General features: G+C 47.4%; 3 protein-coding genes across 5 annotated transcripts; 1 reads left to right on the top strand and 2 right to left on the bottom strand.

The window, feature by feature from the left end:
• Positions 1-5,410: 5,410 nt before the first annotated feature.
• On the top strand, positions 5,411-14,173 carry TAS1R3 (taste 1 receptor member 3). The gene is made up of 6 exons (XM_077837487.1): positions 5,411-5,589; positions 7,777-8,077; positions 9,379-10,158; positions 11,695-11,898; positions 12,197-12,317; positions 13,263-14,173. The coding sequence occupies exons 1-6, from the start codon at positions 5,411-5,413 to the stop codon at positions 14,171-14,173; spliced, it is 2,496 nt and encodes an 831-aa protein (XP_077693613.1).
• A 13,549-nt stretch (positions 14,174-27,722) lies between these two features.
• Positions 27,723-202,133, bottom strand: DVL1 (dishevelled segment polarity protein 1). Of its 3 annotated transcripts, none has more exons than XM_077837159.1 (15): positions 201,964-202,133; positions 125,294-125,363; positions 98,851-98,972; positions 89,477-89,589; positions 56,017-56,155; positions 46,548-46,641; positions 45,384-45,453; positions 44,371-44,510; positions 43,884-43,960; positions 43,447-43,514; positions 42,828-42,905; positions 35,761-35,892; positions 34,533-34,700; positions 32,777-32,983; positions 27,723-28,137 (listed from the first exon to the last, which is right to left on the bottom strand). In XM_077837159.1, the coding sequence occupies exons 1-15, from the start codon at positions 202,131-202,133 to the stop codon at positions 27,728-27,730; spliced, it is 2,058 nt and encodes a 685-aa protein (XP_077693285.1). In that variant the 3' UTR covers positions 27,723-27,727. The 3 variants fall into 3 exon arrangements, with proteins under 3 accessions (XP_077693285.1, XP_077693284.1, XP_077693286.1); XM_077837158.1 differs by having other exon boundaries at positions 42,756-42,905; XM_077837160.1 differs by lacking the exon at positions 27,723-28,137 and adding an exon at positions 30,843-32,618 and having other exon boundaries at positions 42,756-42,905.
• Positions 202,134-219,120: 16,987 nt separating this feature from the next.
• On the bottom strand, positions 219,121-240,374 carry MXRA8 (matrix remodeling associated 8). Its single transcript, XM_077837590.1, has 10 exons — positions 240,305-240,374; positions 238,776-238,799; positions 237,999-238,307; positions 237,282-237,383; positions 235,535-235,993; positions 225,622-225,780; positions 225,011-225,041; positions 223,057-223,133; positions 221,052-221,129; positions 219,121-219,146 (listed from the first exon to the last, which is right to left on the bottom strand). The coding sequence occupies exons 1-10, from the start codon at positions 240,372-240,374 to the stop codon at positions 219,121-219,123; spliced, it is 1,335 nt and encodes a 444-aa protein (XP_077693716.1).
• Between the last annotated feature and the right edge of the window lie 30,596 nt (positions 240,375-270,970).

Raw genomic sequence — 270,970 nt, forward strand, 5'->3', positions numbered from 1 at the left:
GGATTGGGGCCCAAATTACATTTGGGTTTAGAGAGTCCGTTTTAAGCAGAAAGTGTCGTCTGACATGTAGGCCTACAGCTGCAGGGACTGAAAGTAGGTTTTGAGGAAGGGTCCCCAATGAACTTATCTGTGCACCAGAGGGCGCTCGTTCATTGAGTGACGAACAGGTACAATCTCTTTGCCTCTGTACACATATTAATCTTGCACCATTTGGCTCTAAATTTCCTTTTATCTTAGAATGAATGTGTACTTAGTTTAGTCTTATGAAACTACTGAACATACTTTAAAAATGAATCACTTTCCACTCTGCTCATTAATTGTATTTCCATTGCATATGGGGGCTGGTCATGATTAGGGATTCTATTGTGCTAGACTCTATACAGACAGAACAAAAAGATGGTCCCTGCTCTGAAGAATTTATAATCTAAGTAAGCCAGTAATATTAAAAGGAGAAGAAAATATATTTCTGGAGCAATGAGTTGACTTTGCACTCACATAAGGCTTTCAGATCATTCTCTGCTGGCCTGTTCCATCTGTTCATGTCCTTAGATATATTCCTACACTTACATTCTGACCCTTTACTGAAGATTAGGGAATGATGCATAGAAAGCTTACCAAGAGATCTACAGTCATGTCAGTTAAACAGTAAAACACAGCCCACTGTACTCAGGAAACTCACAGCCGTGTCAACCTTCATAGGGATCATACAGCAAGCTAAACACTAAATTTAAATGCACAAGTATCACTCCTCTAATTGACTTATTGAAAGACATATTCTAACGTCTAGTAGCAGAAAACGGTGCTTTTCTCATTGGTGCTTTGAGACTAGGTGCATGATGGAGTATCAATGCATGCAGAGCCAGTAAGAAGTGCACCAGTGAGCTCAAGTGTTAAAACCAATAGTTCTCCAGTTTAGATCTTCTGTCCTCCTCAGGATAAGCCTCGGTGCCTAAATGACTGTATTCTGGAATAGAGATCCACGAAGAGTTGCACTAAGGATAACAAATAGTAACCCCATATGCAAGAAATCACAATTTTGCCAAATGACTTAAAAATAGCTGCACAACTTACCTGTCCTGGAGTATAGACTAGCTCTCTGCTCCAGACAAGTTCCAGTGAAGATTCTGAAGGAGACTCAAATCTGTGCCATCGGATGACCTAAAATTAAAAAGTTTTAGGATCCCTGCTGTCTGGGCCACTGAGCACATAATTCCACAGCTCATTTAAAAATAAGTTCCACACCATTCTTTCATTGCAGGTCACCTTTACATAGTGAGAGGGTTCCTGTCCCAGTGTGATTTGAAAACCAGCAGGAGATGCAACATGTGGTGCGTTAGCTAGAAAATTAGTCACTGTGCCTGTGGATGAAAAGGCTCAAATAAGAATCAGGAGTTTGGAGAATGAATTTAGTACCGTGGGATGAACTTGAAAGGTTATGGAGGAATAATAGGTCCCAAAGAGAATGAAGAGCTGAGGCAGGGAAAGTGCATCTGTCATGGGCAAGAAGCACACTGTGTCCCCAGAGAACACCGAGTTTAATGGCAGCATTTAATGTTTTACTCCACATTCTAGCAATAACTATTCTATATTTCTCTGCCACTATTTCACCACTCCCACGTCAAAGCCAAGCTGTATTGTCAAGGAGAATGCTAGAGAAGTTATTCAGAATGCCTAATAATGTCTGCCCTTATTTTTGATGTGTTCTCAACATATTGCTTGTTCCTCTTCCTTATAACTAGACGTGATGACAGGGACCCTCAACATTCTTACGGTATCGCACCAGGTCCTGGGATGGAAAAGGGGAAGACCCACTGCTTTAGCAGTTTTCCTGGGACCAACATAATGTAAACTGAAGAGGGTGACTGGGTGTGTTTTTTAATCCAGCCAGTGATTTTCTCTAAAACTGGTTTGAGAGTAAATACCCAGCCAAACCTGTCACCATGCTACAGGCTGTTTGAAAAGAGGAGTGACATTTCAATGGACCCAAGAAGGTGAGCTAAGCCTCTGAACTTTTGCATGTCTGTCTACAATGAACCTTTTGAGGTTTGGCCATCTGTTCTGTTACACTAGAATGGCTTAGGGGTTTGAGCAGGGGATGGGAAGCTAGGACACCTGGGTTTTATTCCTAATTCTGCTGACCTACTGTCTGTCAGACTGACCTACTGTCTGACCTTGGGAAAGTTATTTCACCTGAATCTCTAGAACAGAGCTTTAAATCACAGATTGCAACACCTATGGCAACCTTTTTTATTGCCATCCCTTTTCTCCCCCTTGCCCCAAGGTGCACAAAGAGCTTAGGGTATCCAAAAAGCCCTTTCAGTTATCTAAGGAGCCTGATCCTGCAGCTTGCTCTGGGCCCTTGAACCCCACTGACTTTGCAGGGATACATCCTACACCAAAAATAGGTCTTTCCATTGATTTCAATGTGCTCTGCACCAGACCCTCAGCACTTAGCTATAAACTCCCCTCCAGACTTCACTCTTGCAGGAGTAACATGGGGTCCACCCAGCAACACTCTCACTCGTGTAGGATCAGGTTCTCCACACATCCCTCTTCACCCAGGGCCTATAGGCACGATCGCTGCCCTGCGTCGGAACAAACCCTTGGCAACACTAGTACATCACGCAGCTACTGAAACAGTCAGTCTACGTGGGATCTTCAGATATCACATCATCTCTCTGCTCAAACCATAATGCCAACGTGTTTCCGTACATACACCATCAAATACACCTACGTACCAACTGCTTTTCCTTTCTTTGCAAGCAAAACAGTGGCCCTCGCCTTCTCTGCTTTGAGGCTAAGATCACGCATAATGGCGGCTGATGGGTCCTATCTCGGGAATCTGCCTTGTCCTTGATGATCTAATAGTCCTTGCCAGCTCTAACTGCTCTCATTCCATTGCACCTCCCACAGTGCATGAGCATTTCAGATAGAAACATCAGGTGCTTTGAAACAGACAGTGCCCATACAGCATGAACCCCTCAGGAGTCCCCTGCTCACACCGGAATGGAGCCACGACAGCAAATGAAAAACAAGACATTCTCGCAGCCTGATGGCCAAGATGTTTGAGGGAGCGGAGATAAAAATGCAGCGCAGAAAAATAGCCCAATGTACACACAACCCTCTTCTCCAGAATCAACGTGGAAGTGGGCCCTGAGCTTGCTCCCATCTGCAGGGGATGCTTGTGCAGTTACTCATTCAGAATGGATTTGAACAAGATCCGGCTATTGGAGTGGATGGAACCATATCCTGGGCTTGAAAAATTCACCTTGCGAAAGAGGCCTATAAAAATGATGAAGGGGGGAGAGCCACCAGCAAGTTCAAGTACCCCGCCCCCAGCATCACCTACGCTACACACTCCTTCACCACCACCACTCCCAGCTGCTGGGTGCATAACCAGCATGCAATCCCTGGACACCACTTGAGGGCTCCTCTGGCTGGTTGCAGTCTGATAATTCTGAAGCCTCAACCTCCTCTGGGCTTCTCCAAGGAAAGAGGAACTCTATCCTTCCTTTTCCCCACCCAAGCTTCCGCCCTGTTGTTCCCCCACGCCTCTAAAAGCCTCCCAACTCTTGCATGTTTGGGGTCTCTCCTACCCTCCCTCTTCCCTAGCCTGTTGGCTGCTAGGAAGGTCTTTCCGAAAGATTATGCCCTGCAGAAATTGATGGCTAAGCTCACCCACACACCAGGGAGACAGTTTGTCAATCACCAGAAATTAGCAATGTTGGTTTTTCTATTCCCTGGCTATACCAATTGGATGGGCCTAAACACAGTCCAATCTATCACAGGCAACACAATGTACATTGATAAGGCCTTCCCTGCTCAGCCCTCTTTGGAATTGAAAAGTGCTCTCCTTTGGGTAATCACCAAGCACTGCAAATTGCATGAGAGTGGTTTTGGAAACAGCCTTCTCTGATGGACTAGAATGGTTTTATAAATAGGTAAACTGAAGTACAGAGAAGGAGAAAGTGACTTTTCCCAGAGCATATGTTAAGTCAGTGGCAATGCCACGGACAGGACCCAGAAGTCCTGATTCCTAGTCCCGTCACTAGCTGCAGGCCCCATTCCATCCTCCAATAAATAAAAGCCATTTCCCCACATTTACAGGTATTTGGAAAGTGTCCAGTTCCTGTAATCTCCCCACTCTAGCATTGACAGAATCCAAAGCAACACTGTCTACTGTAAATACACTTGAAGTAGGGAAATCCCACAAATGAGCTGTTCAGAGAACCATGTGTGGCTAATTTTGCTTGCCCGTTAGACACAAAGCAGGTCCATCAGGCACAGTGCAGTGATGAGTACTGTACATTGTGTACCCTGGTGCCATAGGACCACACAGGGGCAAATGCAAAACAAGACTAAAATAGATTATTTGAATCAAGGTTTGCTGCTTGCCGATTTAAATCATGATTAAAATCAGTGATTTAAATCAATCTACCCTGAAAGGAGCCTAATCTCAATGGGTGTGTGCTCAGCACTTTCTGAAATGTAGGGCCCTCTAAGATCTCTCACATAAGAACAGCCATACTGGATCAGACCAAAGGTCCATCTAGCCCAGCATCCTGTCTTGCGACAGTGGCCAATGCCAGGTGCCCCAGAGGGAATGAACAGAACAGGTCATCATCAAGTGATCCAAACCATCAAGTGATCTCTCAAGCTGAGCACTCAGTATCATTTGTCACTTTGAAAAATCTTGGCCTGCTCGTATAAGACCATCACCGTGGTATCTGGCTATGTTACCCAAACAGAAAGTACAGCAGGCACTGTTTGGGGAAAGCAAACATTTACTCTACTAAAAGGCCAGATCCTGAAAAGTGCAGAGCACTCGCAACACCAAGCTTCAATCAGGCCAGTGTATAAAACACTACATCCGCACAGAGGCACTCTGGATAAGATGATCTGCAGTAATCAAGACCTATTGTTGATACAACACACAAATCCAGGTGTCTGGGAAATTTGCAAACAGGAGACAGTTTCTGCAAATTTCACACTGTGAAAGAGGTCATGTAAAGCAACTTTAGTCAAATTGGATCATCTCCATGGCATGGGACGTGATCCTGCACGCCTCCCTCAAACAAATACAGACTCTTCCTACTGAAGTCAATGAGACTCCAGGCCTGAATACATGCCACTCACTGAGTGAAGGGAGCCAGGATCAAGCCCCTGGTTTGCAGAAGAGCCCACGCAGAGGTCATTGCTGGATATTTGACTACCGAGGACCAAACACAGAGTTATTTATTTAATGAATTTTGCAAAACAAATTTGCCTGCGTCATTCTCACCTCTTTTAATTCTATTTGACAAGATTTTTTGGGACCTGCCACCACAAGATTCTCTCTCTCTTTCCTCCCCTGCTCCCTGTAGCCTTTTTAAATTTCCTGAGAAGCATGAGCTCTGAGAAGAGCAAAGCCATGGCTAGAGCCCTGCTGCTGTACCTGAGTTTTGTCAGCTCCGCGGCCCACAGACGCACATGCATGTCGGCTCAGTTTAAAAAGCCGGGTGATTATATCCTGGGAGGCTTATTCCCTTTTGGGATGAATACCATGAACCTGAGCGAGCGACTGGAGCCCAGTGTCATCATGTGTGACAGGTAAGAAGGGGTCTGTCAAGGATATCATCCTAATTGGCATACAGTGACTTTGGTCACCCCCCGGGGGTAGGGGGTGGGAGAGGGAGAGGGGCTTTTATGTAGCAAACAATCTGATGTCTTAGTCACAGAGGACGACATTTGAGGCGAGTTCGGAAGAAAGAGAGCTATGGTACCCGGCGAGGTGGGGCGTGGAGGGCATTGCCACGGCGATGGCAGGTGCTGGAATGGGAAATCTTCGGCACTCTCCCGCTGATGTTATTCACTCCAGCATCAGATGCCACCACTCGCCTCCAAACACACTTTGGTCAGCGATTTTAATGGTGCTGGCCTGTTTGGCTGTTCCCACGGAAAGGATTCTGCTGCATCTGCCATGATGGTTTCAATACGCTGTGGGTTTAGACCGGGCTGTAAGTGTGCATGGGACGCTGACAGAGCATGGTGGCTTCTTATCACATTTGTAACCCGCTGGGAAGCTCACCAGGCCTACTGGGCGCAGATGCTTACAAATCAGGATAAGAAAGATCCTGGCTAGGTGATGAGCACCCTCCACTCTCACCAAATTCAACCAGAGCAGAGGATGCTCAGCACTTTGGATGATTGGGCCCTATGCACTTACACGTTCCCATCCCTGCTCAGCAAAGTATTTAAGCACCTAGACTTTAAGGCCAGAAGGGACCATCGTGATCATTGCGTCTGACCTCTGCACGTTGCAGGTGACGATACCTCACCCGCCCACTGCCGTAATAGACCCCCAACCTCTGGCTGAGTTACCGACGTCCTCAAATCAGGGTTTGAAGACGTCAAGTTACAGAGAATTCACCATTTACACTACTGTAAACCTGCAGGTGGCCTGTGTCCCACGCTGCAGAGGAAGGCGAAAAACCACCAAGGTCTCTGCCAATCTGACCTGGGGAAAAATTCCTTCCTGACCCCAAATATGGCGCTCAGTCAGACCCTGAGCATGTGGGCAGGACCCACCAAGCAGACATTTTAATTCTAAGTGCAGGCATTCAAATCAATGGGAGTTAAGAACGTGCTTATGTGCTTTGCTGAGTTAGAGCCTACATGAAGAAGGGCATCACTGAAAAGTGAGGAAATTCTTCCTCGGCCAGGACCTGCTGTGTTAAAGCCTCAGAACACAGAGGCAATCCAGACTTTTGTGAAACGGGTGAAATTTTAATAAGGGACACTTAAATTTGGAGAAGATTCCACAAGCCCACATGCAGAGATACGAGCTGACTTGGGTGCAGTTCATTGCTTCAGGCTTTGAGGTGAAATCTGGCGTTCTGGATTACTTTTTGCTTTGAGTCAACTCCCAGGAAAAGCCAGCCTCAGAGGAAGCAAGCCTCACACAGATCAAACATGGGGGGAGGGGGGGAGAGGGAGGGGGCGCACCAGGGGGCCCATACACCAACTCCAGAGAGCAATCAGCCCCATCTCCCAGCATACAGTCCTACAATAGTCATTACTCTGTAGCTGAATGCTGTAGGCAGGGCTCAGCTCCAGCTAGGGAATTTATTCATCTTGCACACTAGCTCTTACCTGTGTACTTGCGATTGATATTTCTTTGTCAGATTCCCAAATTAGTCACATTTACAGGGACGATATAGGCTGCCAACAAGCCCAGACCACAATGGCAATATGTATACACACCTCCATTTGCAGGGAGTGGAAAAGAGACCCTTGTGTCCCATCCACTGTAAAGGACAGAACTGAAGTCAACAGCACACTCCACACACAATGGTCTAGTGGTTAACACATAGGGAGTCAAGGGCACTGGGTTCAAATCCCATCTCTGCCACAGACTTCGTGTGTGACACAGGATGAATCACTTCCCTGCTCTGTACTTCAGTTTCCTCACCTGTGAAATACAGAGAATATATTTACCTACCACCCAATGGGGTTTCAAAGCTGAATTCATTAGTGCTTCGAGATCTTCAGGCAGAAGGTACAAAATCTTACAAAGGTCCTGGTTACAGTCAAGCTCTGCTGATAGTTAAGTCATCTCCTGTAGAATCCGGATTTGCTAGAGGCAGGCTCAGCTATACCGGTCTGCACATCTGTGCTAATGCACGGCTGCCGAGAGCTCAAAGAGCATAGAATAAATTCATCCCTAGTGCAATGGCACTGATCAGTCTGGCTTCATGCAGTTCTAGGTCACTGCTTTGCTGTTTCCCCTACCTGCAGGTTATATGCTTCTGGCCTGATCTGGGCTCTAGGGATGAAGTTTGCCATCGATAAAATCAACAACTCCACTTCCCTCCTCCCGGGAATAAAACTGGGCTATGAAATCTACGACACCTGCTTAGAGCCTGTGGTGGTCATACAGCCCAGCTTGTTATTCCTGACCAGGGAGGGCAGCACTGGCATCGGAGTCCTGTGCAGCTACACCGACTACCAGACCCGAGTAACAGCTGTGATTGGGCCTTATGTGTCAGACCTCGCTCTGATCACAGCCAAGCTCTTCGGCTTCTTTCTCATCCCGCAGGTAAGTCTTTGGAGAATCACGGCTTTTGCGTTATAGGGATTTGGCCCGGAGAGGGTGAGAGGCTAGTGGTTAGAGTGCTAGCCTGGGCCTGGGGAGACCTGGTTCAATTCCCTGATCCACCACAGACATGGTGAGTTACTTCGTCTCTCTGTCCCTCAGTCCCCTGTCTGTAAAATGGGGCTACCTCTCAGGGGCGTGTGGATAAATGCACTCATGACTGTGGGGCTCAGACACTGCGCTGATGGAGGGCTATCGAAGTAAGACAGAGGGGTTGTGTGTTTCCTGATCACACGCGAGCTCCCTGGCTGGTGCCAGCAGACCGCTCTGCTGTACAAGTTGCTGCTGTTGATCCAATAGGTCAAAACGCAGCTTCATGGGTACAGTTTGGGCCTCCGTCTGGGAGGTACTGAGCACTCTAGATTCCTATCAGTGGAATCAAGGGGGCTTGGCCCCAGGCCCTCTGCCTACAGAGGGAAGCTCAGTTTCTTGATACCAGATCCCCTTTGAACAGGCGGCAGGGTGAAAATGCAGAGCGAGGAAATGACCAGCAGTGGGCGTTTACATACTGGGGAAAGTCACTGATTTTCATCCTCATGTCTGCAGTCTCCCCAGTCAGTCAGTCAGTCAGTCAATCTACTTCCTTCTTATGCCTTTACCCTGAACCTGTCTTTTAGGCACCCCGCGCTATCAGATGTAATGGGACTGGGTGACAGGCTGGAATCGGTGGTTCTGGCTCCCAGTGGTTCTCTCCAGGACCAGCTTTGGTCTCACAGGATACATCTACGCTGGAGAGGTAATTTCCGGCGTGGGCGGACGTACGCACACTCGCTCTGTACGAGCTAGAGAACCATGAACAGCAGAGCAGTTATGGCTGCGCAGGCAGGAGGATGGTCTGGCCTCCCTCAGCACAATCCCATCCGACATCCTAGGTTATGTATTCAGGGTGGACAGCCCGGCCCGCAACCTGCGCTTCCATGTCCACACTGCTGGTTTTAGCATGGTAGATCAATCAGAGCTAGCGCAGGTATGTCTGCCCAAGATGGAAATTATACCTCCAGTCCAGACAAGATGTTGGAGGGAATATCTTTGACTGGGCCAACTTCTGTTGCTGAGAGTCTCAAGCTGAGCTCGGGGTGGCTTGAAAGCTTCTCTCTCACCAACAGAACCTGGTCCAATCAAAGATATGACCTCCCCCACCTTCTTTCTCTAATATCCTGGGACAGACACGGCTACAACTGTACTGCATACCTCCAGTCCAGTGCAGACGTATCCAGACACACTGGTCTCTCCCCCATTTCCAGGTTAGCTACGGAGCCAGCAGTGAGAAACTCAGCCAAGAGGAGTATTACCCGTCCTTTTTCCGGACTGTTCCCAGTGATAAGAGCCAGTCGAAAGCCCTGGTGCAGCTAATCAACAAGTTTGAATGGAACTGGATTGTGGCCATTGGGAGCGAAAACGAATATGGCCGTGAAGGCCTAGGCACCTTCTCCAACTTGGCCACAGCCCAGGGCATCTGCATAGCCTATGAGGCATTGATTCCTGCTGACCCATCAGCCCCACAAGATCACCAGAAACTGGAGAAAATAATCAAGTACATCAATGAGACCCAGGTGAATGTAATTGTCCTCTTCTCCGTGGACAAGCCAGTGCAGGCCCTGCTGGAACTGTGGATCAGTCATGGCTTCAGCCAGAAGGTGTGGATTGCCACTGAAGCCTGGGTGATGTCTGACATAGTCACCTCCATCCCTAACATCCAGACCATTGGGACAGTCATCGGCTTTACCATCAAGGGAGGCATTGTACCTGGCTTTCAAGACTACGTCACTGACCTCTTCGCATCCGTCCAGCAGGAGAGCTTCTGCCGGGCTTCCTGGGAGTACAGCCGCGACGCCGACTCTGCGGTGCTTGGCCCGCAGTGCAGGCAGTGCGACAACGTCTCCCTGCCCGACATCTCTCACTTGCTGGAGAACCAGCAGACCTACGCGGTGTACGTCGCGGTGTACAGCGTGGCCCACGCGCTGCACCAGGCACTGGGGTGCACGGCGGAAGGGTGCCCCAAAGCGACTGTCAAGTCCTGGCAGGTGAGCGAAGGCCAGAGTCTCAGCAGCAGCTTTTCCACTCCGACCCATCTGTCACGCTGCCGGCTTTCTCCCATCGGTCCTTTTCCAAATGCTAAGATTAATCCCCCTTGCCGTCTCCCGACATGAGCCCGTGACCTGAGCCACACTGACCAACTCCTTTAACTCAGGCATAGGATCTGCCATAATGGCTCATCGTGCCATTGGCCCATCAGGTCCAGTTTCCTGCCTCTGGCAATGGCCAAAATGTGGTCCAGTGGCCTCTGAGTCAGGAGACCTGGATTCTATTCCTGACTGCCACAGACCTTCTGGGTGACTTCCAGGCAAGTTACTTGCCCTTGGTGTGCCCCTGTTTCCGCAGCTGTAAAACCGGGAAAGCGGTACTTTGAGATCTACAAAGGAACAGCGTATTTATTAACATGACCCCACACTGCAGTAAAGGGCCGTTAAACGTGCAGCAGGTCCCCAAGTCAGTTCCACACCAAGGATAATGCTAGATCAATGCTTTATAAAAAGGGGAGATTCCTTCCTGAGCCCAGCAGTTACCAGCTGATGTCCAGAAGCCTGAGAGCTGATGGCTGCTACCTTAGCCTGCCCAGGTGACAATGATTTCAATCAGAAAATGAGACATTCATACCCAGCCCACTGCCACACTCAAAGCAGGTCTGTCTCCCTGCAATGTAAACCCAGGGTTAGTAGAACTTGAGCCAGCAGACCCTGGGTTTGGTAACCTAGGGCTTGAGAGGGCTATCTACCCTCATTTGTAACCCCAGCTAGGAATCACTGTATATGGGCTCCAGCACCAGCACCGTATTATGCAACCCTGGGGCCAACCAACTATACCCTAGATTTCCTAGCGCCCTCCCAAAACGTGGCCCACGCTAGCCCTTTGTTCGTGGAGCAGCGTGGGAAAAGGTCACTGTCCACCAAACTTGACCATCCAGAGAACAAAGAAAGGTCGGCCCATGGGATTGTGGGATACTTTTGGCGGCCTTCCAGGGCATGAGTCAAATGGGTCTGTGTCTACATTGCAAAGCAATAGGGCTTGAACCCTGGGTCCTGGCTCCATCCTCGTGGAGCCCTGGGTCCTTGGATCGGAGTCCTGGGTTAGTGTGATGTGTGTGTAGCGGGAAGGGGGGTTAGCCTTGAGCCTGAGTTTGACACCTGGGCTAATACTGCCATGTAGACACACCCCGTACACTGTAGTCATGGGGTGTGGTTGTAGCTGAAGCCGACATACCCAAGTTAGCTTTAATTGATTTAACTTGGGTCCCACAGCAGCAAGCTTCAGCATGGGTTGTACACAAACCCACCCCAAACCCTGGGCAATTACTTGTGGGGATAGCCTGGGCTGAAGCGCTTGCTGCCACAGCTTTACTGAGCTCGCTAGACGAAAGCTAGCTCTGCTACGTCGGGTTGGGCCGCAATCACACCCAGCGATTGCAATCCAGAGGTACCCAATATCGGCGAGTGCTTAGCAAAATCTCTCAGCCTCCCGCCGCCCACAGCCAATCGTGCCTTCTCCCCTTTTCTCTGCAGCTGCTGGACATCATGAAAACGCTTCGGTTCACCCTTGATAACCAGTCATTCCAGATGAACCAGTTCCATAGCACAAACCAGGGCTACAACGTCATGTTTTGGAGCTGGCAGAAAAACAGCCTCCAGTATATATCCGTCGGAGACTACCAGGGGTCCTTAAGCATCGACACATCCCAGATTCGGTTTCACACCCTGGATAACACGGTAAAGAGTGAGGGCAGAGGTGCTGCTAATCACAACACAGTAACAAAGCTGCACCTACCTACCCACCCAGCTTGCTTGCTGTGGCCACTCAGGACTTTATGGCTACAGCAGTTCTTCCTGCTCCCAAACAGACCCCAGCTGTGTGAGCTAAAGGAGAGTCCTCCTTAGCAGTATAGGGACTCAGACACAGAGCTCTGGTCCTACCCAATACGAGGCATTGGTGCCCATACTCAGCCCGTGTGGTTCAGTATCGTCAAATTGCTGCTGCTGAATGTCTGTGGCTTTGTTCATCTTCCAGAAGCCTGTATCCACGTGTTTTCAGCGGTGTGAACCAGGGCAGATTAAGAGAGTGAAGGGATTCCACCTCTGCTGTTATGACTGTATCGACTGTGAAGAAAACACCTACCAGGGCACCAGAGGTGAGGCTTGGGAAAAGCAACTGTCTGAATAACCCATATCCCAGCTGACTTTAGGTCACACAACTTCCTCTAAGGAAAATTGGTGTCCAATTCTATGCTGTTCCTCTGAGAGGCCTGGTGTACAAGATGCAGACCATGGGGAGGAGCCATCTTTGCCTGGCCTGATCCTGGGCCAGTGCTGCTCCCACCATAAGTTTGGAGCAACCCTGGGGCTGCTCTATTTACAGCCTCCAAAGGGCCGAGTCACAGCTCCACATTTCTGTAGTGGCATGGGCTGCAGACATGTGCTCCTGCCATTGGCCGGCTCCTAGCATACCCCCTACACTTGTGAATAGGCCAGGGTTGGTTATGCCAGCCCCATGGTGGGGGAATTTCCCCCCAGTACCTTGTGACATCTTTGCAGCCCCTGTACGCAGCTCGAGTGGCATGGGGTGGGTGAGCAGCTTTCACTCGCCTCTTGGTCTGCCCCTGCTACTGGCCAGTGCAGGATTGTTCCCTATGATATATTCTCCAGTGCTTTGTCCAGCATCCTTCTGAAGGGCTCAGGTGACAGCCAACGCAGGGCCAAAGCAGCGGGAGCGAACCTATGTGACATGACGGGATTTTATTTTTATAGTTTTGTGAGAAGGTGAAAATGATCATTGTGGCACAACTGACGGGTCTTTTGGAAGCAGGGGCGCCTGCCTGATGGGGGGAGTAGAAGCGGAAAATACCCAGGGCTTGTTTGGAGGCAGACAGGGGAGGAGATTGGCTAGTCACAGGCTCTGGGGACCCTGAAGATGCTTGCATATTTCCGGCGACTGTAGGAACTGCATCGGCTGCTCCGTTCACCCGTGCCGGTGACCAGTCATCACGAGCTGCCTGCAGCAGGGTCATTGCAGCCCAGAGAGATGGCGTGCAAAGCCGTGCCCAGCCTCACGTCCCCTCCTCATTGCTTGTTTTCAGAAGACTTGTTTTGCACTGAGTGCCCAGAGCACCAGTGGTCACCTATTCGAAGCACCAAGTGTTACGACCGCAGCGAGAGGTACCTCTTCTGGGACGAGCCGCTTGTCATCGGCTTGCTGGTCCTCATGCTCTTCGCCACGGTGCTGACCTGCCTGTCAGCAGTGCTCTTCCTTAAGAACCTCAACACGCCCCTGGTGCAGGCGTCCGGGGGCACCAGGAGCATCTTTGCCCTGCTCTGCCTCTTGCTGACGTGCCTCAGCTTCTGCCTGCATATAGGGAAGCCCAGCGTTGTCAGCTGTATGGTCCAGCAGCCCTTCTACGCCCTGGGCCTCAGCGCTTGCTTCTCCACCTTCTTAGTCAAGTCACTGGAGATCGTCTTGCTGACGGAGTTCACAAGCTGTCCCAAAAGCTCCCTGCTCTGGGTGACCCAGAAGAGGACTTGGCTCGTTGTCACCATTGCCTGCCTGGTTGAGAGCATGCTCTGTTTTTGGTACATCTACTCGGTTCCAGCCATCCCGGCGAGCAATTACAAGCTGCTGCACTCCCAGGTTCTGATCGGTTGTAGGGTTCAGTCCTGGTTCGCCTTCATTATGATCCACGGCTACACCGGCGGCCTGGCATTCATCTGTTTCCTCTGCACTTTCATGGTGCAGACCCCTGCCAAGAGGTACAACATGGCCCGGGGGATAACATTTAGCATGCTGTCCTACTTTGTTACTTGGATCGCTTTCGTTGCCACCTATAGCACGGTGCAGCCCACGCAGCAGCCCGCTGCGCAGATCTGCAGCGGGCTGCTGTGTGCGCTGGGGCTCCTGGCCTCCTACTACCTCCCAAAATGTTACATCCTTTTGTTTAAGCCCGAATGGAACACGGTGGCTTATTTCCAGTTACACCAAGGAGGGGCCTCATGAGGACTCCCGCTAACCAGACCTGTTCTAGGCTGCTGTGAAATAGAAGTTGGGAGGACTTTAAATGTTAGCGAGGATGGTTTGGTTTGTAATGACACCATGAGCTGCAGTCGAAAGACACAATTACTGTATAAAAATACACACACAGCCCTACCTGGTAGACTGAAGACTAGAACCTTTCCAGCTAAAAAAAAATATCACAGGGTTCTGATGCTTGAACTAAAGGACTATGCCCCAGGTGACAATAATAGTAGGTCCCATATCCTCTTGGGCCAACAACAAGCACAGCATTGCTCAGTCAGTCACTTTCATAAAGCCAGCAACATTACAGGTTCCATTTAGCAAGCATCCTAAGGTTCGGATGCTTCTCTGCAGCATCTGTTCCTGTCGGATCGGCACATCTGAGCTGGGAACCTCACCAGACCCAGCTCCCTCAAAAGATTTCCGGATTTCCTGGTTCTAGTCAGGGCAGAAATAAAAGTCGGCCTGCTTCTCTCGTGCTATTTCTGTACATCCATTTCCGGTCCTGACCAGAGCATGGAAATGCAGGAGAAGCCACAGAAAGAAGGGATAGCATGGGGTGGGTGAGGAGAGGACTTGCTCTCATGGAAGAAGCAGATGTTCAGAACCTCTTGAGTGTCAACTGGTGAGTTTCCAATTCCAACTCAACAGTAGGGGAAAAAAATAGCTACGGCCCAGGAATTGCCAAGTACATATATACAGATCCTTTATTAATGCTCTCCAAATATGCACCACAGGCAGCATGGATGGAGGAGAGAACCCACTGAAATGCCTCTGCGTTGCTGCTAGGGTGAGAACCACGTAGAATTGTATTCAAGGATCAGGTCCTCCAGTCCCAGCAACTAATTTGAAGGCTGGAGTTTGATTCTGGCTTCCATCCTCCTGGATGCTTCTTAATATATATGTTTGCTCTGTTCCTAGCGCCCAAGCTTGCTTTGCAACACACTGGGTTTGTAACTCCAGGCTAGCGTAACAGGAATGCATGTATTTCTACATGTTTTGTGTTTATTAAAAAATAATAAAAGACATTCTGCAGCCTTGGATTTACTTTGTAGAAGTTACAGTGAATGAAATCATTTCACCATCTAAATCAGCGGCAGGCCAAAGGGGCAACCAAAACCCAAAGAGACTCCCGGATACATCTCAGGCCAATATACCATATTTCATGTTGGGATCTATCATTTCTTTGTGCTGCCCTTTTGCCTTAAAAGATGAGGGTGACTCCCATCTGCTTGAAGTTAGCTGTGACCCTGGGTTCTTGGAAAATAGCCAACGTAGCCTTGGGTTGGGGCAATTTTTGCATGCCCTTGATTTCACTTTGAGGAATACATCGAAGGGGGGCTGGGTACATGGGAGGGGAAGATATGGGAGAAGAGAACAAGAGTAGGTCACACCTGAAATGGGGGGAAAGGAAGGAATTGGAAAAAAGAGTATAATTTTTCTCCTCACAACTGATATAAATTAATGCTGGAATCCCACCTGAGCATTCTGGTGACAAACTTTCCTCTTACCATTTATACCTTCCCCAGGATCCTTCAGTATACAGGTAAGAATGTGCTATTCCTTAGATCTATCTAATCTAGCTACCACTGCATATATTTGTACCAAGGCTTGTAGAAACCACATCTAGATCAAGTATAAGGGGAAAATATCTGGCCTGATACAAGGGACATATTAAGCTGCCTTTGCAAAGAACATGGAAATGAAGTGAAAATAGAAAATGCAAATCTTGCCGTCCCAAGTCGGAGCAAAATGCTCCCACAGCCTCTGCAAACATGCAAAGGATCAACCAAAAGACCCACTCCTCACCCAGTGGGACCGTTTGCATTGGGATAAAATAGCAAAATCCTTGTTGCAAATTATGAACTACATGTAAAAAAAACCCCTCACCTGTTCATAAAACAGGCTCAGGAATTGTTAGATCAAGTCAGAGCAGTGGTTTGTCTAATTTAGCAACCTGCCACCAACAGTGACGAATAGCAGCTGTTTCAGAGGAAGGGGTAGGAAACCCTATAAACCGACAATTATGGAATAACTAGCTCATAGAAGTTCCTTCAGAGCTGGTTAATGCTCTGAAACATGAGGGTTTACATATTCTCCATTTTTAAAAAATCCTATCTAATGTAAATGGATGTTTTCATTGTCCATAGAGTTGTCCAAATCTTTTTGAAACTCTACCAAGCTCTTGGCATATTTCATTGCAATGAGTTCCACAGGCCAATTATTGCATTGTGGTTTGTCAGCTTCGGCTTACTACAAACATCAGCCCAGGCTCCTTCAATTTGGCCTATTTCTTAAGGGCTACATCCAAACCCTAAAGATATGGGTTTTTTGTACAGCTGTGTTAATGGAATTAGATAGGAGTAAACAGAAATAGTAGGAATCTCCACTGCCACTTTCTATCTCCATATAGCAACAAACATTCATACCCTCGAATTGATCTTTCTGCCAACTGCCTTTTCGGTTCATTTCCAATATATGGATTGCTCCAGAAGCATCTGCTGTCTGTGCAAAGCATTCCACTCATCATTTACACTCTGCGTAGAGAGAGACATGCTCTGGGGAAGAGGAGGGGAAGCACAGAGGGAGCGTGCAAACTATTTATTGCAAAAGTTACAAAATTCAAGAGAGGGAAAGGTTTGATCCCATAGGAAACAAATGCATTAAAATCCCTCTCCGAAATTCTAATTGCACCCGAAACAAAGATGGGACATTTATTCTTTGGTTACCTCGCAGCTGCTTCGGATATGTCACTGAATATTTTCTTAACGAGAGGTAGAACTTTATTATAGATGATCCCTCTTTCGGCTACAACAGCCAGAAGGCATTTTGGGCCTGATCCTAAAGCCCACTGGAAAGGACGACTCACGACGGCTTCAGTAGGCTCTGGATTAGGTGAATCAGGGTTTTTAGGACTCCAGGTGGTCAGGATCTCAGGGATACATCTCACCTACCCGACGGAGTTACCTGTAGCCAGCAGCGGGTAACACCGCACTGAGGCATCGATTCAGCATTGTTTCACAGGGAAAAGTGCCTCCTACTGAATGAACATCACTTCCACCTTGGGCTTTCCTTGCTATCCCTACCCCAACCCTGGAGATCACAGCCCGACGTGGCACTGCTGCCCACGGACATGCCAAAGCTTCGTCATCAAAGGCAAGAGGGAGGTGGAAGCTTCCTGCCACCCGGTGGCTACTTCTGTTGGTCTTAGAGGGGGAGCTGCCTTAGGGGCCATTTGCATTCAGGCTACAGTGCTACAAAACCACAGTAATTATGGGCCTCAGCCAAAGCCCACTGCAGTTACGGGAAATCTTTCCATTGCCATTTCTGGGAAATGGCTCTCTTGGTCTCAGTGCAGCATGGAGGCTAGTCACTTTGGGCTAGATTTACAAAGGCCTAAAGATGTGCGTCTAGAGGGATCCACAAATGGCACCTAACCGGATTAGGTGCCTAACTCCCATTGCAAGTCAATGGGCGTTAGAACACTTGCAAATCTCACTAGGCCCCTCCCTGCATCCTGAGATACCTAAATACCTTTGGAAATCTGGCCCTTTGTTGTTAAATCTAAATTAACACGTCACCCTCCCAATTCATTCCCCTCCCCAGAGCAGCATCACCTTGACATGATCGGATGTCACCGCATCCGACTCTGCAGAAGGCTAGCTGCTTTCAGGAGGCAGGGGATGGTAAGCCTATTGGAAGATCCCAGATCTCTCAAATCCCGCTAAGAAGGCAGAGCCACGTTACTGCCTCGGCCCCCGAGGAGCAGCTTCTTTTGTCCCGTTCAGAGCAGGAGGAGAGGAACGAGCGTGAGAGCGACAGGCAGAAGGGAAGAGGCAGAGGAGAGCTAGAATCCCAGGAGTGAAAAGGGGCAGCAGATGTGTGGATATGAAGGGAAGAAGAGGGGTATGTTTGCAGGAAAAGCATCATTATGGTGAGAAGCTGGTGCTGAAATACCATCGTGCCGAGCACCAATACAAGAATGTTTAGACAGATCTTATGAATTTAAAGGGGTTTATAGTATTAGGATGATCTAGAATAAGAGGATCTGTTCCATAGCATGTAGGCAAAATGCACATACGGTTATTCAAAGCCAGGTTTGTGATTTAAGATGATTTTATCTTGTATATCCCTATACCTGCCCCGCCTCAAACAACTCCCCACAGATCAGGCTGTCTAGCTTTGAAATAATATGGCTCCATTATACCCCCCCACACACACACACCAAGGAACACACATGCTATCAAATAATCCAGATTAAATGAGGCACTCTGTGATGAAGGATCTGACTCGTTCATGGTGCTATAAACCCCTACGTACACGGGACCCACAAAGGCAATGGGGAAAAAATGGATGATAGTTTATTTGGATGCGGGAAAACAAAATACTGCTGCAATTTTCGAAGTCCTTTAGGGTATCCGGGCACTCAATTCCCAGTACTTTTAGGCATCACTGAAAGGCTCAGTCCACACACACACACACACACACACGGAACTTCCAGTGATATTGCTGGATTCAGCCACAGCTCGTCTATTCAGCGATCAGTTCATAGACAGCATCAGAACAGACGCTTTGGAATCGTTATGGTCAATGGGGCTTGATCCCAGTTCCCACTGGAGACAAGGGTGAAGCTCCCACTGACAGCAATGGAGCAGGATCAAGCCACTGAATTAGCCTGGAAGGGAAGCAAACCAACCAACCAAATGGAGACTAGCTTTCACTGAGTGGCAATGGAATCAATGAAACCAAGCCAGCGGGCACATTTAAAGCACCGTGCAGGCCACTCCAGAAGCATTCATACGTTTGTTTTTCCTGCCATCCATTGACTGGGGCATTTGTGCTCTGGGCAATGTAATTACTAATTGTTCTTTCAATCAAGTGACACTTTGGTTTTAAACCCACTAGCAAGGTTTAAATTGTCTCTCTATCACCCTGTATGAGAAATAAATGCACCGTTGCGACCATGGAGGTAACATAGCCCAAGCTGCCGAGGACAATGTGTGTCCAAGTTCGTCCCTTGCTTTGGGTCTCTTCTCCCAACAGTGCAGGGAGATCCGTAGCCCTGCTCGCCCTTGGCGACATGTTTGATCGGCACCTTGGATAGGTGCTGTTTATTAGCTGTTGCCTGTGCTGAAAGGTAGGCGCCATCGGGATGCTAAGGTGTGAGAAGGCGCACGTTCTCTCACTGCGAGTGAGATGAGTACATGGGTATTATCACCTCCATTGTACAAAGGGGGAAATGAGGCAGAGAGAGGCCATGGTCACACAACAAGTTGATGGCAGAGCTGGGAACAGACCCTAGGATCTCCCTAGGCAAAAGGCCATGCTCCTTCCCATGAATATATTATTAAGTGTATACTATCTAGTGCAGTGGTTCCCAAACTGGGGTCCCTGGGGGTTCACGAAACGTTACAGGGGGTTCTCGGGAAAAAATTCCCTAATGGCAGACAGAGCTGTCCCTAGGGACCCCAGGCATCACGGGGCCAGCAGCCTGGAGCCCCTGGACTTCCAAGAACTGAGCAGATTAAAGCAGTTATATCTATCACACTGAGGAGATTTAAACTTCAAGACGCCTTATAAGGAATGGAAAGGGAGGTGGATATTTTTTGCTGTTTTTAAAATTAAATAGGCAGCTAGTATTGTTTTTTAAATTATTATGAAGAACAAGTTTCAGCTTTGTTGTAACGTGTGTTGTTTGCCTGGACTGCTCAAGACCTGAATGCTTGTGTAGGAGGAACTCCTTGAGTTGGCTTCTTAAATCCCTTCATGCTGTTTCACATCTGACACTCCTTGATGAAACATAGGAGCCTTGTCTTATAACAGGCTTATTCAAAGTGATACAAGCTACGAAAGTGAGATCTGGGAAGAGTATTGCCGTTTTCATAACATAATAAAAATACTGTAATGATAAATAATTAATAGTGTGTAATAAGCATGTCATAAAAACAAATTTTATATTTCCAAGATCACGGCTTTTATAATTTATACTCAGGGAAAGGAGAAAATCCCTGGAAATATTCATTTTTAGGAGAGGGTTCGTGAGACTTGACATTTTAGTGAAAGGGGTTCACAGGTTGTTAAAGTTTGGGAACCACTGATCTCGTGATAACCAGCAGGCCCTGGGTTTGCAGGCGTTTCAGCGGAAGTTCCGTGTGTGGAGGGCTTGCAGACTGAGGCTGATGATATTTATTGCACTGCAGTAATGTCTATGAGCTCCAGGACCAGGACCTCACCGTGCTAGGCGCTGCAAGGACAAAGACTAGAAAGACAGTCCCTGCCCTCAAAGAGCTTACAGTCTGAAAGCCACAGTTATAACTAGGCTATGATTTCGGCATGGACATTTTTAGTACATTTTACAGCAGAGGTGTGGGGAAAAAAACCCTAAGTCACGTAAAGGCCACCAAATAATGTGTTTTTTGTTACATCAACATTCACAAGAGACTAGTGGGGATGCTGAAAGGTGAGGGCCAGGGAAGGGGCTGGAGAAAGGGCCCACTCCAGATTCACCCCACAGCAGCAGAGGCTGGGCCTGGCTCCCCATTCCAGGTGTTGTGACCTGCTACAAGAGGTTGCAGTGTCACTCTGGTTCGGCCCATGGGCCCCTCCATCTACATGCTCAGTGACTCTCAGGAGAAAGCCCCATCACAGACAAAATACAGACAGTATTTTGCTTGGAACATACACACACAGAGAATAGCAATCAGCCCCCAGAACTCCTCAAGTGCTCACAACCAAAGCATCCCAGGGACTGGTCTACATTGTAAAGTTAGGTAGAGCCAGCTGAGTCACTCAAAGGTGTGAAAAATACACCCCTCCCCCCCAGTGATGTAGTTAAGCCAACCCCTAACACCATTCTTCCATACTTAGCTACCACCTCTCGGGCAGGGGGATTAACGACAGCAAGGGGAGAACCCCTCCCATCACTACGGCGTTTCAATGGCGGAGCTGTAGCATTTTGAGTGTAGACATAGCCTCCCTTGCAAAGCTACCTGTTCTTTTTCCTGTGCTCTGCCTGAATGAAGGCTCAGTTCAATATCAATAAATCCCAGAAATTAAACCCATCGTGTGCATTCCATTTCATTGCCTACTCAAAGTGCGTTGCTTGCTGTGCTGAAAACAAAAGCAGTGCATTATTTCAGGGAGAAATCTCCTGGTTCCTTGTGTCTGAGTTTGTGGGTGGATTTTTTTTTTTTTTCCTAAAGGAACATCAAAGCAGGATCCATCTTTACCAAAATTAGATTCTAGATTATGAACAACAAAGTTTTTATGGGGCCTTTGTGTAGCAAGAACCATCATATTCTTTTTTGGGGGGACAGTAAAAAAGCATCATTTTATCACATTGTAACACACATACATCCTGATTCCACTCTCTTTTATATCAATTTTACACCCATGTAATTCCATTGACTTAAAATGGATTTACTCCTTATTTACACCACTAGATCAACATTTGGCCCTCTGAATCTACATTAAAATGCAACAGCTCAGTCTGAAGGTGCCTTCAGTGAGTTCCCCTCAGAAGTACCCAAGGCAGACCTTTTAGAAAGCAAGAAGCTCTTTTTCTGAGATCTCCCTATTTTATTCCGCCCCCTTCCCCCCCTTCAAAGTTGGCCCAAAGCGTTTGGTCTTTACCTCAATTTTTATCAGGGCGGCTTTATCAGTCAGTCACTGAGCTGCATGAAAATTATCCCATCAATTGAATGCACATGATGACTGGACATAAGCAGACACTAATCTATGGGATAGGCTGAACATTAGAGAAACAGGACTTTTGCAGTGCATCCCGTGCACACCTCTTCCTCTGCATTTCTTTAACTCCCTGCATACTAAAGTTCTTTTGGAGGTAGGAGCCTGTGTACGTGTGCGCATGGAAATTCATGTGAGTGGGATTTCGTGTGGAGTAAGGCGCTACTCAGCGCGAGCCAACGTATCAGAATCTGGCTTTATGCCTGGAAGTCCCCATTGCCGGAGACCGTACTCAAGGATGTGTTGTCACATGTGAGATGACCCAAGTGGTGATTTCATGACCATGCAGCAGTTTATGGCATTTTCAAACCAGGAAAGACACAAAGCCACATTCTTTGATGAGACTCTCTTGAGGTCAGCAGAGATTAAACTGACCCTTTCTTTTTACAGCCAAGTGAAGTCACCTGTTCTGGGACCCCAGCTGGAGTCAATAATCTAACTCCCTCATTAGACTGCTGAGTAAGTGCAGGCTGCACAACCTAGATCTGCAAGGTTTGAGAAATACTGGGCCCAGTTCTCCTCTCACTTACAGTTGAGCAGCTCTGCACTGGCTCTAAATTGTGATTAGCATCCAGCATTTAGCCAACTTCCCCTCAGCTCTCTCCAAGCCGACATGTAGGCTTTGAAAGATAGAAGAGCCGGGGAAGTTCTTCTGCACACAGCCCAGAGAAGAGGTCTCCAGTCCCTATCTGCTACAGGGCAGTACTATCCATGATAGGCCTGAGGGGCGTTCAGGGGTCGCCTAGGGTCCCATGATGACTGAGAGCAAACCCCCTCCCCCCATTCTGCTGGCTCTTGCCAGCCTAGGAGGGGGATTTGGTCTCAATCAAACTCTAGGGAGAATCCCTGTGCCAGGCCCATTCAGTCAATTCAGGCTTTAGAGGGAGGGAGGGCGGATCTCTTTATGCCGTTTATCAAAGGCATTTTGTTGGGGTTTCCTTGTTAGACTCATCTGCAATCTGCGGTCTGGCAGGATCCTGGTTTCCATCTCAGCTAGGGCAGACGTGCAGAGTCCAGAACAAAAGTGAGTCGACCCACAGGACTGTGTTAGTGGGTTCAAGCAGCTCCAGGGGACAGAGGGAGAGATTTCTCACTCCTTGGGTTTGCAACTCAGACAGCTTGTTCCAACCTAGGCCCAGGACTTAACACCTTCGTCCATCTAGTGCAAAATATCACACCATCTACATTATACTTGTGCCCGCACAGGCTCTGTCTACTGCCTTTCCAAAGGCAGGCTCAGGGAGAGGGAGGAGATAGGCTAATTAATCTAGCCTCTCTTTTGAAGAGACAAACATGCTTTCTGCACAAATGCATTGGTGACAAGCTCAGGGCCTGTGCCTTGTCAGTATCTGAGCATCCGGAGAAATGATGATAGGCCATACAACTCTAAATCCCAGTTCCCTGCTCTAATCTCCAGACCCCACATCCTCCTATCAACTGGACAGAATACTTACCTCTCTCAGGGAGGAACTGTCAGACATAATGCATGCCTCGAGATCCCCGGATAGCAAGTGCTACAGAAGTCCAATGATCCTCATCAATAAAGGGAAGACACTGGGTGCAGTTGTCACATAAAATTAAAAGCTTTTTTAGTGTTTAAAATAGCATTTACACGTAAGCAGCTATATATTAACTATACAGACACTTGGGTTTTAATACAATATCTACAAAAAAGAATTCAATTATGCAATAGACATTTAACAGGAACAGTGCAGTCCATGCTAGTAAAAGGTCACTCTCGGAGTAGAACCAATTCTAGAATAGGTGATAGTCTGGGTTTTCATTATTTAAAATCATTTAACGTTTTTCCCCCCTCTACTGTACATAAATTCTTTACATGTATTTCTAATCACTGATTAGAATGATTTTTTTTAAAGTCAATCTTATTACAATCCAGTTAAATGCAAAACAAAAACAATTACATCAACTCATCAGCTGTCAGTCTCAAGATGGGACTGTCAATTTGACAAAAAAACCAACAAAAATATCAAAAAAGTCAGCGCCTGTGCATCGTTTGCCATCCAATATACCTTTGGATAAAGTGTCCAGGGACTATTACCTCTGAAAAGCAAATGTGTTAACAGGAGGTCAAAGACATCAGCAGTGCCTTTAAGACGCTCATAAACCATTCACCAAAATCTTACTCTTTAGACAGTTGGGTTAATACATTAGGTGGGTGCATTACCCTCACATTCCAGTAGGAGGCATCATCCCAAAGCCTTGGCACATAGGTAATCTCTAATCCATAAAACACACCTATTTGTTCTTATTAGTTGCTGTTGACAGGAATGAATAAATAATAGTGCAAGTCCAGCTGCAGAGCACAGGCAGATTGTGTTAACTCCCCCCTTCCCCCCCCAATTCAAATACTATTTAAGGCTCCTGTTATGAGACCAGCTTGTCATTTGAACCCGTTCAGCATCACCCCCTTCATGTGCCTATTAACGGCAAGCCCATCACTTTTCTTTGCAGTGAGAGGAGGACAGGTCAAGATACATTCTAGAGCCAGACCACTGCCGGCTCCCCGACCTTAAAAGGAGCAAACTAACCTGGGCTCTACTAAGAAACGACATGCTCTTTAAGGGCCTGATCCGTCAACTATTCGCCACCTGGCGTAGCACTTACAACTGCCTCGTTGACGTCAAGGGCACGTCTCTCTGGAGGAAGCACTCCACCTGGCAGTATATGCTTGCAAAATTAGGCCCAAACGCCCGCAGGCGGCACAGATAAACTTGGACATATTTAAAGGCATCGGCAGGATTTTGGAGATCTCCCTCCATCCACTCATGAATAAGTGACAAACATTCTGCTCCTGGTTCCCCACTCACTCAGCCTGGCATCTCCCTAGACTTCAGTGGAGTTACTGTACATTCCTCCAGGGGAAGGGAGAGGGGAATCAAGCCCTAAGTATTATACTGCAATCATGATGTATTGCACTGTTCATAGAATGGGCATTTAGATTCTCCTATGGCTCTTCAGGGAATAGAAGATTCGAAATACCGTTCATTGTTTAATAACCTGCCATCGCACACAGAGCAGCACGTGCTTTGCCCTAAGTGGGAGCTTGATTTCAGCTGAAGCCAGTTTGGATAGAACCAAGTTAATTTCTAACTCACAGTCAAAGCCAGACTTGGCAGCCTGCTTCCTTCAGCAGATGAGCACCTTCCCACACCTACAATTGGGACTGTGTCAGCCTGAGTCCAGAGTCACCCATGCACACGGAAATACATAACACAATCATTTCAACACAGCAGCAAAGGGCAACACGACATAGAGCAGTTTTTCTGCCAATAGCACTTACCACAACAACAAAAAGAAAAATACAGCAAGTGTGTAACTGCAACTCTTGAAAAGACATACAAGGAAACAAAACACTTCAGCCTCCTTGGGTGAAAGCCCAGCCTGTAATCACTCCCCCTTCTGTATACCCTAACAGATTAACACTACCATCTTTTCCCCTGATCCCGTAACTTTTGCTTTAAGATAAAGTGAGCCAGAAAAAAAAAAAAAAAAAAGCAGAGAAGTGAAAAACTGGTTTAAAAGCAGAACCACCAGAGATTGTCAGTAAAATCAAAGACTTTTTTTTTTTTTTTTTTTTTTTTTTTTAAAATAGGGCCTCCTTGAGCTACAGCAAAAGTAAGGGACGATTTCTTTGATTGCTTTAAAAAAAAAAATCTCTGAATGTAATTAGTATTTGCATCATGCCTAGGTGAAAAATGAAAAAAACGTTGCAAACAGCTCCAGGTTCTAAAAGGATCGTGCAATTTTATATTGGTTACCGGCAACTCTGATACTTAGCCAGTTTAGGCTGGGATTCCAGCTGAATCAAAGAAACACAGCTTGGCGAGGCTAGCCAATGGGTGGGTTAGGCAAAAGGGATTTAGGGGCTTAAACAGGGAGTTGGTGTGTGGCATGGTGGGGTGTAACATCTACAGTGCTCCAGCACACTAACTGTCCATGTGGATCCTGCCACTGTGCATTAAGAGTACCCTAGTGTGCACTGGTGAAATGAATGGTTGTTTCAAACAGCCGTTATGTCAGTGCATTCTAGGGAACCTTGTGGGTAGAGCAGCAAGCTCCACATGGACCGTTGGTATGTGACGCCCTGGAACGCTGCAACTTTACGCCCCAGCTTTCTGTGCACTAACTCTTCATTTAGACACGCCCTAAGACCCACTGACTTTCAGGTTGCTCTGTGCTTAAGTCGCTTTTGAAAAGGAGCCCTACGATCCTAAGTCATTTTGCTACTTTTGCAAATTTTACCCTTTGTCTTTTTCTAATTCCACTAAGAAAAAGTAAAAGAAAAAGCTGTGGCAGCCACCCCAGGGTGCGTGACATGATAAGCACGCTGCTTGGGAAGTCAGTGCTGCAGTAGGATTATAAGGGAACATGAAATCCCAGCAGTATTCAGCTATACATCTCTTTTGCATGCCTGCTAGGCACTGAAACCAACAACAATGCAAGAAATATAGCCGGAGGGACCGTCATATTGGGGGTAAATCTTTTCTACACAGTGAAGCGTGATTTAAGCACCTATCCTCAAATTCATCAGGAAGAGTGGACTACTAATAAAGGTGGATTTTAACTGAAGGGCCAACAACATAGGACTGAAATCCTTGGAGATGTACGACAGCGGATGCTTAAGAAAAAGCTGCTGGTTGGAAGTGGGACCCTTAACACAGTTTTCACTGTGTGTCAGGTAGAAAGATGAATCGGTTTTAGCATTTCTGAGCTGTCCATAAAAGCATTTCCCTTACCTAGCCCTGTCTGCATTCAGAACATGCCCACTTGGTAACACTGCAGGGCCAACCCCAGGATTCTGATTCACAGCAGAGGTGAAGCTGGGAAGGGTGATGCCAGGAAGATCTTATTCAGCAACCGAGAGGAAAAAGAGCGGCCAGAATTACCAGCAAAGCCACTGATGTGGGCAGGAATAGGATGAGAATCCCCTCTTTAATCAGGGGAAGCTGCATCTATGCCTTGAATAACCAGATAGTGGCAACTGTCCCATTGCTGCAGGAACAACCTTTCCAACAGCAATTAAGTGCACGTTAAGACCAGACAAAAATGGACATGCCTCATCATCAGGGGTGTCACGGTTGTGATAGGATGATGTCAAAATGAAAGACAATTCTACTCCTTACTCAGCAGAGGAAAGAAGGGTTCTACATCGAATCAGATCTTTGCCTCCTGCTGGGAATTTCCCCTCTTACATACTGCCCACAAACTTTCAGGCGTCAGGGCTGCATGTGTTGTATTTTGCTATTTACCAGACGTATGACAAGGAAATCAATCATAGTAGCCAGTGTTTCTGGTAAGACAGAGAAAGAGAGAGAGAGAGAGAGAGATAAAGGTGCTAATAATGCATCACTGGAAACTTAGAAGTCATATGAAATAAAAAAAGCCTTGAATCAGTCAAGACGACACACTAATTGCACTGAAAGTAGGTGCCACAATTACCAAAGCTCGTCAGGCTGTGAATATACACCAGTCAATCACATTAAAAAAAACAACATGAGGAGAAAGGGAAAAAAAAGAGGAGGAAAGAAAAGATGCCATCGATTTGCTGATATTTAAGAATCCCAGGGGATTTTTTTTGTTTTTTGTTTTGCAACACACGACTGAGATTCAGGAAGGTGTTACATGCAATACAGCCAAGCTTTCTTTCTTAAAGTGTTCGGCAAGGACCCCGACCCCCCCCCCCCCGCCCCAAAAAACCCAACCCCAACATCAATGAAAACAAGCCCCTCCCGCCCCTCCCCCCGAAACAGAGTCTGAAGGCACTTCCTCTCACATGATGTCAACAAAGAATTCGCAAGGGTTGCCCATCGCCTTCTGGAAGGACTGCCGGCTCCCCGTCAGCTCTGGAGGAACGGAACTCAGTTCTCTCACGGGCGGTCCCCCGGGGGGTCCACTCGTCCCGTAGACTTTGGAGCCTAGCTTTGGCAGGTTGTAGAGGGGTGGGACCCCCGGAGGCCCGTACGAATGGTGGCTGTGGTGGCTTCTCTCGCTGTGGGTGGCAGAGACGTGGCTGAGCTGGCTGACGGGCCGTTCGCGGCGCACCACGCTGGCTCCGCCCCCGCTGCGGGCGGTGTGGTCGGATTCGCTGCCGCTTCCGGCTGACTTGCGGTCCTTCTCCCTGCCCAGTGCCCTCCGGCTGTTCTCACTGTTGCTCCGGTTAGAGCCGCTGCTCTTGCTTCCTGTGGACAGCGAGCAACAGGAACAGAATGGGAGGGTCAGTCAGTCATGTTTCCTCCCCTCCTCTTTCATCAACACGTCCTGAAATCCCCCCGGCATCAAACCCACAGTGGCAACAATGACCATGACCAACTCCGGCCCACGTCAAGCACAACAGGCTATGGAGGACTCCAGAATTTGGCGACGACACCTGCTAGAACAAAGCTGAGGAGGTTGCGGCATGCAAAGATGCACATCGATCCAATCCACCCTCCGGAGCCAGCATGGGGAAAGCATTAGCTAGCCTAGAACTACAGCCTGAAGCCCCTCTGCTTCCATGCCTTCCCACTGGCCAAGCAAAGAAGAGGGAAAAGACAAAAAGGGGAGAAAAAGGAGGGATGGGGGGGGGGCCACGGGTTCTGTTTTTAAACACAAAATAGGTTTCTTCTAACACTATGATTGACTCAATGTGTGGCTGCCAGGAACCCTGGCACAGGAATGGGTTATTCTACCACGAAACCGCTTCTTCAGAACAAAACTCATCTGCTCTTTCCGGCATCAGCCTTTGGTAAACAAAGCGGATTCAAAGGACGGGCCTGCTCCAAATCCAGTGAAGTCAATGGAAGTCGTTCTGTTGGCTTCCATGGCATTAGGACCTGATCCAAAGGCAGACTCCTACAAAGCCCATCACGGAGGCGCTTTGTGGTTGTAGTGTCCTTCAAAAGCCGGTGTGTAGAGTTGTTGCACGTAGATTGCCATGTATCATGCACATGCTGAGTCTAGAAGATGTTCCCAACAGAGGCTGAAAATGATGCCTTAGAGGTTGTGTGCAAGCAGTGCATGAGAGTGTGAGCTATTGACTTCACTGGGTTTTGGGTCAGGCCCAGCGTGAACAGCTGCAGGAGGTTCTCAGATATCATAAGGATGAGCATGGAAGGATACTTCGGCAGATATTTCCAAGTAAAATCTCTCTCCTAAAAAAAATAAAAATCCTAACTTTCCAAGCCATCATTCGACAAGGAACTAATTGCTCTGCTTAAACCAAAGCCCTTAGAGTTTGAGGCTCCATTCACGAACAAACTCCACCGCCTCGTAACCATGGGCCAGATTCTGAATTTGAACAAGTGCTTGCTACTCCACTCAGTCATCACAGCATTGATGGTTAATGCAACGGAAGAGAGGGAAAGAGAGAATCACAGGTGCTCCTATTGCTAGTCGCGGCTCTCCTTCTGCTGATGAGATTATATTGAGAAAAGGCAAAACAAAAAAGAGATGGAGGAAAGAAAACTAGCCAGGCCTGGTGTGTGCAGTAGAGATCTCAAAGTCTCCTGCAGAACGCAGAGGGCTTGAGGACCAAAGCAGAACGTGGAATACCCAAGACGCAGTGTGGACGAGGGGTTTGAACTCAGGACTAGCAGGCTGCAACTGGTGAGTTCTATTCCTAATTTCCACCAATTCCCCTGTTTGCTTTAGGCAAGACACTTGACTGTTCTGGGCTTCAGTTTCTCCATCTATGAATGGAGGTTATAACATTTACTCCCCTACCTCCCAGGGGTGTTGTAAGGATTGGTTAGCTAAGCCCTTTGAAAACAAAGCGTTACATAAATGCTGAGTTTCATTATCAAACATCTCCTAATGAGCCAATAAACCCCGCCCCCGCCATGTACCAGAACATAATTGGGAATTAATAAGATGACTGTTCCAGCCCACACTCCAGGCAGGATCGACGCCAGAGCGACACAGAATTCTTACAAGGCACTGATTATAATTCATCCTCGAGCGAATGGCGCTGTGCCCATCACCACCCAAACACAAATCTTAAGGCAGGGCTCTTTGGCAACTGCTTTGCAAAATCAAGAAGCACCTTGATAGGAAGAAACTCCAGTGCAGTGGGCCTTTGTTCCCCAGCAGGAAGTCCCCACATTGTGGCAATCTTTGAAGCACTAGAGAAGTCTCCTTTTCCCCTAACGTGTCCCAGGACAATAGCATCAGTTTTCAAGCAGGAATTCCCATGGATGGAGAGATCGGTTTAAAACCTGATGGCACAAAACTGGCCCCTTGACATTCTCCTCCCACGTTCTAGCTCTACGCTGGGCATGCAATGCCGAGTCTGTAGTAACGTTCTGAGATTAAAGCTGGCGTGTATGTCAAAGTAAAGGTCTCTGTGGGAGCTGCTATTCGAGATCGGGCCCCAGAACGGGGGCTCACTTACCCCGTCAGCACAGTCACTTCTGAAGGTAGGAGCGCATTCAGTTTGGTGCAGGTGAAAGGAGCTGAACTGACAGCTTTGGAGAACTAAGCCCTCTATTTACTAAGAGCTGTGTCCTCCCCAGAACAGTAAGATTCGGGCAACAGCAGGGCAAGCTTCCTCTTATTGCCCTTCCAATACACCTCACCACAAATCCAGGAGAGGAGAACAAAATCTAGGATCCTTGGCCGCTCTGACGACTACCAACGAGGTACCAATTGTATGACATGGACACTCACCAGATCTGCACAGACACCCTCGGGCTCCCCGGCCACTGAAATCCTGGGATATCCCCTTTTCTGTCTGGGGGTCACGACCAACCTGCCAGAGCCACTCTCTCATTTTGAATAGCTGAGTTATTGCTACACCCTCAGTGGCTGCTCACTTTACGCTTCCATCAGTCACATCAGCTTTCCGAATGCCCAGTGTGACTAGATCCAGCTGCCTGGTCCAGCACCCCCCAACAACTAAGGTGCATGGCTGGCACCCACAGGCCTTCCACCAGGCGTATAACAGGAGAGAATTGGTGGACACCTCCAGAAGCAGCTTATTGGATTAATAAAAACAGGATGCAGAAGGAAAAAAGTCAAAAGGCTGACCAAAGGCGCTCAGGGGCGGGCACCATTTGGAAGTCTGCACGTTGGCAGGGAGAATTCGGACGTCATTCCCCGGTAGCTGTTGTCCCGCTCTGCGGTCAGATTGCTCACTCCACTAATGCCACAGTATTACAACAAGATGCGCTGGGACAGGTAAAGTGCCTCTGACAATTGAAAATAAAATAAAAGGGGAGGAGGGGAACAGCTAAACATTTGGATCACAAGAGTCTAAATGATCATGCTATGAATTTTGTTGTTATTATGGAGGCGTTTGAAGCTTACCAATCCCCTAGTGTCAGCCATTCCTTTCTGAATCCTTCAGTCTAATGCGTGCTCAGAACAAAACAAGGGAATAACACAGTTACAAAACAAGAAACAACACAGCAGTGTAGTTTCCAAAAGTAGAACAAGGGAGAAAAAAGTGCTGAACCCTTCAAAATGAAACCCTCCCGTTGCCTTTAATGAAACTCTCCTAGCTGGTAACCCAGGATGCATGGATAAAAAGACTGGACCTTTCCTATTCCAGCAGCAAAGAGCTAATGTTCTGTTGCTCACAGGGACTGGTGAACCACATTAGGAAAAATCAGTGTCCCCCCGCCCCAGTGGCGGAACAGACCTGATGTGGATTTTTTTCCTAAAGATCTGAATTTTTTTGGTTCCCCTTCCCCACACATTTGTTTTCAGCTGAGGTGGGAAGGGCAAGCGCTGGTCGTCTCACCAGAGAGTTCTTCTCATGGGATTCCCAGCCTGAGTTTGCAAAACGAAGCAGGTTGGGTTAAGTCTGGAGGCGCTGCGTGCAAATTACTGGATGTTCATCTTGGTAACATAATTCACGCCCAAGCTTGAAGCCTCCTTCTGAGCCTTGCCTTTTGGTTATGGGCAGCGTTTCCAAGAGGGATATTCACACTGGAAGCAGTGAATTTCAGAAATTGCAGGGGACCGCCCACTGGACAGTCCTACCACAGAATCATGTTTTCTTTACTTGGCTCAGAAGAAGGACGTAGCAAGGGCTGGAAGGAGGTGGTACGTTTACGCAACCCATGCAACATGCATCAGAGCAAAAGTAATTGTGGTCCCAGCGGAACAGCGTTTAGGGGTTGCAGTCCCTTTGGCTGGCTGCTCCAGACAGCACTCTTTTTGCTTATTTCACACGAGAGGAAGTGAATGGCCTTCTGCACTCAGGATGGAAGTGGAAGCCAGGAGCACGTAGTTTGGAAGCCCACTTCTGTCCCTGACTCTCAGTTCTGGCACATGGCTTCAAGCAAACCACTAACGGCCTGATTTTCATGGACATTGAGCACTCCACTGAACTCGGCGACTCGCACCTGTGAAAACCAGGCTCTTCACCTCTCAGGGTCTCATTGTTGCCTTTTGATTAGTCGGCAAGCTGCTATCTATGTAGCTCTTTCCCAGGGTGAGGACTGGGTCATTAACGCTGGATTAATTAGGGATTTGTAAGTGCTACGTAGTATGTAATGCTGTGGGGTACCTATGCCACATTGGACATGACAGACAGCCTTGTAACTAGTTCCCCCTTGGTTCTTGCTCTGTGTGCTGAGCTCTAGCGAACTACCCAGATGGAATATCGTGCTGGCTCAATTAAAATGTAACGGGCACTTTCACTCCGGTGCTGAAAGGCCGGCCCTCCTCTCCCTTGAGTCTGCAAAGAGAGATTTGATTCAGCACAGTTGCAGCAAATCCCATGCATGGAGCATACAAACCACGGGGAAGGGGAGCACAGACAGGACTAGGGAAACTCAAGCAAACGGCCAGGGATAACGGGAGCTGGGACACCGTGTGTTCCACTCACAGGCTTACCTTCACTTTGCTGGCTACCCGCGCTGCCACTTCCGTAGCTGAAGCCTGGGTCCTGGTATGCTGGTGGGAAGCATGGAGGGGGGAGTGGGTACTGGTAGGGGTAACCCTGACCCAATGGCCAAGGTGCAGCAGGATGTGGAAGGGGAGCAAGAGTGTCCTGATCAGAGGCTCCGCTAGAACCGTTGTTAAGGTTCAAGGCAGCCATATCTGGAGGGAGAAAGAAAAGGTGAGGACAGTACAATTCCCTAGCACCACCCTATAGAACGACAGCTAATGGGTTTACCTGGGACTTAACCTCAGCTGTTCAATCCAACTATTACCCAGGGTGAAGTGGGCCTGAATATTGAATATGGAGGGACGGGTATTCTCAAGCAGGCGTGTGCAATTGGGAGTGCAAAAAACACATGCACTGATCTGATTCGTTGCCCCAAACCTTTTATCATTTGCCTATCCGCCCGCAAAGACATTCTTTTTACAGGCAGCGTCTCAGTGGGGAGATGGGCCTTGCAGCAGAACCAAAAGGTTAACGAAGCCAGTCTCTGGTGGACTGTGGAAGGATGGTGGCCTTGTGCTTAAGACACTAGACTGGGACTCAGGAGATCAGGGCTCAATGCCTGACTCTGCTTCAGACTCCCCGTGTGACTTTGGGCAAGTCCAGCCAGGGCTGCGATTCCCAGCGTGCGTACTCACACTTGCACTAGTTCACGCTGAGCGAGTGTGCTAAAACGAGTAGTGAAGCTGTGGCAGCATGGACAGCTCAGGCCAGCCGTCCCGACAATAAACCGGCTTAGGCCCTGGGGTGTGGGGGACATGCTCAGGGCAGCTAGCCCGGGCTGCTGCTCCCACTGCTCGAACACTATGGCGGCCACGCTCCTATTATTAGCGCTAGCTTGCCTCAGGCCGCACCCCGAGCTCAGATGTAGCTTCGATCCCCTCTGTGCTTCAGAGCCCTTTCTGTACAAGGGGGATCGGTCCTGACCGCCGAGGGAAGTTGTGAGGGTACAGCCATTGCTGAAATAGAGGTGCTAACGCGCTACCACGATGGGGGCCCCCAAAATGACCTGAAGAATGAATTCCAGAGCAAGAGGGGTCAGCGGAGAATGCCCTGGCAGCCTATTCCCATTTACATGAAAGGAGGGCCAGACGGAATGCCTCTGCTGATCACGCTTGTGTCGGGGCATGAAATCATTATTCAATTTCAGATCATACTTACACAGTCTGCATCGCCATAGCATTTGAGCCCCTCACAGCATCCCCGTAAGGCAGGGTAATCCTAGCCCCATTTTACAGATGAGAAACTGAGGCCCGAGGACAGGCAGGCGTGTGACAGTCAGGATTGGAACCCAGATTTCCTGAGTCCCAGTCCAGTGTCCTATTTCACTAGGCCATCCTTCCAACCCAGATAAGAACATAAGAACGGCCATCCTGGGTCAGACCAAAGGTCCATCTAGCCCGGTATCCTGTCTTCCGACAGTGGCCGATGCCAGGTGCCCCAGAGGGAATGAACAGAACAGGGAATCATCAAGTGATCCATCCCCTGTCGCCCATTCCCAACTTCTGACAAGATAACTCAGTTGCTTCTCCTAGAGGAAAATATTGGCTCACGATCATGTAACTCTGGTGGGGGGCAGGCTCGTGTGTGGAAATCGCCACGCTTGTGAGATCCCACAGGAGGTTGTCCTGCGCTTCCTGCCAGGACAGAGGAGCTGGCATAGAGCACATGCGCAGCTTTGCCCTTCACGGTCGAGGAACTTACTGCTGCAGAGGTCCCCGAAGACATAATAGCACTGCTCTGAGAAGGTGATTTTGTTCACAGTGTGCCTGAGGTAGCCGTGTTTTAACATGCTGCTGGCGTATTTTCTAGCCTCTCGTCTGTCCTTGAAGCCCTCCACGTGCGTGTAAAGCCAGTCGACCACATCTGCCCCTGCAATGGGAGTGGGGAATGGAGAAAGAGAAACATCCCAATGTTACTTTTAGCCGGCAAGACAACGTTCAAACTCCTATCATTATCTATCACAATGCATTTGGGCCTATAGGCCTCAGCCAGCTCAGAGCATCGTTGTGCTAGGCACTATCAAAAAAAGATACAGGTCAGGCCCTGCCCCAGAAAGCTTCAGAATATCATATTTTCACAGCACCTTTCATCAGGCCCGTCACTGAAATGCATTCACCTCTGGGGTGGGATGGAGCACCTGTCTAACAGCGCTAACCACCACCAGCCATCAGTTTAAACCAGGAAGTGAAGAATAATCCTGCATCCAGGTGGAGCACCTATTCATTTAAATGCTAAAAAAAAAACCAAAAAAAAAAAACCATGGATTTTTTTTTTTTACATGGTGCATATGAGAAGGAATTAAGACAACCTGAAATGACACAGTGTTTATACAGACAGTGACAGGTTTTCAACAGATATGGGGGGCCAGGAGGGGTGCAGACTCCAGGCTGTCTAGTGTCCTGTTTAGGTAACAAGTAAAAGTCACGTAGGTTGTTTAGAGCTCAGTACATATTTGCATGCAGCATGAAAACACCATCTGGGTCACTTGGCAGTTTCCGTTCAAGAGGGAAATAGCTGGGGTGGTTCAGGTCGTGACTGAGATGCCTTGGCCGAGCTGTGTGAACGTGCAGGTTTGGAGCAGCAGGGGGCGCTGCTATCCTGGACCGAGATGCCTTGGCCGAGCTGTGTGAACCTGCAGCTTTGGAGCAGCAGGGGGCGCTGCTATCCTGACAGGCACAGGATGGGAGCAGCAGTGGTATTATCCATAAGGGTTCAGGTGCAGTGGGACAATGGGTGGGGGAAGCTTGCACAGTCCTAGCCCACACTAGTTCAAACTCGAGCCATTCATTCTTCCTTTTCACAACTAGATTCTTTCACAGAAACACACAAGAAAAAAAAAAAGTCACCACGGCTCTAAAAGGCAGCTCCCAAAGATGGTTTCTAACAAGCCACTGGGTGATCTGCGCAGCCGTCGGGCGGACCCGCTTACCTATCACTGCATTGGAGATGGTAATTTTTAACCACATTCTGTCCCGGATTTCCAGGCCTGAGTCAGGTAACTGCATAACCTTGACAATAGTAGCCATGTCACTCTTCACAGTCAAGGGAGATTCTTCCAATTCTGAAAGGAAGAGAGGTTACATGCTTCTCGGAGCTCAGCCACCTCCACAGAGAGAGTCACTTCGTTTCAGCTCACCGTTTGGATTGCGCCTTTCAAGACACAGCTTTCCAAAGCAGAGGCAAGACAGAGTCACAGGATTCCCCCATCTTGCCCTCAGCAGTAGCACCAAGGTGCAGTATTCACACCAGTTCTGTAAAGATGCTGCTTGGCATGAACAGTTTAGTCACTGAGCTGCAGGCATCCTGCAGGTGTTGGGTTCTCTAGCCAGCTACAAGTCGCTCCCGGCCCGTTTCCCTAGGGGGAGCTCCTGAGGCTGATCCAATCATCAGCAATTTCCCATGTAATGTGCAGCGCTCCCAGAGGGACTTCAGGCAACACTCCCTCCACATTCAACCCACCATAGGTCACGTGGTGGTCGTACAACAGACAATGTTAGGAACAAGCACGTTTTGCTTCTACCTAGACCTTTGGGTTAGTCACTATGAATGGTGGCACCTGCCAGGGAAAGAAGAGGGTAAGTCTATTCTGCTATCAATGCACCTGCAGCTCATGTCAATGGGCACAGTGCAGGCATCAAAGGGAGGAGTGAAGTGAATCGGGAAACTAGAAGACAGCCTGTATCAGTAACAAGCCCTGGGCTGGTGGACGCCTTGAAAATGACTTTAGTGGTACGCAGCCTTACAAACCAGGGAAAGTAATGAAACCCAATGAGAACACATATACCCCCTCCCCCACGCTCCATGCACCTCTCTTGCAGAGTATTTGGAAAAGCCAATTCTAGATGTGTCAGCACTGATCAGCCGTTGCTGCTTTTCTCATTTGACCACCCCATCTCGTGCACAACTCCCCTGACCTGAGTGTTCAGCTAGAAACAAGAGTGATTTGTTTTGCTGATCCATTTCAATAATAAAACCCAACAGTAAGTGCCTGCCAGATCTTCTGTGCTGGCTGGGCAGGGTTAAGCCTGGCCCCCCTGTCCCTCATATGGGAGGGGTATTCTCCTTGGTTACCTCACCCAGCAACTCCTAGGGCCCTTCCTTCCAATCTCTCTCGTTACTATGATCTGCGAGACAGGTGTGAACCCCAAACGCCATCCAACTCTGGATCCAATTCCCAACTTCACAACTGGTAATGTATTTTTAATGGGCTGCCCACCATACTCATTGTGTTAATCCTGCCTCCCATCCTCCCAGCTCAGGAGAATTCATATCCATCATGTAGCTCAGGCTCATCTCTAACAGAAACATAGCAAGTCATGAGCCCCCTCACTTTTCTAGGAGAGCAACGGAACCAATTTCACTTTGCGTCAGCCACCCTCACATTTTTGGTAAAAGGCACAAGTACGACACAGCGAAAACTCAAACCATTGATCTTGATACATGCACATCTACACACTTGAAATATACCATCACATGCCATATACACACACAAGGCTTCTAAACTCTCATGCCATCGGAGCAACACTAAGATTTGCTTTTGCTTTAAGTTAGTTTGGTTAGTGACAAAAAGCAACTTTTTAAAAAAAGAATATCTAATTTAAATATGCAGGGAGCAATAAACTTGATTTTCATATGGCCTGTCTCCAAATCAGTATTATGCTTTTTGAAGCCACTGGAAGCAGAAGGATGCTGGATCAGTAGGCTGTAGTTTGCAGGTGGCTGTCCAAATCTGAAAACTCTCAGTTACAGCAAAGAAAATGTATCCATCTCAGGACTGGACTTCCTCAAGTAACCCTTGACCCGACAACATGACTGAGTGGGGTTGTGAATACACAAGCATTAGAACAGGCAGAAATGCCGACAATCTTTTGAATCAGATGCATTAACCCAGTGATACTCAGATCCCAGTGGTTCAGGAGCCAAATTAGTGATCAACGTTACCCAAAGGAGCCATAATGTATTGTTTCATGTACTCTCTCTCTCTCTCTAGAGAGAGAGTAAATTAGTCATTTTGCTGCGAGGATTCTATAGAAGTATTCTCACAGCAAAATGACTGACCAAGTGTTCTACACTTGGTGAACAACACAGTAAAAGCATCTGATTGGTTAATAATTAAACCACACCATGTTTTAATATCATGTGCAGCAAAGAGAGACACACTAAAGAGCCACTTGCCGCTTCTGAGCCCTAGTCTGAGTATCACTGCATTAGCCCATTGCTTTAGATTGGTTCTGAGTGGTACCTTTACCTCTCAATTTCACCCCTCCACTCTTAGAGATTACTGATAAGAAGGGTATATATACACACACACACACACCAGGACAATGCAGTTGTACCATACCTCATGCCATCTTTATTTCACACCTTCATTCTAATGCATGTGTGTACAATATTTACTGAAGAGACAGGCCCACGCAGAAGGAATAAGTAGCTTTGGGCAGGATACCCCTTTTCAAAAAGCAAGATGGTATTTCACAGTAATGGTCTGAGGGCTTGATCAAACCCCATTCAAGTCAATGGAAAAAAACTCCCATTGATTTCAATGGGTTTTGGATCAGACTCCGAAACACAACAGCTGCCAAGAAGGACTTTGCAATGCTCAGGGGCTAGTCCTGTAGAAAACTGGAGTAGTTTTACACATAAAGGTCTCTAGGGTGATCTCAGAAGACCCGGAAGGGCCGTAAGCAAGCTCCTCTTCTGAAAATGGAGGGGGGAAAGATGCTCTGCCTTTGATAGATAAACCAGCATTGGCGCTTGTCCTGGCTGAAGGCAGCTGGCCCAACAGAGAAAATCAGAGGCTAATGCAAGAAATTGTTGCCATGGAATGAGCTGAAAATTATTCTAGAACAAGGTACCTTTTTCAATAATAATTAATATGAAAAACTGCATCTATCTGGTGTGAAAAAGTCTGATTTAACAGCAATTGAGTAGTCAGGTCCCTGAGGAGTCCTGTGTTTGAGAGAAAAAGCCTGAAGAAACAAAGAGATAACGAAACCGATCAAAAAAACAAAAAAGAAACCCAAGCCCTGCTGCTTTGTGGGTTTCATCTGAGCTCCCCTCCGCAATCTCAGGTGCTTTAGTCACAAATGTTGATGTAACACTGGCTGCCCCAATACGTCTGATGTTAAGAACAGGCAAGAGAGCAAAAGGGGTGGGCTGCAAGGAAAAAAAAAAGTCTCTCAACCCGTTTACGTTATCCCAGCCCCATTATATAAACAGAGTAAACCAGGAGACATACCACAGTACTCAAAAGAAGGAACCCCGACACAGACTTGCACTCAGCTAATGCTGCTCCATTAACTGGCTGCTTCCACATTTACAGCCAAAACAGTAAAACTGATGTTTATATTTGCTGTGAGTATCAGCAACATAACCCTGAGAGACTCTAGGAGGCTCTTGGACGGGGAAGTGCAAGGCTGGAAAGCCCTGTTTGGATTTAAGCTCTTTGTTTATTCCATTTTGGGTTGAGAGGCGTGCGGTCTCTCCGTTTCTGCCGTGACTGAGAGGTTAATGGGTGAGATCCTCTCTTCCTCCTGACCCAATCCTGAGATCTGGGTGTGCTGCTCCTCCTGTGCATCAGATTGGCTCCAAGTGAAGGAGACAGAAATAAATAAATGGCAGTGCAGTTTGTTACCAACCTCGCTGCTAGTCCTGTTGGCCTTGTTTGAAATAAAACGTTACCCTCCTATCGCACTGCCATCTGAGGATCCCAAAGAGCCAGGGGTGGGTGCTGAGAGTCACTGAACCAAACTGTAAACCCTGCGTGTGATGGAAACCGCTTCAAGCCAGTGAGTGTGGCAGCCCCCAGTTCTAGCACCTACGCAAAGAGCATGGGAAATGTGAATGAACGAAGCCTCCAGACACACCTCTGACGTGTGTCAGGATAACCACTTCACAGATGTGGAAACTGAGCCATTTTGTTCTAATTTCAAGTTTTTTCTCCTGCTCATGTTAGGAAAAGGGAACGCCCCACGCCACAAGAAATGAAAAGCTAACTGCAGAAAACTGGTTTCACTCCCAAGCAACCTTCATTTCAGAAGCATGACAAAGAGGGTGTCCGCATTCCTCATTTCCAAATCGCTGTACTGTGCGGCAAGGCACCCGATACATTAATGTTTCAAGAGGAATGTAAACAGAGTAACAGACTCTCATTGTTTGACAGCAATCAGCAGACATTAGACTCCAGTAATCTTTAGTATTTATAAGACTGAAAAAAATGCATCTCAAGATAAAGCCATGGTGGGGTAAGTGGTTCGCTTGCCTTTGACTGCTGATAATATTTTCCCCTCTTTTGCTGGTGCCGCCTACTGTCTAAGGAGATGCAGAGACAAGACCTACAAAAGAGGTCACTCCCCTTTCAGAGTTTCAAGGTGAGGCTGTAACTCTAGCTGCTGTCTACTTATGAAATCAGAGAGTGAGCGAGTGAGCAGCTACATGGTCTGGCAGGACCTGCTGGCACTTTTAAATATAAAGGCACCACCAATGCACAGACAACTTTAGGAATTTAATACTTCAGCCAAACATTTGTCCAGGAAAGATTCTGTCATTGATCATTAACCCAAAGGTCTTTAAATGATCAATGAAGGTCTACTTTATTAATTATGATGATAATGTTTGTTGTTTTGCCTCTATGGAAAAATCCAGTATAACATATTAGCAATGAAACCAATAGGGTTTCTCTAAGGGGTTACAGAAATTACTTTAAGCAACCTATAGATTTTAGGCCCCAATTCAGCAAAGTACTTAAGTGCTTGCTTAACATTAAGCTTGTGAGTTATGCAAGCTGGCTTCAGTGGTATCCTGCTGATTTGGAGCCTTAACAGAGAATGAGAGTACTTCTGGCACCTTCGAGACTAACAAATTTGTTTGAGCATAAGCTTTTGCACATCTGATGAAGTGAGCTGTAGCTTACAAAAGCTTATGCTCAAATAAATTTGTTAGTCTCTAAGGCGCCACAAGTCCTCCTGTTCTTTTTGCGGATACAGACTAACATGGCTGCTACTCCGAAACTTAACAGAGAAGGAGATCCTCCCTACAGGAATTTTAAGGCAACCTACAGAATCTGTGGGGAATTATATAACCTTGCTACAGATTGGGTTAAAAATTCTACAGAAGGTTATCATTCTGTATTAAGGGTTTTTCCATACAGAATACCTGTAGGAAAGAAAAACACTTTTCAAGGTGTAAAGTTCCTTAGAGCTCCTAATTTAGATTATTTCATTGCAAAACAAGTCTTCAGGTGGAAAGAATGTCTGAACTGTAATTGGCAGTGTCACGGTTAGTTAACAGAGCCAATCTCTTTTTTTTATTACCCTGTGCAGCTGAGAATATTTTCAGTGCAAAACAAAGAGATTAAAGGAGGTGTGTGTAAGCAATACAGCTAGATCCATCAATTCTCACCCCCTCTTTTAACCTACTCAGATAAGCCAGCCCTTTCAGAAGTGACGAGTCATTTGAGGTATTTCAGTTTTTGGATGTTCAAGCTGAGGCACCATAAAGGGCCTGATTTTTAGAAAGGGCGGACCACTCTGAAAACTAGCCATCTTTAAAGTATTGCAAACTGAGACCCCAAAATGGCTTGTCACTTTTGAAAATCTTGGCCCAAATTTTCTAAATAGGGATATGCTATTATGCCACCAAAAGCATCCAGTTTGCATTGCTCCTCCCTATTTCTTCTTCTTTTGAAAAAATATGCCAGCCAACAAAGTACAGTAGCTGTCCTGCCTGCCTCGGAGGAATCAGTGGGGGAAGAAAGGCTTGGGGACACATACTGAGGCTTTACCACTTTATGAGTAAGAACAAGACAAGAATTTGATCCTGATTGAGGCAAAAGTGCTGTTTAATTTTGCTGTTCGCAGGGCAATAGGAAAGTGTGTCCAGTGTGCTTAGTTTAGTTGGTCAATGCATTGATTGCTTTTTGAGCATCAACAGGACCAGCTAGAATCAGCAGCTCAAAGTGGGACGCTAGATGGCAATGTTTTGGAAGAAATCGTGAACCAGTCCTGCAGAATGTGTTTAGTTTCTGGTCTCTTTATTCTTCTTTCAGGAAAACAAACTTAAGCATGGTGCTTAAGTCCATCCCTATTTAGAGCCGCACTTAACAGACTAGCTTAAGTCCCTTCAGCACATGCTTAAGTGCGGTCTCGAATAGGGATGCTTTCCTAAATTGGGGCCTCTGTGGTGAGGACCTGAACAGCCACCTGCTGTATGTATTTGTCTTGCCTTAGTGCCATGTGTTTTTAAATCAGATGCTGCATTGTGCCCTGCACTCACACTAGAGAACAAGGAAAGACTTGTTTCTTCAGTTCTAAAATTTCCAAGATAAGAAACCATAACAACTTTCTCACTAGGTTGATAGGAGAACTTAGGAACTGCCATAACAGACCAGATCAGTGGCAGAGAAAATCTGACCCTTCATTTCCTCTTGCGGGACAAAAGTCACCAGCTTTTGGTTTTGGTTTGTTTTTTTAAATTTAATAAAGTTCCAAAAAAGAAATGGCAACCCAATTAAACCATATTAAAAACACTGTGAAGGCTGTTTTGAAAGCAAATAGAAAGTTTCCAAACATAATGCCCTACTTCTTGATCCGCAAGGTTATCCACCTGGGGGAAACGGCTTCTGGCTCTGCAAGGGACTGATACATTAGGATGGAGCTCTGCCCCTCCATTTTATTGGAAGACGTGGGGAAACTCTTCTAACATACGGTGCAAAATCTAAGTGCAAAACCTTGCTCCTCCTACGCTGTGGCATCCCTGTGTTAACCTTTGGAAAGTTTTATGCTCCCCACACGTTAAAATTAAAAATTAAAATGTTTTCTTGCGGTTGTTGTGTGTGTTTGTGTCTTGCTTTGCTTTTTGTGCAGCTCTACACTGCCGGCCCTGAGCAGAAGACACCTGCCCTGTGCTGGCCGCAGTGCGACTTACTTTCCGAATCGTGAATTGAGCTTGTTAGTGAGGAGCTGGTAGATGTGATGGTGCTCATGGAGGGGCTCATACCGTAACGGGGGTATGCTCCCGTCATGGCTGTGGTATGAGAGATCCATGCTGCAGGGTCAATTGGCCTCACTGGTTCAGCTGGAATAGCAAACAAAACAAAAAGAAACAAACAAATCAGATTTCTGGCAGAATCCACCTCAGCAGGATTCAGTTGAGGGGGTGGGTAGGAGACAATTATTTGGACACTGTCAGTATCTTGGGGTCATTGTTATTCACATGCACAGGGCTAAGATGATCACTAGTGGGGGGGACCAGAAGGAACAGTCAGGGACTTTTGCCTTCATCCAGGACACTAAGCAGGGACGGTTGGGTTCGATTTGGAGGGGTAGATCCAAGATGATCAGTTTCCTGTGATTGTGGCAGGAGTCTTCTCATATTATACTGTGAAACCTGACCCAGAGTCCAGACCCAAAGCTAACTGAATCCAAGAAAGAACGAAGTCCTGTGCCCCCCACCCCCAACTTAGAACTAGATATTCTGATCTGTTTGCAAAGGGTTGTGAAAAAAAAAACTTCCTAAGATAACAGGGTAGCTGGAAATGCCTTGACCCTTGAGGTCTTTGTGCCATGCATTTTGAAAACCTTGCAACTTAGCACTGCTATACTGGCTGCTCACTTACCCCTGGGGATAGTAAAATAACTCCTAGGTGTGGGATCCCAGCATTTGGCCACCGTTAGGCTGATAGGTCTGAAAATAAAGAAAATAAATATGGATGACTCAGTTACCTTTCCCTGTAGAACCGGGAGAACGATATTCTATTGTGGTGAACAGATTTGTTCCTCCCCAAGGATGGCCAGATAGAACAATCACATTTAGAGGAGGTTTTTGCCCTAGGAACCCCATAGGGAATGAATCAGCAAGACAGCTACCAGCCTGTGTTGGTTTTAGCTGGTATACTAGCAGCCAGGGGCTAACCTATTCCAAGTGGTTCAGATAATCAGGATAAGCATCCATACTCTCGGTGCTTATCCAGATTGAAATACTGAACTTCTTGAGTTTTGCCCAGCACTAAATTTCGGGAGACGGGGGAAAACAGGGATCTGGTGACACACTCACCCAGGCTTGGAGACTATTTCCCGTAAAACCCGCACTGCGTCATCATTGCTCATGTTCTCAAAGTTGACCTCGTTCACCTGGAACATGCCACAAAAAGACAATGATGATCAGAGGTTGTCACTAAAGGGAAAAGGCCGTTTTATTAGGCTAGTGTTAGCCTGTCCCATGCCAATGGCAATGAATAGGGCATTGTCAAGCACTATGAGTGAAGCCCATCTTAAATTCGTCTTAACTGTTTTCATTTAGTGGAGAAACTGAAGAGATATTTCATTGCTGTAGAGTTGGTCAGCCAGCCAGCAGGGGGAACTCAAGTTAATGGCAAATATTTGGAGACTTATGTAGTAGGTAGGCCTTGTGCAAGCTAAAACTTCTTTGCACAAGAGTGAATTTCGCTCACGGGTTCTGGAACGAGGAAAGCTGGTGGAAAGGCCAAGCTGAAACCAGTAATATTTCAGCAAGTGGCATAATTTTGGGGGCATGGACCAACCTGTAGAAGCATGTCTCCTGGTTCAATTCGGCCATCTGCTGCCACCGCTCCTCCTTTCATGATAGAGCCAATGTAAATGCCACCATCTCCTCGGTCGTTGCTCTGTCCTACGATGCTGATCCCCAGAAAATTATACTTTTCTAGATAGGCAGAGGGGGGAGAAAAAGCAAGCGAGGTGATTGGAAGGCCACTGAAAGCTGGCCAAGTATTACTCTATGGCCTTAAGAGAGACAGGTGTCTTCCAGATTTCTCACCACCACCACATTATCAACAGAAGCATTGTAGACATTCAGACCAAGAGGCTAAGCTGAGCTGGTTGTATGTACCTGGCATATTCATCCAAGCAGAGAGAGGTTGTTGATCTTGGATTATTTTTTCATACGACTTGTTGAAAATGTGCACATTTTAAAGAAAATAAGCAAGAGGAACTGTACTGAAAAGACCTGTCTGCGCCTAGAAATAAAACACTTAACAGCATCAGGTCCTGTTTGTTTTTCTATACATCACTGGGGCAGCAGGAATTTAGGGCTGGTGAAAGGGATTGGACTGACAGCCCAGAAAGTGTCTATTTATCCAAACAATGGGACAACACGGGTGGCAGCAACATAAGCCTCCATCACCAAGCTACCTTCCTCCTTACCCCACTTCTAGGGGTGAGAGGAGAATTTTATCTCCAATGACCAGTCATGGCCTATCCCGCTGTATCTGCCACGAAGTTTGAAAATCTGAGACAGTTATGATGTTGGTTATGGGATATGGACACACATCCACTCTGAACTGGATTGAGACCCACGTGCTTCATTTGGCAGTCTGGACAGCTGTCAAAATTTATGCCCCTTGAAGTCAACGGGAATCTTTTCATTGACTTCTAAAGAACTTTGGATCAGGCCATAACTGCAGTAGCTCAGCTATTGTATCATGCTAAGTCTTGACTTTAATAGTAATCAATGAACAGCACTCGACAAATAGAATTAAGAATAAAAATCAGCAACGATGCTAAAACGTCATCTTACCCATATTGAGCGTGACAGTGATGATATTCAGGGACATGGTTGAATCTGTGATACTGCTGAATGAGGATGACTGGAAAAATACAACAGAGGCTTCATAAGAATCCCAGCTTTTAAATGGTTCAAAATCTAGCAATGAAAATAACTAACTGGGAGCAACCAACTGATCAGATTTGGACCTTCCTTCTGTATGGAAACCACCTGTAGGAACCCATCATGATTTCTTGAAATTGATTCCTTATTCATGATTCTTCAAACAACCGTATTTCACCCAATGGGTTGTTTAAAAGTGCTCATAGCAATGCTCAATATCAGGGGTTCTCTATTTGAATGGTGCATGCTAAGTCATGTGGTACAGTTTCAGACCAGATGACCTAAAGAAAGTACTCCTGTTGCAAAGACGCCCATTTGCACGGGAGTCCTGGTATTCACGTGAATCAAAGCTCCTTCCCAACCATCCGTGCAAATAAAACATGACCTCACAAAAGTTTGCAGAAAGGCAAACAGAAAACGGGGGACACACAGTTGAATCAAAACACTATCAAGGTTCAGCAAACATGTCTGAGAATAGCTCTTCTGTTAGCCCAGTTCTAGCAAGAAGAGCTTAACATATTCTGTTCCTTTAAAGCCCCAAGGGATATATTTTTTCTGAGAAGCAAAAAAGTGCCTGATGAAATTGTAATACATCATTTGAGTCACTCTGGTGCTGCTGTTGTAGCACTGTCCCAGAATGGAGCAAGAGACAATCCTTGCAAGTTGCTGAGTATTTCCTAAGAGCTGAGCATTCTCTCCTGTTGACCTGAACGGGAGCAGAGGACGGTGCAGGCCAAATACCCAATACTGTAGTAACCTTGCCATTGGCCCTTCCCCTTGCTGAAGACAGTGTCCTGACTGAGGCTGTCTCATGGGAGCACGTGGCAGTGAGAAGATGGGGCAAGAAGCAGGGCCACAGCATCGGAGGCAGAGGGCTGAAGAAAAACAACAAACTGTGATGATACGTCAAGATTCCTAGGTCGAGGACCTGTTCCAAAGCCCATAGGAGTGGACAGGAATCTTTCCACTAACTTCAGTAGGCGGTTGACCAGTCCCATCACCTCTTTCTAGCACACACACTGCACTCATCAGAAACATGACCCACCCCGCCGTATGCTGCAGCACCAACCTTACCCTGTCAATCTGTCGCATCCTTTGTTTTCTCCTCCTGCGTTTATGCTTCCGTATGAGCCGGGACGAAGTACTTTGCTCTGTGGAGCTACTCAGCCTGGGGAGAATTCAAAGCACAATTCAGCTGCATAAAAGTGAGGCCATTTGCAATTCTCGACCCTGCCACAAAGGGCTGATGCCCAAAGATCCAGGAGGGAGCAAGAAATGTAGGCCCCAGCAACTGGCTCATGATGCATGCCCCCACCCCGCCCACCCTTGAACTGCCGCTCACCCCAGTGTTAGATCTTGGTCTCTGCCTAGCAGCATGCACAGGGCAGTAGATTAACTGTGACAAGGAAGTTACAGGTTAAATTACAACATGGATTAATGAGAATAATTTACTATCTTCCTCCTCTCCGGGAGCAAGAGTGAATTCAGTCCCCAGCTCGGCAAACACAAATCCTTCTGATTTAACTACCCAAAAAGGTCACAGATCCCCAGCATTGCCTAGTACTTTGTGGTGGTCCTGACCCCATTATCCAGTGAAGAAAATTGCACACAATAAAGACAGCTGCAGGCCAAGCAATGGATTTTAAATCTCTGCTCTGAAAGGCTCCAGCACAGAGAACCCTGGAGAATCATGTGATGCTACATTTTGAGGGCCCTGGAGAGAGAGAGAGAGAGAGAGAGCGAGAGAGAGAGAAGGAGAAAGAGAGAGAAAGAGAAAGAGAAAGAAAGATCCTTGTCAGCATGCTGCTATTCCCTCCATGCAACTGGAATCCCATGTGCCTAGGAACTTAATGGGGACGTACCATAAGTAAAGAAATAACTCTCTCAAATTGTTATGCTTGTTTCGATGGCTCCTCAGTCCGTGGGATGGAAAGAGTTACATTGCCATGCAGGTATTTATTTATTTTTGTTTCTATGATTTTCAAAGGTACTGTAATAGCTGAGCGTGTCACATCCATGAATGCATTTTTCTTCCGAACCGCTCGATGAGGTAGGGAAGTTGTATCATCCCCATTTTACAGATGAGGAACTGCGAGCCGAAGAAATGAAGCGACTTGTCCAAGGTCGCACAAGCAGTCTGTGGCAGAGCCAAGGACAGAACCCGGATCTCACAAATCCCAGTCTGGTGGGTAACCACAAGAACATCCTTCCTCTCTATTTGTTACTCTAAAAATGGTTAAGATAGACAAAGATGATGCAATATCTTTAACCAGGACAACATAGCAGCTACAAGAGCAAATGGGCAGATGCAAGTCCCTGCTTCACAAATCTGAGCAAGAGGGACCCTGGACCGGTTTTTCCATGTCTACCTGGCTCTGATCTACAAGGTTCTGGCCACGTTCAAAATGCTGGAATACCACAAGAGAGGACAAACCCTGGAAATTTCATGAAGGGGCCTGTTGTCATGAGAATCCCCACATGACAGGAGTATTCAACTCGTGTATACTCTGCATGAGCACGTTGGAGTGAATATTGGGGATGGGAACCTCACGGAGCTGGAGGGTTTGTGAACCTTTCGATTCATCCTCTGAAGTCACAAAACTAACTCAAAGCTTGTCAACATGAAGCACATGCTTCCTCTCAGCCAGCAGGACAGTTCCAGTTGGAAAGGCAACGGCCTACATTTTCAAAAGCAACTAGTGATTGCAAGTGCCTCCATTGCTGGCAAAGCCCACACACCACTAAACTCCTACCAAAGCGCTCCAGGTATTGTACAGTATGGCTTCCAGGGTGCCTAGATCTTGTTGGCTGCTCTGCATAGGGGTCAGTTTCACATAATGTCCATTTTGCCACCAATATTTTTCCCCACTGGATTTTCACTCTTCTCCTCTTTCCTCCCAGAGTCTCTTCTTAGAGCATGAACCTAACTGCATTCAAGACTGAGCTGAATTCTCCAGCCCACAACAATCAGGTGGGCTTAAAGTCCAGCAAAGTGAGTTTGTTTGAGTCCAATGAACCTGCCTGCTACTTGACGAGAGACTCCGGGGAAACTTTCCTGCTTGGACACAAGTCAAACAGCAAGATTCCTGGGAAGGCTGCAGAGTGAGAGGCAAGTGCCTTTCTTAGGCTGATCAGAGTAGGGCTTCAGTAGGCAAACTAACCTTGTGCCGAGATTTCATTCCATGCAGGGAGCCCCGGGGAAGGAGTGAAGTCCAGCATGACTCATGGTGAAGCACGCACTAATCTTTCTATTGACTTTCATGCAGCTGGGTTTGGCCATGAGTGAGAAAGAATAAAAACACATGGCAATTTTTATACAGTCATCTTTTTCTGATTATAACTGTGCTTTAAATAATTCCAGGCAGCTATGCATCACGTAGTTGATTTTCAGCGGCTGTAATGATCTGCTGAAGCGTGCAATATAGTTTAGAAGGTGCTGCTCTAGACCAGTGTTTCTCAACTTAGAAATTTAGAAGTAACGGAGGAGGAAAAGGACCGTGGAGTATTGGTTGATCATAGGATGACTATGAGCCGCCAATGTGACATGGCCATGAAAAAAGCTAATACGATCTTGGGATGCATCAGGAGAGGTATTTCCAGTAGGGATAAGAAGGTTTTAGTACCGTTATACAAGGCACTGGTGAGACCTCACCTGGAATACTGTGTGCAGTTCTGGTCTCCCATGTTTAAGAAGGATGCATTCAAACTGGAACAGGTACAGAGAAGGGCTACTAGGATGATCCGAGGAATGGAAAACTTGTCTTATGAAAGGAGACTCAAGGAGCTTGGCTTGTTTAGCCTAACTAAAAGAAGGTTGAGAGGAGATATGATTGCTCTCTACAAATATATCAGAGGGATAAATACCAGAGAGGAAGAGGAATTATTGAAGTCCAGTACCAATGTGGACACAAGAACAAATGGATATAAACTGGCCAGGAAATTTAGACTAGAAATTAGACGAAGGTTTCTAACCATCAGAGGAGTGAAGTTTTGGAATAGTCTTCCAAGGGAAGCAGTGGAGGCAAAAGATCTATTTGGCTTTAAGATTAAACTCAATAAGTTTATGGAGGAGATGGTATGATGGGATAACATGGTTTTGGTAATTAAATATTGATGGTAAATAGGCCCAATGGCCTGTGATGGGATATTAGATGGGGTGGGATCTGAGTTACCCAGGAAAGAATTTTCTGTAGTATCTGGCTGATGAATCTTGCCCATATGCTCAGGGTTTAGCTGATCACCATATTTGGGGTCAGGAAGGAATTTTCCTCCAGGGCAGATTGGAAGAGGCCCTGGAGGTTTTTCGCCTTCCTCTGTAGCATGGGGCACGGGTCACTTGCTGGAGGATTCTCTGCTCCTTGAAGTCTTTAAACTATGATTTGAAGACTTCAATAGCACAGATATAGGTGTGAGGCTTTTTGCAGGAGTGGGTGGGTGAAATTCTGTGGCCTGCGTTGTGCAGGAGGTCAGACTAGATGATCATAATGGTCCCTTCTGACCTAAACATTTATGAATCTATGAATAAACTTCTTTCATGTCAGGGACTGGCTTGCTGCCTCCCTAGACTGTGTCAGGAAGATCTCAGGGACTGGCGCCGGTCCATGGGCCAGTCGTTGAGAAACGCCGCTCTAGACAACGGGGACATTGCACACTCCCAAGGAGCAGGATTCTGGCTTGCAATGGATAAACAGATCACAGGACACGTGCCATGCAGCTCACCATATTGTTTGTTTGGTTTCACAGTGCCACGCCAATCAAAGGGTTAATGCCACTGGCTGCTATTTCCCATTGTAAACAGCGGGCTCTATGTTAGAGATGTTGGCGAAACGCACATGCCAGGCCGTGCCTGAGATGTCCAATCAGGGAGGGACTTCTCCCGGTAGCAGAGAGTTCTTCCTTCACCTCACAGAAAAAGGATGTTTTGTCTGGACAGGAAATCCCGGGACCAGTAAGCAGAAACTTAAGACACCTTCAAGACCCCCCCTAGCCCAGTTTTGCCTTAAGTAGTCTTGGCAGCGACCTAGTGTTGCCTCCAACATTTCTGACACAGAAGCATCTTCCAGCACACTCTCTCCCTGTCAACATTCTCATTATCACCACACACTTCCAGTCACCAAACCCGCCAAACTGCCCACGCTGACTGGTTGTGCCAGTTCCTCCCCTCCTGCTCTGAGGCACATCAACACGGTGCTGCTTAGAAACACAAAGAGCAATTATACTAGGGGTTCAATCACATTCTCTCTGGCAGGCTGGACTAAAAATATTTGACTGCAGTCAATCTGGCTGGAAAATGCAGCTGCTCTCTGACCTTGTGAGCACTTACAAGTGACATTTTAATCCCCCATCAAGTCAGGGACTCAGTGTTTCAAAGCTAACTTTGATATATACAAGGGTAAAATTAGCTCAGCTCCTAATTGCACTGACACCAATTAAAGATGTCCTGATTGTAACTAGAAGGGATAATACAGTCCATTGCTAAAATACCAGCAAGATGGTTACATCTTGGACAGTGGTCTGATGCAAGGGATGGCCAAGAGAATTTGGCTAAAATATTCTCACCAATCTGTAGTTCGCTTAACTTTTCCTCCTATTTTCTCTGCTGCTCCTGCAATTCTGGGTTCTAACCAGGGCTGGAAGTGTAACGAGTCTTTAGCATGGTTTGCACTTGGGTCTTCCAGCTCAAGCTAGACTTCTACCATTAAAGCTTGGCTGGTGGCCAGTAGTAGGCTGTTATTTTCTAGTGACCCAGCCTCTAGACAGAAGCCACATCAGACATGTTGCTAGTGTTACAAAGAGGTGCAAAAATACCACAAGAAAGTGAACAGAACAGAAGGAAGAAGTAGCAGAAATCTCGAGAGAAAGCCTGTTTCCCACAAGACTTAGAGGTTCTACAGGCTCAAAAAAGGTCCAAGAACTAGCACCCAAACTCTAGGTCATTATTCAACCCAAACTGTCAGATATTCTTGAGGGTTCTTCCACCAAATCACCATCTCATATGTCCTTTATTACGGATTTCTTAAAGAACAATGTACCCTACCCCTTCTGACTTGCTTACCTTTCATAATTAAAATCGAAGGAATTCTGAAGGAGTAGGGTAAATTATACCTTCTGAACAGAGACCGTGTCAGAGCAGAGCATGGTTATTAAAAGCATAACAAACAGATTCTTACAAACTGAAGGGAAAGGGAGACAATCTGCTTAATGATTCAGAAAGATGGTTCTGTAACCCTCAGGAAATTCCAGACATTCACTCAAAGCATCCAATTGGCTCTAAAGTGCTGGGGAGGTAGTGTCTGGTCTGGTCAACACCACCACCCATGTGTTCTACTCTCTGGGCCAGAGTAGCTGGGCACTCGGTTATTATTTATTTATATTATGGTAGTGCCCAGGGCTCCACTGTGCTAGGCACTGTAAAGACAAACAAAGAAGACAGTCCCTGTCCCAGAGAACGTACAGTATATGAGAGCAACTATAGTGATGAGCCTAAATAGAGGGATTAGACAGAAAGAATAGGCAAACTGGGGAAAGATACTTGCGTACGTGTGAGGGTGATGGCAGTCGGAACATTTTATCACCACCTACAGGCTGATTCCACTGTCAACCACACTCTGAGCATCTTCAAAAGGATACACACCTTTACCCTCCCCACGTACCTCCGCAATCCTGGATAAAAAGATACGAGTCTGCATAGGGAGAAGTGAGCCTCATTTGGGAATCTGGGTTTCATTAGGATATGCACCTCTCCAAATGCTGAACACGGTCGATCTGTAAAAATGGAACTGGATATCCCACACAACAGACTTTCTTGAAAGACTTTGGTTTCCAGCTGGTATCAGACTAAGAGGAGTCATCTTCGTTTGGTCTGCGCTATTTCCAGTTCTACTCTGCATCAGAAACCAGGATTTGGGGGGGGCGAGGAAATCAGACCCGCAAAAGATCTCCATTCATATTTGGTTCTAAAATACGGTCCATGATTTGGGGCAGTTTTTATGCAATCCAAATTGGCTCTTTCACTCTTTGTCTTTCAAAATTCAGGACCACAACTTCAGCCTTAAGACACACTTCACTTCTCTTGCTTTCCGGCATCTTTCCATCACAGATGAAGGACTTTAAAATGGTACTTGCAATATGTATGCAAAAGAAATGAAAGAAGAGGAAAGTTATGCTGAAGAATGCTGCAAATGTGTACGCATTTAATTCAATTAATTCTTGATCCCTTCTTGTGGGAAGCTGGGCAAGGTTTTAAGCTATCTTAACAACCTTGGGTGCAAGTACAAGAAAAACAGTTGGTCTTGGCAAGACTCCTAGATGATGTGAAAGCATGTTTGTAAATATCAGGCTTCACAGACTCTGCGATTTCTTTCAGAAAAAATAATTAGGGAAAAATCAAAGGAATCCAACTTATTTCCTCTTGCATGTTGCCATAACATTTTAGCCATCTCTCCTTGCCAACTTTTTCAACCTGTGTCCTCAGCAGAACTGCTGCTTACTCCATGTTTCATCAGTAAGGAAAATATATATTACAATTACATGTCAGTCATACCAATTTTCATTTCTGTAGCACTTTTCACGCCCTGTATTTCAAAAGTGCTTTACGAGAATTAATTACTTAATCTTTACAACATCCCTGGGAGGCGGGTAGGAATGATTATAGCCATTTTACAACTGGACAAAGAGTGACTTGCCCAGGGTCACCAGGTGTCAGCACCATGCCAGGAACAGAACCCAGGAGTCCTGACTCTCAGTCTCCTGCTGCAACCACTGGCCAAAACTCCTTGAGCACTCCTGAAAACCGAAAGGCTACTAAACTCTACACAGAGGTTACAAAATGAGGATAATCAATGCAATCTGGTTTCTCCAAAGAGAAGGAAAGAAGGGGGAAAAGTGGTAACGATAGATGTAGTTGCAAAAAGCGCTTCAGAAAACGTTCTATTTGGTTCTTTTATGCAGTAGACTACAGCACATCTGAAGTCAGTGCAGTTGGAATTCTCGCCACTCACGATTTTGACCACATTAGAGCTAAGAGTTCTTATTAATAATAATTATAGGCTGCTGTCAAAAGCCTAGCTTCCTAACAGCCTTTCATTTTCCAACTATTTATGGTCTTAGGGGAAGGAGGAGACTTTAGAAAAGTACCTTCATATTGAATGGATTACTCCCCAGCAGCTCTGTACTCAATAGATCACCCATTACCTGCAAACACCACTAAGTTTACGCTGTTTAATGACTTGTGTACTATACCCCATTCTATCACATTGCTTTAAAGTCATTTTTTAAAGAGAACAAATGGTTTTTTGTATCTTTTTCCCACCTCCCATATGAAAAGCACAAAAATGAATCAGAAGATCAAAGTCTGAAACTCCCTGAACCATAAGAGAGCAAAATTGCTAGGGTCTGTAGAGAACCTGAGACAGAGATCTGCCAGCACTATTAAAAAAAAAAAAAAAAGAAAGATGGCTCCTACCATATAAGGCACAGATGAGAAATGAATCTTGGAAGAACAGGATTCTGGTTAAGAAAAGAAACCTAGAAGATGGTGTCGAATTGGGGAACTGTACTGCCTTGAAATAGCCACTCACTGAAATAAAGTCACCCTCCCTAAAACACATCCTGGCTTTCCCTGGAATGGAAATTAACCAACTCTGCTGCGCCACTCCAAGTTAAAATCAATCAAATACTCACAGAGAAGTACCACAGAAAGTTCACATCCTCCTCACTGTTACCACCATAAAATCCTTTTCATTTGGATTCTTCTCTCTGCGTTGTCTCCCCCCACCCGCTCATTCCCCACTCTCAACTCGGCCTCCAACACTAGAATTTATCAACGCCATTAAACAAACTTACCCCCTTTAACCCCTTCCCCAGGCCCCCATCCCCAGCAGCTCCAGAGCGTGTTTGGTTTTCTATCGGGCTGTGTTCGCCCGTGAAGAAAATTCTCCCCCCACCAGCGGAATCTCTCATCCGCTTATGAACATCGCCTTTGTTATAGAACAACATACCTTGGAGCATGCCATTACGCTGCTCTTCCTGACGAGCTAGCCTGGCAGCTGCTTTGTATGCCAAGAACTTCTGCCCTTGCCTAGAAAGAAAAGGGCCCTTGGCAGCAGCTTCTAAGAATTTCGCTCTCATCTTGGGTCAGGTGTAGAGAGTTTTCTTTATTAAAATACAGGACAGGATTTAGCTGGGTCTAGCATGCTGTGCTTTAGTAACCACCCTGACTGTGCTAATCCTGCCCCACTGCATATCTTGCTGCCATGGAAATGATTCATTTATTTACAAGAAACAAAATGAGTTGCAAGGCTCTCTTGGAAACCCCCAAAGGTTTTAGGAAAGCTTAGAATGGATGCAGGTTAAAGGCAAAGGGCCGGATTCTGCGAATCATTTAGGCACAGGGAAGGCTGATGGGCTTACTCATCTGTGTAAAATACTTGAGGATTGGTCCCTTCATTTTCACATGTTGGTGATCCATGCCCACAGCTCACGTTTGCACAGGGAATTTCCATTTGCATGTGAAATTATCAGTTTTGGCTGGGCGTTTTTCACCTAGACTGTGTCTGCGAGCAAATATTTTTTTTAAGGTCAAAGCAAAAATCGGCCAAACTGTCAACAGGTGACCTGGTAGACCAAATGAGCATGCATGTGCTTGGACAAATGGGCATTCTGCATACCGCACTACTCAGTGCAGCCTCCTCGCCCTTTACAGGTGTCAAAATGGAGCTCAAATTAAGTGGGATTTTAGCAAATTAAAAATAACTGAGGCCCCAGTTCAGCAAGGCACTTAAGCATCTGACTCACTGCAAGCCTGCAAATAATTCCTCTGAATTTAATGGGCTTTTCATGTGCTTAAAGTGAGGCATGTGCTTAAATACCTTGCTGAGTTGGGCTCCTTTTTTGTTTGCTTTTCACCTTAGAAATGACAGGAATATCAAGTTGTGTCTTTCTTGTTTTTACGAGAGGCCTCCTTGGAGTACCAGAGACCTGGAACGGGCTTTCTCAGCTCAGCATCTCCAAAGGACATCAGTACAGCTCTAGATACAGCATTTATAGCTACTTTCATTGGGAAATCAGCAGGGGGAACAAGAAGCTGGTCTTGCAAAAACAATGGTGAGTTTTATTTTAAATCTTGCAGCAATGGAGTGGCAAAATCAGTCATAGTCTGGCCCCTGGGTCCCTCTCCTTGCTCCTGGCAGGGGATATGATTTGCATCAGTCCTACACCTACTGCAGACCAGGTCTCTCCTCTGTACCTGCTCAGCTGCACTGGCTGGCAGCGTGTGTGGGTAGGTGATGTGGAGCTGCCCGCCCCCCGAATGCTGCCCGCCCCCCACCTTTGCAGAAGCTTCCCCACGGAGGCTGCTTTTCCTCCCCCATGCTCTGTTCCAAGCTGCAAATGGTGATGGGGGTAAGGGATGTGTGTAAGGGATGCCTTACGCGCCCTTATTTCGGTACGTAGCTAGAGTCACAATCTGGCCCTGCACAATTAAGAGCAACACAGTAAATCTACCCTAATTGCGCCGCGTGAATTCCCCACACCGGCTCCCTACCTGCTTGTGTTATCGTCATCATCAGAGTCAATGAAGCTGCTGGACTCCAGCTCGCTGCTCATCATGGTGGAAGAGCTGTCATAGCCGGGCGGGTGCTCACGGTGCCTGTCCAGCTTGGGGTGCCCATTGATCCGAGGGACTGCGGAGAGAACAGCAGGAAATCAGGCCTGAGGTGAAGAGAGGGTGACAAACAACTGCCGTAGCATGAAGGTGTCAGGGAAGGGAGCATGAGACTGACACTAAAAACAACCAATTCTCAACAGCCTTCGAAAAGGGCCCGTCTTGAAAACGGAACCACTTAGTGTTTGGATTTCAGTCAACAGCTGACAAATCCTGCCCTAGCCTTCCCCCATCTACCCCTGCTCTGGCTCATTCGCAGACCAGGTTTAAGGTTCACAGGGAGAGTCGCACAGGGGTTAGGGCAGATGGGCTGCAGGTCAGGACTGAGGTGCACCACAGCAGAGCTCTGTGGGGAGCCCAGCGTTGAAAGAGCAGCAAGTGCTGAAAGTCAGGACTGAGGTTCGTTGGCAGAGCAGCACATAGCACGGGTTGCCACAAACTGGGGGTGAGACTCGTAGAGCAGTGGGGGAAAATGTGCATTGCCCCGGTCTGCACAGTGCTATCAGCTTCTCTCTCAAACACAAATCCGTACGTTCCCCCACACCCCATAACCTGGGCGGTGCAGCTACGTTGCAGCCTCATTGTCCTGGCCTTTCCATATGCATAAAATATCCTGGCACATTTTCTTCTGCGAACACAGCTCTGAGTATGCAATCAGAGGGCAAGGACTTCCCTGTACATCCTCCCTACAAAAGTGTACCCCATTTACCTGAATGCACCAGTGATTCACCTCTGGCTATAGGAACACTCAGGATAGCCCGCTACAAAACAAACTTCCTCGCTCCCTTCTCCCACTCAGTCACCTGTCACTAAAAGATCCTTGACCTAAGAGCGATACAATTTGCCAAGAAAGTTCTTGTCCTAGACGCCGGAAAGGCTGTTTCTGATAAGGAACCCAGTCAAGAAATCAACAAACTGGACTTCAAAGCAGGAATGACTTTTTAAAGCATGCTTTCTAACCCTTGGAATGCCTTTCCAGGTACAAGCAGATTATACAATGGAAAAGCTTCATGCGGAAAGAATGACAGTGCCAGGAATACACAAACCAGAGGGCAATTATTATACCCAGGAAGAAACTTTCACAGCCTAAGACTTTGCATAAGTTCTGAGGTAAGATTACTTGAAAAGTACAAGAAGCAGCATGGACTAGCAGACAGACACAGAACCAGGGGTTGAGAGAGCTGGTTTCTAGTCCCAGATCTGCCACCCTTAACCTTGCTGCCTTGATTTACTCATCTGGGAAATGGGCATCTGACTATTCCCTCCCTCCTTCCCAGGGGGAGTAATTGTAAAGCACTGAGATCTCCAGACAAAAGGTACTCGAGAATTACAAAGCACTATTATTATTCTTTATAATTCAAGCACTCACGGCTATAAAGCTAGATAAAGTACTGTGACAGTAACCGAGCGCGATCCTTCTGTTGCACAATTTCCAAATCCCGTTCTGTCACCGCCTTGGCCCAGTTTACGTGAATTTAGCTGTGGAGAAAGGGGCTACGTTGGCAGTCCCTGAAGATCCACAGAGTCTTTGCATTGCCAGAGTGGGTGCAACCTGAAAATGGCACTGTCAGTTTCCCCTCCTCCTGGTCAATGCGACTCAATCTTGGTTTGCAGAGAACCACGCCTAGCAGCATCCCTCCTAGCTAGCGTATGGTGCACAAGGGGACCGTTCAGATGCCATGGTCCATCCAAGCCCTGACGCTCTGGTAGGATTGTGAACTAGTTCTAATAGGGGGGTTTGAGACTGGAAACTTGTCCTCTTGGAACTATGCTGAGACCACCGAGGATGGTCCTGTGTTTAAAGCCTCAGGTGGGTGATCAGTGTCCAGTTCCAGGTACTGCCTCAGTTTCCCCATGTGACCTCGGGACTGTCGTCATTTAATCTCTCAGTTCTTCAACTCCCCATCTGTAACACTGGGACAATGGTACTTTGTCTCGTCTTTTTAGATTGCAAGTGATTCAGGGCAGGGACTACCTCGTAGTACGTGTTTGTACAGCTCCCAGTACAGCGCGGCCTTGGTCGGGACCTTTAGACACTACTGGAATCTAAAGAAACTTTTCACAAGTTGAACCAATCCGTTATTAGAATGATTCTTGCCATCAATGAAGAGAAGGGGAAATGTTAAAACACTTGAAGTTCAGGCTCAATTTAACAGATACATAGGAAATGACTAAAGGACCAGAGCAGTGGCTCTTAACCTTTCCAGACTACCGTGCTCCTTTCTGGAGTCTGATTGGTCTCCTCACTTAAAAACTACTTGCTTATAAAATCAGACATAAAAATACAAAAAAGTGTCACAGCACACGGTTACTGACAAATTGCTCATTTTTACCATAGAATTATAAAAAAATCAGTTGGAATATAAATATTATACTCACATTTCAGTGTATAGTACATAGAGCAGTCGTATGAAATGTTACTTTGGACTGACTTCGCTCGTGCTTTTTATGTAGCCTGTTGTAAAACTGGGCAAATATCTAGCTGAGTTGATGTACCTCCAGAAGACATCTGTGTAGCCTGAATTGAGAACCACTGGACTAGAAAACATGGCTTATAGCGATAGACTCAAAGATCTCAGTCTATTTAGCTTAACAAAGAAAAGATTAAGGGGTGATTTGATTACAGTCTGTTAGTACCTACATGGGGAACTAATATTTAACCATAGGCTCTTCAATCTCGCAAAGAAAGGTATCACATGACCCAATGGCTGGAAGTTGAAGCTAGTTAAATTCACACCGGGAAAAAAGGTGTAAAATTTTTAATGGTGAGAGTAATTAGCCATTACAATACTTTACCAAGGGTTGCAGTGGATTTCTCATCACTGCAATTTTAAAATCAAGATTGGATGTTTTTCCTCAAAGACCTGCTCTAGGAATTATTTTGGGGAAGTTCTCTGGCCTGTGTTGTACAGGAAGGCAGACTAGATGATCACAATTGGAATCTATGGATCTACGAGGTTCAGTTTGAATAAACATTCAAAATGGACAGCTACTTCTCCAAATTCTACAATCTAAAACAGGCTAGAAACTAATAATTTACGTGTATATTGCACCACAGATGATCAGGTAAAAAATGTGGTGGGAATCTTCCCCAAAATAGCCTTCTAGTTCTGATTTAAAACCAAACTCAGGGACCAGGCAACAAAGCCCATGTATCCCAGACTCAACACAGACAGAAGAGAAAATAAAAGGAAGTCAAATTTTGCCCCACCCAGCCTGGACCACAGGAGTGTTCAGGCAAAAGCTATTCTAATGATCAAGCAGGCGGCCTGGAAACAGACACACATATCTCTTGAATGATTACTGAGGAAGTAAAGACTAAACTGCTATTTCTTCTCATGGGGAATCAGCCAACTTTGACCTTTGTCAGCTAAGGTCAAGCAATCTGTTCTACAAACGCCCTGAATGTTCAAACTCAGCACCTCAGCCAAGCTTTAAGAGCCAATTTTTTCTTTCACTGGTGCGGTCATCCATGACAAAACAGAAGGAAAAGGGAAAAACTTTCCCGGTTCTAAAGCTGAGAAAACCGTGTTCTGTCCATCAAATTGGTAGCTGTGTGAAATTTACTAAACTGCCCGTTAAAACCACAGAGAGTGTCCTTGGCTTGGGTTAATGACAGGCCTCCTTCCTGGGGAAATGAGTGAATAGTTTTAAATCCAGATACAGTGTAGTCTAGTGGCTAGAGCACATGCCTGGAAATCCTAGTGGCCTGGATTCTGTTCCCAGCATCAACTTTGCTTCATCTCTCTGTGCTTCAGTTTCCCCCAATCTGTAAACTGGAGAATGATACATTCACTTAGCTCCTGCTGGGAGGGTTTTGAGGCTTAATTAACATCCATAAAGTCTTGGAGACCTTTAGATGGGAGGGTCTATAGAACTGCGAAGTTAGGTTGTATCGCTGAGGCTGAGTGACGTAAATCATACCAACATCAGCACTCAGGCCCACAGCACTGTGTCAGCAGACCGCTGCTCCCGCCGACACAGCTTCTGTCGTTCGCAAAGGGGGTTTTATTAGGCCAACAGGAGAGCTCTCTCCTGATACAGCTGCACCGCTGCAGCACTTACGTGTATACGTGGCCCAAGAAATACTCAGATCCCATTGACAGTCAGTGCTATTTGCGTGGCTAACTTCCCCTAGGCGCCTCTGAAAAAATCCCATCTTAAATCCCCCAAAACGTGGGCATCTTCCTAACCAGGAACCTTTTGTTTCTTCCCTTGTGCAAGCGCAAAAGGCAGACTCCTGCCCACACCTGTTTGGGTCCAGGGAGGAATGTTTTCATTACTGGTCCGGAGGGCGGGATAAAACAAAACAAAACAGAAAAACACAAAGGCTTTGCTGCTGAAAGAAGCCTATTCTGTTGAGGGAGATTTAAAGTAATTGCCAGGCAATTGGAGTCACCATCAGAGCTCCCCGCTTCTGGTGACTTAGTAAGACAAGAGATGGGAAGTGAACCGGAGAGCTAAAGAACACAGAAGCTCTTTAATCTGTTTACAAGAGAACAAAGCCATGCATGAAGCTTTAACTGCTGGGGCTCTCCTCCCGTTTCCTGACATTCCTCTCCACACCCAGATATTTCTTGCCCCTCAATCAAAGACCCATCCTAGGTGCCCATTCCCTCGCCACATTCTGCAGGTGCTCTTCCCCCAACCTGTCTCACTCTTAGCTAAGCCTTCCAAGTTCTGCTTTGGATAACAATAAGGAGCACTTTTCATCCAAAGGCTCTCACGGCTCTTTACAACAGAGAGCATAAGGAACTTCACTCTGCAAAACCCAATCCAGCAAAGCACTTGAACACATGATTAACTTAACTTTAATCATGTGCTCAGGTCCTAGGGGAGTCAATGGAGCTTAAACTTTAAGCACGTGGGCAAGGTCTGTGCTAAATTGGGGTCCACTTCTTCAAAGGCAGTTGGGCGCCTAACTTCCATTGGATGGGATTTTCAAAGGAGCCAAAGGGAGTTAGGCACATAAACGCCAATGGAATTTTAGGAGACTAAAAACCTCTCAGGATCAGGGCCTAAGTGACCTGGCCAGGGGCAAACAGTGAGTCTTTGTCCCTCTTTGGTGTTGGCTTCGTAGCTGGATTCAATGCGCGTCTGGTTAACAAAAGTGGAGCCTGACACTACCATACAGCTGAGGAGCCGTGCAGATGAATTTATATGGTAAAGGGATTAGCTTTACAGCTTTGCTGTCTCAAGGCAGCATTTCCAATCAGGCAGGTCACAGGCAGCACCTCACTAAGGCAAGGTGTGTCTATTGACAACAAACATTTGTCACAATATGAGAGCTGAAGTTGAGGGGAAGAGGAAAAGGGTTTAGGAAGAGACTGTTGGACCCAATTTTTACTGTGCTGATCACTGTTGGTGTGGAATATCTGTTGGCTTTCCTTTTAATTGGACTGCATTTTTAATTTTGGTAGAGAGGGGGGAAAAAAATCCATGTTTTGGGTTTGTACTTTGGTTATAAGACCACATGAAATAAATACATACCCTGCCAGGTAAGAGGGCAGAAACTGTCCATCAGATTCAGAAATATTTAATAATTTCTTGCACTAATAATAATAATAATTTCTTACACTTCCATCACACCTTCTGTTTGAACACTTTGCTACGCTCAACCAACAATGAGGTTCAAATGTTCAGAACCGCTATGACGATGATTTGCTGTTTGTCTTGCTGCAGTACTGAGAGTTCACAGGATGGCATCAGGGTCCTGATGTGCTGTACAAACACAGAGAAATGGTCCCTGCCTTTGTGCAAGGGATCTCATTAGGGTTGGGAAGGATGGAAAAATTTACCGCAGCCTTGGGTTCAGCAGCCATTACAGTAACCAATACCCCTCTCACCTCCACCCCCATATGCTTGGGGTTAGGCCAGGAATCCACAAAGATCTCCTTGCACTGAACCCTCCAGTCCTTGCTGTTATGCAGAGTCCTGGGGACAAAGTGAAGGAAAAATAATGAAAACGAATAGCAACAGTGATTGCGATAACAGAACCTGAACACATCCAGCAGCTGGCAGGGAAATGCTAGAGGGGAGGTGGTCGCAACACCAGCAGATATTTGCAAATCAGCCTGTAGCTGGGTCTTCAGCAAACACCGCGGATAAACACTAGGATTAAGGAAACCCATCTACCATAATCCATCATTCTGGGTCAGTTGAATCTCCGTGCTGTGTTTCTGTCTGAACTGGCTGCTAAGGATTCTCCTTTCCCATTCAGAGGAGGGCTCCTGGACTTGCCAAATAAACACCAGGCTTCCAGTTTATTTTATCAGCTGTGCAGGATGGGGCACCCTTATTGTGCAAACCAAAATACAGGAACACATGGCAGCATTCGGAGCAAAAGAACAGCATCTCCTCGCACCCCCCGCCAACACGATCCCTGGGAAAGTCAAGTTAACAGGAACTGGCCAGGGGTTGCATGAAAGGCAGAGGGGTGGGTCAGAAAAGGCTTGAGAGGCCCCGTCTTATGGTTAGCCTGACAAGGAATGATAGGAAACAGGTTCTCACATTATTATTGCAGTACCTTCCCAACTAAGATGAGGACCACATTGTGCAAGGTGCTGTACACGTATACACACACACACACACACACACACACACACACACACACTGAGCAACTGTTCTTGATGCACATAGCTTACAGTCTAAACAGACAAGTCAGACGGCAGGTGGAAGAAAGGCAGGATTATTATCCCCACATTACAGATTGGAACTGGGGCACAGAGAAGGACTTGGTCTCACAGGAATGTCTGCAGCAGAGCCAGGCATACAACCCAGATCGCTCAAGTCCCAGTCTGGTGTCTTAAATATGAAACCACCCTTCCTTCCCCCCTTCCCTGTGCATGGGTTAGTGGGAATTGTTGAGTGGGATGGGAAATTCCATAAGGGAAGCAGGCCCAGAAGGAGGTTATTCAAAAACGGGTGAATAGGGGAGGAGAGGGAAGCTCCTAAGGCAGGGAGAGACCCAGACCACAACCCCAGATCCAGCTACATCTGGGATCCAGATCTCAATTGTGTCTTGAGCTTGTTGGTATCCCCAAGGGAGGGAGAAGGAAAAGAAGAGAGCAGGTTGAAGAAAGGAAGAGTAGGTGGGCTGGTCAGTCAGGGGCCGAGGAGACCAGGAGGGCAATGAAAGGATTTCAGGGACAGTCTCCATTTCCTGACCAGCGACAGCAACTCCCACTGCTGACTCTAGGCCCCAGAACTATCCAAAGCCACACACGTTAGCATATGGTGGTAACGCAGCCACTGGAAGTAAAACCCACTCTACTGGCAGCTCTTTGGGACAGGGACCATCTTTTTGTCCTGTACAGCCCAATGGGGCCCTGGTCCATGACTGGAGCTCCTAGGTGCTACAATAGATGAGGAAAATAAAACTGGTCTCCCTGTTATCTTGTCTGTGTAAACCTGGTCTGTCTTCGATCCAGTTCAGGCTTTTTCATGGTACCCGTCACCTCAGACTGTAAGTTCTGTGGTGCAGAGAATGTTCGTTATTCTAGGTTTGCAAATCACTGGGGAAATTTCTGCTAGCCCTACCGCACAGTGTTTTGGCTCACCCCCACCACAGTGCTGTAGCAGTGTTTAACTGAAAACTAGCCCATCAAAAACAAACAAAAAACCACCCTTATGCTGAGCCCTGAAAAATCTCCATCCACTTCAGCAGTGTTTTAAGGGATATAAACCTCTGAAAACTGGGGCTAAACAACAGAATGCTGAAAAATTCAAAAAAGATTCGAGCTTGAGCCATTAGGTGCAAAGACTGTTAGGATGTGTGTGCAGAGCCCCTAGCACAATGGGTCCCTGATCTCCAAGTGGGGCCCTCCTGGCACTACAGGAATAGAAAGAATCCATCATTCAAACGTAGCAATGTGGAGTCAGTACCCCAGACAAGAATAAATAACCTATAGCATAGCCATGGGAACTCCCAAGCCACCTCACCAAATGCAGACCCAACACAGAGCGGAGCTGCTTGTGAGAGCTGACTGCATATCATTTGCGGACAACAAACCGGGAGTGAAGTCTTGCTCCCTCTGAAGTTTTGTTGTTGACTTCAGTGAGAGCTGCAGCTTTCCAGATTCACTAGCTGACTCCTACTTTAAGATGGACAGATTGAATCACTTTGTTATTTCCGAATTTTAAACGTCCATTTTTCATAGAGGAGCTGTGTATAAATTAGAAGCCGCACAGGTCCAAAACACTAACCCCCAGGAGACCCGCTGTACACTTTCCCATTAGACAAAACCCCCTTTGTATTTTTTTCTTGCCCTTCCTGAGTTCCCTCTGCTATTCATCGTTTGCAACTTATAAAACCAATCCCATCAATGGGAGCGGATCATTTCTATTTCATTTGGTGGAGCGGACGTTAAACAGAGCCCTGATCTTAAAAACAAGCCCCCGTTGGGGAAAGCTTTCCCAGCTCCAACTGGCTGGAGCATGAAGATCACACAAAGTTGCAGGGCCAGAATTTCATCTCAGGTACAGGGGTGTGAATGGGAGATGAATCTGGCCAACAGGCTGCATCGAAAGGAGAAAGCTTATTTATATTCAGTTTTGATTATTAAGCATGTAGCTTTCGAAGCCAGTTGCATTTGTCATGTTCCCCCTTCCCCTCCAGTTGCATAACTCTTCTCTATTTTTGCAGCTGAAAGGCTCTGTGAATAAGTCTGCGCTGCCCCCGGCACTCATTACTCCACGTTCACTGTGGAAGCCCCAAATCCCCCCATCCCCGCCCCTAGGCAGTGACTAGACAGCATAGATTCTTTATTCTATTCAGAGTGGGTGGTCTCAGAGCTTTTACCACTGTGGGTCCCCTTTTCCTCTGTATAATTCCATCTTACATTTTCTTCACCGCTGAAAACTCCACATGTCATCAGTTACGGGGGGGGGGGGGGGGGGGGAGGGGTGTTAAAGAGAGATATTTATCGCCTGCAACCTCCAAGTTCTCTCTTAGCCCACATAGCGGGGAAGGTCACTCACTTCCACAACCGGGCCTCCATCACAACACAGCTCCTCATTCATAATGGAGCCTTTAGCCAGTGAATTTTTCTGTTCACAAACTGTCCGTGAGCAGATGGGTACAATATCTCTGAATTTGTCATTCAGAATTCTTTGCCAAATAATGCTGATGGATAATTCTGGGTCAGTAGCTCATTTGGTTTGCAAAGAAGATTCACTGTTCAAAATGCTAGGCTTTTTGATTAAACACAGAGGTCACGTGGCAGGCTTTTGTTCTCTCACTGGATGAGCGTAGATCTTAGAATCAGGTTTCAGGTGAGAATCCTTGCAATTGCAATTTGTTATTTCCTTCCTTTTTACACTCTTGCAACACTTGCTCAGAATTCATTGATCCCACAAACCTCAATGCTAATAAATTCACTCACCAGGACATTCACCAAAAACAAAAACAAGTGCTCATAGCAAATTTGCCCCAAAATTCAAACTAACATTGATAGGATTCTTTTTTGAAGCTGTCACTGTCTCATTGTCTAACACTAGGGTCTGGTGCAGGCTTCTCGGCTATTCCTATAATAGGGTTTTAAGCAGTATTTCTCTACAAGAACACACACTTATTTTCCTGTGCATTGTCTGGCTAAAGATTTATGAAGGATTACAACACAGCATGAGAACATTCCTCACTGCGATTATCTCGCACTCTGAATTAATATTGACAGGAGTGGTTAGCTTTGGCATCTCAGAATATCCCACGATTTACTTGTACCTGCTAGTTTTGGAGGCTATAAACTTGCAGCTGTGACTTGTATTCTAATCAAATGGACTAGGATAGCTAAGCCCACGTGTAATATTTAGACTCTCACAGTTTCCCCATTCGTTTTCAGGTAAATAATTTATCCCAGAAAAACTCCATCCATTCACAGCCACTATGAAGAATTAATGGCCCACATCAATTTGCTATGCTCTTTAGTTCTCAAGGGGGACTTTTCACAAGGAGGAGCATGCTAAAAGCAGGCAGAATTTTAACCAGCTGAGTGCTGCTTCGCATACTTGGGACTAAAACACACCTAACAGGGCTTATCTGCGCACTGGGCAAGTTTCCTTCAAAGCTCTGATCTTCCAATGAAATACCAGTGTTTAAAAACACAGAAGGCAAGTGCCATATGGCTGCTGCACCTGTGGTTAGACATGGGTTAAACATGGATCCATTTGCACTTGTTCTTAACTTTCCTCAGTTTCCTGGTCACTTCGGTTGGTGATCAGAGAGTCTCGCTCTACGCCAGGTTTTCCCTTTCATGACTTAGTCTTGCCATGAAATCACAGGGTTGGAAGGAAGAAAGCAAAGCTCTGGAAAGCTGGTGGGAGCATGGTCTACCAAGGAAGGCAGGGGAGTGGGAATCAGGACTCCTGGGTTCTATTCCTGCCTTGGCCAGTGCCTGGCTGTTTGACCTTAGACAAGTCTCAATCTCTCTGTGCCTCAATTTGTCAGGATGCAAAATGAGGTGAAGCTGCTTCGCAAGCGGTCACGAGAGGTTTATAAAGCCCGTGGAGATCCTAGGAAAAGGCCATGGGAGTGCTAAGGGCTTACAGAATAAAATCTTGCCAATTGACATTGATGATCCACTCCCCTCTCCTCCGTTTGCATGCTGAGAATGGGCCTCTCACCACCGAAAGTTTAATAGCAGGGTGCTGGGGCAAGTGCTTTAATGGGCGCGGAGGCAGGTTTTGTTTGTGCCAAGAGTACATGTGAATTTTTAGTGGATGCAGTGTTTGATAATGTTCCCCTCCCCCCCCCCCGCATGCCCGCCCCCGGCGTTAAACGAGCTCTTTCCATCGGATGGATACAGACGGGCAAGTAAAAATATTAGCACTCACATGGGGCTGTGTATCTCCAAAGGACTTTACAAACATGAAATCATTGAAACCCTCAATACGCTGCAGGAGGCAAATAGATTGCCTCGGTTTCCCTGTCTAAAGGCCACGTGGTTACAAAACGCCCTCGCGGGAGCCTGTAATCCGTTTGACCGCACGGGAGCCTCAGTTAAGATGGCTCTTGATACCTACAGTGATGCACGCGGGGCTGCGCTTCTGGGTAGCATCGGATTGGTTCCAGAGGTCTCGTCAGGGCGGGACACCACGTGTGGTAAGGTCTCCGACTGCGCCTGGGTCGCGGAGGGGACCCTTGCTGCTGCTGTTGCCGCCGTCGCTGCTGCCTCTCCTGCCGTGGCCGGCTTCCCCCGCAACATTCCAGGAAGGTGGACGTGACCATGTCCCTGCCCACCCCAGGGCCCGGGAAGGAATCCACAGCGTGCAACGTGACTGCCACGCCGCACAACTCATGCAACCGAATCCAGAGGCACAGAATTCTCCCGCTCTGTGCGTTAAAAATAACTCTACTTCTGAAAAGAGGGTGTCGTTCAGAGCTCCAGCTGGGGCATTAAGAGAATTCTTTGCCCGAAGACTCAGAGATTATGGGGGGGGGAAATCTGCATGCTCTTCCTCCATGACATAATCCCAAGGATGCTTGTGCCCGAAGGGCAGCCAACCTGGTGAGCACTGTATCTTCAAGGGACTGGGGAAACAGAACACAAATCATTTGCATAGGCTTTTTCACGTGGCTGTTCCTGAACATGCTTTGCACTCTCTCTCTTTCATGAATCATCTCTGAAGAGCCAAATCCTTTTACGGACACATTTTTAATGGGATCCCTAGAATATACGCTATAGTCCTCGCTATCCAAATGAGCCAAGCATAAACACAGCTTTGGAATTTGCATGATTACTTTATACTCAGACTACAGGAGAGGATGATGATTTGGGGATTATTATTTTTAAATTGTCTCGGATTTTTAATGTATTTCAGAAATACAGTTTGGGCCTAACTACACTGGCTGATTATTCTATTTTAATATAGTAGTTTAAATTCTTTATACATTTTGCCTCGAGGACAATGTATTAATAATAAACAATGGTTAAAAATAGTATCCTTATAGTACACATGTGGGGATTCCCTTCTTATAAATTTGTTCAGTTTCATGTACACATTGGTATCTAACAGGAGCATTGGCAGGTTCCTCAGACAAAATTCTGTCAATTATATTGGTGTAAATCTACAGTAACTCCACTGACTTCTACTTGACAAAGGATAAAACACACAGACTGCTGTCAGGGATATTGTCTGCTTATAGTGGTGGAGGCATTTCTTACAATGGATCAAATTCTGGTCTCACTCTCACCACTGTAAATCCAGATTAACCTTCACTGAAGTCAACGGGAGTTTGGAACGTGTAAGGACCGCAAAATATAGCCTGACAGACTTTGAGATCCTACAAGTTATGTTCCTGATTCAAGAAGTGACATAGCATGTGCTTAAATCCATCTCACGCTAAGTGTGTCCTTATACCCCACTGACTTCAACAGGACTTCAACACGTGCTTAAGTTCTTTCCTGAATCAGGACACATGGGAAGATTGCGCTTTCATTACAGGCAAAATATGTATTGACTTCAGCGGGAGCTTTGCTTGAATAAGTTCTACGGGATCAGGTCCTAAAAATCAGTTATTTAATGCCACCTCCTCTGGAGTCAATGTGAAATTAATCATCGAACATTTTCTGTTTGATGCATTTCAAATATTTTTGTACGAGGGCTCACGTTTTGTCTCAAGTGATGCACCCTGGCGTTACTACCAGGTGCTCCAGCCCAGCTGTAAAGAGGCAGTATTTGCTGAGGAACGGTTTCCATTCAGAAAATTAAGGGCCAAATCATCAGATGAACTTCCTCAGCTCCCAGAGATTCCAATTGGAGTTGCAGTGGCTCATCTCCTTTCAAGTTTGGCTCTATGCTTCTACCCCATTTCAGGGAGATTTTCATATTCCATGACTGCCTTCTTCGCTGACTGGGTCATTAGGACACAGTGACAGCTACATCTCTTACCTGGGGATGATAGGACATTTAAAGAGAGCTCTCAGCTTTGTCACAACTCTCTCCAACTCTCTTTTTCTTTGTTTGCTTTTCTTTTTTAAATTATCCATCAGAAGCAAAGCAAAGGAAATTGGGAAGGGGAGTGGAATATGGAGGTGACATTTCAACAGAGAAAAATTATGTATATTCTTGGTATCATAATTATTAATTGTAGTAACTTTTTTTTATGATAGCACCTACAGACTCCGATAGGATACTGTACATGCTATATATTACTGCGTATGCTAGATTTAAACAGCTCCAACACAACTCTAAGAACTTTGATCTTATATCCTCAAACAATGTTTTCCCTCCATTTACAGTAAGTAGTAAGTCACATTGTCTAGGTCTCTTACCACCCAACCCAGGGACTCTTCTAGGACATTCAACTTCTTGATTCCCATTTGTGCAGCTCACTTCTTTTAATAAAATTAAAAGATTTAAGAAAATACCCATCCCGCTCCTCCCCCCACCTCTGCCTTATTTTTCCATTCATATTACAATCATTACATCAAAAGATATATTTCCTAATACCAACATTTAAAAAAATTTACAAAGCTTTTTACCTAAGCGATATATGTGTTGTTGAAAAAATCCCTGCTGTTTTTAACATTATAACATTTTTAGCACCTCATACAGCAAAAGAGCTTTGGAAATATACTTTCACTTTTAACAAAATCATGGCCTTTGATCAGAAACACTATTTAAATAATCTTTCCCATGGGGTTTTACCAGAACAGAGGTCAATAACCCTTAACTAGAGAAACAGACCGTATTGTTCTGCAACAACATCAAAACTGAGCTGTTGGGGTTTTTAACTATAAAGGATTGTTAGGATCCATGTTTCATCAAAGTTTGTACAACACCAACGCAAGAGGGTGGTGAGAGATCTCTCACACACACACAGACCCCTCTCTCTAAAACCCACCTTACATATTCACCCACCTCCTGAATTTGTCCTCCAACAGCATATACCAAAAGCTACTCACTTTAAAGCTTCCTCCAGCAATATGCTCAGTGAGCTGCCGTATATACTTACTTTAAAGCACAACTTCTGCTGACTAGACTGGGCAGAACAAACTTCAGCCTGGCTTTCCTAAGAAACCCTTTTAAAACAAGCGCACACGCAACCAGACCTCAACGTGCCTAAGGACACCTGAGGCAGCGATCAGCCAGACGCTACAGTCAGCCCTCACTCTGGCTTCACTGAGTGCCAAACCAATGAGGGGGGAGCTATGCAAATGCTCCGGTGATGCACTCTCTTCCTAGGGCCTCTGGCACACACGTTGTGGCCCTGATGAATAGTCCTTCAGCGCAGAGTCCCCAAAGGGCAGTGCTGGGAAGACAGACTTCTCTCCGGCAGGCAGCGGACATATGCCGGCCAACGAAGGGGTCTCTAGTGAGAAGGCACATGCTCCTGATCAAAGCAACAGGCCGTGGGCTGCTTTGACAAGAGGAAGGAAACACCGTGTTTCTGCTTTCAATGGCATAAGCTCAGCACAAAGCAGGACAGTCTAACATGCTTGCAAACACAATCCCCCACTACCTCTGTCCCGTCCCCCCCACTGGATCTGAGAAGGAATTGAGAGATCATTCCACCCATTATCCCTCAGGCTTGTTGAGCCAGAATAAAGGCGGAGGCAAATGGAGTCAACTCAAAAAAGAGGCTGCCGGAGTTCATTTTGCGATGTCGTGTGTTAACTCGGCTCAAATCAGACAAATCAGACAGAATTTCTTCGGGGTGCGGCAGGGGAGGGAAGCAGAGGCTCCAACAATTCCTAAAATAACAGACAGGATAAGTGCTACTTATCAGCACTGAGATTCCTCCTAAACATAGAGAAACACCCCCAAGGCCAGGCACATAAGGTCTCTTTTGACTCACACACTTCGTTGTATAGCATGATGTTCCCCATACATAAAGCACACAAGTACCAGTCAGCCTCGGTGGCTTTCGTTGTAGATTAAGGAAAACTGCCAAAACAAGAAAGAATAAAATCTCTCTGCAAGAACTGCCAGAGTGGACCAGATGCTGCAGAGGAAGGTGTAAGAACCCCGCAGTAGCAGATGTGGAATAACCTGCCCCCCACATTAGCCCTTATCCTTCTCTCTAATAGCTAGAGATTGGCTTAAACCCTGAAGCATGAGCTTTATCATCCCTTCCGAAAAGTTTGTGAGCACTGACTATAGCAACACCAGCTATTTCTGTTCTCCATATTCATGTCCCAACATTTTAAAAAATCTTGCTAAGTCCTTGGCTTCAGTGGCTCCCCATAGAAAATTCAGTCCATGTCCATTCGACAATACTTAGTTTTGGGTTATTTCTTGACCTTGGCCGAGTTTGAACTGGAGACCCGGAAGCCAAAGTCCCGCCCCCCTCCCATTATCAGCCTCCGGAGCCCATTCCGTCCCTCCCTCGTCACACTTCAGAGGGCTCTCTCAAGAAGGGCCATGGGCCTGGAACAGAAGAGCTGCCAAGACTCTCCAGTAGGAGGCAGCAGACCCTGAAAACGTTTGGGCTTTGGTTCTGCAGCATCACACCCAGCACTATTTAGCTGCTGCATCTGAAGGTGCTAAAAGTCCGCCTTAAGCATCCCACCCCCAAATGCAAACACAAGTATGGTCTCTCCTACCTCTGGCCTTTCATTCCTAACTAAAAAACACCTCATCTTGGAGAGTGTTTAATGAGTAACTGCAACCGAGTCTTGCGGCCTGCGGACGTTTCGGAGAAAGCAATTGGCAGAAGGGGTGGCTCTGTGGGCAAAAAGCTATGTCTATCATCGGGTTAGTGCAACTTTGCAATTGCCATCTGTTCAAACATTCCTATTGCAAGAAACAAGGAGCCAAGGCATTTAAAAAAATGTCTAAACAGTAATTGGTGTCTGTTTAGGACTGAGCATGGAAGCGGGTCAGAAATGCAGAAGCGATTATCTGAGAAATGCCGCGAGAAAGCAGATTAAAAGTTATTACTCTAACCAATTTCTCACTTGCAGGTGGCCTGCTGTTCATTTCCCCAAAAAGCAGAGGCTCCAACAACTGCTTTAATCAACTGCTGATGAGCTGTGCTGAAAACAAGAGTAGAGCAGACAAGGTGCAAAGGCATGCAGAGGCCACCTTCCCACCGGGCTCCCTCCATGTGAAGAGGCATCAAGAGGAAGGTGGGGCATGAAAGAAATCCTCTTAAGCTGAACTGATCCAGAAAGGCTCTCTTCACCGGCCCCTTTGGCTGATGCATGTGGCTAAGCTACAAGCTAGCAAGGCTGAGCTCTGGAAACCCGAGACCCTGCAATAAAGATACATTAGGGGCCAGATCCTCAGCTCAGCTCCTTGACTTCAGCGGAGCTCTGTCAACTTACAGCACCTGACGATCTGCCCCATGTACATTGAGTCCCTTCTCATTAAATTTCCTCAGTGGAACATGTAGGCTCCCAAATCGACTGCTGGCCTTTTAAAGCTCCATAATCAAAAAATCATGGACCCATTTAAAATGATTCCACAGACTTTGGGGGCCCAATTTTTCCTAGTACAAACCAACATACACCCCTCCCAACCTACAGGTGATCTCACCCACTCACACATTTCACGCACAAGGCAGAGCTGGCAGTCCCAAAATATCATGGCACTGCGCACCCAGCCAGACCTGCGAGTGCCAGTTAGAACTAAATAATTAAATACTTCCTAGCTCTTAAATAGTGATTTTCATGAATAGGTCTCAAGGATATCCAAGTCCAATAGGAAAAGAACTGAGATCCACCAATCACGGATGCGATTTTCAGGAGGTAGACACCCAATTCTAGGTTCCTTTGAAGAGGCCAATCAGAGCCGACATAGGCAAGAGCATAAAGATTCAGTATAATACTTGTTACTGCATTGCCTAAAGAGAAACTATTAAAACATTTAACAAGTTCACTACATAGCAGACACATTTACTAACATCTATGGCGGTGGAACCAACCGGGGCATTCCTCAGCGGGTTATTATGGTTTATTGTCAGTGCAGCTTCTTCCCCGCTTTGCCATCATAAAACTGCAAGTGAAATAAGATGAGGAGTAAAAAATGCTGCTAACCCAGGTAAACGGGATTGAACCATTGGCTTCACTGGGGGTTGGGTGGCTGGGGAGGAGGAGGAAGGAAAGCAGAGCAGTAAGGCAGGCCTGGCTCATTTGGAGGGGCGAGAGGGGAGGTGATCAAGAGGAGTAACTCATCCGCTAGGTTCTATGGGTTTGAAGCCTGTTCCATTTGGGGTTGGGGGATCGAAATGGTTCTGCCAATCTGCTCCGCAGCCCTTCAGAGTCAGAATTCACTTAGTTAAAGAGCAGATTATGTTGTTAATGGGCAGCTGTCTCTCAAACCAATGGCGCCTCTTGATCCAGGAGTGCTGGATAGCCGAGCGGTGTGCTTGTTCCCAGACCAGTGTCTGCTTGAAAAAAAAATAATTATGAAGGGAAACAAGGCCAAGTCCGTCGGCCAGGACTGAAGACGGCCCCCCTGCGTGGCCCCACCCGTAAGTCTCTAGAGAAAGGTTAGGTTAGAGGCATTTTATCAAAGACAAACTCAATGGAAAGTAATTAAACATGAGAGGGGAAACTTGAAAGGCCTGTTCTGTCCTCGGGTTAGCAGAGTGTGCCCAGCTAAATAGCTAAGAGAGGCTACAGGCTTGGATCTTCTAGGCAACTGTCATCAGATTCCCTTTTGAACTTCCACCCTGGAAATGGAAACTTGCAGAAGCCAGATCCTCAGCTGGGACAAAATGCTGCAGCTCCAGTCATGTCAGTGAGCACTATGGGTTTGCACCATCTGAGATGCCAGCCTAGGGTGACCAGATGTCCCGATTTTACAGGGAGAGTCCTGATTTTTGGGTCTTTTTCTTATATAGACTTCTATTACCCCCCAGCATCCACTGTCCCGATTTTTCACACTTGCTGTCTGGTCACCCTACTCCTGCCCCTGGCTTTTGAAGTCCTCAAGCTGGGTCAGCATTGTTAAGTGCCAGGCGTGTTTATGATGCTATGTAGACAAATAATTATCAGGATGAATCTGTCTGAATAAGTTAAGAACCTCTGATTGCCACCCCCTTCCGAAACCTACAGCCAAACCGACGATGGTAAGGAACCCCTTTTCAGCTCTGTAACAGTTCATTACATTTTTTACCCCTTGGGGCTTGTCATTTTTACAGCAGCCAGCGCACAACTGGGCTTTGGCTGGGACTGGAAATGGAACTGTTGAACGGCTGCTCCAGAGAGAGGCTTCCAGCCTGAGTTTGCAGATCAGAGAGGCACTGATCATTCAGGTAAGCAGCCACACTCCGGGTAATTCAGTCGTAACCAAGAATGCCAAGCTTGCAGTAAACCAGTGATGGACAAATTACAGAACATGCTTCCTGCTGCCATTTATCAGTCACCCGCAGCCTCACCTCCCTCCTATTTGAAGCCTGCTAGTTTTGGCAAAACAATAAGACACATTTCATCTTGAGGTTTTTACCCCGGGGGCCTGATTCTCATTTACACCAAGTCCCCTTTGAAGCCGCTCTACGCTATCAAAGCGGTGTAAAGTGGGGGCAGGTATAATATGCTCCCACGCTAAGTCACCGTTACACTGCCAGAGTGGAATAAATGGACCTTAGGTCTTCTCTACAGGGGAGTTTTTTCAGGATCCTCTCAGGTGTGACTGTAAATAGCTATAGTTACACCAGTATCTCATATGCACATGCCCATCCATGGTGCGTTTTTTCTGGTTTCGCTATGGTTCCTGGGAAGGGGTTTAAGTTAAACCAAAAAAAAAACCCCACCACTCTCTTACCAGAATAAAAGTGTCTGCATGAGGCTTATACTGGTATAACGCCGCCTGTACCACTGGGACAGTTTTCCCATGTGGACAAACCCTAAGCGTAAACGAGAATCACACCCCTTTCTCTCAGCCATTCCCAGCCACAAACACATCGTGCCGTTTCTGTCTCCTTTGTACCCAGTATCCATCTGGGAATTCAGTGCCTAACCCACTAATGGCCAGGGACTTTCTACCCTCCTTGACACTGGGCTCCTATTGCTTCACTGGAGGACCCAGAATCCATTGAGACAATCAGACAAGAACCTTTTAATCTGTCACGGCGATTACGAGAAGGCATCGCTCGGGAGGTTAAAGTGTGTTCTCCTTGGCTTTCATCAACACCTGAGAAGGTCTCACCCTGAGGGACAAAACACTTCAAAGTGTGGAATCAAACAAGCCTTTAATGGGGGCAGCAGAGGAGAGGCATCTGCACCAGCAAGTTATAAAGGGTTCTCCATTAGCACCGTGTAGAAGAGCAGGGAGGCTGGGCCTGGCAGAAATCACAAGATGCTGTAGCTCACGAAAGCTCATGCTCAAATAAACTGGTTAGTCTCTAAGGTGCCACAAGTCCTCCTTTTCTTTTTACAACTAAAACTAAACCTCAGATAGGAGATGACACAGCGCCACAGCTCTAGCTATTCAAGGGGTCTTCCATCAATTATAGACAGACACTGAAATCTGTTCCCACTTTACCAACACATACCACCGCCCCTCCAGCAGCTGGGTCCAGGCCTGTGAGCACAGAACACGGTCCTTACTGTGCAGGTAAGGGGAGAAGAGTGAGTATTAGCATCTCATGGCCATGGTGTGCTCCCTGCTCGTCTGTGTGTTGTATGCACCTGCCATCTCTTCTCTTGTGCTTAGATTGGGAGCTCTTCAGGGCTCTGTTTTGCATCTGCACAGCACCTAACACGATGGGGATGCGGCTGCCGCGACACAGACAAATAAAACAAACTCACAACGACGACGACATCATGGGCTCCTTCCTTCCCTCACACATCAAACAGACTCACAGACAAGCATGCAGACCAGCCGCGGGAGTAGCCCATGCAAGACTTTATGCCCCTTTACACAGAAGGCAACTCACGACAGCTGTGAACAGACCCAAGTGGCAGCAAGCTGCCTCCATGTTAAAAACGAAGCAAACCTGAAAACAAACCTACTCAGCAACACTAAGTCCTTGGACATATGTGTGATTGATCCTGGAGCATTACGGCCACCAGTGTCAATTCAGTGAGCGTTTGGTTTGGCAAGGGAACGTAATCACTTACCCCTAATGACTTTTCCTTCAAACAGGAGTAACCAATCCATCTATTTGTCAAAGGAAACATACCGAGAAACACAATCGCTCATGAGCAGTTGCTTCCCAGTGCTGAATTAGTCTTAACTTGCCCTGGAAGATGAGTTGGATGCAGGAAAACGTAACTTCCCTTTTAATAAATATCCCTTCCCAATGTTACAGCACAAGATTAGTTTCCAATCCACTTTCTGTACCTTAATAGATTTGCCTACATGGTTCAGTATTTACATATTTACAGTATTTACACATTTCAGCTGCAAATCATAGAGCACATTGTAAACATCAATTAAATCTCATACAATATCCCAGGTCAAGTGTCATTATCCCCATTTTACAAATGGATAAAGTGAAGCCCAGAGAAATGACGGGACATGCCCAGGGTCACAGAGAAAGTCAGCAGGAGAACTGTTAGAAGCCAGGAATCCCAATACCCAGCCCCCTGCTTTTAGTGCTAGGCAATATTTCTCAGCAGAGGAGCACTACATCCACAAAGATGGTCTCTGGGTCTGATTTTCAGAGATCCTGAGCATCTGTAGCTCCAAGTGAAAACAACACCTGCAGGCTCCCAGCACCTCCGGGGGGGATGGGGGGGGAAATCAGACCACCAAATGCTATTATATGCATCTAAATGTGTAAAACTAGCTGACAGATGGTATTTACAAATGAAGACTTTCCCGGTGCCCCTTCTTCCTAATAGAACTGTTTCAGTACAATCCTTAGTACATCAGAGAGTTTGGGACACTGTTGGTCCTATCAAAGCAAATAGCATTTGAAATAACTACACAAATATTTCCCACATGTACCTATTTGGTCTGGATTCTAATTACCCATGGACCATGCCCGATTCTAATTACCCATGGACCAGGCCCGATTTTTGCATGGCAACGTCTTGAAGAATAATCAAATGAAGCCAGAGATGGTTGGGCGAAGCTCTTCTTAGAAAACTACAGTTGTTTACGTTTCCATTACAACTGGCCTGAACAAAGGGCACTGGGAATACAGATACACAGTTCTCCCCAAGACTTAAGAATAGACATACTGTAGCTGCTACTGGAAATTTGGAACAATCGCTCTTCCCAACCATTCACAGCGCTCTGAGTGTAAATGCCAGGCATCTCCCAAAGCACAGATCATTGACCCAGCATTTTGATCTGTCCATACAACGGTTCATTTCACTGCAGTGCAAACTCGGCATCGAAACAATAGCACCGACACTTGACGTCCGTAGACTTGTCAAAAAATGGCAGCAGCTATAAAACATTCTGAACGCCCATGAAAACTTGTCCCTTAATTACCTCCCTAATTAGACGTTCCATGGTCCCTTTTCTCACTCCTCCTCGGGAAATGGACATGGGACCTTTGTCCTAGTCAGCGAGGGGTCCCAAGAACATGTGCCAAGCAGACCTCCCACGCTTCTAATTAAGAGCCTGGCTCCCCTCATTTAATGGGACTTGGTCAACTTTTTCTAGTATCAAGTACTTTGGTTGCTTTAAAGGGATGGGGGACAGGGAACAAGGGGAGTCAGGGTTCTCCTCTAGTGACAGCTCCAGCCCATTCAGCCTGTGATTTTATTTGCAGCCAAATCCAGAGAGAGATTTGCTACTAATTAGAGTGAAAGGTAATCAAGAGAAAGACATTTCCTAACTCATACAAAGCCTCAGTTTGATACAAAGGGGCTCTTGGTTTTCCCCACACCAATTATTTCTGTTTCTTTAGCACCCCTTTCCCCCCCGACACACTTTTTTGGGGGGAGGGGAGGAAATCACATTCAAAAGGTAACTTTGCCCAGGTCCGCTTTACAAAGCGCATCTTTGTCTGCAAGTTGGCTTTATTGTCTCTCACTTAAGAGACAGACAACATCACATCAGCACAAATGCTCTCTTCTCTTGTGCTTGGTGGGTAACTCTCTGGTTTGGGAGCACAACAATCTAAGAATCGTGCAATCACTCTGAAGAGGCACACTGCTGTTTGCTTCTCCTCTTTGTTTTCCAGCCATTTTATTAGACACATGGCGGATCTGTAGACAAAGATTAGCGTCTGCATCACGTTATTCGACATCGGAGGATGTATGCCGTTCTCTAACGGGGATTATTCTTTTCAAAATTACTTAACTGAGATTGCATGTTGGGAGGAAGACAAATTGGAAGGTTGGAGCCCCCAGAAATTAACGATCTTGTTTCCATGTATCATGCTAGTGTGTGAGTAAGGAAAGGGGGTCAATCCCCTCTACCAGCACCTGAATCCTGACCCAAAGCCCACTAAAGTCAACATAAAGCTTCCCCAATTGACTTCACTGGGCGCCTGAACACACTCCAGGCAGCATCCTGTGCTGGGTGCTCTCCTAGGCCCCGATTCAGCAAAGCACTTAACATGCTTTAGTCCTATTGATGTTATTTGGCTTTAAGTACTTGCTTAATGTTAAGCGTGTGCTTAAGTGCTTTGCTGAATGGGTCAACAAGCACATTCCACAATGTTCCTTGACCCCACAGAGGCCTGGTTGGCCAGACTGGGAGCAGGCTCGGCTGATCAGAGCTGAGCGAAGAATGGATTTTTGAGTTCAGTGGCCAAACGAAAAAAATCTGAAAAATTCAGTTTGGCAACAAACCAGGAGGGGTGGGTTTTTTTTGGTTTTCATGATGAATTAAAGGGAATGAAAAACATTCGGAATGTCGACATTTTCCAAACAACATCTGCTAACCGAAGTGTCAGTTCAAATGGACATTTCATTTCAAAACTTGTCCAAACGGTTCCTTTAGACATTTTGTTTGGAAATGACATTTCCAGGGTTCCCCCCCCCCAGAGGTTTTTTCCCCCAACCAAAACTATTTGCTAAATATGACCCACATTCAGAAAGACATTCAGAGCCCTGAGGAACGCATTTTTCAGTGAAATTTCTAATCCCTGAAAAAACATCTGGCCCACCTCTCTTGCGGACATCCTTTGTTCAAACCAACTACAATGGAAAATCGTCTGACACACCAGTCGGGCCTGGGGGAACAACTAGGAGGCTGCGCCTCCCGAATGTCACACCTCTTTAAATGCACATCACTTTACGCAATCTAAAAATGAACCCATTGGAAATTAAGTGGATTCCCTGGGAGAAATCACTTTCCCCAGCACTGCAATTTCTTTGATAACTGATGAAGGATTTGTTTTTTAATCAGAATAGACACAGGCACAATGACGTCGGAAGCCATGTATTATTTCTAGGCTATTAAATAGCAACAAAATTTATGAGAGGTGGGTGCGGAGCAGGAGGGAGTGAAACATGCTCACATGTATCATTACCAGAGTCGCTCCCTGATTCAGTAAATCACAAACTCCTCTCTGCTACAAACCTCTATGATCTTTGGTAATCTCCTGCACAAGGAATAGATCGTGTGGTAACCAAATTCTCTTCTAATTCTCAATTTATGCAAAGCAAGGCTTAAAATTTTTCTTGAGAACTCTATGCAAGGTCAGTCATGCACTTATGGAGACAATCATTCAGGCAGGGGAGACCCAATTAAGCTTTCCCATTAAAGTATCAGAAACATTTTGCCTGTCTATTCCTGAAGATTTTCATAAGATCACACATGGACACAAGAATTCTGCTCCAAAATGTCCGACGAAAAAGGTGACTTACTTAGCCTTCTGCAAGTAGCAGGAAACAGAAATGAAATTAAATGAAAAACAAACATGAAAATGTTACAGGAATAGCAAACACAACTGGTATTTGAAGCAACTGCAGACAAAAGGGCTGGAGTCTCTGGCCTGCCCCAGCTGCTTTGGGCACTGGGCCAGAGTTAAGGTTATGTGTGAAACCTTAACTTTGATTTTTCCTGACGTTCGAGTATTAAAGCCCTGATCTTACAATGTGCTTTGCAAGGACAGACCCCCTGCAACCACACTGAACTCCAATTACTTCAATGAGGTCCTGCATGGAGCTTATAGTACAGTCATGACCCAACTTTGCAGGCTTAATATTCTCAGTGAAGCTTTCTATATACAATAGATATATTATACCCCAGCAGTTCAACCACAGGCTGTTGGGCTTCACGCAGGAACCATCAAGGTGAAATTTTCTGGCCCGCATTATGCGGGAAGCCAGTTTAGATGATCATAGTGGCCTCCTTCTGGCCTTAATATTTTTTAAACTATCCACACATTAGAAATGAGTGTAAACACAGTACTGTTCTAGTCTATACAGGTTTTTATATCATGCTTATCACTGCAGTATCTGAGCACCTTCCAGTAGTGCATGAAGTAATGTGAGTAGCATCTGTCATGGGTTTGCTCTCTCATCCTTTCACAGTGGGGCGTGGGAAGCTTGTGCAGGAGATAATCTTGTTTTGGTAGCATGTTTTTCACACAGGCACCCGCACACTGCTCTGTATCTATGCTACAGAAGGGTGGTTAAAGAAATGCACCTTGCACTTGAAGCAAATGGTGGGAAAGTGTGTGATGGCCCTTAGTCCATGGGGACGTTCATTCCAGTGTCTCACACCAGCACCAGTGAATACTCTGTCTTGTGCACAGACCTGAGCTATATACTTATCATGGAGAGCTCCCTTGTGCCAGAGAAGCAAGACTGTCAACCAGGGTTTTCATCCTGGCGCTTTAAGTTCTTTTAAATATCTTGGGCCCAGACCATGGAGCACCTTGACGATAAGAACCGAGACCCTGAACTTGAAATTCTGTGGGAATCCAGTGTAGAAAACAGAGGGCAAGTCTGATGTGGTCTCAGTAGCCCATGTTGCTGAGGAGACATGTTCTAGCACTCTGCAGTAGCTGGAGTTTCCTAACGGCTGAAGCTTCATGCCCATATACATTGCAGTAGATGCATATTTAATACGTCCTGCATAAGAAGCTTTTTCTCCACATCACACACCTCCACACACATCTTGTTCACATTCAGATCTGCTAAAAGATCATGATTATTTTATTCATTCAATTTCATGGCTCAGCCAGGCCCATATCCTCACACAGTTTGGAAAATAAGATAGCAGTAAGCTATGGTGGGAAAAGCTACAATTAATGCAGATAAATGTATTATTTAAATTAAGAGAGTGTATGGAAAGTTTGTTCCCCTACCAACTTGAGTTTGGCTCTGTTAAGGAATGCAGAATGTGGCCCTTAGATGGGAGAGGGGGAGTAGGGCCATACACCATGGGGATGTCTGTGGCCAGGCTGCTACCAGCACATACAGGACAGAGTTGGTTAAAATACTGTAAAAAAACAAAACAAAACAAAAAAAAACACATGAATATAGCTATTCAACAAAACAAAAACATTCACAGAAAATTTTCATCATTGCTAGAAACTTCTCCAGTTTTTTTTAACAACAAAAGTTTGGTTTCACTTTCTGAGAAAACAAACACACCAACATTTTTACTTTTCAAAAAGCCGAAACATTTTCACAGGAAATTCTGAAGAATAAAAACGTTTTCAAAAGTTCCCATGAGAAACAACTGATATTTTTCAATCAGCTTGAATGTTGGGTACAGTCAAATTGATTAATCCCCAAATGCTTGGCTTAAGCAGCAAGTCCATGGACAAGAGTGTTTAAATAACACACATACATGTTATAACACCCCAGCTCTGTTAGGGGTTGATCCTGAGGAGAAAGGGTTAAGTGGGTTTGGCTGACTCATTTGAGGTATGGGTCTCCTTATCTCACTTGGATATAAAGCAAAAATTGCTCTCTGGTGAGAGGGGATTTAGGGTGTGGGCTGAGCAGATGTGAGAGAGGAACTGTATAGGCAGCTAAACCTGGGGAAAAAGTTTGACCTGAACTTTGTCATCATATTGCTAATGAAGCCATACCCCATAAGTGGGGTGAGCATTTGACTCTACACAGTACACAGAGCGCGTGTTGAAGCAAGTTGGGAAAGGCAAATTCTCATACAGAGTGGGACAAACTGCAGGTGCTCAGTATAAGTCTATAGTCCTGAATGCTCCCATTCATGTCTATTCTTCTCTAGAAAGTAAAGCAAGAAGCCATAAAAACAGTATCATGTTACCAGGCATGTCCCACGGCCTCAGGTGAGGTTATACCATCCACTTAGATAATGGCCAGTGTGTGTCCACAAATGCATGTGAGCAACTCAACAGCAGCACTTGTATTATTAAGAGTAATCCTGAAAACAATGAACTAGAGCATGCAGCCCAATACGCACGAGCAATCCTACCAGGACAACACACTGTTAATTATCACCACCAAGGGATGTCGTTAATTCACCATCACTTAAGTCTTATTCGAGTTTTCAAATCAGGATTGTCTCTCTCTGTGAGGAACGTGCCCTAATTCAACCATAGGTTGTTGGACTCAAAGGAGGAACTGCTGGACGAAATCCTCGGTCCTGTGTTATGCAGGAGGTTAGGCTAGACGACCGTAAGAGTCTCTGCTGGCCCTAAAATCTATTAAACTAATTTTCCAGAGTAGCTCCACAATAATGAACCAGTTCTTGCAAATGGCAGTGGGGATGAAACTGTGAGAAAAGTGATTTCAGCCTCTGAGGGGTAAAAACAAACAACCTGACCAATAATCAAAGAGGCAGCAGGCCTAGCAGATGAGACATTGGCCTGGGACTCAGGAGACCTTGGTTCTGATCCCTGTTCTGCTTTGTGCTCTTGGGTGAGACCTTTCCCCTCCTTGTCCTCCGTTTCCCACCCACACCCCCTTTGTCTGTCTTGTCTATTTCGAGTATAAGCGCCTCGTCTGTCTCTTACTTCTACATCTCCACCCAGCGCCCAGCACAATGGGGATTGTGGCTGGGGCTCTGTGTGCTACTGGCAAACAAATGGTAAATGCCGACTAGAAAATGTCGTTTCAATTCACACTCTGCATCCTCCGTGCAGAGACTCACACCCACGTTCTACTGAATCTGTCAGCTTCTGATCAGCTCATTCCCCTCCCCCCCCCCAACACCTGACTAATTGGACTGTACAAGACCTTTCTTTATTTGAACATTGCACTGAGCTTCCTATTATCAAAGCCCACGGCTCAGCAAAGACAGAGAAGATTATTCTCTAACAGCTCCATTGCCGTGCGGCATGACAAGGCAGCAGAGATCAGCTCAGGATTCCAACCCTTACGGACGGGAAGAAAAGAAAGGCCACCTGTTATTTACACTGCCTCCCTGGCTGACTTCTGCCATCACTGCTGTAAGCTACTGTGCGAGCAGACATACTCGCTGCACATGCAAAAACACACCGACGCGCACTCCTGCGCCAATCCAAATGGGGCCCTCACAAAGGATTATTTATCTGGCAGTAGGGCCTCAAGGCACCAATTGAGGTCTGGGGCCCCACCGTGCTAGGTGCTGTCTAGACACAGCAAGAGAGTATCCCTGCTCCGAGCAGACAGAGGGTGAGAGGCACAGTCAAGGGAAGTGTTTTGCCTGAGGTCACAGAGCAGGGTGTGGTGGCAGCCCTTGTCTTAAGAGCGCTGATCTCCTGAGTTTTAGGCCAGTGCACTAGGCTGCGTCCCCAACATTTATTTTGGCCACATTTAGGACACTTGAGAACCCTGGACTTCGACAGGGGTTTCTTCATCTTGCTCACTCTCCCGCTTCTGCACACGCATGAACCCGGTGTACATACGCGTAAATACTCCTACTCCAGCCCATCAGCCCCACTAATTTCAATGGCAAGTCAACTTAAAGTGACAGCTGCTGCCTAATGTTTTGCTGGGGTCCCTGAGTTACCGTGCTGCACAGTGGTGCGAGGGGAAATTCTGCTGGCGGAGGATCTGCTTATGTCTATTAATTGAACGCGACATAAAACAATTACTGAAGATCCAACAGCACCTAGCCTTAGGCAAGGTGTGGTCTTTGTATCACGGCCAGATTCCAGCCTGGGTTCTTACCTAGCGGAAATTCCCCTTGCAGGTTCAGCTGCAGGGAAGATTCTTCCCACCTCACTTTGTGCGCTGCTGTTACTGCACAGTAATGCTGCGCGAAGCAGAGGTGGCTGCATTTCAGTGTTGGGGAAGTGAATCGTATTCTTTGAAAATCACTTGGGACTGTTCAGGTTTCATTTCTGGAGAACTGCGGGTTACTGAAAGTGCCTGAGGGGAGTTGCACCTGCCCATTTTGCAGGTGAAAACGAGAGCATATTTACCAGTAACTGCTGCTGTCGTTTATCTTTTTGCATCAATATGGGAACTGACTGAATGTTCACACTGAACAGAACCTCCCAGGGATACAAGGAATGCTCCCTTTCTAGATCCTGTATTACAAACTGAAGGCCAGGTGCATTACAGTCTCTCTGAAGCACTGCTACCTAGAGTATATTTGCTCTTCAGCAGGATTCAACTTTTCACATGAATACCTAAAGTGGGCTGTAGCCCACGAAAGCTTATGCTCTAATAAATTTGTTAGTCTCTAAGGTGCCACACGTACTCCTCTTCTTTTTACTAACAGACACGCGTTCTCCACTGTGGTTGACTAGATCAGGCAGAGGAAGGGGAGAACCTCAATGGGTTTGTGGCATTATGAACTTTGCAAAGAACTTTTGGGGAATTCACAAAGATATAATCTCATCCATGAACCATTTTTTCTTGTCCTTAAAAATTCCAAGAGCTCATCAAATTTAAAATGACAACCAAAGAGGGGTTGCCTAGCTCATGGGTTCTCAATTCAGGGGTTGCAACCTGCCAGAGAGGGCAGCAAACCGGCATCAGGGGTTTTCCCCCACCTTGCCCTTTCCATAATGTGAAATGGGAAGATGTTCCAGCCTGGTCCTGGCTAGATGGCAGGGGAGGGGTGGGAGTGGTCTTGGCAGGGGAAAGGTTGGGAACCAGGGGCTTAGGTAACAGGAGCACTGTGCTATGTGCTAAAGGCAGAAGAAGGCCCTGAATGCCAGGCTGACAAGAGTGGGTGTCCTCTCCATGGAATACAGTTAGAATTTCCCTCTCCCCACTTTTCTCCATTCATCACATTCCCTCTGGGTGTTTTCACCTAACTTCTTACCCTCTGCTCCCGTTTCACCCACTGTTCCCAGTGGATTTTCTATTGCTTGCCTTCTTGCTTTGCAGTCTCTCCAAAGCGGCACAAAAACCTTCCAACACTTGACCTCCCAACCCCACAATGATAAAGCGTTCAGCAAAAGGAGTTTGCCGTCCCAGGTGGACCTTACTCTAATGCGCCCGTGTCTGAGAGACTCCCCTGTGTCTCATTAGCACCTTCTCCTGCTATGCATTGGCTTGAAATAAAATTTAAAAAATAAAATAAAAATGTAACAAGCTGTTCCATTGCTCCCCTTTGTGCAGCACTTGGGGACGCCCCTCTCCCTTTGGCAGGGGGAGGAGATTCAGCGTCTAGTTTAAACAAAAGGAAGGACTCTGGAACATAATGGAGAGTTTTAAGAACAGGTTAGACAGACACCTGTCAGGGATGGTCTGGATAATACTTAGTCCTGCCATGGGTGCAGGGGACCGAACTAGATGACCTCTCGAGGTCCCTTCCAGTCCTATGATTCCATAGCGGGGCATTTTTTCAGTGTAGTTTGGTGAGCCGATGGCACTGTAGGTGCTTAAAAAAGCGTGGCTTTGCACTGCAGTGTAATTAACACCCCCGGAACAAAGCAAAAAGACCCACAGAGCGCTAAAGAGGACACTTCCCCCACCCCCTAGTGAATTACTGGAGCTGTAATTTTGATCTCCTTGTAACAAGTCTCTACATGGCCAGATCAAAGACTTCTTGCATTGCCTTATTCCCATAGCAGCTGAGGAGGGGCTTGGCCATTATTTCGCAGTGATGAGTGACACACACAGTTCCTGTCCTTGAATTTGGCTGTGAACCCCCATCCTGTTGTCTGTTCCACAGCCAAACGCCCCCCATCCTTTCATTCCAGTAGGCAGAGATGGCCAGGAGGCTCATCTGACATATGAGCTGCGTTGTGAAGGAGCTTCAAAATCGATCTCACTAATCGGAGGGGTGTTGGATTCCCCCCCCAACCCGTGAGACAAATCATTGCAAATTACATCTGCCTTTTAATCTTCTTTAAATGCCAGAGAAGAAGCTGTAATGAGCTGACAAGCCCGGATGGTTGCCTTCAATTGGAAATAAGGCACTGTTCTTGTTTGAAGCACACTCCTTCACATCACCAAGTCCTTGCTCATGTACAAACAAGGACCCTTCTTCCCCATGGAGCTTATAAAGTACAAAAAAAAAGGCAGGCACAGGTAAACAGACTCATCAGGGGCGTGTCTCCACTGTATCTGGAAGACAGCCTCCCAGTGACCTTTGAGCCGAATTTGCTTTGAGTTTTGAGAGGGCCTTGTCTAAACCTGAACCTCCAGGCTACAAACCCTATATGGACCAAAGCCCACAAACCAAACAATTTGTCCAGAGCCTCACAAACCTAAGCCACCCGCTTCCTCACAGCTCTTCTCCACTTTCTGACCCAGACATTTAAACAGGCATTGACAAGTCTAGCGAACGTCCCCTCCAGACAGCAGCTGGGAGCCCTGCCAACCTATCTCTGATCACAGAGTTCAGGGGAAGGGGAAACATCCTCTGAGCTGAGCAGAGAAAAAACATACACTTTCCGCGCTCCCTCTCCCACAGCTGAAGCCAGCCTCAGCTGTAATAATACACATCTGCCCATGGGAGCCGAGGCCCAAAACACATGCTCCCCCTACGGTGGGCTAGTGAGTGAGACAGGGGCATGGATAAATGGAAAGGGCAACATACATTGAAAACAGACAGGCATGGGCCCCACAGGGTATTTTTAACTCTTTGGTCAACAGCCCTTAGGGTCTGATCCACCCAGGTGCCAAACAAGCCCTGAAGGTGGCCAGCAGCTTGCAGGATTGAACGTTTCCTAGAAAGGACCTGACCGCATCCAACCCCTCCCACCCTAGCAGGTATCTGTGCTGGAACCAAACAGTTCGAGGGATAGACAGCACCAGGCATTTACATAATATGTGATGAGCAAGGGATGGACAGACAGACAGGGAACTACATTTTGACCTAGCCTACGGAGAAAAGGGCTACAGGGCTTTTCATCCAAATGGTAAGAAATCAGCTGCTCTGGTAGAGAACAAGGTGACACTAAGGGATTTTGGCCAAGTTTCCCTTTGAGATTTTGGATGTGAACCTCAATCTCAAAGCAATACTTGGAAGGCACAATCCACAGGGGCTGAAGCTGGCCAAATCAGGCAGAGGAGCCCCAGGCATAGAGGTTCTGCTGAGTTTCACACAGCTCTGGCTAAAGCACTAGAACTGCACCCTGCATCAGATCAGGGCCAGTGGGACCCAGGTCCAGTCAGACCTCAAATGAGGGGCCCGCCAGGTTAGCAGTAGAGAGCGGGCAGCAAGCAATGAAGAGACATTCCAGCGAGTTGCCAAACTCCACATGCGCCTTCTGTTTCTTTGGAGGAGTGGAGCGTCAAGAAGAGAAGCAGAGCAGGCAAGTGGGGGTAAAGGAAGCCAAGAGGTCTGTCTCTTAATACTTCCTTCTTATCAAGTTCAGACTGGCATATTTAATGCAGTCGTTTGTAAAGAGATTGGGAGTGAGGGAGACAATAAACCAGCTTTAAACACACGTCGCCTTTTAACATTCTTCAAGTAACAACCTTTTGACCCAACATTGTTAGAACGTTCCCCCCTTTCCAGTGGTTTCCCAAAGGAATCTACAGTCAGTACCATGTGAAGATGGCTCTCTGCTCCACCCGCCATTTGAGGGACTTTCATTTATTCTCTGAGCCACTGACAAGTTGGGTGGTTAAATAAACAGAAAGACACCTGCTGCCGACACACTATTTATGCCCTTTTGGTCTTGTGTTTGGAGGCACTTGCAGATACTTTGGTAGATGGAGCTGTGAGTTAAACCTACACAGGCTCAAGAGATGTCAGAACAAAATATTCCAGAAGCAGGACAATTTTACGCTTGATGAGCCAAACACTTAACCCTTCCTTAAGCCTGGATATGCCAAACATTGCTTCTCTGGCAAGGAATTAAAAACTAAGCTTACTTAGTGTGTAGAGTAGAGACCAGGGGATGGAATTCTACAGTTGACACACTTACCTTATATGTGCAAATGTTTCAAAACCATAATCTGTGGGCATGCATGATATGCACGCACACAGCAATGTAAAAACATGGCTTCCTTACTACATATCTAAGGCTTTATTCAAACCCAGCTGAAGACCATGGAAAGATCCCCATTGACTTCAACGGGCTTTGGATCGGACCCTTAGTGGTCAGGTGGGATTTTACAGCTGGCAGTTACGGTGCCCATCACGGCCACACAGAACTTCATGCACTGGGGAGCGACTCCTTCACACAACGGGCAGGGCTGTGCAGATACAGGTTTACAAGTCTTGGGCTGAGTCCAGAAGCAGCATCAGTATCAAGCCTGATGAGATGCGTCAGTTATGCCACTGAGGTGTTGGAGGCAGGTAAGGAGTTCAGGGGAAATCTAAGACAGCACTGAAGGCAGTGTCCCAAGACAAACCAAGAGCTGAGAGTTGCAACAGGCTACCTAAACAGAATATAGTGCATAAACACCCATGGCCCCAGCTACACGCCAGCGACAGACCTGGTGCAGTTAGTGCCAGCAGATTTTTCTGTATATGTATAAAGAAAGTGCTAGAAACACAGGGGGCAAAATAATGAGAAAAGTTAATTTAAAAAAAAAAAAAGGGGGGGGGGGAGACACGTTTTTGTCAAAAACAAATCTGGAAAATTCTGACCAGCTCTAAAATGCCCTTCGTCTCCGCTGCAATGTAAATAATAAGCAGATGCAAAGCTGGGACCCATCTTCTATCAACACTGGAGCCATTTGTGGAAATTCCGCAATAGGATTTCCCCCCACCCCCTTTGCTTCACTGGAGGGTGCTTGGGCTAACAGGAAAGGACAGGAGCTCCGGGCTTGCTAATATGCTTCCCTGTCCTTTACCACAGGGGTTCTCAATCTTTTGCTTTCTGAGCCCTCCTCCCGCCCTCCCCGCCCATTGCTGTAAAAGCCAGGGTCGGTGTTAAGAGGGTAGCAAGCAGGACAATTGCCTGGGGCCCCACGCCCCAGGGGGCCCCACAAAGCTAAATTGCTCAGGCTTCGGCTTCAGCCCCAGGTGGCGGGGCTCAGGGCTTCGACTTTCTGCCCTGGGCCCCAGTGAACCTAATGCCGGCCCTGCTCATTGGACCCTCTGAAACTGGCTCACGGCCCCACAGGGGCCTTGGACCCCTGGTTGAGAATGGCTGCTTTATTGAACGTGCCATCGTTTTTAAAGGCACAGGAACCCATCAGCTCCATCAGGGCCCCAGAAAGAAAAGAATGATGCCGTAGATGGATAAAAGGGCCGTGGGGCTTACCGTCTTCGTGGCCTTCCCTGTTCCTCCGCCGGTGTCTCTCTCGCCTGTGGCTAACAACCGACTCCGTTCCTGTTTCGTTGTCCAGTCCATCTCGACTGCTGGCAGCATTCGGGCTGAGAGAGACAAGAGGGCAGAAGACAGTCAGGGGTCACACACCGCCTCACTAAAAACAAACCTGCCAATGCACTTAGTGTCCAGGAAGGGCGCTGGCTTCACGGCCCCAGAGAATGAACACAGAGGACAGGTACAACACAGAGCAGCAGAGCAAGCTTCCCACAGACTGCTCCGCGAGGGCATCCCCAGTGCTGAGCTAGAGGAGGAGGGGATAGATTGGTCTCCCTGCCTTGGGAATGCCCAGAAAGCATCATCCTCCCATTGAACAAAGGAGTCTCAGACCCTCTAGTTTAGATTGTGGTCCCAACGTCCTAACCACCTTGATGGTGGGACGAGCGAGGGGATTGTTTCCACGTGAATCTTAGCAGATCCGTGGCACGCTTTGGAGAGGCCAGCGGGAAGGCAGCTTTGACTGGTTACACATTCACACAGCAGCTGGAGACTCCAGTCCACATTTGAACAGCACCAGGACCATCAGGGAGGCAGCACAAACGCGCCTCGGGCCTGCCTAACTCAGGTGAGAAAACAGTGCAGGGACTCTTGAAGAAAGGGTCATTCGTTCTCACCTCTGAACACACAACTGCTTTTCTCCCAATGCCCCTCAATATTCTCCGCAGCTCAAGGATCCCAGAGACAGTCACAAGTACGTCTGAGCGACTCCAGTAATGCTGACAATCCAGCGGTGTGTTTCTCTGGAGAAGTGGCTATCAGGAGGTCATTCTGAAAGGAGCGCTAGACACTCGCTGGCCTTCTCAGGTATCCCTAGGATAGCCATGAGTCTCATGAGCCATGTTGCTCACCATCCTGAGGGCTCAGTCACACAGTGCATGGGTCCTCAACCTTTACGGCAACGCCCCGTTTGGAGTTAGCAGCTTGCTGGGAGCCAAGGGCATAAACCATAACTGAGCACAGTCCCCTTTATGGCAGCCCTGCAGCCTAGGAAGACCCCAAATCCCAGAATTCATTGCTGAGATACAAAGGAATGGAGGAAGCAGCCTAGAGCATGCTGGGACTTGCAGTCACTCCGGGCTACACTGCCACATTAGAGAGGAGGCTGATTGCCTGACAACACCGTGTCCTCCTCCAATCCTTACGGTACCTCAGGGACCCCCACTGGAATTCAGTAGTGCAGATTCCCTCCAAAGTACTGGCCCCAGCCACTGCACTGATTCACGTTCTATTCCTCGCAGCCAATTCACCCTAGACCCTCCTCCTTCCATCACCAGTCCATAGCCTGACCTCCCCTACCATGTCCTGCCTTTTCCCCGCTGGATCGGGGCACGAGGGAGAGAGCGGGGGAGTCAGGTTTTGTTGGGTGAACAACATCAAGGGGCAAGAGCGGAAAAGGGGCCAGTTGGGATTTAACCAAGCCAAAGCCCTGCCCTCCCCATATCTCTGGGCGGCTGAAAGCCCTCCGCTTCCCTCTTCTGCAACAGTGCCCCTAGAAGCCACCTGTCCACTCCAGCAATATGCCAGTGCCCAGATTGTCAGTGGAAATGTTGGTATGTAAGTCAGGGAAGAATTCGGCCTCTAAGACTTAAGGCCACATTGTGAATCTATTAAAAACGAGAGCAATACTGGCTCCCTACTCCCAGCCTTCAGGGGGCTGCTCCTCAATACAGCTAAGCAAGGTTGCCCATGACCCCGGTTTAAATAACTGAGCCAAACTGCAGCCTTTGCTAGCCCATCACTGGGGCTGTAATACAGAGCACTGTGCATGTAACCCCGTTTACGAGCAACCGTCTGTTTCAAGACCACTGCTGAGGAAATGCCAAAGTGAAGCTGGCCGGGGCAGAGGGGGATGAGCTCCCCCCGGCCCCCCAACAGCAGTAGCTTGACTGTATACATCTCCCTTCAGGCTCAATGTTTTATGGGGCTCTGTCATTCTTACGTTTCATAAACGGCACTGGAGTACTCATGTGGAAGGCAGTAGGAAAAGCCTCCCAGAGGCCACAGCTCATTGTAATGGACTGATTTGGGGAAATTGACCTGTAGCTCCTGAAAACGCCGACAGAATAGGATCTGACGTAGCAATGTGCCGCTGTGCATCTAGGGGCTGGAATGGCTTCCCTGAGAAAGGGTCACTGCTCGCAGTCACCTCAGGTACCCACCCCACACACAAGCAGCCCCGGCTTGCGGGCACACCATGCAGCGGAGAGTTACATTTCATGTGTGTCTAAGTAGTTGCTTTGATGGCCATCATCACACTAGTATCCCAGCTCCACACAGTCATCAACAGATTTATTCTCGCAACACCCCAGGGAGGTAAGAAAGTGTCGTATTTTCCCCCTCTTATAGATGGGGACGTGAGGCAGAGTCTAAAGGTAGGTCTACACTTTGAACTGGACTGCCATTCCACCGGACTACCATACCACTGTACATTCCAGCCGAGAAGACATACCCGCACTAGCTAAAACTCCAGTTTGGGGAGACAAATTACCTCTAGCTCGAAGTGTAGATGTACCCCCAGAGACTTGCCCAGGTCACAGAGGGTGTCTGTGGCATAGCTGGGAATTGAACCCTTCAGAGTCTTGGCTGAGGGTCCTACTGGTAGGTCTCCCCTTGCTTCCCTCAGATTGCTGCATTAGCATTTTGGGGTGCTTTTCACCAAGGATCTCAAATGGAACATCCTTGCTTCACGAATAGATAAAATAAGGCACAAAGTAATTGCTAATTTTGGGGGTCCAATTTTTGACACCTTACAGTAGGGTTTGAATTCCAGCAGTGCTGAACACTGGCTGCTCCCGTTGGCCTCAATAGGAAATGGGGGAGGGGGGTCATCACAGCTGAAAATTGGGCCCTGCTGCAGTATGTCTAAAGTTGAGCATGCAAGAACGGAGGCCCAAAATCAGAGGCCATATTTTAACACGTGGGCTCAAAAGAGAGCCAGAAATACATCCCAGATCTCTCGAGTACCAGGTCCTTGTCTGAACCACTAGAAAACACCGTTGTTGCCACCAACATGCTGAATGACAGTCCAGAAACATGAAATATTTGTTTTAGGGACACAAAAAAAAAAATCACACTAGTTACATCTCAGCAATACATGCTCCAACACTGACTCACCACTTTGCTCCTATCAGAGACTGAATGGATCTCTCTAGTCTAATAGCAGGTCAAGAGAGGATAAATTGCATACAGAGAATGCAATAAAACGGATACAGTTAATGACATTATGGAAGTGCTGTATTGATTACATGGATTCAAAAGGCAAAACTGTTATACAACTACTGTAGACCATCAAGGGAGTTGAACAGTGTAATAAGTGTATAGAGGACTTAAAAGAGGGTTAAAAGCCAATCATATGGGCACCTATTTAACAATGATTTTCCTTCTTTTCCTGGGGGTTTCTGTTTTATGTTCCATACCATGGTGAGTTGGGGTGAAACCATTAAATGAAACAGGTTAATCTTACTCAGCCACTCCATAGCAGCTTCCGGCTGAGGCGCTCAGACATTTTGCAAACACTAGTTAAGCCCCATAATCTCCACATGGAATAGGCAAGTATTATCCCCATTTTAGAGATGGAGAAACTGAAGCACAGTGAGGTTAAAGGATTTGTCTGTGACAATCAGAAACAGAACCCAGGGGTCAGGAATCCCTGCCTGTGCTCGAATCACAAGACCGTTTCCCACCCAAATCAAGAGGAAAGGAGGACTGAAATCCACCGGTCTGAGCCCAGTGTTCTCTCCCTGGAATCACAAGGAACTGAACATGGAAGATACGCCCATCCAGCAACAGACGGCTCCTGCTCCATGCTCCAAGGAAGAAGCAAAAACTCCTTTTAGCCCCTACCAATATGCCCCATGGGGAAGGGAATTAGGTCCCCAAATGAAATTTGGCCACCAGTTCAACCTTTACATGCACCAAAGAGGCTCAGAGAAGCATCCTAACATTTGGATACTTACAGGAACAGAAAACTTTGCACTGTTTGAGTTTGCTCCTAACTATCATAGTACACAGAGCTTGTGTGGTACAGTAGATAAGGTACCGGATTGGGACTCTGGAGATCTGAGTTCTATCCCAATCCTACCACTACCTCAAGAGAAGAATTTAATCAATCCGTGCCTCTGTTTCTCAGTCTGTGCATGGGAGATAATGTTTACCCAGCTGTGCACAGTGCTTTCAGACCAGGGGATGAAAGATGGTTAATGCTAAATACTAGCAATAATCTACAGAGGTGCCTCTCAGATCTCGGCGGTTACGCCACAGACCGGGACATAACGCTGAGAAAAAGAGACAAAAGCAGTACCAAATCGACCAAAACACCAAGCTTTGTAAAAATAGTGCATAACTTAAAGCTGATCTTTGACTGCCAGAAATCGCTCAAGCAGCATATGCTGTGGAAGGAATCCCCCAGCTTCTCATTAAGGCTGAAGAAACACAGGAGATGCCCCGCCAGTTTCACACGTGTGCAGGTCTCTATTGTGAGAATGAGCCGGACACTTCAAACAGAAAGCGCAGGACAAGGGAATTCAAGAGACTCAAGCACGCTGCTCGGCGCTGATGCTAGTTCTCTTCCGCAGGAGCTGTAAAAATTAAAATTCTTTGAGGGGAAAAGGCTAGTGCCTCAGCGGTTCTCTTTCCATGTTGAGAAACCCAGGACAACAATCAAAGGCTGCATCAAATCCTCCTCACTCAAACCCACATGGGGACAACTGAAAGCGAGCCGGAAACCCACAAGATCTCTATGGACTTTCCTCAGGGTAGAAATTCAGAAGGGACCACGCTAGCAGCTTCCAAACCTGAGTAAGTGGGCCCCCAATGCCACTTTGCCGAGGTGTTTTAGTCCTGACCAACAGTTCCTCCTGCTGTTACGGTCCTGCACCCCACCCCCACCCCCAGCTGTGCCACCATGCCTCAGTCCTGAGCCACAATCCCCCCTGGGATGCTTTTCTCTTTTGGGTCCGGTTATCACGGGGCGGTGGGGAGAGGAGAGAAAAGAAAGATTCCTCATGGAAGATATTCCCTTCCTTTGTCCCTAAACAAAGATGGGCATCAGCAGGTTTTCCAGGCCTTCGTCAGTCAACCTCAGCAGCACCATCTAGTGAGTACAGGCAGTTACCATGCATCACCGGTGACCGGACACTCAAAGGCTGCCCGAGAAATCTCTACCTTGGAAGTGCAACGCTGCAGGTTTCCTCTCTCGCTGCTGGGAGGTCGGGTTTGCTTGCCAACATGAAAGGAGCACACTGTGGATGTGTGAGGGCAGGGATACTGGGGCAGGCCCTCCACCGGGGTAAATCAGCATTGCTCCATTGATGTGACTGGAGCAATGCCAATCTACACCCTCTGAGTAAGCGATCCCAGCTTGTAGTGCCAGGTTCTGGACAAAGCTCCGAGGTGATCATTTTCTAATCAGATTTGTATAGCCTCCTCTCCCACAGTATCCGAGTGCCTCACAATCTTTAGTGTGTTATTCCTCACAACCCACCCTGTGAAGCCGGGCAGGGTTACCTTTGTGCGTTTGGTGAAGACAGGCTATGCCAAAGGGAGAGCGCTCAGCATAATTACTCCACCTCCATGAGAGGCAGAAGAGCGTCTCCCACAGACAGAGCGCTGTCCACACCGCGCTAAGTCGATCTAACTTACGCCACTCAGGGAGGTGGCTTTTTCACACCACTGAGCGACGTAAGTTACGTTGATTTAAGCGGTAGTGTAGACAAGCCCTGAGGCACAGAAAGACTAAGTGACTTACCCAAGTTCACACAGGAAGTCGGTGGCAGAGCAGGCAATTGAACCCAGCTCTCCTGAGTTGTAGATTAGAGTTCTAACCACTGAACTGTCCACCAGGCAGTTGAACTACGACCACACAAAAGCAACGTGTTATTTCTGCCCTCACTGAGCTGCTCATGATGCCAAGCAACTACATTCAAATATGATGAAAAGCATCAGAAAAAATAACCTTTTTGAATCCAGCCAAAAATAAATCCAAAGGTTGGGAACAGGACAAAAAAAACCCCTAAAGCAACGAGGTGGCAGCTGGTGTGTTGTTTATCATTCTGACCAGTATTATCTCATTGTTGTGCTGCCTGCCAACCCGTCTGTCGACTTGAATCCATCTCCTCTCGTCTCATACTTGGATCGTAAGGTCTTTGGGGCACCGACTGTCTTTGTTCTGTGACTGTACAGCACCTCGCACACTGGGGCCCTCATCTACAGTCGGGGCCCCTGGGTGATGCAATTAATAAATACAACCACCACCAGAAAAAGGAGGGAGAAGAGAATCAGTAGACATCGGGCCAGCGGCGGTTATACTAAAATATACTTAAAAGCTACGACTACGAAATAGAAAAAGGAACTGACACAGGTATCGAGGGGAGGGGGAAGCAATTCCTACCCTAAAAAGCCCTCCCCTCACAGAGGCCTGCTGGCCTGGGATGAAAGGGCAATCCCAGGCCAGCAGGCGGAGTACAAGTGCAGAGATCTGTCAATTACAGGCTGCGACTGAACTGAACCGCAAACCTCTCATCAGACTCCAGGGGAAGAACTCGGGCTTTAAAACAACTCGTCTACCAACTTCGAGCCAACCCACCACGTTGTGTCCCAGGACCCTGTCCTCAGCGGCTGGCCAATGTTCCTGCATTCTCCCTGTCTGCCGAGGCCAACCCGCACCAGGGCCAGCACTCCCGGCAGCAGGAGCAGGCGTACACAAACGATGGGCCACACACTTGGCAGTCCCCTCTCCTCACGTATACCCATGGCCGCCCACCCCACCAGACCCTCATTAGCCCACTGGCCCAAAAAAGCCAAGCGCTTGCATTTCTTCTCCAGCCCCGATTTCTCCACGCTGCTGTTTGTTCAGCCAGATGGCTAAACGCCTCCATGTGCGGCGACAGCAAGTGTTGTCTCGTCGTCAGAACACAAGCCTGGGAGCCAGGACCTCCCGGCTTCTCTGCCTGACTCACTGTGTGAGACCTTGGGCAAGCCACGTCACCTCGCCGTGTCTCAGTTTGCCCAGCTGCGAAATGGGGATGCATAGATACTAAGGTCAGAAGGGACCATTATGATCATCTAGTCCGACCTCCTGCACGACGCAGGCCACAGAATCTCACCCACCCACTCCTGCGAAAAACCTCTCACTTATGTCTGAGCTATTGAAGTCCTCAAATCGTGGTTTAAAGACTTCAAGGAGCAGAGAATCCTCCAGCAAGTGACCCGTGCCCCACGCTACAGAGGGGCGCTGGGAAGCATGACGCCCCATTGACAAAGTTCTGGGAGTTCGACAGATGGCAGCAGGCGCAATGGAAGAGCACAGCTGAATAAAACGGCATCTTTAAAACACTGGAGGTAAAAACAGGGAGTGCTGCACACGTGACCCTGTGCCACGAGTTTGAGGGGGTGTTTTTAAAGGCACAGTTAAAGCGTTCTAAAACCAGCACATACTTCTATATATAGGTCAGGAAGAAAAAAACTAGTTATGCTAGCAGGTCATGTGACTGCAATTGTACAGGCTACTCGCCCACCAGGAAAGCGAAGCTTGGCCACAAGAGGGCAGCATAACCTTGGCAAGAAACGCAGGCCAGGCGAGTATTCCCCCGGGATTTCTTCTCCTCCAGAAGGCAGCTTGGTGCTTAGCCCCCGCCCAGATAACGGGCTCATCCAGGCAACAGACATCCCAGAAAGCAGGGGTGGGGGAAGGAGGAGGGAACGTGAGAACAGCAGGAACGGACACTGGGTTTGCCTCTGCATATTGAGCCACTGGCTCACGAGCATTGGGGTTCGGCTCCCCCTCTGCATCCTTACTGGGATCCTGTTAATGTCACCAGTGCGGAGCCAAATACGAAGGGCAGGGTCAGCAGCAGAACAAATGGAACAGCTGTTAACCCCTCTGCGCCAGGGGCTGCCTGCCGTTCGGGCCTGGCAGCACAAAGCCTGTCAAAGAAGCGAAGTGGCAAGATGTCCTGGCATCAGGATCAATGCACCGAGCACAGGGCATCTGGGTTGCCAGGGACAAGGAGAGGCCAGAGGCACTGAGAGCTCACTTGGCTTCCAAGCGAATAAAATGGGCAAACACAAGGGTTTCATGCAGCGGGTGGTTCACTTGATCAGGCCGGATTGGTTAATATAGCAAGAGAAACAGCACTGAATTTTGAGGTAGGTGAACCTGGGACTGACAGCCCTAGAGACTGATGGCTTCTGTTTTTCTGAAGGGAGGCAGAGTGGTCTGGTGGTCAGAGCAAGTGGGGAGAGGGGTCAGAATTCCTGAGTTCTATTCGCACTTCTAGGAGGCAGTGTGGCTCAGTGGTTAGAGCATGGGTCTGGGACTCTGGCACTTTGTTTTCTAGTCCTGATATTGATACTAACTTGACCTTGGGGAAAATGCCACTTAACTTCTCCGTGCATCAGATTTCCCATCGGTTTAACCTGTCGAGCACTTATACGCACATCAGAAGTGAGAATAATTCATGCGGTTGACAAACGGTGAGGGGCCTGAGATCCAAGATTCATATCCAGATTCCAACCACCCCAAAAGGTCTGATGCACAGGGTGGCAGTTTTGAGTCTGGGTTTGGGAGTTGGATTCACTGGGTTACAGGAAAAGGAACCAACAGCGAAATGCAAATCCCAAATTCAGGACTGCACTGATCTGGGATTTCAGTTCAGGCCCCAGCCTAAAACTACAGGGCAGAATCTCAGCTCTCAAACACAGCTAGCCTTTGAGGGAAAATACTTGCTGTTCCCTGGAACAGATCAGAAGGATCACTGGGTACTTATACACTATGGTCTGGATCTTGCTCTCAGTCCCCACTCAAGTCAATGGGAGTCATTCTAGATTTACACTGGGAGGATCTGGCCCTGTACGTAGAGCTGCAGGTAACTAGGCTGCTATTCCACCAATGTACGTTGCATTCCATATAGTCAGGGTGATACCGTGGGGAGCATTATTCCTTAAGCAAATTGCTGCTCTTTATCATAACGTTCTGCTGCCTGTGTATGCTACATAATTATATGGCACACGGTAATAAAAGGTTGTCATCCACATGCCACCCAAAGCATTTACATTCCTCCCCTTCTCCCCCGCAAGGTGGGTTTCGAAAGGACGAGCAATAAGGTAATTTCTCAAATGATCACATTTTTCCCTCCCATCCCCCTTTTTATTCCCCAATGAGCACAACAATATCAAAACAATAAAACAAAACAGGTGGGAAGCACCTGACACAGGGTGCTGAGAGCTGGGGGAGAGCAAGGCAGAGAGGTGGGGGAAGGGCCAGGGAAGTATTTTGCATCCCTTGATTAGAAAGAATAGCTTGGCCTTACTGAAATGAAGGAGGCCGTGAGTCTCCGATGCCACCTGTTCTCTCGATGGGAGGAGGGAGGTCCGTGTGGCTTTCAGCGCACTGGGAACCCGTGTCGGAGTGGGAGCTTTCAGCCAGGACCAGCTGCAATAGAATAAAAGGGAGAATTAGATACACCCGTACAGGTTTCCATGCCCTGATGTAAGGCGCTCAGCTGCCCCCTTGATAGATTAGAGGCAGAGAGAACTGCTTGGCATTGGATTTTGATGGCTCTTTGCCAACCTTTCACAAAAGCCAGATCACTTTGGGTCCGAATGTGAAATTGGAACTTGTAGGGATTTGTGCAAAGCCCTTATGAGACCCACAACCCTGCAGCTGACTCAAAGCAAGACTGACATTGCTGGGCAGGGAGCACGTTTTGAGAGACTTAGGAAATTCAAAGGACATTGCAGAAGGAAACTTGTGACCCTCAGCAGGTCACCAGGACTGAACAAAACCCCTGGAATCCTCCCAGGCCTTCAGGAACCCTTGGGAAACGCATGCACATGAATGCACTGGGGGACTTTGCAGAACGCCCTGCCTTCAGTGACCGCTTTACCCGATGGGTTCAATCAACCCCCCATGCTCACAAGGAAAATCAAAGCCTGCAAAATCACATGGCCCAAATGCAAGGAGTTGTTCCGTCAGTTCCGGCAGGCACTTGGGCAAGAAGTGCTGAAGATTGAGGATTGGATCCCGGCTGTATGCACACAGTCATGGTTTGTTACACAGACACCCCTGAACATGGGGGAATCTGGGTCCAGATCCAATTCCATGGCTAGTCCTTATTTTTTACAAAAATCCCCTGCCTGAACACCTGGAAACTTTAGGAGGTAGACCTGAAATCCCCAGCTGGGTCTGAGTTTTGTGATTTAGGCCCATTTCCATTATAAAACGTCAAGGTCATTCCTCAACAGTGCCATAAAATCCTCAGACAGGCAGAAACAAATGGCAGTCAGTTTAAAAATCCAGAGGACATTTTTATTTTATTTTATTTTGTTTTTTTGCTTCACAGGCTGTGTGCTCTCAATAGTCCATAATGGCCTGAAACCTTCTGTAAAACCATGTTGCTATAAACGACTCTGTTCAAACCCCCTTGAATACCGACATCTGCATTCACGGAAGCTACAGGCTGCTGGCAGGCAGCCAGTCAGGGGAGTGGGGAAGGATGCAAAGGACTCAACGTAGAACGCTCATGTGAAAACGGGTAATTGAAGAAAAGCTACAGCAATCAATCTTCTCACCACAAACAGGCAGCTAGACACAGCCCGGTGTGTCGGAGGCTTATACATTCCATTCTCATTACAAGGGTGTATAAATTCTGCAGATCCCCACCACATGGCCACTTCTTATTTTCAACTTCCTATCAACAGGAGGAAGCCTCGTGTATATGGATAGCAGGGATATTAGGGTTACACAAAAGACACATGGGTCCAGTCCTGTTCCACCAAACTCAGCGGATGAAACTCCCATGCAGAATCAGGCCCTTTGAGAGTAAGCCAATCAGGTTATGGATACACTGGAGCTAAACAAATGGGTTCCCCTCTTTTCCCTCGTTCCTAACTCAAGGTCTTATGTTGAGGGACACTGGAGGATGTTTGAAGTTGGTTGGAGACTTCTACTAACCAAATCTGATTTATCCAGCTGCCTTGTATCTACATTTCCCTATTCTCCAAGGTTTTGGAGGCCAATGTCTTTCAGTCTATTCCCCATCACCACACACACTTTTTTTTTTTTTTTGGGTAGAGCCAGGTGAAGCGAGGGCTACTTCCATCTTTACAGAACCTTGCTAGCGTTGGAGAAAGCCACAGTTAAAGCACACAACTAGGAATCAGATAATCTGGGTTCAATTCCCGGCTCTGCTGGGGATTCTGTGCAGCCGTAAATGAGTCACTTCATTTCTCCGTACCTCAGGTTTTCCCCTCAGGCTGGTGCGAGGTTAAATTAATTCATTAATGTTTGTAAATTAATTTATGGCCCTTGGGTGGAAGGGGCCATAGCTGGATAAAGGACGCTTAGAATCAAACCAGAAGCGGTTTGGACCCAGCTTCCATTTCAAAACGAACTCCTGAAGTTTGGGGATTTCAGATTAAGGGGTCCAGTTTTGCTCCAACTTTATTTCCAACAGAAGGGGCAAAAATAGGAGCAATATTTTTGTTTTAAAATATAGATTAGATATATTGATTATTATTACGATAGGGAAACAGCCCCTCGTCCCACGCTATCCAGGCCGCCACACGTCAGTTGGAGAACACAGGAGGCAAACAGGCTTGAAAACCTGTTCCATTTTTTGTTCACTTGTGCAAACTCCTCCTGTTGCAAGATTTTATTTATAGTGTGGTCGCGCTTCGAGGCCCGAAAGGAGGACATCAGAGTCCTGTTGTGCTCGGCCCTGTATACACACAGCAAGAGATAGCTATTGCCCCAAAAGAGCTTACAGGCCAAACAGACAATACCCAGGGTGGGAGAAAGGCAGTTTGAATGGCATCTTGAACAGATGGGAAACTGAGGCACAGAGCAATGAGGTGACTTGTCTAAGGGTCACCCACGGCGTGCGTGGCAGAAACAGGAATTAATCTGGGATCTTCCAAGTCCCATCCAGTGCCTTGACCGTGAGAGAGCATCCGTCAGCCTCGTTTCATCGGTACCATTTTGTCCAGCGACAGGGAATTCGGATTAACCAGAAATGACACCGAGGACATTTCTTTCACATGGGCTGCTGATCAGACGAGATGCCGACCATTTCTGGCCACGAGCTCCACTTGAACTAGTCACCTAGAGGCGAAGGGGCCCATATCCTATTACCAATCCCCTAAACCATCTAAATCCCCTTGCCCGAGTCCCTCCACACAACACGATTAAGAAATCTTTTAATTAAGTAGATGCACTAATACCAACTAAGATTATCACCTCTCACTGAGAGGCCAAAGGTCTCAGTCTCTCTCCATTTGTAACGGGGCATAAAAGCTAAACACAGCATAAACGAGCTTGACCGTAATTGGTTAATTTATCAAAGGCTAATCCTAATATAATTCTTGGGTAAATACTAGCCACCAGTGCAAGGGGTGCGGGGGAGGAAAACCGGTGATCCTGGCAGGCAGCACGGAGTCCCGAAGGGGAATAGATCATAGAAAAAGGCAGGCAAGAGACAGATGGACATAAAAAGGAGCAGTTTGAATACAAAATGGTTCTTCGAAGCCAGCTATATTACTCATCAGACTCGTTCATCACCCAAAGCTAGAGCGACGGGGGGAAAATATGGAAGCGACACATCGCGTGAGTGATCCAAATAACATGCCGACAGGAATCTGTTTAGCGCCGGGAAGGCGTCTAGAAGGTATGGTGGCATTATGGAGACGGAGGTGACTCTCTGAGCAAGGCCTGTCCCTCAAGGAATCCCTCTGCAGGGGAGAACGTTTGCACGAATCAAACCAAGGAACACAAAAGAAGAAAAGAAATTGGGCGTAGACACGAGACCCGAACACTCCTCACACCTCGTCCCGCTCCCAAATCAGACTGAGCTACCCAGACCAGTCTAGTGCCATTTGCTTTGAAGCAGGAAGATGCAAAAAACTTTCTCCAGGCCTTCCAGAGAGGGGAACGCCTGTCCTAATTACGTGCAGCCACGTAACAAAGAGGCCGAGACGAGCTGACACCAAGACCAATCACTTCCCAAGAAAAACGGAAGCGACACATTTTAGCCGGGACTGTCAGTTACCCAGCAGCCCCGCGCCCTTGGCCTGACGAGCTAATTGTGCTGACGAGGTGGCACAGCACCTGGGGCTCTGGTGCACACACTGAAGGCCGCTGTCAGCTTTGCCTGATGTTAGCCATGGGCTCTATTTTAGGCATAGTGCACCTGGCCTGGCCTGTTCAAAGGGACGAAGGGCCACACACCCATTTCCTATCAGCATTCGATAGGATTGGAGTTCCCAGCTCCCTTAGGCTGCTTTGATTGTCCCAGACCCAGTGGAGGTGCAGAAACAAGGACATACAGTGCTTTTCTTAGCTAACTTAGCCTCTCAGCAGCACCCTTGGGTGGTAGGATAGATATCATTAGCCTCATTTTACAGATGTGGAAACCAAGGCACAGTGCCTCAGAGATTTGCCATAGGTCACAGAGGTATCATAGAATCATAGCGTTGGAAGGGACCTCAGGTGGTCATCTAGTCCAACCCCCTGTTCAAAGCAGGACCAATCCTCAATTTTTGCCCTAGATCCCTAAATGGCCCCCTCAAGGATTGAACTCATGACCCTGGGTTTAGCAGACCAATGCTCAAACCACTGAGCTATCCCTCCCCAGGTAGTCAGTGGCAAGGTGGGATGGAACTCAGGAGATCCTGATTCCTATATGTAGACCATAAGACCACGCCACCACCCACTAGAGACAGAAGAGGGCTAGCCAAGTGGCCTGTTCCATCCTTCCACCAATGCAGTGGCTTGACCCACACCTACCAGAACCTGCCCAATTTGACTGGGAACTCCGCATGGACGAGCTCGCTCTATTGATTTCTGGTACCTCCTGTTGGCCAGCACGCAAAGCCTGAAAGAAAGTCGTGACGATGTCAGTTGTCAACTGAAAGTTAATTCCCACGAGAGGATTTAGAAGGGCCGACAGAGGGCAGCCCCACCATCAGTCAGGAGCCTGGGGTTAAGCCTGGGTCTCTTTGGAAACCAAACAGTTGCTCTCCAGGCAGGGAGACAGGTTATTATTGGAGCTGGTCAAAAATTTTTGTTTAAATTTGAATTTAGTGGGGCAAGAAAATGGAGAATTCTTTCTCCGAGCTAGAGCTAGTATTACCTAATGGAGGGAAACATCACCTAGTGCTTAGAGCACAGACCTGCGAGCCAGAACTCCTGGGTTCTAGCCCAAGTTCTGCTGCGATTTGCTGCGAGACACTCAACAAGTCACCTAATGTGTGTGACGCAGTTTCTCCATCAGTCAAATAAGGATAACACCAAGGACTAGTGAAACCCAAGGAATCAACATTTTAATGCTTTGAAATCCTTGCAGAAGGCCAAATGCAAAAAAGTGTTTGCATCTTTAAAGGGAAGGGCTTAGCCCTGCAAAGCAATGAGGAAAAATCCTGCTGATTATTAGAGTTTGTATGGCCCAGCCTTGGGGAGAAAAGGGGAGGATGTGAAACTCAAACAGCTTTTTTGAAGATATTGGAAGTGTCAGGAAATCCCTCAAGTCTGGCAGCACCTGAAATGAGTTGGGAGGGAGACCGTTTAAAAGGGCTTCAGAAAGTGTTCTTTCTGCTCTGCCAATCTGGGGCCTGGAGGGTCCTGCAGGATGACCTGACTTTAGCAAAAGGCCTTGGAGCGATTTAGTTATTAAAACAAAATCATTTGCTGTCCAGATCCGTGTCGGCTGACAGCTGGTAGGGCATGTTCTGCCGTTCGCCGAATCTTTCATCCTTCACTCCTAGACATCCACAGTTGTGAACATGGGAAATAAAGTGTCATTCAATATTTTGATGGCTGTAAACCAAATTAACAGGAATACGACGAAGGAGCTTCAGGAAAATTACCCGCTGTACTACTGCAGGAAAGGAAACCTGCCCCATGCGACCAAGCTGCAGTTGGATTAAGACAATGGCTCAGGCTAGCTGGCTTTCCACAGTGGTCAAATGGAGTGGAATCAGAAAAGTTACACATAGTACAGCACCTAGCACAATGGTGTCTTGAATCTGGTTGGGGCCTTCCAATGCTACCATAGCACATGCTGTAAGAAAACAGCTTTCCAAATGGAGTGGGACAGCTCTTTGTTGTGACAGCACAAGGAAAAGGAATTTTGGAGCAAAGTGAGGGTGTTACAGTGTTTGCTGCTTCTGCACTCTGGGATCGAACAAAGGGCTCGTGTCATGCACTGGGGTGCAGGGAAATCTGTTCTGTCTTTTGTAAAGCTCATTAAGGATTCATCATTTCTTCCTACAACGAACGATGCCAGGCAGAGATCTAAGTATCTGATGGGCTTTGCTTGAAGATAAATCACATCCCTTTCTCTTAGAGAGCTAGAGTGTATCGCAAAAGGTCATTTTGAAAGAAAAAAAAGAAGAACTTGGTATTCTGTTTGGGCATTATAGGCTTCTCAAAGTGTTTCCAGAAGAGCAGGGTTGTTAACTCCAGCATCCTGGCCAAATGCCAACTCCGATCATTACCTTTTGCCCATCAAGTTCCCCCTGCAGTTTCAACTGGATACAGCATCCTGCTTCATTTCCTGCCTTATACTGCAGCTGTGCTGTGTGTGGTTACACGGCGTTCCTGTGTTGCTGCTGTGTTCCACCCCAGAGAAGGCTGCATTTCAGTGATTGATGAGGCAGACCCTAAACCTCTTTTGCCTATTTCACAGGGGTGAGAATTAATAAATGTGTAACCAATTATAATTGTTGCTTCACGTAATGTTTATTTAACTTAAAGTCTGTTTCACGAATTAACACAGTGAGATCCTCATATTGCTAAGATCTCACCACAGCACCTGCTATTAAATCTTTGTAGAGAGATGAGGAATCATAGAATCATAGAATCATAGAATATCAGGGTTGGAAGGGACCCCTGAAGGTCATCTAGTCCAACCCCCTGCTCGAAGCAGGACCAATTCCCAGTTAAATCATCCCAGCCAGGGCTTTGTCAAGCCTGACCTTAAAAACTTCCAAGGAAGGAGATTCCACCACCTCCCTAGGCAACGCATTCCAATGTTTCACCACCCTCTTAGTGAAAAAGTTTTTCCTAATATCCAATCTAAACCTCCCCCACTGCAACTTGAGGCCATTACTCCTCGTTCTGTCATCTGCTACCATTGAGAACAGTCTAGAGCCATCCTCTTTGGAACCCCCTTTCAGGTAGTTGAAAGCAGCGATCAAATCCCCCCTCATTCTTCTCTTCTGCAGGCTAAACAATCCCAGCTCCCTCAGCCTCTCCTCATAAGTCATGTGTTCTAGACCCCTAATCATTTTTGTTGCCCTTCGCTGGACTCTCTCCAATTTATCCACATCCTTCTTGTAGTGTGGGGCCCAAAACTGGACACAGTACTCCAGATGAGGCCTCACCAATGTCGAATAGAGGGGGACGATCATGTCCCTCGATCTGCTCGCTATGCCCCTACTTATACATCCCAAAATGCCATTGGCCTTCTTGGCAACAAGGGCACACTGCTGACTCATATCCAGCTTCTCGTCCACTGTCACCCCTAGGTCCTTTTCCGCAGAACTGCTGCCTAGCCATTCGGTCCCTAGTCTGTAGCGGTGCATTGGATTCTTCCGTCCTAAGTGCAGGACCCTGCACTTATTCTTATTGAACCTCATCAGATTTCTTTTGGCCCAATCCTACAATTTGTCTAGGTCCTTCTGTATCCTATCCCTCCCCTCCAGCGTATCTACCACTCCTCCCAGTTTAGTATCGTCCGCAAATTTGCTGAGAGTGCAATCCACACCATCCTCCAGATCATTTATGAAGATATTGAACAAAACCGGCCCCAGGACTGACCCTTGGGGCACTCCACTTGACACCGGCTGCCAACTAGACATGGAGCCATTGATCACTACCCGTTGAGCCCGACAATCTAGCCAGCTTTCTACCCACCCTATAGTGCATTCATCCAGCCCATACTTCCTTAACTTGCTGACAAGAACACTGTGGGAGACCGTGTCAAAAGCTTTGCTAAAGTCAAGAAACAATACATCCACTGCTTTCCCTTCATCCACAGAACCAGTAATCTCATCATAAAAGGCGATTAGATTAGTCGGGCATGACCTTCCCTTGGTGAATCCATGCTGGCTGTTCCTGATCACTTTCCTCTCATGCAAGTACTTCAAGATTGATTCTTTGAGGACCTGCTCCATGATTTTTCCAGGGACTGAGGTGAGGCTGACTGGCCTGTAGTTCCCAGGATCCTCCTTCTTCCCTTTTTTAAAGATTGGCACTACATTAGCCTTTTTCCAGTCATCCGGGACTTCCCCGGTTCGCCACGAGTTTTCAAAGATAATGGCCAATGGCTCTGCAATCACAGCCGCCAATTCCTTCAGCACTCTCGGATGCAACTCGTCCGGCCCCATGGACTTGTGCACGTCCAGCTTTTCTAAATAGTCCCTAACCACCTCTATCTCCACAGAGGGCTGGCCATCTCTTCCCCATTTTGTGATGCCCAGCGTAGCAGTCTGGGAGCTGACCTTGTTAGTGAAAACAGAGGCAAAAAAAGCATTGAGTACATTAGCTTTTTCCACATCCTCTGTCACTAGGTTGCCTCCCTCATTCAGTAAGGGGCCCACACTTTCCTTGGCTTTCTTCTTGTTGCCAACATACCTGAAGAAACCCTTCTTGTTACTCTTGACATCTTGTGAGCTACAGAAAGGGCCTGATTCTCCTCTCCCACTGTTAATGCTACAGTATCTCCGCTGACTTTAGAGAGTCACTTCTGATTTACAGCAGCACAAGTGATTCCCAGTGTCAGGCTCAGAGGATACAGGTTAATACTGTGAAGCTTAGCAAGAGTCTACGGTAAGAGTATCACCTGTGATCTTTTAACACTGATGGAAGACTCACCTTTCTTTCTGCATGCTAGGCATGTGTAAATGACCTCCTGAAGGGTGGGCTTGGACCTCGCACAGCTGGTCGATCCTTGGTGTATTTCTAATCAAGTCAATGGAGCTACACCATTACACCAGGGTGAATTTGGCCCATCGTGCAATATTCTGGCCACGACGTCGTCTTTCACTCCTCAGCACTTCTCTACACTAGTGAGGTTAACCAATTAAAATGTCCTTTAACCAATTAAAATGCACTGGGCAACCAGAGGCAAAAGCAATTTAATTGAGTGACTAGGGGGCAGCGATCTAAGTTACCCCATTAATTTACAGGGGACTCAATCCAATCAAATGCCTGAATGGATGCACTCGTCAGCCATCCCACCTGAAAGCTTAGCATAGGCACCAGGAAAAACCTTATGCTGGCTCAGGGTGACTGTAGGTGCACCGAATCAGTGGTGGGTCAGCTAGTGCAAATCTACTGGTACACCATCAACTGATCGCTCAAGTGCACGTAAGTCCAAAGGTCCCATTTGGAGTCAGAGACGTGAATAGCACACTGGCTTGGGAATCAGGACACCTGGGTTCTAGTCCCAGCTAGGCCACTGACCTTCTGTGTGACCTCGGGCAAATCACTTCACCTCCCGTGCCTCAGTTTCCCACCCCACCCCGTGTCATATTATTTAAACTATAAACTTCAGCGCAGGGACTCTCTCTTGCTATGCGTTTGTACTGGGCCTAGCACCACGTTGGCTACTGTAACACACAGAACGCCTGCCTCACCGCAGAACCTCTGAACTAGCCCAGGCCACAAAACGGAGGAAGAGATTTGTTAAGGTGACCCATAGCTGAGGCCACGATGCAGTGAGGGCTGGGTTGGTGGGGGTGTTCGTAGTACAGTTTGCTCTCACGCCGGCTGCACTTTACTCTGCATCAGTAGTTACTGAGCTCGTTGGGCTGAGAACCTAAAACACGCAGCTTCACTAGAAGTCTTATTTAAATCTCTCAGCTCTGCTGGGTGAAATGTTGAAGCTCTTGGCATCTCTGCCCCCTTGAGGACAAGGAGGAAGGGGGAGAATAGCAGATGCATAAATACCTAATTAAGAAGAGCCGTTAGTCAGGATTTCTGCAGACAATGCCGTAACTTCCACCTCTCGTTAGGGGCAGAGACTCATTATTTCATACGAAGGCATAGTTCCATTGGCTGCCGAAGGCAAAGCCCCAGAGACGTGGCCTATTGTCCCAAGGAGCAATGGTTCTCAACCAGGGGAACATGTACCCCTCGGGGTACGCAGAGGTCTTCCAGGGGACACATCAACTCAACTAGATTCTTGCCTAGTTTTACAACAGGCTGCATAAAAAGCATTAGCGAAGTCAGTCCAAACTACAGTTTCACACAGACAGTGTCTTATTTATACTGCTCTGTATCCTATACACTGAAATGTAAGTGCAAGATTTATATTCCAACTGATTTTATAATTGTATGAGAAAACGAGCAATTTTTCAGTACAAGTGTGGCCGTGACACCTTTGTATTTTTATGTCTGAGTTTGTAAGCAAGTAGTTTTTAAGTGAGGTGAAACTTGGGGGTACACCAGACAAATCAGACTCCTGAAAAGGGGTACAGTAGTCTGGAAAGGTTGAGAAATCAATGCCCAGGAGCACTGCCCGTGTGGGCATCGATCCTGCAAAGGGATCCAACCGTCCACCTGGATAGAGTCAACAGGACTCCCCAGAGACATGCGGGTCTGCCCAGGCAGGTGAGGGACACAGGATTTACTTTAGGGCCTGGGACGGGAGACTGCCCCAAGGACAACCCAAGCTACTCGGCAAGTTGTGATGAGGATTCACTAGGCACCATGCCGCCCTCTGACCCTGCAAACACCTATTACTGGGGGTTAGCGCTTACTGTGGTCACCAATCCCTCACTGGGCTCTGGGGCAGGCTCCGGGGAACTAGAGAACAAATGCCAAGCACGGGCTGCTGCGGTCAGAGGAGCTGTGCACCTGGAGGGGTCTTTCAGACGAACTGAAACACAGGTAGGGTGACCAGACAGCAAGGGTGAAAAATCAGAACAGGGGGTGGGGTTTTATGTAGGCACCTACATAAAACAAAGCCCCAAATATTGGGACTGTCCCTATAAAATTGGGACATCTGGTCACCCTAAACACAGGCCTGACCATCTGTGGCTAGTTAAGATCCTGGGTCATTTTCATAATAGGACAATTTACCCAGGTATCCTGACCAAATTACAGTTGGAGCAACAACTTCCTTCCTCTTTGTATTCCCCCTCCAGTTTTGATAGGAGACTATGTATTTCATTTCATCCTCAGGTCTGGTTCTGAATTTTTGCCAGAGGCTTCTATTTTATATACCAGGCAGAAGCAAAATCCCTGCACTTGGGCAGGCTCAAAATCCACAGGGAAATGTTTCAGCGTGGGCCCATCTGTATTCAAGGCAGAGCAAAGGTCTCTCCCACTACGGCACTGAGGGGCAGATGAAAACATGCACGTCCATATGTTCTAATCTAGCTTGATGACCTTCACTGCCACTGTATCCTACCCCCAGTGACTTCAGTGGGGTTTGGGTCAGGCCCCAACTCCACTGCTCGGTCTGTTCAAGAGATCTTTGGTGCAAAGACAATGTCATCCTCACGTTACTTGGTGCCAAGAGCGCCAACAATCATCCCATTTCCTATCAAGCAGTCCTCTTCCCGCCAACTTCAGCTCTTTCTCCAGATTTTTTGCAAAATATCTGGCCTCCCTTCAAACTTTTATTTCAAGAACACACTCTTCTCTCCACCCCCTGGCACAAGTCTGGGAAAGCTCTAAAACGTCCTCAATTGCAAAGCTTGGAGGAGCTCAAGTTCGCATGCCGCTGACTGTGTCTACTAAAACAGAATATCAGCCCATGATTCCTCAGCCCTGCATCTCCTCTGACATATGGCAAAGGGAAACTGACTATAACAAGGGTCTCTAAAGTGACTGGAGACAGCTGGGCTTCAGCGTTCACAGCCTTAGGGGTCTCCTTGCCCCTTGTACGAGGCATGTAAGTGTAGGCAGGACCATCTGCTTTCATTAGTGGGAGAATAGCTCCCCTCCCCTCCCCCTCAGTGTCCGTTTCACTTCTGTGGCCTGATATCTAGGAGAAAATAGTCAAAACTAAGTTTTGATCTTTCCACCTAACCCCCAATCTGTCCCCCCAGTGACTGTACCATTAGCATCAGCCTGAGTGACAGGAAGGCCCAAGGAGCCGCTTTCAGCTCCTCTTCTGTCCTTGATTTTAACATCCCTGCTGGATCCAAGCCCCATCCCTCCTCCCTCCCAATTCTAAATTGGAAGAGAGGAGGGTCCAAGAGCACAGGGGAGAGGACCCCTAGGACAGGATTGTGCGGTTACTTGGAAAAGCACGTGTACAACTGAAATCACTCCCCTGAATTAGGGGTTTCATTTTTGTTATTTCAAATTTCTGTAACTCGCTCCCCCGAGGCAAAACGACGGCCGGGAGATTTTAAAAGGAATTTGAACGGGAGGTGGGGGTTTGGCTAACAGGATCAGAGAGGGCATGCCAAGCTCATGGAGAGGACAAAAGTAGGTACTGGGGCCGGCTGGAGTATGAACAGAAACAAGGCCACAGACATACAAAAGGTTGGGGCCAAGTGATGCAGGATCTTGCAATTGCCACCAAGAAGTGGACTCACACAAGACCCTATTTTCAAGAGCTCCGCACCCACAGCCAGGGACAGTTTTCAAAGTTCTCAGCTCCCACTCGGGCACAAATGGCCGGATTTCCAAGATGTTCCTGTACCCAACGCGCACCCCGTCCGCCGAGCTTTTCGGAAAACACAGGCTGCGCTGGGGAAGGTCAATGCACCGTAGAGCAGAATCACCTCCTCCCGCCCTGGCCTCATGAATCCAGACCCAGAATATTTCTCCCAGCAAAACGGGCACAAGGTTCAGTCCCCACCGCCAAGAGCAGAGGAGCACGTGAGCTTGTATTCTGACAGGAGAAGAGAAGGTCCTGCTGTCATTTCTTTTCACAAATTAGAATCAGCAGGAAGCAGCTTGTTTGGATTATTTAGATTCTGCATCCGCCGCCTCAAGTACGCGCTAAGAGACACTGGCTCTTAGCAACGGATCGCCGAACAGTCCCAGGTCTCCTATGCAACCCTGTACGGCACAAGGCTGCGCGACTCGACCGGACAAATGCAATAGCAACTGCCCTGCAATGCAGCGTCTGGAAGTGCACATACAACAGACAAGCAGTTAGGTCCATTGACAAAGCATTATCTCTCGGCACCGAGATACTACAGCCAGAGAAAGACCTGGGTATGACCCCACTAAGAGCCAATCAGAAATTGGATTCATTGCAAACCAGTCCCTCAGCCAATTGTTCTCAGATGTCGCAAAGCTTTCCGAAAAACCCCGGATAACGGCCAACCCACCGTGTGCACACTGCTGGCCTCCTGGCTGGTTCTGAATCGGCAGCTACCTGCGGGCCAGTTCTTTTCAAATTCCCAACTTCAGTGGCCAGGCTGTGAAAGCACTGCAGGATTGGGTGTGTACGTGTGTGTGTGTACGTGTGTGTGTGTACGTGTGTGTGTGTACGTGTGTACACGCCCTCCCTCCCACAGCCGCCACTGGCTTTTCCACAGCCAAAATCCCCAGCAAGGTCCCAATCCTACAAACCCCGGAGCAAAGGGATAACTTTGCCCATGTAAGCAGTCCCCTTGGCATCAAGGGGAAGGACCCCCGACTCGTGTTGAAGGGTTTGCGGGACCAGGGATCAAGGGAGGCATTTCTTGCAACACAGCAGCTCAGGGGAACGTGGGTTGGTTGGTTTACATTCAGTTAAAACGTAGGCTTTGTCGAGAGGAACGGTCAGTGCCTGGCAACCCGGGATGTAAATTGACAGTGCGCTTGAGCACTAACTAGCTCTCGGGACCCCACTAACACCCATTACAAGTCCCTAGCTCACTTGGAGTCGCTCGGTTTTGACATGGGAATCGGGCAACGCACACCAGGGAACTGCTAATGCAGGGACCATACTGCCAGTTTGTGCGTAACACGCCAGTGCACCGGGGCTTTACACCCCAGCTTGCTGTGCACTCAGACCACATCTACATTTGAGCTGGGCGGTGGGCTTCCCCGTTCACTTACATGGACCCGGGCTAGTGCTGCTTGAGTTAACATGCTAAAAATATGAGCAGAGCCATGCGGCAGCTAGGGTTAGCGACCAGAGCACGTACCAAGGGGTCGGAGTGGGTACACGCAGGTAGCTAGCTCAACCGCTGCCCATGCTGCCCCAGCTATGCTGCCATTTTTAGCACCCTGGCTCGAGTGGAATTAGTACATCTGCACGAGCTGGGAACCACATGTCCCAGCTCAAGGGGGAGGACACAGTCTAACTGTTCATATAGAAGAGTGCTAAAACATATGGATTAAGAATTTCAGAAATGCCTCGTGAATTTGGTGCAGCTTAAAGGGGCTTGATTTTCAGAGGGTGGGTGCTAAAATATTCTGAAAATGGGGATCCCTTTAAAGGGTCAAGTTGGGCACCCAAAAATCACTGGCTACTTTGGAAAAATCTTGGCCAGGCGTCACACAAATCGCTAGTAGAATACTGCAAGATCTGGAGGAATATTGAGGGGTGTGGGGAGTCTAGAAACAGACAGAAGAGTATTTGAATAATTGTACTTCATAGCACATTGGAAGATATATATATATATATAAAAGCATCACATCTTCTAAATGCAACTTCCATGCTTCAAAACATCTTTATAACCTCTTTCAAACGTCTGATCAGATACGCCAACTGAAAAACAAAGTTGTTTGCAAACCATCTGAGGTTAGGAATTGAGGTTTGGGAGTTTGCCTGCATCTATTTTAATTTTCAAAGGGTGTACAATGCATGTTAAACTGATTAAGAAGCTGCCTCACCAAAGCGAGAGCCAGAATGTAATTTAAAGTCATGTTGCAAAACAAAGTTGATTTGTGATTTAGCTCACCAAAGGAGGAGGTCGCACTTTACCCTCAAATACAGCTGACAAGTAGCATCAGGCTCGGATTCAAATGCTAAATGCAAAATACACCGACACACTCATCCCCAGGGGTTCCCACAGATTGCCCGAGAGGACAGGTTCATGTGAGTGGCGTATACATAAGAGGATCCATTTTCTTAGCAGCACAGCTGACAATTCCTTCCTATAAGTCCTGTAGATAAACACACACGCACAAAGGTCCTAGATCAAAGCCCACTGAAGTCAGCCGCAAGACTCCCACTGATTTCAATGGACTTTGGATCAGGCCCCAACCCATCTTTCATCTTCTGTCATTGCCCTATGAGCTGCTAACGTATTCATGACAGATGAACGGCTACACCAGCCCACGCCATCTGCCTCCTGTTTACTCCCTGTGCACGCTGATCCCATAAGACTACGCGCCACAGACGGGATGAGGGAACTTAAAGCTCCAGTTACGAAAGCCTGAAATACCAGTAGCTTGGCCTCCTGGGTTATCGCCAGGACAGAATCACTGCTAGGACAAGAATCCGTTCTCTGGTGCTTGAACTGTTTGGCAGATTGTCCATGAACTTGTGCTGCTATGGATGTAGAAGTCATGTCCCCCCCCCGGAGTCGCTCCCAGTCCTGCAAACAGGCTGCAGTGAAATACATTTTTGCAACAATAAATATACAGGTATTTCACCCAACAGCTCCATATGGCAGGGACTGGCAGAGGGGAACAGTAACTAGACTATACACCCCTGCTCATCAGCCCCAAACCCCCTCCCCCCCCCGCCAATCAACAGCTCAGCTCCTGTCACTGTGGGAGAGGAGGTAGGTCTGTCTGCCCCACTTCCATTCCTAACCTCTGGGGAATGGGAATCTTCTGAGCCCTCCTAAAGGCCCGATTCTCTTCTCACGTCCATGCTCTTCACGCCTCCTGTCCTGCATCAATGCAAAACTGGTGAGAGAGCAGAATCCGGCCTTACGATCTTGCCTACACCCGCACTTTTTCACATGCTGCTCTGCCAATCCAGTTCAGTCCTGATCTGCAGAGAAATCTATTCCCCCACCCACCTGGTACCTTGTGGTTCTGGAGGAGGAGGGGGAAATCTTTCTACTCCGAGTTTGCTGGCTGGCTCTGGGTTGAGGCCAGTAGCAGAACGGTCTCTTGTGATAAAATCCAGCCAGACTCCTGGCCTCTGCTCTTTACCCGTCATTTCGTTCAGTGGCCACACATTTTGTCAGGAAGATGGGCTTACGCTTAAGACACTAGCCTGGGACTCAGGAGATCAGAGTTCGACTCCACCTCTGCCACGGACTGCCTGTGACGCTGGGCAAGTCACTCCACCCCCCTGCCCCCCAATTATAAAATGGAGATAATGGTCCCATCGTCAGCTGTGCTCATTTGAGCTGGAAGCTCTTCAGGGCAGGACCTGCCTCTTACTGTGCAGATGAAAGACGGGCGCGTAATTTAATATTAACAACCTTTATACCGTGCTAGTGTCTAAAGGCCAAGCAGGTTGGGCCCCACTGAGCAGGGGTCTTACAAATCCAGAGTAAGCGACAGGCCCAAATCACTTACAGTCTCAAAACCCCCCGTAAGATGGAACAAGCGGATGAGACAAACAAGCAGGCCAAGGCAGGGATGGAGGAGGTGGGACGACAAACACAACAGGAGGCATGCAATTGTTCGCCAATCAGGAGCGGCGATTGTGACTCGCGGGTACAAATGAGCACCGTTCCAAAGCTAGGGGAAACAAGCAACAGCTGAAGGGCTGCAAAGCCTCTTTTTAAAGATATCGCCTATGGAAACCAGTCCAGCATGTGACGCCAAGATCAAAGCTCCTGCCTATGACAAATATAATGATATAGATGTTATTTAAAAAAAAAAAAAAAAAAGACGAAACTCAGAACTTTCTAAATGTCACTCGTCTTTTAACTTCAAAGAGTCAATAGCGGTTGCACCTGCCTCTGGAGAAAGATAGGAGGGGAATACTAAGCTACTTCACGTATGCCGAATGCTCCAGGTTTTAAACATTCTGCCAGGATGTGGAATGTCCCGTCCCCCCCCCCCCCCCCGCCCACACACACACACACACACACACACACACACAAGAACTACAGTGGAAGAGCCCAGTTATCACAACCGACTCAGTGGGAGAGTCAAGGCGTTTGCTGTAGGTAGGCTTTGCAGAGTACTTTAAAAAAATAATAATACTTTCAGCAGGTAATGTTGATGCTTATTTTTAAGCATTTGTTTTCTATTTTCATTGATTTAAATTTTCACATTTGCACAACATGATGGGCTTCTTTAAGCATTTTTTACTTTTATCCATTTCAATTCTTTGTTGTGAGAAATTGGGTGGTGGAAAAAGAAGACAATTTAATGACAGCAGACACAGATTCAAAAAGGTAAAGCTTTATAACTATTAAAAACAAAAAACTGCCAGCATCATGTCAAAATCTATAAGCTAAATGGCCTTAAATCAAATGCTAACAAGTTTATGAGCAGCATTTTTCTTACTTTGCCTGTCTGTAAATTTCAATCATCAGGGATGGGAATCCATTTTCATCAGTGCATGCCTGCACCGTGAAATTGACGTTCACCGACATTTACCAATAAAAATCTAACCCTTCCAAGCCTAGCTATAGGCAGACACGTGATTTAAACAGCAAAGGAAACAAAGGCAGCTCAAATCCATTGTGTGGGAAGCCAAGTACTGGAGTAGTTCATGCTGAAAAACATCCATATTCCAAAAGAGAAAGCTGTAACGAGGCTAGGTCTGAAATGCATGGATGCAAATTATATATTCAGTTCAAGTGACTGGGATATTAAAAGGTTCTAAACTGTGAACAATTAATTTACAGTAAGATTAACATAAGCCTCCTCCAATAATTAGCGGCAAGGAGAGGCAGATAAGCATTGCAATTTTATGGGTTTAGTGCGAAAAAAGTAATTTGCAATTGGCAATGCAGGTCAGGCACAGATGTTTCAACTGATAGTTCAGCACAGTCAACCGCAGTGCTTGTCAACGTCATCTTCTGCAAAAGGGTGTTGTAAACAATCAGTAAGAGGAGGGCTACAAACAGAATCCTAGCTAGTGGGGTACGCACAGAAACTTAGAGACAAGTTTACGGATGCTGCGTGGTTCTCAGTCTTTTGAGGCAGATATCAGTTTACATTGCCTGCACCAGCCAGTGCCCACTGCCTTCTGTTCAGTTGCTCATACTTACCCCTCCGTGGAAACTGTTTGCTTGACAATGAATTACCACATGCACAGCTGAATGGCAGCTGGACAAGGGGCCAAGAACAGACTCAACACTAATAATGTGGAGAATGGGAGACTAAGGCACTTGTTGCAAGAGGCTTGGCAATACCAATGGTTTGGAATAGCTGACATAGGGCATCCATTTGCTTGTGCTTTTTGATCTTTGCAATACTAATGTGCTCTCTAACCTTACAGATTTGGTTTCTGTGACTCCGCAACCAAACTGACCCTGGACTGGCACTCAGGACAATAAAGACTTCTGCTCCATCACCTGATGAATCTCATTTCATCTAGGGAGGAACAGACAAACAAAGCCGATGTTTTTCCTGGAAAAGCGAAACAAGCGACCAAGAAAGGAGCATTGTCTGGCTTGGAGGAGCTAAGCCATGGACACAAATGTCCTGTTCCCTGATTTCATAACCATTAGCCCAGATCACGGCATTACAAGTATCAGGAACACCAAGAGCGACAGAAAGGTGGTGAATACCTCATCATAGTAACATTTAGCACTTATTAGCCGGTCTTGATAAGGGGCTGACAAACAATGTAACAATAAAACAATTTACAAAGACTAGCCCAAGCTAGCCAACTGCAAGACGCGCAGAAGCAGCATATCTACAGCTCTTCAGTGGGGCTCTACCTTATCAGCACATGGAACGGAAGAACAGTTTGGAACAGTCCGGGCTGGTCTACAGTTAGAAATTGACCAAAACAGCTATTCTGAAGTAGTTATAAATCCCCACGCAGACATTCTTATGCCAGAATCAGAGTGCCTTTTCCCAATGTAATTTAATCCACTGGATTCTGGGATAAATACTCTGGAATCACTATTTTGGAAAATGTTCAAGTATTCACTATCCCTCAGGGATGAGCATCCCCCTAAAAGGTTCAGCGTGTGAGTTCAGAGGAGTCATGCATAGCCCAGATCCGGTAAGGCTGGTTAGTTCCTTACAGGCCCAGACGGAAATAAGGATCTTCCCAGGGAGTTTCAGTCGCTTAGGAAGGTTGAAATCAATGCAGGAAACTCTCTCAGAAAAGATGACACAACATTTCTCTGAGCTGCAAATGCTGCCCTTCACAAGAGGTTCCTTTTCCAAGGAGTTTGATTCTTAAGGGTTGGTTTTGTGACTTCTTCCTTAAAAACCCATCTTTCTACATGACCTTGTAGGAGACCTTTCAGCCATTTACATATTCAAAGAGCTGTATAAACACATGAACTAATTAATACTAATTAATCCCCATGTTGAGAAATACTATGCCATCAAGTAATTAGAAACTTCGTAATTTCATAACATGCTTGCGCAAAGCAGGGGGCAAAGTTAAGGTCACATGTGCAATCTTAAATTCTGCACTTCCTACTGGAATGTGCAGCCTTAAAGCTCCTTTAATGTAATTTTGTTTGGAATACCCCCATGTAGAAGCACAGAACAAAGGGCGATGGCCCTGATCCTGCACTAAGTTCCTTGCATTGCAAGTCTCTCTGCTTGGAGCTCTGCAGGATTGGAACCTTGCTGTAAAAAGCAGGGCTGCTACGTCCGCTCACCACCACCTGGGGATAACACCTCAGCGTCTCCCTTTAAGGAGAAACCACATTCTGCACTGCTCAAAAGGTCCTACTGCGTTTTTGCTCTAGAGCTAAAAACTGCAGCCATTGCAAACTATCTGTGTCAGGAAAGCGAAGACCCCTATAATTCACAGACCCAGAGGCCTGCACTTCTCAGAACGGATGGCTACATGAAATAGTACAACCAGGATAACACTAATATTCCTGACCTTGTCAGTAAAGGGACACCAAGTGCAATTAGGGGGCCACTCCAGACTTCCTCCTGTCAGGTATGATGAAGGGGTTTCCCAGTCCCCACCCAGTCATGACTCATGAATTTTATGAAATGGAGGCCGCCCACCAGGTGTTGATCCCTTTCTTCACCCATCACACACAGTCCCTGCTCCCACAGAAGTCAACAGCCCAGGACAAGGCTCACTGGGCTTATAAGAGGCATTGAGCTGGATTCTGCACCACTTAAATCAATGGGAGTTTTCCAATTGACTTCACTTGGAGTGGAGAACACTCAGCACCTCCCAGGATTGGGCCCTCCGTATTTAACGGCAACCTCTGAATGCCGCCGTTGTAACAAAGTTAATGAACACGCTACCTCTGTCAGCGGAGAAACCGAACACATGGCCGGCGCTGACATTTTTGATGAGCCCAATTAAAACGTAAAGCTTCTGAGGTTTGTTTCTCTCTTTTCAAGTACATCTTGACATCTGAATCATTGGAGACATGGGCTCTGGTAGGTTTTTTTAGTCTCTTTTTAGAGCGTTTCATTTCAATGAGCCACAGCGTTTCTCCTTTACGTTCCCATGCTGCTACTAACCACCCCATTAGAAGGTTAAAAAAAAATCAAACGTTATACACTCAAAAAATTCACTCGTCCTTCAAGCAGTCCTTCTGGTTGCGAGGCTCCCGTTTAAGAAAGGGGAAAGATGACCTTATGATTAGGAACTGGGCTGGGATACAGGAGAGCTAGCTTCAAATCACAGAGGCACCTGGTGTCAAACCAGGCAAGTCCCTTCCCTCCCGTGCCGCAGTTTCCTACCTGTAAAATGGGGACTGGATTCCTTTGTCTTGTACTTATTTAGATTGCAAGCTTTGGGGGCAGAGGAGTCTCTTACTACGTATCCATACAGCACCTCCAGTGGGGTTCTGATCTTGGCCAAGGGCTCTAGGAGCAACCATAAAGTAAGTAGCAGCCGCTTTCCTTTCATGTAGGAACAGATGGGAAAAACTGGAATAAGGGAGAAACCCCTGGATTATCTATTCTTGAAGGTCTGGAAAGTGGCCAGCACCCTCTACTTAAACTAAATCATAATTAATAATAAAACTGAGGCTCTTAAAAAGATGTATTTCAGAGACTTTGGGATTCCACTGGGACTTTAAAAAAAAAGTATGTAAAAATATGTAACATCATTCATCTCTCACTGTTCATGTGTAGATCCCAATGCACTTTGCAAAAGAAACCAAATATCATGATCCCCATTTTACAGATGGGAAACAGAGGCACACAGCAAGTGACCTGCCCATTGTCACAAAGCAGGTCATTGACAGAGCTGGGAACTCAGGTCTCCTGAGTTCAAGACTCATTCCTTTATCCACCGCCTAAACAAATGGGTTTTTGTAACAGTGACAAACAGCAGCAGCGCTAGAAAGGGGTTGGGGGAACAATCCAAGTCCCTTTAATCCTTAGTATGGAGAAATGGATTTTCCAAAGCCCTAAATATAACTACCTTTGCAATAACATCAAGTCTGCACAGGAGGGCTCGCACAGTGCAATCACCCAACTAGCTGACTTAGACTGAATCCAAAATTCGTCCCATTGCCAGAGCAAAACTAGGGATCTCCGACCCGTCATACACTAAATCGCACTCATAACTGCTTCCGAAACAGCAAGTGAATTTAGGTAAGATAAAAATAAACCCCACGGAGATAGCAAATGGGTTGGAAAGGATAAGGGCCCGGCCCAGCGGTGCAGAAGGCTGCTTGAATATCGGCCTGTTTGCATAAATGCTTTTCAGTTCAGCAGTTTAAATTGGGGGAAAATGGTGCCGAGTGGCAGGCATGGCCTTCGGGTCACTCCTCCAGCCTGGCAGTGTCTATTCACACAAAAGAGATCAGGACCCACTCAGAGAGAGAAGAGCACCGCCATCAGGCACTCAGATCCCACAACAATGGATCCAGCCATGGAACAGAGCTCCTATGGTACCTAGATGTCTCCTGTCTGTCTCTAGACTGGTTCTACTGCCCTTGGACTGTCTGACTGGATCATCGGTATTTGTTCAATGTTGGTTTTATTCTCCAGTGCAAAAAAAACATGCTTGAAAATGGGAACAGTTTAGTGTCCAGTTTTTGACTGGAACACTCAGTCGAAAAGGGACCCTGGTGGCTCCAGTCAGCACGGCCGACCGGGCCGTTAAAAGTCCGGGGAGCGGTGCTGTGGAGCTAAGGCAGGCTAGTCCCTACCTGTCCTGGCACTGCGCTGTGCCCCGAAAGCGGCCAGCAGGTCCAGCTCCTAGGCTGGGGAGGGTGGGGGGGGAAACCACGTGGCTCTGCACGCTGCCCCCGCCCCAAGCACTGGCTTCCCACTCTGATTGGCCAGGAACTGCGGCGAGAGCAACCCGCGCAGAGCTGCCTACTGCACCTCTGCCTAGGAGCTGGACCTGCTGGCTGCTTACAGGGTGCAGCACAGAGCCAGGGCAGATAGGAAGCCTGCCTTAGCCCCCGCGCTGCGCCACTGACCGGGAGCCACCGGAGGTAAGCCTGAGCCCCGACCCCCCCAAACCTGGAGCCCTCTCCTGCACCCCAACCCCCCATCCCAGAGCCTGCACCCCCAAATAGAGCCCTCACCCCCTCCCGCACCCCAACCCCCTGCCCAGAGCCCCCTCACACACCCTGACCCCCTCTCTCCCCACCAACCTGCAGCCCACCCCACACCCGGAACTCCTCATCCCCAGCACCACCCCAGAGCCCACACCCTCAGACAGAGCCCTCACCCCCTCCTGCAACCCAACCCCCCAAATCCCTGCCTCAGCCCAGAGCTCCCTCCTGCACCCTGAACCCCTCATTTCTGGCCCCACCCCAGAGCCTGCACCCTCAGTTAGAGCCCTCACCCCCTCCCGCACCCCAACCCCCTGCCCCAGGCCAGTGAAAGTGAGTGAGGGTGGGGGACAGCAGGCCACCAAGGGAGGGGGAATGTAATGAGCAGAGCCTTGGAGAAGGGGTGGGGCTAGGGCGTTCAGTTTTGTGCAATTAGGAAATTGGCAACCCTAGTTACTTGGTCCATGTAGCAAAAACGGAGATTTCTCCCTCGGTTATGAAGGCAGATATTTAAATGGTCCCTTCTTGCTTGATTACTCCCTTGATTCCTTGGTAGCATCAAGGATTTGTATCAGCACACTTCTGGGAATAGTAGTTGAGCTTTTCAAAGCCATCTAAGGGCTTTAGCTACCTAAATCCTTTAGTCGGCTTTGAAAAATCCCAGTGTCTATTAGTCATCTACTGCTGCAGGGCCACAAGGACGGCACACAAAGCAAGCTGCGTAGGACCTATATAAATAGCTTTTTAAATAAAGATTTCTCGGTGACAAAGTGCTGGGTTGGATTTTTCTTTTATATGACTATTTAAAGCCTGGGGAACGTTCCCACTTTGGGCCATAGCCATTTTAACGTTAAAGATCCCGATTCAGCAAAACATTTGAGCATCCGCTTAATGCTAAACACAAGTTTGAGTGCTTTGCTGAACACAGGAGAACTTAACCCTAAGTTTGTGCTTTGCCGAAGTGGGGCTAGAGAATGGTTGTGACTATGCTGTTTAAAATGTGTGTCCCTTTAAAACAGGAGAGAAAGAGAATACTGTAGAGTACAGCTGAGAGAAATCAGTCTGCAGGCCCAATCCTGCTCTCGCTAAAGAGGACGGTAAAACTCATCAGCTGCACACAGAGCAGTCTCAGGCCCAGTATGAACGCATATAGTTGGTTTCTCACAGCCAGACATGACGTTGTGTGTCTGAGACAGCAGATACAGATGTCAAACACCCCCTCCCACACCCCCAAACGGACAGACGTTTAAAAACACATTGCACATTCCTTCTACAGCGTACAGCCCATGTGCATTCTACTGCATGCTAGAACACGTCACCCAGGTTTCCTTTGACTTTGACAGCCAAAACGCGGGTAGTCACGTCTTCCAGCAGACAGGCCCAGCGACTTTCCGAGCAGCCCAGCGAGGTTCGTAGAATGCAGAGACAGGTTTCCTCAGCAGTGTTTCTGTGAGACTATTGAGGTACTGAAATATTTTAGCCCCCCCACCCCACCACCGTGCTCTCTTTGGGGTGGGAGAAGTATATCTATGGGCTGGATCCTCAGTTGGTATAAAAGTCAACATAGCTCAGTTGAAAGCAACGGAACTCAGCTGAGGATCTTGTCCCATACACGAGAGGGTTACAAAGCCAATCCCTACAGAGCTAACCGCACTGAACAGTGCATGGCAGACAGCTGACAATGGCTGGCGCATATGCACCCTTACAGTTATTGCTGGGTCCAGATGAACCTATTTGCTTGGATTTTCCCCACTAAAATAACCCTAGAACAATTTTTTTTTTAAATATTTATTGGCTGCTGGCAATCCTGTAGACACTGGCTACCTACCAGTCCCTTGACTACTAGCCCCACAGACTGTAGTAACAAATTTCACTGAGCTTACTCTCTCAGTGGTGAATGCTATACTTGTTGATTCCTATCGGACATACCTGTCAAAGCCAAGGCCCTAACACAATGTTCATGCCCTGCATTTAGGTGCTCGGAACAGTATGTAGGGGCAATTGGACATCACTCAAGTCCAACTTAAGCCCTGTTTTGGAGACTTGAGTCATGCAGACCTTGTGTTGGCCCTGTGTGCAAGGACAAATGGTATCCCTACTTCCAGATTTCAGTATCCAAGTGCAGGCTTTGGACATCCCAGCAAGGGGTGTACGTTTGAAAACCGTGCTCCTCATTATCCAATCAAGTATTAAAATTGCATGCAGACTCTTACGCAATCATTAGTATTCTCATCTTCTGCTGGGTAGCAATAGGAGGGCATCTGATGTCTCACTCAGACTGAATAATCAGAGAGGATAGTAAACTGACATGAGCTTGCTAGATCCTTTTTGCCATAAAAAAAAAAAGCCCACAAAGCTGAAGGCTCATAAGAGCCCCTCTCCGGCGGCTAACAGCACGTTCCTCTGTGAATCAGCCACCCCTGAGACTTATAAACTTGTAGCCAAGCGCAGCAACATCCTCATAAAATGGCCTAACAAAACACAATGCAGTTCTGGCATCTACACCGCCAAGCTAATCCCCAGCTGGGCAGGAAGGTATCTTGCACGGTAAGCCTCGGGGAAGATTGCTCAAGTCACAGGTTCTGTATCATTGCCAAGCCGACCACAATCTGACTGCAGAGCTGGGTACTGGGCCGAGCAAACCAGCTATGCAATGAGGGTCTTTTTCAGCGCAGCCCTGAGAGCAAGTCACCTGCGTGCAGGATGGAAGGCATCGAGAGGGCCGCACATAGATACAACATGCAGCAGATTGTAATTAAGAACTACAATTAGCCAGCTGCAAAAGGGCCTTTGTAGCACATTGATTAAGAGAAATGCAGAAAAGGAGAAAGAATGTAAGGGGTGTGGACTGAGGGATAGGGACTCAGGAGATCTGGGGTCTATTTCCACCTCTGACACTGATCTGCTCTATATCTCTGGGAAAGCCACTTCACCCTCCGTCTCTTTCCCTTCCTACCGTTTGCCTGTCTCATCTATTAAGACTGTAAGCTATTTCGGGCAGGGACCATCTCTTACTGTGTATGTAGGTGTATGCATTGTGCTTAGTACAATGGGGCCCAAATCTTGTCTGATGCCACCACGCACGACCATAGTACAAATAAATAATACATTTGAAAGAAAAATGATCTTCTAGATCAATGGATATCAAAGCAGGCTTAAAACTGACCCTTCCAAAAATCAGACAGACAGACTTACTCAGCAGAACTCTTGCCTATTGTTAGTAATGTACCATGGACAAAAGGTTGCACTCAATTCTTTTGTTATACCACCACATTTATCCCTCTCCTATGAATTATATGAGATTTCCTCCAGAGCTCTACATGCAAATTCACCCTGATGCTTTCTTTAGAGGGTGGGACAAAGTCTTAAAAAATTCCTTGAACATTTTTGAAGTCCTAGTGCAGTTTAATTTCCTTCCCCCCCCAGACTTGTGGACCTCAAAACATTCAAAAATAAATGGGATGGGGGGGGGTGGAGAGAACGGATCTGCAGATCACAGGGCTTTGAGGCAAAGGTACAATACTGAAATCCTTGCAAATTAGAAAAACACCCCCTAAAATGCAGAAACATCAATCCGCGGCAACTGAAAACATAATCAGTATGCATTTGTGCAGTTTGCAGTCTCAGGCAAAAGAGAGACCCTCATAAATTCCATTAAGTCTTGCCACTGACAACCTGGATGCTTCTGGGAAGAAGAACTATAGGCAAAGCTTAGAGTAGAAGGGTAACATTTTCAATAATGGGTATTTAGATGCATCATAAGCAGCCGGATTTTTACAGTGCAGAACGCTATTGGAGACCCTCGGTGCCCTGAACTTTTGAAAATCAGGCCACGAATCTACATACCCAACTCCAGCCCCTGGTTTTTGAAAATCGTGGCCTAACTAAAGAAACATGCCCACACAATTCTACTTACTTAGTCTGGGCCCAATTCTACAAAGATAATGCACATAGGTAACGATATTCAAGCAAGTAGTCCCACTGGTATCCGTGGGACCACTCATACTAGTAAAGCTAGTCACACGTGAATATGCATGATCGCACCCTTGCAAAGGCATAAATTCTTTAAAGGCAGAGTTTGAGTCAATACCTCAAACTAGAGAGTATTGGGGAGTGGGGGGAAGAGGCAAACTCCTGCACTGTCACATACTCTGATTTTGTTTGTAGGCACGAGGCCAGGACTTTCCAGCTGTACTCACATGCCAGCTAAAGCTAGATCCCAGCCACCGCGCAGCACACGTACACAGACCAACCTACCCAGGACACCACTCTTCCATTGAAGCACGGTAGCTTTGCATTGTCATCCGAGATCTCCTCCTTCACCACCCTGAAAAATAAAACCATCAAGAGCTTGTATCAACATCAGATCCAGGTGGGCAGCGTTTAACAGGTTCTAATCCATGACATCAAGACAGTTCTTTGCTCTGATCATCCCAACGTAGCACAGAGACCATAAACTATAAGTAATGCTCCAATCCTTTAGAGGGCATAATTGTACTCCTTTGCTTTTTGTTCTGTTCATCTCCTAAACTATCTAGTCCTATAGAGGGAATGCTGCTGGTTCGGATGCATTTCCTGTTCTATTACTCTGCTGCATGCCATACATTTCATCCAGAAGAGGGTTATTCATCTTCTGGACAAAAAATGCTGGCCAGGTCAATGAATGGCTCTGGTGGGCAAGCTGTCAACTCCCCTCTGGCTGTGGAATCCAGGATGTTCAGAGGTGAAGTCTCAGTAAAGGTTTATTTCAGCTGGGGACTTTTGATCTTAATGATTGTTGAATCTGGGAGAAAGGCCACCATGAGCATCAAGATGTGACGGCCACTGGCTATAAATGCATCTCAGTAGGTTGCAAAGGGCTAGACACACATTTTAGTTGTAGTTGGGTTTTTGAGAATCAGAAGCACCAAGCAGGATCCAGTAGAAAGAGTGAGATTCAAAGCCTACTGAAGTCTTTTCACTGACTTCAAAGTGCTTTGGATCAAGCTCACAGAGAGAACACCAGACTCATTTCACATAGGCCACCAAGCACATAACAGTGCATCTCCTTCCAGTTACTACTGACACTGAGGGTGACCAGATGTCCCGATTTTATAGGGACAGGCCCGATATTTGGTGCTTTTTTTATTTTTATTTTTTTTAAATATGGGCTCTTATTACCCCCACCCCCCTTCCAATTTTTCACACTTGCTATCTGGTCACCCTACTTACATTATAACCTAGAAGTGAAAGCTACTCCAGTATGCATCTCCATACATTGCCTGTGCTACCCCCTTGCTGCACCCTGAAGCTGTTCCTGCAATAAGATGGCTACTCTGCACACAGCAATTGAAGACAAAGTTACGAACACTGACAATTCGTTTTTTTCACCTTTATTGAACTGCCCAAGTTATATACAAAAAAAGGAATGTGTATGAAAAAAAAGACACAGTAGACAGACAACGGAGAGAGACAGATCCCAGGTCTCCGGAAGGACTTCAGAGGGGAACTCTGTGCAGGCAGAAGCTGCAGAATCAGGCCCAGAGGTGGTGGGATCCTAATGATTTTCACATCAGTAAGTCTCCAGCACCATGCCGGTCAAGCCCCCTTCTAGTGCAGGGGGAAAGAACAGTAAGGAAGCAGGTGGAGGTAGGGCGTGAGGGGTACAGCTGTTACAGCTACCGATAAAGGAAAGCAATGCACCACATGTTGGGTCACATTTCTCTCCTTTTACAACCCAGCCTTCAAATCCTCTGAAAACAGCAGGTGGAGAGTTATCAGCAGTGACTGTCCATCTGCCAGAGAGAACACCAATCACTTTCTCAACTCTGAAGTCTCACTCCTGCCTTGCCACTAGGACTTACAGTCCAGTCCAGCCTCTAGGCGCGAACCCAGGTCAGGCCTCCGTTGCGCTAGGTGCTGCTGGCACAGACAGCGCACACTGAACGCTTCACAATTTGGATGGACAAGCTGGAGGAAGTTCTTAAATCCCAGTCTGTGAAATGGGGATAATAGACTAATCTTAAGGGACTCCTCTGAGGTCACACAGGTAAGTCTGAAGCAGAGCTGGGCTTTGATCTCAGACCTTCTGCAGCACCGCAGTCCAGCCCCTTTACCCCAAGGCCATCCCTTCCCTTTAATTCAAGCACCCTTCACTCCACTCTTGGATCATCATTTTTCTCTCGCTGCTAATAAAGTGCTGGCTTTCCCCCTGCTCCTCCACCCCCCAATTTCGGAAGTGTTCAAAAAGCTGCAGACTGCCCCCAGGGGGATATGGATGAGTGCCAAGGTGCAGCTGTAGCTTGGGAGTTCTTTTCCCTTGCAGAAGTGTAATGCCGAAGCTGTGTGATCTTCGGAAGGAGACAAATGAGGAGTTATTGTTAATCAGCTGGATGGAGCTCCAAAAATGCCAGGGAGCAGAACGGAGCATTGCCCCATCTCTCAGGCTGCTGCCGACAGCAGCCGGAACCACAGAGGCTGTGCAGTGGGAGAGATATTACCCTTCAGCTCCTCATTCCGCTAGCAGCACGGGCTGGCACAAGAACAAAGGCAAGATCCCAGATCTGAAGTGGGTCAAGATTTCATTTATTTTTGGAGGTCCAATTCAAGCATCTCAACTCCCAAAGGAGGAGCGGCACTGCCGTACGCCATGCCAGCTACGCATATGTCTGCTAGCAAGAGATTAAGTGTGTCAATTTCGTTTTCCGTGGGGCAGCCCCTAGTTTGCTTTCTTAAAGACACCCCACCCTCAATTAAAAAACCCACCTCCCCCAAAAGCTTCCTTTTAGAGGAGCAACCCAGTTCGCTTTCACAGAACGTTTATTTCCATGTCGTTTGATTGTTGCTTTATAGCTGTGTAGTAAAACAGCCGCAAACCTTGGACATCTGTTAATCAAAAAGGTGACTTGACTCATCTAGTTGTCTTCCCAGAGCCTCCGACATCCATCCTCCCACCTAGCAAAACAGCTGTTAGGCTCACGCCTGCTTGAATGAACGCCTCTTGTCTGGGGACCAAATGCCTTGACCCTGCAATCTCTCCCTCCCTCTCTCCTTCAGCCTGTCTAAGCTCTGGCTGCCCAGCCCCACTTCCTCTCCTGAATGCAGTCAGGATCTCCCCACTTTCTTGCACCTTTATCCCGGCTTTGTCCTACCTCGGCTGACCCTCATCGCCACTTGCGGCCACCTTTGCTCCGCCCCGGTAATGTTCAGTCTCCCCACCCTCTCTGGCTCGCTCCCCGCTCCATTTCTGCTCCATGGTCGACTACCAAGGAAAGGACTATTGTGTCTGAAGAAAGGATTTGAATGAACAGAAGGAGATGGGACAATATTATACCAGGGCAGAGGATCCCTGGCACCCAAACCCAGGTGGTTTTAATGTACCAGTGGAGAGAGGGGTTGTGCCAGGGTTAAGGGAACTGGAGCAAGGCCCAACGGATCCATTGCTACACAGATTCACCTCATAGAGAGGATGCAGTAGGGCTGCTGTTCCTCCTCCATCCCCCACATGCACCCTTGCAGTACACGACCCAGCTATTTGGACGAGGCTCCTGGTCCCTATTCATCATTGGTTCCCGGCCAATGGGAGCTGCCGGGGCAGTGCTTGGGGCGGGGGCAGTGTGCAGAGCCCCCTAGCTGCCCCTACACATGAGCTGGAGGGGGAACATGCTGCTGCTTCCGGAAGCTGTGCTGAGTGGGGCAAGACCCTGAACCCGCTCCCTGGGTGGAGCGCCGGAGTGAGGCAAGCCCCAGACCCCACTCCCTGGCGGGAGCTCAAGGACCAGATTTAAAAACATCTAGAGAGCCAGATGCAGCCCCCGGGCCACAGTTTGCCCACCCCTGCTCTAACCCCATGCAGGGGTATTGATTCACATGCTGACTCAAGAGAAAAATCACCCACCAGGATCAGCACCATTACTGCTCACTCCTGAATTCTCCTTAGGGGTCTCCCCATTCGAGTACTGACCACACACACAGATCCCCGTAACACAGCCTCCATCCACATATGCAGCTCCCATTGATGCAGCATGAGCAGTGTGCACAGATGGAGGACACTGGACTGCCATCAAACCCATTCACAGTTAAAAGGGCGGCAACCGTTCCAAACAGTGTCACACTGGAAATGAAAATCAACAGCCATGCCAAAAGGCTTCCTGACATCAGAATCCGGATTCTGAACTCTCCTCCCCTGAGGGTAGCAGAGTAAAGGTCACAGTCCTCCCGATTTGCTCCAGCTTCGGAAAGCAGAGTCAGGACCAAAGATTTTTAAACCTGCTCTCAAAACGGTCCTCAATTATTCACTCAACTCTGTGTAATCTCCAGCTGTTACCACTGGAGTGTTTAACTTTTAAGGAGTTTGCTTGTTTGTTCTAGCGTTCCAACGCCCCAGAAGCACAGGGCAGTGGGAGAAGATTGCTCACAATCTTCGGGCAACCCACTGAATTTATTTATAAAGTAGTAAATACAAACCAGACATTCAAGTGACACTACTAGGAAGAAAACAAACATGCACTCCCAAGCTGGGCTCAGTTCCAGGGGTTCCTTTCCAAGGGCTTCGTTCCACATTTTTACCCCTTACATTTTGCATCCGAGGCTTCTCGCCCCTTGAATTCCAAGTTGAAACAAGCCCTCAGATTCAAAGCAAAAAACTCAGCCAGAAATGAGGTTTGGGGTCAAAGTCATGTCAAATCATCACATTCTTCATGCCTTCTGCCCAGAGCCAACAGACTGCCCAGGTTAACTCAGGAAGTATGTGCCCAATCCTCACCGAGGAAGGATGGCCTTGTGGTGAAGGGGACTCAAGAAATCTCTGTTCAATTCCCAACTCTGCCACAGACTGTGAGGCCGCATGCAAGTCATGCTCCCTCGCTCTCAGAGTCTGTAAATGGGTAACAACATTCCCTTTACGTGTTTAAGTCAAGCCCTTTGGGGTAGGCACAGGAATGCCAAAGTGCCCATAATCAATGCACTCTCCCCCTTGGCAGAGAAGAGATTGATCTGGGTTCACAGGCAACGAGGTCTATATCGAGGCTGCTGCACACTGATGGTAGTTCTCCCTAGCTCCCACACTAAATAAAATAGCTTGTACTGCTGAATAGCACTGCACACAGCCTCCCTAAATCCTGGCCTGGATCCACAGTGATGGAAGAGACTGTTGACTACACCGCAGTCAATACCTCTGGAGTCATCCAGATGAATACTGCAGTATCTAAATCAGCTAGTGGTTCCATACTACTGGGAGTAATTAGCAATTGCCTTGAAGCTGTGTGTTCGCAACAAATCCTCAGTGAGCCAGCTTCTAGCTCTACTAAACAGTTACAGATGTCATCTTTCAACAGGGTACATTCAACTAGGTTTTTATGACTGTTGCTTTAGGCTAGAGAGAGTTCTCACTTAAACAAGATTAGATTAAGATTAAGGAAGCGTGAGCTCTGAAATCTCATCACCTTTCCCACCACTCTCCAATCCCAGTCTCAAAAACTGCAATCTATCAGAAACCGCTCTCAACCGTGGAGGCAAAGCAGGCAGGGGTCCCTGAAAAGGCCAGCAGAAGAGAAGTTTTAAAGAAGAATGAATTGTTTGGGGGGGGGGGAAGGGGGGAGTTAAGCAGAGTGGATAAAAATTGATAATTTTTTTTCAGATTTTTATTTTAATTGAATACTTTAAAAAAATAAGCCTGTTTAAAATTATATTTGAAATTATGACAACCTGTATCAAGGCCCAAATTTACTATAACCTATACAAATATTTTAAATTAAAATTTCAAAAGTAACTTCCAAGCAGTACATGTTTGCTGTCAAAGTTTTAAAGAAAATCAGACCACTGCACCAGTGGAAGTCACTGGCTAAGTACCTGGAACTAGAGTTTGTTGAAGTGCTACACCAGCTTTTGGCAACAGTAGCCTCTTCTGCAGATGCAAAGAGAATATTTTCTTTTTGTCAGTTTATTCATCTAGTTCAGTTCAGTGACTATTCAGTCACAGTTCAGAAACTGATTGGGAACTGAAAAAGCAGGAAAGCTTGTTTTCCTCATCCAAGCTACGAATAAAAACTAGGTATGAGGATGAGATCTACTAATTCTAAAACTTGAAAGACATGGTGTCCAGAAACAATTCGTTCAATTCACTAACTACTGATCATACTTCCTTTGTTTAATAAGTTCATTTGAAATACAAAAACCATGTTTTGACAAGCTTACTTTATTCCTTTATTTATCCAGCACAGTCAAGGGAGTTTTATTTAAAAAACATTTTAAAGTTCTGTTCTTGTGCATTGTTAATTGAATTATAATTCCTATCCAAATGCAGCTTGACACTAATCTAGAGAAAAAAAAACAAAATCTAGTAAATAAGAAATGAGTCATTCACGATTTTCTACCATAATAAAAAAAAGTAAATATTAAGAATCTGATAAATGCAAGTTAAACTATATAATTCCTTACATAAACGTGTGGAGATATAATATATCCTCCTAGTTAGGAAAAAGTACCAAATTTAGTGTAGAAGGCTCTATTTAGTTGTAAATCAACTTCTTTTAATAATTACCAACCAATGAGAATCAACGTTTTTATAGTTTAAAATAGTTTCTATAGTCTAAAAATTACAAATGCAAAACAAGATTAAAATCATTTAAACTGCTTACTGATTTGAATTGTGAATAAAATTGGTGATTTAAATCAATCCACTCTGTTTTTAATATACTGAGATCTTGTACCATGAGTGCTTAAGTTTTGAAAGGGCTTAAATGTTTTGGTGAATCGGAGCCTGAATGTTTAGAGTTTTCAGTCCAAAAATGCAATAAAAATGCATCACGGAACTTCCGGGTTAATTTGGCACAATGATTTCACTTCAGATTTGCTCAAAATTCCAAGACAAGATATTATATCATAGTTACCAGCCTTATACTCTCATTCAGTCCTGAATCAGAGCCAGGCTGGGTTCTTTCTGGCTCATGCCTCACTAGTAATAATGATTCTGCAGGCCCAGTTCTTCCCTGCGTTACAACAACTCTGCAACCTCACGGTCGTCAATAGGATCAAAGAGATGAAATCCGGGGCAGAATTAGTTAGCAGGAAACTGCAATTTAAATAACTGATTTAAATCTTGTTTTGCATTTGTAATTTTTTTTTGTCACCTTGAAGCCTAGTAAATTTCAATACACTGTGGTTATAAGACCACATTTTCCATTATTTATGTTTCTCTCTCCTCAGTTGCTGTGTTAAAGACCCACGTGAACCATGGGGAGATGGACTATACTGTGCTGTCAGATGAACAAAATCAACAAAGGGGGGAAAATATTTTCTCTCTCTAATCTCTGTTAGAAAGATCTTACTACCTTCCTTTGCATCCAATGGCTGGAAGTTGAAGCTAGACAAATTTCGATTGGAAATAAGGTGTAAATTTTTAATGGTGACAGTAATTAACCATTGGAATAATTTACGCAGGGTCACTGTAGATTCTTCAGTCGCTGATTATAAAATTAAGATGGGATGTTTTTCTAAAAGCTCTGCTCTAGGAATTATTTTGGAGAAGTTCTCCGGCCAGTGCTATGCAGGAGGTCAGATGAGTGATCACAATGGTCTGTTCTGGCCTTCGAATCTATGAATCCATAGATTTCAAAGCCCTTTGTGTGCAAAAAAAAAAAAAAAAAAAAAGTAAGTATCCATTTCTCCTTTTTTTACATGGTTTCTTCAGTGCTGGTAGGCAACACATTTACAGTCAGAAGCGCACTTTTAAGCAGGCTGGGTCCCTTCACATTACTAGAATGGACATTTTAAAATTCCAATTGAGAGTTTATTTCTGTGTTTGCACTTTCCATTGTCCAAAGCAGAGAACGGATTCTTCGATTTCACTTTGCTTTTGGTTATGGTCAGCGTCCTACAAACAAGCATCAAAACTGCAATTTTGGGATTGCAAACACTTGTGCTGGGGGAGGGGTATTGGCTACAGAAATGCTTCCAGTGGAAAGTCAAGAGACTCATAGAAATTTCTATTACTCAGTTTTTGTTTAAAATAAAACCCTACAATTTGGGCCAAGTTTTGATCTGACAGAATCCATTGAATTTGGAAAAGAATAGGAACCCATTGTGGATCTGATGGCAAGTTTGGGCATAGGCAGACCCTACAGCTGGCACAGAGCCCCCGGGATCTCCACCCAAATTCAGCAAAGCATTTAAGCAAATGCTTACCCTTATGCACGTGGCTTCAGTCCCATTCAATCGGATTTAAGCACATGCTTCAGTGTATTGCTGAATCCTCACTGAGGCTCTTCATAGATCCAGCTGCAGGATCAGGACTTAAGATGCTGCAATAATTTTATGCTGGCAGCTACGTCTTAAACTAGAACGGCAATTTTTGGTAAGGAAGTGTCATTTACTAGGAATTCTACCCCAATTCTGCACATCCTTATGCACTAGTTTACTCTACTCATGTGAGCAGAGCCAGAGAAGTCAGCAAGGCTACTCACACAAGTAAATTTAAGCCTGTTTGGGTTTCAGTACTATGGCTCAAGTGTTTGACCTTTTGGGGCCACCCACTAAGCTCAGGGGTGTGGTAAGGGTCACGTGTTGGGAGGTGGCGGGTTATGTTGTTCATCAAGGCCCCCCCCCCCAATTGCTACATTTTCCAAAGGCTTCATGGCTATCAGGGTCTTTTTAAAGACCACCGGAATACGTGATTTCCCTGCTACTCAGCACAAAACGCTTCAGCCGTACGCTTGCTGGAAAACAGATACATCAAAGCTCCCACTTCCAAAACAATGCACTTTTGCACAGGCTCTGCTGGGAAAGGGTTGCCAGCTCTGCTATAGCTTGAGCCATCGAATACGGCCCCAGGCTATGAGGCAGGAGCATGGCAGCCTGTAATTCCCGGCTTGCTCTGGGTAGCAGCAAACAGTGCCAAGAATATCAAATGCTGCAGCCGCAGCTAATTCCGTAAATCATTCTTTGTGCGGAAGAGGCAGGTCTCGGTTCCCAGGAGGCGGTGGCAGTGGGCCGAGGGAGGGAAGGAGAATGAAGCACCTGGGTTCATTCATTCAGTTTGGGGACCTCTTTGAAAGCACAAATCAGTCAAAGGCCCCTTACGTGCCTACACAAGGGCGGAGGTGCAGGGCTCACGAGAAGGACGCATGTCAGCATCTGGGGAGCACTAGAGGCTGCTCTTGCTAACACGCAACAGCGGCTCAGCATCTTGGGACTTGCAGGATCAGGCCCCGAGCGACAGGCTCGCTTCCTAAGCCCGGTTGAGGCCAGCACAGCGAGGAGCAGCAGAGAGGCCGGGCAGCTTCTCGTCTGCCAAAGGACTCCTGCCAAGCAGCTGGGACAGGACTCCTTAAGTCAGACTGCGGGTGTGGGGGGGCAGCTGCACAATGGGGGGAAAGAGTAGGATGCTCCCCCCCCCCGCAGCCTGCCCTATGATAATGGCAGCCATCAAGCCAGGGCCACTTGGCAGCTGGAAAAGTAGGTCCTCAGTCCTGACTCTGAAATGGGTATTTGCCACCTAAGCCACACCCTGCAGCTGGATAGAAGTCAGGTAGGTGCAGTGCTTATTACTGCTAGAGCAAGCATTTGCCAGACTGCGATCCTGCTATCCCTCTTTATTCCAGGTCTTCTATGTGCCCCTCGAGGCGGAAACTCTCCGCCAGGGACTGTCCATCAGCGTGTGTATTGCGCAGTCATCACTGAACAAACAATGAGCAGTAATAAAACGAGCGGGTTCCTGGAACCTGGGCTGCAGGTGTCCCGAGTACAACTGTCTCCTGGAGGTGGCCTGAGCGTGTCCCAGCAGCGCATCCAACCCTTCTGGTGCAGGGGCAGGGCACTCCTCAGGAAGAGTGAGCCGGAGAGAGAAGCTCGTGCCAGTATTTTAGATTCACAATAATTTTGCCTTGTCCTGATACCTGTCAGCAGAGGTGAACTTTTAAACCTCTCCACCCACCTACCAGGGAGGTCAAGCGAAGCGCAGAGCGGGGCAAGGACTCACCAGCCGAGCCAGGAACAGAACCCAGGAACCCCCTTCTGCTATGGAAAGTTTAGAGCAAGCAGGCACTTTCTCCACAGGGGCTTCTCCAAAGGTCACGTTCTTCCCAGCGTTCCACTGGGAGGAGATTTAAAAACCAATTCGTAAATGGAACCATCAGTCCTGGTAGCAGAAACCACCCTCCTTCCCTCGCACCAGTCCCCAGATCCTCCCCTTCCCATCTAGATTCCTATACCCTCCTTGTGCCCACCCTCTCTCCCCTTCTGACTTGCAGCAGAAGCTCCACCTTGAAAGCACTCAGAAGAATCTGAGGCCAAGGAGACATGGCCAGGCAGTGCTGCACGGCCCTGCCCCGGGGCAGGAGAGCCAGGCTCCGTGTCCGGCTCAACCACAGATTTCAGGTTCTACTTTCCACTGGCCGTGGTAGGGCTTCGAGCAGCCCCCCACCTCTGGCTCCGAGGGGAAGGTGCATTGACTCAGGTTCCACCGGGACTGGGCAGAGACTGCTGCTGAGCCCCGACTGAATTCAAGCCGCCTCCCCTTGACAGCAATGACGGGAGCCACCCGCCCACACTCACCCAGGGGTTAATGCATCCTTAGCCACAAGTGACCACAGGCCTTGCACAGGGTGACTCAAGCCTTCCCGCGTGGGACCTTGGGCAAATCTCTTCCCAGCCACCCGACTTCACAGGCCTCAGTTATGAAATGCTTGAAGATCCTCAGAGAGAAGGGCAAAGCAACAGGGTAATTTGTCCTAAATTCAAAGCCAATTTGTCTCAGAGTCAGTAAGATGACAGAACTGGAGACAAGCTCATTGAAGCGCGGCTTTTAGCAACAGAAGTTCAAGCTGCAGCTTCTCACGGGTGCCCACTTTGATTCCACTTACGAAGCAGCGGGTTTCCCTCCCCAAAGCAGCTGTTTAAATTAGCAGCAGTGTCTGCTAATCTGTGACATGTAAACCAGCCCGGAAGTTATCTATATTAACCCACTAGATGTTTTGGCAGCCCTTGAGTCTACATCTCAGCCCAAGCAGCTTTGAAGCCTCCTAACTGTGCTGTAATCTGCTTCGATCTATACATTAACATGGAACTAGGGGCCAGATTCTCAGCTGTGGAAACAGAAGTTGCTCCATTGAAGTCAGGCATTCCACTGAAGTCAACTGAGCTCTACTGATTTACATCAGCCAAAGATCGGCCATTACACCTTTAAATCTGCCCCAAAAGTTTCCCCAGATTACCTGGTACATCGGTCTTGTTGGACCAATCTGCAAGGATTAAGACCCCAAGTAGAATATAAACCCTGCAAGACAGCAAGGCTGCCATGAGAGTCTCTGGCGGGGAATAGCACCAACAGGTAGGAAATTGTGTCATCATTGCGGGGATCCACTCTAAAATACAAAGAGCGCGTCAGTCCCTGTAAGGACAGAACGTATTTCAGAGTGCACACAGCAAACCAGGAGCAAACCGTCACTGCAGCCAACCTTCCCGAGTCTCTTTAAAAAAAAGTCTCACCCCACTGATCACATGATGGGTTGGGAGTACTCGGAACGGAATTCAACACAGCTGCTCTAAAAATAGGTCCCTTTCAAAGCTGATTAACATTTCTGTTGGAATTCTTAATGAGAATTAAGACTATATTTTCGATAGCTGGGGCCTCCACACAAAAATATGTTTGTTTAACCATTCCTCCTTGGGAAAAAAAAAACGAAAAAACCCTCACAAAAATCATGCCACCCACGAAATTAGCTGATGGGGTCTGGCCGGGACACAGGGTTTATTCTGGAAATAGACTAGAAGGGATGGAATCTTTTTGCCAAGCAGGATAAACACCATGCTGCAGTGCAGCATCAGAAGGACCCTGCTCAACACAAAAGATCCACAGCCTTCTGTGATGCTGGAAAAACCTTAGATCTCAGTCGCACCCCGCTGAGTTACCGAGCGGGAAACTGGGTTGAGCTGCAGAAGCTTGCGGAGGCAGATTGCAGGTGCCTCTCTGTAAAAAGCTCATGCAAATGACTCCCTAGCCTAGGGATCTTTCCGCTCAAACGCAGTAGAGCCAGAAGGGCACCTATGCACCATTTTTGAGCAGTTAAAGAACTATTATACTTTGCATTTCCATACAGGCTCCTGTATGAACCAACACTTGCATAAACCCATCATGAACACACATTGGCACACAACTCAATTACTATACAATTAACACACCGCAACAGCAGAAAGTTGGTACTAAAATCCTTTTCCTACCGCTTCCAAAGCGGAGGCCTCTACCACTGGACCTTAAGGCGAGCTCCCTCAGCTGACAAATAGTAGGTCTGTTATCCTCTTCGTGGGGTCAGCCACTAGAGGCCATCACCACCCAGGCATAAAGCACATTAAAAACTTGCCCCTTGACTTCGTGTTTCCCAGCCTGGGGTTAATGAAGAGACCATCCTGAGAACATCTCTGAGTAGACCCATTCTTAGAGGTCCTATAAAAAGTTCAAGGACAGGACAGACCTTATGCACTGGGCATTCAGGGAAGCTGCTTCTTTTAGGCAGAGTTTAGGACCCCATCAGAGGGTCCTAACTCTGAAAAATCCACAGCCCTGAGCAACAGTTATACTGACCTTAACCCCCATGTAGACAGCGCTACATCAACAGGAGAACTTCCCCTGTCGATATATTAATCCATCTCCTTGAGAGGCGGTAGCTATGATTACAGGAGAAGTTCTCCCATCGACACAGTGCTGTCTACACAGGAGGTGAAGGTCGTTAGAACTAAGATGCTCAGGGCTGTGGATTTTTCACACCCCTGAGCGATGTGGTTATACAGACATAGGTCTGTAGCCTAGATCAGCCTACCCACCAAAGACCATTAGCACCCACGAAAAGAGGGGACGCTTTCTCCAAACCCAGAGAAACTCGTCCCTTTCAGGTTTTATACCACTTGCTTCGGAGGATCGCTAACAAGGCATGGTCAGGGAGCAGAACCCCCAAGTCCTGCCTCCCAATTTCCTGCATTAAGGAGGCAGCATGGCTACTAACGGCTCATGTTATCGCAAGAGATGGCTGAGGATCCCCGCAGGTTGCACATGAATGACCAAGATGACAGTGGATCATTTTGGTCACTTCAGGGGCTTGTTAAAAATATATATGCATTTAAATCAAAACAGAAACTCTGAACGGAGTGACTCTAATTAAAGGCACATAACGGGGAGTTAACCTAAGCATTTCAATGTGTAAAAATCAGACCACTCTTTGGGGAAGAGCAAACATTGCTCCTAGCTGGGTCACAGAGTATAAAGGAGCCTAGGAGGAGAAACTGATGGGAAAACCTATAATGGGAGCAGTCAGGTTACTTAGGGGACAGGGGGTATGTCTATACGGCAACCGGAAGTATGACTGCTGTGCAGGCAGGCAAACCCACGCATAGCTAAAAACCAAGAGTGGAAATGCAGAAGCATGAACTTCGGCACAAGCTAACTTACCTAGGGTCCCCAGCTGGCTAGTACAGCCTGAACTGATGGCCAACCCGCCACTTCTTCACTGCGGTGTTTGGCCATGCTAGCTAGATTAAAGCTACCCACGCTGCAATCAGACCTCCAATTGCCATGCAGACACACCCAATGACAAGGCAACATTCCAAGGCTTGTAGCAACCTCGCCCGGGTCTGGGATTTCATGCAAGTGCTCTGGAGAGGAGTGGTCCAGAGGAGAGGACAGGAGGTCTAGGTGCATCTGACACAGACTTGCTGTGTGACATTGAGCATGTCGCTGCCCTCTTTCTGCCCGTTTCCCCAGCTGCAAAATGGGAATAATGCTACAGACCTTTCTTTGAGATCAGTGGAGGAGAAACATGATCACAGCTAAGTGTTATCGAGCAGCGATAAAAGACAATCCAGAGCTCCGCTAAACATGGAGCATCTTAGTCCCCGCCACATGAAACTTAAGAGTACATTTGCAGCCGGGGTAAGGAGGAAGGCAATCCAGTCTGGCACCTTTCACCAGCACTAAAAACCATTACAAATAACCCCACTGGTTGTTACTGAGCACAATGGTCTGACATGGTGACTCACACTAAACAGTTCCACGTGTTTCAAACCAGCTGTGTTGGGCTCCCAACCCAGATTTGTCTCATCCTTTGATTCCAATGTAGCCCAGCCCAGCCCAGCCCCTCTCCTGCTAGCCTTCTGCCAGATTTTCCGAACATCACTGGAAGGCAATTTCTAACACACAGTGCAACGTTGCTACTCCGGCTAAAACTTGTACTGCATTTTATGTGAATACCAGTCCCCTCATGCATGTTTTAAAACGTTTAATTGGGGACAATTCTCTCCAGCTACCACAGTGAGTGGCTCCCCTGTCTGTTGCTTCATAGGTGCTAGAGGTGGGAAAGACTGACTGGAGCATCTAGTTCATCCACTGCACATTTCTTCCCTAAAGAACAGGGTAACTTCTCAGTCCTGCAAGTCAAGCATTTTCTAGACAATAACTCTAAAAGCACAGGGGGGCAAACTGATCTCTGGCTGAAACGTCTATTGAAACAAATTAAGTTGTCTCCATTGTGACTTTAGCACGGATGATTATTTTTTCTCCAAGATTGGGACTTTCCTAGGTCATTAAATACTGATACTAAGCACAGAGGGAGTTTTATCTGCAGATCTCAAAGCACTTTGCCAAGGTGGAGAAGTACCATTATCCAGGGCTGCTGAAACAATTTGTATAGTGGGGGTGCCGAGAGTCATTGAACCAAACTGTAAACCCTCTACGTAATGGAAACAACTTCAAGCCAGGAGACATGGCAGCACCCCCAGCACTCCTCATTCCAGCACTTATGCTATTATCCACATGTCATCGCTCAGGAACTTGAAGCACAGAATGCAACACACTCAAGATCATGCCATCAGTCAAACAACGGCACAGATGGTTAAAAATGCAGCTATCCTGTTCCCAGGTGAGTGGCTTAGTCACTAGACCAGGCTACCTCCCAAAATATTTCTGACACATTTTAGGTTTGTATTTCACACACACACAGTTTTACAAAACCTAACACGAACAGAAAGATTGATTGATTTTTTAAAAACGGGTCAGGTAAACCATGTTTTTTTTTAAACAAACAATCCCCTGCCACACAGGAAACCTGAACACCTTAGCATCTTGCAAGGGTCTGAGACTCACATTGCAACAGTAATTAGAAGACAGAAAGGGACACAGAGCACTCCAGTTTCACTGAGTGCAAACCAGAATAAAGCCAGCAGACTGCACAAACGGAGCAAAGGAAATGCCATTTCAAAAAACCTCTTTCCGTCGTAATAATCTAGGGTGGTTTTAGTAGCACAAGGAAGGAACCGACACATGGGGATTTCATTCGGACATCATTTCAAAACGGAAAAAACCTCATCCCAGAGGCATCAGGCGCTTCCGCTGGGGGTGCGAGTCACAGAGTGCCCGGCGGAGCGAAGGGCAAGCACTGCTGCATTAGCAGAGAGGGATAGAACAGTGAACAAAAGGAACGACACCATTACTGAATACTGCACTTGCTAGCCCTTGTCCAGAGTACTGGGAGTACTTGTCCACCTGCTGGGCCCGGTCAGGAGACAGCCACAGGTGGGCCACAGATTCCGCACAGGGCAACAAGGGTGACAGCAGATTGCCCGGGTCTGCTTTAGATGGAGCACTGCTTATTTTCACTGGGAGACAGGAGGCGTCAAGGTGTCCTGGTGCAAGCAATGCAGATTATGTTATTCACACCATGCCCTTCTCTCCACCCTAGTTTCTCTGCTGACTGCTTCTAGTGTCTCCCTAGCCCACTCCTAACTCCATGCCACCCCTCAGGCCTGGCTCGGCTTTCCAGTTTGGTTGCCAAGCTTCTCCCTGGCCTGCTTCAAAACCACTTATGAAGGAATCCACCTGTTCCGAGATGCATCCTGCAATGCAGACCTCACACTGCTCTACCTTTGCGCTGCACAATGGTATAGCGCTGTATTGGACCCTTGAGACTGAAGCTTCTCTGGGGCAGGGACGCTGTTATTTCCTGGGCACCGTTCACATATACGGCAGGACGCTCACACGGGGCACTAAGAAATGATACAAAATAAAGAAGTGGTGTGTGGATCCTGATTAAGTTTAGGCTGCAACTCAAGATTTGATGTGGAGGCTGAATACAGGCAAGGGGACAGGCTCTGTTCTGAGGATACTGAAAGCCAAATCAATACACAAGGTCAGATTTCAACCCAACCTGGCGGAAGTCTCTCAGAAGTTGATCTTGCGAGAGCTGGATTTCTGAAATCCTGGACTACAGCTGAGCCACCTTGCCAAGAACAGCCCACTTCCACTTCGAGAGCCAAAACTGGAGTAGAACCTAATCCAGAAATTCTAACACAACCCTGTCCTACCCACCCCAACATACAAACACACACACTTTAAACTGGATTACTGGCGTGTGTCAAGTTAAACCCATGTATAAGTCTTTCCAAAACTGGGCCTAAGTGAGGTCAGGAGACAGTAGTATTTGGGGTCAGAATATAACAGAAAAGGTTAGACAAGGACATGCGTGTGACAGGACAGGAAGCGAAACATAACTGGATGGTGAAATCAACAAGCTTGTATAAAGATGCCAAAAACTTTCCTCTTGTCTGTCTCCTGTTAGCCGGTGTTAGGACTCTGCATCAGTCCGCTGAGTAAATGTTGCTGACCCACTGTGGCAGAAGCAGTCACCTGGAATAAAGAGATGGGTGTAGCCCTCTGGCCAGAGGGAGCTAGGGAGGTCCTCCGGAGAACCCAAGGAAGAGCCAGGCTTGGAGAGGAGGCTTATGCTCTTTATTATTAATAGAGTTACCCATAAAACACAGCCGCAGGATGCATGTGAACTGACCTATAGAGTCACTGAATTTAAGGCCAGAAAAGACCACGAGATCATCTGACGTCCTGTATATCACTGGCCACCAACGCCAGCACACTAAGCCCAACAACCAGAATGAGACCAAAGTATCACAGCCCACAGGACATGACTATTTTGTGCCATAGGCAGAGAATAGGAGGGAACAAGGTGCATCAGTGCACGAGGACCCGGCTATGGCAGGGAAATAATTAAAGGAGATATACTAGATAATTCTGGCAAGTGACCTGCACCCAAATACTGCCAGAAGAGGAGGAAAAAACCCCACGGTCATTGCCAATCTCACTCTGGGGGAAATGCCTTCCCAACCCTACATACGGTGATCAGCTAGACCCTGAGCATATGAACAAGAACCAGCCAGCCAAGCATCAGAGAGAAAATGGGCTCGGTGCCACCTGACAGCCCTGGCCCACTCTGCCCAGTATACCATCTCCAGCCATGGCCATCCCTGATGCTTCAGAGAAAGGAGATTTAAAAAGCCTCCCAGAATACGTTGGGGGTAAAAGCTGCTCCCTTCCTGAACCCCTGCTGGTGGCCAGCTGAAACCCTGATGCATGAGCATTAGGAACATAAAAAACTGGAAGTCCCAAGGCTGTTGAACCCTGCCCCTGTTGTCTCAAGCAACGCCATCATACATCCACACTCAAATTTGTCCAGCTCTCTCTCAAAACTAAATTAAGTTGTTTGCACACCCACTCCCCGCAACTCCTACTGAGAGGTGGTTCCAGAATCTCATTCCTTGGATGGTTAGAAACCTTCTAATTTGGCTCATGGCCAGTTTACGTCCATTTGTTCTAGTGTTAACATTGTTCTTTAACCTTAAGTAGCTCTTCACATTCCCTGGTGTTTATCCCCCCCAATGTATTTACAGAAAGCAATCGTATCCCCTTCTCAAATTTCTTTTCGTGATACTCAACTAGTCAAGCTCTTCCAGTCTCCTCTCATAAGACACCCTCCATTCCCCTGATCATCCTAGTAGCTCTTCACTGCATCTGTTCCAGATTTATATTCATCTTTCTTGAACATGGGTGACCAGAACTGTACACGGGATTCCAAATGAGGTTTTACCAATGCCTTGTACAAAAGCATTAATACTTCTCTCTCTCTACTGGAAATAGCTCACCTAATACATCCTAGAATCACATTTGCACTTTTCACAGCTACATGACATTGGTGATTCATAGTCCACCTGTATTGACTAAAACCACCATGTCTCTCTCCTCCTCTGCACTTCCAACTGATCAGCCCCCACTTTGGAACAGAAATTCATATTGTTAGTCCCTAAGTGCATGACCTTGCACTTTGCGCTATTGAATTGCATCTTATTTCTGTCACTCCAGTTTTCAATGTCACCTAGATCTTCCTGTATAATATTCCGATCCTCCTCTATATTGACAATGCCTCCCATCTTTGTATCATCACGTTTCGTTAGCACACTCCTACATTTTGTGCCATCATCATTAATAAAAATATTGAGTAAGACTGGTCCCAAGACTGATCCTTGAGGAGCTCCACCAGTAACCAACTTCAGTCCGATAATTCACTTTTCAGCACAACCCTCAACTTCTTCCCATCTTACAATGCTTGCAGTGACCCCATCTTCCCTAATTTAACTAATGATTTCCCACGTGGTACCGTGTCAAATGCTTTACTGAAGTCTAAATAAATTAAATCTAAAGCACTTCCCTTATCTTAAAAAAAAAAAATCAGTTCTTTTCTGAAAGAAAGATCTCAGGTTAGTCTGTTGTGGTCTCACTTTGGTAAACCCATGCTGCATTACATCTCCTTTGCCATTTACCTCTAAATTTAATTGTTCAGAGAGGTAAATGGTGACTTTGTGCTTAAAGAAGTATATTGGTCTCAAAAGATCTGGGTTCAGTTCCCAGTTATGCCAGACTCCCTGTGTGACCCTGGCCAGCTCATCTGTACCTCAATAGCACCACCTATGAGCTGGGGATAAACCATTCTCTCCTCCATTCTTCTTCTGTCTTGTCTACTTAGATTGTGACCTCTTTGGGGCAGGCACAATCTCTTACTCGGTGTCTGTACAGAGCCTAACCCCACAGAATACTGATCTTGGTTGGCACGATCATAATAAATATGGCCAAAACAAACAAAATACCTCTGAAGCAGAAGATCTCAAAATAGAGGGCAATATCTCAGCCCATGATGCTGATGGCATCTGCTGCTATGCACTGGGGAATTTTAAAGACAGTTTTAATAATTTAAGCAAACAGTCTCTTTTTAAAGAAGATTTAAAAAAACAAAAACCAAGAAGCCCTACCTTTCCCTCCAAAATACGCTACCTAAAGATATATACATAAATTAAACAAAAAATGTTATCAATGACACCGATGGTAAAAATGCAACATAACTCAGGGCTGCATCTGAAATATACATGTTCTCCATTTTCACAAAATGCCTTTTTTTTTTTTTAAATTAAAAGAGGAAAAAAGGGACCCCAGTCTCCTTGAGCCAATTGTTTTGGCAGATCATAAATAAAAGAAGATTTACTGCAGCATCTTTTAAGCCTCATCAAACATGACTGCATAATTTATCTTTCACTACTCACTCAACACCAGAAAGGCTGATCTGAAGGCGCCTGATAAAAATGAAAAGGGGTACAAAACATGTCAACAACCACTGCCTGGATAGCTATTGAAGTTGTTCATACCAAATGTGTGCAATGACTGCCTTGCCCGCAAGTGTAAGCCCAAAAGAAAACCACAACTTGCAAACTTTCCAAGCACGGCATTTAAAAAAAAAAAAACCCTTTTAAACAATCCACCATTTCTCAAATTTCACCTTTCAGTTACAGTGCTGGTGTTGATTTGGTATTTCTGTGCTGTGTGTCATTTATTCTAGATACAGCTCCTGCTACAACGCAGGTTGCAATGTTGGCTGGAAGAGCCAATATTCCCCTTGCCCTGAGCCTGTAAAGAGACCTGACCTTTGCTCTGCCGTGAGGAAAAGCCCAGCTCTCTTGTTATGGACTCCTGACATCATTATAGGATTACTGAGATCAGGGCCCCATTGTGCTAGGCAACGTATACCCATACGGGGAGTGACAGCCCTGCTCTGTATAGCGTACAGTCTACAGAAGACACAACAAAGGGTGCGAGGGGAAGCAGAGATAGGGAGAAGTGAAGTGACTTGCTCAAGTTCATTCAGGGAGTCTATGCGAGCAGAGACTAGAATACCTCTCTGCCGAGCACTGGGTCTTGGGGCCTCTCCACTGCAACTTAGACTAGCTCCCAAAGATTCAGCTGCAAGAGCTTCTGTGATGAGCTGCAGGTTTCAGAAAATTCTCTGCAGCAATGTCCCACTGGCCAATGGGCAGGTCACCCTCTGCCACCTCAATGGCTCTGCTGGGAGGCAGAACAGCCCATCGATGAGGATGTAGATGACTTCTATCCCCAGCTCTGACACTAACCTACAGAGACACGGAGGACAAGTCACTTCACCTCTGTCCCCAGCCACGAGGAGGGACAATGCTGCTTACCCACCTTCACAAAGCACTTTGAAATTCATGGATGAAAAGCATCCGTTAAGAACCAAAATGTCATGTTATTACTGTAAAGCCAAGCGAACCCACAACAGCACATGGCAGAGGCAAGAGTAGAACCCAGGAGCCCTGATCTAACTAGTGCTCTCTGCAGGGGTTTGGAGTAGAACTGGGAAACTGTTCACAGCAAACAGTACACTTAATTAATTTAACGCCGGTGCTTATTGGACAAGTGAACAGACAGCAAAGGCTGTCTGCAGAATGCTTGCATTCAAAAGATGATTAATGGTTTATATGAACATACTTCTGCCTATAAGCTGATTGTTAACCATTAGCAACTACTCAAAGTGATAGCTGCAATTTATATCCTTATTTAGGCTTGTAACTGGTCCAGATAAATCATATCCTCTCTTCTTCTGCTCTGACAGGTTGTTTTCAAAATGGCAGCTGAAGATCTCTATTCTACGGTGTATCTACACTGCAGTGAAAACTCGATCTGCGGGATCTGGATTTGCGGCTTCCAAGCCTGCGCTTCAGTGTCCACCCTGCATTGTAATCTGGGCTTACAACTGCTGCAGCCAAGTCTCTCAGCAGTGCTAACGAATCCATACTGAGCTACGCAGACAGTCTCATTTAGGTCTTTGGTGTGAGCTGTGTTCACACTGGGAATGACAGTGCTTGGACCCAAAGCCACAGCGGGACTCAGACTGTGACCCTCCTCCACCCACCCCCAGCAGAATTCTAGGACCCCTGTCCTGAGTGCTTGCTGACCCAAGTCAGACTAATGCTTGTGTGTGAATGGAAGGGGCCTGATAAAAATGAAAAGGGGTACAAAACATGTCAACAACCACTGCCTGGATAGCTATTGAAGTTGTTCATACCAAATGTGTGCAATGACTGCCTTGCCCGCAAGTGTAAGCCCAAAAGAAAACCACAACTTGCAAACTTTCCAAGCACGGCATTTAAAAAAAAAAAAAAAAAAACCTAAAATCAGAGCCTGGGCTTAGTGTACAATGTAGACACACCCTTAATGTGGATTCTCAAGTGAATTTGAAACACTCACTCTCGTGACCATTTTTGTGAACAAACATTTGCAAATCACAAACGAACGGGATGGTGAACAACAGTCAAGTGACTTCGGTAGAATTTATTTTATAAATACACATCTGCGTGGGGGGAGCCAGTTTTTTCCCCTCTTGCACTCAGTTTTACAAATTGGGATGGAATACAGCATGCACTTTGCCTGGGAGAATTCTTTTGCAAAACAAATTGACGGAAAGAACTTAAGGTTTTTACAGCTGGTGTGAAATAAAATCTGAATTGGAACTGCTACCTGAAGAGTAACAAGTCTAATCTAATGTATCCCATCTGGGTGCCTCTGGGGACCTTCCATCACTGTAGGATCAAGTCTCTCAGCAGTCATGAATGAATTTATTCTCCTAGCCCCTACAGGGTAAGGAAATATTATCCCCATTGCACAGACAGGGAAGTCCACAGTGGCAAAGCAACTTGCCCGAAGTGGCAGAATCAAGAACTGAATCCAGAGCTGGAGTCCCACTCCAGGGCTTTGACCACATTCTAGATTAACAAATCCTCATTCAAAAATGGAATACGTTTGCCTAGGAAAGGACCGAGAAGGAAACTGCAAAGGGAGACTACAGCGGACAGCAAGCTGGTGGTTGAAATGCCCGTTTGAAATGGCTGGTTCCGATTCTGTTTTCCCCCAGGGTGCAATTATCTTCAAAATACCAGAGCAGCACACTCTCCAAATAGCACTTACAGGCAACAGCCACACGAAGTCAAGGCAGAAAAGCAGCCAGTTAAATATCTAAGCCGCTGTAGGCTGAACCCATGTCTTGACCTTGGTATACAAAGAGCCGTGTACTAATTCACCAAGCTGCTGCTGCTGCTGCTAATATGCACTTGAAGTTTCGTTCTCCCAGCCGAGCCCCAGTGGAGAACAAAGGGCACAGTTCAGATGCTTTCCCTAATCAAAAGTGGCTCCAGATCTCATCAGCAAGCGGCAAAGAAACCTGCCCAACTCCCAGAGGGGCTGGCCAAGTCACCTGCCATGTTGCCGCCACCTCATAAAGATTTATCCGGTGTGTACAGCAACTGCTTATTCAAATAGCACCCCCTCCCCCTAGCGCAAGGCACCCATAGCAGTCAGCACCATCAGTGGGGGGGTGTCATCCCATTATCGATTACTGAGAAAAGAATGGAAACACTCCATCAGGGACCCTAGACTTTACAGAATTCACATGGTCGCCGGGGCGATGCCATACAGAACTCTTAAGCAGCCCCTCCACCATGGTACTGTGCATCGAAAAGCCCCGCTTGACAACCATCACCACTGGGGACTGAACTCAGGGACTCCGTAGCCAAAGCACACACCCTTGTGGGTCAAGACAAGATTAAGTCCCCTAGCTGGTAGCTCCAGCAGACTCATGTCCCCTGTGATTCAGAGGAGGAGAGGATGCGGACTCCCACCGCATACAGCAGCATCTCACTCAGCACTGCAGACCCGTTCTTCGGGGCAGAGCTGAGCAGTGTGTGTGGAGACAGCAGGGTGAATCACCGGGCCTGCAGCGCAGTGCCAAGAGCTGGCATGGTCACCAGGCGCGCCGTTCACACGCACACGCGACGTGTAAAAACCAGCGAGCTGACAAGCGGGGAGGGGAGCAGCAAACTCAGACTTAAGGGGCAAAGTGTGTGTGTGTGTTCACAACACGTGCACTGTGGAACTGGTCTGGTGGCTGGAACAGGGGTCTGGAGTCAGGACTCCTTGGTCTCTTCGCGGGTCTGGCGCTCATTGAGTGACCTTTAATCAGTCATTTCTTCAGTGCTGCAGCCTTTCCAATACTACAACTAACTTAAGATACAACTCACCCTTTTGCCAAGACCCAGGGCAAGCTCCCAGCTCCATGTAAGTCAGATTTAGTGACGCATAGGCGCTGGGATGAATTTAATCCTTCAAGTCTGGGCTCTGTGTAAGCTCAAAAGCTTGTCTCTCTCACCAACAGAAGTTGACCAATACAAAATATTACCTCACCCACCTTGTGTCTCCCATATCCTGGGACCATGACCCAGCTACACACCACTGCATCCAATGGGTGAATACAGACACGCTCTCAAAGCATTTTAGAGTGAACAGCATCATTATCCCCATACCAACACCATAGCTTCCCAGGATTCTTAGTGAACGGTCAGAAAGGGCTCCAAGAAAGATGCCAAAGACATGGAAAGCATTGCATTTAGTTTGCTATCCTACAGGTCCCTACTCAGTCAAATTCCCACTGAGGTTAATGAGTAATGGCTCGTTATTATTATTCAAAATGTTAAACATCAATAAGGAGAGACAATACCTGGAGCCAGCAAATGTCTCTTATCTTTGCACATTTGCTCACATTTTTAAAATGGCCAAAGAAGCAGGTGTCTGAGAGCCAGGTGGGGGCAGGATTGTTATTTCCTGCTTCAATGAAAAAAACAGGAGTACTTGTGGCACCTTAGAGTAACAAATGGGGCAAGTGATGCTGCTTTTCCACAATTTCAGCCCGTGCACGTCGACGGAAGCAGTCTATGTAGAAGTCCAGTCTGTTGTTTTGACCTTCAGGAGGAGTCCACACAGAATCCTCCTTTTTGTAGGGTTGGTAGGAAGGATTCTGTGGGTTAGTATGTTGTTCAGAGGTGTGTTGGAAATAGTCTTTGAGTCGGAGATGTCGGAAGTAGGATTCTAGGTCACCACAGACCTGTATCATGTTTGCGAGCCTGGAGGGAAAAAAGGAGAGGCCCCGAGATAGCCCGGCACAAGAGAGTCTGTCCTAAGAGTATAGCCGGAAAGATTAACAATATTGTTGGGTGGGTTAAGGGAACTACTGTTGTGGCATGTAGGAGTTCAGATAGTTTAGTGTCCTTTTTCCTTTGTAGAGAAGCAAAGTTTGTGACGACATTGGTGCACAGCAAGATTAACACAGGGTGAATATGCCACTTGTAAGCCCACCCCAGGACTGAATACTTTGAGTGGGAAGGCTGGCATGTACTTACATCTAACTGCAACCACAAACAGCAAGGGCTGCAAGACCAGCTAAGAGATCTTTCCAGCTGGAATAGCAACATGCAGACACACTGACAACCTCAATAGCATCACATGCACATCTATAGAAAAACCAGAAAACAAGCAACTGGCATTCAGTAGCATACTTTGTTTCTATGCCAAAGCAATTCAGTCACGGTCTCACGTCTTGCCTTTAGAATTCAGCAGTAGAGCTGACTAGATTTTTTGCACGCAAAGGCTGTCACCAGCACTTTGGCTTATTGGTTGTCAAGCAATCTATTTTCAAAGGCAATAATACCAGTCCCATATTGCAACCTTAAGAATCCATTTTCTGTGTTAAAAGGGGAGAGAGGGGAAAAAAATAAATCGATAAAATCGTGTTCCTTCAGTCTCGTTCCATTTGCTTTGCTGTCACTGGTAACCATGGTGCAATCATTCAGAAACCAGAGCATTCATTTTAGTGTTCCTCTCCAGCGTAGCACTTGTGGCGTTAATGACATCAGTACAAACTTCATGACAGGTAATAAAGCAAAGACTAGACCCAAGATCTGCTGAGTTAGAAGGGACCATTTTTACAGTCACATTTCTGATGCAAACTACACTTCAGAGATACCTTTTCAACTCTTTGCATCTAAAACTATGCCGCCAACATATGAATTCATGTGTTTAACAGGACACCTGTGTGTGCGCGCAAGTGTAATGCCGACAGACCCCGGTTGTCAGCGGGCAGGATCGAACCGGGGACCTCTGGAGCTTAGTGCATGAGCCTCTACCGCATGAGCTAAAAGCCAACTGACTCTTAGTTAAAATGAGTCTGCTCTACAGCCTTCTCTCTAAGAGGTCTTGGCACCACTAGATGGCACAGAACACCACACCCAGGAGGTGTGTGGGTTACACAAGTCCCCATTCACTAAAGCAAGCGTGTGTGTACTTTGAAAGTATTTAGATGCCAATGTTTGACGGGAGCCTTGTTAAGGAATTTGGTATTTATTCCATGATCAGAGTGGTGACTAGGTAGAATGAACGTTCATTCAGGATTGTGGAGGTAAGTACAAGTCAAGATGCACTGTAAAGCTAATGTAATGATGGCCCAGTCTGGTTCATTTGAACTCTGGATTTCAAAGCATGCGCCCCCACTGCCTGACCTAAAGGATCGAGTCCATTTGCTCAAACTCAGTAGCAGATCCATTAACCTCCATGTAATGGGTCTAGGTCCCCCTACAGGTACCATGAGACATGGGACCACCCTTTGTAAACGGCAGCATAGTTATTTATGGGGCGAACGAGACTTGCCTCCCATTACAAGGTGCTTTGCGATCTACATATGAGCGTCACATGGGGCAAAGTCCCCCCTTTCACCTCAGGGAAGTGGGCCAGCACTAGGCATATGGACCATTTAAAACGGAGCCCTCCTATTTCCTACACAAGGAAATGGAGGAAAAACAAGGGCACAGGCTGCCTTTGCAACCAGATGTTCTCCATAAAGAGGGAATTGCTTTCTTAATGAAATGCAACATAAAGTTAAGAGTTAGTCTCATCTGTCCTGTGCACCCACGGGGTATTGCTCGCCTCTCTAGCCATCTTTCAATACACAGCAAGTATTAATTTGTTATCAATAAAAATGTCACCTGAGCGTAACGGTCACCATATCAGATGCCAAAACACCTCAATTCCGTCATATATATATTTTTTTTACTCAAAACCACCCAAGGAATGAAAAATGCTCAATGTTACACACACACGGCATTGACTCTAATTTGTCTTTGAAGTGTTTCTTCTCACGTTACTTAATGACTTGAACAAAGTTCCATAACCAGGCCAAATTAAAAAAAAAAAAAAAAAAAAAAAAAGCAGCCACCATGGCCAATGCCTTACAGAAAATACTATCAACTAGCCAGTTCCAAAGATTGCTAAGCGAGAGATCTGAATGCCAATTCAGACACATGAAAAACTACACACTGAAGCCAAGTGGCCCTTGATGCTCACAGATTCAAACATTTGGGATGTGGAAAATCATCCATCTGGGAGTAGTTGTAATAGTATTGATTTAGTATGGTCCTGATGCAGAAACCTTTCACATTATTTTATTATAGACCGGGTCTCTCTCTCTCAAAGTTATTTGTCTAGAGATCAAATAGCATCATTCAGGGCCACTGATGTAGTGGAGACAATTGAGTTCATCAGGTCGGCTGGCACATGACCTCAGCTTCCACCAGCACAACTCAGCGTACAGGCATTTGGCAGTTCGGAGTATGCTGTAACGAATTCATGTTCTGAAAGCAATAGGCACCATCACTATATAAGTTACCACCACCACACACACAGGCAGCTGAGAGCTAGACCCCAGTCTGCTAGCTCACGCATTGGAAGCCTGTCTCTTCGGAGCTAGATTTAGTGCATGGCCTGGGTGGCCTCTACCGGGGAAACTCTCAGAGTCTTGGTTGCAAATTAACACCGCCCTCACCTGGTGTTCCACCAGGGTTTAATCCCCCACAGGAGGCGACAGTTCCCACTGGCCCAGGCAATGACTCAAGGTCACTGAACACACTCCTCTGACATTCTCTGGGCACGTGCACACAGTGAATCTAACGCAACACCCCTAACATGCTAAGTAAAAGAAGAGGATCAGGCACTGTCATAGCATAGACACTTACTACGGCAACAGAAGGGGTTCTTCCTCCACGGACATAAATCCACCTCTTTGGTAGCTAGATTGATGGAAGAATTTTTTAACCCCCTGAGCGATGCAGTTAAGCCAACCTCGCTTTGTAGTTCAGGCCAGTCCTCAGTTTCAATTTCAAGTCAGAAAAACAGATTGCTAAGGAGTGAGCACAATTCTTGTGAAATATGCGCCTTTAGAGCCCGTGCAATCAACAGCGGCTCAAAACAGGGTTAGAGTGAGACTGGTAAGTGAGAGAACTAAGTCATCAGCCAAGACACGCTACGGTTAAACTGATGGACAGCATGGATTTGGACCCCCAATAAATTAGCTGAGTACTATGGCAATGAATTAGTCATTAAGGCAACCTTGAAAAGGCTGCTAATCTAGTAACCAATCAAAACTGAAAAGAAAATGCAAGTGTCCATTTTTCAATATGCCTTACACAGAGATCTTCAAAAGAAGTTACGTTGAGAGGATACTTTGCATGTTACAAAGTGAGAGAAACTTTAACAAGGTTCCTGTAGCTTAAGTTTTGCAGCTGATGACTTCTCATATAGCTATTTCAATTCTCAGCAGGCCTCCCCAGAACATAAGCAGCAAATGCAATGTGTGCTTATGACGTAGGGCTCACTAATGAAACCTCTGGGTAAGCTCCTTGGAGCAGGGATGGTCGTTTCCTTTGTGTGCTTCACCTAGCACAATGGGGGCCCGCTGAGCCCTGTAAGCGCTCTTGTAATTTAAATACTAACCTTAGAAGACAACCTAGAAGGTAGATCAGTGCCAATGGAGGAAAGACGTTGTATTCTTTACCCATTTCTTAGTGAACAAGCACAGACCTCTCAGTGTGCACCACCACCAGATGCCTGCTTTCTAGCAGTCCCAGTGGACAGTTTCAGGATGGAATGGACTATCAATGAGAGGCAGTGCGGTCTAGGGGATAAGGCATTGGACGAGCCTCAGGAGATCTGGATTCTGTCCCTGGTTCAGCTGCCGGCCTTGGGTGAGTCACAATGAGGCCCTGACTTCAGCTGGGGTCTCTAAGTGCTAGAATAATACGATACTAGATGATTAACTGTCCTCCATGCAGTGGGCGATCCCTTCCGTTCCAGGGAGGCACACTGGTGGGGCGGTGTGAAGAAGTCTGCATTGTTCCCAAGCTGCGAATAAAGAGAGGACTGCAGTGCTCAGGACTGGTGCTCCAGCATTTTCTGCTTACATCATCACAAAACTTATGGAGGGAAGGGATCTGGGATGAAGATCGTGGGAAACAAGAGGCACACGTGGTTACCCCAAAGAGGACACGTTTCCATCACCCCAAGCCTTCCCTGAACGTTAGAGGCTAGGAGGCTGCGATTTCAGATATACGTGTAAGAAGGGGGTGAATCCTAGGGCGACACTAGTGAAGAGAGACAGACACTGCACACAAAAGCACTTTTTAAGTACCACCATCCATCATATCAATTTCGTTACAGAATCTCTCCTGGGCATTCAGACTTCAATACCAAGCACCGCCAGTCTGAAAGAGACAGAACTCAGTCACTGGCTCATGAGTAATACTCCATCCAGGAGCCTTTAAATACCAAATTACAATCAAGGAAGATTAGGGCTTTCTTCTAAATCAAGTTTATTCTCAATTAAACCTAGCCAAACATACTGCATATGCGTCACCCATTGTAGTTAGTCTCATTCTGCTTCCTCTTCCAGACCTTGTTGTGAAGTTGGGACCCGGGCAAATCATCATTGGAGAACAGCACTGGCCAGAGTAGCTGGGGGCTATTTATCCCACAGCCTTCATCAGGCAACATCTGTTACCCACTGGGAATAATTCAGGAACTCTCACCTTTATTTTAAGAAAGCTGAGAATTTTTATTGGAGCCCTTTATGCTCTACCCTTGTTTGGTGGCAGGTGACTCTCCATCCATCATTAAGCTTTGAGGACCACCATGTCTTTTTAAACCCATCAAGGCTCTACCTAACAGCCACCCCCAATTCTGAGAGCCAAGGACGATGGGACCGACTTCTCATTTATTGACTGGAAAAGGTGATGCTGAGCAATAATGCTCCCAGTCATAAGTGCTCCAAGCCTAACAAACCGATCAGAAGTTCCACCTCTCCGAGGCAAAGCCTGCTACTCTTGGGTGCTATCAAATCTCACTGCTCTGGGCACCAGAAAACCAGAAGTTAAACTAGACACTGCCAATACTCACAAGCAACTGTACCATGTTGTTAGTCCAAGGCCTTTGCTGTACCAGTCATGCCCATTACTCCCCATTCAGTCCCAGCATGGTTTAACCCACCACGGAGGTTGGGCTGCTCCAAACCCCAGGCTGATGATTGCGAACAACCCCAGGAGGGAGAGATCAGCCCGATGAGGAAGACCCTGGAGTACCTGTGATAAAAGCCTGAGGTAGGTGAACTGGTGGTGGTGAACCACTGCACTAGTCCACTGGGCATACGCTGGATATAGCTAAGTGGTGGACTTCATGCTCCATCTAGAAATGGGTATAAAGCTGCAAAGTTCTTGTCAAGGAGCAGGCCTGGGCCAGACTGTTCCAGCTCACAGGGAGTCCCAACCAGATTCTGAGGACACGCTCCCCTAGAGGTCAAGCCACCCATCTTGCAAACCCCATAGGTACAGGACAGTGCCAGACATTCCCCCCTCACTGGCATGGTTGGGTGTCTGCCTGTCAGCAGTTCTGCAGGCTGCTGGGTGTTCAGGTGGGACCGTGGGTTTGGTGCTTGACAAAAAAGCTACACGAGAACTTCAGGGATGGTGCCGACTGTCCACACAGCTGTTTGGATTGGGGTTTTGTTTTACTCCGTCATCCCAGTGAATGTGACTAAACCTGCTGAGCCCTCCCCACCCCCCACTGATCAGACTGCAATGCCGTACAACCCCAGCAATGCTGCGTTTCAGCCCTCCACCCTTTCAGTCTCACCAAGCCCAATGGGGCATGAGTGGTAGGAGCAGCGTTTGCCTAGCTGCTCTTAAAAGCAGCCATTTAAAGAAAATCAGAAACCCTAATATGCTGTGAAGCTTTCAGCTAAGACGCCATTCAAGTGACAGATGGGGCGCCTGCCAAGAGCCAACATGCATGCGTTAGGAAACTGCGCCCCAACATCACCCGCAGAGAACTATTACCTTGCAGCTGGGAGAGCTTATGGGCCGACCGTCTTGGGAGCAGCCCCGATTAGAACGCTCGCAACATGATTCTCGCTTGCCGAGCTCTACCTGGCAGCTTGTTTTTCTTCCCCTTTAAGAGTCATTGGAGTGGCCTAAATAACGTGGCTTAGAGCAACCAGGGCAGGTGTGAAGAATTTTAGATTCTGTGCATCTGGGAGTGGGGGCCGTGTCCTATTTTTGGGAGGGGGGGGGAGAAGGGGCAAACCCTTTGCTCCAAGCGTGACCCAAACCCTTCGCAGACCCAAGAGGTCCTGGCTACTGGAGAAGCATGTGAATTTTCAGTACCGAACCCAACAGAACCTCAAACCCTTTCTTAGGGTTACCAGTCCCTACGACTACACGTACTACAAGAGACAAATATAGGGGCAGGTTATTATTTATATTCAATTACATCGCTAGAGGTCTGCAACTGAGAACAGGGCCCCACTGTGCTAGGCCCTGTACAAACAGTAAGGGGATGGTGCCTTCCCCCAAAAGCTTGCAACATACATAGGCAAAACAAAGGAAGGACGATTGTCCCCATTTAATAGATGGGAAACTGAGGCACAGAGCGATTAAGTGGCTTGCCCAAGATGGCTCAGGAAGCATGTGACAGAACTGACCGCAGATCTAAACGCCAATGCAACGCCTTCAGAGGATGACTGGGTTTTCGGTGATTCTTTACCAGTTTTCAGCCACTATATCGCTGCTGACGTGGGTGTAGAGTGAGCGGAGAATCAAGCTAGAATTTGTCTGACCACTAGGGAGGCATCCATTTAGGCACCACTGCCTTTCAGCCTGTAGGAATAGTCCTGTGCCCTTTAATACGCTGGTCCCACTTACACTCCGACCGGGAGCTTGCTGCAGAGGACTGAAAGACCAGGCTATTTCCTTCCTTCCATAGTCAGTGATCCCAATTCCCCCCAGCCCACATTCATTGTGCTAATTGCCCTACTGGAGGCTCTGATTATTTTAGATTGCCTTTGACAGGTGGATGGCATCGTGGACTTCCCTCTCTCATTTGTTCAGATTGCAAGAACATAACCTACCACCGTGATCTCTTCAGCTAATTAGAGAAGCCTTGTGGTTCTTCCTGCCACATGTAGCTCTCTGGAGTATCTCATACAGCCTTTAGTCATTCTCCACCTAGGTTGTGAAATGCACCACAGGGAATCCAAAGCCCTCAGTCTTTAGATCACACTAAGATCCTGGTGAGCCCAGGCCAGGGGTTTAGGGGAAATGCTCTGTTGTGTGGGATCCCTAATTTCTCATTCCAGCCTGGTGGGATGCTGGGAATACTGCAGGAGACAGAGCCTGCACAGTGGTGGACCGGCAATTTGTGCAACCGTGCTCCGTAGATCCCAGTGAAAGCCAGGCACCTTCACACTCGCTCCACGCCTGAGCCTGCAGACCTCACTCAAAGTCATCAGGAAGGGTTATGTGAATAAGGACTGAAGGATCAGCTCCCTTATGCACAAAGCATAGCTCCTTCATCACTCACAAACAGGCTTTGGAGCCACATTCGATTGGCTAAAGACGCTGTGAAATAGAAGATGAAACAGTAGGGGCAAGTTTGCTGAAGTGACAAGACATTTGAAAAACATCCAAGTTGGAGTTTTGGGAGAAGGTTTGAGCTGGGTTCTAGTAAAACTAAAGTAGGAAGCATCAGACTCCTCTCTAGTTGAGCCCAAATAACTCCCCTGAGGGGACTTCACAGTCCAGGGAACATCTGTCTAGGAAAGGTCAGGCTTTGGCACCCCTTGCAGATCTGGGGTCTGCAGCATCCCCTGTGGTACCAAAACCATTGGACGACTCAGTTGTAACAAAGTTAGCCCTTCATGGCCGCTAGACACAGACAGGCCCTGTGGTTATCTTGGGTTCTCGCTCTCCAGCTTCGGTGGTTTGGTGTCACCGGCCAGGGTCTCTCCAAATCCTACACAGAAGGGACTGCTGGCTACCACACAGGGTCTGACGAGAGGAGAGTGGCCCAAGCTCAGGTGGCAGGTCTCAAGCACCAAGACTACGTGCCGAATCTTAACCTCCACCCAGTGACAAAACACAAGTGGCTGCTTATTGGACAGACTCTCAAGGCCCCAAGAGCATCAGGGAGCAGTCTGCAGCTTCGGAACAGGCCAATGCTGCAGGAGCCTCTGATAGCGAAGCGCTCTTCATTTATTTGGCTACAGGTACAGTAGATAAAGCAGCTACATAGCTTAACGGGGACAGGCTGTGCATTGGACCCTGAAGGCTTCATTGGCTGCACAAGTCTCTTTGCGATAGGATCTGGACAGCATCTCTCAAAATCAAAGCTCTGCTTTGCCATTTCCTAATTCCCATTTCTTTGAGACCCATCTACTCTGATCCAACAGAAGAACCAATCCCAATGGCTTTGTAATCTGTCCATTCTTCCATTACAGCGAATTCTTAACTTCATTCATTTTCTGCTCAGTGACTCCAGGAGAGACTAGCAGCTCTCTAACTGTGGCAGTTGCCAATTGTTATCCAACCAACCAGAGGCTGATTTCCTAATTAGTGGTCTCCAGAGTTGAGAAAAAAAATCCATTACAAAGGTGAGAGAATGAAGATGGAGGATTAAACTTTTGACTCTTCAGAAGTGTCCTTTTGCGAGTCTGTTGCTAGGACCTCGCCACACATGTGTGAGAACAGACCTTTCTCAAATGCTTCCTGAGAATGAACTTCTCTAGTCTGCGACTCCTAGACCCATTCCCTCTGGGCTCCACAGGGCTTGCGGTCATGCCACCAGGCACAACTCAGCTCAATGGAAGGGCTAGCCCAGCTCCTATCTCCCATTTAGCACCCAGGAAATGGGATTCAGTACGGGGTGCTCTTCCTTCCAAATCACCACAAAGCAACATCATCACTACCATGATATTAGAGGGCACGCTACTACCATAGGCGGGGGCAATTTTTTGGAGCAGATATAAAATCAAAGTCCTGTCCACTTGTCATTGAAGAATCCATGGACCTTTTCACAAGAGACAGGATGTCAATACCTTGGTGTCCTTCCCAAATGAGAAAACTTTGTTAGTTTCATCCTACCTAACTAAATTCCCCTCTGCTGTTTAAAATTAACATAGGCTGGTTCTTCACCTTCGGCCCTAATCTGTTCTGGAGAGTTGCTGCGCACTGTTAAAACAGCTGCCACGTCCCATCCCAGGGGTCAGTGAGGCAATTCCTGTGGGCAGTTTGTGGAGTGCTTTGAGATCCTGAGTCTAAGTGAAACATCTCATTCCAATGACTACTTCATTAACATTGTTCCATTCACCAGTTACTTGCCCAGTAGAGGACTAAACATACTGCATCTGTTAGAATTCCCATCGGTAACCGGATTCACGCCCTGGACTTTTAAACCCCATTGCCCCCAAGTGTTTTCTATTCAAATTGCCAGCTTCACTTCAGCTTGCTGCAGCCATCACTCAGCCAGCATCTTCCCTAGGACACCATTTCAGTGGTCTACTTTATTTTGCGTACAAATTTAATTAGTTCTGGGAGCCAGTCAGAATAACTAGGAAGAGTCATTTATGTAATTTGTGAAACTAGGTTAGTGTGCCAATAAATATCTTTAGGCTGACAATTTTGAAAAAATATCCCATAATAAAATTATAAATAAAAAACACCACAATTGAACCATCTTAATATCGCTCTGCTTTAAATAGCAGGCTCTCTTTGATTACCAATAAATCTTTAAGCTCTGGGCACTCACAATCATTGTACCTTTGATATGATAGCAGGGAACTCCTCCCACTGACATTTCTACAGACCTTCGGATGGAACATGAAAGGGGAGTGGACATTAGCCCGTTTTGGATTTATCACCATCTTTTTAATCTATTCATAAAAAGCCTATAAAGGGGATACAGTGCAAAGTTATTAAGCCTTGAAATTTACATGCCTGATTGTCCCATTTGCAACACTTACCTCAAGGGGACACTGAAAGATATTCATTATAAATACATTTGCTTAAGTAATGGCCTGATCCTGGAGCTTTTACTTATATGAGCAGTCTAACTAGAACTTCAACAGAACTACTCAGAGTAAGATTTGCGGGTTCGAGCCCCAAAAGCTTAGGTTCACTGATTTTTCGAAAATTCGTGTTTTTAGAATGCTAGAGGTCATTCTAGCAGCAGCAATTTGAACACAGCTTGCAGATTTGGGCTCAGGCCACCAGAGGGTTCCCCATCCTGCTGGTCCCCAAGAGGGCTATATCTGGCTCTGATGTTCAAAAAAGCTGAGCCCGGACTGAAATCAATGGAAGTGCCTCCCAAAGTGCATGTATGGCCCTCATCATCCTAGCATCTGAGGATCTGCCAGCCAATCATGGGTTTGATCCTAACAATGGCTTTTCAAGCTAGGGAAAGTATGATCCCCATTTGTAAAGTGGGGAACTGAGGTAGACAACGGACTTGCCCAAAGTCACAGAGGGAGACGGTGGATGAGCTGAGAAATGAACTCAGATCTCTTGGCTCCCAGCCCAGTGTCCCAGACCATCCTTTCTACCCACATGGGGGATCTGGCGAATGCTCAGGACTTCTAAAGTTCAGGTGAAATGTGGAGATGGGTAGGACATGAGGCTTGAAGCTGTTGCTACAGCAACAACAAGTATTGGCTTTAATATTTCACGTTTTTCTAGTGCCTCCCATGCAAGGCTGTCCTACGGACTATGGACCAGATTATGATAACTTTACTTGCTATTTGACATAAGTAAGGGATCAGAAACGGACTCCAATTTATTAAGCCTCAATAATTCTGCAATGTCGCATTATTATCCCCTTTTAATAGGTGAGGAAACTGAGGCACAGGTTGGTTCACTAACTAGTCTAAAAACATGTTACGTGCCTACTCTGTTTTTTAAAAAGTTATTCCCTTTAATGGACTGAAGTTAGGTATCCAAAAAAAACCACCAGATCTTTTGGAATTCAGCACTTGAGCAGGTCAGGGACAGCAGCTCCCAGTCTGCTGTTCTAACCATTATATCACACCCCTGAAGTCAAAAACAAAACAAAACAAAACAAAACAAAGGTGACATCTTTCTCTTCAAGTGCTATAGAAGTGGCAGTCGGTATAGCAGGTCTGACCATGTCCGTATTACATCACCTGTGTAATGCGTTACTTTCAGTCCATGTTCTGTCCTGTTCCACCATGCTTAACCAGGACATGGAGCGCTGGGAAAGCTGAGCAAAGAAAAGGAGATTGCACACTAGTTATGCTGAGACTGCAATTGCTTTATTCCTCCAGTTTTCTTGGCACGCTGTCCTGGGGCAGCACTGTGCCCTTGCTTGTAGGAGCATAATTTTTTTCCAGCGCCACAGTTTGAGGCTTTAGACGGGTTTCGCGAACGCTTGTATTTTGTTTGTACTGCATCACCTTTTTTGCGGCCAGTTTCACATTACACAAAATTCCAAAGTACAGAGCCTGCAACAGTGCAAATCAGAGGGCATCACCCTTTGTTACAGTACATTAAAGAGACTCTGCAGCTTTAAAAGGCCAACATTCTGCATTCACTATTGTTATATAAGCCACACTTAAGATTTCTACAACTGAAGGATGGGGGGCTGGGGGGGGGGGGGAATCCATAATTCTCTCCATTAATTTCTGTTTACTTTGTGCATTTGGCAGCACTTTGTAGCGGTCAGTTTTGCCGTTTCCCCTGCAGAGCCAGTTTGTTTGCACGAGTCTTTCACACAAACAGGCAAGAGAAAGGTTTTAAAAAGCAGGAAAATGGGAGTGTGAAAATCGTAAGTATTGGCAGGGGAACTTGGGATCGGTTGTAGGACCCACAACTACTTTTAACTTGCAGTTTAAAAACGGATTTGATTTCAAGCTGAGCGTTCCTTTAAAGCACGCTGCTTCGAGGGTTCACAAGAGCCAAATTTCAACAAAGCACCACGGAGATCATGCAACGTGCTGCAAAACAATTCCTAGAGGGGCTCCGTTTAGTGAGACACTAAGAACCCTGGGATATGTCCCCCAGGAGGCTTAGTGTCTACCCCAGGTTACTGCAGTGCCAGTGTGGATGCCCCTACATCTGTAAGGCTGTGCAGAGCGGATGCTGGCAGGTGGGCTTGGCTAACCTGGGTACCCATCCCTGGGTTTCCAGACCCCAGTTAATTCTGCAGTGAAGACATCCCCATAGTGCTGTGTCCTCTGGTTGTAACGTAGGGCAAACCCAGAGTCATTGTAAATGCTACAAAACAATGACCATATCAGCACCTCTTAACATTTATTAAGCAGGTTTCTCAGGAGTCAGCCACGCTCCAGATACTTTGGGGGCCCGTAAAGCTCAAAACAGAGCAACTTCAACAACCCCTCAACGTTCAAACCAGCAGAGATGCCCTGACTCGAGTGCGGCTGCTCTTATGACAACAGGTTATTTTTAAAAGAGAGCAGGAGGAAAGTGGTCAACTCGCATTTAACTGAAATGCCCAATCCAAACAGACGAGAAAACTTTGTTTTCCTGTTTCAGTCAATTCACAGCCCTGGTGACGGACGCCCTCTGTCTGTTCACCAACACGCACCTACAGTGCAAGCAGCAGCAGGGCAGGCTTCCCTGCTGATGTGCCTGAACCCGGACCTGCAAAGGGTCCATCCCACAGAACCATTCAGTCCGTGGCCTCTCTGGACGATGCTAGCAGAGGAACCAATGGTGATGGTGGCTGTTGTGATATTAAACCCGCATCCACCAGGAATCAAGCTGACTGCTCATTTCACGCAGACCCCCCCCAACACAACTATTACTGGCCTAGATTCAAACCCTGGACACCCCAGCGAAAGGGGTCTGTGTGGGTCTTACTAATTCCCTGGGTGGGGTCATCCAGCCCACAAGAACAGGTCACTTGTGTGGAGAGTTACAGAGCCATTTCCCATTTTACACTAGGTTACTCTAAAGACGCAAATAGATACGGCCTCTAATGAGGATATTCAATCAACTGCCGAGAGTCCACAATGCGCCAATTATTGGCTGGTATAACGTAAAGCCCCTTGCCATCAGCTTAGCATCCAGATATAAATCACAGCTGCTCACGCCACCTATGCCAGCCCTCGGGGAAGGAAAAACACGACCATTGAGTCTCCAACACAAGGGGGGGGGGTGTCTCATTTTTCTTAATTTGAAGCAACACGTATTATTGGACTGTCAGCGATGGACTCAAGGTTGTCAAAACCAATTGCATCCAGAAGGAACCATGGGCAGCAGCCTTTAGTCAGTCTGTCAGGCTTGGCTAGATCAATTATGTCACGAACTTGTTCTCACATCTGATACCTTCCAGCCTGCAGTCCCCAGAGCTGGCCACAATGGTCCCTTCTGTGATTACGATTTCCATCCCCTCGTCTTCTGTTGCTTTCTCTTTTATTTTACTTGACGAGAAAAAACTACCATTCCTTCTTAAAGAGACAGAGAGGGCTTCCACTAAAGAATATATTTTTTTTTTGACATCTTGAGATTTCTCTATCCTTCAAAAAAACAGTTTATGTTTCAGTTTTGCATGTCAAGACTTAACCTAGGGTGACCAGACAGCAAGTGTGAAAAATCGGGACAGGGAGTGGGGGCGGGGGGGTAATAGTAGCCTATATAAGGAAGAGACCCAAAAATCAGGACTGTTCTGATAAAAATCGGGACATCTGGTCACCCCTGCTTAACCAGATGAAAAGAAACCTTTCAACATGCAGAGAGAAGTGGGATGCTATCTAAAAACTAGTGTGATCTCATCCTCCCTGCCTAGGGTGACCAGATGTCCCGTTTTTAAGGGAGAGTCCTGGTTTTTGGGGACTTTTTCTTATATAGGCGCTTATTACCCCCCACCCTTGTCCCGTTTTTTTCCCACAGTTGCTAGCTGGTCACCCTATCACTGTCTCTACTGCTCTTAAGTTTTTCAGACTGCACTTGGTCTCACTTTTTCAGACTCCCTCCACCCCTCTCTGGGAGCTTTATTGGGGCTTTATCATGGGAACAATAGCACAATGGAATCGCTTCACCCACTGTTTGCTGAGTGCTTTATTACATGCTCATTCTTTCGGACATCCCTGTCATCGTGGTAATTAGGGCCGAGTGAAAGGCCTTTAGTAAATAGGAACCAATTAACTGCAGGGCACAGGGAATAGGTTTCAGGTTACACTTTCCCTTCCCTATGTATGCAAGCAGCATAAAACACAGGATGAAACTACAGAAGGACTGAACCGGTGCGGCTCAGAATGCGGCAGCTCTGGGGGTGGGTGATGTTAGGGTTCCCAACTTTCTAATAGCAGAAAACCAAACACCCTGGCCCTGCCCCTTCCCTGAGGCCCCGCCCCCCACTCACTCCATCCTCCCTCACTCACAGGCTCATTTTACCGGGCTGAGGCAGGGCTCCAGGCTGGGGCAGGGAGTTGGGATGCAGGCTCTGGGCTGGGGGCATGGGCTCGGGCTTCAAGAGGAGGCCAGAAATGCGGGATTCAGGGTGTGGGAGGGGGCCCCGGGCTGGGGCTGAGGAGTTTAGAGTGCAGGAGGGGGCCCTGGGCCAGGGGTGTGAAAAAGAGATACCCAGCCATAGCTACGCCAACAAAGCGTAGACAAGGTCTCACTCTTTATGTGTTTACAGCCTAGATCAGCTCTCTTCTTGATTGAAGGCTCTAGACGCTGTCATAATACAAATAAATACAAGACGAATCAGCTATGCTGGTTTTTCCTCTGCTGCCCTTGCTCAGATGTCCACGTTCCACCTCATCTTTACTCTGGCCAAACCTGGTGCAGCTGCAGGAATTCCCACTATGGGAACCTGTCAAACCAACTCCTCCTAAAGCTTGGCCACCATTCTCCACAACACCCACGGAAAAGGATCCCTCCATCTCTTGCAGGCCAGAGGCCTAATTCCTCTTGTACTTGCTGATTTTCGTTATAAAAACTCCAGTCAGCTTGGCTTTAATGATGCAAACCAGGATCCCGCCCTGCACCAGAGGGCAATTCACAGCAGCCTTCGCTTCAATTCACTGGCTTACTGCTAATTTGTGTGAGGGCGGGGTAGGGGAGCGAATTTTTTCCCCTTGCTAACATAAGCAAAACTTGCTTATTAACTAGATTTAAAAAAGAAAACCTTATTCAAAAAGATGCTGGGAGGGGAGAAAAGGAGCACGTCAAAGAAGTAGGAACTGGAGCCGCCTGGCTAATGTCAGCCATGAAATGCAGCCCCTGCTGGGCCAATCTGAAACACAGAGGAGGCAGGCATTTGATTGCTCTAATTCAGAGTGAAGCTAGCTAATAGTGTATTAGGAATGGGACCTCTGATTTATCCCACAGCTCCTTGTTACAAGGAAAGAGTGTGACGGGTTTGGTCACAGAGACCACTTGGGATTGTCACCTGATGTGCTGAATTTACCTCCGAGCCTGTTTTCCCTGCCAGCTTGGGACTCCAGAACCCTGCCTTCTACAGCCAGACAGGCTAGCCTGCTGCAACCCAGACTCAGGGTCTGAACCGCACCCCCAAAGCTGTGGGCTTTAACCGAAAACCACTCAGCAGGTTACTTATCTCCAGCACCCAGACACCCAGTTCCCAATGGGATCCCAACTCCGAATAAATCTGTTTTACACTGTATAAAGCTTATACAGGGTAAACTCATAAATTGTCCACCCTCTATAACATGGATAGATGCGCATCTCTCTCTCTGTTTGCTCCCCCCAGGTATTAATCACTTACTCTGGGTTTATGCATAAACAAAAGTGATTTTATTAAGTAGGATTTCATAGAATATTAGAGTTAGAAGAGACCTCAGGAGGTCATCTAGTCCAATCCCCGGCTCAAAGTAAGGCCAACACTAACTAAATCATCCCAGCCAGGGCTTTGTCAAGCTGGGCCTTAAAAATGTAAGTGGTTTCAAGTAATAACAGACAGAACAAAGTAAGTGACCAAGCAAAATAAAACAAAAAACACACAAGGCTAAGCCTAATACATTAAGAAACTGATTACAGATAATCTCTCACCCTCAGAGATGTTCCAATAAGCTTCTTTCACAGACTAGACTCCGTCCTAGTCTGGGCCCCATCCTTTCCTTGGTACAGTCCTTGTTAGTTCCAGCAGACATCTTCGGTGGACACTAGGGATCTCATGACTAGAATCTCTTTGTTCTGTTCCACCCCCTTTTATATCTTTGGCACAAGGCAGAAATCTTTTGTTTCTCTGGGTCCCCACCCACCCTTCTAAATGGAAAAGCACCAGGTTTAAGATGGATTCCAGTATTGTGTGACATGTTCACATGCCCTGTGAGACCCCATTCTCCATTCTTCCCGGGCTGGCCTGCACGTACCCAGGAAGGTTTGCAAGTAAACAGAGTCATTTACAGGTCATGGATTCTGAAGCACCCTTAATGCTTCCACGTAATATGTTTGCATCAGTAATACACATTTATGTCTTATTCTCCTAACTCCAGACAGAAATAATACATGTAAACAAATGGGATGACCACACTCAGTAGATCATAAGCTTTGTAATGATACCTTACAAGAGACCTTTTGCATAAAGCATATTCCAGCTACATCATATTTACACTCATAAGTATAATTCCATAAAACATTATGGAGGGCAACGTCACAAAGAGAGAGATCCTAAATATCATGAAAAGGACCAGATCAATCCCCTACACGCCATGAACTGGGGACATGTCTTTTTCAAATCAAGCCTGAGGCAAATGTTGTGAGCAGAGCGAACCAGTATGAAAATATTACTAAATATACCACCTCATTTTAAAGTGTCCCCAGTCCCATGTCCATGGAAGCTATGGATTGCTGCTGTACCACCATAGAATATCAGGGTTGGAAGGGACCTCAGGAGGTCATCTAGTCCAACCCCCTGCTCAAAGCAGGACCAATCCCCAGCTAAATCATCCCAGCCAGGGTTTTGTCAAGCCTAACCATCCGATCTCTCCCTATTTCAACACCCACAGCTGTTCAGCCCCAGATGCATTCCTACCATTTCAAAACTAGCTTCTGCCCCCAGAGCCGCTATGAGTTTTGCCATCAATCTGGCCTTTAACAACTCATGTCTTGCTCAAAAGTCCATAGTGGCTGGGATCCCACTAGTCTTTGTAAATGCACAGGTCACATCATTGCTGGCTACCACTTTGCAAGAATAAGTTTTACATATGGCCAAATACCATTTACTTTATTAGACAGAACAAACAGATATATGGCATACAAAAGGAGAAATATGCCCCAGTGCACAGCGACTGGGCATGCATCTCCTTTCCCTTTAAGTACCACTTTACATCTCATGAAAGGTCTAAGTGGGGCTGAGGCACCCTTCCCCACGGTGAGTTTCAGAATAAAATTCATCCCTCCTAATGCAATGCATCCATTTTTCAAATTTTACCTGTAACTAAAATAGCCCTTTGGGTGCAATGAATCCCTGGAAATCAGCCTCTCCCAAAAACCTTTGAGAGAATCATTTGACTGGCCCTGCTTTCTGAATAGGCAAATTTCCCTTTCTTCACTCAAACTACAGCACTAGATTCTAGATCAAACTTCTGCAGGTGCAAGTGGCATGATCTCCGCAGATGGCTGCCACAGAGAAATTGTTGCAATGACTGCCAAAAGCCAGGAGAGAAAGAGACGCACACATGTTTTGCCCTGTGGAGCAAAGCAAAAAGGAAAGAAATCTGGCAAGTTACTGTGATTTCTTGGCAGATGAATGAGATAACCAGTTGTAGGACTTTGCTGCCAAAATGCTAAATGCCGGGTATATTTGTACCAATGTAGTACATGTGTGTAGCTGCACAGCCTCCCAGGGTTGATGTGTAGCATTCATGGAACAAGGAGCTTGCATTGGTGTGGCTCAGCCTGGTTCAAAAGCTTTTATAGATGGGTTATTGAGGCACAAAGATTCATTCCCCAAGTACACGTGCTGAAGTTTAAACCTTGGGAATAGTCCAACCGAAGTCAACGGAACTAGTTTAAGCTAAGCACATGCAGATCTGTTTGTAGGATCGGGGCCTAAATGACCTGCCCTGGGCAATACACAGAGACAAAAATTGGACCCAGATCTCAAGTCCCAATCCAGTCCCTTCAGCGCATCATCCTTTCTCTCGCTTCTAAGTGAAACTGAAATTATTTCCCCCATTAAAAGTTCTTTCAGGTTTAGTGGCTGACTATTATTAGTCACTAGGATTTTTAGATGACTCCTACTTTGACACTGGCTTCTCCAATCGAATTCCTTTCACAATCTATTAGGTGAAAACGCTGAAAGGTTTTTTTCTTTTCTTTTTAAAAAAAGCCGAACGAATGGTAGAGTAAGTGCTACCTTCACAAATCCCCATGGCAGTAGAACCAGCTGCTAATGCTCAGCTTTGGGCACGCTTGCTTGCAAAGAGATTTCTACTAGCCCACTTCAAATACATCCGCTGCCACACCCCCGAGCCAGGAAACCGATACAAATGGAAAGCTCTTGAGGGAGCAAGAAAGAGAAGGAAACTTTTCTGACTCGTCACAAAGGTTTGGTTTGGGTCTGAGGCAAAGGGCTAGCGAAGGGGCCATGACGAACCTGTTCTTCAAGTCTCTCCTTGAGACTCACCCCTGCCATGATGGCCACAGAACACTCGACAGCAGCTAAACTGCCAGCGTGCTGGGACGGCTGGACGATCTGCTCAGCTGAAGGGGCTCACCGTTACCTTGTGCGCTGCCCTCTGGTTCCTTGTACTTCAACTGTAAGCTCTCTGGGGCAGCGACGTTCTTTTCATTAGTTGCTTACACAGTTCCCACCACGATGGGGTCCCAGCTGCAGATTGGGCCTCTGCTCCTGGAGACCGACTAATAGAACTGGTTTGTTTCAGTGTCCGTGTGCAAAGCCACCAGCTAAACCACACAGACTACTGTGGACCGAGGCCAGGTTTGAATTCTTGGGAGCCGGGAGCGCTCAGTGGAGGGCCCTTATCTGTTCGTTTTGCCACAGAACCAACCCAGTGTTCTTTGTATGATCCAAGACTCATCTCTGCGCAGGCTCATGCCTAATCACCTGGGTGGACTCTGCAGGTTGGTTTTGTCCCTTTTTCAGAAGTCAGCTATGGCTGCCATGGAAACGGATGCCTTTCAAACCCAACCAAAGGGTGCCCAGACACGATAGCAATGGGTGCCTTAGAAATGCAAAATCATGAAAATAGCACACAAAGCCGACAAAAGACATACTACGTGAAAACAAAGATCTGGAGCTGGGCTGTAGAGACTCAAAGCTAATTTTTGAAAGGGAGGATTCCCGACTGCCTGAACGGACTGACAGCTCGTTAAGGCTGCTAACACAGGAATGAGCAAGAGACCGGTTTCCCCACCGTGTCCATATATTAGCTCATCTTGAATTCATTTTCGAATGAGGATGACTGGTAGGAAGAGTTTGATGCAGAACATTCAGCGCCTTCCCCCCGTTTTGAAGCAAGAGAAGGTGTAAAGATTATTCTTTATTTGCTTGCTTTGATTGGAAATGCTGAGATGGTCTCTCGCAGAAGCAAGCATGCAAACGCTTCCTGGGCTAGCTAAACCAAGAGCAGTCTCAGCTTGATACATAGGGAGATGCCATTAACATTAACGGCTATTAGCACCAATGCCGGGATAGTTCAAGGACAATAGGATTCCCTCTTTAAGAGGGGTTTCCATGCAGGATGGAAGAACCCCTTGGCGGTGAAAACCCCTTGCTTTTCCAGCGGTATTCCCACTGCTCTTGTTGAGGAAGCAGCTTGACCTAGCAGGGGATTGGGAGTCAGAGGTTCTAGTCCCAGCTTCAGGAAATTCAACCTCTCTCTGCTCCTTGGTTTTCCTCTCTGCGAAATAGGGGGGGAAAAATAATAATTCCTCAGCTCATGGGGAGGATGACACTTCCCTAGTGCTCTCCTTGCCAAGGATCTCAAAGCGCTTTGCAAACACTAAAGGGCCAGTAGTCTCTAACAGACCACTCTGCATACAAATGGAAAGCCGCATTCCGCCCTTAGCATTTATTTGCCAAGCACTTGGAGATCCTTTGCATGGAGAGCACTAGGGAAGGGCCAAGTATTAACAAAGGCTTCATCTCATGTTTATGACATCAGTTCCTGTTGCCATGGAAGTGAGTGAGGACCTATTGCTACCTTTCGTGACATCTCTGCAGGGCCAAGGAGGAGGAAATGCACATTTGTCAAAACAAGGCATAAAACCGAGGCCCTGACCACTGGGAATCTCAGAGCTTGAGGCCAAATTTGGTGTCTTGGCCAGATCCCAATCTGGATAATTACATTCAGCTGGCCTTCATCCCCACCTAGTTCATACGGAGGGAGCATTCTTCACAGCCTTTCCAGCTCTCACGATTTCATCTTGCACGTCACAAGACTTGAAGCTGCAGCTCCTGGAGTTCTGTGATTAGGGGAGAACCTCAGGTTTCGTTTTTAAAGGAGGACATTTCTAGCCCTGACTGTAGAGGAAAGCTTGAAAAGGTCACTGATGTGCCCCTCGAACACTCAATCCTTTTTAAAAAACCACTCACATCTTGATTTTTAAACCAGGAGTCGTGATTTTTGAATGGATGGGGTTGGCAATACTGTCCTCACTCCAACCTGAACTGTTCTGTGGAAGATCAAAGCTATTATGTTGCTCTCCAAAGAGGGCGGCATTTGAGTGGTTGCTGAAGTCAGATCTGCAGCTAGGCAGCTTTGAAAATCTCAGTTTAAAGATCATCCAAATGCCTGGGGCATTTGAAAATCTCAGCCACAGTTTGTCAAGTGCTTTACAAGGATGCTATGTCGATACACTGGGTGCTATGAAAGCATAACATATTATTCATTAGCACAGATGGGCCTAAATTAGATGGGCCTCAGTTGAAGTTCAGAATCTGAGCTCTGGAGCTGGAGACAAAATTCTCATCTTTCCTACAGACCAAATTCCTACAGCTGATAATCACTTCTGAATCATGGTGTTCAGAGTCCAGATCCAAACTGGACATTCAGGCGTTTGCATTCCGCCCATTTGAGTTGCAAGCTTGTATCCAATTCCTTTTTTCGGTTTCTGCCCATCTCTAAGACGACTTAGATAGTCAGCAAAAGCAAGGAGGAAATTTAACCAAGACGCACACGAGCATTAACCTGACATAGGTTTGAAACAGCCATTTCCTGCCAGTGAAAAAACAGCACGCACAGATGAATTCATCAAAACAGCTAAGTTAAAATTTCTACCCCTGAAAAATATCCTGCTCTTCATCTCCACTGGGAAGCAAAATTTGTGTTTTGTTCCAAACTAAAGCACTTTCACATGTCTTGCGATTTGAGGCAAGCATGCCTCATCTCCCCCACTCACCCTTCCAAGGGCCTGCTCCCCTTTTTTTATGCTATGCATGAAGAAAACCCCATGCAGGGAGAGTCTGACATATAGGACGTTCCTACAGAAAGGAATATTGTCGCTAGCAAACCTGCTCTTGCTAGACACGGTTCAGTAAATGCCATCTGCACTCGCACGAAGTTCCATGAAAAGCCCGGGTAAGCGACATGTGGCTCTCTCGTTTGGTAGAGTTCCCTTTGCACCACCATACACACACGGAGGGGAAACGTGAGGAACATCTGCGTTTTGCTGTTAACTGGGGGGGCTGTGGAATAAAATCCCACAGGAAGCGTACCATCTACATTGCAGTATTTGTAGAAAGCAGATGGCAGTTCCGAGACATGCCACCTCAGTATCAAAGCTGGAGTCTAGGGCTCAAAGGTGTCACTATCTCTGGATCGTGTAACTGACATAAAAGAGAGCTGGGGCCCCAATTTAGAACAGCAGAGGATTTGAAGATCTGTCAGCGCGACATCACATCTCTATACGCTGTTCTGTACCTGGAGGCTCTAAACCATGCAGCAGCTCACAACACGGAGATTTAAAGAGATAAGAACAATCCTGTGGCATGGCTGCATAAACTTGGCAGTCGTCAGCAGGCACAGAACTCCGGGCCTTTGCTACTGTAAGCATCTGCCCCTAATGCTTGCATTAAGGGGATCTCAGCTGCAGCAGTAGAATTTATATATTGAGGGCATGTCTACATGACAGCCTAACTCGATAGAATTTACGTTGCTCAGGGGTGTGAAAAAGTCCCCCCCACCCTCTGACCGACACAAGTTTCTCACTGTTCCACACCAGCGCTATGTCAGCAGGAGATGCTCTCCCGTCGGCATAGCGTGTCTTCACCAGACACGCCAACGTAGCACTGTCGTGTATACTTGCCCTATGTTGGCCTCCAACCGCTAGACAGTGACAGGGTTGCATTTCTGATAGGATTACAATCACTCCAGCTCTATGCCAGCGTAAACCCCACTTAAAGGGGGGTGAATCTGGCCCCATGATCTTTAGATCCAACTCTTGTATATTTGGCTTTAAGCATGTACATCTTTGCAGGATTGGGGCCTTAGCTTGTAAGATCCTTGGGGAAAGGATAGTTTTCCAACATCTTCCTCCCCGCAGATACACAGAAAAACCATCCTCGACTGCGTGGTTTAATTTAAAAAAAAAATAAATCAACTTAATACACACGAATATGGAAGAGCAGGGACAGGAACAAACCCCAGAACCAAAAGTCTCACTCCAAGCAGGAAGCCCTCTAGCAGACGTCACTGAAGAATCCCACATGTAAGAGTTTGGAATTTCTCCTCCATCACTGCTTGCCCTCTTCAGTATCCCTCTGCTTCCCTCCTCCCTTGTAAGATATTTGGGTAATCGCTCTTGTAATTACCAACGATAATTCTAGGAGGAGGCATGCCCAAAAATTATCCATCAAAACACTTCTCCTCACAGTATGGACTTTTAAACAAAACTGCAACACAGACACTGGGCCTAAAAATAAGGGGGGGGGGGGGGGAGGGGGTCATCCCTTTAAGAACCCGTGCTCCAAGCTGTAAGAGGAACACCAGCAGAGAAGTGGCCTTTTGTACTTTAAAAGCAGAACCTTAGCAACAGCAAGGTTTGTTTTTACCAGAATGCCTCATGCCAAGTAAGCTCTGATGATTAATGAGGACAAATTGATATTTTTTTTTCCCCTTGCAGACATTCCAGTAATCAATTTAGCATCCCAAACCACTAGCTATGATCACGTAGCGGATACTTTAGAGCACTTTAGGGCAAGGACTGACATAGGATACTTGTTCAGATCAGGGAAGATCGTTCATTTTGCTGTCACTGAGGAATGTTATAATTTCAGAAAGATATTTAACAACCACCACCTACATTTTCATTACGAAGAACATATTCCCTTCGGTTCCACACCACATCATGTTCAGCAAAACATCTACAGCTTATGAAATTAGGCCACAATCTATGGGGAAAAAGTAGGTTTCCTCCCACTCACCCCGACATGGACTGAAATAAGATTAGAGACTGTGTGTTGCAAATTGCCAGTTGCCTTTCAGTGCAAGGCTACCTCCAGATTTTCTTATCCTCGGTAACCATGATGCATAGCAGGAAAGTGATCTGCATATGGAAAAATTATCCTGCTAAGCAATTTGAATTAAATAATAAACATTACAGTTTTATTTGTAGAAGCATTCCCTAGAAGCTTTCATTTATGTAAAGCGGAGACAGAAAGGATACGCTGCTGCCTAGACCCAGCATAGACTGTGAAAACCCCCGAGGTTACGCTCTCCTGGATCAATGTACTCTCCTCCCGACACATGCATTCAACAAATGTATTCCTTCTGCTAAATCCCTCGATGTGTTAGGATGTTCTTAAATGGACTAACAGCAATGCCGAGAAAGAAAAATCAATTGTGCAGCCTCTTGCTTACAGCAAATATTCGAGTGACCGTCAAGTCTAGAACAGTGAAAAAAAAAAACCCATAATGTGTACTAGCAACAGGGAAATAGAAACACACACAAAACCACATGTGGCAAGTATGTCTCATTATTCCCACTGGAATATTTTAGTTTCAAGATCTTGGTTTAAAATGAAGGGTGTGGACTAGTAACAACTTTTCCTTGTTTGTGTGCAGGAAGTTATGCATATCTCACGTGATCAGGGGCTTGCATAAACCATAAATTTAGCTAAACATCTAAACTACCTGTACCTTTTGAGATCTTCTCCCTTTCACCTCCTCTCAGAGGAAAGCAATCAGTCAAGTCCAGGGGTTAGAGCTGTGATCTGGATATCAGAACTCATGGATGGAGTCTACTCCTGCCCCTGAATTCATGTTGGCACCGTTATGGCATTAGAACTGCTGAGCAGAACAAGAATGCCTCTTGGTTTCATCTAGAAAAATTGAGTCACCATGAGAGTTTTGCAGGAGATCTTGTGATTCTGTAAGTGGAAAACTCCTGCCATGTAATATGTAGGTGGCATTTTTCATCTGAGAGTGTCTCAAAGTACTTAATGATCATGAAGCTTTGAAATCCCGTAGGAAGGTTACAAAGTCAGAGTCAGAGCCAGGAATAGAACTTTAGAATATCAGCTTCCACTCCTCTAAGCCATGCAAGAAAGATGCCATCTGCATGCTGAGCGGCCGTGGATATTAATTTATCCTAAACAATTATTGGATTTGTCACTCTGGGATCCTACATGGCTTCTTTTGCAGCCTCTCTCTGCTGTGAATGGTGCAAAACATTCTGTAGCACAAATTTAGTCAAGGGAATAAAACTAACAATATTTATGGCCCTTTCAAAGGATCCTGGCATCAAAAAGCAGCTCTCAGGTTTGCTTCAACTTTAATTTTCCAGCTACAGTTGCTCATTTTATGCTTGATTGGGTTCTTTGCTGTGATTTCTGAAAGACTAAGACGTGCGGCTACCGCACAATAGCTGGCATGAGGGTCTGTCTGCTCAGAGACAGACTCAAAGGGCCAAATTTTAAGCATGCATAAGTGATCGTCCATGCAAAAATTGCACATCCAAATTAGAGAACCGTCTGAAATGAAGGCCCACGCATTGTATTTCACTAGATTCTGCACTTGTGTGCTTAAAATTGAGCACATGAGCAGTCCATTGACTCCAGTGAAACTACAGTTAAGCACAAGCAGGATCAGGACCTTAATCATTATTCATACAGCATCTAACACACATCAGACATGTACAGGACAGAGCGGGTACAGTCCCAGCCCCAAAGACCTTACAGTCCCAGTCGAGACAACAAGAGAGGGTTACAGTTTTTGCATATATCTTGCTGGCCAAGGCAGATCTGCATGCAGGGCAATTCCCCAGGAGAGGCACATGACCCAGCGACCACAGCAACAGAGCTGAAAAGGACCCTGATATAGGTTTTTTGGGTCAGGCCTGTGAGTGGTCACACTGGTCCATGACTAAAGCTCCTAGGTGCTAATAAAATACATAACCACCACCAGTCACTGTGTCACCTGGGCAGGATTCTAAGGCTGAACTTTTCAAACCCTCCTGCAGGATTTAGGCTCCCAATTTCCAGGAAATTGGAAATCGTGCAGCTAAATTCCCTAGACCACTTTGGGGAAGAAAAAAAAAAAAAACCAAAAACCAAAAAGAAAAAAAACCCATCAAAGCCTAGAGTGTGTGCATATAATATTCCCTAACCTTGCCAGTTAAAGGTGGGTCAACATCAGTAGAGCCCAGCAAATCTGCAGATATCTGCTTTATATCCATGGATGCGGATATCCAAGGACCACATTCTCGGATCGGATGCAGATACAAATTTTGTATCTGCGCAGGGCTCTGTGTATCGACAATCCCTCTCCTTTCCTCTTACCTTTCACCTGAGGCTCTCAAATCTTATTGCAAAGGCGTGTAAATTGTACAGCAAGACAAGATGAGGCAGAGGGAGGTTAAGTGACTTGTCCAAGGTGAGACAGGAAGTCAGTGGCAGAGTCAGAAACAGAACTCAGGTCTCCTGGTGGTTAGAGCAGGGCAATGGGCACTACACCATGCTGCCTTTTATGCAAGCAAAAGGCTGTATTGCAACAGATGCATCTATAAGAACAAAGCTGGGATTAAAGCTGAAACCTTAACCGAGAATTTCACAAAACTCTAACAAAAGATGCCCAAGTGCAGTATGGAAAACCGATTTTGAAGGGGACTTTATTCTCAACCTAAAAGCTGGGCATGATTTTTTCCACAAAGCACTGCACCAAGGCCCAGTTTTCAAATGACAGGAAAAGTCTAATTTCCCACACTTCTCCCATGGAAACGCAAGCAAGCCATTTCTGCAGTTTGCCTTCCGCAGAGCAAGCACCAGACCCACTGCTTAGATGCTGCACTGCAGAGGGAAAGAGAGAATACTTAGTTCAAAGACTGAGCAAAAAGCCATGCAAGTTAATGGCACCAGCAGTCCCATTCAATTACGGTTCTCTCAAGAGGATGCCGTCCAGGCTGCCAGAATGGATACAACGAGATGGTAACGCAGAGTAAACTCCTATTCATTTTGCACAAAGGCTTTAAAATACAGTTTTAACGAACGATCACTTGGTCAATACGCAAGATCCTATACACCAGGGCTAATAAGGCAGCCAGACATATGGACCCAAGATGGCCAAAGACTACGGGAGATGTCTGCAAGAGGTGCTTAGGGGATTCGGATACTCAGTTCCCACTAACAATTAAGGCATTTGGGTGCCCAGTTCCCATTTGGCAGCTTTGAAAATCTCACCCTCTAAGCTCTATCCACATAGGGTGGAAAAAATCTTCCATGCTCTTTTCAGTGCAGAGGGGGTGATAATATTCAGTGGCCTGCCTGGTGGACAAAACCTCACATATCGTAAGACATGCTAGCCAGAGACTAAAGTTGGGTCTGAGTCCTTTGGCAGGTAGGGTTCAAGCAAGTAGTACCTGGGAAGCTTTTGCCTCTGGGACATAAAAAAGGGTCCTTATTAATACTACTGCCATCAGCATGGCTGCTTGTCTGCCCCTACTTGTGGCTGAAGGAGTAACTTGCGTCCTGCTGTCGAAGAGCATGCGACTTGACGGGGATGTGTGGAATCGGCGGTAGAACTGGTTGGGAATTTTCCATGGTTTAAGAGTCAGAAAATGCTGACTTGTCAGCCCTGAAATGTTTCCCTGCTGCTGTCCAGTGGCGGAAAGCCGGGAAACTGACAAGAATGTGCCCATGTCAGCCAGCAGCTGCCATCCAAAGAGCAGACTTCCTTTTGGAACCACCACGGTTTTATGGAATTTGTGGTGCTCACGCACACACAGTCTGGTTTCAGTCCCAATCTGAAAGAAACCAAGTTTCAGCAGTTTTCCTATGAACCGGAAATTGCAAGTTTTGGCCAGCTCTAAATCAATGGACCCTAGAATGAAAGAGTTGGGTGGATAATAATGTCCAGTTCAGCCCTCGGTAAGTTCTGATTCCCAAAGGAGAGCCCAGGCTTGTGTACAAAGGAGGAGACACCAAAGTTCTGCCATTACTAACAGCAAAATCTTGACTAGGAGATGCCATGCAACGAGCTGCAGGATCCTATCCCATGAAATGAGCTGAGCAACCAAATGGCTGAAATGCCTCAGGTACATGTATAACCCCAATATACCGCAGTCAAGAGTAAACAGCCACTGAAGAACTGTGTTCCTCAACTTCATTTCCTCCCCAGAAGGATCATGGGAAAAGAGATAGCAGCTTCCTGGTCCACCCAGGATAAACTGTAATTATCCTTTGGGTTGGTCTGACCCCATTACTGTGGAGATTTGGTTTTAAACAGACCTGAGCAAGTAATTTAGTCTCAAGAATCTATGTTCTGTGCTAAAAGACAAACCCTCACATGCACCATATGGTTTTAATATTGAAGTCTCAATGAAAACATTTAAATATCATAGAGACACCCTGCAGTGTTGGAAACACAAAGCACAAGAGCATCAGGCTGCTGCAACAGAGCCTGAAAGGGACACAGACGGTAACCCAAGAGCAAGAGACACTCGTCTTATTTTACTGTCCAATCCAAGCCCTATTTACTGCCTCACGTTGCTTCTTGTTTAGAACATTCTTGCACATGCGTGTTTACGGATAAACACCTTGCAAAGTATCAACAAACAATCTGCTATTGCCGACAAAACAATTTGGATATAAAGCATGCGCGTAAACAAATCATTGTAAACACGCTGGTAAACAATATAGGGACAGACGGTAATATAGATACCAGTGTACCAGCAACACAGCAGAGTTAGAACGCACCATTAAGCTATAGAAATAGGAGTTAAAACAACTAAAATTCATTTTATACACATTAGTTTTTATCTCCAATCTCACATATTGGATCAAATGCTCTTTCCTGGCCACCATGCGGACAGCTCTGTGCTTAACAAGTCCTACCATAGGTTTCCGGGAGGATTTATTTTACCAGGTCACAGATATAACCTTAAATATAGCTAATAGGGAGATGTTGCAGGATACTAATTTCAGCCAGTCACATTTAGCCCGGGAATTCTCTGCACCAGAGTGAACTTGGTGCAAATATTTAGGCCATCCCTTCCTTGAATACTGTAAAATCCTCTGCATTTGTTCATCAGCTGGTCTCATTCGATTACACTTTGGAGCAGAAACTGGCTGCTTTGCCTCCATGTACGCATTAGTCTCCTCTGAAAACAGGGACGCCCCCCCCCGCATGCATGCCCCCCTGCAGCCTAGTATGTTCTACGCCATTGAGCTAATGCTCATTAAACCACCAGGGACGTCAGTGGCACCTGATGCGAACTTTTGGTGCTGTTAATTAGACTGGCACAGTCAGCCATCAGCTGGAAAGAGTCTAGCCGGCATAAATAGCAACTCCCCCCCCCCCCCCCACACACACACGCCCTTGCACAAGTGGGGCACTTGGCACCTTGCTCGGCTCTGCCACTGATGACAGGGAGCGAAGAGCCAGAGACAGAACTGGCGAGTCGTGTTGCTAGGCCGAGACACCTCCTCTCCCACCCCTCTGGCAGAGTTCTCTTCAGAGTCAGGGCAGATCTCTCCCATTCGTCAGCTCCCCGATCTGAAGCACACGCACAGATGGCATTCTTTGAACGCCACAAGCTCTCTGACGTCTGCACGGCAGGAAGGTTGCAGTTCCAGAATAGCTTTGTATATCCTAGGCCCTGGAAAGGTCAGGCCGCCTTGATTTTGCGATCCAGCTAGCGGAAATCAAGTGGATTTGCCAGGAACTTCTCATTACATTTCCTCCCAAGAGCACAGGTGTCCTCAGAATCCTTAGTCTGGAACTTAAGTTCTTTTCACAGGGGAAAAAGGTACCGATGCAAACTCAGAAGGCGCAAAAGCCTGTAAGAGCTCAGCCAGCTTTCTGGCGCATTTACAATCCCTGCTAATCCGCTTCCCTCATCCAAGCCCGCCAGCAGAGTCTGATCCAAAGTCCATTGAAATCAGCAGCAGCTTTGCCATTTATTTCAAAGTGTTTTGGATCAGACCCATAAGGGCAAAGGGAATCTTGTACCTGCCAGTGAATCAGAGGCCTCTGCATAAGCACTTGGCTGATGGAGATGGACCTACTCACGTGCTTCAAGTCAAACACGTGCTTAGATGCTCTGCTGAGTTGAGGCCTACACGCTCTGATTAGTAATGGATTCCTAGATGCTAGGAACCGGTGCTTAAGTACCGGTGATAAGTTCTTTGGAGGGCACCTAACTCCGCCAGAGATTGGTCACAGAATTTCCATTCACTCAAGTGTCTATGGAAGCAGCACTGCCCCATCATGGACCGTATGCTAGTTAAGGTAGCCCAGTTACGGTCTAAATGCAAGTCACAAATGAGAGGCTGCTTGTCCAGTGGACTCTCCAAAACTGAAACTCCTCCCACAGTGCCTGGGATACCTTAAAAAGGAAGTGCCAACCTGACCGATGCAGATCAGCGCACCCCCACAATCTCTGTGGTAACCTCCCATTAGGGAGCCTGCTAATCATGCTGATTAGTAACAACGGGGAAGAGCACCTGTGTCATTTCTCCCCTTCCTATTTCCCTGCATAGCACAATGTTCGTGTGGCAAAGGGCCTGACAAGTTCCCACACACTGAACGTTAATGGCTAGTGGAAATAAGGTGGACATCTCCTGTGACCCTCAGTCTCTGTCCCAATATCCATATGTTATGCTGCCTTTAAGAAAAAAAAAGCCACCCCGCCCCCGGTATTAGATAAGGCAGGTGCATTTCTCTCACCACTTCTAATATGCTTCAAAGTCAAGGGTTTGAGCAGTTTTCCATATTGCGGGGGGGGGGTATATAAAATACATCTCCCAGGAGCCTTCATCCAAAACGCCAGAGGATAGAAGGTGTTCGGAGGAGGAGTTTATTAAGCGCTTGGAGAAAGGGACCATCCAAGAGAGGAGAAGGATGGGAAAAGAGATGGGCTTCCTTTGACACTCTGTGGCCAGCGAGCAGTGGGCTTCAATCCCACCCAGGCGGACATGAACTGTGGGCGAAGGTGGGTCGTAATCGTGACAAATTTCAAAAATCATATCGGGCAAAAGTTAGAAATGAGTAAAAATAAAGTAACTCGGGGCCCTCCTCCCCACCCCTTTCAAACCAGCCATTGAAGACTTAATTCAGGAACCTGCACAACGCATTATTTAGCAAGCTCTGAACTTTTTAAACGGAAGAATTGCGTTGCCATTCGGTGGGAGAGACATAGGAAGGATGCAGCTGGGGAGAAGACAGAAGATTAGTGTAGAGGGGGAGAATAGCAGCAGGCCCTGGGAGACTCTCTGGAGGGGTGCTGGGAGGTTAGAGTACCCCCCACTATTCACAGAGTACCCCAAGTCAGAAGGGGACAAGAGGAGCGAAAGGAGGCTGCCCCAGGGGAGAGAAGGCTCCCCACAGTATTGTCCCACCCCTGAATCCCACAGGGACTGTAGCACTGACCCCTGATAATGCAGGCCTTGTTATCTGATCCTCGCTGGCCCTCCACATCGTCAGATCCCCTTGAGGGATGTGGGGGGAGCTGGGGTGTTTGAGACTATTGGCCAATAGGGACAGCATGTGCGCAGTAGTTGGATTCTTTCCCCCCTGACGAACTGGGCTGCCATCGGAGAAAGGGATGGCCTGGGACGCTGTACCCAAGCACTGGACTTCCGTGAACGTAGCCTGAGAAGTGCCTGGATTTTAGGTTGGGGAGGGGAAGAGGACCCCAGCCATTCTGGAATGGAGAGGAGCCCCGGCTGCCTCTAAAGGGAAGAAGGTAGAAATTCCTTATGTTTCAACTTGTGCGTGGGGTGGGGAGGGGAGGGCGGTTTCCAGCACATGATGTAAGTTTTTTCCCCAGGTGCAGGGCGAGGCAACCTGGCCCACACTCATCTGCACGCAGACGAGAGAGCATGGAACCTCCCTCCGCCTTAGAAGCGATGCAGAGCACCCCTGGAGAGGCGCACAACCACTGCCTTGCGTTTTCACAGGAAAAACAAGCAGTTAGTCTTTTAAACTCCTACCAGCTCCTGCCAAGCCTGCAGAGCTGGAACAGGACGTGGGTAACGGAGGAGGAGCCAAGCAGCTGCAATGCTGAGGACGACCACTCTGGAGACAGCAGGGTGCAGCTCCTGTGTTGGAAAGTCGTCCCCAGGCTGGGCCTGACCCCTTCACTTGTTCTCAGGGATGGATTGCCGGAGTTCAGCCAAGGGCGTGTCGGGAGCTTGGAATTTTCCCTTCCCATGCACCGGGGGGAGCACGGGGAGTGTCAGAGTGCTGGCAGCCACCATGAATTGAGAGAACGTTTCAAAGGCCAACAGAGGCTCCCTCCTCAAAGACATGTCCATAGGTGCTGGGGGGGCTTCCGCACCCCCTGGCTTGACATGGTTTCCATCACACACAGGGTTTACAGTTTGGTTCAGTGGCTCTCAGCACCCCCTACTATTCACATTGTTCCAGCCCCCTGGATGTCTCCATCTTTGGTATTTCTAGGGGGCCTGTCCACATGGGACACCCAAGCACTGGAAAATGCCAGAGGCAGCAATGAGCATATCCACAGGTCCCTTATTCTCCTCTCCCCCCGATTACCAAACTCTTTCCATTTTACTCCTCCCAAAGGACTTCCATTTTCTTCTTGTTTTTTCCTCCACTCCCAAGCTTCTCCATAATGCTCCTGACCATTCAAATCAATGGGAAGACACATTTGCTTCAATTGGCTTTGTCTCAGGCCTTAAGTACTAGTTGGGGTCTGGGGGACAGGGAGATGCAGCTACAGGGGGAAGAGGTGCATCCTGCCTTTAGACACAGATTTAGTTGGGGATTGGTCCTGCTTTGAGCAGGGGGTTGGACTAGATGACCTCCTGAGGTCCCTTCCAACCCTGATATTCTATGGTTCTATGACAGCCACTCTCCCTGGCTCTCAGTCACTCTTCTGGGAAGGGAGTTCCCTAAGCTGGGGTCTTGCAGTGACAGAGCTCTGGCATTTGAGCCCACAAGACTGATTCCTTGCCTCTCTGTTCTGCAGCCGCCCTGGTAAGATATGGCTGGCTAGACAGCTTCTGGGATAACTCAGTTCTAGCCTAGTCTATGAAGGGCTTATAGACTCCATACAGAGCCTTTTCTTATTGGGAAAGCAGATTTATTTCAATAGTTCTCACGTATTTTATTATTGTCAACATGCTCCTGAACGGCTATTTTGATTCCGTTGCCATGAGCCTTCTTTCTAAGTTACATTACCTGCCTCATCAGCTAGGGTGACGAAGCAGGACTTGGAGCAATCTAAAGGCAACGCTGCCTGCACTTCGTCTTATACCTTTAATTGAAGACATTGGTCAAAATCAAGGCCAAGTTAAAAAACAAAAATCAAAAAAGATCAATTGCCTTCGAACTCGTGGATGAAAAAAGGACAAGATTCCATTGGTCTACAGGGAGAGAGAGAGAGAGAAACCACCTCGTCAAGAGCCTTTTGCTAATTTCCCGAGGAAATGCTCAGGTGCAGACGGCGCACTTAAGCCTGAAAGGAAAGTTACAGCTCAACTCGTTCTCCTCAGTCTGATGAGAAGGTTCAGAGGTGGGAAAAGAAGGGACTTTTTGATCTAGCATGTAGCAGATCCACACCCCACCTAGAACACCAAGCTGGGCCAGGGATCAGGGAGACACAAAGCACTTTTGCCTCATGGAGGTGTTCAGGGACAACATGCATACAATAGAGAACAGCTCATTGCAAATCACTTTGCAAGAAAAATATTTTACTAAAAAAAACCACACACCCCTTATATCTTGGCCCTCAATTACTCGAGTGTCCGAATTTTCAGAAGGAATGTGTAATTTTCTGCGGGTCGGGGAGAGGAGCAGGGGATAGAGCTTTGAGTAAGGCTCCTGTTTTTACAGAGTCTAATAGGAACAAAAACATTTTCAACCAATGTTTAAGGTTTCAGTGAAAAAGCTCTTTAAAGTTTACGTATTCCCCCACAGTTAAATTCTGAACTGGAAGGGTGAGATTTGCAGAAGTCTTTACCATTCACATCAATAGGAGCAGAGTTAATCCAACACAGAGAGCACTGGAAAAAGTCACCTAAAGCATTTTGCTGCAGCAGGGTGAACCAGCAAATGAAAATGATTAGATAGAAGCAGAAAAAGCAGCCATCAGTCCAGAGAGTCACCCTCGAAGCCAAGTGAATGACAAAAATGTAACGGCAAATGTTAGAGATATTGAAAATTCTGTCAACAAATCATTATTCTGTCAACAAATTCCTTCTTTGGGGCTTCCCAGCTCATCCTGTCTACTCAGCGTTTACTCTACTCCTTAAAATTGTAAATTCTTTGGGGGCTGGGACTAGAGACTGTGCCAGGCCATTAGGGGACCTAAGCAGAAATATCCCCCATACACACAACACATACTAAAAAAGCAAATAGGGCACCTTCCATGAGCTGCTCAGGACCATAAGCAATTACTTAGTCTGCTTATGCCTGGGGATGTGTTTTGCATCTTGTAGAGAACGGAGGACATTATTTGTTACGCATCAGCAGTACGATTTTTATAGCAAGAATCATTCCCACATTAAATATATTGCATATCCCTAACAAGGTCTGCAGAGAGCTCAGAGATAGATACGTTGTATTTACTGAGGACCACCAGAGAAGTTGGAACATATCAGAATGAAAGCTTCCCTTACTAAAGGAGGACTAAGTTAAAACCCTGCCCCTGTTGCTGTGTAAGGAAAAGTTTGCGGGCCAGCAGGGCATGCCTCCCCTTTTTGTTTACAGCTGACACCATATGCTTTCCGTGGCTGTGGACAATCCCGGGTCTGGGTTAAGGAATTAGTCATTAACCCACCTGGGAACAGGGGCTTTGTGTTGAATACAGATAGCAGTTTGTGCTTCCTATTACACGTCAGCGTTAGTAAATTGCACGGAAATCCTTCTGCAAACTGAGTGCAAACGCTGGGGCAAACTGCGAGCAGTCAAGAGACACTTTTGAGCTTTTCAAAGGCCACGGTAGCATTGGCTGCAGAACAGTCGTGTAATCATTGGGTGTTTTGATAAGTTACCCAAAGGAGAGTCCATCCCCATCCCAGCATTTTGCATCCAGGTTAGACAGCTGGTGAATAAGTCAAATAATGTGCTGAAGTTAAGAAGAGGAAAATTTATGCCATCAGGAAAAGATTTCTTCCAACACCCCCCCCCCCAGTTTACAAGGTACACAGAGCATGCCTGCTCTGATGAAGGGGCAGGTTATAGTAGGGTCTTTTCATCTCTAATTTTCATTACTAGGTACCCCAAATGTAACCAGTAATAGAACTCATCTGGACCTCTGGCTGTGCAAATAGCCTAGCGCCTGCAACACACCTTGCTTGGTTTTCCACTGATTAAAAGGAACTTGTCTATCCATCTAGGTATTCCTATCATAGCATCTCAATGCTAATTCCCCCCCCACACACACACACAAAGTTAATTCATGCAAGCCATACCGCAGTATCTGCTTCACCTACTATAACAAAAGCAAATGAAATGTCAGCTCTTCCTATCCAGCAGGGATCTATTACATGTACATTTTGTTGTGGCATGAAGGCTTGAGTGCCATAAATTTTTATTGGTACCGCAGCAGTACCTAGAGGTCACAGTGTGCCCCCCCCCCCCCACACACACAAACTGTCGTAGCTCTAAACAGACCACACAAATGGTGGGAGAAGGCCGGTATTATGGAACCAGAGTCACAGAAATGTAAGGCTAGAAGGACCCTCAGGAAGCCATCTAGTCCAGCCCATTGTGCTGACGCAGGACCAGGTAAACTAGATCATCCTTGACTGGTGTTTGTCCAACCTGGTCTTAAAAACCTCCAAGGATGGGGATTCCACAACCTCCCTTGGATGCCTGTTGCAGAGCTTAAAACTATCAGAGTTCACAAATTTCTCTTAATACCTTAACCTGCAGCAAGGAAGATTCAGGTTACGCCGATTACTTCTTGTCCTACCTTCAGTGGACATGGAGAACAATTGAGCATCCTCCTTATAACAACCCTGATCATATTTTAATACTGTGGTCAGGTCCCCCCACCCCACCTAGTCGTCTTTTCTCAAGACTAAACATGCCCCATTTTTTTTTTTAAAACATTTCCTATTGATAAAAGGTTTAGAAAACCTGATCTTTTTTGTTGCTCTGCTTTGCACTCTCTAATTTGTCCACATTTTCCTGGTGCTCAGAACGGGACTCAGGACTCCAGCTGAGGCCTCACCAGTGCGAGCAGAGTGGGAGATTAGCTCCTGTGCCTTGCATACACCACACCTGTAAAAACCCTCCAGGAGGACCTTAGCCTTTTTCACATTTGCATCACATTGCTGACTTATTGGCTCTATGATCCACTATCGCCTGCAGATCCTTTTCAGCAGAACCACCACCTAGCCAACCGGTCCCCCTTTCGCAGCTGTACATTTGATTTTCCCTTCCTGAGGGTAGTACTTTGCGCTTATCTTTATTGAATTTTATCTTGTGGATTTCAGATCAATTCTCTAATTTGCCATGGTCATTTTCAATTCTAATCCTGTCCTTCAAAGTGCTAGTACAACCCCTACCACCGCGGTGTCATCCACAAATTTTATAAGCATACTTTCCATGTCATTAATGGATGTATGAAAATATTGAATGGTACCAGAGCCAGGCAGGACCCCACTAGTGTATCAGTGAAATAGGCTAGCGCTTGATTCTGCCCCCCCCCACCCCACCAAACAGTTCCCCCCTCATCCCCCACCCTGACATAAAAAATGAAAAAAATAAAAAAATTCCACAAGTAGATTTATGCATTTAAATATATCATTGTACATGGTTAATGTAGCCAAAGCTCAGTATGATAAATGGGAACATTTTCAAAAGCACCTAAGTGAATTAAGCTCCTAAATCTCTTTCAAAAATTACTTAGGAGCTTAGGCACTTAGGGGAAAATTTTACCCCGAGTCCTCACAATTTGAGTTTCTGTTCTATATAAAATTCTGCACGTACAATAGCACGCCTGTAGTAGGACCAATGTATGGCAGTGCTGGGAAGCTAAAAAGGTGGTTAGAAATCTAAAATAAAATTAAACATGTTCAACGTAAAATTAGTTTCGTGGTCCCATGTAAGAGCCTGATCTGATTCAATCAGGATTTCAGTAGCCAGTGGATCGGACTCTAAGCAGGGACTTGTGCTTACACATTACGAAGTGACGATGGTTTTTTGAAACTCAAACTTTTTCAGGCTGCTCGGCCATCACATGGGCAGATGTCTCTGAGTCCTTCCTTTTTTTAAATGTAAGTTATTAAAAAGTGACTAAGGGAAAGATTCTGATCTCAGTTAAAAATCCAGAGTAGCTCCATCAACGTCAAAAGAGTTATTCCAGATTTACACAACTACAGAACTGGCCTGTTGTGCCTAACACGATTTCCATTTGGGAGCCGAATGCGAGTGCTCTGTGCATAGCATGTGCGGTAACTGTATTGACTCCCTAAACTATCATCAACAAGGGTCGCAGCTCCACCCTCCAAAGCACATGGCTCCTACCGAATTCAGTGGCAGTCCCAATGGGGAATGCCGGTGCAAAACATAACCCCCGTGTGATGGGGGTCTGCAAACTAGGGGGTCTGCAAACCTGTGTCAAAACTTTGTGGATAAGGAGTCAATAAGCAGAGACCGGAGTTCTCCCTCAGCACAGATGAGAGCAGCTTAGAGAGCTATTATAGCATGTTATAATAGCACACACTTAAGAAAACCCACAAGCACAAGTGGACATCTTGTTTCGCACACTCCCCCCACAAGGCCTGTGTGTTATGTCACGTCAACAACACTCATACCAAATAGTCCCCAAGTATGTATTTACAAGGTATATGTGGCTGATGCAGGTTATTGACATAAGTTGTACAGTATGCGGTTCCTAAATACACAGCTTGGATCCGTTAATTACTTGTATCAGGATCTGAATGTAATGGGGTTTGTGGTCCATGGGAAATTTTTCTTACGGAGAAAAATTACACAGGACAGCACCTCCCAGGAAGATTTAAAATGGAGTGCGAACCAACATCAGCCCGGTATGGACTAAAAACACGCCTGCTTTACTCACATAAGTAGTTCCGGAAACAGAAGCAAGATCCGGATCCCTATCCATTACATGTTACATATTCTAGAAGGGACTGTAAACACTAGGCTTTCCCCCAACCCCCCATTTCCTTGTCCTTTCACCACCCCTACATTGTTCGTCAGCATACAGGTTTCGCCAGCATGACCTCTCCAAAATAAATTCTACGGGGCTCTTTTTATGGCTGCATTCATAACAAACTGTTAGTGCTCGTAACTCATTGAGATACTCTAGTATTCCACAACCCCCGCTCCCAGGACACACCCCTGTAGGATTCTAAGAGAGGCCTGCTGACGTTCTGCATTTTAAAACCAAGCAATAGTCTGTGCTCAGCTCATTTCCAAAACTCTGCACCCTCCATATGAGCAGAAGTGCCAGAGAAGACAGTGGGTATTGGCATCGGGAGAAATCAGAGTATCTGAGCTGAGATTTGTCAAGCGGGTCTTAAGAGTTTTAATGGGGGAAAAAAAATATCAGTTAGCCTTAGACAAGATCCACGCAGGGAGGTTACGGGCAGAGAACAACGTGTGGACAGGCAGGTTTGGGTAAGGTTTTCAGGCTGTACGATTAAGTGGAGATAAAGTAGGTTGGGAACCCCAGGAGCACATCAGCTCCCAGCCCTGGGCCCACAGAGCCATGTACTGAAACTTGATTTAGGCTAACTGGCATGAAGCCACTCCCCTTCACCTAGCTCAGACAGCGTGATGGACTCATTTACTTGGGGAGAATCTGTCTCAGCGTTGCGAGGACCTCTTACGGAAATGAATCCAATAAGGCTCGTCACCTTTAAAAGGCGAATTGATATCCTGAGCCAACTATAAAGCAGAGGGTGATGGAACAGAGACTTCAGCTGGCTTCAGTTCAAAGGCAGGTAACCACACTGGAGCATAGTCATTGTCTCAGGCCACAGCTGCAATTGCCGTACATGGTTATTCTGCCCATGGTGAAGCTGAACAAGGCAGCAATAAAGAAGATTAACTAGTAAATCTATGTAGGCAGATTAACAATCTGGGCCCTTGGGGAGAAATTCTAAATTACTTAATCAGGAATCCCTACGAATCATTACAAGGCATTCAAGACAGCAGTGAGAAGGAGATCAGGGTATGGGATAAGTTAACTTGAGGTCTATTAAATCTCCAAGGCAAGTGTCAGCTTCATAGAGGCACGGACGGAGGCCGTTTTTTCTCCTGGCAGAAATACTGTCATTTCCCCCATCATGGTTATGAATGGGGACGGTGTTTTAGAAAAGAAATTATCAGAATTCGTCATGATTTTAGAGTGATAATCACTTAAAGCAAGAGTCCCATGGAGACAGAAGGAAAGGGAACGGAGCTTACAGGCAAAGAGATTGGGGAAGAATTTGAAGACTATGTGGAGGACTTTTTCAAAAAGGAATAGAAGGAACTCTCACCACGAGTCTCCCCATGACTCTAGTGGGGTTGGGAAAGAAAACTCCACACCACCCTCATTTCTAAAGTTTCTCTTAGAGCCAGCTACGTGGGCAATTCAGCACCCATTAAGCTTCCTTATAGCCAGAAAGGGGTCACTTGTAACTGCTCCTGTTAAAACAACTCAAAGCAAGACAGACAGTTGGGCTCAACATTGCATGGTTCTGGGAGAGGGCACATCCAGTCAGCTAAGAAATACTTACGGCCCAAGAACAGTGGGGTTAGTTTTCTCAACAAGGGGACTTTCACGGAACATAAAGCCTTGCTGGACGTATTTATTGGTGTGTCATGGGGACACTGACCATTTCCCCAAACCCACTTGACTGGATGCATCATACCCATGGAGAATATTTCACAGCATTGCACCTCAGGGTCCTTTAAAGATCGTCAATGCGCTGTGACCCCTGCAGGACGCGGTTTTGAAGAAAACTTGATGAAACAGGCTGGGCTTAGCGATGAGCATTTATACACAAGAGCGTTTCCACAAGCCATGAAGGATCCCTTTGACAGGAGCACAAGCAGGCATTCAATTTCAAAGCTCGCTGGGGTTAACCTCTCTTATAGGACCCAGCAACACGTTCTGCTCTTCATTGGGCCATGTGCAGCAGCAGATTTACCAATACGCTATGGTGACATGGCAGGCAGAAAGGCACCGTCTGCGATGTATCTGTACATTCGGTATTGCTCGTTATCCCCTCCCCTGCCCTTTGGAGCTGGTAGTCACAGGGTGCAGCCAGCTATAATGGGATAAACACGCAGAAATGCCAACTCCTGGAAAAAATGTGGGAGAGGCAATTTCAGTTATCAAGGCAGCTGAATGGACACAGGCAGCAAGATTCAAAGGAAGATGCAGGCTGGAAGAACAAGGAGAGCATTCTGGCAGCTACCACCATGTAGAACAAGCTAAGAAGTAAATTCCAACTATACACTACAGCTATGCCGCCTCATCAACTTCCATAGGCTTTTTCAGGAGCATAGCAGTTGCAAAAAAGACTAACACTGTAGATAGTTTCACGTGGAGAGGATTCCCCACGAATTAGTTTTAGCTAGTACATCGCATAGCAACCCAGACTCCACACACACAAAAGGAGCTGTGCAATGTCTTGGTTCTCCAACATCGGAGACTCTGCAAAGCTGGCAGTCAGAATGATAACTGGCAAAGGTGCACAGTGTCACTTGCCGGCTGCATTTTAAGTAGAATCCCAAAGACAAGCAGGAACAAGCCTACTTTCAAAAACCCCAGGCACGTGCCCAAAGGCAAGCAGAATCCAAGTCAAATCAGCCTGCTGTATTAATCTCTAGTATACCGCAGCAATCTTTACAGGTTTTAAACCTGCATGTAAATGAATTCCTTAACCCCAGCTTTAATCTGTTCCCATGCTATTTATGGTTGATTTTGAAAACATAGACATGGATCTCCTCCTGGTGAGCCTGCTTTGCTCTCTCTCTCTCTGGCAGACTAGAAGGACGATAATCTTTCAACAAATTATTCTTTAATAAACCCTATTTAATCCCACTCACTTCACAAACAAATTTATTCATTACAGGAGCAGTAAGCCCACAGATGTGTTCTGAACCTCACTCCTAGAGACACTTAATAATTTTAACAGCTGCACAATCTACGTGCATGTTTAAATCAAAGCTATAGTAAGGCTACCTGCATACAGGATAGTTGACTACACACACACGTTGTGAGGGAGGTTTAGTTCTAGGAATAGTAGCTAAATTGTTTTTCTAGCTTGTCTCACAGCAGATCACTAGCCACAGGAAGCGGCCCAAACCTAACTGTATCCCTTTGGCATGTTTTCACAGCGCTAGTTTTTAATAAATATAACACTCCACCCTCAGAGCAGGGCTGTCCTCAGGATCCAGGTTATTGCCACTAGAAAGAACAATGGCTGTTTTAAGTATTTAGATTATACTACAGCTGAACCGTTAAAATAAGACGTGACTTGCGCTATAGAGAAGCATCGGAGTGAATCTGGCAAAATACATGTATGCTAGTACAGTTACAAGCACATAGGCTTTGGGCCCTATGCGCCAGGGATTGGTACAGATACCTTTATGATTTAGCATTTGCAGGACAATAGTACCTACAGCCCCCAGCCAAAATTAAAGGTCCCACTTATGCAGGCTCTGTGCAAAAAAAAAAAAAAAAAAAAAAATCAGAGACAGTAATTGCTCCTAGAAGCTCAGCATCTAAACAGACAAAGCTGGAGAAGGGAAGTACGACTGCCCTCATTTTAGAAACAGCAAACAAGGCTCTAAGCACAGCACACACCTAGCAATTCAGCAAAGCACTTGGTCACGTCTAACTTTTTACACAGATGTGTGTTTAAATGTCTTGCTGAACTGGGACCTAAGTGAGTTGCCCAAGGTCACATAGGAAGCCAGTGGCAGAACAAGGCATTGACTCTAGATTTCAAGTCCCAGGTCAGTACCAGGCATCAGTACTTCAGGCCTGTGAGACTTTTAACCTAGGTTCCCCTCCCTGCCTTAAGGCCAAAAACTCCCTCCCCACTGCTGCCTGACCCAGATATTCAGGCCCAAATGGTGCTTTAAGTGATTCCGTTACTCCACAGGACACTGGTTTGACTGAGAACAGCACATGGCCCTCAGTTCTGAGAGCTCTCCAACTCCCCATGGATTGAGACAGCTGCCAACTTCTTGCATGAGGACCTGGAGCAGACCGAGCTCCATTTCAGGCTGGAGCACACTGAGGAGAATAGGAGCCTGTGGCTGCTCCATGGAACCAGTCAAGGCCCCCGTCTGGCAGACCGATAGAGTGGCTCATAAAGGTTGAGAATCACTGCTGTCGAGACACCATCCTAAATCACAGAAGTCTTACTAGCGACCATTGAGTGCAGTAACTAGTTAAAATCACAGCGCCAAATCGAAGCGAGGCTTTGGAAGATTTCCCTGCCTCTGATAAATTTCTCCCGTCTCATGAGATGCCACTCAGCCACCTGTTTTACCTACATTTTTGGGGGTGCCGCTCATTGAAATAGTGGCAGATCTGACTTTAAAAAACACCTGTTCCCCTTGGTACTCACAGCAAACTGCAAATTCAAAACATGAACTTGATAGCTAAGGAACTGCTGACTCAAAGCCCACTGAAACCAATGGAAAGACTAATTGATCGCACTGGGCTTTGACTCAAGCCCTGAGTAAGCATGGTTGCTGCTGGTAGATTCTTCACACTCTGGGCCCTCCCTACAATGCTAGTTAAGTGAGCAACCAACAGAGACGGGCTATAAAACCTTGCCACAGCACCGTAATGTGTCCTGCATTCATTTCCTTGAGCAGCCCACATCACGTTTACATCACGTGGAACAGCTGAGCGTGACCTTAAGACAACTTTGATGTCTGTAGGCCAAAAGAACCAGTTACATAATAGTCCGAGCAAGCAGAGAGACAGGTAGATAAGGCCTAAAAACTTTAGAAGTCACTAATTTGTTGCACCGTCTGTTCGAACACATGTACCACTTGAAAGAGATATTTGCACTAGAATATATTTATTAGGCATTTACAAGAGAGAGGCCAACTAATTTGTATAAGACCATAAGAATGGCTATACTGGGTCAGACCAATGGTCCATCTAGCCCACTATCCTGTCTTGCAACAGTGGCCAATACCAGATGCTGGAGAGGGAGTGAACAGAACAGGGCAATTATCAAAAGATCCATCTTCTGTCATCCAGTCCCAGTTTCTGGCAGTCAAAGACTTAGGCTTTGACCATCTTGGCTAATTGCCATTGATGGACCTATGCTCCATAAATTTCGTCTCATTCTTTTTTGAACCCAGTTTACTTTTGCCCTTCACAACCTCCCCTGGAAGTGGGCTCCACAGGTTGACTGTGCACTGTGTGAAGAAATACTGCCTTGTGTTGGTTTTAAACCTGCTGCCGTTCATTTCATTGGGTGACCCTTGGTTCATGTGTTATGTGAAGGAGCAAATGACACTTCCCTAGTCACCCTCACCACATCAGTCGTCTCTCTTCCAAGTTGAGCAGTCCCAGTCTTTATTAATCTCTCCTTGCAGGGAAGCTGTTCCACACCCCTAATCATTTTTGCTGCCCTTCTCTGGACCTTTTCCAGTTCTAATGTACCTTTTTTGAGATGGGGCAACCAGAACTGCACGTAGTATTCAAGGTATGGGCATACCATGGATTTGTAGAGTGGCATTTTTATATTTTCCTGTCTTATTTTCTATCCCTTTCCTAATGGTTCCTAACAGTCTGTTAGCTTTTTGGACTGCCTCTGCATGTTGAGTAGATGTTCTCAGAGGTCTATCCACAAGCTCTCTTTCTTGAGTGGTAACAGCTAATTTAGACCCCATTATTTTTATGTATAGTTTGGATTATGTTTTCCAATGTGCATTACTTTGCATTTATCACCATTGAATTTCATCTGCCATTTTTGTTGCCCAGTCACCCAGTTTTGTGAGATCCCTTTGTAACTCTTTGCAGGCAGCTTTGTTGCATGGCGATATTACCATTTAAGGCCCCAAGCCTGAAACTCCTTGTGCCTGAGTGGACTGCTGTGCCCATGTGGAGTTTAACTGAAGTAGGGCTTCTGCACAGGGTCAACAGTCTGTACTTGGCTAAAAGCTGGAAGATCAAGGCTTAAACTTGCAGTCGAGAGCTATCTACTGTTCCCTTATTCATCTAGTTTATGAAAACATTGGGGATTTTATGTATTAAGAAGGGTTCCTAACCTGTTAGGTTAGAATACAAACTCGCTTAGATTCGAGTAAGGAATGTACCAAGTAATCTATTTGCAATCTGGACAGATTTTTCCATTGCTGGAGAATAAGCTTCACAATCCTAACAGGTATTGAGTTGTGTGAATGATATTAAACTCCTCTTCTTTTCAATACTAGTTGAGTTAGATGTTGCACTACAATTCTAATAAGAATTGGCTAAACAAGGTTGTCTGGAGGGATTAAAAATTCATCCATTCATTTTGGTCTGATGAGGTCTACAAACTAATGGGCCAGATTCTCAGCTGCTGTAGATCAATGTTTCTTCATTGATTTGTTCACAATAAGGTCATAACTATTTATGTTCACAATAAGGTCATAACTACCTCAAGCTGTGGAGGTAGGTAAATATCATTCATGGGGAAACTGAGGAAGAGATATTAAGGGCTTGATTTGAGAAGTGCTGAGCACCGTCTGCTCCCTTGAAGGCGGTGGGAGCAGCAGGCGCCCAGCTACTTTGGAAACTTGGCCTTGCGGCTCCAATTCAGCATGTTCTTAAGATTACCCACATGCCTAACTCCATCCCGGCCCGGCAAAGCACGTAAGCACATGCTGAAGTCTCACAAAGTCAGTGGGAGAGGACCATAGCTAGGATTCTCAAAGTGGCCTCAAGGAGTAAAAAGCATCCACCCCACATTGACTTTCAATAGGCCAACTCATTTCCTTTGACCCCTTTGAAAATCGCAGCCCACGTGCGAAGAATTAAGCACGTACTTAAGTGATCTGCTGAATCAGGGTTTTGATGACTTGCCCTGTGCCATAGATTGAGTCATAGTCAAAAATGGGATTAGAACTCAGGCATATTCTGGTTTCTTGTACACTGGGCGAGAGGATTGCAGAGCAGCAGGTCCTTGACAGAAAAGGTTTGCCCCTCAGTATCGCCATTAGAGGACAGGAAGACAATCAGCGGTTCCAACCCCACTGCCATATTGGTTAAACAGCTAGGAAATGAACAATAGGGCAGACCCATTGGAGCACGGGGCACATTCATCACTATAAACCTTGGGACTTGGCCCAGGTTACACGTTGTAGATTGAATAGTTCTTCCTCTGTACCTCTCTTGCCAGCAACAATCCTGTCTTGCAGTGTCCTGTGCTAGCTAGCAAGGGGATGGATATAATGAAATCTCAACATGTGCTACCATACATTTATCTTAGGATGATAACGTTACAAGCAGTCCTGTAATTAATTGCTTTATCTTTGAGTTTATTGCTTTCGTGGTTTCCAGATCTAAACCACACATTATTGGACAGCGTTCTACAGTGTAATAAATCACTAGTTTTTTTCCAAAGCTTTTCCTTACAAAGGAGACAAGTTGGAAATATGTGGGCTCATCTAATATTATGGATGCTCCATGTGAATAAGCCGGATCCTGAGCTGTAAGATCTGTGCAACCATCAGAGTTTAAATTTTAAAAAAGTGGTTCCCTTTGACTACATTAGAGAATTTTTAATTAAGTGTGTTTATTCAAATTAGTAATTGCAAAAAGAAAGTCAGGGAAGTTGCATTAGACAAAGGACTACAAGGACACATGGGCATAATAACCTCAGAGTCAACACTATTCCAATGGATAGGAAGTGACCTATTGTCACTTACTAGGAAAGGCGGGGGGTGGGGCGGGGGAAGAAGATCAGTTCCTGTAAAACACCAAACCAGGTGACACTGCTCTTCAGCAAACAGACACAGGCCCTGAGGAGCAGCTTTTTAGAGACTCATTTTTGGTGGACACATCGTCATATCCGAAGGCCTGACCCTGCAGTGCTCTGAACACCCTCACCTCCCACTGACTCCAAAGGGAGTGGAAGTTGTCAGCAACCCTACTTTAGAAAATAAGAGCTCTAAGATGTCTTGCAGCTATAAGGCAATATTTGCATTCATATGTTATTGTGAGCTATAGATATGAAAGTAGCAGGAAAGTACTGTCCTTTCAAAGTACAGACAAATCCATGCCCCCACAAGTGGGTGCAGAGGTCATCATGCATGGAAGATGGAGTAGGAGACACAACATTTACTATGAGCCCGATATATGCAGACTTCAAGTGATGTTAAGTTGTTCTGTATCATACCTGTGCATCACTAAGGTTTACACTACCTTAGCTGGCTGAGGCTGTAACATTAAGTACTTTGTGCATTAGTAAATTGAGCCCTAACTAAATCAAAGATCCCTAGACCCTCCTCTGCCATGCTTTCCGACCAGTATGCTGAATGCTGGCCAAACACTCAGCATAGATACGTGAAACAGACTGTGCAGCAAGGCATGGCTTTGCCCCTGTTCTAACGCCACTTCTCTCTGCCCTAAATAACCCTGGTCATTCCGAGTTGGAAACAATTCACTGTATACATTATTTCTGTTATTTATTACATTATTTCAGAATCCAGGAAAGGCTGGGCCATAATTACAACAACATGTGCAATATTGCAGAGTCAGTTCCTGATCGCTGGCTTCGGAAGAAGGCTCCACTTCTGCACGAAAACATTTGCCTTCCTAACACAAGAACTATTTTTCACTCCATATTGGGATTTATAAACTGCCCTGCCAAGCAGTCAACTTGCCAAATTATAGCTCTGCATGGCCATTGAGCAGCAATGCCAAGAACAGAAGTCTAGAGCGAGAGAACTCTCAACGACAGTAACGTTTCAGTTTTAAATGAAATTTAAGTACCTCTTACAGAACAGAAAAAAAAATTCCTCAGGGAACATTTTCAGGGATGTTCAGAGGAAATCAGACAATTCTTTTGATTGTTACTGGAAATTGTAGGTATAGAAATTGCTTGCTATAGAAAAAAAATGCACCCTTCAGGATACAAGATTATAGAAACACAAACCCGTATTTACTGTTAATACTTTGTCCTGACAGCCAAAACGCAAATTGGTTCTCCAATTCCCTCTGCTTTCCATACGTAATTGTTTATAAAGGAAGCAATAAAAGTTTAGCAGGACCAGTAGACAAGGCTGATTGATCACATATTGGCTTAGGAGAGACGCTAGCCCCAAACAGGAGCAGACACTAGCCTTACTGCGCCAATAGCTTCCTACTCTGGTGCATCTACAACACAACACAGCTCTAGTCTTTAGCCATTCATACAGACTGTATCCTGAAATGCTTTACAAAGTTAACCACCACAGTTAGAGAGTGGAATCATCACAGCAGGGTGAGAGAGAAACAGAGGTACACAGAAAGGAGAAACAAACTTGTTTTCATGGGAAATTTGAAAGCTGGGGGTGGGGAGGAGGAGAAGATAAAGTGGAGGAACAGAGCAAAGCTGTTCCAGAGGATAGGAGCTGCACAGAAGGTTCTTGCACCAACTCTGCTGAGGGGTGGGATAAAGAGGAGGCTGGTGCTAATGGACTGGGGACAGGAACAAAGTCAGAGGAGAGGCTACATTGCTGTAACTTACACCTTTCAGCCCCCACAACAAAGAAGTCCCATGACACCTAGGATTTACGGACGTTGGCCATGAGCTGACATATGAGCAGTCCCATTGAAGTCAGAGGGTCTACACACATGCATATAGTTAAGCGTGTGCATCAGTGTTTGCAGGATCAGGGCTTTAGACTGAACCCTATAGACCAACATATATAGTTTACACACCCATGCCATCCCTCGACCAGAAATGGGCTCATTGGGTCCAAGTGGAATGGAGTCGAAGGGACACAGCACCTCTACATTTGGTTCAGAGAAGGTATGTAGGTTAGGATGGAGCAAATCCACGTAGTGACATTACAAGGCAGACAGTTTTGAACTGGATTATGAAATATTATATATACATACACATATATACCTGCACACCCCCATGAGGAAACCCCACTGACTGCCCCAGTCACCAACTGCACGATGAACATGATGCAGAGAAGCCATCGGTGATTGGAGAAATGAGCCCTGCTCTAAGACGATGATATATTACAGCAAGAAGGGAGGTGAAAGGAGCATCACTAGAGGTTCACAGTACCCCATAATTGATTAAATCCAGTGGTCTCAGAAGGAAAAAAAGACAAGTGATTGTGGTGTTGTTAGCACTGTTAAATGTTACATCAGCTCTTCCATTAGAGATCTGATTTTATGTTGGTTTGCAACTTGGCCACAGAAATTCATTGTGAGCTGAAGCTTAGGAAAGATAAGGAAACGCCCTTTAAATTTACACACAGGCCCAAATTTTGCAGTCAGATACATGCTGGCAGACCCTTCTACCCTCAAAGGGCCACGGATTGAGGTCATATCTTGTTCTATATTATTTAGGAACTTCTACAGGGGTTTGAGCACAAAAACTTTGATGTTTACCTTTAAACAACTTCGACTTTTAGAGAGACCCATCTTGCAACAAAACTAGTGCCAATCCATGAATGTACAGTCGAGGAAAGACACAATGTCTGCCCCAGATGCAGTGAGCATCCACAACTCCCACTGAAGTCAACAGGAGTTGTGGATGTTCTATACTTTAGGATCAAGTACCCTCTTCCCCGTCAGAAAGTTTTAAGGTCAGCGCACAGTCTGGGTCTGGCTTTTCTTTTACTGCTGGCTCCTGAAGCAGAATATAGTAGACGCCTTGGAACTGCCAATTTTTCAGCACACATCTGCACACAGGCACCTCAAAAGGTGGCGTGCCAGGTACCGCACCTGAGCGGCAATGGAATCACATTTCATTTTATGTGCTACATATACATAGAATCATAGAATATCAGGGTTGGAAGGGACCCCAGAAGGTCATCTAGTCCAACCCCCTGCTTGAAGCACGACCAATTCCCAGTTAAATCATCCCAGCCAGGGCTTTGTCAAGCCTGACCTTAAAAACCTCTAAGGAAGGAGATTCTACCACCTCTCTAGGTAACGCATTCCAGTGTTTCACCACCCTCTTAGTGAAAAAGTTTTTCCTAATATCCAATCTAAACCTCCCCCACTGCAACTTGAGACCATTACTCCTCGTTCTGTCATCTGCTACCATTGAGAACAGTCTAGAGCCATCCTCTTTGGAACCCCCTTTCAGGTAGTTGAAAGCAGCTATCAAATCCCCCCTCATTCTTCTCTTCTGCAGGCTAAACAATCCCAGCTCCCTCAGCCTCTCCTCATGTCATGTGTTCTAGACCCCTAATCATTTTTGTTGCCCTTCGCTGGACTCTCTCCAATTTATCCACATCCTTCTTGTAGTGTGGGGCCCAAAACTGGACACAGTACTCCAGAGGAGGCCTCACCAATGTCGAATAGAGGGGAACGATCACGTCCCTCGATCTGCTCGCTATGCCCCTACTTATACATCCCAAAATGCCATTGGCCTTCTTGGCAACAAGGGCACACTGCTGACTCATATCCAGCTTCTCGTCCACTGTCACCCCTAGGTCCTTTTCCGCAGAACTGCTGCCTAGCCATTCGGTCCCTAGTCTGTAGCGGTGCATTGGATTCTTCCATCCTAAGTGCAGGACCCTGCACTTATCCTTATTGAACCTCATCAGATTTCTTTTGGCCCAATCCTCCAATTTGTCTAGGTCCTTCTGTATCCTATCCCTCCCCTCCAGCGTATCTACCACTCCTCCCAGTTTAATACAAGGCGGCAGCAGCAGCAGCTAGAGACCAAGTATGACCTTTAGCTTGAATTTGCTCAGCATATCTTGGTTCATGTTATCACCTTATCGTTTAAGCTGGTGGTGTTAATGTCTGGGAGAATCCCATTCACAAACTTGTAGCTTTGCTACTTGGAAAAGCAAAACCTTTCCAGTTCCATATTACAAGATCACTAGGACACTCTCTAAGACAAGAAGAAAAAGGAGGACTTGTGGCACCTTAGAGACTAACCAATTTATTTGAGCATAAGCTTTCGTGAGCTACAGCTCACGCTCAAATAAATTGGTTAGTCTCTAAGGTGCCACAAGTCCTCCTTTTTCTTTTTGCAAATACAGACTAACACGGCTGCTACTCTGAAACCTCTCTAAGACAATGGCCTCAACCAAACACCCTCGTGTTTGCCACGGTATGATGCAAGGTTCCGCTGCTATGACCAAGCAGCGGTTCCACACTTCACTGGCAGCACAGACAACTTAACTGCAGCCATTCTCCCCCCAACACACACGTCACTTTTACAAAGCATCAACTGTATCGTATATTTGTATTGGAGAATATTGTGACTAAAGGGACACTAATTTGACAAATCCAAAACTCGACTGTACATTTGCAACTCTCCACTCTTATGCCAACTCCATTTTCCACGAGCAGGCAAGTGGACTGGGTAGAGATGAAAAGCCAGTCAGGAAGGGAACTGAAATAAACAAGAATCCTGCACAGGATTTTCTTCACCTGGACAAAGAGCAAGGACAGCACCACATGAGTGACTTTACCTGCAGTCCCAACAAACTCAGAATCCAGCCCGGTTTTACTGAGGAGGGATCACACATCCTAAGAGCTGGCATTTTAAGGCTATCCCACAATATTGCAGCACCCTTCAGTTAAGGGTCCATGAAGAAAAATGTAAGTTTAAGGGACAGGCACAGTTTATGCTTGTCTGACATGATATACATATTTTTAACTTGTACTCAACTGTGCTATTAAAAAGGAAGTACTTCAGAAGGCCCAAACTGGCTGATCTAACATCTGGACCATTTCACACGTCCCCGTGTGTTTGTTTTGAAATTAATTCTTTATGTACTTTTTTCTAAATAAATGTTTCCAAATTCTAGGAAATAAATAAATCAGTGCACGAGCAGCTCAGTAACAAACCAATATAAACAAACAATCTACCACATAAGAAATACCCTTCAGCATGGAAGCATATTCCAGTGTGGATGGAGAAACAATTGGAGAAACAAGCTTCAGGGTTCAAGCTTTCAAGAAGCAATAAAGAGAATATCATTTTAAGATGATGTGAATATTACCAACAGAGTCATTTTAGATACTAGGCACTATATTCATATACTTATTATGCTAGTGATGCTACAGACATTAGATCATGTTACTTTTCGACAAAGGTTTCATCTAGCCTCTTCCACAAGCAATCTAGAAATGCAGAGATGCCTTGCCAGTGATAGATGCAGATACAAATATCCAACATCAAAAAGTGCAGCTGTGTATTACAGAGGGATTACTACACTGTGAAAGCTGATTTATGACAAACTGTCAAAGGGCATTGGACTTTTTTTTTTTTTTTTTTTTTTTTTTTTAACATGAATGCCAACAAATTGAAGTGTACAAACCCCCCTTTTGTGCGGGAAAGCTAGCATTTAGGAACGCTGGGCCAGAAGTGTGTCCAGCACCCAACAGATCCCATTGGAAATCCGGCCTTAATAGTGGAGGCTGAGGACTTTTGAAAATCTGGCCCCTCGCCTTCATCGGCTTTTATACGTTCCACATACTCTCGGGGTGAAAACGATCACTTCCGAGAGCAAACAGCTACCTGATGGGTGTGCGCAAAGGTGCTTTTCCACTTGCAAGAGTGGAAGTCCCTTTGAATACATCCGTTAGCATATTCGTGGTCAGATCCTTTACACTATATTACTGGGGTGTCCTGAAGACTATCCAAACCAGATGTGTAAGCAGATGGGACAGGGTTACAGGAGAGCAGAGACGCTCCGTGTGCGGAGAACAGCAGAGGGGTTGCTCAGCGGGAAACCAGTCAGTTACCCAACTCCCCATGGCTAGTGCCAGGGCAGAGTATTTGCCTCTCTGTCTGGGTGATTAGCTGGGCACTGGGGAATGGAATTTCTCCCATTTCCCCACAGGTGGCTGTCTGGGAGGCAGCCGCCTGGCAGAGGAGGAGAAAGGCCCTTGGCCCAGTCTACCAGAGGCAGATGCCTGCATATGGGAAAGGATATGAACCGGTCTCCCTGTGGGTCCAGCTTGGGTAATGGGATAAGGCCCTTCCCTTGCCCTCTTGTGCCTGGGTATCGAGGCGGGAATTGCCCCCAGACCTTGGCACTGGGAGATGCCCTGTCCCCCTGCTGCCGGGGCACAGTCATGAGGGGAGGGAGGGGCAGGATCCTTACACCAGGTGCTTGGATGAGTGCCCCTGGGGGCAGGAAGGGAGAAGCTGCCCTCATGTCGCCCCCCCCCGCTGGATAATTGGCGCGGGGGGGGGAAGGAACCTGCCCCCATGCCGCCCCCCGGCTGGGTAATTGGCGCGGGGGGGGGGGGAAGGAACCTGCCCCCATGCCGCCCCCCCGCTGGGTAATTGGCGCGGGGGGGGAGGGGAGGAACCTGCCCCCATGCCGCCCCCCCTCGCTGGGTAATTGGCGCGGGGGGGGAGGGAGAGGAACCTGCCCCCACGCCGCCCCCCCGCTGGGTAATTGGCGCGGGGGGGGGAGGGAGGAAGGAACCTGCCCCCATGCCGCCCCCCCCGCTGGGTAATTGGCGCGGGGGGGGGGGAGAAGAACCTGCCCCCATGCCGCCCCCCCCCAGGCCCCGCCGCCTCCCCAGCCCGGGCCGCCATGTTAGTAGCTGCCTCCCCCGGTCCCTGCGGCGGCTGCCCGGGCCTAGCGCGAAGCCGGCGCGGCGGTGCCAGGACCCCCCCCCCCCCCCAGCCAGCGGGGGTGTCAAGGCGCGGGGGGACCCCCCCCCACCCACACAGCGCTAACCAGCCCGCTGGGGTGGGGTCACCAGCCCCGCTGGCTCTAGCGCTGCCCCAGCCCCCTCCCCGGGCACCCCTTGAAGGGCAACATCCCCCCCCGCACCCACAGGCAGCCTCCGCGCCCTTCCCCTCCCATCCCCGTGTAAAGGGGCGCAACCCACCCCAGCGCGATCCCAGCCCCCCTCCACCCAGCCACAGCTGCTGGGGTGGGGGGCTGCTCTCTACGCCCCACATCTACCAGCCCTTGGGGGCGTTTGCTCCATTCCCCCCCCCCCCCACCAAAATCAAACGCACGCTCCTCGGACCCTTCCCCCTCCCACGCGTGGAAAGTTTCACCCCCACCCAGGCGAGCTTTGCACCCCGGCGCGGGGAACAGGTGCTCTCGGCTGGGCTGCTCCCGGGCGGGGGGGGGGGGGGGTTTAAAGCCCATCGCAGCTGACAGCGGGGGGGGGGAGCACAAGTATTCGGCCCCCCCCCCGCCGTTTTAGGGAGTGCCTAGAATCACTAGGGCTCGGAGAGGGGGTGGGGGGGTATACACACTCACCGAGTCACACTCACGCACACTCACCCGAAATCCTGGTCCATGGACTTGAAGAAGAATTTGTAGCTGTGCACAGGCCGGTTGCTGAGGACATTTTTAAAATCTGTCAGCGTGACTTTCTCCGGGGGGACGGGCAGCTTCACCAGGTAGGGGGTCTCCTCCTCGTCGATGTGGTAGATGATTTTAGTCTCCGCCATGGGAGAGAGGTGGGGGGGGAGGGGAACACGGGGTGGGGGGGTGGGCAGTCCAGGGGCGGGGGCAGGGGGGGGCGGGGGCAGGTCCAGCCCGGGTCGGAGCTGCCCGTCACCCACTCACCGGGTTTCCCAAGCCCCGGTCCGGCGCGGCTGCCAACAGGAAGGGAGAGCTCGGCTCCTGGCTATTGCACCGGGGATTTCATTCCCTGCACCGCTCTCTAGCTGCCCAACGGGAGAAATGCACGCGGTGCCCAGCCCGGCCCGCATCCCCGCGGGGGCCGGCCGTGCCCCAGAGGGGCGAGCGCAGCACGCCGCCGGCCTGGAGCTGGGGGGCTGTCGGTAGCAACCTCCTTCCGCGGCTGCAAGCCACCAGCCTTCTGCCCGTTGCTCCTGCTGGGGAGGGGGAGTGAAGCCGCTTCCCAGCCTCCTCCGGGCTGCCTCCTCCCCCCGCGGCTGAGTTAAAGGGACACGGTGAGGCGGAGCCTGGCCCCGGCCTTTCGCAGGCGCGGGAGCGGCCCCGCGCCCGCCGGGGTCCAGGCGGCCCCGCGCCGCGTTCCAGAGCGGGCTCCCCGGGCTCCCGAGCCGGCGGCCCCCCAGCTCGGGGAACGGAACGGCCAAGCTCGCTCGTCCCCTGCCTGCAAACAGAGCCGGGGGCTGGTTTCTGGGCGGATGGCACTGGGCAAAGACCAACCTCTGGGTCACGAAACGTTTGGAGGGCGCTGGCTGTGTGGACGGGGAATTCCAGCCACCCCAAAGGCAGGCCACGGTTTATGGGATGCCCTGCTTGGAAACCTGGCAGTGAAGCTCCTAGTAAATAAGCGTCGCGCTTCATAGAGTACCTGACATTTCCTGCGGAGAGCGATTTGCCCTTCCCCGGGAATGCTGGGCCAGATCGAGCAACCCCCTTGCCTTCAACTAGGCCCTCGTCCTGCGAGCCGCCCCTTCGACGCCGGTGAAACGGCTAAGGAAGGGGAGGGGAGGGAGCACCTACAGTTCCCATTGAAATAAAACTCAAGCCGCGATAAGGATGTGCCTAACTATGGATCTGGGACCATAACAGATTAGGCACCCAGGGTTGAAAATGCTGGCCAAAGTTTGGGGCCGAGCCCATTTGCGGCCCTACACCTGCTTCTCTTCTGCAGGTTGCTCTGGCTCCTTGCAGGGATAACCTGTGGGATAGGGACACGAGGGACACTGGCTTTACATTAATAGTTGGAATAGAGGGAAACCAAAGAATGCTGGAATTTAGCACCCCCCCCCCCAAAAAAAAACAGACTTTGGGGCTAAACTGAGCAAGAGCTGGTAAAAGAGAGATTTTGGTAGCTGCGGAGAAATGTGTCTTGTGCTTTGTAGCTGGAAACAGACAGGTACAGGAAGCAGCGAGGTCACTGGACAAACCAGGGTTGCGCTTTCCCTTTATATTTCAACAGAGCTGGGTTGATTTTTTTTTTCCGGTCTAATCACCGTGCTCTGTGCTCCCCTGCTGTTAGTACAATTTGTCATGGACCAGCAGGCTTCTCCAATGCCTATGCTAATAAGAAAGCAGAGAGAGCCATTTGCTGCCGTCAGAAATCTTTTTTAAGAGGTGCTGATTGGGACTGTATCAAGGCTAGATGCTTCTGGGGCGCTTGGCACCTACAAAGCTTTTTACCGGTCATAGAAATGTAATTCTTTCTCTGAAGCCATGTAGCATACGACTAAAGCTATCCCATGCGTTGGAATAGCTTTGGTCCTACTGCTCCACCAATGCTTTGGAGCAGAGTGGAGGTCCTCTGGTCCGAGAGAACACCTCTTTAGGGGACCGTATTCTGCAGCTCCTCCATTTGAGTGACTCCAGCTTCCTCCTTAGAAATCCCAAAGGGGGGGCAACCAGCGTGTGAAAATTTCCAAAAAGTATGGCTAGGTCGTGGGGAATCTGCTGTTCATTAAAAATATGTCTGCAGCCAAACCCCCAAGCTAATTATATTCCCTTTTTTTTTTTTGCACACCCCCCCCACCCCATGAAAGAGCACATTAGTTTCTCCAAATATTCAGCTGCGGCCTGTGGAAAGGGACATCGCAACTCACTCATTGAATTACCTGTGGCAGTGGAATGATTTGTCCATTAGAAAAAAAGAATAGAGAAGCCAGTTGTGTTAAGGCAGCTGCCGTCGGCCAAATGGTTCGTTAACACTGTGACTATTTATTATTGTGAAAGGGGGTGGGTATCCCCAAATCTAAGCCTGAGGGGTGAGATTTTGAAAAGCACCTAGTTAGGTTCCTAATTCCTGTTGTTTTTTTAATGGGAATTGGGCACCTAACTGTAACTTCCTTAGGCACCTTTGAAAATCCTACCCTCCATCTTACCTTTACATAGCATCTTTCAGCCTGAGGTGCTTTAACAAATTACAGGCCCAATCCTGCAAACACAACTGAGTGTAGCAATTAATTGCTTTGAGCAGCCCCTTTGCTTAGATGTGGTAGTCAGTTTATGCATGATCAGGCCCTGTTTACACTTCACCAAGCCCTGAAATGCAGCCGTCACTGAGGTGGATGAGGTAGCCAGATGGAAAACCAGTGCACAGCATGCATGTCATCAAGGAGGGAAGGTTTTTATTTTATTTATTTATTTATTACTACATACTTGGAATGTAAAAGTATTCCTGGGTGCCCCAGCCAATAGACAGTTTGAGTCTGCCAGCCTGGGGATGGATCTATGGTTCTTTCTACCCTAATTTCCTATGTTCCCGTCCCATTTAAAAAGAAGCCATCTCACCCAAAAGGAACCTAAACATTCTCTATTGTAACAGACACATAGCGTCATTCTGTGTTGAGTGAGCATGGGGCTTGGATTCATTTCAGTAACAATTAGTATCATTGTAACTGGGGCTGACAAAACAGGGGAAGGGGAGATAAGTGTACCAGGCCCCTGAGTTCATAGGGCCTCCCCCCCGCCCCAATCTGTAACATCTGTGTAAATAAAGTGAAAGGGGCGTGGCAGTGAACATGATGTACCAACGTCTCACATTGCTCTTGCCAGGCCTGACTGTGACATGTATTGGGAAACCAAAATGCTAGCGCCAGCTATCTGCCGGCACTCCTACTACTGTGATGTAATTACAAAATTGCATTTAATGGAATTATCCAACCCTGAATCTCTACAGGCATTTATACCACTGTTTTCACCATTGAGCCCAAATCCCTGTATAATCCTTTAACGAGACATGCAAGGTGAACAGCAAGGAAAAGCTGTGGCCTGACTTTCCAAAACGTGATTAGTGGTTGTAGGGTGGCTCATCTTTGGGGTGTCCATTTTGGCACACATCAAAGGCATCTGATTTTCAGGAAGTGCTGAGCACCCCCCCTCAACATCAGTCTTCTTTAAGGTGTCCCCAGTTCGGCCCCTCAGAATTTAGCCACTAGTCACTTTGGAAACTTCAGGTCTATGTTTTCACTATTTAAATATTGGCCTTTTACTCGCAATAAGCACAAACTACTGAGGATTTCCATAAGCTCACGCATCCAAGTTCTCTCTCTCGCGCACACATACACTGTGGTTCACATAACATTTTGGGATGTGCTTGGTACAGAAAATATGCCACAAAAACAGCAGTTTTCCCACATTTTAGAATCGCTTGGTAGGAATGCACAAGATTCCTTATAGCAGGCTTGTTCTCTAACCGGAGCTATGCTTTTCAGATACCCGAGTCCTCTGCAATCTTTTTAATAAACAATAAAGAAACTCCCACACACAAATATTCAAGACTGTGGTATCTTTAGTGGGTACTTAATGACCTGCTGAATTGCTCAGTCTCTAAGGAGGGGCTAACACAGAGATTGGGTCTGCAGAGCCCTGTCCCTGCTCTAGCCAATTTGCTTTCGCTTTTGACAACTAAAAATGGAATGAGTTGTATAATTGTCAGATGGCTACGTGCCAGCATAGAGATGAGGATCTTGGATTTATGACTCACAGACGGATTCCTGTGTCCCGCCCATAATGCCCTGCCTTCTTGGCGTAACCCAGATTAACATTACAGTTTAACCACAAACTAATCCAATTAAGAAATGTGTTTGGTACATAGTGAGGAACAGGGGGGTTGCCATACTAGTAAACCATTGGTGCACCAAGGCTAATATTTAGCTTCTTGCAGAACTGAATACCTGACATTTCAAAGGAAAGTCAGATTAAGGCATAATGGTCCTAGCCCCTTGATGGGGGGAATAGCATTCTGGAGGAGATCAATGCCTGAAGCATAAGCGTTGATCATCCTTTTTTTTTAGCAATTGACACTATCCTTCATTACCGGCTACAGAATTCACAGATTCAGAGATTCCAAGGTCAGGAGGGACCATTGGGATCATCTAGTCTGCCCTCCTGCAGAGCACAGGCCAGAGAACTGCCCCAAAACGATTCCTTTAGCAGATCTTTCAGAAAACCATCCAATCTTGATTTAAAAATTGCCAGTGATGGAGAATGCATCTACCCTTCTATCAGAGGCCCGGTATGAGGCCTAAGGCCTGAACTAAAGTAACGGTCAAGACTTTGTTAACATGAAGCAAAGTTAACCTGTGAGCCAGAGGCAGGCCCTGCTCACAGAAGCTGGCAAGGAAAAGGCTGATGCTGCAAAAATATTCAGACCTAAAAGGTACTGGACAGTAGAGGTACAAACATGTGCCAGGATGGTACCAGAATACTCCGATACTCGCACATTCCACACAGATAACAAGGAACAGGCAGACCCATCCTAAAGACAGGCAGGAAGGTACTATGATGGCTAGAGTTGTTTTGATCGAACCAACATGTACAAGTTGATAGGCAGCACCTTACTACGTAGAGGGGTTGTTCCTCAATACGTCAGGAGTGAGGTGTAACTTGTTTGTATGTAAGAATTCACATGTGAGGAGTTACCTTGTCTGGCCTAGGAGGCAGCGGTGAATCCCGCCACTGACTGAGACGGTCCATTGTCAGGGAGCACATATCTACCAGCAGAACTGTAGACATCTGATCCGGGGACCTAGAGACTGTGTTTTGTTTGGCAATAAACCTGGCCGGGTGCCTTCGTACCTTATCAGAGTCTGTGGTCACTGGGGGTTCTCTCGGGGTCTGCTGTGTCAGCGATCTGCAGAGCCGGGGCCGCACACGGAACACACGCACGCAGCCGACTGTTATCAACATTGAACAGAGCAGAGCACCACACCGGTGACGTCTGATGACAATCATGACCCTTGGTAAATTGCTCCCGTGGTTAATTACCCTCACTGTTACACCTGTGCACCTTATTTCCTGTCTGAATTTGTCTGGCTTCAACTTCCAGCCATTGGATCATGTTAGATCTTTCTCTGCTAGACTGATGAGCAAATATTGGTTCCCCAGGCAGATACTTACAGTCTGTAATCAAGTCACCCCTTAACCTTCTCCTTGTTAAACTAAATGGATTGAGCTCTTTGAGTCTGTCACTGTCAGGCAAGTTTTCCAGTCCTTTAATCATTCTTATAGCTCTTCAATTATCAATCCCTTTTTAAAAAATCTGGCTTTTGTGTTGTATTTCTGATGGTCTCTTGTGGCATTGAATTCCACAGGCTTACTGCACGCCGTGTGCTTTAAGCATTTGCACTAGAAATGGGACTTAAAGAAAAGCAAGGATTGGGACCCCCGGGAGTTTTAGGGAACTGTGTGACTCAGGCCCATTCCCAGCTTGCAGGGGTGTTTTCAGAAATCTCTGCAGGTAAAGGAGAAAAAGCATCTCCCCTCACTCTGGTGATCCTTTTGGCAGGAGACTCCAAAGGCAAGACACGTGTTTATTTCGACTCTAAATGCTTTGGGGATAGGAATAGTCTTTTCCTTGGGTCTGCGTACAGTACCTAGCATAACAGGGCCCTGATCTGTGATTGGGGCCACTAGACACTACCAAGGTACAAATAAATGTCTGAGTGCCCTTCACACCTTGCATGGAATGTTTGAGGTTTAGAAACCTATCAAGGATCAGGAAATTCAGTTTTGGTCCTGTACCAAGAGAAAGGTTCCTGATCTCTTCACAGAAGAGCCAAGTGACGCTGCCCCTGCCTGTGGTATGAGACTCATGAGGGGAAGACGAACAGAATGGCCACTCAAACGACACCTCAGACAAACACCTGTCAAGAACTGAGCAAAACCTTTCATTGGGAGCTTAGATGTTGGTTTCGCCTTAGAAAACAAGCCTGCTTTGTTCTCTAAGGGCCAGCCGATGGGAGTTTTGCCAGTGATGTCAATGAGATCATAGAAGTGCCCTTGGGCAGACTGCCAGCTAGCGAATGAAAACTTCTGCTTATCGACAGAATGGGAACATCTGGGCCAGTGTCAGTACAAGCTTCCCACACCCCCAGGCTCAACAACCCTTGCCAACTTTCCTTACCCACCCTCTCAGTTCTTTGGCATCTCTGCTGAGAAGGTCAATGAGGAGGCCAGTGAGTGTCACATCTATGGATGCTTCTCCATCAGGAAGTGAACTGAGGCTACCAACTAGCTGGCAGAGACTCCATCCTGGCTGGATCCACACTAATGACCTAGAGATAAACGTTTCTCAATTTGCCAAGCCATTGAGTCCTGACTCATTTTTACTATTCATTCATGTAATCGAATGCTTTTCACTTAAGCATCATCCACACGAGTCACTGGTGGCAGAGGAGAAAGGGAGAGGGAGATGTTGGCCATTTACAGTGGAATGACGTATGAAAGTTTGGGAACAGTCACCTCTATCTGTGACCGCAGCCACGCGTGCGAACCATCAAGCAAAACCACTGCTCTTCGCCACACGTTTTAAGTGACCCCCATCTAACGAGGTTTAATTGTAGTGGGCCCTAACAAATTTTCTGAATGTAATAGGAAAGGAAAGTGTAATGTAAACACTCTTCTCATCTCGGGGGGGACAGAGGTGGCTGGATAGCTCACTGTCAGTGCTTTAGCTCCAGTTCATAGAGGCCGTAAATGTTTCCTGTCATCAAAAAATAGCAGATGGCAGCTAGCCATGGAAATTGTCCTCGGAGCTTTTTACAAAGGAAAGACGGGTCGTGTATCGCCCACACATCTAAACCGTAGGGCCTGGGTTTGTCTAAAATTAAGAAGCAATGGGCCTGCTCCTCAGGCAGTATAAATCCCCATTGAAATCAATATACACCACCTGAGTATCTGGCCCTGTGTGTCTGTTTTTTCTTCTGCCACCTCGCTGAGCGATGGACAGGCCCTTGCAGAACTCCGCTCAGGCGAGGCTCCCACGGCAATAAACCCATCCGCCACCAGAGGGTGGCAAAGGCATTCAAGTTCAGCACATCCGCTCCCCGGCCTTCCAGGAAGGTTCCTTGTTGCTTTTGGCTGCAGCAGGGTTCGAGTGACACCCGATACAGGGCATTTTCAAAGGCATTTCAGGGAATGTACATATTCACCCTGCGGGGCTTTCCAGCTACAGGTCTGTGCCCGCCGTGAGGTCTGTAGGAATGAGACAAAATGTACCAAAAAAAAATAAACGAACAAGCAACGCTTGATACCTCAGCCCAGGCAGCACCTGGCGTCTGAACTCCTGTGGGACTGTTTAAAAGGAGCAAGTTAGTAAGCCCTGCTGGGGCCCGTGCATAGTTCCCCTATGACTGTAAATAGAAGCCATGGGACTGGGGATGGGATACAGCCGCCTCCAGCCCAGGTTCTAATTTTAAATCCAGCCCAGGTCTGTAATGATGCTGTTCCCATCTGATGGGTGTCAGTGGCTCCATGGGAAGTGTTTTGTGGGGCTCAGGTCAGTTACCAGCAGACAGGTGGCTGCAGCTCAAAACCCAGAGCCGCAGTCAGCATGAATTGGCTCCTATGCTGATCAAAGAATGAACAGGCCATGAGACTAGGGTGACCAGATGTCCCTATTTTATACGGACAGTCCCGATATTTGGGGCTTTTTCTTCTATAGGCGCCTATTACCCCCCACCCCTGTCCTGATTTTTCACACTTGCTGTCTGGTCCCCCTACATGAGACTGAACTACCCTCCAGTGCATCAGTGCATCCCAGCAACAGCAAACCCAAAGTGAAAACCAGGTGATTACCTGTATTACAAAGGTGCTCCCATCACTGAAGTGCAGCCACCTCTGAGGTGGAATGTGGCAGCTGTTTAACAACTCATAGCAACACTACAAACAATTTAGAGGAGGATATGAAGAAGAATCCCAGATTGAACTGAAGCTGTGGAGCATAATTTAAATTGTCCGAATTTGGCCAGAGTCTTACAGGTCATTCCCCATATTTTGCAAAAGGTTTTATGAGATCTTTACTAACTTAATGATCAAAAGTGACCCAGGCCCCAGTTTTACATCTTACCTAGTGCCCTGTAGTGCCGCTGAAAGCCTGGCGGTGTTGCTGTTGCATACATCACCATTTAAAACTGCCGTGGTCTGCCAGATAACATCTGAGGGATGAAGTCTGAATGGCAGAGGATTCTGTTTGAGTTCTATAAGCCAGATGGGTTGGAAATATTGACAGCAGCAGGAAAAACAAAACCCAGCCCATCTCTTTGCTGGTCAAATGCCTGAACTTGCCACTCTTATGCAGAAAAGTCTCCCTTTGAAGTTGCTGGAAGTTTTGCTTGTGAAGGGACGTTAGGCTGGAGCACGGAGGCAGGTCATCAAAGCAGCAAGTGGGATCCAGTTCATTTTGATAAAGTGCCATTTTTCCTCCTCTTGATTGTTTTAGATGGGAGCCTCAAATGCAAGGCCTATATTAAATTCCCCGCCTCCACAGATCAAGTGGGACGAAACCTGTGTTCTAGCCAAGACACAATCCCTAGATGAATCCCATCCACAGGGCATCTATGGGACTAGAAACACCAACACCCACCCCCCGCCCCCCCCCACACACACTTCTCAAACATTTTCACAGTAAGGACCACATCTCAGCAGTGAGTATAATGGGCACCTCCTGCCTCCCATTCTGCATTGCCTGGTTCACGCAGCTTCCCACTCACCACTGAGCATCACCCCTCCAGCCCTTGTTCACATGGGAAAGTTTTCCTGTAATTGACATTGTCCTTAATGCAATTAAAGCCAGCTCTCTGCGAAGCGCCAGAGTTTGGGAACCTGGGCAAGGGACTGTGTTTTGTCCATTTAGGAGAGAGTGAATCACACTGTCTACTTTTGCTCTTTATTTCCCCACTCCTTCCCATCTGTGTCTCCTCCACCCCCACCGCGGTGCTTGGTCCCCTCTCCTCTTCTTCCTCTGTGCAGGTTTCCGGACACTTTGTTCCCTTCTCCCCAGGATGTTTCTCCAGCTGGTGACTGGCAGCTCCATTCCCATTGGCAAGTAGGTTCCCCTAAATCTTTCCTGTTTCCATTCCTCTTCTGAGCGTGGAGCTGAACCAAAGTCACTTGAAGACAATGGAAATACTCCCCTTGATTCCAATGGCCTGTAGCTGCTATACTGGCTCTTCCTTGTTCCCAGCTGCTTTTATGGGTGGCCAGGACCTTCTTGGCAATGAAGAGCCTGACTGCCTGGAGAAACAGAGGGAAATGAGAAGGAACGGTCAGCGCTGTGACCAGCCATCTCTCTGCAGACCACCTATGGGTGGCACAACACCGTTTGGGAGCCTGTGGCCCGGAGCATTGTATAAGCCAGGATTAGCCCTGGCTAGGCATTAGGACCATGTTCTCCAAGCAGTTTGGTGATCACACCCACCTCTGCCAGCTGCCCGATTTGCGTATGGGAAAAATTCTCCCTTTTGGTTGGCGGCTGGTCACTTGCCCTTGGAGCACATGTAAATGTGGGTGTCATGCGTGTGCAAACAGACCTGTCTGCAGACTTTGCAGCTGCACTTTCGGAGGGCCTTTGGAAGCTCGGCTCCCCATTTCCCATCTAGCACTAATGGGAGAAATCAAACCCAGCGCGTGCCATGTCCGCCCAACAAATTGCTGGTGTCTTTGGCCTTCAGCAGTTGCAGTGTAATTTGAAAGCATTTTCTGTGGCCCGGCCCTGCAGTTTGCTCAAGGCTTTTATCAAAAAAAAACCCAACAACAAAAAAACACATAAGGTGAGGAAATAGTTTTCAATCTAAAGACTGGTCTCAGGTTTGATTCCTTCCCAGTGGGGGTTGGTCGAGGGATGAGCTCAGCTGCTAGAAGCCACCTGTCGGCTCAGAATGGCCAGCCCTGCTTCCCCGTAGATGCTGCAGTGAGGAACACACGCTCCAGCTTAAAAATGGGCCCGACCCGCGTGGACCCACTGTGTGCTTGTGGGCCCTGAATTCATCTCAGCCAAAGAAACGGAAGGGTCCCGATGCTTGGTGCAACCTGGGGCACTCCAAAGGCAAAGGGTTTGATTGTCACACATGTTTTTGGGAGCCCTATCCTAGCAGGGCTGATTGAGCAACACCCAGACAAGGGGGGGGAACGCCATCAGAGGCAGGGAAATCACCCCAACCTTCCTTTCAATCTGCTGTCAGAAAGGGGATGGGGGGGGGGCTCCAGCTCATCACTAGCCCCCTCTTTAACCTTGTTTATTTTGGCCAGTTGGGAGAGTTGAAGGAGGCCGTGCAGGCTGACCTGCTCTCGGGTAAGAGGTGTCATGGAATAACAATGGATTGTTTTTAATATGAATTCCATGTAGGTGGGACACGAAGCATTGGCCAGAGCCAGGCAGACTGGACAGGCTCCTCAATCCACCTCTGGCTATTTATACTGTATCACCCCCTGCTTTTCTCCCATGCCAAATGCTTTGATCTCCCTCTTCCTTTGCCAGGGACTGGACTGTCCATCCAACAGGGTAACATAGGCGGTTTCTACTCTGTTCTGGGAAGAACTCTGTCACTCCCGCTGGACTATTGGTCAGCAGTTGGTGGCTCTCCAAGAGCAGAATGGGGAGGCCTGGCGGGTATTTAAGTCCAGCAGGAATTCCAGGTAGGAGGAATTGACTAAATGTGCACCAAGTGGCATGAGCTTTAGAAGTTTAACTCCTGGCAGCAGGTGGGTGGGGCAGATTCCTGATCCCCTGCTAAAGGCAAATTCTTTGCTTCTCTGTCTGCCCATGCTAGAGTCCTGAAGAATCTACTAACAGTAATAATAATCCTCCTATACTGTCACCGTGCCCGCAAATCCCCCACCCCCGCAGTTTCAATGGGATATGGTGTCTTCCTTCTCTTTCTGTCCTACAGCACTGTGCGTCGTTACCATGGACTGCTAAACCCTCAGTGGTGGTGTGAGCTGTATCTCCAGTAGAAGGCCTGATCCTGATATGTAACTTCTTGGGAAGTCAATGGGATGTTTTGCATATAGACTGTAGGATTTGGGCCTTACAGACCCAGTCTGATGAGCCCTCCCTGTGGGGAGCTCTTCCTGGGAGTGTGCAGGATCGGGGCCACAGTTCGTTGAGCATTTTGGAGCACTTTGAGGAGGAAGGTGCTGCACAGAGGTAAGCAGGAACATGCGGCTGCTTCTCAGTCTCTTAGAGGGCGTCTCGAAGAGCAAGAAATAAAACCAACTGCATTTGAAAACCAAGTACATTCTTCTTTATTTCTTACATGTAAGGAGAGTTACACAATGGGCTGATAAATGATGACAATAAAGCAACAATGATAGTATGGAAATGAAGTAGATTACAACACAGAGTCAAACCAGCTTTATGGGCCAGACTCTCCTCTCAATCTGGAGAGGCAGCACAGTTCAGTGGCTACTGCACACAGCTGAAAAGCAGGAGATTTGTGTTCTAGTCCTAGCTCCGCTATTGATCTCTTGTGTAGCTTTGGACAAGTCAATACAAATCACGGTGTGCCTCAGTTTCCCCATCTGAGACGTGAAGATAGTTCTACTTACACACCTTTGTAAAGCACTTTGAGATCTTGGGTGGAAGGGCTCCTTGGTATTATTATTATAGGGTTGCACAGCTGTAACAGAGAAAAAAATAGCCCCATATATAATTTAGGAGGCATTTTCTATTGCACATATTACTCTAATTTTATTAACAGATTTTCTGGCTGATGTACCCCTGTCTAACTTCAAATAATTAAAACTGGGAGGGCTGCATATTAGAAATAAAAAAATAAATGTTCCAAATGCACCTCAGAAAAAGCCAAATGCAGCACCAGGCCCCCTGCAGAGGATTCATAGATGATCGTAACAGAGGGGACTGTTACGATCATCCAATCTGGTCTCCTGTGTAACAAAAGCTAGAGAACCTCACCCACTAATTTCTGCATCAAGCCCAGAATTTCTGGCTGAGCTGGAGCATATCTTTCAGCAAGCATCCCCTTTTGATTTAAAGACTTCAGGTGACAGAGACTCCACCATGTCTCTCGGTAAGGTGTTCCTATGGTTAATCACCCAGCATAGCCCTCAAACCAGAAGCATGGTTTGTCACTGCTAACACCTTCTGGGTTTTACATTAAAAACCTAAAGACACTTCTCTACGTTGCAATGACTACTATTTGATCAGGGAGTTTGTTAAAATAAAAAATCCTAAATGGTATAAAATAAGCAGATACAAAAAAACTTTACAGCTTTTCCTGTGCTCGCCATGAGTTTTCTTTCCACGTGCAAAATCTCTTGTAGCATTTCATTTCTTTGCGGGGGAAATCATCAGACAAACCAAAATGATTCTTTTTTCCATGAACAAACTGTTGTGGATCAGATCATTAGCTGATGTAAACTGGTGTAGCCACCAGAGCTTACTGATTTACACCATCTGAGAAACTGGCTCTGCCTTTGCTTCAAGTTCCAGTGTCATCTGGGAAGCAGCACTTAGCCTCTGCCCATTTGAATTTTAACACATGCCCAACCACTCAGATACTGGGGGAAGAAACACTTTTTGCTTCACTCTGTGGGAAGACAATCCTCAAGCCATTCGGGTGCATCCTATCTGCTGCATGCAACCCGGGCAAGCCCCACATAAAGCCTGGGTTATAGCATCACACCTGCCAGGCAGGTTCTCATCTAGATGGAGCTCCACTGTAATTAGCAAGTTTCTAATTTCCAAAATATATATCTATATACCCATTCCCAGCTGTGTACTTTCTGGCAAAATATCTAAGTTGTAGACTAACATAATCCCTGTTGTTTTAGCACCTGTATATGGATTGCGCAGCTGCATCAAATTACACCATCTCGCAAGCATCTAGTCAAGTTCAGCTCACTAAGTCTTCAATTAAGATCTCACCAGCTCATCCCGAGGATAGTTTTATGCCCAGACACTCTGAATCACAAGAGCTGTTCTTTTTTTTTATCTTTTCCAAATCATCACGTCCACCTCGGTGCCTTAGTTCTTTATCTGTACCCACTTTCCTGCCTACAGAAGGGACTCCCTACTGTTTATGTCCAACTAAGATCACGACAATGTCGTCTTCATTAAACTAATCCTAGGATTTCTCTGTCTTTCTCTCTGGCGCCAAATTACTGTGCTTGCTGAAAAAGGAGAAGAAGTCAGTGTCGGTCCGATGGCCTACAGAACTGTTAACAATAACAATCATTCACTTATGAACAATTGCACTTGGGAGGGAAAACAGCCAAAAGGACTCCATCAGTGGGAACGCAAGTGCAAGAAAAAGAACTTTCTGGCAGCTTTCCTATCAAAGCGGAGAGCACAAATCACAGGGAAAGGATCATGCTTTCACGGCTCCAAAGTCAAACCCATCAGCACCAGATAATATTGATTCCAAGAATTAAAAATAAAGGCCGTGTTGCTGGAAAATTCTCTGGAAAATTCTCGCTTCCAAAGAGCCGAGCCGATCTGGGCCCAGCTGGCATTTACCGTAACCCTTTTTAAGGTCACTGATGTAAACTGTTGCCTTGTTTCCAAACAAAAGATTACAGTCTACAAAATCTTAACTACCCTACCAGGCCCTTTGCATTTTCTGCCATCAACTTGCTTCAGAACAGGGGGAGCAACCAGCAGGCAAATATTAAGGGGTTTTATTATTATAGTGAAATGCGTTTCTCGGGAATCAAGGATGCAAATCTTGACAACAGTCCGTAAATCAAAAGGGGACCATGTCTGCTGAAGATTAAATGCAGCATCTGCTCAGTGCAGTCATCTTTTCCTTGCACTGCTATAAACACATGCATTTAAGGTTCTCAAAGTGCTATACAAATATTAATGAATTGCCCCTCTGTGAGCGAGGAATTATTATCCCCCATATACTGATGAGAAACCTGAGCTGCCATACTCCTTCAGGCCAAGGGGAAAGACCAACAATATACAAGAACAAACATGTAAAGGAGCTAAAGCTAATGAGCTGCTCCATGGTGCCAGAGCTGAAAGCTGTCTGCCCTCTCACCACTCCTCTACACCATCAGACACAAGAACCTACCCCGGCTGACGCCACTTAGTTATTTAACCGTACTATGGAAACACTGCCCAGATTGTCCTGTAGTCTTGCCTAGATCTCTTTACCTCCGGCCTCTGACCTGGCAAATTACACACCTGGCATGTGTCCCTGAAATAGGGCAGCAATGCATGCCTTGTCCAGCTTGATTTTCTCGTTGATTAGCAAAAACCAACCTTGCACTGAACCTGTTCAGATCTACACAGGACACTTGATGTGCCAGACTTGAATGCTGCCATTTCAGTCAGCTTTGCTTGAGAGGGTGCAATCCTCCAAGAGACTCTCTTTTTAAAATCTCCTCCCCCGCCCCATCAAGGCCTGGGAACTTTTTATTTTTTATTATTAAGCTTCAGTGGTGTGTCTGGCTCTGGACCAGATACGGTCCCTGCCCCAAGGAGCTGGCAGTGGAAGCATCACAGTAAGGTCTCTGTCGGGACATGATTCCTTCAAGAACCATCACCTCTCTTACCAGCCGCGTGGAAAGGAAGGGGTTTCTCTCCTGAGTGCTCCTAGACCCTGCCAGCATGACAACCTCAGATCCTCACGTGGCAGGCCAGAGATAAAAGAGGAACTTTGTCCCTCCATGTGCAGCACAGTGCAATTGGCCAGGAAATTGCACATTCTTTTGAAGTACCAGGTAGTGCCTGAGGCAGGTTATCAGACAACGGCCTGATCCATTATGGGAAATCCTTTGTTCTGTGCTGTCTAGCAAGACTTCCAGCCTGGCCCTTCTTCTGTTTTTTCTTAAAGTGGCCTGGACAGCGAGGGACGTCTAACAACCACTGGGCACAATTTTCCCTGGCCACGTTTTTGTGTAATTCTTCCCAGCCAGCTTTGGGCCCAGGCTGAAACTCCAAGCCTGTTGCGCGACGTGGCCTGTGAGAAACGCAGTTTGCTTTGAGTGGCTGCATGTGCAGAGATGCAGCCACGATACATCGCACAAGCAAAATTCCACCCCCAAATGTCACAGGAGTCTCCACAGAATCACGGACAAAAGCCTCTTCTGAGTTACTGATTCATTTGTTTGCTAAGCGGCCACAGTACCACCTCGAGCAACATAGGGTTACACACACCCCAGGCTTGACTGCTACCCACATTCACGCTGGAGATCAAAGCAAAGATGGGGAGCTCTCAAAGCCCTGTGCCTAGTTCAGAAAACATGTTATTTTTTTCCCCTTAAGCTATTTTGCAGCCTAGAAGACAAATGAAATATTTAAACTCCTCTGGAGCTTATGATTAAGTGACCCCATTTCTAGCCTGGGTCTATATAAGCTGCGCAAAGCAATTTGAACTGGCAAGTAAAAGTTCCAACCTTTGACTCACAGACATGAAAGAGAGAGAGACACACATTAATGCTGATTGCTTGAGACTGTGCTGTCCTGATTGAATAACCAGTGCTCCCTCCTGCACCTGCAGAGATGTGGGTTGGATTTCACTCAAGCCCAGAGAAATACAAGCCAAGAATGGCTCTCTGCTGTCTCAAAAAGAAAAGGAGGACTTGTGGCACCTTAGAGACTAACAAATTTATTTGAGCATAAGCTTTCGTGAGCTACAGCTCACTTCATCAGATCCGAGAAGCTTATGCTCTAATAAATTTGTTAGTCTCTAAGGTGCCACAAGTACTCCTTTTCTTTTTACGCCTATAGACTAACACGGCTGCTACTCTGAAACCTCTCTTTACGTCAGTGGGAGTCATGCTTGGGGCTGGGTTTGGTCCATAGTGAAAAATTCTCCTCCCTGATCCATCCTGCAGCTAAGAGACCTACAGGGTGGAGTTAGGTCTGCACCTCACTGCGTGGGTAGGACCCACCTGGCAAATGCAGGATATGCAGCAGAGAACCACCCAACGGATCCAAGAATTTTGCTTTGTTCATGGTAAGATTTCTGGTTCTGATCTAACTTACACTGGTTTTCCAACAGTACAATGCATTGACTTCAAAGGAAGCTGTACCTGCTCAAGCCAAGGTTGGATTTGGTCTATAATTTAAAAAAAAAATTAATAATAATAAGATCAGGCCAGGTGGCTGAGAAGAATAAGACAGAGCTAGGTATCCACAGCATCTGGAATCTAATCCCAGTGCTGCCACTTATCCTCTGTAAAATCACAGGCAAGTTACTGCACTTGTATGCCTCAGTTTCCACATCTGGAAGAGGATGATAATATTTACTCACCCTCCTGGCAGGGCATGAGGATGGATTACCTAACATTGATACCACATCTTCACAATGGAAAGTACTAAGTGTCATGATTATTCCTCCTGATTTATGCCAGCATATGGGAGATCAGAATCAGACCCTGTCTTATTCTCTGTTAAACACATTGCAGGGAAAAGTACCTGACATACGGATGGCTCAGGGTCATGGTGCAGGTTGGGTTTATTTCATGCTGTTAAGTTAAAGCTAAACGTCTGCTGATTCAGCTGAAAAAAACCATTGATGCAAAAGAACCAAAAAATCAGAAAAGGAGAAGGAAAAATAAACAGGAAAGGGGGAAAAGAAGCCACCAAAAAACATCTCAAGATCACACAGCCAAGCTAAACCTTTCTGTATGCAGCTGCACACGCCTCGGTGCCCACCGGGAAGAAAGTCTAAATGAAAGCTCTACGGTAACTGAAAGGATGTTGTAATAAGGAATGCATCTTGTCTATTTTTAATTGCAGCTTCTGGTCCAGCCAGCAGCTTCAGAATGTCTTCATTTACAGTATTCCTTCCTGAAATCTGAAAGCACAGGAGGGGGTGAAGGTTAGCAGTTGCAGACTCATTTCAAATCACGCAAATCAAGCCACTGTGATATACACAGATGTGCAGCAAGGTGCTGACAGCCTGCCCGTCTGGTAAAAATCCTCTTTCTGAGACCCAGCTGAGGCTGGGGGTGGTTTGTGTGTTGTGATGAACATGCCTCAACTGAAAGGAGGGGCTTGTATTAAGGCACCTGAGTGCTGCTTAGAAGACCTGAGTTAAATTCCCTCCTCCCATGGCTCAGATCCCCAAATGGGAATAATGTCATTTCCCCACTTCACTGGTCGAGCCGTGTAAAAAAACAGATTTTTCAGCTCATTGGCAATTCCAACAGAAGTTTCAGATTGACTCAAAAATGAATTTTTTCTAAATTTTTGGTGACTTGAAAAATAATAAGACGAAGAAAAAAGAATCATTTCAGGTCACACAAAACATTTTGATTTTTTTTCAGAATTTCTCTCTCTGTTAGGGTGTTTTTCAACCAAAGCTCTTCACCGAAATTGACGTGAATTTGCCACATGTTTTGGTGTCGCCGAATCTGCATTTTCCACTGAAAAGAAGTTTCAGTTGAAAAATTTCACCCCATTCTCCTCGCAGGAGAACAAGAAGGATAAATGCATCCATGAGTGTGAGGCACTCGGAGTGAAGAGAACTTTCCCAGTGCTCTGTGAAAGTGACTCACAACTACATCCAGACCTAGGCATGAGTGGGGAGGGTTTGGGAGCTTTCCATCCACCTCTTTTGCTGTGGGGTGCCTTCTCTCTTATAATTTCATCTCCATGCTTTGTGACAGCCACCCACGTGATCTGATTCAAACAGAAGCAGACCCCGGTTCCCTTTAGGAAAAGCTTTCTCCCCCTCTTTATACAGAGAATATTCCATTGTTCCAAATAACACATAATCATTTTACTAGAGAGGACAAAGCACAGAATCACAAAAGGTCAGGAGGTCATCTAGTCCAACCCCCTGCTTGAAGCAGGACCAATCCCCAATTTTTGCCCCAGATCCCTAAATGGCCCCCTCAAGGATTGAACTCACAACCCTGGGTTTAGCAAGCTCATGCTCAAACCACTGAGCTCTCCCTCCTGCCAACAGCTCCTTCATTTGCTAGCAACCCCCCACTGACTCTGCTTCTTTCAGTGATCTGGTGTGGTCTTTTCACAGATGTGATCCAGACTGGTCCCAAGCTATTTAAACAGTTGCTATGAGATGCTCTGCAGGATCTAGGCAGTAGCATAGCAACAGTTGCAGCTCCAGGATAACTTCATGTGATCTCTGCACTAATAAAGTTATAAAGCTGAATTACAGGAGGCTGGGCGCCTGATTCCCTTCTCACTTGCACCACTTCTACCCCAGTGTAACTTTGTTGATTTCAGTGGAGTTACTCCAGATTTACACAGGCATGAGAGGAGATTCAGACTCATGGGGGTTTTGTTTACTTGCTTTGGATCAAGTGGATGATGTCCATAACCAAAGTAGCCCATGGTACTTTCTTCCAGAGTGTGGGTCATTCCTAACCTCGATGGAGCACATTTCGGTTAGGGGGCATCTTTGCCCTGAGGAGCTGGGGAAAGTACTATTTAAAAGACTGGAATAAAGTATTCTAGCTCTGTTACATACTGTGGTGGGAAGAAAATTCTCATCTGCTGCCAAGAGCTTTTAAGGCTCCTAATCACCACTTGTAACTTGTGGCTGCATGATGAGAGAACATGAGCAAAACCAACTCCTCATTCCAGTGGCCATGTGTCAGGCTGCTTGGACATTCCCCCTTCATCTGTGGCTTGGGCTGCTACAATCTTAGCAACACGCTCCCCGCCTCCCCCTTGCTCCCACAATAAAGAGCATCCGACCCAGCATTTAGTGGGTGGAGTGGGTCATCGTTACCTTTGTCTAAATCGATGATCTTTGCTGGGAAGCTCTGGGCCTGCTCGGCCCTCTCCTTCAGGATGTTGTTTTTGAAATCTGCGTGAGGAAGGAGCGCAGTTCAGAGGCCGGCCTCCAACAGAACATTAAAAGAAAGCAATGCTTTTCCGAGGAGAGGGATGTGAGATCGTTCCTGGCGGGCACTAGGTGCATCTCCTGATCGGTCATATTTGCAGAACTACTCAGACACTGGCAGGGAGGAAACATGTTTCCCCAGCTTAATCACTTCACTGGCACTTATTAGGTCTGAATACTTCAGCGTCCTGCCCTCAGTAACGGCCAAGGATTGCTTAGGTCTGTAGCGAGATGCTCCGGATTACTTGGGTGAAGGGCACCTGGGGGCCTTTCCTGATGTCGTTATTTAAAGAATTTTCCTCCTAGGAAACCTCTCAGAAGATGCATGCCCTCGGCAGGATTTCGTCAGAGTTGTAGGAAGCCACCTGGTGCCACCTGCCCCACTCCCCTGCACAGAATTATATCCCAGATCCCATCTCCTGCCCCAGACCTGCCTCCTGGAACTCCTCTATTCTCTGTTGCTGCATTTCACATGCTTTCTAGTTTTCAGGGGCCCATCTTGGGGTCTCTGTAGCTCAGCCTCTGACTCTGTATCCTATGATTCTCCGAGCAGTACCTCCCTCCAGAGGACAGATTATGGGTAGGCCTTTATTTGGACTGCACAGAACAAAACAGAAAGGGCCAAATTCTTCCCTGAGGTACCAGTGAGTCCACTGACATACCCGGAGACACACAGGGAGTGAGTTTGGCCACCTATGCTCAGCTCGGTACACCAAAGAGGAACAAGATGACTCTAAATGCAATCTTCCCCAAGCTTGAACAATGAGAAGGCCCCCTGATTAACCACCCAAAAAAGGAACTCAAGGCTCCCATTTCAAGCTCCAGTAAAAAGGAGGAGGATCCATCTCCAGCTATGTTACAGGATCCCCCGGGTATGCACACACATCCATGCAGTGACCCTTATGTAAGCCATCACTGAGTCTGGCTTGCATCCCTTTATTTCAGCATGGTTCATCTGACCATGAGATCCAACACTGGGATTCTCAGTCTTCTATACTCTAGGACCCAAGAGTCAGCCACTCCCAACTTCACCTCCTAGGATATTTCTTTGAGTCCTTTTGCCCCTGTTTCCCCTGCACTTCCAAAGAGGAATGATGGTTTGCAGCATCCAGGGAGGACCTGATTGCAATGGACTGAGTAAAATTTGCTACAGTGGAAGAGGCAGGGAATGGGGCTGGCTCATGACCTTCCTCTTTCCTCAACTCAGTCAACTGCTGTTCATACCCTCTTCTGGGAGCGGAGCAAGGTCAAGTGATTAGAGCAGGGACCTCAGAGGCTGGATTTGGGGATTTTATTTCTATCTCTCCCAGTGACTCACTGCGTGGCATTGGACACATTATTTAGTTGGTCTGTGCCTCAGTGTGCCCATCTGTAACATGGGGTTAATGACAAAGTGCTTCGAGACTCTTCAGTGGTAGACCCTAGAGAAGTGGCTTTGTGATTATCATCCTTATAACATCCCTTCCCAGAATGTGGGGCAAATTTTCATCCTGTTTTTGCATCACAGGGCTTCACATTCCCATGAATTTTGCTTTGAGCTGCAGGGTTCAAAGAAGCCCAAAAGCTCAAAGTGAAAGTAAAGAGTTTTGCCCGGTTTCCTCCAAACCCATAAATCAGCCCCCAGCATATCCCAAAACTCCCAGTTACCCCAAAACTCAAGCCCCCAGGGTCAGCCCAAAATGTCTGGCAAACTTGGCCCAAGTTTTAGGTTTGTGCGCTGAGATTTCCAAAGCTGCCTGCAGACTGTGGATGGACAAGTCCCACAGAAATGAATGAGAAACTGGGCAACCAACCAAACCCTTTAGATGGCTTGGAAAATCTCAGTCGTGATTAGTTTGGATCCAAGAGTGGAGAACTGCCGCAGCAGGCATCCTGCTGATTCAACACATACCCAGCCTTATGCCTTCACTTTTGTACTGGGTCAGGTCAGTTGTGTCAGCCGAAACCTCTTTGAGATTCACGTCCTTCCTGACAAAGGGAATGAGGGGGAAAAAAAAATCACCATTTGCCAGATATTTTCTACACTTGGTTCCTTTAACTCTCTTCATTTTTGCAGGTTGTGCCCCACTCTCTCATATCTTTCCCCTCACCTCTGCTCCCAGCATTCCAGCCGATTCCTGATCTTCAAAGGGGGTCATTGCAGAGCTGTGTATTGGGGGATTTCAGCTGTACCACACACATTAAAGCTAAGGGGAGGGCTGTGGTTAAATCATCACCCACTGTTTTGAAGATTTACCCTTTAACAATAAAGACCCAAATGACTATGTTTTAACTGTTCTCTTTCATCACACTGTCCTTTAGGTGTAATCCAGATGGAAAAGCCCAAGGAGATTTCATAGGAAATGGTAACCTTTTCTATACGTTTTTTGGGGACCATTCCAGAGAATTTAATCAAAAATGTTGTACCTCTGTAGGATGGTAGGAAAACCCTGCACAAGGAGCTCATTCTCTATTAAATACTAGAGGTTTTAGAGTATATTCTGTAGAACCCTACAGATAGGGCACAGCATTGAGAGTCAGGAGACCTGGGCACTAATCCTGGCTCGGCCAGGGTATGTCTACACTGCACTGGAAACCCAGATTTGTGGGACCTGGGCTTGTGGACTTGGTGTTTCCAAGCCCATGCTTGAGCATCCACACTGCATTGTAAACCTGGGCTTACAATCGCTGGACCCAGGTCTCACAGCCATGCTAACGCATTCACGCTGCACTATGCTGACCTTCTGACTCGGGTCTGAGGCTTGAGCTGAGTCCACACTACAGAATGACAGGGCTTGGATCCAACTCTGACCCATGCCCCTAGCAGGGTCCTAAGACCTGGGTCCTGTCTGCTTGCTGGCCCGAGTCAGACTGATTTATGTATGGACGGAAAGGGGGCTTGAGCTCAAACCTGAGTCAGAGCCCGAGCTTAGTGTGCAGTGTAGACGTACCTCCACTGTCCTGCTCTGTGACCTTCACCAAGTCACTTTGCCTCGTTTTTCCTCCCACCCTTTGTCTGTCTTGTCTATGCAAATTGTAAGATCTTTGGGTCAGGGACGGTTTCTTACTATATGTAAGTACAGTACCTTGCCCAATGGGGTTCTGATCTCAGTCAGGACCTTGATGTGCTACCATAATACAGGTAATAAAATCCCTAATAAATTCTCTCACACTTTTTCCATAAAGGAAGGGAACACACGACAAAATGGTCTCACAAAAGGGAATCACGCCTCCCACTGAAGTCAGGGGAACGTCACCACCTCTATCCCTCTCCTACAGCATGTCAGCCAAAGGTTTCTTTCTTACAGAGAAATAAATGGAGAAGCACAAGTCCCAGAAATGGGACCAAGGTTCAAAGAAAGTTTAAGGGGACTTTTCGGCACAGGTGTTTGTCCAGGACAATCACAGCAGTGTTTGCACCAGCCCTGTGCACTTTGTGCCTTTAACACAAACTCCTGGGGGGTGTCTTTAATGAAGAGCTGCTCATTTTGAGGCTCAGTTCCCAGTGTGTAAGCAGAGGAAATCCAGCTACTGAGCCAGCCCTCCAACAACCCCGTGCCCATTTTGGTAGGGTTCAAGCTGCTCACCAGGGATGGGGATCCCAATTTTTGTGTACAGCAATGGCCTAATTAGGGAGTGAGCTGCAGGTGAATCAGCGGGAAGGCAGTGAATAAAACCTGTCAATCAACATGCTGGTTACATGACTATGCACTTCACAGAGACACCCTTGGCACAAGTACAGCCCTCCTGAAGCTGGTGGCATTACACCACGTGACAGCACTGAGGATCTGGGCCCATATTCTTCAAGATGGAGCCTTTCACTTTGTTCAGTGCGTATTTACTACAGATCAGGGATTCCTACTTACTCTTCATATTTCTTCACGTTGTACTCGTAGCCTAGATGGGGAAAGAGACACGCAGTGAGCAGAAGCAATGTCACCATTTGACCCAACCCTCTGAGTGGGGCCGAGAGGGCTGCTCACGGAGGGCCTGGCTTTCACAGCCCAACCACGTGCCCACCTGTGTGCATCCCACCTCCATTGCCCCAGGACCAGTCATGTTTTGTTCCTAAATCTCCACCTCTTGTTCCATCCCTCCCAGACCAGCAGATGACTGGCAACCAAAAGCTTTGGTCTTCTTCATTTGTCATGTCTCTCTCTGGTATTTCAGGCGTGGACGTTTAGGGGGGTCACAGCAGAGACAACATGTAACTGTTGGTAGTGGGGGTGGTCCAGTTTAAAGGTTCAGAGGCGGGGAGGTGACCGCCCCATGGTCTGATGACCATCACACCCATCTCACTGAACCGTCTCTCTTCAGGCCCACTCCTGCAAACCCTTTCTACAGAGCAGCGTGCTGGCCACCACGAGTCTCACTGCCTTCAGCACGATGCTCAGAAGCAAGGGCTGGCTCCTTAAGCGGGGTAACACTCCTCGAGACTTTGCCATTGGTGGCCTTTCCCTGCCGGCCAGGCGCTTACCTCTCCTCCGGCGTTTGCGGGTAACGAGCACCACAATGATGAGGAGGATGAGGAAGAGGAGCAGGGTTGCCAGGATGTAGCCCAGCTGCTGGAAGAAGTGTACCCGGCTCTCGGGGATGATGACGTTGATCACGTTATGGCCCCTGCCTAGGTTTGGATCTGGGGTTGGCGAGAGAAAGCAAAGCAGAATAAAATGGCGGCGCCCACGTGTCTGGAGCAAAGCAGAACACAGATGGGGGGGCCCGGTTCAAAGGTAAATCCTTTTTGGTGACGACTTTGGAACCTAACCATGCCCCAGCATGGGGAAGGAGAGAAATGCTGGCCTCTTTTAAATGCTGTTGTGCATCAGGGCACAGAACGGCAGCCATTTCCACCCCAGAAATGGCTGCACTTCAGTGAGGAATGAGTGAGCCCCATAGATACAGGCTGTAATGGCCAGTGGGAGCCTTTTCGATGAAAGGGGTCCCGTTAGAGAGAGGCCTGAGACAAAGCTAGCCCCACGTCCGAACAGCCTCTCGTCACGTGGGAACTGGCTCCAGAGCTGGCTCGCCTCATCTGCATGAAGGGACGAACTAAAACCCCAAACCAAATGCACTGCCCCTGTTGGGCCTACAGATTTACCTTCCCTGGGAGCAAGTTTATGGAGTGTCACAATAATCGATGGTATTGTGCTGACGGAACAGGTGCAAAAAGGGGGACAGGGAGACAGAGTGAGTCCAAACTAAAAGGCCTCCTGCTATAATTCAAGGGCTGCGTAAAGCTCATGCCGGGTAAACAAGAGATGTGTGGGACCAGAACTCAGTGACCCAAAACCGGGGTGCAGGAAATTACGGTCTAATTGGTGAACAACATAATAAGGGGCGACTCCACCATCACTCCCTTTTGGGGCTCTTAACAAGAAAAGACCTTTCGGGGGAAATTAGCGGAGACGGATGGGCAGAGGAGGCTACTGCAACATGGGTTGATTGAAAGAAGGGGACAGAGCAAGCTTCACCACCATGGCTGCTGCCCCCATGCCCCCCTCCCTTCTGTGTAATACGAGTCTGGCTGAGCTGGCCACATTTTGCAACACTGCTGTACGCCAGTGACCAGAGAGGCAGATAAAAGCAATGCCTGAAATGGCCCGACGCTCATTACAGCTTGCCAGGTCTCAGAGTGGCTGGTAACACCATGCATGGTGCCTGTTTTTTCCCAGCAGTGAGACAGCATGTGAAAGTCAACAGAGCTGCATTTTCTGTCTGTCTGATTCTTTTCTCTTCCTTCTAGGATGAGTTTGGCTTGTTTTGTCTTCAAGGAAGCTGGACTGGACTATAACAGCAACAACTGTTCCAATCCCCCTCAACTAACTTCTTCTCTTTCCCTCAAAAGGACAGTTATCACCATCTCTGTCACCATCTCAGACTGTCACACAAGGGCGGTCCCTTTCGAAGAGCACCCTTCAGCTACAGGGAAAGGGAACAAGGAATGTTGTTAAAATGAAAGCCTTATTCAATACGGTACATTTCAAATGCATTAACCATCTTTCCTTCTTTTCTGGATCTTTAATGAAAGGTTTCCATGGATAATTAGTGGTGATTGCCATGCTGCTGACCAGAGTGAGGATACCAAACCCTGACGCTGTTTAATGCTGGACAGTGGCAGGGTCATAGGCTCACATTAACACCTCGGGCCCCTTGATTCCATCTAAATTAACACAACACACCCCTCTGAAATCTCAATGATTGCTTCTCTCGTCATCTGAGCTTGGAGGCTCCCAACTGAGATTGGGACCCACAGGGCTGAGTACTATACATACCCATGATAAGAGACAGCCCCTGCCTGTAGGAACATATGATCCTAAGGATTATTAACCCCAACTAACAGAGAGGGAACTGAGTCACAGGGAGATTCAGTGATGTGAGCAGTCAGACAGGGCATAGATAGTAGAACCAGGCAGTGAACCCCGCTCCCCCGAGAGTCTGGCCAACTCACTAACCACTAGATCATCCGCCCTCTCTGCTGCATAAGGCATTAATAATCATTCTTTAACATGTGCTCATGTTTAACGCTCCCAAGACTTTCCAGGGAAGCAAACGTGCTGTTAGTGACTCTTGCCGATTATCACTGCACTGCTCCTGTCTAGCAAAGAGGGCAAGTCCAGGGAGAAGCAAAGAGAGCCCCAGGTGCCTCTGCAGGAGAGCACAGCGAGCTTTTCTGGTCGCTTTAGACATGCACTGCACTGCTTCGGCTCCAGACGGCTAACAGATGAAACAGCCTGGCCCTGCCAAGTGCTATAATTTATGGAGTGGAAGGAATTTGCAATGCCCAAGAATGAATTTTCTTTTAAGTAAAACAAAATAAATAACTAAGAACACAGTGAAAAAGCCAGGAAACCATTCCATTTCTGGGCGCAGCCGCTTGTCGATTCCAATTGCTCGTCTTCCAAGCAGGGAAGGGAAACAGGGTTTGTATATGGAAGGTTTTTTCTAGAGCCTGAATAATTGGGTCAATGCTCTCCCTTCCTCCCCCAGAAAAAGAGAAGGAAATATTTGTTTGCAAGAGTCGGGGGGTTAGATAAATCCTGCTGAAGGATAGATAGCAAAGCCCTGAGACACACTGTGCTGTGGGAGACTTCCCTTTGAAGCAGAGTTCAAAACGATGCCGTCTCATGGAGACTGGGAATGTTCACACAGTGCCAGACAAACGCCAACAGGGAATTGTAACCTGAAAGCTGCTTCAGAGTTAAATTCCTATGTTAGTGAGAGAGAGTAAGGGGAAACACCCAAAGAGCCATCGTACCTTGCAGTATATTCAGGCAGAATTCCCTAATGGCTAAAGCAGGGACCAGGAATCCTGGGTTCTATTCCTGGCTCTGCACTCTCATACTCAAACTTCCTAAGTATTCTGGTTCCTCAGTTTCCCCAGTGTCTATATAATAATTAAAAAGGTCCAAGTTCTGCTCACCATTATACCAGAGTCAATCTGGAGTAATTCCATTACTTTGGATTTACACCAGTCTACGGGAGAGCAGAATTTAGCTCCATCTTTTCTTTGTAAGTGTATTTTGGTGCTCATGAGAGTGGGGAGCTAAAAACAGAGACAAATAGCAGGCATTGAGTGGCAGACTTTTCCCCCGCCATCCCCGGCCCACCATGCACAATATTGCCAAGAAAAGAACAGGAGGACTTGTGGCACCTTAGAGACTAACCAATTTATTTGAGCGTAAGCTTTCGTGAGCTAGAGCTCACTTCATCAGATGCATCCGATGAAGTGAGCTGTAGCTCACGAAAGCTCATGCTCAAATAAATTGGTTAGTCTCTAAGGTGCCACAAGTACTCCTTTTCTTTTTGCGAATACAGACTAACACGGCTGTTACTCTGAAACCTGTCATATTGCCAAGAAAGAACTTCCATCTTTCTGCCAGCACTCCTGTCCTAAGCAAAGACTATGCTATGCCAAAATGGAGGGTGATTTTGCAGTGTGGACCAAATGACCATCGAGACTAGAATGAGACAACCGGGCCTGTCTCAGCTGGGACATGATTGGCCCCGGTTTGAACCCAGCTCTCCATTTGTGTCAGCCTTGCCTGTGCAACAAGATCTCCCCTGAGCCTTTTTAGTCATTCCCCGGTAAGGGACATGACACCTCCGGAGTATCGGTTAAGCGCAGCGATGATCGGCTGTCAGAGGAATGTCGCTGCTGAGCGAAGCCAGCAAGTTCATCCTGACTCCGACAGCTGGTTTTGCTTTTCGGGCCATTTGAGAATGTTATAAGCTATTCAGTTCCATCAGTACAGAAATGCAAACGCAGCCAGGGTCCAGAAACTCCACATTCCCTACAATAAACTAAGCTCTGAGCACCCTGACCCAAAGGTCCAGGACCCAAGTTACAGAAGGGCTAATAGGCCAGAGCAAATAGCCCATTAAACCAATCAGCCAAACTTTAATTAAACACTTGAGTGACCCAGGACCCCTGAGCATTAGAAGATGCTAAACTAGTGATGAAAATGAAGAATTGAGGCAGCTGCTCAAGAACAGGTAGGAATCAGGAAACCCACTAGCTGTCTCTGGGTTGGGTCCTGCTCCGGGAAGAGCAGGAAGCGGGACCAGAAATACATCTCCAGTGCTTGTATTATGAAAGTGACTCCTGCCAGGCAGGCAAGGATTCCGCAGGGCAGGCCCAGGCCGAGCACTTTGCTGCTGCTCCAAGCAAGACTGAAATGCCAGCGTCCCCCGCTGATGGCAGCATGTGTGATCGGCCGGTTGGACACACCCTGGCCAGAAAAGCATAATCTCCTGGGGGACATGGTGCCTTGGCTGGTATGTCCGTTGCTCCTGTCCCGAAATGCTCTGCTGGTTGTATGGGGAAGAACCTACCTATATCCTTTTCCTGTCCTTGCAGCCCTGCATAGCGCAGGGCTGGATTCAGCCCTCGCTGTGATGTCTTTTTGACCGCTATAATACTGGAACACACAGGAGTGGTCCACCTGGGAAACCATTTGTTACCAACTTGATAAGAGCAGCAGGACATTCTGGGAAGCGGAGGAACAGCCAGGTGGAGACTTCTGAAAGTCTGATGGAGTCTTCGCTAAGCTTTGTGGATGAAACCCAGTTAGACCTGGTTCAGAACCAGAACACTGAATCTGACCCCTCCTGAACTTTCGGGGAGCTTGAATCCAGATCCAAACAATCCAACCTGGGCCGCTCTCTTCAACGGGCCGGATAGAATATCCACCACCCTCAGACTGAGGAGGAGTTCAGCTACAAAGCCAATGGATGTGAAATTCATATTGCGGCCCCGTCCATAATGAGGGGGAAGGGTCTTTGGTTCCCACGGGGTCAGCGTACACTCAGGGAGAGGAACAAGATCCCGATAATAAGACAAAGAATCTAGCAAAAATGACTGACTTGCTCCACAAGGATGCTGCGAGCGTTAATTAATGACTGCCAAGTGCCCACAATCCTGCGGTGAAAGGCCCTGGTTATGTACATACAGCTTCTGGTTTGGGGGCAGGTTGTTTTGTTTGTTTTTTAAATACACACATCTGGGGAAACTGAGCCAAAAACTTAAGAGCCAAAGTTGATGCCCTGGAAATGCCAACATCACCACCGGAAAATCAAGAGGCTCAGTTCTGTGTGGTCTGATGGGTTTGTCCTCCAGCCCAATCGTGTACCCCTCTTTTATTACCATCGCTACCCATTGCACTGGCCGTTGGTGGCTTGCTCTATTGGGGACGAACTGGGTAACTCTTGTCACCAGAGCCAGGCTTAAAAAAATATTAAAAACCCACTTGCAGAGCCATCAACATCAACTGTGCTGCAGCACATCTCCACGCTGTTAAAGGCGGCAGTAGCTGCCACACAGAGGAAGCAATCGCACGGGCAGATGTTTAAACCAGGTGACAGCACGCACAGTGCGGCAGCTTACTGGTCTTTTGCCTTCCCCTGACATCACTTGCTGGACAGGGCTGGAGTTGGCTTAGCCTTTTGCAGACACTGGGGATTTCACTAACATAACAAAGAATAGATTTGAAACAGTGTTAGGCCTCTTGTGGTTTACTTTATTAAGTATTAATATTATTATTAACACCTAGCTGTTATCTAGTGCTTTTCACCAGTAGATTTCAAAACACTTTACAAAGGCGATCAGCAGCATTACCCGCATTTTACAGAGGAGGAAACTGAGGTCCCAGGCAGTGAAGTGACTTGCCCAAGGTCACTCAGCAGGCTAGTGGCAGAGCCAGGAACAGTATCTCTATCTAGTATACAGTATCTCTTCCCCATTCTAGTTTTCCACCAAAGTGTAAGCTTAGGTGATGTTGCTTTATGCTACAAACAAGAGCCAAACTTGCAGTATTTGTAAATATAGCATCCCCAGCTGCACCCAAGCCACTGCACTAAAGTTCCCTAAAAGAGTTGGTGCTATTTAACAAAAGAGGCGGGCTCTAACCTAGCCAGCAACGCAAGAGTTAAGGCACTGGTATTCCCACACACACGCTCACAAATCAGACTATAAATCACTGAATTCAGCGGGGTTACACACCGAGGCCTCAGTCCTGCAATCTGATCCATACAGGTGGACCCTTAGACATGAAGTCCACAGGGCTCTACATGGATGTGAGGGTCCACTCGCATGCATCAGGATACAGGACTGGGGACCAGACGCACATGCAGCCATAGTCAAAATCCTTTCCTTGTTTCTCTCAAATACGGCATAATCCCGTTTAGTTGCCTCGCTCCGTACTACTCCATTTAGGACAAGGAGGAATAATTAACAGGTTTGTTTTATAAAGAAGTACCTATCTCACAGGCATGTGAGACTTGAGGGAGTCAATGTTTGTAAGGTGCTCTGAGACCTTTGGTTGAAATATATGACAAAGCTGCATGCATTTTCAAAGGGCTGCTGCTTTATTTTAACCCAGGATAACTGATTTTTAGTGCAAAAAATTAAGCAGGGAACAGCCTCCTGACATACCTGCCACCAAAATATCAGAGATGAGATCCCCAGCGCTAGTGTAAATGGGTCTAGCTTCACTGAAGCCTGTGGAGCTGCACCACTTTGCACCAGTTGAGGCTCTGAAGGCCAGCAGAGAACTGAGCATAGATCTGTGAACTGTGCGACAATAAATATGTCGTTGAGATAATAATGGCCAGGTTCTTCTCTCAGTCATGCAGATGTAAGTCCAGAATCATTCCACTAAAGTCAGTGGGTTCACTCTAGATTTATGCGGGTGCAACCAAGAAGCAGAATCCAGCCCAGGTTTCTATTGGCAGCAGGATGAAGTTTCCTGTCTGGAAATGGCTCCAAACCTTGGAGCTATGCCTGAAACTGGAGCTGTTCATTGAGAAAGGTCAGCACTTTGGTTCTGTTATCTCCGGACATTTTCCTTTTCTTTCATGTCTCCCAGAAGATTTTTACAGGGGTGTGCGAGGAGTGGGGGGTTCTGTCACGGCCACTCCCACTGCTATGAAACAGGACCCGCTCCGGCACGCTGCATGGTGTCGATGGGTTTGGAACAGGCACATGAGACATTCCAGCTTCTCTCAAATTCCCATCGATTCAGCAAATTCTTAGCGTGGCGCTTTGCAGGCCAGATGAGCACTCACCGCCCCCAGGGGCCCAAAGGGGGCAAAATTTAGCAGCTGAATCGACTCGCTTTGCTTTAGGCATTAGGCGAGGCATTCAGGCCAGTAGGGCCTGATCCAAACCCTGCTGAGATCCGTGGTCTTTAGATCAGGCCCCAAGTGCACAGCAGCCAGCCCCTCATGGACCTGTTTAGCAAAGGCTCTGAACAGAAATAATCCACCTTATGTGTTCTTCAAATGAGGTGGGGTGGGGGTGATCCTGGGCCTGATCCTTCTCCCACTGCCGTCTCTGCAAGTTTTGCCATTGCCTTCAAAGGGAACATGTTCATCTGTGTCGTGCTTTGCTGTTGGCCAGAGGAGATCAGTGGGGACTACTCGTATGAGTAAACATTGCCCAGATTTGCAGGATCAGGACCCAGCTTGCCAAAGTGGCAGAAGGCTCCTTCCCTTCTTGTATAATACTTTGCACACAGGGCACAGCTCAGGCCTCTTTACCCTTCACTAGCGCCGGTCATCGGAGGATCTCAAAGCACTTGATGAATATCAGCCAATGATGGCTCATGTCACTGCTGCAAGCTGTTCTCTCCAACCTGTGCAAGCACAAAGCGATTACCCTGCTACTCATGTGAGCGCGCGCTGCAGGACTGGAACCTACTGGATTCGCCCAAAGTCACAAAGCCAGTCACAGAGACTCAGCCAGAAAGGGAACCCCGGTGTCCTGACTCCCAGTTTCCCTGCACTGATCCTTAGACTTCACTGTCTCCTTAAGTTCCTCCAGCACACTCTGACCTACAAGACTGCGTTTATCAGTCCAGCTGCAGCCACTGTTCTGATTCATTCACGGAACATAGTAGCTTTATTTTATTGTGTTTAGTCTTGTGCACACCAATGAACTGTCAAGGAGTAAAGAGTAAAAGCAATGGCAAAAGTTTACCAGGGAGAAACAAAAACCATTGAACACAGGAAGAGCAGTCGTTTGCTGCTTAAATGTGAATTAGTGTAAGGTGAGAGAGGGCTCTTGAGCCTGCTTCTTTGACTGGAATAATTAATCCTTTCGTTCTCTTTGCCAGTGACAAACCTCAGTGCAGGACCCAGATGACCGAAACTATCTTGCCTGTATCCAGCACCTTTTCTTCCAACGTGGTTGATAGGCTCAATTAAACCGAAACACATGACACTGGGATCACTTTCCCCACCACTGAAATGCAGCCACTGCTGGGGTGAAACACAGCAGCTATGGGACAGCCCACAGCAACACTAAGCCAACAGTTTTGACGTGCAAACGATGAATATGTCCTCTATTGAAAGCCATCGGACAAGGTAAGGAGGCAGAATGTAATTACCCCACATAAGAATGAGTCTGGATACTGAGGCTCTCTCTCGGTGCTATTCCAAATTGGCCAGGACATTAGTTAGGTATTTCCTCCAGAAGGCAAGAGAGGAGACGCTGCTTGAGCTGTTTTGGGGACCTGATGCAGGACTGAATGACTGGTGAGCTAGTCTGTCTGTATTAAATTGTTTCTAGCTCCTCCCATGTTTTGTCCACCTTCTGCTCGGGGGGTTACCAGTTCACTGACTGCACAAACAAAGAGCAACGCTGGATTCCTAGGGGACCCTCCCTGAAATTGAAATGTAGATCTGCAAAATGGCAGCTGAACGGGACTCCCCGAGCCAAGGGATGGCAGCAAAAAGGCCAGAGGCAGAGAGCGTAATATTTGTGTCCCAGCCTCTATGTAAACTCACCCACGGGCAATCTCTGTTTGATAATGCCTCTCTTTTCTGGGTGCCGACCTATGGCCCAGCAGGGAGATGCAGGCCTCCGTGGCTTGGAAAAGCCTCTTGCTGAAGCAGAAGGGAGCTACTTAAAGATTTATGAAGCACGTTTAAATTCAGTATTAAGCAGCCAATAAATATTAAACCACAATGAATATTTTAAAATGTTAATAAAGAATGATAACCCGGAAGGCTCAAAAATTATTAAACTGGGGAAGGGGGGTTGCCTGTGATGAGTGTGATGGTTCAGGGTTTGAACAGGCTGTCAGAGAGCAGCTCGTCCAGAGAAGAAAATGCGAGATATGGCAAAAAAAGGGGGATCTTGGGGCCTGATTCTCCACCGCCTGGCATGGACACCTGTTCAGAACGGGTGTGAAATGCTCCCACACCAGAATAGTAGCCTTTGAAATGCACTTTGCACCAGTATATGCACTTTGCACCAGCATATACTAGATGCAAGGCAGAGAAGAATCAGGTCCATCAGCTGCAGAGGTGCTGAGCATCTTTAACTCCCACTGACTTCAATGGGAGCTGAGGGCAGGATCAGGCCCTGTCCAGAGGTTCCCAGGGTTTGCTTCAGACTGCTCTTTGCAGACGCTTTCCCCCTCAAGCAATCAGAGCACTCCCCACCCACACAAAGACACCAACCACCCCTCAGAACATAGGGGCAGATTCATTCCTGCATTGACAGAAGGGACATTGTTTGAGTCTCATCTACTCCTGGCTGCAGGGACATGTGTGGGCCCTGGCTCAGGCTGGGGAAGCTCTCAGAGCATTTCAAAGTTGCTTCAGTGGCCTCTGTGGAGCATTGCAGGGATGCCGAGTCACCTGGGTCACGTCCCCTCCCTCCTTTCGGCCTGCCCCAGAGTGTCTCCTGAGGCCAGGTCTGTTGTGGGGGCAACACAAAGCAAGCAGAGCAATCTCTATGCCTGCTAGAAAACTCTCTGGAACTTGAGGCATTCCCTGAGGGCAGGGCCCGTAAGCCTGCTCTGTGACCCCTCTCAGCCTAGGGCAGGGCTATAGCTGTTCACTCCTCCCCGGGAAGAAGGACACCCCACCCTGGGAGGGTCACCTACCTACAGCTGGCACGCTGTTGGGGTTAGTGAGGTTCACCACCTTCTTCTCTCTCACTGGCTCCGTCACGGAGACCCGGAAGATCCTGCGCTCGTGGAGGCCGCAGTAGTGATGGTGGAGATGGCAGGAGTACGTGCCCTCATCTGCGTTCTCCAGGCCCGAAATCCGCAGTGAGAAGTCGCCCAGGGCAAAGGCCGTCTCAGTGATGTTCATCTTCTGCCGGATGAAGAGAGGCCCGTAGGAGCGGCGCTCGCCGGACGCGTACAGGTCTATGAGGCGGTCGGCCCGGTCGTGCGGGACCCCCGGGGGCTGCCTGTCCCAGTGGACCACTTGCTGCTCCTCCTCGCTGTGCCGCTCAGTCCAGATCTGGTTCCGGTTCACGCACGGGAGCACCACGGTGCTGTCCTTCAAGGCAACAATCACGGCCTTCTCGCCATCCCAGTACTTCTTCGCTTCCCTGGCTGCAGAGAGGACACAGGAGGCAGCTGGGTAAACAAGTACAGTCCCATTTCATCTGGAAACAACCCAGCGCACACACCTTATTATACCTTATTGCCCCCGGCAGCTCTGCTGTCTAGACGCCAGCCTTTCCCATGCTAGGAACCACCGAGAATGCTTTCCTGCCCTGCACTGCCACCCGAGGATCTCAAAGTGCTTCACAACCTGAGGCACATGGAGGGGGAGTGACTGGCTCAAATCTCCCACAGAGAGTCTGTGCCAGAGCTAGGAACTGAACGCAGGATTCCCGGGTCCCAGCTTAGGGTGTTAACTGTGAGCCCGTCCCTCCTCCCTCGTAGTTGAGAGTCCGTGGCTAGGTTTGCAGAGAAGGAAGAGCACGCTCTCTCCAATGACTGAGAATGGGAAAACAATAACAGACTTTATCTTCAACATGCTGAGTCCCATCCTCCAAGCGTCTTAGGCAGTCTCCTTGCAGGAAATGCTTTGATGCCCCCAGTGCCCTAATTACTGGGGGAATTACAGGCTCACTGGCTCGCAGGCTGTTCACACTGAGCAATAAAAACCAGAAAAGCAGTGGGGCTCCCGGAGCCAGACTGAGCGTTTTTATTATACGCACAGAAACGTTCAGGGAGCAAGAGAGAAGATGCTGCTTCCCTCCCATCCCCACGCCCACTTATCCGAGTTACCCATACGCTCGCTGGACACTCAGCCCTTCGCCCCTTTCTCGGCACAGGCAGGCAGGGCAGCCTCAGCTCTTTCCCAGGGCTAACAAGACTGGGACCGGCAGGAAAGCCAGACAAGATGGAGGTGATGCCAGCGGGCAAAGGGGAACGTGTACAGCAAGTGGTGTCTCCATCCAAGTGGTGCCATTGGTGGCAGTCCCTAGAAGCTCCCCCTCTTGACACAGCAAGACTCCAACGGCAAAGCAAAGGAAACCTCACAGCTGCCTGGCTGCTAGAAGCCGCAGTGAGCACTGATGTCTTTTGAGGTGCAGCAACATTCACGTGCAGCACCAGTGATCCTATCCCGCGCGGTGCTCTGCCTCCGCACGGACCCCCCACTGATTTCACTGAGGCCCTGGGTGGGAGCAGGGGTCTCCCTCACCAAAGCTGGCTCAAGGTGCTAGCCCTGGGCAGTACCCCTGTGAAGCCAACAAGGCTCTCCATGAGCATAGGGCTCCCGCTGCCCAGAGTTCTCTGTCAGACTGGGGCCCGAGGTACTGGGCATGGGGAGTACCTGCCCCCCGCAGAGGGACTGATGCCCATCGTTTGCATCAGCATGTGCCTTTACCTTTCTCGGTGACCTCCAGCTGGATTTTCACCGTTTCGTACAGGTGGCAGTAGTGATGGTGGAGGTTGCAGGAGTAAGTGCCTTGGTCGCTCTCTGCAACATCTAGTGCAAGAGGAGAAAAAGAACCTTTAAGAGCAAGGTGACGCTTGTCTGCGGCTGTTTATGCAGCACGTCCCCAGGCTTGGCGGTACCGAAGGAGCTTTAGACAAACAGGGCCAACGTCCCACTGCAGTTACATGCTCATTTGAGCTCATTCTTGTTTGTTTGAGTTATTCTTTGGCATTTCAGTAATACCGGCCCCAGCCAAGCTTGTGCTAGGCACTGTAAGAGACCCAAAGAGCGTACAATCTGCATAGACAAGACGGACAGAGAGTGGGAGAAAGGCAGGATTCTTATCATGTTACAGATGGGGAAATGAGGCACAGAGTAATTAAGTGACTCAATCAAGGCCACACAGGGAGTCCACGACAGTGCTAGGACTGGAACCCAGAGTGCTTTACCCATAAGGCTATCCTTCCTCTTTGACACACAGTGATTAAGACTTTCAAAGCGGTTGCGAGGCAAGTTTCTCTTAAAAGGTGGTTACTTTACTTGTGGTTAGAACACTGCATTTCCTGAGTCTCAGATGACATCAGCCTGCCCTTCCCCTTAGGAAATCTCAGTACAAGAGCATGGAGCTACAGCAATGGAAGGAGAGATCACTTTGGCTCCTGGTACCTTTGATCACCAGTGAGAAGTTGCCATCTGCGAATGCATTCTGGGGCATGGCTATCCTCCCTTGGTTGTAGGAGCTATACACCCGCTGCTCCCCAGCCGAGTACATGTCACACAGCCTCTCCGCCTTGTAATCTCCATCCGGGTTGCTATACAAGTCCCAGTGGACCACACGCTGGCGGTCATTCAGACGGTCCTGGGTCCAGATCATGCGGTAACTCTTGCAGGTCAGGACAGTTTGGGACCCAGCCACGGCGCTGACATTCGACACGGACACCACCACGCTCTCGGGGTTCAACATGTCAGCTGGGACTGTGGGCAGAGAGAGGGAGAGGCCGGACTGAGGAAGGATGCATGAAAGCAGCCGGTTGGTCATGGCAGCATGTTCTAGAATCTATGCAGGTCCGGCAGCGGCTCATGGGCGGCCAGGCGGTTCCCCATTCCTGGCCAATGGGAGGTGCGGAGTTGGTGCTTGGGATGGGGGCAGCGTGGAGAGACCCCCCCCTCCCCAGCCATGCCTCCTCCTAGGAGTCGCTGCCGGCCATGTTGCCACTTCTGGGAGCAGTGGCAGGCCAGGGCAGGTAGGGAGCCTGCCTTAGCCCCGCTGCACCGCTGGACTTTTAGCAGCCTAAAATCTCCTGGACTGGCTTCAGTAGCCTCCGGGAGATCGAGCCTGATTCCGGGAGACTCCGGGTCAAACTGGGAGGGTTGGCAACCCTAGTCAGTTCCCATACTTCTAACGATCCTAAAACCAAGACAGAGTAAAAGGGCATCACTTACCTGAATACAAATGAACAATAGACCCTGCTGAAGGAAAAAAGAAAATAATGTTACTGACAAAGCAAATGAGCAAATATTAAATATATTCATAGCCAGCAGCCAGCATCTTTCCTTTATTTTTATTATTCCATCCTTCAGCTCTTCTTCAATATTGTGATTATTTCATATTTATATTGCGCTAGCGCTGATGGCCTCACAACCCATCTAGGTCCCACAGTGCCAGGCCCTTTACAAGCCTAAGAAATGAAGGTCCCTGACCCAAAGAGCGTCCAGAGGATATAAAAAACAAGCAGGCTGGAGAAGGGGGCGGAGACACGGGATCAAAAATATAGCTGGATTTGGTCTTGGCTTTGATAACCTGAGGCATCAGATTAAACTGTGGGCCAGGCGTTTACCATGCTAATTAACTCTCTTCACCACCTTCAACCCCAGCGATCTGGTCTGGCCCTTCCTCCCATCTTTTTCATTATCTGGATTCTCTTCTGTTCATTTTACTCATACGCTGGTCCAGGTGATCATTAGAAAAGGGAGCAAAGTGGATTGGAAACTTATCAGTGGCCTGGTATTTGTGGTATCTTTCAGAGGCCAAACACTGTATCCACCAACCCCCTCCCCCATTGAAATGAACAGGCCATTCATGTCAGTGGAAGAAAAACAGGGATTTCTTCCAGTCCTCGCATTCACCTTTTAATGTGCTGGTCGGGCTAGAGGGGAGTTTATGACCCCAGTTTAATTTCTCCTCAATTGGTCCTACAGATACAGCTTCTCACCTGTTAAATATCTTAATTCTGTTTGGGAGCCACCAGGATAAAAAAAGAAAAAAATGATCAGGCCTTAAACGTGTATGTAACTTACACCTTCTAATGGGTGCAGCCCGCAGACAGGATTTGAACCTGACCTTAAGAGTATGTCCACACAGCAACTGGGAGGCATGACTGCAACTAGACATACCCGAGCGAGCTTTGATTGAGTTAGCTTCCTAAAATAGCAGTGTGGCCATGGCTGCCTGGGCACCTCCCATTGTCCAGTCTGGACTGGGACGGCAGGTACAGACTCAGGCAGCTAGCCCAGGCCAGGGCGCTCCACTGCTATTTCCAGTGAGCTAGCTCTGGTGTGTCTACACATACTGTCCCGATGGCGGTGTAGACATTCTCGGCTAGCCATCACTAAGGGTTTCTCCTGTCTCTAAAAGGGCTGAGGCCAGCATTTTTGGAACTAAGTGGCCAGGGGTCCTGCTCTCAGGCAATCACTGGCCTTTCTGATGCCTGTATGGTGCCTTCCATCCTGGGCCAGTCACAACAGTGCTTTCAGCTGGATTGCAGTCACACACTGCTTCTCAGTTGTAGCTTTGCCCAGAGAAAACTACAGCTTAGCCTCATAGCTCGGAGCTGTGATTAGGGGTGGGAGCATACTGACAGGGACTATCCCTGTGCCCTCACACCACAAAGCCTGGCTTTACACAATGGAAACAAGACCTTGTCTACCACGGGGTTTTTTCCTCCCTAACATTTTCCACCACTGCTACCGACGGGGCAGTTCCACCGCCCGCAGCCACGGCGGGAACGCTAGTGAACACAAGTGGCAGATAGCTGCCGGCATTTCGACCAGCTCACAGTGCAGACTGGCTCTGTGCAGGGTAACACGAGACAGCGGCTGAGCACGCTCATCGATGGGAAATTGTAGGGAATTGCCAAAATACCCACCCTCCCCCAGTGTTCTCTTGCTGAGACGGAGTGTTTATAACCGAACTGGCATACAAACATCACCTTGGTCTCTCTCCACTGGTTCCAACTGTTTAGCTGGTGGTGCTAGGCAGTGCGTCTGACCATGCTGCCATTATATAATAGAGGCTTTTGTTCTGCCTGGTGTGTAGTCAGCCAGGGTGAGGCCCTCAGAGCTGTTCATTTGGAGTGGGAGGGGCCCTGGGGTCTTGTAGGAGGACATGTAACCTTACATCTGGAGGATAAAAGTTCCACCCTTCTCCCACAAATGGTTAGTAAGAAAGGGTGACAAGGCGCAATTGCGTCTCTGCTGTTGCCACACAGACCAGGATCCCCAGGACGGTCCACTGCGATTCCAGGGATCATCCATGGACTGTAGCAGCAAGGGGGTGCTGGATGGCTCATGGAATTAGCAATGGGATATGGAGCCTTCCCCTTGTAGGTCATCTATTTGAACCCTGCTCGGCTCTGTGCTATCTGTGTGAACAGTGTTTGGTAATCTCACTCTGGCTCCTTCTTAGAGGGCATCCAGATTGCTGTCCCAACAGAGACCTGGAGATTCAAGTCCCTTCTTGTTTCGCCCAGGTCAGAGCTGAGCTGAAGTAAAGTGGAGGGGAAGACCACACTGCCACTCTTCCTGTCCTGTGGCTAAACAGAGGACTTTGGCGCCCGAGGCTTTGAAGCTAGCGCCTTTCGGGAGACAGGACAGCAGCACCCATGCTGGAGTTGATGCAACTGAGTTCTAGTGTTTCATAAAAGGCAAAAAGCTGCTGATCAGAAAAGCCTGAATCCCTTGACCGAGCTCGCTGCACTCAGGTGTGTTCCCCTGCACATTCCTTTCACGCTTCACTGCCAGTTCTATTCAGAGAAACCCCATGAAATTCTATCTCCCTAACACGCCTGGCTTCCCCGGGCTAACCCAGTGCAGCCTCTCAGGCCCACATAATTCAGATCCATGTACTGAGAACTACTTCCTGGGACATAAACAAATGTCTTCGTTTCCACCTTCGCATAGCCCAGTACCTCCTGCTAGTTACGCAGGATGGGAAGTCCAGTGGGCAGTGTGGAGAGCATGGTTCAGTATCACAACACAGTGGCATCATTCATCTCCATAAACCATCTGTTAACCATTGAAGCACAAATGGGTTACAGCCGGATAATTAGTTGTTTTGTCCTGCTAATGCCATGGGCACAATGCCACCCGGACAAAGACTGGAATATTTCTTGCCACAGGGAATAAATTAACTCCAGAATGGGGCTACTTCAATCACACCCACAGAGAACATGCTCAGTGAAATAAACCACTCTTCTTTTCTGCCTCTCGCAAAACACTGACAGTGACACCATGGTGGGAGAACGGCAGTTTCCAGGCAAGAGCTCCATTCAAAGATACTCCAGAGGGAAGCCTTTTCTTCTGCATTTATATCTGCAGCTTTACAAAGAGAATACGCTGGGGAAATGCCGGTGTACTTTGTATCACTTCATATAAAAGAAAGGGACAAACAGTGAAGTGATTCCTCCATTTCCAATCCCTGTTCTTGTGGTTTACAAAGCACTTGATGGCGCAGAACGATAATGCTCAGGCCTTCGTTTCTGGAAGCTCAGATTTAGCTTGGGGCAACAAGAAAATAATACTTTGCCTTTCTATAGCACTCTGCTTCTGAGGATCCCAAAATGCTTTACAAACATGGATCAAAGTATTAATTTTACTGGTGGAAAAACTGAGGCACAAATGCTAAATAATTAGTTCACGGTCCCACCTTGACTGCAGATTAGGCAGATCTTCTAACACCCAGGTCCATGCTTTAACCTCTTGATCCTGCGCTAATGAACATGCTGGACCCAGACTACTCACCAGGGGGCATGGGTTCATATCACAAACCACCATGCAAACTCTGGGCAAGCCTGAGGGCCGGAACCGCAGGTGAGAACTAAAGTGCATTGTTCGAACTGTCTGGGAGAAATCTGTCTTATGGTTTTAACTGATCTTGATCTTCGTGAGTGAGCCCTGATGGATCAACTGTCCCAGGGCTGCAGTAAGTGACTGAAATCACTGGGAGTTACTCACACGCAGTGATGGAATAACTAGGACCTGGGCATATCTTCAGGTGTGAAGGGACATCATGTCATCGTGCTGGGTCCTGGCCCTGTATTGCCATGCATCAGTGTTACGGTGTGATGCTAACCAGTCAGGATACGGTGAGGTTTGCATCACAACACCGGGAGGTGATGTCATGATGAGGAGATGCAGTCAAATGTCCTTCGTCCCAGAGCACAATGCCTACAACTTGGGGCTGCTAGCTGTCTGCAAAGCCAGTGCTGTCAGAGCCTCGTTTTGCTGTTCATTTAATAATGGATTGATTTGGTGCTGCAAGAATCTCCTCTTGTGGGCAAGCCGTGGGAATGCATTTATTTTTCCCTTTCCCCCTTACAACTTAATGTAAAAACCATGGAGGCAAACTGCATAAATTGGACATCTGACAAAGCCATCCAGCTGAGCCTTCCAAACCCGGAAACCCTCCGTGTTCTCCATTCCACAGCCTGCATCGTCCCTGAGCTAAGAATAGCAGAGCCCCTCTCCCCCTATTTCTGGATTCTGTTTTCATGCTGGTTTTACCAACTGGCATGATCAGGACCACACAAGCCCTGACTCTCCCGTCCATCCACTGGGGCGTATTGCCAGGATGGGCTGCTGGAGCTTATTAACAGGCCACGTGTGTTCCTCCACCACATTGCAAAGCGTGGTTGTTCTGTGAAACAAGGCTGCAGAGCGTGATCATCTGTAACATCAGGGCAGCAGCTTCCAGGAGACAAAAACTTTCCACGGCTCCTGCCGGCTTTCTTTCATTCATCTGTTAAAGCCTCTGCTCATAGATCCTTACAGGGGAGGCAGCAGTCTCGCAGTTACTAGGCAACTGCATGTCAGGACTCCTGAGTTCTCTTCCCAGCTCTGTCACTCATTGTAGGACAAGGGCATGTCACTGTGTTTCTCTGTGCCTCAATTTACCCATCCGTAAAGTAGGCATAATACCTGTCTGTGCTTTGCCAGGAATGTACTTCGAGGCCTCAGTTCTATTATTCATCTGGACTGGCTGGGATACAAACCCTGGACTGTGCACGGCTCAGTGACACCGACTCCCACCTGTCAGTACTGATCCTGTCAACTGAAAGGCCGCTCTGCCCACCTTGATCGAGGCAGTAACCGCATCAGGAGGGCAGCGTGAAAGGAGGTGCGAAGCCAGGAGTGGGAGGAGACAAAGGAGGTAATGAGTTGAGCCGATTGGGCAGGATGCAGGGGGAACAGTGGGGTGGCGTGAGATCAGGGATGCCCGTGGGCTACTGGGACCCAATTCACCAATGTGCCTGAGACCGGAGATGGGATGAAAGAACAGCGGCACCTCCCTGATTCTGGGTCGTGGTTTGGAGCTGCCCTGGGCCCCAGCCAAGTAAGAGCAGCCTAAGGCACTGCCCTAACCTGCCTCCGGCCCCATGCAGCCATTGGGGCAGCTGGGAACAGCCGGAGCACAGCCGCACTGTGGCCACCCTCCCCCTGGACTGGAAGGAGGCGTGTTATAGAGGCATTGCACCAGCTCTGCCTATGCTGGAAGAAAGGCCAGTGACCCATCCTGGCAGCTGTACAGCCCCTTACACTGACAAAGTTTATGTGATGGAGGCAAGGGGCAGCCAGGAGCCCCGGGCTCAATTCACAGCACTGTCAATGCGACATCCAGGGCCACGATGGCGGATGGCTCCAGGAGATGAACGGGACGGGCAGGTTGCCCTGGTTTCCCTCTGCAACCATTAGGCCTAGAAACACGATTTTTGTTTTAATGAAAGCTGAGAATCCTCCACAATCCCAGGACTCTGAGAGCCGAAGCTTTGGGACCACAACCTCAAGATCTGGACAAACTGTGTTCGCTGCAGTTCATGGTTCCACTTTCCAAAATTGAGGGCAGCCGCTCTGACCCCTGTAGCTACATCCCCCAGCCCCATCCTCATGCTACCGCTCCAGCTCCAGACACGAGTGGCACTGGGGAGACCGGCTCACATAGTGTCCCCTAACTTTTCCTCTACGCTAGAGGCAAACATAGGGTTCTTCCCACCAGGTTCCTGAGATATCGTGCTGGCCAGTCCAACAAAAGCTCAAAGGAAAGGCAAAATCGTGAGCTCCACTGGATGAGAAGAGGCGAACAGACTGCATTTCAAGATCCTCCTGTAAAATACATACCCAGGCTCAGGCATCTATAATTCCATGGCAAGCTTCTTAAATAGGCCAAGAAGAAGCTGGGCAAACAAGAAGCAAGATCCCAAAGCTCTGAGGAACGTCCCACATCAACACTGCTCCGCAGACTGCCTCCTCTGCGTGACCCAACTAGGAAACCACCTCTCCCCTTTCCTACACGCAGAACAACACCACTGCTTCAGTCAGACGGTGTCTGGGATGCTGAGGAGAGACTGCCGCTCTGACTGAGAGGCTGAGCCCAACGCTGGGAGTGCGTGCTCATCAAAACACCCGGTATCCTGTTCAACGAAGAGCTAACAGAGGATGAAAGCAAAGGCAGAGCTGAGCCAGGAATCTGGCTAACATCGCAGAAGGCAGCATGAATGGGGTTTTTGGCTGGTAAGCAGGTGTGTGCGTTACAGGGTCCTGTGATAGCAGGTAAATCCCCCAAGGGCCCAATTCTGCCACCATTACTCACACTGGTTCTGATCCTGGCCCTGCCGAAGCCAGTAGGAGTTTTGCCATTGACTTCAGGAGGTGCCAGATCAGGTGTAGAGAGAGCAGTGCTTTACAAAACAAGCAATGCCACTGAAATCCAGAAGGCCACTTAAGAAGCAAGGGACTCCCCATAGGAGTAAGGGCAGCAGACTCGAGCCTTCTTAGTGATTTACACCCAGCATACTTGAGCACCGTCTCTTCCCAAGGCAACTGAGATCACCCAGGAATTGTCCATGCTCTTCTCCCTAATGATTCAGCAGATACAGGCTGGAGGAAGATCCTTCCGAATGCAGGGACCTCATTTCTGGCCCAGCCTGCCTGTGTCCCAAGACAAGGCCTTTTTGTTAGAGTAAGTTCAGCTCTGACCTTCTCACCATCCCTTTCTCAGCAGCTTTTTGTCTTTTTCAGTCCCTTTTTCTTTGCCCATCTCATTGCCCATTTTCCAGATCACTGAGTCTCATAGACTTTAAGGCCAGAAGGGACCATCGTGATCATCTAGTCTGACCTTCTGCACATCGCAGGCCACAGAAGCTCACTCACCCACTCGTGTAATAGACCCCGAACCTCTGGCTGAGTTACTGAAGTCCTTAAATCATGGTTTAAAGACGTCAAGATACAGAGAATTCACCAAAAAAACTGAGGGGTACTTGTGGCACCTTAGAGACTAACAAATTTATTTGGGCATAAGCTTTCGTGGGCTAAAACACACTTCATCGGATGCATGCCGTGGAAAAGGTATGTATACACAGTAGGAAGATATATATATACAGAGAACATGAAAAAATGGGTGTTGCCATACCAACTGTAGTAACAAGACCAATTAATTAAGATGGGCTACTATCAGCAGGAGAAAAAAACCCTTTTGCACTTGTTTAAACCTGCAAGTGACCCGTGACCCACGCTACAGAGGAAGGCAAAACACACAGACCCTCCCCCGAGGGTCTCTGCCAATCGGACCCGGGGGGAAATTCTTTCTCAACCCCAAATATGGCGCTCAGTTAGACGCTGAGCATGTGGGCAAGATGCACCAGGCAGACACGGATTCTAAACAATAGCACTCATGACCTAGGACAGAGTCCCATCAGCTTCGAAGTGCCGCACGACACCTTCGTGAACGAAGTGTTATCACTTCTAAGCTGCACTTCAGGAAATTGAGCTCTGGAGAGGTTCAGGCCAATGCTTTTGAAAGTGGACACTGATCTTAGGTGCCTCAGTTTTGGGGTGCCCAACTTGGGACACCTTGGGCCTGATTTGCAGAAGGGCTGAGCACCTGCAGGGACTTCAGCTGGACTTGTAGGTACTCAGCAGCTCTGGGAATCAGCCCCTAGGTGTCTCCAGTTGGGTAGCCTAAGAAACCAGACACGCCCCAAATCAGCAGCCACTTATGAAAATTTCAGCCTACCCCAGGTCACACAGTCGGACAATCGCAGAGCCAGGACTAGAACCCAGGCATCCTGCCTCCCACTCCCTGCTCTAATCACTAACACACCACTGTGGTGCTGCCTAGGTGCCCGACATACGTCCAAGAAAGCGACACCTCTGCACTGGGCATTAAACCAGCCTCCATTGACAAAAAGGGAGCTGCAGCTCCTCTTGCTGGAGGGGTGGCAGCATCACGGTCCTGCTGGAGCGAGTGGCTGGTGGATCAGGCCCTGAATGAGAGGATTACTCAAAAACGGGAGTTTTTTAAAAAGTTAAAAATAAGAAGCATGTGAAAATACCAAGTTCCTCGTTCTCTGTCGTCGCGGCCCTTGTGTCCACACTTTTAAGGGCCTCCCTAGAGCTATTCCCACGTCAGTGCAAACATACCAGATGCTGCTACTGAGTTAAGCTCATACGGTCTTGGAAAATGGTAGCAACTTCACGCTGGCTCTTTGAGGGCCTGACCCAGTGTCAAGAGGACCATTATGGCTTCTCCTCCGGGCACTGTACTAGCGATGGCCACTCCGAATAGCTCAGTGAGTTCTGGGAATAGCTCTATGCATCAGCTGACCCAGCAGAGGGAGGCGACCTACGTCCCTCTTTTCAAGTCACCCAGCTGGGGGCATCCGTGAGTAAGCAAGTGCTTAATTCCTAATGGCTAACCACACTGCATCCCTGCTGCGCCTGTCTCCTGCTGGCCTGGGAGTGAAAGACTGAGGCTGGATCTTGAATGAAGATCCCCCACAGGCAGCCACTTGCAAGGGCTGGCTCAGGCTGCAGTCACTGGTGGTTTTTTAAGTCCCCATTTATAAAAAACAAAAACGGGTCCTCGGATCTAATTTCTCAACAGCAGATTTTTGTTCTTGCTTTCAGAGGGGATTTTGGGACTCCCAAAAGTTTCCCCAGCCATCCGACTCCAACAGTTCCAGCAAGTGGGAACATGCCTGTCAGACCGGAGAGAGACGAAAAAGCGCCGTCTCGGCAGAAAGAAGAAAGTCCTCCTCCGTCTGCATGAGAAGCTCCGCCAGCATTTGCCAGCCGCCATCTTGGCTGCTGTGCACACAGGCCCCCTCACAGGCCCGCTTCTCCCAGGCAGCTCAGAGATGTGCTTCGCTTTGAAAACACTTCTCAGCCTCGTGTACAGTGTGTTGGCACGCGGCCCGCAATGCAGAGCCATTCGGAATGGAGCCGGTCTTTCCCCGAGGGATGAACGCTCGAGGGGGGAGATCAGAACCGCATCTCCCCAAAGATTAAAGGAACTGGATTTCCCCCACCCCTTGCCTCCAACTTTATTTTCATGGGAATTTGGAGAAGTCAGCCTGGAAGTGGAAGATCTCTGACAGGGCTCCAACACCGCCCCCACCTCTACAAACTGCACCCAAATGTGTCCATTAGAGCCCCTCAATCCTGACCTGCAGGATTACAGTTCCAGGTCTGAGCCCCACACAGCTCTACTGTTGGTGAGCAGCACCACAACCTGCTGTTCCTGTCCCACACGCTCCTCTGAATCATGTAGGGTAACAACCCAGCTGGTTCCAGTCCCCTCCGTTCTGCCAGTGCTTCTCAGGCATAACACGAAACCATCCCCTCCTGCTCCGGTCACGGATCCCCACGCAGCTCTCCCACTGCTTCTCGGTCGTGATCTTCTCTTCCGGTGCCGAGCCCCTCACAGCTCTGCCCAGGCCCCACAGTCCTCACCTGCGGCCTTCCCTGCTCTTCCAGTCCTGGACCACGCCCAGAGACACTGCCGACTGTGGATGGCTTGGTGAGGTGGAAAATATCCACCCGGGACCAGACTGAGCACAAAAACTGAATTCACCTGTGATCTGAAGGAGCTAGGAAAGGCAGGTGCGGGGGAACCCCAGCCACTGGCTAATGGGATTATTTGGGTTTATGAGGTTGGGGGATAAAACAGCCCTAAACGAGCTTGCACCCCACATTTCCCAGATGGGATACACTGTCGTCCTTCAGAAATTGAGCTGTCCTGTGCCCCAGGGTGAGCCAGCCTTGCTCACACCCAGCTCTCCTCAGAGAAGAAGGTGTCAAAGGGGCTGGTTTGGGTTGTGTGACGTGGGCTGCTTCCTTCTGGAGGGGCTGCTATTTACCCACAAGTCTTTTCACTTCATTAAAGCCTTCCTGCTGAGGCCCCCTCTCTTGGCACATTGGGTCTGCCATTGCCCTCCACAGAAACCTTTGCAACGCAGGAAAAAACATAAACAGTGCCACGTTTCTATAATAACGCCCCCATCCCCTGACCATCCTCCCCCTCCTCCCTCTCCACCCTCCCCCGGGATGTCACGTGAATCCTGTTTTTACCTGGGCAGCCCAAACAGTTTTAGTATTTCCCCCCTTATCGCCCACAACGACTGCCAGCTCCTGCCGTACAGCACAAAGTCACCTGAGATCAAACGATTCAGAGCATTTCAATACCAGGCTATGTTCCTTCCCTTCCTTCTGCACACCAAGATGATCAGCAGCAAAACAAACCAAAGTACATGGATAACGACCCAGAACATCCTCTGATCTACCCCTACCCCACCAAACATTCCTCCTCCAGAAAAGCCAAGAGAAATCCCTTTTCCCCATCCAAACCTTTTCCCCCACCCCACCACACAGACACACTCCAGAAAACAACTAGCTACAAGAATCTAAACCAAGACACTGAACTGACAGAGCCAGCTTCCCCAGGAAAACTCCAAGCCCCCATTCTCTCTGGGTGCAAGAAAGATACATAACATTGATGCCGATCAGCTAGAAGCTTACTTTGCAGAAGCAACAGCTGCCACAGGAGGAGTTTTGCTACTTGCTCCATTTCTTCAGCCTCTGTGTGTTTTTCTCTCTCTCTCTCCTGAAAAACAAGTCGAAGTTGTTGTTTTTTTTAACCCAAAAACACTATGACCTCATCAACGTACAGCCAGGGAGCCAGGGACAGCAGCTCAAATTCTTGCAGTATTACTCCACCTACAATTTATAACACCCCACCTCCCCTCTGCACTGCCCCCTCCAAAACACTCTCTCCACCTCCTTCCCTTCCTTAATGCTTCCTGCTCAATTTCTCCAGAACATGAGCTCTCTCTCTTCCCCCCTTGGATCCTTCTGCTCTGCTCCCTGACTTTGATGTCAAAGTCTTATCTGCTGACTTTTGCTGGTCCCACACAGCTCTGCGCTCCAAAAACCAGCCCCCTCCCCCTACTTCCCTTCTGGGTATGAAACTAATTTTCCTTGTGCTTTTACTGGATCCAGCTGTTCCTCTCTTTCTTTTGACACTCATCCAGCTGTCTGCCGGGGACAGGATTTTTGAACCTTCACGGTTTTTTGATCTGTGTCTCCTCACATGGTTTTACTTTAAAAACAAGTATCAGAGGATGACTTAAGAAACAACGTTGACTTGAGTTCAGGGCAGTGGAGGCAAAACAGACTAGATTATAAGTATCCCCCCAAATGTCTCCTGATGGACAGGACCCCTCTCCAGCCTTTGGTGCCAGCTTCTCTGCTATGTAGAGACAGGAAAGATATGACCAGCAGAGAACCTCTACATTCAGGCTCCGTGTACAAGAACAGAACAATGCCATGGGTTGATTGATTTCTATTCTGAGAAAAAACAGACACCTTGTACAGCGGATCTTGGAGAGCCCAATATACTGCTCTTTGTTTCCTTGGTCCACTCATAAGCTGTTAGAGACAAGACTAATAGGGGAAATGTTGGTGGGGCCACCTGGATCCGTTGTTACTGAGGGCCATGGTACAGCAATGATCTCAGGTCGTGATGGAAAAGCAGAGTTCTGCTCATGAAGTCTTTAAACCATGATTTGAGGACTTCAATAGCTCAGACATAAGTTAGGGGTTTGTAACAGGAATGGGTGGGTGAGATTCCGTGGCCTGCGGTGTGCAGGACGTCAGACTAGGCGATCGTAATGGTCCCTTCTGACCTTAAAGTCTATGATTCTATAAGAAAGACTGTTACGTTAGGCCAGGTCTGTACATAAAGTGGTATTGATGGAACAAAAAGTGTGATTTTTATATCAGTTCAATTACCAGTGCAATATTGTTCATGGACACGTACATCCATTCAAACCCGGCTCAGAGCAGTTTAGCTTGCATCCGTAAATGCACAGGCCCAGGCTAAACCAATGTAATCAGTTTTAAACTGATATGAAAGACCACATATGAAAGGGGCAGCAGTTTAACTAAATCGATTTCAGTTAAACCAATGCAGTTTTTGTGTGTAGAGAGTCAATTGAGAGGAATAACTGAGAACTATCTGTGGATAATTTCCTTTTCACCTGAAAAAAAAACGTGGCTCGCCAGTTACTCCAACATCCAAGAGCTACCTGCAGAAATCGGATGAGTCTTCCCCAAGTTCACACAGTTATTTTTTTAAAAAAATCAAACATACATATTTTCAAATCCAATGTTAAAACTCCAAGGCAAGTTTTCCATTCTCTAGGAGTGACTTTTATTCTGCAGAGACAAGAAAAGGTGCCCGAGAGCCAATGGAGTCAAAGACGCAGCTGGTTTGGGAAACAGAACGCAAGAGCTCCTGATCTTGGACAGGTCTGTTAACTCTCAATGGCGGAAAATAAATGAAAACCGTCAGAAGTAACAGTAAGGCCTCAGCCTGAAATCCGTAAACCCTCCATTGCGAGTGGGGATTCTTGCTTCATCTCTGCTGAACGTCTCAGCGAGTTCTGTGTCCTTTTAGCGCACCAAAGGGCGCTCCCGCTACCAGACTGCACTGAAGACAACGTGAAAGAGAAGAGACAGAAAGATTCGTTTCCAAACATGAAGATGACCCTAAAACGCAAGCCAGCAAAAAAACGCAACCCTTGCCTTAGCATTAGTGAGGAAGGTCTTTCTGTTCCATACGTTTTTTGGTTCAGAAAATGAACCCTGATCCTAAACTGGTGAATAATAAACCTTAGTGGGTGACATCCTGAGTCAGGACTCCTAGGTTCTCTTTCTGGTTCTGTATTGATCTGTCATGTGGTGGCGTGGGCACCCAGAACTCCCTTTGAGGTCAGTAGGTGCTCAGGATCATTGCAAATCAAGTCATAGCACCCCGTGCCTTGGGCTAGCTACTTTGTGACTCTGCTGTGTCAACCCTTCCCCTCTTCAGAGGCGCTGGAAGCTTAATTGCTTGGAAAGCACTTTGAAATCCTTAGATGGAAGCAGAACCAAAAACCTGATTCCAAACCTGCCCAAACTTCAGGGAAGTTGATCCATGTCCAAGCTTTGCAGCTATATCTATAAAGGGATGAACAACACACCCAGATTAAAACACCTCTGTCACCTCCCAGGCTTCAGATCTAACCCAATTTTCGCTCTCTCTCTGGAACTAAGGCTGTGTGGAGATGTAATCTGACAATCTGAGCTGCCATTTCCCATGCTAGGGAGGTCAAAGACAGCAGCAGGAGAGCTGTGACAGTGAGAGATTTTTCAGTTCCGTGACAGTTCCAAAAATTTGTGGGGAGAGGGGAATAATTTTCAGTCAAACCAAAAAAAAAATGCTTCAAAATTTTTGGTGAATCTAAAAGTCAGGAAGAAAATTCATTTTGAGTCAAATGAAAAGTTTTGTTTTGATTGTTACGCCTTTTCAACACTTTTGATTTTTTAAAAATAAAATTCAAGGCGATTCTGAAGACAAGTCATCGTGAACCAAAACATTTTGTTTCAAAAAGGTCAAAAATGAAACTTTTCCATTTTTCCAGAATTTTTTTTAAAGTATTTTATTTGGCAGAAACAATTCAGCAAAACCAGCACAAATTTGCCAAACATTTTGGTGAGTCCAAATCTGCATTTTTCACCAACAAATAGTTTAGGCCAAAAAATTCCACCTAGCTCTAATCAGCAACATGGGCTACCATCGGCCCTGATCAGCCTGCTGGAGCGTTCAGATTTCCTTTATGTAGCATTTGACTCAGAACAACGCCCAGACATCTGAAGGAAGCGGACTCGGAGGAATGCACATTTCAAGGGTGGTTGTGTGCTGGGAGTGGCTTAAATTCAAATTCACAACCTATTTGTCACAATGGTTCTTCTTCTGTTTGCATCCTTTCTGATTTTTATTTATCCCCTCCTTTTGCCCGCGTCAATAACATCCCAATGAGGTTCCACCACAAACTGATGCATGTATTGGTTTGCAACAGAGCATGGAGACCTTTGCTTATGTCTGGCTCCTATATACCACAGACAGTGCTAAGATAGTAGCAGTTTTGCCTCAGCGGCTGAAGACTGGGGGTTCAAGTCAATATTATTTTTTATTACAGTAATACCTAGAGACCCCCAAACAAGATCAGGGACCCACTGTGCTAGGTGCGTCCCTGACTGGTCTTTGTGCAGGCAAAAAGTATTATTGTGCCCATTTTAAAGTTGGGGAACTGAGCCACTGAGAGATGCCAATGAAAGTCAGTGGGAGTTAGGCTTGTAAATCACTTAGGGACTTTTGAAAATATTACCCAAGGTCACACAGGGAGAGCTAGGAAATGGTCCCAGATCTCTCAAATCCTAGTTTAACACCTTCACCACAAGACCAAAATCTTGCACCCAGATTTGAGTCCATGCCCAACGCTAATGTACTCAATGTAGCTAATGTACTCAATGCTTTTTTTGCCTCTGTTTTCACTAACAAGGTCAGCTCCCAGACTGCTGCGCTGGGCATCACAAAATGGGGAAGAGATGGCCAGCCCTCTGTGGAGATAGAGGTGATTAGGGACTATTTAGAAAAGCTGGACGTGCACAAGTCCATGGGGCCGGACGAGTTGCATCCGAGAGTGCTGAAGGAATTGGCGGCTGTGATTGCAGAGCCATTGGCCATTATCTTTGAAAACTCGTGGCGAACCGGGGAAGTCCCGGATGACTGGAAAAAGGCTAATGTAGTGCCAATCTTTAAAAAAGGGAAGAAGGAGGATCCTGGGAACTACAGGCCAGTCAGCCTCACCTCAGTCCCTGGAAAAATCATGGAGCAGGTCCTCAAAGAATCAATCCTGAAGCACTTGCATGAGAGGAAAGTGATCAGGAACAGCCAGCATGGATTCACCAAGGGAAGGTCATGCCTGACTAATCTAATCGCCTTTTATGATGAGATTACTGGTTCTGTGGATGAAGGGAAAGCAGTGGATGTATTGTTTCTTGACTTTAGCAAAGCTTTCGACACGGTCTCCCACAGTATTCTTGTCAGCAAGTTAAGGAAGTATGGGCTGGATGAATGCACTATAAGGTGGGTAGAAAGCTGGCTAGATTGTCGGGCTCAACGGGTAGTGATCAATGGCTCCATGTCTAGTTGGCAGCCGGTATCAAGTGGAGTGCCCCAAGGATCGGTCCTGGGGCCGGTTTTGTTCAATATGTTCATAAATGATCTGGAGGATGGTGTGGATTGCACTCTCAGCAAATTTGCGGATGATACTAAACTGGGAGGAGTGGTAGATACGCTGGAGGGGAGGGATAGGATACAGAAAGACCTAGACAAATTGGAGGATTGGGCCAAAAGAAATCTGATGAGGTTCAATAAGGATAAGTGCAGGGTCCTGCACTTAGGATGGAAGAATCCAATGCACCGCTACAGACTAGGGACCGAATGGCTAGGCAGCAGTTCTGCGGAAAAGGACCTAGGGGTGACAGTGGACGAGAAGCTGGATATGAGTCAGCAGTGTGCCCTTGTTGCCAAGAAGGCCAGTGGCATTTTGGGATGTATAAGTAGGGGCATAGCGAGCAGATCGAGGGACATGATCGTTCCCCTCTATTCGACATTGGTGAGGCCTCATCTGGAGTACTGTGTCCAGTTTTGGGCCCCACACTACAAGAAGGATGTGGATAAATTGGAGAGGGTCCAGCGAAGGGCAACAAAAATGATTAGGGGTCTAGAACACATGACTTATGAGGAGAGGCTGAGGGAGCTGGGATTGTTTAGCCTGCAGAAGAGAAGAATGAGGGGGGATTTGATAGCTGCTTTCAACTACCTGAAAGGGGGTTCCCAAGAGGATAGCTCTAGACTGTTCTCAATGGTAGCAGATGACAGAACGAGGAGTAATGGTCTCAAGTTGCAGTGGGGGAGGTTTAGATTGGATATTAGGAAAAACTTTTTCACTAAGAGGGTGGTGAAACACTGGAATGCGTTACCTAGGGAGGTGGTAGAATCTCCTTCCTTAGAGGTTTTTAAGGTCAGGCTTGACAAAGCCCTGGCTGGGATGATTTAACTGGGAATTGGTCCTGCTTCGAGCAGGGGGTTGGACTAGATGACCTTCAGGGGTCCCTTCCAACCCTGATATTCTATGATTCTATGATTCTAATGCCAGAGGGAACTGCACTTAGATGGGATATTCAGCCTAACACAGATCTCCTCTAAGGGCTGTCACAAAGGAAGTTACAGACCCCAGGGCACTTTCCCAAATAGCACAGGGAAAGGACTTGAATGTCCCCTCCCAGTAGGAGCTAGTACATGAGGATTGCCTAGGGCAGAGTAACTGGTGGTACTTGCTCTCACAGCATGTAGATGAGTAACAGGAGTACGAAAAGTGCTTAGATGTTATTTTAGGACTTGGGCCCAATTCTCAGCGGGTGTAAGTTGGAGCCGTTCCATTAGAATTTGGCCCTGTGCTTTGGTCTTGAATGATTTTGTACTTTTGAGAATTGTTAAACTGCCTCCTAGAATTTAGCAGTGGATTATACCCTGCTCTAGGGTTCCATGCACTGATTTAAACATTCTGTTGCAAGCACATCATTCTCTATGGATTTCTATCGGACTCTTCCACACAAGTCCATTGGGCATCTCCTACTTGACCAGGCCTATGCCTGCAAAGGGCAGGGTGTGTTAGGGCAGCCCACTCCTACCTCTCTCCTTGTGTGAACTCTCGAATGGTACTGTCCCAGTAATCCCCTAGGATCTGACCAGAAGGGAATGACTGTCTCATTTGCAGTTTAAATTTTCTCATAGAGAAGTTCACTCCCTGCAGGCTTGGCTGTCATCACAGCCCTTCGTGTTGCCACCCTCTCTGCCTGTCCCTTTCAGAGGCTCCTGGCCTTCCCACTCAGTCCTGGCCATGCATTGAGCCGCAAAGCGCACCGGGCACCGAGAGGCATCTCGGACCTCTTTGCCAGGTGGCATTCGATACAGCAATCAGTTTCCCGGCGTTACACAGCCTTCCTGTTTGGTAACTTGTCACGCGGCCTCAGAGAGAAAGGAAATCTTTAGCAACTGGCAGCCTTCTCCACTTTTTGGTCAAACACACTGTTAGTCAGCCATGAGCGCTGCCCTTTCCATGTAGGTTTCAGATTGGGCTGTTTGATGCACTGTAGCTGATTGAGCCAATAAGATGACCGATAAGACGCTTAGTGGCAAAGCATTGTGTGTTGAAACACCTGGATTCCCTAAAGCCACATGTTTGAATCCTACCAGGGATACACATCCCTTTGTTCTTCCAAGGGAAATAAAGACATAACCCTAGAAAGTTAAAAAAGTGTGTGGATCTGTCCAATGAGCCCTTCGAACCAAAGGATATGGAAGGTCTCCATAGCATTTCTAGCAGAGAAAGTGAGTGCCCCTGGTCAATTTTTCCCCTGCCATAATATCATGCCCTGTCCTGTGTGCTGGAGGGCAGCTGTCCCCCATCCTAGAAGTGGTTGCATCAGTGGAGCTGGGTAAGTGCTTTAGGAGGAAAAGTGCATTATAAATGTAACATTTTATTACAGAGACCTAAACACCAGGACATAGTGCGTGCTCTGCAACAAGGGTGAGTTGAGGAGCAGCCAGACTAGATCAGACCCGTGGTCCATCTAGCCCAGTATCCTGCCTCCAACAGTGACCAGCACCAGGTGCTTCAGAGGAGGTGCAAGAAACTCCAGTGATTATTATTAAACAATCTGTCCATAAACAATGGTGCTTTTTAACAGATCCAGACTCAACCCAGTGGAAACAAGCACAGCAAAGCTCCACATCAGGCGTGATGTACTGGTTTGGCTACAAGAAGATCCCACTGACATTTGATCCCGAACTTGAACTCAACCACTCTGAACTTGAACTCAACCACTCTGCTGGAATATGGAAGAGTGTGGGTAACTTTGCTTCTTTTCCTGACTCTCTGCTCTTCCCAGGATTAGAAATCCAGAAATACCAGCTCGTGATGGTCTCAGTCCCTACCAAACCCAGGGAACGCTTCAGCGTAAGCCAAAGGGCAGTCAGAGACACTTGGATATATTCAGAGGAGCACCTGAGCCAGTCACTTGGAGGTTTGACGCTTGCTCACTCCAAGCTGACCCCTGCAGAGATGAGTCAATGAGCCTCTTCCGAGAGGAATGCCAAAGTGTCAGGGCTGGCAGGGACATCACAGGAGGACAAACAGTCTAGTGGGTAAAGCCTAAGAGGAGGAGTCCTGCTGGAGGAGTTCTATATACCGGACCCTGAAATCATTTCACCTTCCTGTGCCTCCATTTCCCCATGGGGGGGCTCAACAACCTGCTTAATTCAGATATTTTTGAAAAGTGCTTTGAGATCCTCAGATGGGAGGGGCTAGAAAAATGCAACGTGATTAGTCCAGCTTCCAAACCTCTTGCCTGTCGCACTCCCCCACCCCAACTCCGAGCTGAACACCGGCTAGCTGCTCTCCAGCTGGTATCGATCACCATGGCTCCACAGTCGACACTGAACTCCAGCTGAGACGCTGGCCCATCATCTCTGCCTGAGGAGGGGGGAGAAGGAGTCTTTCCTGTTGTATCCCCTCGTCTCCGTGGGTCAGAGGAGCAAGATGAAACGGTTCTGAACCCACGGCCCTCTGCCCAGCTGCATCATCAGAGAGCAGGGCCTGCAAGACGTTTAGCTCAGTGGCAGAAAACCTTGTGCAACTGACGCCCTTCTGCGTCTTGCAAGCTCGGGACCAGCCCCACCCTGCTCCGTTCTTTACTGCCTCCTGCTGACCAACCTTGACCTTTCGGGCATTGACTGCAGGTCCCTTCCCTCCCCCATCCCCTGTTCTGCATCCTGGGTCTGGCTTTGCAGAAGCTGCTGGCTGTGCCTTGCATGACTTCTCTGGATGGCTGTGGTTGCTGCTGTGATGAATCGGCTATTTCCTGTCTGAAAGGAGCCAAAATCCAGGCAGAAGCCACTGAGGTCTGCAAAGGAAAACAACTAAACTGGCGAGAAGAGGCGCAGCCTCTCTGGGGCTCAGGCTGAGAGAAGGGGAGAGGAAGAGGGGGGCCAAGGCATTTATAGAACATCCCTCTCCAAGCGAGTGTGGCTCGTAGGCCCGTGCCACGCTGCATCCCCCACCCCCCACCCTAAGGCCCTACGCTGGTCTGGCTGGCCTTCACAGCTGAGGCCAATCGGGGCCACTCTTGGGTTGGCCAGCCCGTGATTGCGTTACACAGGAAGACCCTGGAAGTGAGGTAGCTGCCTCAGCTGCTCTCCCTGGCACCTGTGAGGTTGGGCATGGAGGGGTGAGCTTCGGAGCTGAAGCTAGATCCTCCATTTCAGCCAGCTTTTCCCAGGCCTCTCCTGAACCCGCCCTTCTAGTGGTATTTGGGGTATTGATTCTCCAAACAAGCAGCGCCGCTCATTTGCTCAAAAGTGGCATGTTCCAGCTGCCTGCTTTGACCACGGGGATGGCCAAAGAAAAGCAGCTTCTCCCAGGGGAAGAAGCTCTGCTTCACCATTTTGACCAACTAGCCACAGGCCTCTGGCCCCCCAGCGCCTGCCGAGCAGATCATGGCACATTACAGGGTAGCAGGGCAAGATTCTTTGAGCACTGGAGGAAGAGTTGGATCTAGTTTAGGATCCACGCAGTTGCAGGTCCTGCCAGGGAAGCTGGTGACTAAGTCCACTCAGTCCTACTTCTTGTTCAGCCAATTGCTCAGGCAAACGAGTTTGTTGACATTTACGGGCGATAATGCTGCCTGCTTCTTATTTACAATGTCCCCTGAAAGTGAGAACAGGCGTTCGCATTGGCACTGTTGTAGCAGGCGTCGCAAGGTATTTAAGTGCATATGCTAACCATTCGTTTGCTCCTTCAGGCTCTAAAGTTTTGCATTGTTTTGTTTTTGAGTGCAGTTATGTAAAAAAAAGCAAAACAACTACATTTGTAAGTTGCACTTCCATGATAAAGAGATTGCACGACAGCACTTGTCTGAGGTGAGTTGAAAAATATTATTTCTTTTGTTTATCTTTTTTACAGTGCAAATATTTGTGATCAGACATAATAATATAAAGAGAGCACTGCACACTGAGTTTCCTATGTCGTAACTGAAATCAATATATTTGAAAATGTAGAAAAACTTCCACAGATATTTATAACACATTTAAATCGGTATTCTATTATTGTTTAACGGTGCGATTAAAACTGCGATGAATCACAACTATGCATTTTAATCTCATGATTAATTGCAATTATTTTTTAAATTGTTTGACAGTTCTACCTTTGACCATTTTGTTTGAAACTTGCACTACCTTTTATTAGTGCCAGAGCAATTATCTAGAGTGTTGACGTGACCAAACACCGCAGCCCAACTGACGATATAAAGAGACACAGCACACGCCTGTTTGCTACCTGAGAGAGCCACCGCGCTAAGGAATGAGCGGCTTTCACAGCTGTAAGCAGGTGCATAGTTATTAACAAGGCATGGCAGGAGTAGTTCCCACTGGACAGGAAGTCACAAAATAACATAGAATCATAGAATATTAGGGTTGGAAGAGACCTCAGGAGACCTCAGCTGCTTTCAACTACCTGAAAGGGGGTTCCAAAGAGGATGGATCTAGACTGTTCTCAGTGATAGCGGATGACAGAACGAGGAGTAATGGTCTCAAGTTGCAGTGGGGGAAGTTTAGATTGGATATTAGGAAAAACTTTTTCACTAAGAGGGTGGTGAAACACTGGAATGCGGTACCTAGGGAGGTGGTGGAATCTCCTTCCTTAGAAGTTTTTAAGGTCAGGCTTGACAAAGCCCTGGCTGGGATGATTTAGTTGGGGATTGGTCCTGTTTTGAGCAGGGGGTTGGACTAGATGACCTCCTGAGGTCCCTTCCAACCCTGATATTCTGTGATTCTATGATCTAGTCCAACCCCCTGCTCAAAGCAGGACCAACACCAACCAAATCATCCCAGCCAGGGCTTTGTCAAGCCGGGCCTTAAAAACCTCTAAGGATGGAGATTCCACCACCTCCCTAGGTAACCCATTCCAGTGCTTCACCCCTCTCCTAGTGAAATAGTGTTTCCTAATATCCAACCTAGACCTCCCCACTGCAACTTGAGACCATTGCTCCTTGTTCTGTCATCTGCCACCACTGAGAACAGCTGCGCTCCATCCTCTTTGGAACCCCACTTCAGGTAGTTGAAGGCTGCTGTCAAATCCCCACCTCACTCTTCTCTTCTGCAGACTAAATAACCCCAGTCCCCTCAAAATACCAGTTCCCTCATAGCATGAGCCATTCACAAAGCACGTGTCAATGACTCATGATCAAACTACCAATGATCCTTTTAGGTCTGTTCTAACATGGGATTGGATGACATCTCATAACAATCTGCTCTGGATGATCAAAAGCAAGGAAAAGATTCCCATTGGGCAGCAGAGCTGGGGGTTTCCAGCGCAAGGAGCACTACAGATGGGAAATGAAGCGTACTGACAGATGCACTGGCAAAGCCACATGGGTGCTGCGGGTCTGGAGGGAGAAGTATCTGCAGAGCTGTGCCTGGAAACCCAGGGCTGCCAGTCAGGATTAAGGTGCACAGATGCAATTCTTTGTAGCAGGAATTGCTGGCATAACTCTTGTTATCCCACCAGTGCCACCAATCTGCCACATTCACGAGGACTTACATACCATCCACATGCACTCCCTTTTCTCAGGACAATGTGATTAGAAAACCCGCCTTTAGTGCTGTCTATTGCTGACGGGCGAGACCAACGTAACACAAGCCCACCTAAGTCACTGGAGACTGCATGTTTCCCAGGAGGTTTCATTTGGTTGCAAAGCTTCTCCCATTAAAATAAATCTTCCATTTGCAATGAATCCCGTAAGTGAGACTGAAATAATACAACATGCACTTGGTACCGTGAACTAAGAGGACAAAACTGAAATTTAGCCGCAATGACAGGCTTGTCAAATGAAACCTATCATTATCTCAGTGACCTAACGAGCAGTGGCATCTCTTCGGGATTTCATGTTACAATGTTTCTTCTGTACTCAAATTACAGTGCTAAACCCCGATTTGCCCGTTCTGGAGAGTTTAATCAAAATGAAAAGTCCAGGGTTCTGTGCAGAGGTTCCTCTGTGTATTCCTGTTCAACTCCAGAACCTGAACCATCACCAGCCTAGGTGCACAGAGTCTCCAGCCTGACCCAGCTGCTGGCACAAATCTATGAGCCAGCTGGGTGAAGATACCAGGCTGTCTACTGTAACGAGCACATCTCAACCTTTCTGTGTATTTATAGGCACAGTAAAATCACGGCAAATTATTAGCTGGGGATTCATCTATTAATGCCCCGTCACGTTCCAGTGACAAACCTGTTGCTGCTGAAGAGAAAAGAGAGAGAGCCCTGGATCTAGTCAGTGGGGGAGCTGAGATCAGATCAGCAAGAGGAATGATGACGCAGCGGTTGGAGTGCTAGCCCAGGAGACCTGGGTTCAAGTCCCTGTTCTAGCACAGACTTTGGACAAATCACTTAGGGTTGAATCCACAAAGGCATTTGGGTACCTAAATCACAGACGGAGATGCCTTAATCACAGGACTGGAATCCCTCCCATTATGTCTGGCTGTTCGGGTGTTGCTGTCCAGTTAGATGTCCTCCCATGGACCTTTTGCCATGAAACCTCTTGGGGGTTCTGGACTGCTGTAGTTCCAGTCACTTTAACGTCTTGGGATAGCACTATATTTAAACACCCATTTTCACTGGGCGGCCTTCAGACTTGGATTCCTGGAATTCATTTCAAAACCAGGACTAGAAGCCAGCTAGAAAAACAGAAGACTTGCCCAAGAAACCAACAGAGATTTTTTCCAGACTTTAGTTTGAAGATTCTGTTTCCAAGATAAAAATGCAGGACTCAGACTGACAGTGAACGAGTGGAGAGAGAATCCGGATGGATGGACTGATTTGTGGGCTTGAAAGTCATCAAACAAGGGCAGATCTGCAGCTGGCATAAATCAGCGTGGCTCTATTGACTTCACTGGAGCTATGTCAATTTACACCACAAATTCTGGTACCGTTTAAAACTTTCACAGTAGTGATGGACAAGATCTGCTGGATCACTGAATCCTATTGCTAAGGTCCCCAGGTAATCGATTAATTAATTAATATAGCTCTTCTATAACGTGTTTATCCACAGACCCCAAAGCACCTTACAGAGGCGGGAAGTATCCTTATCCTCATTTTACAGATGGGGAAACTGAGGTACCGAGCGGGCCATGACTTGCTGTAGCAGGGAGGCTACCCTGCTCCTAAAATAGAAGGGGTTAAAAGCAGCCCTGGAGAGGGCTGTGGCTGGGGATGGCTGACTAGGGAAGCAGCTGCAGCTGGGCCACACCCCAATCAGGCCCCAGCTGGCCTGTATAAGAAGGCTGTGAGCCAGAGGAGAGGCCCAAGGAGTCTCTCTCCAGGCTTGGAGACAGCAGGGCCCGGCTGCCTGCCTGACAGGGTACTGAGGGTGGTGCCGTGCTGGGGAAGGAGCAGGCTGAGCAGGGGCGCTCCAGGATGGCAACTCCCCAGGCTGTAGGGCCTGGTCCAAGGCCCATAGAGATACAGGGAGGCAGAGGAAGGCAGCAGGTCCGAACCCCCTTGCCTATGATGAGTGGCCTTTACACGCAGTCTGCCCCAGGGAGCGGGGGCTTGGTGATGACTGGCAGTAGCCCAGACTGAGGCAAGGTGGGGATAGTGGGTTGGGGGTTCCCCAGGAAGGGGAGACCCAGAGGCAGAGTGTGGGGGTACGGCCAGGGGGCAGAACCTCAGAGAAAGGAGCACCGGGGTCTGTGAGGGACACGGGGGCCAGAGCTGTGCAGATCACCGGCCTGCAGAGGCCGCTCCAGGCTGGAAAAGAGCTAATTCCCAATGACCAGCAGGAGGTGCTGGAGGGGTGAGTCCTACACTCTCACACTTGCCCAAGGTCACCCAGAAAAGCAGTGGCAGAGCCAGGAATTGAATCAGGTCTCTTAAGTCCCAGTCCAGTGCTCTATCATTCTTCTGGACAAGCCTCTATTCGTGCTTTTAATTACAAATGGAACGGAAAGTTGCAAAAGGAACCCAGCGTGCTTTGTGGGGTGGGTGCAGGAGTCCCTGGGACTTGTGCCTATCATGGACCTGGCATCACAAAATGCATAAGAGGGGATCTCTATGCCGCAAGCCTGTGCTCCCTTTTCTCAAAGAGGAGCCCACCCTGGACAGCCACTGTAACACAGCATAACCCGTCTGGGTCCCCACTGCAGCTGAGCAAATCCCCTTGTTAGCCAAGTCTCACTGGCCAGAACTCCGCCGTGAGGGCAGGGAACTAAAACCACCCACCACAAACTCTTGGCCCTGACCCCATTCGGGTTTGCAGTCAAAGCCCCACTTGCCAGCCTGCTGGGATATGAACAGGAACCAACCAAAACCTACCTTCTGCATCTCGGATCCGAACCAATCCTTTTGCTGGGCTCAAAACAGGAGACGGATATAAACCAAAGCTTATTCTCAAGAGATCTCCAGCCCAATTTTGCAAGCTCAAGAGGTTTGAAAAGTTTGGAGGAATGGCCAAACCTCTAGATTCTTAGCCAAACCGCTGACCTTTTTTGAAGTTCACCCATCACTTCACACAACGCAGACTGGCCTAGGCAAACATGGGAGATATGCTGGGCACAGCTTGGCAAATTATTGATTGGGGACAAGTTACCCAGTGACTGACGTCCCTTTTTCTGTCTGTTCACAGCCAGCCCAGGACTTCCATCCCTTTGTTCAGGGTCCTCAGGTATCTGACAAATCTTCAGTGCAGCCACACTGCAGCCCATGGGATGCTGGTGGCTGTTCAGTGCAAATATGCAATATTCAGGCTATGTGATTGGTCACCTAAGTCACATGTTATTGCTGTTACTCTCTAATTGGATGGCTGGGGCTTTTATAAGCTGAAGAAAGGCCTGAATAAATCAGTGGGGTCTTATTTCCCTCAGGGGAAGGGGAACTTGAAGGAGGGGGCGCAGAAGATAAACAAGCATTTGGGAAGTGGGGGCTTGTAATTAATGCACTGGACTGGGACTCAGAAGATCTGAGTCGAATTCCTGGCTCTGCCACTGACTCCTTGTGTGATCCTGGGCAAATCACTTAGTCTCTCTGGGCCAGATTTTTAAAGGTATTCCCAGGAATGCTCATGGAAATGAATAAATAAGGCTGCAGACACAGTCAAATCAGATTAGAATCAGGTTCAGTGGCAGAGCCAGGAACAGAATTCAGGGCTCCTGAATCTCAGCCTGGTACCTTCTCCCCTGGACCACGCTGGTTTTGTCTTATCAGAGAGGTTGGAACTAAGACCCTGCTTCTGGCAACTGCATCCACGTAAAGGGGACTCTCGCAGTCCCACAGAGCTCCAGTGGAGTCAATGGGAAGCCACACAGCCACGGGGCTCTGCCAGCCCATGCACCAATGCATTTGTGGGATCAGGGCTTACCCAGCTACGCAGGGGAGAGAGTGCCGCTGACGATACACCGCGCTGCCCAATGGGCAAAGTGAGCTGACTGCAAAAATCATGGTAAATATTTTCTCTCTCATTTTGTTCATCCCCAGCAAGCTCAGGGCTCAGGCGTTACCCGTGACTATGGTGGGTAACGTGTTCAGACAGGAACATGATGGTTGGGTTGACAGTCTCCCCACCAGAAGTTCTTTGACTCTCCCTGATCCCATAAGCAAGGCAACATTCTTGCCATTTCTGTTTTGCCTTTTCTGTTGGTCTCATTCAAAAAGTACATATGTAATTCCCCCACCAGCTCAAAGAGCCAGACCAGCATTGAGCATGTAAAATTAAGACACGGGTGTTGAACTGAAAACAGCACCATGGCCCATCAGGTTACTCTGGGGCTGAGAAAACGTGGAAATGAGACACTGCAGCTGGATGTGAATGGGAGTTTGCCCTGAATAAAGACTTCAGGATTTGACCATATGCACTGCCGGGAATCAGTTCACAGGCAGCCAACAGGCACATATTGGGGCAAGGGGAAATCTGCACCAGGGCACCCAAGTGTCCTCAGATCACTCATGTCCATACAGAGCAACAGCTACTACATTTGAATGCAACCGGCATGGGATTCAGTGTTCCCAGCTCACAGAGGGCTGGGGCACCCCCAGCAGGAGCTGTGGTTCTCTGGAGTCTCGGTTTTTCAGATTTGCATTTAGACCACTAAGCCACCCCCTTCGGCATATATCTCGCGCTTGTCCCTGTCTGCAGATTACAGACAGCTCTAAGAACCAGGAGGAAATGACAATGGAATCAAATCAGCCAGTTTGTTTGTCTTAGGCGTGCAAGACAAGCCAGCATTCCAGGAGCCTGCCATTCCACTCACTGTTACTCATCCCTGTTTGTTATTGATTTGAAAAATCTCTTAAAGACAATCAGGGAAAGAGGAGACCCTGATGTGTAGCGGAATAGGCAGACTCAGGTCCTGTTGACATTCCTGGGGGACTCGGTTACAGTACAGCAGCCTCCAGCACGGTTACAAGACAGCTAATTGTAAAATCTAGCTCTTATAGAGAGTTTTTCCTTAGTAGATCTCAAAGCACATTACAAAGGAGGTCAGTATCATTATCCTCATTTGATAGATGGGGAAACTGAGGCACAGAGAGGCGTACTTACTGACCCAAGGTCACCCAGCAGGCCAGTGGCCGAGCTGGAGAAAAAAATCCTCGTCTCCTGAGTCCCAGTCCAGGGCTCTATCCACTCGCCCACACTGCCTCCTTGGTCACACACTAGATGGGGCCATATCAGGTGGTTGGCTGGTGCAGAAGTCCAAAGCGTAGCACGGATCGGGAGCCCAGTCAAGACACCCTTCATTCCACCTTTGCATCACAATAAACCCTCTTCTAACAAAAACGAGGAGGAGTCCTTGCGGCACCTTAGAGATAACAAATTTATTTGGGCATAAGTGGGTTCTAACCCATGAAAGCTTACGCCCAAATAACTTGGTTGGTCTCTAAGGTGCCACAAGGACGCCTCGTTGTTTTTGCTGATACAGACTAACATGGCTACCACTCTGAACCCTCTTCTAACAGTGGCCCTCACCCTACAACTAGAACCTCACGGTCAGAACCCCAAACCCCATGTGAATCTGACTGAAGCCTAGGATGGGAGACAGCTGTTGATGAAGTGGGGTTTGGCTCACGAAAGCTTATGTCCAAATAAATTTGTTAGTCCCTAAGGTGCCACAAGGACTCCTCGTTTTTTTTGCTGATACAGATTAACATGGTTACCACTCTGAAACCTGTTCTAAGCAGGTTCCCCTAGCTGCGATAGCCAGCAGCACGAAGCCCTACAGTTCTGCCTGTATTTGGGGTGATGGGGTTCAGCGTGCGCACATCGACTGCTACTGACTTTGGATCAGGCCTGGAGTCCCTCTCTGTTCTCCTTGACCCCTCTTTCCATTCACCGGCGAGCTGCGACACCTCTAACAGGCGCTAGGCTGCTCCTCCTCACTGGAGCATCCCCTCATTTACCTTTGGAAATAACCACTGCTGAGAGCGTGAGTGAATTTGGTGCTGGTGAAGAGGGCTGAAGTGCCAGTCCTCTGCCTCTCCGAGGGCAGCAGCAAGCCAGTCGTCCACCGCCTAGACCTCAGGGGCCACACCGCGAGCGCTCCATGCTATTTCCGTGACTAACAGAAGCAGGCGGGACTCAAAGGTACTCAGGGAGTGGACCCTGTGCTGCAGAAAGGTGTCATTTTCAGAGTCACTTTTCTGACCATCAGCCTCGTGCTTGAAACCACATTGTCTAGCCCCTCCCCACATGAGAACCAGGCTCTGGTGAAACTAGCTTTTGAAGGGACTCCGTTCCCCACGCTAATTGCAGCCCATCAGCTCTGCCCGCCTATAATAATGAGGCAGCGGCATTGCAAGCCCAGCAGCTTATTTTGAGATCGCAAATGACGGAGAGGGAAAAAGAGGGCTGGGAAAATCAATAGCTTTGTCCTGAAAAGAGTGCTTGGAGGCTGCCTCCCAAGAGGGTTTATTATTTTCCGAGGGTTTCCAGACCACTTCATTTACAAGAAAAGAAAACATCATTTGGGCTTAAAGAAGGCTGCCCTCCAGAATGCCATATAAGCCTGTTGCAAAATTCAGAGTTGTAAACACAGAGCTGGGTCAGCTTTTCAGACCTGGGGCTGCTTTGAAAGGGCAACTTGTGTTTAACTGTATATACACTTTGGGCCCAATTTTCAGAAGTGCTGAACATCCCCAGCTGAACATAGCGGGGAGCTGCTGCTGTTGACCACCTCTGGAAATTGGATGCCACATGTTTCTCTGTGCTTGGAAACCTACATCCCCCCACTTTTAATGATCACCGTTTGCACCTCTATTGCACCTTCCATCCAAGGGCCACAATGCTCTACACAGCACCAGTTAATGTAGTCTCACAACACCCTTGTCAGGCAGATAAGGACTGTTATTCCCAATTTTAGAACTGAGGAAGCTGAATTGATTAAGTGACTTGCCAAAGGCCATAGAGGGAATCAGTGTTCCTGGCTCGTAGGCCCAGCTCCTCTAAGGTATTAGGTGCCTACCTCTCATTGAAACTGGGCCATATATCTTACTCAAACCTTATCTCAGTAGGTCCTGGATGTTACTGCGGTAGTTAGTAATGCACTAGCTCCCCTGAAAGGAATGCTGTAATGTGGAACCTCGCAGCGCACTCCTGTAGGCCTGAGGATCTAGTGTTCTAATAAGCTTCATTATAATCAGCTTCATTTGTGAAACCAGCTGGGGGTAATTTTACCTGTTCATTATCCACGAAGGCCCATTGAGAGCAGCCAGCCATTAACCACGAAATTAATAGTTTTCATAAGTCATCGTGGCCTCGGAAAAGTACAGTTTCTGAAACCACAGCTGAAAAGCACCTCTCCATCATTCCTAATCTTCGTTTTGCAGGTTGATCGCTCTCCGAGTGGCCCTAGAGGACTCATGAAAGAGACACAATGCCCTAGAAGATGGGTCTAGCAACATTAACTTCCAGAGCATGCGGATCCAGGGGGATGGATTGGATTTAGAGAAATACACAGTTTACCAATTTACAGAAAATGGGCTTTTTCAAGCCAGGAAGAGTAGGGGGACTTCTGCCAGACCACTACAGAAAGGGGGGCGAGCCGCGGTCAGTTCTTTGCAGATGGGCTGCTTGAACAGGGAGCTGGGAAGAGGAGGTACAATGAAGAGAGTTTGGTTTACTGTGCAGGGCAGCAGGCAAGGCATTCATCCATGGCAAACTGAAATGGGAAAATGTTGCCTCGGGGGTGAAAGAGACATTGACATAGCAACTTCATCCCAAAGAGCTGGGCACAGCAACCACTGTCACGCATTACTGAAATGCGGCCACTTCTGTGGTGGAACACAGTAGCACATAGAAACACTGCACAATAGCTTAGAACAGGAAGCGAAGAAGAATCCCATATCCGAATAAAACTGCAGGGGAATTTAGGCAGGTGGAAATGGGAATCTGGCCAGAACACTGGGGCTAGCACCCCTGTTCTTGCAAAAAGATACCAGGAAATCTTTAATACTCTGGAGTGGAAGCCCCTGACCAGCAGTCAGAGCTTACAGAATCACAAATCCCCTACCCCCAGTCGATACAGAGTTGATATTCCGCATGCCCGGAAATGGGGACATGAAAAAAGTGTACTCAAAAAGGGGACACACTCTTTTAGGATGTTGAGGGAGGCCTCTCTGAAAACCTGCCTCGTGCATCCAACCTACTGCACCCCTTACACAGTGGCTTGCAGAACAGTGAGAAGGCCAGTAACAGTGATCAGGGTGAGGGAGAAGCAACAGTCACTCACTAAGTTCCAGTCAAAATTTATGAACGCATCAGAGCTGATTTGGACTAAGATCCATACTGGACAATGCTCCTTAAATTCATATCAAGCAAACTACCTCCCCCACACCTTACTTTTTGTTTAATCTGGCATCCCCCTTTAAATGCAGGGCAGAACTGTCCTCTTGGCTACATACATCAGATCCCAACTCTGCACTGAGAATTTTATCCTGTGCGAAACTTCCAGACAGGAAAACAAGAGCTAGGTTTGCCTGGAGTGGAGTGGATCTGTGCTTGCTCTAAGTTTAAGGCAGGGATGCTTTATATTTCTCCTTACTTTGTCCATCCCCTTGCAACTGCTCAGCATAGCATAGGCCCACAGAAGTGCTGGGCAAGAAGAGAGCGGGCCAAACAGTGCAGCAGGCCCTTTTCATCTCTTCCAACAGCCCCACAGCTCATGCTGATCAGATCAGGGCGTCTGCCGAAAAAGCTCTTTAAAAGTTCCTGCTCCAAGCTGGAGGAAGCTTGTCTCTGACACCAGCTCAGCACTGGACACCACACAAAGAGACGGTAAAGAGCAGGGAAATCAGAGAAAAGCTAGCCACCCATCTGCAAACCCCAGAACCTCCTCATGGCAGGAGGTAGACAGCCACTTATTACATCTCCTGTCACTCATCCAAGCACATTTCCCCTTCATTTGCCGTCTTCTATTTCCCTGCTGTGGCTGATTAGCCTGGTATAGCCTGCTGGAGGGAAGCCCTCCCCCCGTGATTAGCTGTCCGGGGCTATAGTAGGAAGTCTGTTTTCACCAAGCAAGATTTCAAAATTGCTTGTGAGCAACACTAAGCTCAACCAGTATCAACAGTTTCCACAGTATGCATCCGATGAAGTGAGCTGTAGCTCACGAAAGCTTATGCTCAAATAAATTGGTTAGTCTCTAAGCCCTGGTCTACACTAGGACTTTAGGTCGAATTTAGCAGCATTAAATCGATGTAAACCTGCACCCGTCCACACGATGAAGCCCTTTATTTCGACTTAAAGGGCTCTTAAAATCGATTTCCTTACTCCACCCCTGACAAGTGGATTAGTGCTTAAATCGGCCTTGCTGGCTCGAATTTGGGGTACTGTGGACACAATTCGACGGTATTGGCCTCCGGGAGCTATCCCAGAGTGCTCCATTTTGACCGCTCTGGACAGCACTCTCAACTCAGATGCACTGGCCAGGTAGACAGGAAAAGAACCGCGAACTTTTGAATCTCATTTCCTGTTTGGCCAGCGTGGCAAGCTGCAGGTGACCATGCAGAGCTCATCAGCAGAGGTGACCATGATGGAGTCCCAGAATCGCAAAAGAGCTCCAGCATGGACCGAACGGGAGGTACGGGATCTGATCGCTGTATGGGGAGAGGAATCCGTGCTATCAGAACTCCGTTCCAGTTTTCGAAATGCCAAAAGCTTTGTCAAAATCTCCCAGGGCATGAAGGACAGAGGCCATAACAGGGACCCGAAGCAGTGCCGCGTGAAACTGAAGGAGCTGAGGCAAGCCTACCAGAAAACCAGAGAGGCGAACGGCCGCTCCGGGTCAGAGCCCCAAACATGCTGCTTCTATGATGAGCTGCATGCCATTTTAGGGGGTTCAGCCACCACTACCCCAGCCGTGTTGTTTGACTCCTTCAATGGAGATGGAGGCAATACGGAAGCAGGTTTTGGGGACGAAGAAGATGATGATGATGAGGTTGTAGATAGCTCACAGCAAGCAAGCGGAGAAACCGGTTTTCCCGATAGCCAGGAACTGTTTCTCACCCTGGACCTGGAGCCAGTACCCCCCGAACCCACCCAAGGCTGCCTCCTGGACCCAGCAGGCGGAGAAGGGACCTCCGGTGAGTGTACCTTTTAAAATACTATACATGGTTTAAAAGCAAGCATGTGAAAGGATTACTTTGCCCTGGCATTCGCGGCTCTCCTGGATATACTCCCAAAGCCTTTGCAAAAGGTTTCTGGGGAGGGCAGCCTTATTGCATCCTTCATGGTAGGACACTTTACCACTCCAGGCCAGTAACACGTACTCGGGAATCATTGTAGAACAAAGCATTGCAGTGTATGTTTGCTGGCATTCAAACAACATCCGTTCTTTATCTCTCTGTGTTATCCTCAGGAGAGTGAGATATAATTCATGGTCACCTGGTTGAAATAGAGTGCTTTTCTTCAGGGGACACTCAGAGGAGCCCATTCCTGCTGGGCTGTTTGCCTGTGGCTAAACAGAAATGTTCCCTGCTGTTAGCCACAGGGAGGGGGGAGGGTTGAGGGGGTAGCCACACGGTGGGGGGAGGTAAAATGCGACCTTGTAACGAAAGCACATGTGCTATGTATGTAATGTTAACAGCAAGGTTTAC

The sequence above is a fragment of the Eretmochelys imbricata genome, chromosome 18 (assembly GCF_965152235.1).
Source record: "Eretmochelys imbricata isolate rEreImb1 chromosome 18, rEreImb1.hap1, whole genome shotgun sequence".
Classification (NCBI taxonomy): Eukaryota; Metazoa; Chordata; order Testudines; family Cheloniidae; genus Eretmochelys; species Eretmochelys imbricata.

Bases quoted from the DNA above. Each gene is read 5' to 3' on its own strand.
- DVL1 (XM_077837158.1), bottom strand. From the start codon at position 202,133: ATGGCGGAGACTAAAATCATCTACCACATCGACGAGGAGGAGACCCCC. The intron at 46,642-56,016 runs GTAGGGAGCCGG...AATTCTCCCCAG, and splicing joins GATGACGATAACACAAGCAG to GCTGAGTAGCTCCACAGAGC. The intron at 45,454-46,547 runs GTAAGGTTGGTG...GTATTTTTCCAG, and splicing joins GGATGCGACAGATTGACAGG to TCATCCTCATTCAGCAGTAT.
- TAS1R3 (XM_077837487.1), top strand. From the start codon at position 5,411: ATGGCTAGAGCCCTGCTGCTGTACCTGAGTTTTGTCAGCTCCGCGGCC. The intron at 11,899-12,196 runs GTAAAGAGTGAG...TTCATCTTCCAG, and splicing joins TTCACACCCTGGATAACACG to AAGCCTGTATCCACGTGTTT. The intron at 12,318-13,262 runs GTGAGGCTTGGG...GCTTGTTTTCAG, and splicing joins CACCTACCAGGGCACCAGAG to AAGACTTGTTTTGCACTGAG.
- MXRA8 (XM_077837590.1), bottom strand. From the start codon at position 240,374: ATGCCGGCAGCTATCTGCCACTTGTGTTCACTAGCGTTCCCGCCGTGG. The intron at 238,308-238,775 runs GTAAGTGATGCC...CTCTGCCCACAG, and splicing joins TATTGTTCATTTGTATTCAG to TCCCAGCTGACATGTTGAAC. The intron at 219,147-221,051 runs GTAACGATGACC...CTGTGCTTTCAG, and splicing joins GATCATCGATTTAGACAAAG to ATTTCAGGAAGGAATACTGT.